A 288,358-nucleotide genomic window follows, 5' to 3' on the forward strand; every position below is an offset into this window, starting at 1 on the left:
TATGAGCGCACGGGTAGGATTGTGCTGTAATCAATCCATCAGATGCTTCCGGCTGGACTTTGATACTGCTCCTAAATCCGTCTGTTTGCCTAGCAGTAATGTTCGCCTTCTCCAGAAACAAGGCACAGCGGCTCCTATATGAGAAATGTTCCCACCTTCCCGGAATGCTGCGCTATCTCTCGCGCACACATGCAGCACGGTGCTCAACGGTACTTAGTTTTCGCCCCCTCCGGAACCGTGGCAGAGCATCGCAGCCTTTGACGCAAACACCCCCAATGACTCCGCTGCCCACTGACTGCCACCGACTCTCGGGAGGCGGGGGATGGAGAAAGAAAAATCCCAAAAAGAAAATAAAAAGGAGGCTAGTATAAATACGATAATTCACTTTCTCACATTTTGCTATGGCTCATTGACTAGCGCCAAAGCGCGTGCATGCTGGGGGGGGGGGCGACGACACCAGTGTGCGGACGACGTGGCCTCACTTATGTGTAGAGATTGCGTGCGGGTGTGAGTGAAATAGTTAACGATCCCTTAAAAATAAGCATTAAAACACACCCACACACCCCACACCCACACTTCGCCCTTCCATGAGTTTTTTAAGCAACACGGGAGCGCGTAACTTCCGCTGGTCGCCTATAGGAGGCGCGCTGCTGGGTTTCCCCCTCCCCACTTTAATTTCAAGGCGGGGTTAAAGAATCCACGGTGGGCGGGGCTTCGCGGCGCGCGTTCGCGAGCCACTGAGTCGGCTCCGGAAGGCGGGAGGGAGAAGAGCTGAAGGGGAGAAATCGAGGAGGAGGAGGAGGAGCGTGGCAGGAGAGCTCGGTGCTGATTGGCGGCTGATAAGCCCTCCCTCCCATGGGCTTCTCTCCTCCTCCTCCTCTCCCCCCCCCCGCCTTTCCCCAACTGTCTTTTCTCACTCACTCCAAGCTCGCGCCGCCGTCCAGGTGTTTTCGGCTGGCTCGCTCGCGGAGGCGCGCGCGCGGCGGCTGTGTTGACGGCGGCGGCGGAGGCGCGCCGCACTCCCTCCCTCCCTTCCCCCCCCCCCGCCCATTCCCACTGCCTCGCGCTCTTTCCTCCCCGTGCCCGCGCGCGCGCCGCTTTCGCCCCGGCTGCTACTGCCGCCGTCGCCGCCGCCTCCTCCTCCGCCGCGCTCGGACATGGCGGCGGACCTGAGCGCGGAGCGGCTGCGCTCGCTGCCCGCCTGCTGGAGCTACGGGATCAGCCGCGGCGGCCGCGTCTTCTTCATCAAGTAAGCGAGCGAGCGAGCGAGGCGGGAGCAAAGGCGGAGGGAGCGGTGGCGGCGAGGGACGCGAGGCGGGAAAGGAGGGATGCATGACCCTGAGGGGAAGAAGAAGAAGAAGAGGAGGAGGAGAGGAGCGGCTCCGGGGCTGCCCGCCTGCCCGGGGTGGGGGCGTCGAAGGCGGCTGTGTGGCGGCGGCGGCGCTGCTGAGGCGACCCGGGGTGGTTCTGAGGGAGGGTCGTCGTGGTCGGCTTTAGGGTCCGGCCGGGGTCGGGTCACCGCCGCGCGCTCCTGCTCCTCCTCCTCCTCTCACGCGCCGCCCTGTATTTTCTCCCCTTAGCGAGGAAGCGAAAAGCACGACCTGGCTGCACCCGCTGACGGGAGAGGCGGCGATCACCGGGCACCGCCGCAGCCCAGGTAAGAAAAGAAAAAATACAAAACAGCGCAGCCCGCTCGGAAGCGGCGCTAACCCCACTTTCTCCCTCCCTCCCTTTCTCTCTCTTTCCCTCTCTGTGTGTCATTCTCTTTCAGCCCCCCCCTTCCCGTGTCCTCACAAGCCCTCCGTGGAAAAGAGTGTAGAGAGATCTTTGCAGGGAAGGTGGAATAGAGTGAGTGATGAAAGAAAGAGGTGGAGGTGGGTTTCTCGATTTCCCTCCCCGACTTACCTGCCTAGCCCTTCTTTTCTTGCTCTCCTCTCACACGCTGTTTTTCTCCTAGGCACAGATACACAGCCCCTCTCTCACACCCTGCTCCTCCTCATGTGCTTAAAACCTTGAAAGCTGACACTGAGTCACTCTCTGTGGCGCTTTCCTCCTCCTTTAAACATTTTGCCTGGAGGTGCTGTCAGCTCCTCTCTCCATGTTTAAAAACCCTTCAACTTGGGCGAGGTGGGCTCTTCATACAAAAGCACCACAGTGAATCACCCCCATTCCCCCACGCCTGTAAACCCTTCCCTCACTCCCATCTCTTGTCCTTGGGGGGGGACTTCATCCCACTTCTTGTCCCCCCTCCAAATAGAGCCACCACTGAGTTACACTTGCCACATTTTAATCCCTCCAATTTGTGGGGGGCTTCATATAAAACCACACACACATTTGAGCTTTACCTTCAATTTGGCATTTCAGACCCTCTTCCTATAAGCCTGTCTCTGCTACCTCTTGGACCACAGTTCCAATCTTGACTGAGCCTCTGTCACTGGGTTTTCCTCTACATGTGCTTAAAAATCACTAAACTCTTACAGAACGTCTTGGCTCAGTTTTCTTCTTGCTTCCAACCATAATCCAGTTTGACTTGTCTGTACCCCTCATTAACTTTACTTAACCTTTTTTCTTCTTTTGCTGTTGACTGGAGCTTTTGTCCTCACCTTCCTTGGGGAGGGGCAAAATGACAACTCATGCTCAGTGATCACTCATCTCCCCTCCCCCTTTCTTTAATAGGCCCTTTTCTGTCTCCCTGTAACCCATCTCTTTGCTCAACTGCTTCCCCATCTAATTACTCTATTCATTTACTACATGTTTCCAAAGTAGAGAGAGAATTCTCTTTCACCAGAATGCTTTGGCTTCACATTCAAGCCTGGTACTAATAATTTGTTCTTCTTCCTCCACAAAAAACTCCTAATGACCGCAATGACCCACCCTTGAAAGGCACTATTTTGTGCTTCAAAATCTCTTAACTCCCTCCCTCCCTCCCTTTTCTATGACCACTTGAAAGTAGTGTACAGGTATACTATCCCACACCCTTTAAACGAAAACTAAAACCAGCTGTGCCCCCTTTCTCCAAGTACCTGCCATTTCAGTCTTTTGTGTTTTCACAGCATCTTTGGAGCTAGTTGTCTCTGACCCTTCACTTCATACACATTATCCTACTGCCCTACTGTAACTTTCCTTCCAATGAGCCTCATAGTCTGCATTCTCAAAACTAACTGATCTCTCAGTTGTTTCCTGCCACCCCCTCCCCATGGGCCCTTTGTCTCTTCAATGACACTTCCTTAATTCCTAAATCTTCTGTTGATAGCCCAGCCTCTAGTCTAGGAAGTAAGGAGTGCACACTTCAGGCTAACTTTGAAGCTGGTCTATAATGTGTCTGCAAAGTACAGATTTCACATCCAGTGTGAAAATGTCTGTCTTCTGCTTTTCTGGCTTGGATGAACATATTAACTCTTGGTGGGAAATGACACACAAGAGGCTCAAATGCCCTTAAGTGAAATGTGTGACACTCCTCAATAATTTTAACTCCAGCAACTCTACTTTCCCTAAGAACTGACTCGTAAACATTGTCTTTGTCTGGCTCACCTCTATTACCGTACTGTCATGCCATCCTAGTTAATTAAATTGCACTGATTCACAATACCAATTAACCCTTAATCTCACCCACCCCTAACTAGGCAGTTTTCTTTGCTATATTTCCCATTGGCCTTCCAGTCCTTCATTATCTTTGTACTCCTACACAGTATTTATTCTCAAATGTCCAGTTTACTAATTGCCTTATTCACCCCCCCCCCAAGTATATCTTCTTCACTGACTTGTTAGCCATTGGCTATCCCTTACTGTTATTATCCTCATCTGTCATTCTGCTGTGCAAATTCTCTTTAGTAACCAACCCTATAATCCTTCTCTCTTCTTTGGGAGACTAAACCCATACTAATCTTTTCCCACTTGGCTCCTGGATTTCAGCTTCTGAATTGCTATCCCTGCCCTTGCTCAGCTAACCTCACATCTGTTTTCTTATCAACTTAGTTGTGTTCCTCCAAAATCTAGCTACTACTCTGCTAAGCTGCAGAGAAATCGGCAGCTCTCTTAATGCATCTTCTTCAGTGGCCGCATCTCCACCCACTGGACAAGCTTTCTGAACTGCTTTAAGATCTTCAACATAGCCAGATGAAACTTTAGCAAGAAGCTGTTTCTCCCTTGTGTTGCTTCTTGAATCTATTCCTACTCCGTTTGTGCTGCCCTATTCTGTTCTGCAAGTAGATAAAACAAATATAGACATTTATAAACACTTTGTGCAGTATGGCTATAGGGAAATGTTTATTTTCCTCAATTAAGGGACAGGTAATTATTCAGTATGATCCTGTGACAGTTGCCTAGCCATTCAGGGTATCTGAATGCATTGTAGGCTAATGGGAGGGAAATCATATTTAGCCAGCAGCACCCAAGTGCAGGTTGAATAATGAATCTCTCTGCAATGGTGAAATGTTCTCCGCAGTTAAAGTGTTACAAAAGTCTGCTATCAAAAATGAAATAATGGTACAAGCTTTCAGTTGTCTTGGTTGATGTATACATACTCTTCTACCTTTTTGTCTGCCTTTTATATTATAACTGCTATGCTTCTTGAAAGTAGCTCACAGCCAATGGATTCCTCTTCTGGTACTCTCTTACAGTCGCACAGTCTGTATGCTTAAAGCTTCCTCCCTGAGCAGAACACAAAATCACCTGCTCATAGCTTTTCAGCATCATGATCTCTAGAGCTTGGCATCTAATGATGACTGCTTTGTGAAATTCATAGATAGCACTCAAGTGCATTCACCTAGAAACATTCCCTCTCAATCTAGGATAAGAGAGTGGGTGGGGAATGGTGGGACTGAGAAAGTGGGGGCAGGAGCTTGAGGAATAACTGGGGAGGAGAGGAAGGTAGAATTTGTCTCCTTTGCCATTTGTTTCTCTGGAGAAGAGTAGCAGCAGAAAGAGGGATTGGCTGGAAAAGGGATTTAAAGCAAAGCTTCGTGCTTTGCTACCTGCTGGCACAGTACACTGGCTGTTGAGAGGTGGGTATTTAGAAATGCAGTTTTTGTTTTTCATTGGTGTAAATACCTGTTGTAGGGAAAAAGGAAAGAGAGGGCAGCCTGGAGACGTTCAGTTGGTACATCTTGTTTGCATGTTTCTTATTCACACATTACATTGCTCTTTTGTCTTTACTGCATGTGACCTGGGAGAAATTTTGGAGGAGAGGTTCTTGTGTTCTGTTTATCACCCTTCCTAGTCATATTTGTGGGGAATGTCTTGGAATTTGTGGGGAATGTCTTGGAATAGTTTATAGCCAGATACATTTGGAGGTCTACGTTGAATGTAGTTGCATTTCACACTTGGCATTCATTAGGTGATGTATGTTCTCCCACTGTGTTTAAGCTTTTTTTCTCTGATCATATTTTCAATACATTCTGTTTCCTCCATGCACATTGTTTCTCTGCTTCATCAATTTGCCAGTTATGCCAAAACACGTTAGCAACTTCCATGAAAAGTCAGGTTTTTTTGTTGGCTTAAAAATATTTTAAGGTAATGAACCAAACTTATTTTTTGGCAAATGGAATGCTTCATACTGCTGGCATGGTGAATTCCAAATAGTCTTATGATAATATTTGGATAACTGATCGTACTAATATACCAACCAGACCTGCTGTTTTTTCTTACATGGGAATGAATGTGGAAAGCTTTTTTACTCTAGCTTGTGTAATATTCCCTGATACAAGTTTGCTGTAACTACTGCTTGAAATGCCTCATACTGGCATAAAATATTTCTCCAGAAGATTGTATCTCCTATAAACATTTTGGTTACTAGACTGGTGTTGTTCTGTTTCATGCTATGTACTGCAGCTTAAAAAAGACAGGTGTTACGTATCGCAGTAAGCAAAGCCAGATGTATTAAGACAACAAAAGAAAATACAGTACTCTTGGCTAAGTGATTATTTTAGGCAGTGAAGCTTATGATTAAAAAAGCATACTATTTTTTTCTCTGGTTTTGCATTTTTCTAGTGGAAGAAGAGGACAAGCTTTGATTTTGATTCCTCTTCTTAAAAGAGCCTTTAGTGATTGATGCTCCATTGCCGACTAGAGAGAAACACCGTATTTCTCTTCCTCTGCCACTGGATTAGTAGTGAGAATAAATTCTCTATAGTATTGTCTGGTCTATGAACACTTGCAAGCTCAACTTGAAGATATGGCAAGATGATGTAACTATGCTGTCATAACAAATAGCTTCTGTTGTGATTCTTACCCAGCTACCCATTTTGGAAGTTCGTGACTTAGAGTGCAATCTTGTTCTTAGAGTGACTTGTGTTCAAATATGTTACAGCTGATAGTTACATGACTACAAGTAGTGTCTAAAGTAATATGTGCATCTAAACTAGTACTGATGTATGTTACTGATGCTAGACAAAACTCCACGTGATGGAATATAAGACAAAGTCTAATGTACAAATAGTTTCAGGAATATTTGTCTAAGAGACCAATCCAAGCACAACATCTGTTGGGATGGGTGAATTAGGATCAAGTGGATCTTATTCTCAGCCAGACTATGCTGGTGTAAGTCCCTCACCCTAGCCCACCCACATCTAAGCTGGTTGATCCCAAACCAGTGTATTTTACACAAGAGATGCAGGTGGTGCTGTGGTCTAAACCACTGAGCCTCTTGGGTTTGCTGATCAAAAGGGTGGCGGTTTGAATCTGTGCGATGGGGTGAGCTCCCGTTGGTTTGTCCCAGCTTCTGCCAACCTAGCAGTTCAAAAGCATGTCAGTGCAAGTAGATAAATAGATACCGCTGTGGCGGGAAGGTAAATGGCGTTTCCGTGTGCTCTGGTTTCCATCACAGTGTTCTGCTGCACCAGAAGCGGTTTAGTCATGCTGGCCACATGACCCGGAAAGCTGTCTGTGGACAAACGCCCGGCTCCCTTGGCCTGAAAGCAAGATGAGCGCTGAACCCCATAATTGCCTTTGACTGGACTTAACCGTCCAGGGGTCTTTTACCGTACCTTACTTTACACCAGCATAAACCCTGAAAAATTAGCATGCTGGAGGAGTGGTGTGGGTGGAACTAGGTGGGGAGAGGTATAAATTAGATCCTAACTATGTTCAGCTGTGTCATATGACCTGCAAGCCAATGGAATTTACACCAGCAAAACGGTGGTACAGTCATACCTCGGGTTAAAGTAGCTTTGGGTTGAGCGTTTTCGGGTTGTGCTCTGCAGTGACGCGGAAGTAACAGAACGCTCAAAATGACGTCATGCGCAGATGCAGCAAATTGCGACCCACACACACGCAGGCGCGGGTTGCGTGTGCTTCAGGATGTGAACGGCGCTCCGGAACGGATCCCATTCGCATCCAGAGGTATCACTGTATATATCAAATTCTATTTTAAAGACTTGTTTTCCCTCTGTCATATTAAAGCTGGCTCAGTTAGCAGTGGCCCCACTTCTGAGTTTGGATCTAACATACTTTATGTGGGTGTAAATCAGAATGGCTTCCCCATACTTATTGGCTATTTTTTGGAATTTCAATCACTAGTATGTGTACAGATAAAAGCATAGATTAAAAATGCACTTGGTTACATTCAACTGGTTCTGTCATGTGATCAAATGCTCTTTGTATTGCTTCTTAGACCTACCCACAGGCTGGGAAGAGGCCTATACATTTGAAGGTGCAAGATACTACATAAAGTAAGTAAGATTCTACATTTAAATACATTATGGAATATGCTGCTGAATCTCCGTATGGTCGTATGTCCTCTTATGGAATTATATGTTGTGCACATTGAGAGTAGTGAAATGGCTATATGCATATGTGAAAGTATCCTGTAGAATGGGATTTTGGAATGTTAATGTCATAATTGTATGATAAAGATTTCAAGGAGGGTAGACTGGCATTTGTGACATCTTGTCTTTTTATTTTTGCAGTGCTCCTCTGAGGTAGAGTAGACTGTGAAATAGCAACTTGTCCGAGGCCACTTATGCATGCATCTCATGTTCGTAATGCTCCATAGCTGTGTGGGAACCTGATTTCACATCAAAACTTAACACTCTCACTCCTACATACCACTTAGATCATTACTCCACTTTTAAATATATTAACATATATTGCTTACACCAAGCCATGCTTAATTCTATTTTAAACTTTCAATTTGCCAGAGGTTTCATTGTCTTTTGTTGTGATTTATACAGCTGGGGCCCTAGCTTTCAGGGATTTATAATGTTTAAAATATTTTGAATATTCTAGACGAAAGTTGTACCCCCAAACAAAGTTAGCCTTCAAAAAAAGACAGGATAATTGTGTGGTTACTGTGCGGTCGTGTTATGCTTCAGTAAACTGTGTTGAAAAATATTGGGTTGAACCCAAAAGTGTCTTCTGCTTGCAGAAGGTATCTGCTGTTCACAAAAGTGCTGTTTTTAAATATTTCATTGGAAAGATGTACAAGAAAAAAGAAACTTTATCCAAATATGTTCTTACACAAGCAGAAGCATGAGACCCATCATAGACCTTCCTATTATCACAGTTGGAACATGTTTCCCTTCCACTCACAGTTCAGTGTTTAACATCTGCTGCAGCAGAAAGATTTCCTTGCTACCAAAACCGTATTCAAAAGCATTTGGAGTTTTAGGGGGCTTTAAATCTTGTCTGGCTTAATTTGATCTACACCTCGTATTTTACAGCATGCCTCCAAGTGATAAAGTTTTTCCCACAGATCATTATATGTTTTGAGTTGTTCAGTTGGTTTGATGGGTAATATAGCTAGATATTTATGGATGAGGAAATACTTTAAAATCCCTGTCCTTGTCTGTTGCTTGTCTTAGCTCTTTAGTATGCTGCACACGTTCAAGCCACGCCTTGACCAATTTTCTAGAGCCATTTCAATTGACATTTAACCCCAGCTTTGGCATGGAAAATGCTTTGGAATGATGACCTGTGTCAGGAGAGACGCGGGGCCCTGTTAATTCTCCTTAATCTCTCAGTAGCTTTCGATACCACTGGCCATGGTATCCTTCTGGAGTGGCTACCTGGGTTGGGGTGAGCGGCAGCACTTTGCTGTGGTTCCAGATCAACTCGGATGGTTGTTTCCACAGGCTGATGCTTGGGGAGTGCTGTTCAGGCCCAGGGAGCCTTCATTGTGTGTTTCTGCAGGGTTAGGTTTTATCTTGTATGCGATTTAACAGCTATACGAAACCGCTTAGTGGAGTCATCTGGAGTCCTGGAGTACATTGTCAGCAAGATAGTCTGAGTGCATGACATCAGCCCTGGCCCGACTTCATTGGCTACCAATTAGTTTCTGGGCCCAATTCAGAATGCTGGTTTTGAGCTTTAAATCCTTCTCTCCATATGAACCACCTTGGACCTTGTGATTGTTATCTGAGGCCCTTCTTCATGTGCCCCTTCTTTGGGATGTCTAGATAGTGGTAGCATGAGAACAGGCCATTTCTGTGGTGGCTCCCTGCTTGTGGAATGTCACTTCCAGAGAAGCTTCCCTGGTGCCATCATTACATAGCTTTCTCTGCTACATTTGCATTTCTTTTTCTTTTTTGCCAGACCTTTCACTCTTATTAATCTGTGGCTTTCTTCTGGAATGTTTGATTCTTGCCCCCCCCCCCTTTTAAAAAAAGATTGTATTGTAGATTGTTATTTGTTTTTCTTTCATGTCTGTTTAAATTTAAGTTGCTTTGAATTACCTTTGTAAAAAAAAAGCATGCAATAATTTTTAATAACAACAATAACAATGATAATGCTGCATGTTGCCTTATCTGCCTTTCATCGTGGGGAGACAGGCTTGCAATAATAGCAGAGAACAGGTCTTGTGAGGACTCTGGGAAAAGATTCTGTATAGTTTTCAGTTTTAACACCTTGGTTGGGAAGAAACATCCATTAAATTTGACTTGAAGCACAAAGACTGTGGATCAGTGCAGGGCACATGCGTTGCATGCAGAAGGTCCCAGGTTCAGTCTTTGGCATCTCCAGGTAGGATTGGGAAGAGACTGCCTATTGACTGACAGGAGTTTGAGGTTTTCAGTGTAGATGGTATTGAACTAGAGTGACCAGTGGTCTGACTTAGAGTAGAACAGCTTCCTATGTTTTTTATTTATTTAAAAAGAATATTTATGACTAGGAAGATGAGGTAAGAAGCTATAAATGTTCAGCTTTTGTGACAAGTCTTGCGTGGAAGATAGTATTTGCAAAGCCTTGGGGTAAATCATAGCTAGCGTGCATTCATGTAGTCCCACTAATATCGTTAACTTTACAATGATTGAGTGCCACAGAGGCTGCAATTCTAACATGCATATGTTTGAACCATTGAAATCCATGAAGCTTGTCTTGAAGTAATGCTTGCAGTATTGGAGTATTGGGCATAAAAGTCATTTTGTAGTTGAGACTCTCTCACTTTCTCTTGAGAGTTAGATGTTCCAAACCATATTTGAGTGCTTACTAATTTCTGCCTTCATTGTGACACCAGGAGAGAGGAAGTGATGTTCCTTTAAGGCAGTTTTAAACATGTTTCTAAAGGTCTTCTAATGGTTGAAATGCAGGGTTACATGTTTAAGTACCTGAGTCTGGTTCTCATTGCTATTCTGTCCTTTTACCTGTATCTTAACAAGTGTGGGCTTGGCAAGAGAATAGTTTTTTCAACAATGCAAATGTAATCTGAGGCTGTAGTCCTGTGCACGCTTACAATTTCCAATGGTGTGACTTGCATATGAGTAAATATGCATAGGATTGTGCTGTAAATTACAGAATGCATCCTATCTTCTCCTATTTATAATTATGTTATTAACAAACACCCCTGTTTTCCTATATGCACTGTTCTACTTCTGTACAGTTCTTATATGATGTAAAGCTTTAGCATCGACCATGGTATCCTTCTGGTGTGGCTGTCTAAGTAAGGGGTGGCTGGCACATCTTTGCAATGGTTCAGGTGGCATGGAGTACCTTCCATCAGCTTGGGTGGGTGGCCCAGCTGTGCCCCTATCTGGACAGGGATAACTTAACTTCTGTTGTCTATGCTCTAGTACCCTCGAGATTAGATTACCGTATTTGTGTTATATGTAGGGCTGCCTCTGAAGACTGTTTGGAAACTTCAGCTGGTGCAAACATCAGTGGTTAGGCTGCTCACTGTGACAAGGCAGTTTGAGCATATTGCACCAATTCTGGCCTGAATGCACTGACTGTCAGTTAGTTTCTGGGCCCAATTCAAAGTGTTGGTTTTGACCTATAAAGCCTTAAACATTTCAGGAACGCAATGTTCAAAGGGCTGCGTCTCCCCATATGAATTAACCCCATATGAGGTTCACTTGGTGCCTTTGTTACATAACTTTAGGCACCAGGCGAAAACATTTCTCTATAACCAGGCCTTTAGCTGATTAACCTTCTATGGCCTTTAAATGTATTTGTGGGAGGGAGGCTATTGGTTTGTTTTTGTTTTATTATGTATTTTGTGTTCTCATTTTGTATTTTTATGTTGTGAACTGTCGTGTGATCTTTGGATGAAGGGCGGTATACAAATTTAATTTTAAAAACTGCTTTTACTGCTGAAAATAATTTTTTTTAATCATTTCATCTTACAGCTTTTGTGGCATGTTAAGTACAGGATGTTATCAGAACTGCTAATTGAAAGTCGTGTTGCTGATAGTACTTGAACATCAACTTGTTCTGTTGTCACTGAAATAATTATCTAAATATTGTTCCAAAGCTCAGAAAAGCATATGTTCCCCTTCTCTGCAGCACTCTTGGCAAACATGGGAATAGGGTGCTGTATGAATCTGCCTGAAAAATATGCATGTTTTGGAGAGTGCATTGTGTTTGCAATATACTATTGCCATATGAATAGCAAAACTTCACTACTGTGCCACATTAGGCTGACAGTTTATCCACTTTTGTTGGTGACATGTTCTTCATAGGCAGGTGCAAGAATGTTCTAATAGGTGGATTTGAGATAATATCTCTCGACAAGAGCTCCCCTTAATCCTTACTAGTTGAAGATTGATTTTTGCTCTGCAGCATGAATAATCAGATTCTTTATTAAATTGTAAGGGCACTTCTATGGTTTATCAAAGATGAAAGTCTATGGTTTATCAAAGATGGCATTAACTAATTGGGATCCTTTTCTCTCCAAGCAGCAATCTAACTATGGCCTGATTTTTACTGTTATATAGCAATGATGACAGCTTCTCCCCCTTCCCAAGCTACACTATTCTGGATCTCAAGCCATACTACTTTCCACATATCTTGTCCAATGTACTGGGATTTAACACTTTCCACGTATATTTTCCATGAGACATGAATAATTTGGTTAAAGTTCCAACTATGAAAGTTGCATAGGTACAGCTTATTATGGGGGCTCATACTACTTAACTATTTTAGATACGAAAAGGGTAAGATTGTGAACCAGGCCTTCCACCCTGCTCAGCAACTTCCTAGACACACAACCACAAAAGCAGACAAGGGTCTTCCAGGGACCCTGCCCATGACATGCCTCCTGTCCTGCCCCCTGCAACATATGCAGGGATCCCAGCCTTATAACCCTGGAAGGGACCCTATGCAAAACTATGTCCAAGGGGAAAACACATGCTCACAAACTCACTCATGTACTCCATCTTCCCTGACAAAAAAGATTCTTTTGATTTCTGACTTAGAATACATGCCAGTTATTGGATCATTTGTGTGTGGAAAAGCTTCAGAAAAAATACTAATGAACTAAAGCATCAGTCGTCTTAAATCCAGGGAGGCCTTCAAGCCATTTTGGCTTGATGTGAAGTAAACACTTATTAAAAATAGATCATTTGAATCAGAATGCACTCATAGAGCTGAACATAGCTAGTCAAATGTTTATGTATTGAATATTTCAGTGTTGTTCAGCATTTGGGAAGGGGGCATTGCACTGCTGGCAAGTATCTGTGAAAAGGTTGTTCACGTGGGCAGTGCCAGAGGAAGGAGATTCCACATATGTGTACCTTGTTGGAAAGGTACTGGAAGGATGATGGAGCACATGGGTAAGAATATTGTTCCCATTTGTGCTCTGTAGGCATTTTCTTATCTATCATGTTCATAGCTGAGCTTGAGAAAGCTGGGGGTGGTGGTGGCAGTGGTGGTGGGGCAGTGGTAGTATTATATAAGAGGGACCCATTTTGCTTGCCACTCTGAGCCTTCCAAAAACTCTACAATTGCCCTCCCTCAAAACGTAGTGATGAGCAATTTGCTGTTAGCCATATAAGTAGTCTAGCTTTCTACAAACTACTGTATTTTCAACGTATCTAAGCCTATGATATTCTTATTGGGGATATAATTAAATATAATAGGCCCTTTCATTCTAAAGTTATTTTTTAGTTTAAATTCATTTATTGGATATATTTGCTAATAGAGCTGTTCACTGCTTTCCTACATGCATTCATTGAATATTTTTTCCCCTCTGGTTGTAATTGTAGCCCATTAGAGGGCTATATGAAAATGTGTGTAAGATTAGGAAACTTGATGACAATAGTAAGTATAATTTCAACATGCTGGTTGAATAAGAATATTTAATGATTTTTCTTTCAGTGTACATAATATGTTATGCTCATCCATGTTTGAAATCAAGCCTTTGAAAATGTTTTTTGGTGATGCATCTAATAAGTTCTTGGTGTGCTTAATGGGTGTGTTGCTGAGAGTGGTATTGTACTTTTAAGGCTTTGATTCAGTAAACCATGCTAGATAATTGAGGTTTTGAGAAAATGAACGTCAAGCATGATTATTATTATTTTTTGCAGATACTGGATAAGTGTTTCAAATTATATGTCGACATTTTGACTCACTTAAGAGGCTATGATTATTCATTGGGCAATTGTTATCCATATTCTTATCTGTTTTCTTCTTGGAGCTTGGTTCTGTGCTAATTACAAATGGGACTTGAGCTCCAAAACACAGACTGGTAAATAGAGTTCTGTTTGCTTTGGGTAATAAGGTTTTGTCTGAAGGTTGTGATAGCATTTTGTGTTTAATGAGCTTAGTAAAGGATTTCAAATTTTATTGTAACTTGGATTAGAAGAAGAATATAAATACTGCAATTCAATAATATGGGTTAAAAGAAAAATCTCCTGCAAAGCCTTAAAGACCAAAACAATAGTACTGGAGACTTAAACATTTTTATTTACAAGATGCTTTAAAAAAATCTTCCACAAACACACACACACACACATTTCCTGCAAGCAAACAGATGTTAATTGGCAACAGTGAAGGTCAGACAGAACATGAGTGTTAAATTCATGAAAATCTTTGTTTCTAACTTGTCAGTCTTTTAGCAACCATAAATGACAGGGAGTTTGCAAACGTTGGTTTCATTGGCTTACCTCTATAGTTCATAGCCCTTTTTTCCTTGTTATCATTTTAGTTTTCACGGACATTGATGCTCTGTATAGAAAACATGTATCTTGAACCAATTGTATTTAGTTGTGTTTTGGGGTTAACAGGGAGTGACCTAAACCTTGGGTGATGTGTTTGTAGCATTTTCTCTGTGTGGTGAGGGTTTTTGTCCCACAAAACTGTACAGACAGTGTTCCTACGTTAAGCTTTTCTCTTTAAATAGTTTTAAACTTCTCTGAGAAATAAGGACATGATTTCCCTGTGGCTACCAGGGACACATGTTGTAGCCAGAAAGGAAGAATTGTGGGGAGTGGCAGGTTGGCAGAATAGTGTTAGGGTGTCTACCATTCCCCCCCCCCCGAGCACCTTTTTTATAGAGGGCACATGGAGATTTTTGCTGCTTGTAATTGGTCTATGGGTGGGAGAGTTGCAGTTACGCTGTGGTTGTGTGACTGCAATTGCTATGAAAATAGGCTTTTGGTAAATTTGACAAGTGTTATAATACAAAATCTTCCTAGTCTGGCAATACTGCATTTCGAATCATGATCTACTCTCATTTATAATAATATTGAAAAGGTTTCATTGAAGTTGTGGTTTTAACTCTTGCATTGACTTCAAACTTAAAATGCTTCATCTATAGCATTGGACATGTGGGCTGAGATCTCGGCTGAGCTTTCAAGTTGCTATATTGTCCCACAATTCCCTGTTTGAGTTCAAGGAAAGTGAACTGTCTGGAATGACTTTTGCATGCCTGGCACCATATATATAGAGTTTGGAAACATAATTAACCTGTCTCTTGTGGTTGAGTTGCAACATATGGTGGAGCAGGTGGCACTAGAGCCATAGTGGCATCATAATAATATTTCTTCTGTATTTTAACTTGTATGCTGTTCTGGGTTCTCCTTTTTCAACTTATTACTGCCCTGAACAAATACATAAACAAATTTCCCATCCTGATCACTCTCACAGTGGCATATGTTGTTCCACAAAGGGGAAAGAGGTCAGACATTCTGAGAAATGCTGAAAAGTTGGTTGGCATGTCAAAGAAAAATAAAGATGAAGTAAGTATAAAGGGATTGGGGATGAAGACATAACTTTTGATGGATGCAATAATAGAATAATGAATGGTATAGTTTTTGTAAAATATGCACGGATTTATGATATGTAAAATGAACCATGGAAAGAAAAGAAGGGAAGTCATTGATATCTTAAGGATGTAAAACGAGTATTTTAAATTGTAAAACAGAAAATTCAATAAAAATTCAATAAAAAAGACATGGCTTCATCTTACTCCTACCTTGGGGTATAGGGTGGCATATAAATAAATAAATATATAAAAATAAATATATAAATATATATTGAAGGACAGGGTTTATAGTTGGAAATGTTGTATAAATTGGGATGAAGAGTCAAAGGCCAGGTTGGCTAATGTATATTAGTTTAATATTGGCTTTGCTTAACAGACCCATATTGAGTTTTTCTTTAAGAGGTATTTGGCATTATTAGCTAATGATTTTTTTTTATTGAAAAAGTAACTTCATAAACTGTTTCTTTTGAATTGTTCACTTTAAAAATTCGAACATAAGGTCAATTTAGTTTATTTTGAGCAAGACAGAAGTTGTTGGCAGCTAAATGAGAAGTTAAGAATAATGTTCCCCCAAACATTTTGAAAGGAAGAATCAGAAACACACCTTAGTACACCATCTTCCACAATGCATCTAGTTTTGGGGGTGAGAAGAGAAAAGGCATAGGATAATAGTTTGTTTGACCCACATTTACCTATCTTGTTTCTTGCATTCACTGGCAGCTGTCTGCACTTGTGAAATAAGTTGCTAATTAAAACATGGTAGCACCTTTTATTTTCCCAAGGTAGATACATCCTTAGGATGCTTTAATTATGAGCGCTTCTTGTCAAGTTCTGTTTCTTTGCTAAGTGCAGCATATAAATCTATGAGATTGCTATCCTAGATAAGGGTCTTCAACCGCTATAGTTATACAGTGTAAAAGTTCTTTTACTTGGCTACTTCAGGATACACTTTGTCTCTTTCAAAAGTCCATATTATATCTGTACCTAAATACTGAATGTGTGAAATCCTTTCTTGGATTTCCCTAAGAACTTGTTTATTTTAATCTGGGATACCTTACTTGTGGATATTGTTAATGTGTAAGAGAAAATGAAGGGGTATAAACATTCAGCAAAAATGCACACCCTGCCTACTTTCTGAGAAACTAGAGACTAACAAGTCATAGTACTAAAACAATATTTTAAATTAAAACAAACCCTGTTAAGTCCATTTGTAAGAAACATTTAAAAATCCTCTCCAGTAATAAATCCAATAGTGAAGCCTAAATCCAACAGTGAAGCGAAGACAGAAAAAGAATAAGCTGAAGACCCTTTTGAAAAGCCATGTATTTACTACTTGTTTGAAATCATATGGTGGCAGGGTCTGACATGCCTCCCTTGGCAAGGCATTTGAAAGAGTGGGTGCCACCACAGAGAATGCTCTGGTTGTCATCAGCTGTGTCTCATGAGGTCAAGACATCTAGAACAGGGTCTGAGATGATGGTTGGAACATGGGCAGGGTGGGGGTGGGGAGTATGAAAGAAGACTGTTCTTAAATTGCCCAGGTCCCAGGATTAACCACCCTTGAGTTTCAGAGGCAGTGCAGTACCATCAAAAACATTTTATAAATCCAAACAAATAAATTGCTCTGCCTACCAGCAGTATTCCTGTTTTGTGTGAATTAAGCCACGCCTTGTTCTGCCCCCCTCAAATCATTCACACGTATAGAACAGTGATTCTGCCTTTCAGTTGCCTTTCTAGGATAGTTAGAAATGACACAATGAGTTGATAAATAATAATAATAATAATAATAATAATAATAATAATAATTTATTATTTATACCCTGCCCATCTGGCTGGGTTTCCCCAGCCACTCTGGGCAGCTCCCAATCGAATTTTAAAAACACAGCACAGCATTAAACATTAAAAACTTCCTTAAACAGGGCTGTCTTCAGATGTTTTTAAAAAGTAGGAAATAATAATTATAATTGTTGTTGTTTAGTCGTTTAGTCGTGTCCGACTCTTCGTGACCCCATGGACCAGAGCACGCCAGGCACTTCTGTCTTCCACTGAATAATTATAATTATATAAAATATTATTATTATTTTTAGTAAGTCATCAGTGTATTGACAACTGCATAGTTCTAACCTCTGAATGAACTCCACCAGTGGCTTCATGTTGATATTAAGTAGTATGGGGAACAAGATAGAACCTTGCAGTATTCTTTAGGCCAATTTTGAATGGGAAGAGGAGCAGCTTGCTTTGCTTTGCTATTTTATTTTATTTTACTGCCAAGATCACAGTAAAATACAAGAACATAAAAATACAAAATGAGAACACAAAATACATAATAAAACAAAAACAAACCGATAATCCCCCACCCACAAACACAATTAAAGGCTATAGAATGTTAATCAGCCAAAGGCCTGGTTATAGAGAAACATTTTTGCCTGGTGCCTAAAGATATGTAATGAAGGCGCCTGGTGAGCCTCCCTGGGGAGAGCATTCCACAAACGGGGAGCCACTGCAGAAAAGGCCTGTTCTCATGCTGTCACCTTCAGGCCTCTCAAGAAGGGCCTCAGATTATGAACACAGGGTCAAGGTTGGTTCATATGGGGAGAAGCGACCCTTAAGTCATTGTGGTCCTGAGCTGTTTAAGGCTTTACAGGTCAAAATCAGCACTTTGAATTGGGCCTGGAAACTAATTGGCAGCCACGCCTCCACCTATCTCTGTCCAGATAGGGCTCAGCTGGGCCACCAGCCAAAGGTGATGAAAGGCACTCGGTGCCACTGAGTCCACCTGAGCCTCAGGCAAGGGATTCAGACGTAACCCCATCAAGAGCAGGCATCTACCCATTTATCTGGTATAGGGAACCACCCACTAACAGTACCTCAGTCTTATCTAGATTGACCTTTAGTTTGTTGGTTTTCGTCCAGTCCATTATCCAGGCAAGACAGCAGTCCAGCACCTCCACTGCCACACCTGCAAAAGTAAAGGAGAAGCAGAGCTGTGTGCCATCAGTATATTGCTGACAACGTACCGGTACTCTAAAACTAGCATCACCTTTTGGGCCTCATTTTTCAGATATGAGTCAAGCCACTTCAACATTGTGCTCCAATTCCTGTCGTTTCAAGATGGCCCTTCACTACACAACTGTTTTGAGGACCAAAAATTACCGTATTTTTTGCTCTATTGGACGCAGTTTTTCCCCTCAAAAAATTGAGGGGAAATGTGTGAGCGTCCTATGGAGCAAATGCAGGCTTGTTCCATAGCCGCACGCAACCCCTCCGGCAGGGAGAGATTGTGCGGGGCTAAAGAGGAAGCCAAAGCAGCGAGCGGCATTCATCCCGCTGGCTGCCTTGGCTTGTTCCATAGCCGCGCGCAACCCCTCCGGCAGGGAAAAGTTGTGTGCAGCCTGTACGCTGCTCTTTGGGGCTGGGGGGGAAAAAGATTTTTTTTTTGATTTCCCCGTCTAAAAACTAGGTGCGCCCTATGGTCCGGTGTGCCCTATGGTGCGAAAAATACGGTAATAGTTCTTCACGGCCATAGAAAGCTCTGCTGGACAGCACTGGCGAAGAAGTAGGACTTCTTTGCCACCATTGCTACATTTGCACACTAAATGAAAGAACGTACCAGTACTTGAGTATTATTTGTGAAGAAGTCTCAGACTGCCTTACCTTTGAGTTTGGATATCTGTAGTTGCCCTTGCTTCCCTCAATTTTAGATCATACTGTGGAAATATTTTGCACGGAGAATATGCTAAATCATTTTCTTTGACCTTTCTGGTGTGTGTAAAAAGTAATACAGTATTGGGTGTAATCATCCATAATATGAAAACTAAACTATACTCTATATAGCCAATTAAATTAATTTAAAGCTGCTTAATGTTATGAGACTGAAATTAAATTGGATTAATTGGGAAGATGCTTAAGGCACTAAAGCCAATTAATAATCTCACTTAATTTTTAAATTGCTCCATAGTTTTTCCAAGGCTGATGTTTCATTCCCAGCCTTAGTTTTAATTGTTTATTGAGTTTCTAGAAGAAGCAGATGAGTTAAGCATGGCTTCTGTTCAGAAGCTGTCACTGGGAAGTGGTTTATTTCATACTATTTGAGTTTTGGTATCTAATGCTTAAGTGAGAAGAAAATGCTGTGATCAGAAATAAACAAGGCTTGATGTTGTGAGTGCTGCAAGGAATTTTCAGCCTATAACAACAACTGTGGGACAAACTAGGATTGTTGTTGTTTTTAGAGACACCTGCATATCAGAAATTAATTAAAAAGTGAACAAGCAAGCACAGGAACTTTTTCATGGAAAGAAGAAAACAAGACAATATGTTTGATTTTAAAGGCTCATAAAACTTCCCTACTATCTGTTACTGTGATGGAATTTACTTGTGTTCTGTTTATGGCTTGCTGAATTTGATCAAAGACTAGATACAGTATACAGTGAGGTAGTCATTTTTCTGTATACATCAGCAGTATGCTGGTTATTCTAGCTCTCCTTGTTCATCAAATTAGCTGTGTTATCATCAAACCTGAGGCAGTATATTGTGGAATAGACAGGCTGAGCTGTCATATCAGGTGTGTTCCTGCGTGGGAGGATAGCAGTGGAATTCTGATTTGTGAGTTTTTGTTTGAAACAGCTAAATCCTCACAATCTGAACTGCTTGGATGCTACCCAGTACCTGGAATGACTATTTGAATGTAATTACTTGTGTGCAGCCATCCCGGAATGTGATTATCTCTCCTGTTTCTTCTTTACGTTTGGATTTGATTTCCTGGATTTCCCTCTATTTTGTTCCACCGCAGAACAATTGGGAATATAGGTTTTTGATAGGGTTGCAGATTTTAAGATCAAGCACTGCACTAGTCCACTTTAAGAAGTAGTTTGGTTCCAGAAAACAAAATCTTAGTATGCTCAACTTTACAGGGGATGTCCTTAATTGAACAATCAAAAAGTTGTGCTAGAACAGTAAATATGAATGGTGTTGCTTTATGAGCACTGTTAAACATTGTTTTGGCAATTAGTTGTCTTTATTGCAGGAAAAACCATGGATAAATTGTCCTTTTAAATATTTTGGGACAAGCCATCCAGAATTTACAAATGTTAGTATCGTAGCAGTGTATTCTAAGTCACTGTTTCACAATATGGAGTGGACTCCTCCTTGAAGGACACAAGAGACTATAATAATGAGGAATGAAGGATTTTACTTATTTATTATTTATCAGATTTGTATACTGCTTGTCATCTGATATTCACAGGGTGGTCAGCAGTTGTGTATTCTGTAGTTTTGCTGAGGTTGAGTCATTAGTTGAGCCAGCAGTCTTTTCAGTTGATCAGCAGTGCAGGGGGGAGGATTTCCCTTTCTGATTTCCCTTCTGCTGTTTCCATCACTGTGTGGCTCCCTTTCTTGCCCCTCAGACTCCAAGTTAACACATCAAATACAGATAGGTCAGTGGGGGCCCAGTGAAAGCCAACCGCTTTTAATGGGGATTTGTGGTGATGTTGAGAGGAGGGAAGTACAGTGGTACCTCGGTTTACAAACTTAATCCATTCTGGAAGTCCATTCTTACAAAACCATTCTTAAACCGAGGTGCACTTTCCCCAATGAGGCCTCCCTTCCACCGGTGCCCTTCCACCATTCGGATTCCCTTCCTAGACCGATGTAAAGGTCGCAAACAGGGACACTGCTTCCGGTTTTGTGGAGTTCATAAACCGAATGGTTTGTAAACAGGGCTGTTCTTAAACTGAGGTACCACTGTTCTTGGAAAAACCAATGGCAGCTTTTGCACTCCCTGTGTTGATTTGAAAAATGTAGTGTGCATTCAGAAGGAAAACCAAAGTAAGGAGCTCCATTGAATCTGGAACAACAATCAAGAATACAAATCTTCTGCTTTTTTGTTAATTCACTTAATTAGTTAGGGCCAAACTTTACTGTTTGTCATATGGTGTGCAAGTTTTAAAATAAATAAATGGCTGACAGAGTGGTGAAGCTGTATTAGGATGGTGGTATGAGGGGCTTTAAGCTTTTCCCTCCCCGCTACTGTTCCAAATAGAATGGGATGTAACTGGGATTGTGGAGTAGGCAAAGGTTTAAAGCCACCTACCTTCTCCTTATGCCACAGTCCTAGTGGCTTTCACACACACCTGGCATCGGCTATTTGTGTGTGTTTTTTTAAAAAAATCTCCCATGCTGACTAACCACATAACAAATATTATGTCTTGTTTGGTCCTTGGTTTGCTGTTAACAGTATTGTTGATTTATATTTGGGTTTCCTAGGGAGGAAGGTGAATTGCATGAGTATTGAATGTTGATGAGTTTTCAGACTTAAACTTATTATGTTAATAAGTTACCTTTTGCATCTGTTTTTTATTTTTAGTTTGCATATTTTAAAAAAAAAATCAAGAATTTTTAAATTTAATCATCATCAAATTTACAATTTGTGAATGATTATTGCTTGTCCAAATGAAAGGGGCAGGGATGTGTGTTCAGAAATTTTCTCCCCAGATGGGAAAGCAGGGCGGAACTTTCCAGATCTGTGTTGTAGTCCTCTAGTATTGGTTTAAGGCAGGTTTTTCTATGTGATATTAGGACCACTGATCATCCATGGAAGGCAAGTTTGTAAGTCTAAGCCAAATGTTACAAGGGCATTTGCCTTCTCCGTCCTCAGAATACTAATATATATGAATAACAAGGCTTTTATCTGTTTCACAATTGAAAATGCCTAATTTTGCAAAACAGCAAGATGTTTTTCGTGTGCTACAAACACAGGTAAGGTTGCAGAAAAGCTGAAGAGTTAAGCCAGTCTGGCATGTTACCAGCTTGGCTGTGCAGCTGTCTACACATCCACAAGGATAATGCAATGTGTATGCTTTCAGAACTGGAAAAAACTATGTTAAATCTGGACCTTTAAACACTCTTGCCACATGGTTCTGGCATGGCTGAAAAAATCTGTGAATAATCCACTTTGTGCAAATGGTCAATGCTTGTAAGAGAAGTATAGCAGTATTTTAGAGGATGACATTAAAATTGTTGTGGAAACAAGTTTGAGCATTTTGTACATTTGTGTGTGTGTGAAGTGTATTTGTCTTCTGTTTCAAGGTATGTATTATGTGTAGTCAAATGTATAGAGTTTGCATTGAAACAAAACAAAACTGATGCTCAAAACCATTTTACCTTCTATAGGAAATCTTCCATGACCTTTACCAGAGGGTATTCTAGAATTACATGTCTGGCAAAACATTCTAAATTGGATGCTGTGGGAAATATAATCACCTTGGTAATGAAACCCATAGAAAGTGGGTTCCACCTTGTCAATTGCAAGATGCCCAGACCTGTTTGTCAGGAAATGCCTGCTTTCCAGTGCCTCAAAGCATTCTCATTCCTATTTAGATAACAAAAACTATTTGGCACCCCAATAAGCAGTTCACATGCTAATATTTTCTCCTTCCCTTCAAGCAAGAGCCCTCCTTCCTTGTAGTTTCAAAAAAAATCACTTTCATTGAAACAGTATCATTGCTACCTTCCAGACAAAAACCACATAATAGTTCTTCAGTAAGAATGGGGGGGGGACCCTTCTAATAGGAAGAGTCTGACCTGGGCAGTAGGATCCTGCTGATTACTTGGATAGAAGTTTTGTTTAACCTTAAACTTTAATTGTCTTCCCTGTGACTGCTGCTGTTGCAATATATGCCATGGGTACAGATGCAATCTGCTGAGGTGTTTTTATCCAGCAGCTGCCTTAGTGGGCTTATAGATCCATTTTCCTGACTCTACATGAGTACTTGCATTTATTTTTGGTGATTCGCAGTTTCTCATCTCAAAGATGGGTTAACCATCTGTGTTGGTTAGGTGTGGGTTTTTTTGTTACTGAAGTGGTTCTGGCAAGTGAAATAGTTCTGATCATTTAACAAAACTGCAATCCTTTTCCTCTGTAAAACATGGCTGTGTGAATGTGTGATGAATGGTAAGGGGAGGGAGCCTGTTGCCTTGAATTCTGGTGCTTCTCCTAGCAACCATTGTGAATTACAATGCATATACATTTGCAAAGGCAGTACAATGCACTGGTTTACAGAGCTCTTGAAAGAAAAACAATATACTGTACCGAGGGACCTGCCACAAACAGTGTTTATATACTTTGCTTTTTTTACAATAAGGGTAATTACTTTCAGTCTCTGTTTATTTTAATTATCATTAGGTGATTAATATCTCATAGCTAGCTTAGTTTACATGCAGCTAAAATAATGAGCACTAGAAATATTTAATTTTGTCTCATGAGTCAGCCGTAAGTTAAAACAGCACAATTTACAATAAGCTTCTTGTTTGGCTCTGTCCAAGTCCTAAAGTATTAAATACTAAAGTGATCTCACCACGTTCCCAACCCACTTTAGCAAAGTGGGTTGGACTAGATGACTCTTGGGATCGTTTCCAACTCTGAGATTCTGTGATTCTATGAACTTGGACATAAACAGCACAGTAGAAACAAAACAGTAGGCAGTGGTGAAAGGCAGAACAGGTGGTGTCAAGGCTGCAGGTGCACAAGGCACATAAGGACAAACCACACAGGAAGAGAAAAGGATAATCTCAATTTTCCCTACCTAAAACCTAAGCCAGATAGCAAGCTTCACTGGAAACTGAAGAGGAAATTCAGAGTCTTAGAGACTTGAGTTGGAAGGACAAAATACTAAATGTGGATGATCCTCAAAATGTTCATTCTTAGTGGGAGGAAATGGATGCTCCAGTATCACTAGACAGTGAAACAGCAGTGACCATATCCTTAAATTTCTCTCCTGTAATACTGTTCGTGTCACAGCTCTTGTGTGTGATGACTTCCAGATATTCAAATGTTATTCTAGTTTAAGTGCAGTCTGTCTATAAAATAAAGAATAGATCATTCCACTAGTTTGGTGTTCAGCAGTGGTGTTTAGGCATTGTAGCAGCATAAAGCATTTGGACATGGTTTAATTCAAGGGCTAACCAAGAAGGAGCCCTCCAGAGACAATGCATTGAGAAGCAGGGAGCTCTTCATATCTATGTGCATGGTTACCCTGAAAAGTCTTGGTTTCATCTGGAAGTCTTTATCCCTTGGGCTATCACCTCTGTCGAGTCTGAGGACCCAGACGACTGACCTGCAAGGTGGAGAAGAAGCAATCTACAGGGGAAAATATCACGGTGGCTAAGCATGGCAAGGGGCTGGGTTGCTAGAGGCAAAAATATCTCTAGTTTGAATGTTGGAAGCCTTTTATGCAGTACGGTGGTACCTCGGGTTACATACGCTTCAGGTTACATACACTTCGGGTTAAGAACTTTGCTTCAGGATGAGAACAGAAATCATGCTCCAGCGGCACGGCAGCAGCAGGAGGCCCCATTAGCTAAAGTGGTGCTTCAGGTTAAGAACAGTTTCAGGTTAAGAACGGACCTCCGGAACGAATTAAGTACTTAACCCGAGGTACCACTGTACAAGTAACCCTTTTAATACATCAACATGAAAGCTAACCTAGTACAGGAAAATTAAAATCTATATGCATAAATGCAACTTTCAGATGTACTTTGAGTGTGTGTGTGTGAAGCTTCCTGCAAACTATATAAGCTACTTTAAAAAGATACACAACTGTTGGCTACTAGGACAAGAGCACAACAAGGAAATAAAAGCTAGCGTGTGAATGTGATCTTCTCCAGTTACATGCTTGTCTCTTATAGCTGTTCTTAAACGTGTTAATAATTTGGTGGGCTCTTGTGTTATAATTACATTCTAAGCTGCTTTATGCAGGCAGGGTATAAATTAAAGTACATGCAGTCAGAATTAGTAAACAAGCTTCATAAAATTTTAGAAGGTGGTAGGAGCTAAATGCAACTCTGGAAGCATTTCATGATAGAAATACAAAGAGGGACTGACTGGTGAATCTGTTACTTCATTAGGAAGATATCCTGTGTAATTCTGCTTCAGAAATACTAAATTTAGGCCAAGCTTTAGTAGGTTATTTCAGTATAGCTGTAAACATGGTGCCTAAATACGGTACTGTAGAACAGGAACAAAACAGGTTTTGTTTGAAGAAAATAATATTTTTTGGCTTCCTTTATACAAACACTAATTATTGCTCTGAATTGCAACACATTTTCACTTTCAAATGGTCATTGAGAGAAATAATTTAGGAAACACTAAGATGGGCTATTCAGATCTTTTGTGATATTGTTTGAGAGTGGTCTGGCTAGCTCCCAGATTGCAGCTGATTAAAATGGTGAAAAAGAGATGTATCAAGAAAAGGAACTCGCTTGTTTGGCTTAGTGAAGTTTTTTGTTTCTAGGTTGTGCATGAAGAAGCAAAAGTGTGAATGTGAGAAGCAATTTAATCTTATTTTAGTAAACCTGTTTATTTAGTTTCATATGCTTTTGAAATTGCTACTTTTACCTTTAACAAAGAATTTATTGTCTCTTCTCCATCTTTTGCTAAGGAAGTCTAGTCTCCTTGCGTAAGCATCTTCGACTGCAGAAAAATGACACATGCAATTGTATAAACAGTATGTCTTTACTTCTTATATTGTATTGGAGAGTTCTCCCATATGAATGCTGCCATTTGATTATTTTTTTTTAGCACAATACCAAAGGAAAGTGGTTAGAAATACATGAAAATGTCCACATCAGTTGTAGAACTGAACTATTAAGAGTCCATCAAAATATGGATGCATTGCGGTGTATTGTATCTTAAGCAAGGATGTGATCTCTTATTAAAAGACAGAGGCCCTAGTTTGTCTTTGAGTGGAAATAACAATACAGTGGTACCTTGGGTTACATACGCTTCAGGTTACAGACTCCGCTAACCCGGAAATAGTACCTCGGGTTAAGAACTTTGCTTCAGGATAAGAACAGAAATGGTGCCCCGGCGGTGCGGCAGCAGCAGGAGGCCCCATTAGCTAAAGTGGTGCTTCAGGTTAAGAACAGTTTCAGGTAAAGAATGGACCTCCGGAACGAATTAAGTACTTAACCCGAGGTACCACTGTACTAGTGCCAAAATAGCTTGCAGTAGAAAAGAGAGTGTCAAAAGTCTTTTGATCTCGTCTGTCATTAAGTGTCTAAAGGGTAATGTATGGCATAAAATATCCAGAGTGAGAAAGATAATGGAAGTGAAGTAGGATGGTTTTTGTTTTTTGAGGCCACTTTCTCTTTTGAGTCGAATGACAGTTGCCAGTTGCACAGAGGAATTATGATGTTGCTATCTTAGAGTTTAATGACTTCTGCATTAAAACACTTGCCTGGCACTTAAAAGCCTTATTATTGCTTTTTTATCCTGCCATTTCTCAAAGGAATTCAGAACTTTCAACTTTTCTGATAATAAATTAAGCAAAGATAATGTGACTTGCTCAAAGCCACCAGGGAGCTTCATAATTGAATTGGGGTTTGAAACTAGATTTCTCTTATGCAAGGTCAAACACCCTAGCCAGTGCACTAGACAGGCTTGTAGTTCCATGTTGTGATCAGGCTGGTTATTATTTCATAGTGCTTACCTGGGCAGGCATCTGTTCAGTTACATAAGGTGCTGTGGAACTTGAGCCAAGAAAGTGGCTGTTGGAAAATTAATAGGCTAATATTATAATTGGGGTCTAGGGCGGATAGTCACTTGCCTAATGTCAGCTAATGAGTGAGAGGAATCAGGATTTAAAAAAAATATACTTCTGCCAAAAAAATGCCAAACTACACATAGACAGACTTCAGGTTGGAATATAAATCACCAACAAGCAGTCCTCCCTGAATGTCCATGCATAAGACCATTATAAAGCTATCAAAGTTGCATCTTCTTTGGTATTTTTTCTCCAGCACCAAAGTTTTCCTTCTGTTAACAATCTGTAATATATTCTTGGGGCAGGAGATTGATTTGAAAGAGAAGTTCTATCTCTAGCCAACTCAGTTCTGTTATAAAAATGGATAGGCCTTAACTGGTTGCTCTTATAAAGTGTCTCAAGAGAGAGATGGAATGTCAGTTAACAGTAGAATTATGTATATTTGATACTCATATCCACTAGACTACACCAACTTTTTGTTAGAACTCCTAGTTGCTTGTCAAATACAGAGATTCTGATACCCTTAATACACATGTTTTCAGGTGAATACACACTGTTCTGAAGTCCTGATACTGGCTGTTTTCGCCTGACTACTTGCTTCCACAATATTTTATGCATCCAGCCACTAGTCTTTTAAGATGCACTGCTATTTGTGCATTATCTAATCCAGTGTTTCCCAACCTTTTTCTGACCATGGTCCCCTTTCGACCTTGTTTCGACCCATGGGCGGGGGGGGGGGCAGCTGCCCTCCGTAAGTAAAAATCAATACAAATCTGAGGTTCTACCACCCCTAACAAAAGCCACCCCCTTAACAAAAATCCTGGCTACGCCCATGCCCCCTCCGTCCTACCAGTAGAAAGGTAGCTATTTAAATGTTTTGTTTGTAAATCGAACATGTTTTATTTATATATATTTTATAATTTTTACAAAATACAATTACATAAAATGATAGGAACATAATGAAATATTGTTGAAGCAGAAAAACATGGAATCATGGAGCTGGAAGGGACCCCAAGGTTCATCTTTCTAGTGCAACCCCCTACAATGTAGGTAACTCAGCTATAAAACATCCATGACTGATGGCCATCCAACCCCTGCTTAGAAATCTCCAAGGAAGGGAGAGTCCAGAACCTCACAAGGGAGGTGCATCTTCCATGTATTATAAAAAGTAAACAACACTTATTCGACCCCAGTTATTTGACTCAGAGGGGAAAACCTACAGATACAGTCCCAAAGGAGCACAGGGAGTTCTGTATATGTGGGAGAATTTTTTTAAGCAAGTGGTCCTCACTGACCTGGAGCAAAAAGATCTTGTCATCCGGAGGAGCCCTAGCTGCCCAGATAAAACACTATAGTCCCACACACCCTTACCTGGGAGTAATGCCCACTGAACTCAGTGTGGCTTTCTACTGAGTGGACACTTAATTATTTACTAGATACAAGTCAGCAGCACCAAATGATCCCGCTCAGCTAGGCAATAGGGTGTATTTCACCCCGCGCCTTGTAAAGCCGGGTCCATGCTACCTACGGGCCCTGTGTCCCTCAGCAACATCTGAAGACCCTGATCCACTAGGTCCTGGGGTGGATTGCACCCTGTGCCTTGCAAGATTAGGCCCAGGCTGCCACCAGACCCAGCACTGGTGACAGCAGCAAGCAGCTCTGGTTTACCCAGCCCTACCCACTGCCACCCCACCACCACACTTACCTGACCTGGGTGTTCTGGATCACAGGCTCTACTGGTCAAATCGGAAGCTTCAGTGATCGCCCTCTCACCGGAAACAAGCCGGGACTGCACCAAGAAAATGCATATGGTAAAAAGGAGTGCTAGACCCTGGTGGGCCACCCCTTGCCCACTTACGATTGGCCAAGTTAACCGTCCAATGGTGCTTTAACTCCCCCCTCCCCTTTTAGCCAGCCAATCAGGATTTTTTTTCACGCTTCACTTCCCTCTGTGGCCCCCTAGCCTTTTGCTGTGGCCCCCCATTTACATGATTTTTCACCTGTGCCCCCCTTGGAATATCCTAGGGGGCCCCAGGGGGCTGCATGGCCCCCCCGGTGGGGAAACACTGATTTAAACCATTTGCAAAAAGTAGCAGTGAATCTGCTAAGATTTCTTGCCATCTCCACAGCTATCCTGCAGTAATCCATTACTGCATAGGTAAAACTGATAAGAGGTTTGAAATCCATGAGAGTTTCACTGCTGTTTGTGACCTTTGGAGTGGCAACTAAAAGCATGGCATTTTGTGTTTAAAGGCTGCCATAATTAGTAGTGAAACTGAAAATCTCTGCTTTTCTGTAACCACTTAAGTGAAGTGTCTTGTTCATTTTACCCATCCTCAGAATCTGCATAGGAGCCTCTTTCAGTAGTTCTCCCATCCTCTGAAGTGTGAGAAATGGTAGCCCAGGAGAGGACTTTTTTGTAACAGCCCCTAAATTGGGCATCTTGTCCCGCTCCCTGAACAGTAGCATCTTCATTGTACAGCCTCAAGATGCATCTCTTTATACCTTGGCCTTTGACAGTTCGAGTATTTTCTTTTGTGGGACATACTTCTTTCTGAATTTATATTTTTCTCTTACATTTGGAACATTTTTATTTATATTCTAACTGTAATAATTTTATGTGTCATTGTTTTCTATTGCTGTAACCTTGTACCTTATTGAGAAGGGTGGGTAAGAAATCTTTTAAAATAAATTAATAAAGCGCATATATATATATATATATATATATATTCATGAAAGAGCATGGAATGCACCACATATCACTGGGAAATTATACAACTATTTTAAAAATTGAGAAATTTGCATAAAATTGGTTCAGATTACCCTTTCCATCTATCATTATCTTCTGTATTTAAATTTGAAACTCCACAATTTCAAATAACCTTAAAATGCCTCTGTGTCTGTTTTTACTAGATATGCTTTTTACTAGATATGCTTTTTTAAAAAATCAGTATATTCTTTCAGCTGTCTGATGCAATTCTGTTTTCCCTGTTAAAAATGAAATTTATTGTATTGTAGGAATCTGTTACTTTTCAGAAATGTGTTCTCCATGGTGTGGCATTGGTTTCATACATCCAACTGTTTATCCTCTAGTCAGCACTAATGTTTCAAATAGTTTGTGGCATTCTGAGCACCAAGTGAAAGATTTATTTTCTCATAGCAGTGACTTTTATGGAGGCATGAAATGACCCAGCCACACATTGTCACATGGTGGAACAGGATTCTAAATGTGATCTTCATCTGAAAAATGTTGTACTCTAAAAGAAAATGATTGGATTTTGTTATAGGGCGTTCTTTAGATTAGAAAATCTGCATTCCTTCTGAAAGTAATAGTCTGTATGCAAAGTCATCCTCACAGAAGCTAGATGTCTAATATCCTGAACCATGTGCACTAACGTTAGGCCAGCTGTTTCAGAATATGGCTGTGCTTGCTGAGTGAAATTGTATTCCAAAATTTTGGAGGGCACCAGGTTCATGAAAGTTGCTTCAGACAGAACAAATGTGAGAGAAACTCCTCTTGAGTTCTTGATGGGAGTAATTTGATAGTACATTAATTAATGTCGGGACGCGGGTGGCGCTGTGGGTAAAAGCCTCAGCGCCTAGGGCTTGCCAATCAAAAGGTTGAAGATTCGAATCCCCGCGGTGGGGTGCGCTCCCGTTGCTTGGTCCCAGCGCCTGCCAACCTAGCAGTTCGAAAGCATGTCAAAGTGCAAGTAGATAAATAGGGACCGCTTACTGGCGGGAAGGTAAACAGCGTTTCCGTGTGCTGCGCTGGCTCGCCAGATGCAGCTTTGTCACGCTGGCCACGTGACCCGGAAGTGTCTCCGAACAGCGCTGGCCCTCGGCCTCTTATGTGAGATGGGCGCACAACCCTAGAGTCTGTCAAGACTGGCCCATACGGGCAGGGGTACCTTTACCTTTAATAAGATGTCAAGGAAATAAACAACTATCTGACTTTTAGAAAACATCTGAAGGCAGCCTTGTTTAGGGAAGTTTTTAATGTTTGATGTTTTATTGTAATTTTAATATTTTGTTGGAAGCCGCTCGAAGTGGCTAGGGAAACCCAGCCAGATGGGCGGGGTATTAATAATAATAATAATAATTTTATTTTATTTTGGTTTCTGTGTTAGGATAGCTTGAATGGAGTTTCTGCCAGGCTCTTCACCCAGTAAGAATAATTACAGTGGTAACTCAGGATAAGAACTTGATTCATTCTGGAGGTCCGTTCTTAACCTGAAACTGTTCTTAACCTGAGGTACCACTTTAGCTAATGGGGCCTCCCGCTGTCGCCGCACGATTTCTGTTCTCATCCTGAAGCAAAGTTCTTAACCCGAGGTACTATTTCTGGGTTAGCGGAGTCTGTAACCTGAAGCGTCTGTAACCCGAGGTACCACTGTACTCAAATGAAGCTCCAAAGTATACTGCAATGCCTGAGGAAGAGAAACCTTGGTTGGCATCCATCTGTCTCGGGAGACAATGGAGAAGTGTGCCTTTGGAGGTGAGGTCAGCTGTTGGAAGGGTGCAGCACTTGCTGTGGCTGTAGAGACCAATGCGGGAGAGACATATTTTGTTGCACCTGGGGCAGATTAAGACGTCCAGCTGTGCTACTGCAGATGCACCATGGTGTTTCTTTTCTCTGAACTCCTCCCAGCAGTCCTTCCTCCTCTGGTCACTGCTATGGACACACAATTTGACTGCCTGTCTCCAGGCAAAGCACATGGCAGGGTTGATGTTGCTAGCCTTCATGTCTTGTTTGCAGACATCTTTGTTACACAGTTGGTGTGGCAATTGGACTGGTATTAGAAGCCAACTCTCTGTAAAGCACATCATTGGGGATCCTGCCATCTTGCAAACAACTTAATTGCTCGGTGCTTAGCCTTGGTGGTTGTATTTCATTTATACAGCATGTATTGTTAGTTGTATTGTGGACTTGATGAACAGCAGCATTAGATCAAATCCAGTGACCTGTTGGAACCTGTGTTCTCCATTCCTGTTTGCAATTCATTTTGTAGTAACACAGTGCTAATTATGGTGTTTTGCTTATGAATGATTGCAGTTGGTTGTATGTATTCTTGAAGGCTTTCATGGCCATGCATGAATTGCACACACCCCTCCCCCCGCCCTTTGCCAACCTACTCAGCAGTAGAGCAGTACAGTGGTACCTCGGGTTAAGTACTTAATTCGTACCAGTATAGGATACTCTTTGAAAGGGAAGAAGATATGTCTCTTGAAATCATCTGATTGCTTCATTAGGTGACTTAGCTTGAAGATGGAGAGAACTGTAAGACTTAAAGAATTACTGTAACCAGGACTATTTCAAAATACTTCACCACTACTGGTAATTCTAAAAGGTCAACACACTGTGTGGTTAGTAGTGCAGATGTCAATGAATAAATTCTCCCATTGTGATGGAGTACTGCTTACCAGCAAGTACCTTGAGCAGCTTCATCAGGTGTGGTTCAGCATATTGATGCCATTTTCCAGACAGATTCTCCAAAAAGAAGTATTAGCCTTCTTTTTGAAGAGATTTGTTTCTGCAGAGACAATGTTTTCCTAGTTGGATTTTATGAGATTAGATATGTTTAAGCTGTGGTATTACCTCACTTTTTTCCAAAGGCAGGTTCTACATTTTTTTTACACACTTGGGGGGAAAATAATAATAAAAACCAGGCATTACTGAGACAATGAATGATTAATGTGTTAACACCTTGAAATATGCAGTTTCTGGTGCAGAAAAACAAAAAACTCCACGAGAAGACTATATATTTTTATTCAGAAGCAAAAGTGTCCTGTTGTCAGTACAGTTTTACAGTGCTTATGCGAAAAAGTTGCTTTACAAGTGTCAGAAAACTGTTTGCAGGTGGGTAGGGATCTTTGGTCTGAGAGTTTTCGTCATTTTTTAGATGTTGACAGTATCTGCTGATACTTCTACACATTTTTGCAGCACACAGGTAATGTACGGTATAGGCATCCAGTCAGATTTTCAAAAAAGAGTAGCATTGGTGTACAGGATTTTTCTCTCCTTGATAAGAAAAAAACAGGGATTCTTTGAGAGCAACTGAAAATTGTTAGGTAGATAAGTGTGGATATAGTGATAATAAGCTCATTCTAGCTTAAACCCCTGAGTCTGAGATATGCTTCCTCTCTTCCAAGTTTTCTTTTAAGTGCTGGTGTTTTCTTAAAAAAAAAGTTATTTAAACCTATGATTGAAAATCTGTTCACTTCTCGATTCCTCAGCTTTCAAGCACTTGTAATGTCAACTAGAGAACATCTGAAATTGACATCAAATCTTCCAACCTAGACAAGACCTGAATTTCTAATTTAAAGAAAGAAGTGTGGCAGGACAGGGGGGAGGGGGGGAGGAGAATGGTCACATTTAAAGCATTAAATAAATCAGCTGAAAAGAAAGCCCCAAAGGGAAGAAACACAAATTATTTCACATTATAAGTCACCTTTCAGAGTTTTAATTGACAGATAGGTGCTTCAAGGTTTGGAACTGCATGAGTAATCAAAGTATATGTGGCTAAGATTTAAAATGAAGATCTTGAACGCTTGTGGTTATTAAAGATCCCATGGTGCACTCTGCAAGATTAGCAGAGTTAATTCCTATATCCTAGCCAAATTCCTATTATAGGTAATTGCGTTCTAGCTGTCTTTATTCTCTTTACAGCTTTAATTGGAGTAGAGTACCTTATACACAAGGAGGGATGCGGGTGGCACTGTGGGTTAAACCACAGAGCCTAGGACTTGCTGATCAGAAGGTCGGCGGTTCGAATCCCCCGCGACGGGGTGAGCTCCCGTTGCTTGGTCCCTGCTCCTGCCAACCTAGCAGTTCGAAAGCACATCAGAGTGCAAGTAGATAAATAGGTACCGCTTCAGCAGGAAGGTAAACGGCGTTTCCACGCACTGCTCTGGTTCGCCAGAAGCAGCTTAGTCATGCTGGCCACATGAACCGGAAGCTGTACTCCCTCGGCCAATAAAGCGAGATGAACGCCGCAACCCCAGAGTTGGCCACAACTGGACCTAATGGTCAGGGGTCCCTTTACCTTATACACATATGTTTATTGAATATTCCTTAGCATTTGAAAGACATTATTATAGAAATAGCAGAGGAAATTGAACAGTTTTTCTTTATATATGCCATCTTTATTGTTGATTTGTTTAGGGTAAAAATAATTTTATTTAGTGTAACTGAACTTAAAGACTTAAGCCTGGCAAATGCTATTCATATTAAACTGACTGCTGTATAGAATCTTTTAGGCGATACATTTTGCTTGGCTTCCTCTCATAAACCTCATGAAACCTAAACATTGGGAAGACTGAAACAGAGTATTAAGAGGTGCTGGTTCACTAGCAAAGGTCTTTACCAATTAGTATGGAAATCATGTTAAGTCACAGTTTTTGGGATGAAACTGATTTTATTAAAGAACTATTATGACTTTCTCTACCAATCAAGATGTGAGAGCCTGTTAATGTGCATGATAAAAATTGAAGTAAACATTGAATTTCACCTTCCTGACACATTTAATATTTAACTTTTAAAAAGGAAGAGATGATAGTAGGAAAACGAACATCTACCATTAGAGTAACTGAAGGCTTTGCTTTGTTAAGCCTGAAATCTGCTTTTAAAATTTGTTTTATCGCAAGAGGGAAACTGCAAATGAGCAAAGCAAACATTTGCAACAAATATTAGTGTACAAAACTTGACCATCAATCAGAAACTCTTCCTTTATTTTGAACTGTGGAAATATTTGCCAGGTTGTCTGAGATTACAGGGATTGGTTAAGTGCCAGCAATCTCTGGTCCCATGTTCCAACTTCCCTCCTGTACCCTCTAGTGTCAGGGCTGCGGATCTAGTTCTGTCACTTTGGAAGTGGCTGCAGTTGGTACCTTGGTGTGTGGCCTCAGTCACACTCAGCTCAGAATAGCTCTGAGCCACATATGAGGGAAAGGGAGCCAAGCCTATCTAAGTCTCTGCTTGGGTGTTCTCTGCAGTGGTGACTAACCCCATCACTTTCTTAGTCATCATTGTCACCTAAAGGGGTTGGGGGGAAACCCACAGAAAAAAGCATGAATCCACATTGCTGCTTGTTTTGGTCTCCCAGGACACTCTGTTACTGCCTAGTTGGAGTAGTAAAGTGAAAATTACACTTTACATTTTCTCATATATATATTTTAAGGGGGAGTTCAGTAAATGCAATTAGTGATTTCTCCCATTTCTAAAAACTATCTCCCATTGGATAAGGTTATTCTGCTCTGAATTTGGTTTTCAGCCTATGTGACTGGAAAAGAAAACAGATGAATACAATAACATGTTCAAAAGTAAGGAGACTGCAGTTTGATGAGAGACCTAGATGCTGGGGAGAGAACCATAATAAGTTTGGTTTTAAACAGGAGGGAGAGACAGTGATAGGGTGCCCTCCCAACTAGATGAATATATGAGGAAGACAAAAGGTCACCCAGTTGATGAGAGCCAGTTCTGTTTCTCCTTACTGGAATCAAATGAGACTGTAAAGACCACAGACTGGTGCTTTAGCTGGATGAGGTCCAATGAAGTTGAATCTTGACAAGTTGGAGGTTCTGAGGGCTGATGGTTTTCTTGTCCTGGAATTGGGTAGGCAAACTTTTATAAATGGGGGTGCATTCCTCTTGAAAGAGCAGGTACATAGTCTGGGGGTGTTTCTTTATCCAGCTTTGTCACTGGTGACTCAGGTGGCCTCTAAGTTATTTTTTCAGCTGAAGACCTTTCAGCTGAAGACCTTCCTCTTCAAAGAAGCCTTTTAAGTAGAGATCATTCCCAGTTTGCATTTGTATTGGAGTTGTTTTTAGATGTTTTTGTGTGTGCTTGCTTCCCTCAGTACCATAGTGAGGAAGGGTGGGATATAAATTTAATAAGCAAGTGGCAAGGAGCAGCTTTTGTTTTGTTACCGTAACTCATGTGCTGGCAGCTTAGAGCTGTACTTAAAGATGATGGCAGAAGCTTCAACTAGTGTAAAATGTAGCTGCCCATTTGTTAATCAGGGTAGCCTGCCAGGACTATGTGACACAGAATAGTGAGAGCTGCACTTGCTCAGTATGCTACTGGGTCAAATTTACTGTGCTAGTGATGATCTATAAAACCCTCTACAACCTGAGACCTAAATACCTGAAGATGTAGCTCCCCTTTGACCAACCTGTCTATGTGCTGGGTTAAGCCTGGAAGGCTCTTCTTGTTTCTCCACTGCCAGGTGAGATTTGTTTTGTAGCAGGGTGGTTAAAGGCTTTCTCTGTGGTGCTGCCCTGGCTATGGAATGCCCTCCCTTCTGACATATGGCTGTCACCATCTCTTTTAAGGTTTCATTGACAACTGAAGACACTCTCATTTTGGCAAAGGATTCTGACTGATGTAATAACTTTAAATGAGTTGATGTTGTGATTGACAATTAATTCAGTAAGTTTGCAGTTGTGGAGAATTGTGCATAATAATCCATCAGATAACAGCCAAAGAAGTAAGCCTTTGTGTAAGCAAAGATTTCTACAATTCAGCTTTTAAGTTTTGCATTCTGAATTTCAGTTGTGCCAAGAGCTGTGTTCTCAGTGAAATTAGATCACCTGCTGTTCCAAAACTCATATTTTATACTGTGCAACTTATTGTCAGGGTTTGTCAATGAAAATGGGAAATTTCACAGTTGTTATGGTTTCCAAGTCACCCTATCTGGTTACCTATCTTTACTTATTTATTTTATTGTCTCTTTTTCCTCCTGTTCTCTTTCTTTCAGTCTTAAACTTTAGTGTTGCAACAAATTAAATGTGTTCAGAATAATTTTGACCAAGTGATTGTTGTTCAGAAAAAGCAAGCTGAAATGAAGGGTAGTTGGCTGAGGCTGAAGGATTTTTCATTCAGAAGTGATGCTTCTTTGTTAAAGGAACATGCTGTAAGGAAATAGGAAGGTATGTTTCAATGTTAATGAACTTGCCTTGGTTGAAATGCAGTAATTCATCAGCTCATGCTTTGATTGCAGCTCAGGACATGAAAACATCTTTGATGTTTCCATTAATTCTAGCAGCTGATCCTTAAAACATAGTTGCATTGACCTTATTAATCTTTCTCTACATTATATTCCCGCTTTCTCTTATTAATGTTTTACATTTATATTGCAGTTGTTAGTGTTCATGATGTGTCATCGCTTAAGAAAGATCTTCATTTTCTTTTGGATAGTGGGTATCTTGAGGAAAACGCAACAAATTGCCTGATGTTCTTTGTGGTTTCAGTGCAGGCGTATTTGGAAAAAAGAAAAATGGGGTGGAGAGAGTCAGGTCCTCAAAGTGGTACTGAAAAAAATATGTAATGTGTTGTGGTGAAAAACTTGAGGGACATTGAAAGAACTATACCAGACAAATAACTAATACAGATTATATGGTGGGGCAGGGTGGAGTTGGTGGGAGTAGCTGCTAATGCTTTCCCATTGCCTTCACCTAGCCAGGACAGTTGAGCTGAGTTGGGTTGTGAAATAAAGAAAGCTGGGCTGATAGATCTGTTAGGAATTGTCTTGACCAAGCATCCCTCGTGGGCAATCTTGTGTACTAATTATTTTTCATTTAATGGACAGCTGATATAACAAACTAAGCGTACAGCTGTGGGACCCCATAATAGTACCTGAAGTTCCTAACCCCTGTGTGGTTGCCCTTGAGGCATGCTATATATGTTCTATCTCTAATCCTTTTTTGAACCACTATGTTATGCTGATGGTACTATATCTTTATGTTTTGATGTGAGAATAACGATACATTAATTAAATATACACATTAGGTTATCATTAACTAATTCTTTCCTGGATAACTAATCCAAATAGTGTACTCTGCTTTAGACCAGTGGCTTGTACAGCTATCCACTTCGTTAGCAAGGTTCCCAGGTACATGTGTTAGAAATTATAGCCACCAATGTAAGGATCCCTGTGCAGACATAAAGGAATAGTTTGCACCCCAACAAATAAAGAACACTGTACACTCCCAGAAGTAGCTCTGCTAAACCTTCTGTGCAAATATTCCAGGACATTTCAGTAAAAAATCTGATGAAATATTTGACTCTGCCCAACATGTCTTGAATGTTATGCTACATTAGTTGCAGTGGCCAACACTTCAGTTTGCACTAATGCACAGTCCTGTAAAATCAGGCTTCTCATAAAACGAATGGACTGCCTTCTTCCGTAACAGCCTCCCTCCTTCCTAAGATCTCTGAAGAGGCAGGCTGTTCTTTCTCCTGATGATGGCTGAGGTGCAGCTGGGTTGGACGCAGCAGAGGTCCTGCTCTGTAGAACCTAGATTGTGAAATGTCTTATCCAGCGGAGGTCTGTTTGGCCTCCTCTTTCTTTGCTTTTTGCTGTTTGACCAAGACTTTTCTATTCCAGCAGGCATTGATTTGCTGGGTTGAGGATTCTTTTGTAGCTGACCCTCTTGGGTATTTTTAGTTTGCTTTCATCTGCTGCACCTAGCTCTTTTTGTTTGCTTGCTTGGTTTGTTGTGGATTATTTGATGAATTCATTGGATTTTGTTGAAGGCTGTGAGTGTTGCAAATGCAATGGAAGGATGAGACATGCATATTTAAATAATGATCATAGGACACAGCTGGAGATAGCAAGTTTAGATCCTTAAACCAAGCAAACTTTCACTTTTTAGGATTGGTTATTTCAAATTGGAACAATGGCAATGAAAAAACTTCTGAGCTCTTTTGCATTTGTTGCATGTGTCTGTTTTTCCATGATTCCAGGAACAAACTGTACTGTTTAGTTCCGGTGAACCCCACTCCTCTATTTGAAGTCATATGGTAGATTTCTTGCTGTAATGCAAGAAAATACAGCTTGGATACTAGTTAAGCAGGTTGCCTTGCTCCAAAGCCTTGCACATTTTATTTCAAGGTGGGTTTTTGTTTTTTGGCTTGGCATGTGAAAAGGGGACCCTGTGGGGGAAAAGGTTCGTGTCTAGTTAATAAGAGAATACCAAAGGCAGCTGTGCCAAAGTAATGTTCTCAAGTTTGTCTGAGCCAATCCAGATATGAGTTTCATTTCCACACCTGTATGTTGAGACTGCTGTGTGTTTCATTACCAACTTATACATTTTCAATTTTTGTGTTGCCAGGCTTGCAGGCAATTTAAGATTTTTTTTTAAAAAAAATCAAATCAGTTCAGTATAAACCTGCAGATTCCACACACATACACAAATCACTTGGTTGCTATTTAGTACAGGTATTGCTGTATTTTTAATGCAGAATCCATTTCTTAACATTTGCATGATAGGAAGGTGCAGCTTTTCCCAGCATGGAAATAGATCAAGAAATAGTGCATCTGTTGAAGATCTGCCTACTCTGCTGTTAAAATAATATAGAAGTCATCCTATGTGGAAATAGTGTCCAATCTACCCAGTGCTGGAAATATAATGCAAAACCTTGGGTTCCAGCATAATCGTTTTAAGCACCTAGATTTCTTTAGGCCCTGGTTTAATTACAATTAGCTTGCTTGTTTTGCTGTGTCTTCTATTGGAGCAGCTATGAGCTATACTGCCATGCATGATGTGTGCAAAAAAATTCATATAGTATTCGTGTCTGTTGAAATGTTGCATAGAAACACTTAAAGCTATTTTTCAGCCACATCAGTCCCATCATCTCAGCAGAAAGTGAAATACAAGCAGGGGAAAGGTTAACCTTTGGTATAGATCTGGAGGGGTGGGGTAGTATCAGCTTTGTCATTTGGCCTACTTTAACTACTACTCCCTGCTCCCCCCATGAAATCATAAAAATCGTAATGTTTCTCAGCTTTCCTGGACTTCAGTGCAAGTGAGAAAATGCTTCCCTTCCTCCAAGCCCTCTAGCAAGCACCAGAAGGTTTAACTTTACTCTGCCTTGGCATGGTGAGAAAGTTTGGATAAATAACAGCAGAGGAGTCTTTTTGGCGGGCTTCTCCAGACTATGATAGAAGTGAGAACCTATTGAAAATCCTCCTCCAGGAGGGCCTGTAGCGCTTCCCCCTGGTGAGATGGTAAATGGATTTGTGGCCCCCTTGTTTTATAGCATGTGGGGTTCACTCTCTCACCACCAATGCCAGCTCATTCTGCTTCACTGGAGGATGTTTGTGAAACTTAACTCCTAGCTTTTATTTGGGGAGAGGAGGGGGGTTGCTCATTGAATAGTACTGGGTGCTATTGTTGGGATGAGAGGACTTAAGCCATCTTGGGCATCAGAAGGCATAATGCTTAGTTTGTTAATATCAGTTATGAAAAACCATAAATTTTACTTCCAAACCTATGAATATAAGATGTTTTCACCTGAAACTTGAGGAAAACATTAATGAAGTTCTCATTCTGCTAAAACACATGGCAATGCCTCTGTGACACTGGTTTCTAGAACACAGTTATAGTAGGCCCATAGCTGTTTGCCGTTGGACTGAAGCTGTGTGTTTTTTAATACATTTGAGTTGCACAGTACAGCTAGTGTTGCTGTTAAAAGAGGACAAATGTGAAGTTTCTTCCTTGTTATTTGCCTATGTCGCAAACTGTGTAATGAGAGAGAGTTGCCAGCTCATTATTCTGTGGAGAATCTTGAGTTTTAAGATTTTGTCATGTTTGAATGACACATGGAGAATGAAGATATAATTGTAACACATATGCTTTGCTTATTTATTGATTTCATACATATATATCAAGAAAGAAAAATATAAACCATGATGTTAGTATCCTTCTTTAGAATAATGCAGCAGAAGGGTTTGGCTTTGCTCTGCTCTCCTTCACTAAATCGTCTATCACTTTTGCCACTGTTACATTTGTGCCATAATTCATTTCCCAAAAGGAAAAGATAGGGGGATTATATGTTCATTTTTAGAGAGAAAAGCAGCTGAAACAGATATTTTTAACAGAGACATGGTCATCAAGGAAGGAGTTAACCTCTCCCCACAAATGCACACTGGATCATCTATTCAGCTTGAAACCACCTACAATACTAGTATTTTTCCTGATGGATGGGAATGGTAGTTTAGGTGTACATGCTAGCTTTTTAAAAGCAGTTCATTTGAACTTGAACATAACCTGCAGTTTTATCTTAGAGGTGTGCCTAAAACCAGAATTTGTATATTCTATATAGCAGGCATCCCCAAACTCAGCCCTCCAGATGTTTTGGGACTACAGTTCCCATAATCCCTGACCACTGGTCCTGTTAGCTAGGGATGATGGGAGTTGTAGTCCCTAAACATCTGGAGGGCCGAGTTTGGGGGTGCCTCCTATACATATAGGGATGAGTATCCATGATTTGGAGAAAGCATGAGGCCTTGAAGAGAAATAATAGTTTGAATTGATAGGTAGAAGAGAAATGTACATGACACAATTTTTATTATTGTTGAAAACATTTTGTATGTTTTAGAATATTATTTCCCCTTTCCTCAACATAATTTGTTACAGTTAAAATACTGCATTTGATTCATTGCTTCATTTAAGAGTAAATAAGTTATGTTCCCAAATCACCAAATAGACTTGCCCATAGAAATGTACACAGAATTCTAATTCTAATTTTCATTACCAACAAATTATACACCCAAAAAAGGTCTGGGAACAGTACACCTTTAATGTAATGGGTCTTAAGCATTTGAGCATTTATCCATGACCTTTTAGTGTAGGATATTCTGAATTCAATTGGTTTCATTCCAGGGAGGTAAGAAAGCATGATAAAGGTCAAAATACTTTGGTTTACAAGGTGTTCTGCCCCCTAATTGCGTTTCTTTAGTTTCTGTTTTTAGTGAAAAGTTTAGAAATTGAAGTTGAATATGTCAACAGAGTCCAAGATTTACATAATATGGGTTGGGAGAATGAATTGCTTTTCATACGAATTCAGGGAATTACATTTCATTGACCCAGTGGTTAGAATGCTGAAATTTTAAACTATGGTTAGTATTACATTTCAGCTAAAATTTCAGTATGGGAACAATATAGAATAAAAGACAAAACTTGCTTTGGCCTGTTTGCTTTTGTTCTTCTCTCACTTTCCTGCTGTCATGCTCCTTAAAAAAAAGCCATGCTTAGTATTCCTGTAGAATAAAAAGAGATTTCTTATTTTGAAAAATAAGAAATATTAGCCCACCTCACAACTTAGAATTTGCTTCTTATTTCAAAACTTTGTGTTAATTCAGCAAACAAATGGTAATAAATGAAGGTTTGGTCTACCTAGTTTGAATTGTGCAGTGTCCCAACTTAAATAATTAATTCATTCCCTCAGGAATCTCCACGGCATTCTGTGGATAAGGATGGAAATTGCTTCAAGTCTTCCTACACTAAGGGCATTCCTGTGTCTTCATAGTGTGAAGCTTATACAAATAGCCCATTCTTATAAGCTATTTTGAGAATGTGGAAGCAGTGGTCTAACATTTTTGCACCTGTACCTTCAATAGTTGTGCCATTTCTGAAAAAGCCTAGTTTCGTGAATGCTGACAAGTATGCAGAGTTCAAGGAGTGAGAGGGTAGGAGATGTTATCGAGTAAGATATTTATTTTGAAGGGTAAGCTCTTTTCAGTTCACAAGTGAAAAGCTCTTTTTTGGGGTAGGGAGGAGGAGTAAACTAAAAAGTCCAGATGTGCTGCTTTGCTGAGGGACTCCCGAGAGGTTCAGTGTGATTGAGGTGCAATACCTAGATGGAGGAGAATGAAAACTAGTCTGGGAGGAGGACTATGGGGTTCAGTTTTGGGAATGGAAGGGGTGTGTGTAAAATCGCATCTTGGTAAGGAGTCAGGAAGCCATACTAAAACTACTTTACAGGTAGCATTGGACTCTGACCAGGCTGCACAACATAAATGATACTGTATGCCCTGCATGCTGGAGAGGTTACAGAAAATGTGACTAATGCACTTATGGTGGGAGTGTTCATTGGTTACACTTCAGTGCTAGGCAACTTAAGTATTTTCATGTTGTCATCCATAAATTTCCATGATGTTTCTGGAGGGGCATAAAGTTGACTTCAAGACCATTTGACTTCACATTTCCCCAGGGAGGCCACATGAAAAGCAAACCTAATTCAAATTTATATTAAGTCCTGATGCAGATGTAATGGAAAACATTGCTTTCCTGATTGCTGAACAAGCCTTGGTGCCCATACACCCCCCTTCATTTTCAATTATAAAGGGGAGATCTGAAGTACCCACTTCTACTTTTAAGATAACTGCAGTTCCCTGTTACCCTACGTTTTAGAGAACTGTGGTTTATATTAACTCTAGTTACTGAGAGCAAGCCAGGATCCAACCATTGTTTGAGATCCTGCTTTATTCAAGTCAATACGGGGCTCCTTTTTGAAATGGAAATATTAGATCCATAACCTCTGCTCTTTCTTTTCTGATAAGCCTTCTCCATTTGTATATGTAGTCTGCTTTATTATTAAAAATGACAAAGTAGAGGAGCAATTCATTTTCCCATTGGTATTTTAGTTATGTGTTACAGTAGTAAGTTCTTCCTGTTTGTTTGTTTGTTTGTTTGTTTGTTTGTTTGTTTGTTTGACCCAGAGGTTTTTAGAAAGTTGGTCAGTTTCTAATGTTCCATTTCTGGGAAAGGTGATGTTTTGGTCACCTAATTTATGAACTTCATTGGGAGTGGGCCAGCAGGAGCATGGTCCTCTTGCTTCTTGATCTTTTAACATCATTAGCCATGGTGCCTTTCTGGAACAACTTGAAGAGTTGGAGGCACTGTGTAGTGCAGTGATTTTGCTTCTGCCTGCAGAATTGCTACAAGCAAGTAGCATTAGGGGAGTGTTGTTCAGCCCCATTGTTTTTGAACTGTGGAAACACACAGAGGTCAATTTTGACTTGTATGGTATTCAACATCTATATGGTTAAGATCTGGGGATTTTGAACATGGTGTCAGAGACACTGTGTCTCTCCTTTCCATCTGATTTGGGGAGATGCTGTGAAGGTGTTGGAACTCTTGCTACAAATTAGGTGGATGACCTCTTCTGGGAGGGATTGTACTCCCCCTATTATTATTTCCCATAATTACAGATAGAAGCTTGGCTTTTTGAAAAATTGAAAAACTAGGTCTGTGAACCTGTAATGTAGAGCCAGCTTATTATTTTCCTTATCTGCAAATGCTAGGCATTAGTGTTTGCACTGGGTTGTATGCTTTTGCTGAACGCCTGGAGTAACTGTCATAGCACTGTATAGGACTGAGTATTCTAAGCCGAAGCATAAATAATTTAGTAAGCCTGCTATTCTTCTTTGCGCATATCTTGTTCTTTAAAATAACTGAATTGCTCCCTGCACAGAGTGCTTTGAAAATCCACCCCTGCTTTTGTAGCCTTGCAGTGTGTGCTTTTTCTTCCCCTTGAAAATAAACACAGTACAAACTTGTTTAAACTCCTAGAGTCATAAAACTTGTGTGCTAGCTACAGTGTGTTTGAATGGATTTCAACATTTCGTACATTTGGTAGTTTTATGCAGTTGTTGAGAAACTTGATTTGACAAGCTTCCAAGCTTCTGAGCTTTTGCATATCATGGCTTTTTGAAATGGTATTTTTATCCATTTTAACACCTTAAATTTATTTCTAGTTTCTAAAACTGTTAGGATTCTCTAACCCCTATAAAACAAGAGATCTGGATTTAATGCTGTAAAGATGTTTGTCAAAGCTGCCTAAGATTATGCTTGGTTCCAACAATGGTTCCTTCCACAGATTTGCAAAAAGCAGTTTTCCTTCAAATTTGGCAAGGGAAAGTCAGTTCTTGATCTCTCCCTTAAAAAAAGAGTACACCCCCATTTCCTCAGTAGTGCTTGTTTATAATAGAGAGGGGGGAAACATTGAAATTTTAAACATTGAAATTGTTAGCCATATGAGCAATAGGTTTGGGACCTGCAAAAATGTGTGTTGTGTGTAAAGTCTGTCTTCTCCTTCAAATCAGTCTTTGCAAGGAAAGACATGGCGGTGGTAAAATAGTGGTATGTTCTCAGCCATAACCAGCACAGCACAGGAAAGGAGGGGTTAATTGCCAGCCTTGTTCCTGAATGCTGTTGTTTAGTGGTGGGGTGGGTGGTGGGGAGGTAGCTTTGTATCAAACTGACTGGCCAGCTCCCAACCTGAGTGGAATTGCCTCTTGTCCATGCTATCTCAGACCTGTCCTCTTGTCCCCTTGCTTTCCATGTTAAATTGGGAGCATTTGTCACTATTGGACCTTTTAATTTTAATGTCCTGTTACCACAGTAGGATTTTGTGTTCACATTCCCATGTGTGATTATACAGGGGGATTATATCTCTGTTTTTAAAAAAGATTATTGTTCTTCATATCTCAGGAGTTTTCATCTCAACAAGAAACCCCCCAAGAAACCGGCCCTATTTCCGACTGTGGCAGCCATTTGTTTGACTAAATGGCTGCCACAGTCATGGCTGCGCTCCTTTATCTCAGGTTGGGGACAGAGGGTGGCGCTAGGGAAGGAGTTATCATCGCAGCATTCCTTGGTGTGTGAAGTGCCGCAGGGCGCAATCCTTTCCCCGATGCTTTTTAATATCTTTATGCGCCCCATTGCCCAGATTGTCCAGAACTTTGGGCTGGGCTGTCATCAATATGCAGATGACACCCAGCTTTATCTGTTGATGGGTGGCCATTCTGACTCGGCCCCAGACACACTGACCAGATGCTTTGAAGCTGTGGCTGGATGGCTGCGTGGGAACTGGTTGAAGTTAAATCTTTTGAAGATAGGGGTCCTCTGGCTGGGTCGGGACGACATGGGGTTGGGGGGCCAACTCCCATCTATTGCGGGGGCTCAATTAGTGCCAGTGCTGTCTGTCAAGAGCTTGGGTGTAACCTTCGATGCCTCCCTCTCTATGGAGGCGCAGGTTGCAGCTACAGCAAAGGCAGCATTTTTCCACCTCCACCGTATGAAGCAGTTGGTCCCTTACCTTTCTCACCCCAATCTGGCCACAGTGATCCATGCGATGGTCACCTCCAGGCTTGATTACTGACTGTAATTTGCTCTACACGGGGCTGCCCTTGAAGCTGACTCAGAAACTCCAGCAGGTGCAGAATGCCGTGGCGAGACTCCTTACGGGGTCCTTGCCGTGGGATCACCTTCATCTAGTGCTTTACCAGATGCACTGGCTCCCAGTGGAGTACAGGGTCAGGTTTAAGGTACTGGTTTTGACCTTTAAAGCCCTAAGCGGCCTAGGACCCTCGTACCTACGGGACCGCCTCTCCTGGTATGCCACGCGGAGGACCTTAAGTTGCATAAATAACAACACTTTAGAAGTCCCAAGCCCCAAGGAGGTTAGATTGGCCTCAACCAGGGCCAGGGTCTTTTCAGCTCTGGCCCTGGCCTGATGGAACGCCCTACCACAGGTGATCAGGGTCCTGCGGGATTTGACATCTTTCTGCAGGGCCTGCAAGATGGAGCTGTTCCGCCTGGCTGGACTCAGTCTAACGCCTCCCCCCCCCCAATTATTTATTTATTTATTCATTCATTTGATGGAACCCCTTATATGGGATTTGTATATAAATTTTCCCTCGACTCTTTTTGCTGGCCCATGTAGGACCAGCATGGATAGTTGGCCCCAGTGAATATTTGATGTTTTCCCCCCTTATGGCTTTGATCTATAGGCTACCACTAAAACGAGGCTGCATTTTAAGCTGCATTTTAAACTGTATTCTGTTTTTAATGTTTTTACTGTATTTATATTCAGTGTTAGCCCCCCTGAGCCTGGTCTTGGCCCGGGTATAAATAAATTATTATTATTATTATTATTATTATTATTATTATTATTATTATTAATGAGAAGGAAGCGTACTCACATCCCAGGTTTTCCTGTATTATTAAGTATCCTTTTCCTCTTACAGCACATTTCTCTCTACATCTATTTCCCCATTTTCTCTCCTCACCTTCAACTATGCTTTGTGCACTTTATTCATACCTGTGTTGCATATTATAGTCAGTGCAAGTAAGCAAAAGCAGCAACTCTTTGAGATGATTACTTCTCTAAGAAGCTTAGCAGAGTTTAATAGTTTTCAAGCTTTGACGCCAATATGACTTCCTTAGATCCAGCTCCCCACATGGAACTATAATGCATTATTACTTTGTATTGCTTGGTGTATTCTGCTTTCTTATTACCACAGACCCTTGCTGCTTCCTTTGTGAATCATTAGTCTCTCCAGAGTGATGCATAACTTTGAATTTCATCAAAACCTCCTTTTATGAGTGATAAGCTATTTTTTCTGTGATAAAGCCCAGATTGTTTAGAACTGAAGAATATAGTATGACAATCTGATTATAAATATATTGTGTGTGTGTGTGTGTGTGTGTGTGTGTGTGTGTGTGTTTTAAGTTGCAGACATTTATGCTTGGAAATAACTTCATTTGCAAAATATAAAAAATTAATCCAGTAGTAATTCGGAAAATAATTTCAAGAAAGCTGCAATTTTAATGAGACTTCTTAATCTGCTGTCAACCGCCTAGGGTTTTGCTGTTTCAAAGTAATGGCCCTTTATTTTCTGAAAACTTCAGCAAACCCAATGCTTCACCAATAGCACAGCAAAATCACAGCTGTCAACCTGTTCTGTGTAATGGCTGAACAGCCTGTGCTGCTTAATCTACATTTTGGTCCCAAGCGTTGAGCTTTGTGAACAGCTATTATACTTGGCTGCCAGCCTCAACTGTACTTAAAAATATATCTGCTGAATGTGAGTGTTCTCAAAGATGGGTTTGTTCTGCTTGTGTCTGATGAGGTTGAGTAAGTATTTCACTTCCTTCGGTTACCCATTTCCACTTTAGGACAAGGGAATCTACCACCTATGAGCAATAGTTTGCAGGTAAGCTGTATCTAAAGTGCCACATTCAGATTTAATCTGGAAACCAGGCCTGTTAGGTTGTTTGGTCCCATATCAAAAGTTTTTACCTGCTGCTGTTTTGTTGAAGATGTTTGATTGCTTTAATTGTTAGTTGTTTTTTATATTTGTGCATTTTATGTTGATCGCCTGGATTCCCTTTTGGAAGAAGGGTGAGAGACAATTTTTAAAAGCTTGCATAACACAGTTTGTTGTTCTTCAGAAACTGTTATCTTTGGGATTTGCTGTAGTTTAAAAATGAAACCTGTCGTTCTGGTGAATCTATGAGCTTTGCAAAAGAGCCTTGAACATTTCTGCCTGCAAGCATTTATATTGTTCACCCTTCCTTCCTAAATCTGTGTCTGATCTTCTTTAAGGGAATTAGAATTCTATCTCTTTAGCTTTCAGCAATGGACAGATCAGCATTTATATTGCAGTGGAACTTTGTTCTAGACAGGTGTGATTGCAATCAGTGAAATTTCTGCGTAAACATGGTGAAAAAAATCAAGCTGTTGGGCTTGATACCTAGTCAATATACAAGACGCCTTCATAATTGCTTGGGAAGCTATATATGGAAAGTATGTTGAAGCCTCTGGAGCAGCAATATATCTACACAGTAAATGAATTGTACAATCCATTAGTTCCTTAACCTGATCCCTTCATATGGTTTGGACAACAACTATCATCCCTGACCATTGGCTGGGGCTGATGGAACTTAGTCCCCCTGCAAATAAGGTCCTTTAGAATGATGAGGTTTGGCAAGGCTGCTGCAGTGCCATAATGCTTTCTTGTCTTGGCTCTTCCCACCAACTGCTGTATCTTTGTTTGTATTATCAATAAATGGGTCATCTATAAATAGATTCTTTATTTTCACCTTTAGAAAAGTGAATAAATTCTTTTAGAGCAAGTATTTTAGACTCTCTCCCAAGGCCAGCTAGGGCAGGAGCTTTTATGTGTACCTTGCCTTCTGAAGCTGGGAGGAATTTGCCTTCTGTAGAATCCTCTATTCTTCCTCCTCCACAACCTCAATACCTTTCAGGTGCCCCTCTGCTTGAGAAGCACAGTTTAACTGCTCCTCTTAAATTTATTTTAGTATAGTACTGGGTGCACTTCTCAGTTTGATTTTTCATTTTCTGCCCCACTCCCATCTCTTATCCTGAAATGCAGACATGGAGCTTTCAATTAAAAAAATTAAATGCCTCTAAAATTGTTCTTAAACCCATGGTCTTCCAAACTGGAAGAGATCATTTTGGTGATGGATTTGTCCAGGGAAATGGTGATGTCCTTTGCAAAAATTTGTTGATGTTGATTGCAGCAGGAGGCAAACCACTCTCCCACACACAGCACCTACAACCTACATCCTTTCAACTGGTGTGGCATCTGGGCATCAGAAGGCAGTCTAGGTTTTGAAGGTCCCATTGCACCCTTTCATTTTTGCTGGTTCTTCAGTGTGCTATAAAAGATACTGCAGGTGCACATCCCTTCCTGTACCCTCTGCCCCACCCCAGTGAACTGCCAGGCTGCATTTATTATACAACTGTTTTCTATTATGTGCAAGTTATGCTTAAGGAAATTTAGATTTTCTCTTGATTTGAGGAAGACTCTGGTAAAAGTAAATTGGTTTTAAGCATCCATGCACAGTCCCTTGTTTCTGAGTGCTTAATCTTAAATTCTGTTTATCTTAAGCACAGTTTAACAGAGTAGATACATGTATTTGCATAGATTATTAAACCCATTATACATCATCTTCCAGTAGGAAGAAAAGTATGCGAGGGAAATAAGAAAGCCAAGGGAAGTAAAACAGTCCAGTGAGACTGAAGGTTTGCATTCTTTCTTGAACAGAGAGTGATTGGGGAAAGTCTGTGTTTAATCAGTCACTTTTAACAGCATTACACATGCTGACTGGTAGAGTTGATGATGCAGGAAGTGACCGCTGTTATGGGCAACTATCTCATTACCTCAGAACAGCTTGGATGATGTCTCCTTTCTGTAAGGCCCTGAACTCTGAGGAATAGGGTGGTAAGTTTTAGTTCCTGAGTGCAAACCCTTCTGAGAGAACTGTTGTGCAGCAGAGGTAAACAAAAAGAGGCAGGTTTTTTCAGTCAGCATAAAGATCAAAGTTCAGGAAGACACAACCTGAAAAACAAAACAGCGCTGTGTCTTATTAATTTTATAACACTTACATAAATCATATCATTTATGTAAAAGTCCTTATTTATGTACTCCTGTTTGGGAGTTTTATGTATAAATCATTAGCTGTAAGTCTTTTCAGAGTCCTTTCATAAAGACATTTGGAAAACAAAAATAATTTAAAAAATAGTTACACTTGCACATCATCAATATCAAGTCACCTTTTCCATGATGGGTATGAGTAGTTTGTGAGCACTTGTGATTTGGTCACACAGACTGAAGATGACTGTTCATAAGTTCTCTTTTCCTTACCTCCCAATACCTTGCTTTCTCTTTGTTTTAGAAGTACTTTTATTCAGCTTCAGTCTTCGTCGCTTCACCTACCTATTGCTGCTTTTCCTGACATCTGCTAGTATCTGTTGCTACGTCAAAATGTTATCATTTCTCCCCTTCTTTACCTATTTTTGTCTCTCCTAAAGCAGTACTTTATACTTTTCCCCTCCACAATAGCACAGTCTCCAGTTCTGTAGTTCCAAGTAAGGCAGTATCTTATTTAATGCAGCACTTTAGGTGCCATCCTTGATACCGAATAGACAAACTTAAAGCAAATATTTTGAGAGCTTTTTTTGGGCACAGGTAAGGGTATAGGCCAGACATGGAACTAGACTTAAATGTAACTGGAGTGAGACTGAAAGAAGTTGCAATTGTGTCAGTGCATATTTATTTAATATGTTAAACCATTAAACTGCCCCTCTACGGAGAAGTATCAAGTAGCTTTGGAACCCTAGCAGGTAGAGACTCTTCCTCATCCCTGATTCAGCTGCATTTCAGTCTCCCTGGCCTAACCTTGATCTATTGTTATTCCAGCACTAAAGTAGCTTGGGCTACTTCATGGCTAACAATTTACAAAGAGATTATAAATACTTGAAACTCAATTCTTTTATTTTTAATCTATGCCAATGGGGATTAATTTACTTTTGATCCTAAATTATAGACTCCCCCACCCCAGTGAATGCATTTTTTCCTATAATTTCACACCTGAAAATAACTTGGTGTACTGAATATTACCTGCTAAGAATATGCCACTGCTTTCGGGTCAATAGCATATTAGAAGTAACATTGCATTCTTTTTTAGCTGTTGTATATGATTGTGATTAAAAGGGACGTGGGTGGCCACAGAGCCTAGGACTTGCCGATCAGAAGGTTGGCGGTTTGAATCACGGGGTGAGCTCCCGTTGCTCGGTCCCTGCTCCTGCCAACCTAGTGGTTCAAAAGCACATCAAAGTGCAAGTAGATAAGTAGATAAATAGGTACCGCTCCGGCAGGAAGGTAAACGGCGTTTCTGTGCGCTGCTCTGGTTCGCCAGAAGTGGCTTAGTCATGCTGGCCACATGACCTGGAAGCTGCACGCTGGCTCCCTTGGCCAATAAAGCGAGATGAGCACCGCAACGCCAGAGTCGGCCACGACTGGACCTTATGGTCAGGGGTCCCTTTACCTTTTATGATTATGATTGTCTTGAACATAGTGCAAAGGTGGGGTAGAAACTCTGGTTTTTGAATGGCAGAACATGAAAGGATACCTGTTCAGTCTAAGTTGAAAGGGACCACACCTAAGTACTAGGCTGAGTTATTTCAAGCAAGGATTATAGGAACTGATACTGAATTATGTCCCATAACTGGAACTTAAGATCCATTGTGGTATCATAAATATTGGGTTCTGACTGAGGAGGCCTGAATACAAATGATTTTTCATGAGAAAATCTGGGTGACCCTGAACTCCTGTCTTATGCATGGACACTTTGTCTCTATGCCTAACCAACCTCACAGGATTGTTTCGAGGACAGATAGGGAAACTCTGGTGTGCTATATTGTGAGCTTCTGAGAGAGTAGGTAGGCTTTAATTATGTGATAAATTTGTAAGTAATTCCCCACACATGGTGTTATACCTAGGTTCAAATGATTTTTTAAAATGTCAGATACCTTTTACAAGTAGGTTTCTTGTTGGAGGCCCTAAACCTACCTTGGCTGATAGAAGTCTAATGGTTCATTAGACAGCTGCTGGCTCCAAAATAAAGGCTTTATGCTGTTACCCTTTTTCTGGAGCAGTTCAGAGGTTTCACTAGTTGAGGAAAGTAACTGGTTGTACAACTCAATAATATGCCTGGCTACAGAAACCACAATGTGCATGTTGAAACAAGTTACGCAGAGTCAGCTACTCTTTTGCATACCTAGTTAATTTGTATGTACAAATACTAGCTTTTCAGGTTTAATGACTGTGACTTCAGCTGAGAGCTTAACCTGCTTCAAAGTTTAGCACTACATAAGCCATAGCCAACTGGTAGGCAGTTCCTGTGCCATTTCATATATGTAATGGATGTTCCTGATGTCATTATCAAGTATTCCAGTATCACATGTTTTCTGCATTATTTAAAATTTATCACCACTGAAAACATTTGCACATTGTGGAGTGGAGGAAATGAGACATGCTGCAGATGGTGTTGATTGTAGAAAGAGTTGCCCAAACACTATTTTGAAATAGGCTCAATAATAGTGTAATATCTAGTTACATCCAAGCCATTGATTATAATTCTTGTTTTGTTGCCATTCAGAGTGCACACAGAGTGCCTGCCTATCAGTGTTCAACAAATTTTCTTCTAAGTGAGCCCAGAAGAGTAGCGTATCTTTGCTTCAGAGCTGATTAGCAATGAATTCTTACTGTTGTGTTAAACATATCCTGGTGCTGATCAGAGTGACAACAGAGAGAAGAGTCTACCTTGTTATGTATTAATACTTCTATACCCTCTGTTTATTTGCACCCAGTAAGCAGAACACAGTCTCTGAATTGGATGGAAAACATGACTGAGAACCACATTCCAAAACAGCACTTCCTACTGCAGTTGATTTCATTAGCAGTGGAGAAAATTCTCAGCAACAAAATATTATGGGTTAAATGCTTATAAAATACACTATTCCCAGACCATACACTATATTTTGGAAGTTTATCTGGATCCCATGGGACCATAAATAACCTTGCATTCACTGTGTGATTAAAAAAATACAGTTTGGGAAGAGCATTAGTTTGAAGTTATTTCCTAGTCTGCAAATGGTTCATCTTCATGTTCAATTTGATTAAAATTGTTGGCAGTTTTGGGTTTTGTCCTCTTAGTATCACATCTAAAAACATGCATATTCGAAGCACATTATTGGTAATCCTTGCAACGACCTGCAAGTTACATCAGCATTATTATTTCCATGTTGCAGAAGGGGAACAGAGAGTGGCTTGCTGGGAGCCAGCTTCAAATTCCATGCCAGAGGAGGGATTTGAAATGGAGACATCCTGATTAGTACATTTCTTTTTAACCACACTCACTGCACCAGTTGTGTAGTAATCTTCTCGTAAAGGAATATGTGCACCACTTCCCAGTATGTTTTTTTCCTTATGAAGAGACCTCTAATGAGCAGAAAAGCAAAGTGGATTTTCCCATAACTTGTTTGCAGGTAGTTGATAATGGAGTGCAATTGCTCATCTTCTTGGGCAGGTGGCAGCAAATCTGGTTGATGTTTCCTTGCTCTTGTACGCCCAGGCTTTCCCTGCAATTACTACTCAGGAAAATTGCTTCAGTATTTTTGCCTTTTTATTGGCACAGTGGGGAAGAGGATTAGCTGCTGAAAATTGGAGCAAGCTAGATGAAAGCCTTTTGTCTTGTTTTGTAGATGGTTACATTTAACAAGGTTGGGGATTGTGCTTCCTTAGTGCAAAACCTCCTTTTTCCTGGAGGTTTATGAGGAATTTTGTGTATCTGTTTTATTGAAAGAATACTCTGGGATTTTTTATTTGCTCTTAGCCTTAAATATACCGCCCCCTTGCAAAAAAGAAAACCCACAGTCTTCCTGTGAACAACTTGTTTGCATTCTTCCTTTTCTAAAATAAGCAAAAGTTCCTATAGTGCCCTACGGAAGTATCTGCAGTTGTCAGAACTCTTCTTGGAGGTAGTGATGGGCCTCTGGGTTGCTTCCAGGAATTGATCTGTTTGTATTAATAGGACAGGCCATTAAATGTAGCGTTTCTGCGCATTGTCATAATGCTGTTAGGAATACATGGTTTTTTATTCCTGTCACCACCAAAATCAAGTCATTACCTACTGTTTCTGCCCCCCCATGTGAGGCAGAAGGTGAAAGGACTCAGCTATACAGCTGCGAATAAAACGTTTTAAGTGCAATATACAATGTGAAACTAAATGGTGATGGTGAGCCTTAGGGAAAATTCAATGTATTTTTAAAAACACTCTAAAAAAAAATTCAGAACGGTTTTTATATGTGTGTAGATTCCACCAAAGTGTTGTTGCTCTTTTCATTCCAAGACCAATAATATTTTGTGTTTAATCACTCCTGCTCCTCATCCCCACCCCAAGCAATAAGCTTCTCTGTATTTTGATCTGGAGTGTGGCGTGAGTTGATACAATTACTATATATCTGCCATGTTGGGACTTTATTTATTGAATTGAATTGATAACCCTCCCTCCCTCCTGAAGGAGGAATCTAGCATAGTGTAACATAGCTGATCCATGATGGCAGTTCTGTCTGTTAGCTGCATCTCTCCTACATACTTCTAACTTGATTGTTGATAGTTGCCGCCCTATGATATCACATGGCCCTCATCTTCTATTCAAGGTTGTTGCGCTCACATAAAAAAGCCAGTCAAACATGTAATGTGTAAGAGCATACCTTCAGTTGGTGGGCAGGAGTATGAGAACCACTAATACAGGAAAGGAAGCAACAGAAGATCTGGCTGCTGGGAGAAGCAAAGAACTGCTTTGGTTTTGGCTTTGAGCAGAAGATTCTAATGGTGATTATGCCAATAAAGATTGGCTGTTATTTTGTGTAGGCAAAATAACTCACCTCACTCCTATCTGAGAAAGAATCCTAATGACATTCTGAGAATCCCCATTTTATAAATACATAAAAACAAAAAAATGTATTGATGCTGGGAGTAGATTAACTAAGAATTCCATTGAGCAAGGCCACTTATGGTGGTTAACTTGGAGTTTTCCTTGATGAGCATAGCTTGCCAGATCCTTCTGGCGGGCTCCTTTAAAGTGCAACAATAGCTGCAACCTTAGCATAGGTCAAGAGGGACATGGCCTAGGTGATTAAAAATGTTGAATATGTGTAGAATCTTACAGGGAGCATAGACTGTGGGAGGTCTGGGCATTTAGCTGTCCCTAGTCTTTCCGCTTGCATATAACATGTTCTGAGATGTGATGCTCCAGAATATTGTTTTAGAAGTCCACTCCTTAATCCTGTCCTGACCTATTTTATCACTGAAAGCCTGTTCTGGCTTTTATTTTACTTATTTTTAACATTTATTTTTACTTTTGGATGCTTTCCATCTTTTTAAGTGACTTGCAGCACGGAGTGTTATGACCAGCGGGACTCACCCAGTTAGGAATAGATTGATTGGAACTCCTTCAGGCTGCATAGATGTAATGCTACTCAAATTTGAATCATCTTCTCATTTATGTTGTGGCACTGTAAATTTATGCAGGTGGAACAGACTTTAGATGGGTTCATTTATGGTGCACTGGTGAACTTGTATCAGCAGTGATGACTTCAATGTTCATGAAATATTCTAAACATTTCAAAAGGAGGTTAAAAAAATGCATGTCAAAGGCATCTTATGTTTTTCATTGTAACGTCAACTGTGTAGCTTTTGAAATATATATACAATATCCCCTCTTTACTGAATTTCAAGCAGAACACATATCCCTTGTTATCTGGTGAAAGTAGTTAAGCAAGGTTGACCTTAGAATTACCAGATTTTTTTTCAGTAAATCCGGAGACACTAAATCAATCAATCAATCATGTTCAGGACGTTGATGCTGCAGTGATGGCGGTGGCAGAGGGAATGGAGGCTTCACACTGGCTTTCGGAGCAGCCCCATCCCAACTCCTACTTGCGTGCAAGCAGGAAGGGGCAGGGATCCTTCAGCTGGGAAGGGAGGCTTCCTGTTGCTTAACTGAGAGATTCCTGCCCACTTCTGCTTGCATGCAAGCTCTGATAGGCAGCGTGAAGACTCCCTTCACAGCTTAGTTGTTGGGGTCAGGGAAGGTGGAGGCAGCCCAGAAGCTGCATCTTAGAGCCCCTGCATCACCACCACATGGGGACTTCTGAGAAGCTCCTGAAGCCAGCCAGAGCCAACTGCTCCGGGCTGCTGAGACTGCCGCTGCTGCATTTCCCAGGAACATTAGATGAAATCCGGGCACATACCGGGGATGGAATTTGTCCGGGGACTTATTCGCAAATCCGGGGACTGTCCCCGGGAAACAGGGATGTCTGGTAACCCTACTTTAGAAGCCTCTAACGAGTTACTCTTCCAACTATTTTTTGACTTTTAGACTGATAAATCTTGTGGTCCCAGAGATACAAGCAATGTATAACAGTGATTATGTACAGATGCTTTTTTGTCATATTTTCTTAAGTATATATGAATGAGGAACTTTTAGGTTAGTAATACAATAAATATTTATTATTTCAAGTGCTGGCCAGTGATATGGGTTTTCAAGAAAATTTTCCTTTCTAAATTAGCATAATTTGCATAGGATAGTCTGCATAAAAATATTAATTCTGATGTCTTAGGGTGGAGTGGGGGGCTCATCAGCTGATCACTGTGTAGAGTTTACAGAGCGCTTTGTGCAGGGGGTTATCAAGTGCCTGGCAGCATCACCTGCATGAGCAGGTTCTTTGCAGGAAACTGTTTTGTGCAGCCAATTCAGCAGGCTTTGATTTTTCCACAAATCAGCTAATTGACTACAGAACTTGAAGCAAGCTTTCCTTTGCCCAATTCACAGTTGGGAGGGAACTTTAAGGCTCCCAATTGTGCATTGGCAGCCACACCTCTATCTCCCCCACACCTGACATCACATGCAGTTAGTGGGTGTGATTTGATGAAAACAGCTTCACAGTCCCAATTTGACCCCTTGGCAGGACAAGTTTGGGCCAGAGATTTCTACCCCTGTCCTTCAGCAATCAAAGTTAGCATGTTAATTTTAGCTTCATTTAGTAAACAACCCTAAGAATTTTGATACTGCCTAGTTTATCTAATATATATTAGCAGCTAGGTGTGTGGCAAATTATTAAAAGGTTAAGGCTGAATGAACAGCTTGCCATTGTTCGAATTTAAAAGAGACACTCCCCACTTTTTCAGGACAGATAAAAGAAAGTACTTCATGCAGCACATAATTAAACTATGCAACTTCCTCCTACAGGAGGCAGTGATGGCCTGCAGCCTAGGTGACTTTAAAGTAGGATTAGACAAGTTCATGGAGAAGAGGGATATCAATTGCTACTAGCAATAGTGGCTATGCTCTTACTCCACAGTTGGAGGTAGCAAGGCTTGCTGGAAATCACAAGATAGGAGAGTGCTCTTGGGTTCACTTCTTGCTTGTGGAATTCCCACAGGCATTTGGTTGGCTACTGTGAAAACAGAATGGAAGACTAGTGTCAGGTGCTGGTGGTGGTTGCTCGTGAGTAACCAGGCAGGACTCCGACCTGTCTTTTACAGGTTTTATTGGTGCAAACTATTTACAGTGCATAACCACAAAGTTCATGTCTGTCTTAGTCACTTGCAGATTCTGGGAGTGGCCCCTTCCAGTTTTCCCCCCAACATAAGAACTTAGACACTCCAAATCTCCACCTCCCCTCCTTACGTTTCACCCCTCTGCGCAAGCTGGGTGATGGAAACGGCAGGTGTGCCTCCTGGCCAGCCGGGCTAGGCTTGGGCTCTCAGCAGCATCTTCGAGTCCTCCCTTCGCTTAGCTGCCCCTTCCCTCTCTTCTCCACTGGAGGCGTGGCTTTCCCCACCGCTGGACGAGGAGCTGCTCCTCAGAAGCTTCAGAGGCTCTCTGTATCCCCCTGCTTCCCTCCCCTGTTCCAATGGCAGTCCCCTGACAACTAGATAGTTCTACTGTCTATTGCAACCATGCAGGTATATAATAATAATAATAATAATAATAATAATCCTGGGATACTGATACCATCTGTTGTGTCAAATTCAACATTCTGCACTCCACAGTCCTGACTATGTTGCAACATTGAATTGTTTACTACTGGCAATGTTAAATCTGCATTTGAAATGATCTGTCACCTTAATATTTTTTGGTAATAATTTACAGTATTTCACAACATTTTGTTCCTTTCACAATCTCAAGTTATGTATGTTGCCTTCTAAAATTGTAAATGGGAGATATTTCAGCTCCTAACATAGTTGAATTATGTCATTGAAATGTATTTAATGAGCATTGATGCCAGGAGCAGCAATGCCAACATGAACAATTACCATGCTTGGTCTTTTCTTTTTCTGGCATGTTCCTCATCTTTATTCAGTGTATAAAACTGGCATTTTAATAGCTTGTTTTCTTTTATTTTTTTAAAGAAGTTTTGTAACCTTTATTGGTCTTCATGGCAACCCACCTGTTCAGCCTTGTAGTTACTCCCGTTTTTACCATTTTGGAGACTTGAGGACAAGAGCTTATTTATATGGTCAAAATAAGGATGATCACTGCCTTTATGAATACAGATATCCCTGATACTTAACCATATGTCTCTGCTATCCTATGTTGGGATAATTTAAATGCATACATTTTCTTTGTAGAACAATGAAGTCTACATCACAAGGAAAACAACCCTGAAGCTGTCATGCAGAGTTGAACTGAGCGCAAAGCATTGCGTGAGAAACAACCTTGACTTGTACAAGAACATTTAAAGTATCATATAATAGCCAACCCTCCAGTAAAAACTTCCTGCTTTGATTTAGATCTTCACTTACTACAGAGTATCAGCATTCTGTAAGAGATAGCAAGCAAATGTCTTTGTTGTTACTATCTTGTGGCTGTTAATTGATTAGTATGCCAATGGGTTCTAAGACAACTATATTGTCTGGAGATGATAACGTATTAATAGCTTAACTTAGCAGAGATTTGTTTTGAGAATCTATTTCTTGGGCCCGAAAGAGGTGAGCTGCTGAATTCTAGTTTTAAATTACGGTGTGTTCGGGATTTTAAACTTCTCCCTCTATCTGAAATTGTAGGTCAGAATACAATAATCAAGGGCAGACTCAGTCTCAGATTCTTTTGCAGACCCAGCAGGGAATCAGAGCCCCCCCCCCCAAAATCATTCTGCAGAATGAGTCGTTTTCTGAATCCAAACACTAGCAACCCAGGGCTATTCATCTAAAGAGTGATATGAAGGCAGATGTGTATTGTAGCATAATGGCTAAAAGCAAGAGAGAGCCAGTTGGAGAAATTTTCTGTTTGGTAATAAGGGACTTAGCACACATGGCTGGTAGAAGGTAGCAAAAGGGAGTAGTCCTGTTTGGCATCAAAAAATGTCACCCTCAACAGATATTTCAGGTAATTGCAATTTTAATTTTCAAAACTAGATAGCATTAGCAACTCTCATTTCAATATTGTTTAGTAGCATGTTTCCGATAAGCACTTAGTTGAGGAAGGTCCTAAGATTTCTGAAAGAAGTCATATCTCTAGTCATATTGAAGTAATCAGTGTTGCTTAGTTTACAAGTTTGTGACTGGGAGACTCTATCTGAGATCTAGACTGTTCTACACATGGTTTGAGAACACACTTTGCTGATTGACATGTTTGCCTGTCCCAGCTGGTTTTTCTGGGATGTGCCCCCAAACAATGGGTGTAGTCTGCAGCTGCCATGGGTAGTGTCCCTGATTAGAACTCAGTTTTGTATTCTTTTAGTGAATTCAGCACATCACTGAGGATAATCTACCTTAGGCTTCTTCTGAGAGAATGAGTATTGTAGCATTGCAGGTAATTTTCTAATGCTTTCTGATGCTTTACCAAGCTCTTTAAGCATGGAATGTATAATTTCTGAACTTCTAAACTCTTTTCCTTATTCTGAAATATTATAAAACAATTTACTGGTGACACAGCTTATTTTTTAATTCAATGCAGCTGTTGGATTTAAATATAGTGAAATGTATTTTATAATACTGTAAAATGTCGGAGCAGTATCATTTTAAAATCTTGAGTTTACCACCACCTGGTGACCATCATTGGTTTAGTATTCTCCACCGTTGTGTGAAAAGCAATTTGAATAAGGGCAGCATTGCGTAAAGTGTGCTTTCTCTTCCTTGAAGTGATGTTGTTTTAATTATTTCTATAACTGATTAATTAACTTTGAGCATATCTCTAAAAGGTATGCTAATGTTGAGGTTGTAGTTAGAAAAATTAGTACTATGAAACTGCAGAAATTTTTTTGGCCAGCTGAGGGCACCACCTTCTTTACATTTCTATGATCTGTGTTTAGAAGGTTTCAAAAAACAGAATTGGCTTCCCTGATTGCATCTTGAGTAGAATCAGAACGATTGTTTTACTTCTCCGCATACTAAACAAAACTGCTCCGTGAGTTTGAAGTTTATACAGGAGGCTCCAATACAGGAAATCATTTTAAAGCCAGACTTTCCTTTAAACTTCTGCACACAGCTCTGCTTTGTAGATTGTATGCACAGATTGCATGTTTTAGGGATAGATCTGGAATTGCCTCTGCTGTCTTAAACTTGAATATTTGCTTGGTAGTGAATGGCAGGTACAGCTAATTTGGAACAACTGTTTCTTAGGGAATATAAATAAATGCTGTTTCATTTTTATAATTGTTTCTGGCTTATGTAGCAAGTAATATTCTTGTTTGTATATGTGTGAGTGCAATGCATCCAGATTAAAAACTTGCTATTAAATGTTTTAATAGAAAGTACTATATGGCCATTTATAGCAGCGTTTCCCAACTGAGGGTCTTATGGCCCTCTGGGGGCCCCCAGGATATTCCAAGGGGGGCACAGGTGAAAATCACATAAATGGGAGTGGCACAGCACAAGGCTAGGGGGCCACAGAGGGAAGTGAGGAGTGAAGGGGGGGGGAAATCATTTTTTTAAAATCCTGATTGGCTATCCCCTTGGCCAAGGTAAGGGGGCAGCCCACCAGGGCCTAGCGCTACTTTTTGCAACTTGGGTTTACAGTGGTACCTCGGGGGAGAAGGAGGCTGAAGGTGCACCGATAATCTCCACTCCTCAGGGAGGCAAAGCAAAGGAAACTCAACCCGGATTGGGCTCACCACCACGAACTCCCCTCCGTGCACCCTCCTGTCTCTATCCACCATGGGATCCTAAGAGCAAGTGACGTCCGCCTCCCCTGGATACCCCACCCTCACCACCGCATGTCCCTTTCCAAGTCCCGATGGGGGTCTCTCCAAGGTGCGCTTTGGTGCACAGCAGCTGCCATCATTCTGCGTCTCTCTCTCTCTCTCTCTCTCTCCGTCTTCGGAAGTGTGGCACTCAAAACAGAAGTAAACCCCCCGAATGAAGTACGTTCGCATCCCCCCAAAAATCGCAACTGGAACACTAATCCAAAAAGTTCATGAACTAGGCTGTTCATAACCTGAGGTACCACTGTATCAGAATTTTTGTATTTGACAAGCAACTAGAAGTTCTAACAAAAAGTTGGTATAGTCTAGTGGCTATGAGTGACTATCAAATATACATAATTCTACTGTTAACTGACATCCCATCACTCTCTTGAAACACTTTACAGTGGTACCTCGGTTTAAGAACAGCCCTGTTTACGAACTATTCGGTGTAAGAACTCCGCAAAACTGGAAGTAGTGTCCCAGTTTGCGAACTTTACCTTGGTCTAAGAAGGGAATCCAAATGGTGGAAGGGCACCGGCGGTGGGTGGCCTCATTAGGGAAAACGTGCCTCGGGTTAAGAATGGTTTCGGTTTAAGAACAGACTTCCAGAACGGATTAAGTTCATAAACTGAGGTACCACTGTACTTGGAGCAGTCCTGGTTTGTTTCCAGTGGGAGAGGGAGATTGGTGGGGCTCCTGTTTTGACCAGTAGAGCCCATGATCCAGAACCCCCAGGTCAGGTAAGTGTGGTGGTGGGGTGGCAATGGGTAGGGCTGGGCGAGCCAGAACTGCTTGTTGCCATCGCTAGTGCTGGGCCCGGTGGCAGCCTGGGCCTGACTCTGTGAGGCACAGAGTGCAATCCACCCTGAGTGCCTAGTGGATCAGAGCCTTTGGATGTTGCCAAGAGGCGCAGGGCCTGTCGGCAGCAGCAGCCCGGTTTTGCAAGACGCAGGGTGAAATCTACCCAGTGCCTAGCCGAGCAGGGTCATCTGGTGCTGCTGATTTGCATCTAGGAAATAACAGTGTCTACTTAGTAGAAAGCCACACTGAGTTCAGTGGGCATGATAGTGGCTGCGGATACTTCTCAGTTCAGGTATTTTGCAAGAGGTTTATAGTTTAGAAATATATAATTTTATTTTGCAAGGTCCTAAGTAACTTCTGTTATCGTTTGATGTAATTGAACCTGCATAAGTCTAAATAACTGGGTACAGGCTTAAGTCCATTCACTCCAGTTGTATCTTGAAAAGGTACATGCCTCTTTTTGCAATCTCACTCTTCTCACCTCATGTAAAGGTGTACAAATTGCAGCCTTGCAGGGAGAAGTTTGCCATCTGAAATATTAGATGTTAAAACTGCATTTTTCTTAAGCATAGGTGTAGAAAAGCAAAACATAAAATACGTTGCAATACAGTATGTAACCTTGGGTTACATACGCTTCAGGTTACAGCTTCGCTAACCCAGAAATAGTGCTTCAGGTTAAGAACTTTGCTTCAGGATAAGAACAGAAATCGGGCTCCGGCAATGCAGCAGCAGCAGCAGCAGGAGGCCCCATTAGCTAAAGTGGTGCTTCAGGTTAAGAACAGTTTCAGGTTAAGAATGGACCTCCGGAACGAATTAAGTACCGTACTTAACGTGAGGTACCACTGCTATAGTAGATTATGTTAATCAAATCTAAAGTTGCAGTCGAATGCACAGTGGATTCCCATAGTGTGTGGGACATCAAGAGACGTCATTAACTCATTAAAGATTCCCTTTAAAAAAACAACCCCATATATGTGCTCTAATTATTCTTGGATCTGGCACAAAGAAATGGCTATGTTTCTGTAACATTACTGTATATTACAACAGAGTTCTATAACATTACTGTATGTTGCAATAGAGCTGGCAAAATTTTATACATTCGAGAACATATTTTCATGCAGTTCCAAATGGTTAAAATCAAAGTGTTGTAGATTCCAATAAATGTTTTAGAAAGCTAATGTTCTCTGTTCAGCTGGCTACAGGACAGTTCAGAAATGGCTAAATACTTGTCAGTGTTTTGTAAAATGCTACACAATTTGTGGGAGTAGGATATATGCTTGTTTAATGTTTTAATTTAATATTTTAAGTAATACTTTCATTGAGTTATACTTTCATTGAAATAGCCCAGTTATTCAGGAATGCCCAGATAAGAACCCATGAGGACTATAAAGAAACTATAATGCCTTAAAACATTTATATTAACTAGGTAATTGTCCACAGCCAAAAGCAAAATGAAAATTGACATGGTTGTGAACAGGAAGCTGCCAGAATGGGAGATAAGCAGTGTTTGAGCCATTTAAATTTGTTGGGTTGCATTAGGCAATCAAAATTAATGTGCTGTGTTCCCTCCCGTCCCCAAGAATTATAAAGCCCTCTTGCATGAACAGAGCCAACCTGTTTGACTGTGTCTCTTTTGTGTGAAGTTTGGTATGGCATTAAGAGGAGGTCAGGATGTGTGCCTGATTGCTGATGTCCTGCATTCATAAAGCAGATGCCTCCCCTTGGTGAGTAGATGGTGCCACTTGAGTACTTAATTTTGTGAAATACCTGACAATATTGCACTGTGATCAAAGAGTAGTTGCAGTGATTACTGCTCCTTGATAAAATATGAATAATTTCCCAGTCATAATTAGGTCATAATATATTTGCATGTTTTATGTAAGATTAGTTTACATAGAACTTTCTTGGCAACAACTTATGTGAAAGTCAGGTAAATGCAGTATTTTGTGTGAAGTTACTAATAGGCTTTTTAAGATGCAGTAACGCAGCTGAGAGAATTGGACTATAATTTTTGTCTGATAATTGAAACCTGAAATTAGACATGGTTATTGGATTTCATCTTTAAAAAATTCCCAGATCCAGGTCAACTTTGCTCTTGCTGTTAAATAAGACAGGGAGAGAACTTTGTTTAAATAATAGTAGATGAGCAAATAGTAAAACAAGATAACAGTTTATATTTGGCCCATTACTTGTAATGAATGGTAGTACTTCTTATTCTGTAGAAACCATATACACAGGTTTTGTTTCTTTTCTAATATGTGGCACTATAGTGTGCAAGTGCTCCTGTTGACTGACAATATTCTCAAGCTAGGAGTGTGCCTTTTGTAACTTACAACTTACACTTGTTTAACAAGTGTGATTTCAACTTCAACTTTGAAGGCCAGCTGGAGGAAGTCACACAAATTAAATGCATAGGAAATGAAGAGCTCAAAAGCTCTTTTTGTTCAGGATTTTCCTGGTACAAAATGAGCTTTTAAGCTCTCAGACTTGCTTACTGGGCTCTGCAAGGCTTTCACGAGATCTTGTAGGAATTCAGATGAGCCTTTGATATCTCGTGAGAGGCTCCCAGAGCCCATGTAAGAACATCCTAGAGCCTGGTAGGCTCCCTTGTTTCTGGTTTTTATTAACCATAGTTTCAGACCAGTATCGGGTACACTGTGGTATACGCCAACCTCCAAAACATTGTTTTTAAAATTGGGTTTTGGAAATCTAGGTTTGGAACTTGGTTTAGGGTCACCATCACAAAATATACCGTATTTTTCACTCCATAAGGCGCACCGGACCATAAGGCACACCTAGTTTTTAGAGGGGGAAATCAAGAAAAAAAATTATCCCCCCCCGCCCCAAAGAGCAGCCCAGAGCTATGGCAATTCCCCCACCTCCCGCAAAAACCCACAGGAGCCGCGCACCCTTTAAGGAGTGCACGGCTCCTGCGGGCTTTTCTACCAGGAGGGAGAAGGGACTGACTGGCCGCATCAATTTGGATGAAGGAACCATGTGTTGAGATTATTGCATTGCAGGAAGTTGGACTAGATGACCCTCAGAGTCCCTTCCAGCTCTACATTTCTATGATTCAGTATTTTGACACCTGTCACTTGAACAACTGATAACTGCAAAACGGTTTTGTGGTTCTGCTCACAAATTTAACCAAAGACTATGCCTATACATTTTTTTCTTTTTTGCCTGATTAAAAAATACTTCTGTGTTTATGTAAGATGATTTAGTTTTATTTTGACACATTGATATTAAGGTTAGAATATCTTTGCTCTTCAAATGCTTCATACACTGATCAAAAGAAATGTGTGAGAGCTGTTGCTAAAAGCATTATTGCATGCACTTACCTAGAAAACAGGGCAGATCTTGTTAGATTAAAAAAAAACACACCACCACCTCAAGCATCCAAAATATTTGCTCTTCTGCCTTCTAATTTTGTACTGAGCAAGTGTTACCCACACCTCATTAAAGCTCGTAATAAAGTTTTATTGTGGTACTTCTTGATTGAAAGATATTCCATTGGAGATTAATGCTAAAGTATTGAAAATTGAATTGTTGTAATCTTCATTGTTTTCTTTGTGGCAAATTTGCTAGACACCTAGAATGAAACTATTAAGAACAAATTGATTTTGGTAGTTCATTCTTCACAAAAAGACTTTGCAATCAAATTTGTGTGTATTTGTGCTACTAAATTAAGTCAATATTAGCGCCCCCAGGCATGATTTTCCTTTTCCAGATTGATAGCTAATTAGAATGTTTGTTCAAAATAACTTCTGCTTGCTTAGTTCTATGTTTTGTGTATGTTGATATTAGAAAAATAAAATACAGGCCTCACTGGGATACGATCTTACATTTCTCTGTGTTACTATAAATATTTCTGCACCACTCTAGTTATACTTATCTGAGTCCTTGAATTGGTTTGTTCAAGATGCATTTTACTATAGTGCACACTGACTGATAGCTTGATGTTTTGAAGAAGATGGTGCAATAAAAATCCCATCTATCATTTTGTACAAGTTTATAAGGAAATGTCTTTGGGAAATTGCCTCATTGGGTAGTAAGCATTTTGTTGATGCCTAGATTATTATTTAAATTACCTTAATGTTTATATCTTTTTCAAAACTGCTACTTTTTAAAAGTGTGGCTTGTTCCTCTGCTTAAAACAATACAGGTGGAAACAAACATTCCTATTCAAGAGATTGTGATCATGAGTAAAGGAAATACTGGAAGAAGAGGGGAAACTACTATCAGAGATTTCTTTAACTCTTTTGGTCTAGACTCTAGAAGAAGAAAGAAAGTCTTTAATGAGCACTGGACTGGTTCCTATGTAATACTAAGCCATTGTTTAGCTCTATGTAGACAAGTCTCAGCAATCTCAAGTGAAATGTTGAACTGAGTTTCTGCCAAATTTACATCATTGTGAAAAATCTCACTTTAGTGTCACTTGTGAACTAGGAGTCCTGATTAAAACAAGCAGTGGTTAGTTGCTAAACAAGCTAATTTGTTTGAAGGTGGTTTGTTTTGCAAGTAACCATGATTTGTTTGAAACTAGGATCCCTTGTTTGCATGTAATGCTACGCCTATATTCTTATGAAGAAGTTAAATACATTTTTATTAAAGATTGACAAGAGGGAATGGTTTGTTTGTTTTCTATAGCTACTTTGAATCCAAGAACCGAGGGATTCTTGGAAGTCATTGAATCTGTACATGTGTGCCCACCCACCTGTCCACCCATATGTAATATTATAGAGAGAGACATTTATATGCATATCTCAACTGCTATTGGTAGCTTACTCATTAACATAGGGTACCACATATTTCTAACTGAAGTTACAAAAATTTTGTCTGACCTTGATTGCCAACCAAAACCTCATGGCTGCCAGGAGCACTCCACTCTTCCTCATCCCCCAGATTTGGTGCTCTGTATGACAGCGGCTCTAGACTCCACTCCTGTTCTAAGTTTGGAGCAGGAAAGGGCAATTGATGAGGACTGTTCCTGCAGGTACCCTCTCCATCTTCAAAGCAGGAATGGGAGAGAAATGGTCCATTGAGAATAGAGCTTTGTATTGTAGGGTTCCATTTGGAGAGATATGCTTCTACTGCTTGTTTTCTCACTCCCGCCCCTCATGAAAACAATCTCTTAGGAGAAGGACGGAAAGAAAATCAGGACCTAGCTGTGCCATGTTCTTTTGGTGGATTGGAATAGATTTAGCTCCCTGTTTTCTTGCATTCCTCCATCGCTCTGGCAGGGGGTGAAGGAGGGAGATGAAGTTTGTGCTCAGTCTCCATAGCAATGCTATAGATGCTGTCTGTGGGCTGGTGTTCTTTTGCCCTCTAAGATTCAATGGCAGCTGCTCCTCCTGGCAACTCACTGTGGGAGTTGGGAGGGGAGCATGCAAAGTATGCATGTAGTAGCCCAGAATATGGAGGGAAGGAGTATGAAGACAGGTGAAACTTACGTAAGTGAACTGGAAGGTGTGCAACCTCACATCTCTTTATTTAACAAGGATGTTAAAATTATTATTTTGTGAAATATATTATTGCACCTAACCAGCAGGCGTATTTTTTATTGGTATGTTCTTTTGCAAATATTTCCCCCCCTTCTCATTATAGTGAAGCAGCATCTTTATTATCTTTTGTCTTCTCTAATAAGATGTTATACGGTACATATTTGAGAAAAGAGTTTACAAGAATCAAATTTCTGACTACTTAGATTAATCAAGTTTTATGTCATATTCTTTGCACTTTTATTCCTTGTATTTCCCATCATCACATCCTTAATTTGTAAATACCATAATGTTACCTTTGTTCTTCTCTTGCTAATTTGGCTCTTTTGAAGCTTCTCCTAGTTTCAACAACAAAAGTAGGTCGATAATTGGAATGTTCAGTTTCAGATGATATACCAACTGTTAGCAATAGGTGATATTCAGTTGTGGCAGTTCACTCATTTCAGCAGTAATTCTGCTGGCAGGAGCCTTGGTTTCAGTGTAGTGCAACTGCCAAATCTAGAAGGTATATTGCGCTTGCAAAGATGTTGAACAATCTCTAGTGCAACTATTGCTGCTATTAGAGTATTAACAACCGTTACAAAATACTCTTATTAAGCTTGTGTGCTACCACTTACACAATGTCATCTCTTAAACTTCTTGTGCTAAAGTTGCATTGAATCTCACTCACTGACTGGAGAACCTTAGACATCTAATAAAGTACAGACAAACTCCATTTCCCAGACCTAGTGGGAAGAGTTCAGAAAAGGTGAGTGAGAACTGCCTATCTCATGAATGAATCTGTTTTATATTGGATTTATTTTTTTATTTGAAATGATAGTAAAACAGTGAAATCTGGTTTCACTGGATTTAAACAGAAACAACTTAAGTAGCCATGGCAGTACTTAAGTGCAGTGTTAAATAACTTAAATAAAAATCTTAGTTGGTTTGCTGTTTTTCCATGGCCTGCCAACTATCTGTAAGTCAGTTAAGCTGTGATGAATAGTACAATTCCAAAGTGCAGTGTTAGAGTGTGGTCTTTTCTAATTATATTGCGAAACAGCATATTATTCTGGGGTACAGACCAGTGTACAGAACAAACTAAGGATGCTAGATAGTACCAGACTAAAGTGGATTAGATTTACGAATACTAACATGAACCTTCGGGTGCAAAATTTACAGTTGAAAGAATATTCTGCTAAGATTTGAGGGTCAAATGGTGATCCAGTTAAGTGTTATTCTCATCTATCAAAGAATAGTATTGAAGTCTGGGTATATGTTACAGCCTAGTGTTGCAAATAGCCTCTTGCACACATGGTCCAATTAATTCTAGGGGGATAGAGAGGTCATGAGAGAGGAGAAAATCAATACTTCATGGTGGTTCTGATTTGCTTATTGCAGTTAGTGATTTTTTAAAGATTTGATTTACAGCCCTGTGTTGCTTTGAAAGTAGGCCATCACACACAGAGATGCCTAGCATCAGACTGTTTTTTCAAAGTGGATACAGAGCATGCTCATATTGAATATTTACTCTGAGATTGCAGCCTCTCAGAGCTCCGTCAGTGAAACAGTCATCGAAGTGAGAAGGAAAAGAGCACAGCATGTCCTTTTGTCACTGTTATGTTTGCGATTACATGATTTATTAGTAGAACTGAAGACTTAAGTTGGAGATAAGCCTGAATTTAGCAAGAGCACGATTTCAACAACAAGCTGTCCTAGGTGAGTTAATATGGGCTATGTTTTCCTCTCCCTTGTGTCTAACACAGGAATATAGCTTTATTTTGCTTCCAAGTCTAGCCCCAGAAATACTCTTTATTTCTTTACGCAGTTGAATAACAACAGATTATTGTTGTCATCTAAACTGAGCTTCTATATTGGCAGTAGCAAGAATATCATTTAATTGTTGTGTGTGACCATTACCAGTGGAGTGAAGTAGAGTAGCATGCCCTTTACAAAAAAGATTTCAAGGAAGTGGGACCATTCTATAGCAGGAATGAAAAACTGACATGAGGCTTATTTTCCCTTCTATGGGCTGCACATGCTTAATTGTCCTAGTAATATCTTTCAGATGTGTAAATTTCTTCATGTTCTGTATTGGTTGTAGTTTAAATCTGTTTCTTTGCCTGTTGAGGCTCTTCGAAGGCATGATGATCAATGTTTTCAAAACAATTACAGAGTGAATCGTATAGCATTCATTGTTTGTATAGTTCCTAGCAAAAACAGTTCTGTTATACTTTAATATATTTGTTTAATCTTGATATTATGCACTATATGAAACAGAAGGCAATTTATTTTAGTAAACTTTAAGAAATTGTTTGTGTGCAGTGGGAGGTATGTGTGGATATACTTACATGAAGTAAAATTAATGGTAGGTAATGTTGCATCTATTTGTACTGAATGATTCGAGTAACCTTTTGAAATGAGTAAAATTTATTTGACAAGCATTTTGTTAAACATGTCTAATTATTTTTCATAGCCATATTATTCCCTCAGCTGTTCAAGATTCTATATTCTGCATTGCATTTTGCAGAAGTGACTTGTCTGTTTAACATAAAAATGCTAAAGGTGAACCATGTAGTTTGTGCCTACTGATCAAATAGATACTGTTGAAAATAAAATTCTTTTTAAACAATCAGATTATAAACTGATTTAAGAATGGTTACCTTGTAATTTTAAGGGCAGGTACCTGTTGCCTGATGCAAAATGATCCGTGAACATACACAAGTATATGTAAAAAGATTGCGTGCATGTAAGCATTTTGGCTCACTAGTTGAACATTGTATCTTATTTGGGGATCATAGCTAGGCACTTTGTAGAGGTTTTAAAAAGGAGAGGAAGGATTAGGTACAAAACAGATTGCTTTCAGGCAAAGGCGGGGTTTCCACCTTTCAATTCATTTTAAATTCTTGTCATGCAAGCAGTAAATGATGTAAATGGGTACTATAAATGTATCTGTAGGTACCATGTACATACCAAGTTATAAAGATGGTGCTATTGTTTATTATTGTGATGGTCACATGTTTTTATGAAGGCTCACAGTGTTTAAAGTAATTTCAATAACAGAAGATTTGCCAAGACAGTAGTCACTAAGACTAAGCCCACATCTATCTCTATTTCTTGGAGTAATTCCTCTATAAACAGTTATGTGTTCAGCTTATTCAGAAAATGTGAAAATCTAGAGGATTGTTTCCACACCTGTGATGCCATTTTTAGACTTGGTTTCATGTTGGAAAACCCACATGTTACAAATTACATCAGCATAATAAGTAATATTTGGAAATTTAACACATTTTATAGCCCAGTGTTCAGAATGCTTTCATGTAAAAATACACGAGGTAAGCTTGAGTACCTTTTAAGAGGCTAATGCTCACTCTAGAAAGCTCATCATGTATGCTTTTGCAAGCAATTTGATTTTTTTTATTGTATCATACACAGCATGCTCTCCAGTGCGAATACCTATATGAAACACACACGCTGCTGCTTGCTGATTAATGTAGAGCTCTCTCTGCAGGGGTTGAAGGATGTTATGAATAGATATATTCTGTGAAGAGAGGCTTGCTGATTTTTGTTCAGTAGGGTTTTCAGTAAAACTAGCAAGGCTAGCAAGAATACACAAATCTGGAACAATATGTGTTTATAGGGTGTTTGAAATCTTTGCTACACAAGGCTAGGGTTTCATACTGCCTGTGGATCTGAGGACATGCCTAACAGGGACAGTTTTTCATTTTGAGCAATAAGAAATAAACACACAAAGTTTCACTGTGGAAAACACATGTTTTACATGCAGAAGGTCCCAGGTTCATCCCTTGGTAGCTAAAAAAAATTCAGAGAATATGGTTCCTGGGAGAGACCTGGCAGACCTTGGAGAGCTGCTGTCAAGCAAATTAGACAGTACTGCCTTTTGAACAGCAGCCCTCCTTGCCATATGACAAGCTACTTTCAAAACCAAGGGGGATTTCCAAAGATAGGTTGTGAAACATCACAGGGGTCTGATAAGAAACAAGAATCAATCCCGGCAGACCTGGCATACCTGAAGTAGGCATTTTTCTACAATGCTGGCATCTTGGAGGAATCGTGGTTGGAGAGGGAAGGCCTAATATAAGGTAATACTGCAGTGTAATATTGGCTCTTCTCTTCACTCACAATCAAATACTCTTTGATTTTGTATTATGTTTACCAAGTCCCCCCCCCCCCAAGAGTTGCTTGTGTCTGTGTTCTTACCGCATTCAAGATAATCTGTAATGCCATAACATAGGCTTTAGTTATTATGAATGAGGTCCAGCGTAGCACCAGCAGATGAGACAGGACTTCTCCTTCTCCCCTGCAGCTCCTGAACCCTTCCAATCTACTCCAGAGTATTCAGAGGAGATTTGAGGTTATTGCAGGGTGGAGAATAGGGAAGGAAAATGGTATGTGAACATAGAAAACAATACTTTTGCCTTCTGTTTCAGTATGCCTTGTGGTGGCATTCAGTATGGAGACTAGATTCTGTCTGAAATCAGTGTTTTAGTTTGGTTTATTTATTATTTTGTAAAATTTATATACTGCTTGATTGGGTTTTGTTTTTTAAAAAAAACAAGCCTGAATGCAGTTTCCAAAAAATTTTCTTAAGAATAAAAAGAATAATTCCAAAAGCATAACTACTTACTTATAAGAGTATTTTACTCCTTACCTTAATATGCTGCTTACTGTTGTAGTGTACAGAAAGGGGAGAAATTAGGTACCAGAGTAGATTTGCGGAAGATGCTAAAACAGGTCTCTAATTTGCCAAAGGGTCGTATTTTCTTTGGGGCCTTTAAAATGTGTATACAGTATAGCTGATACAGGACTGAGAAGCTCAGTATAAACTCACTGCTACTAGGGAAAAGCTGGATGCGTTGAGAAGAAAAAGACCACCAGGAGTGTGTATTTTTAAAGCACATAGAAATTTCCATCACTCATGAAATACATGGGTTCATCCCTCATGAAATACATGGATTTGATAGATATGCACATGGTAGTATGCCACCCTGTAAATGGATTAATTAGACTAAACATATGATGCTTAAGCATAACATATGAATTCTTGTTGAAATAATCCCGTATGTTGATTCTAGGAATCACATTATCTGGATATCAATAGTTGGAGTATGTTAAGTATATTAATATAAATCACAATGAAAATGTATTTTGCTTCCACTGGAATTGTGCTGTGTTCCTTGGGCAAGGTATTTTCTCTGTTCACTGTTGTACTGAGGACACTATCAGTAGAAAACATAATGATGGAGTGCAATTAAACTGACTGTGTCTAGATTAGCAAGATAAGAGATGTCATTCTGAATCAACCCATTTATTCATCAAATCGGATATCTTGCTTTTGGCAGTGGCAAATACTTAAATGCTTCAAAGGAAGTAAGAAAACCCCTTCTTAATGCACCTGGCCAATTGTGCAATTATCTGCTTTCTGCCCGAATGCTCAGTTTATAAAAATAGCTGTTTTACAACTCCCATGGTGCAGAGTAGGCTTCCTGGATTGGTATTGGTATTGATTTTAATTGGTCTTATCTCAGTAAGGCTCAGGTTGGGAAGAAGCACAGAAAAATAAATCTGATTCCAGGATTTTTATCGTAATAGCATATATTGTACAGTGGTACCTCGGGTTACAGATGCTTCAGGTTACAGACTCCGCTAACCCAGAAATAGTACCTCGTGTTAAGAACTTTGCCCCAGGATGAGAACAGAAATCGCGTGGCGGCAGCGGGAGGCCCCATTAGCTAAAGTGGTACCTCAGGTTTAGAACATTTTCAGGTTAAGAACAGACCTCCGGAACTAGAGGTCTTAACCAGTTCTTAACCAGAAGTACCGCTGTAATAGGTTAGATTCTGCTGCAGCCTATTTGCTCCTGGCTGCTACTGCAAATTCTCCCAGTCAAAGCAGGTTCAAGTAGGTGATGAGGAGTTTTGCTTAATATGATTAGGAGGGACCAGTTGGTTAAAGGGATTCAGGTCGGAGCTAAACAATATAAACTGAGAGCATTTGCAGATGACTTAGTACTTACATCACAAGAGCCAGAAGCTAGCACGAAAAGAGTTTTGGAAATAATTCAAGAGTTTGGTCAAATGGCAGGATTTAAATTGAATAAGTCTAAGACAAAGGTTTTGGAGAAAAATTTGACACAGATAGAAAAGGAAAGGTTTCAGAATGAGACAGGGTTAATTGTGGTTAAAAAAGTGAAATATTTGGGTATAAATATGACAGCTAAAAATGTGAATTTGTTTAAAGATAATTATGAAAAAACTTGGAGAGAAGTGAAAAAAGATTTGGAGATTTGGTCCAACTTAAAGCTTTCCTTGTTAGGCCGTATTGCAGCTATAAAGATGAATGTATTGCCAAGAATGTTGTTTTTGTTCCAAGCATTGCAAATAATTGATAAAATGGATTGTTTCAAGAGGTGGCAAAAAGACATATCTAAATTTGTCTGGCAGGGCAAAAAGCCCAGAATTAAATTTAAGATATTAACGGATTCAAAGGAAAGAGGGGGGGTTGCCCTGCCAGACTTTAAACTTTACTATGAAGCGGCAGCTTTCTGCTGGCTGAAAGAATGGCTACTTCTTGAAAATACAGACATTTTGGATTTGGAAGGTTTTAATAACATTTTTGGGTGGCATGCATATTTGTGGTATGACAAGGTCAAAGCACATAAAAGTTTCAAAAATCATATTGTCAGAAAAGCATTATTAAATGTCTGGGTCAGATATAAAGACTTGCTGGAAAATAAAACTCCAAGGTGGCTGTCGCCAATGGAAGCTAAGGCAGTCAAAAAGTTAAATATGGAGTCCAAGTGGCCAAGATACTGGGAAATTTTGGAAAAGGAAGGGGACAAATTGAGATTGCAGAGTTTTGAGAAATTAAAAGGGAAGGTGAGAGATTGGTTCCACTACCATCAAATAAATGAAGCGTTTAAACTGGACAGTAAAATTGGCTTCCAGGTGGAAAAATCAAAATTGGAGATAGAACTGTTAGAACCCAGTACTAAGAATTTGTCCAAAATGTACAATTTGCTGTTGAAATGGAATACACAAGATGAAACAGTTAAATCGGTCATGATTAAATGGGCTCAGGACATTGGTCATAATATTTTGTTTGCTGATTGGGAAAAGTTGTGGACCACCGGGATAAAATTTACGGCATGTAATGCCTTAAGAGAAAACATTATGAAAATGATATATAGGTGGTACATAACCCCAGTCAAGCTTGCAAAGATTTACCATGTGCCTGACAACAAATGTTGGAAATGTAAAGAAACTGAAGGTACATTTTTTCATCTTTGGTGGACTTGCCCGAAGATTAAGGCATTCTGGGAAATGATCTATAATGAACTTAAAAAGGTATTTAAATATACTTTCCCCAAGAAACCAGAGGCCTTTCTCTTGGGTATTGTCGGCCAAGGGGTGTTAAAGACGGATATAACTTTCTTTATGTATGCTACAACAGCAGCTAGAATACTCATTGCGAAGTACTGGAAGACGCAAGAACTACCCACACTGGAAGAATGGCAGATGAAGGTGATAGACTACATGGGCTTAGCAGAAATGACGAGCAGAATCCGAAACCAGGGAAGAGAAGCAGCGCAAGAAGAATGGAAAAAATTCAAGGACTATTTAAAGAAATATTACAAAGTTATTGAAAGTTAGAATGATGTTGGACTGGAAAGTAAATGGTTGCTATTAGCAATGGTTAAGACAAGGAGAATAAGGAAGAATAGTCTAAATTTAAATTAAAATAAGGGAAGATTTGCTGAACAATCGATAAGAATTTGGAATACAGAAAGGGGAGGCATGAGGAAGTCGGGGAAGATAGGATATGAAATTAGGATATGAAATGATACATGTTTTTTGTTCTGTTTTTGTCTTTGTATGTTTGTTTGTTGTGTTGTGTTTATATGGAAAAAATAAAAATATTATAAAAAAAAAAAAACAAGTAGGTGATGAGGAAACTCAGCTGTAATTATATTCCATCATGCACGTGGCTTGATTGGCTGTCAGCTGAATAGTTGGCCCAATATGATGGAGGGAAATTTACATCACTTGTTTCAACTACTAGGCATAGAAATGTTCCCTTTGTAGATTTTTCTAACAATAAATCTTGGAGTACTTGTACTTTCCTCATTTTAGATTTCTATTGTGGGAGTACTCTTAATGATTTTGATACCCACATGTAAAGTTGGTGTGAAGTGAATAGACTCTCAGTTGCACAACAAAAGATACTGCCAGCAAAAGATGTTATCCAGAGGAAAACCATGATGTAAAATTATATTGCAAAGCACAGCACTTTGGAAAAATCTGAAGGAAATGAGTATTAAATTATGGTGAGGGTATTGATGTGCATTCAAAATACACAGAAAGAAGAGGGGCACGAGATGGGGGAGAGTGACCTTGCTCATTCTTCTTGATCTTTCAGTGGCTTTTGATACCATTGACCATGGTATTATTCTGGAGAATCTCAAGGAAGTTGAAGTTGTGGGCGCACTGTACTTCAGGGTTCTGTTCCTACCTAGAGTGCCGTTTCCAGAAAGTAGTTATGGGAGGCCAACAACATGGGAGTTGCTGGATCCTGTGAAGATAGAGGTGTTAATGTTTTATAAGTCTAAGAGGTAGGAAGACAGCCTATTGTGGATGGGGTTTCACTGCCTTGGAAGGAGAAGGTTTTTGTACCTTGAGATTACTCATAGATTCAGTATTGACACTTGAGGCACAGGTGGCTTCAGTGGCTAGGAGTGTCTGTTTCCAGCTGTGGTTGGAAAGAGCAGTATAGATGTGAGCCATATTGGAGCCTTGCACACATGAGCAAAAGAGTAAAGAGCCTTGTGTCCCTCTTCTAAAACTGAAAAAGGAGAGCTTCATGCATGCTTCTGATTTTTTCATTTGTGAAAGCAGGGGATACTCTGGTACCACTTTGTTTACCTCCATCACAGAGAGAAGTGATTCAGAATATTAAGCAAAGAGATTAAAGCACACTTGACAGTTTATTTGGCAGAACCAAACAAATTATACATCCCTTTGATAAGGCAGCTGGGAAGACTGCTAGTGGTGATGGAGAGGGAGCTGGAGTCTCTAATGGTATTCTAATTCTTGAACATGACTGTTTTTAAGAAGTAATATTCTTATTTCTCTTCAAATGTCAGCATGTGTTGTTACGATTAGAAAAAAAAATTATCTTCAGCATTGAGAACAAATGCCTGTGTTCTTCCCAACTGAACCGAAACATTTATTGAAATCAGCAGATTGCAAATAGAGGCTAGTCCACTTAGAAGATAAGCTTCTTCTGCTACCAGCTATTACTTTGTCCTTTTAGTGGGTATCTGTGCTGTAAATCTAAATAAGCTTATATTGCGGCTCCACTGAATTAAATCAGAAGGTTCACCATAGATCGAGTTGGAATGTTCTCATAGCAGATGCTCGGCGGACTTTCTTTTACAGTTCTAGAACATGCTTTGTTGGCACTTAGATTGGAATATTCAGCTTTGAAATTGCAGTCTGGCTGCTACAGCTTTTGTAACCATTTTCATGATCAACAATTCTTCAAAAGGGATGAGGAGACACAATTACAAAAATACAAAAGCAGTAATGAGCTCCAAATAATATGTTTGTCTATAGCATGGGTCAGTAAACTAAGGTCTGCGGGACGGATCAGGCCCAATTGCCTTCTAAATCTGGCCCACGGATGGTCCAATATAATCGCCGTGTGGATCGCCAGTGTGTACGCTCTTTCCCTCCTTCTCCCTCACATGGCGGTGGCGGTACCACCTCCTCGCTCCCTCCCTCCTCCTGGCGTCTCCCCATCCTGCCTAGAGGAGGAAGGGGGTTGGGCTTTGTTGGTGCCAGCCCCTCTCCAGAGCCCTTTTGCGTGCTACTCATTGCACCCCCCCACTTCCGCCAGCCCCTGCCACTCACAAGACACAGGAACTACAGTTCGCTGAGTGCCCCTCTTGAATGGCCGCCATTTAAGGCAGCCCTTTTCCAGAGCCCTTTTGCTCTGGGGGCTGCTCATCGTCCCTCGTTCATTCCCGCCCCAAATATAGTCCGGCCCCCTACAAGGTCTGAGGGACAGTGGACTGGCCCCCTGCTGAAAAAGTTTGAGGACCCCTGATCTACAGTATAAAGCTCTGTTGCACAAAAGAGAAAAACAAATCATAAATGTATCCATCTTTATTGGTATCACGTAAAATGTTACAGTATATTATCACAAACCCATTAACTATGGATTGCAATGAATTAAACTCAAGGAATCCCTGGGTGAAAGAGGTCCTCAGCAGAATAAAATACAGCTGCTGTGAAAGCACAGAAACAAGTGCTAAGAGTGTGAGATCAATACTTAGAAGCAACCCATTAAATATTTTTACACAAATTATGTTTTATACTACTGAGGGCCTCCAGGTGTTCACAGAATTCAGCACAGTACATACCATACTATTCCTGAAATTCCTTTTGTGATTGTCCTGTGTGTCTTTATTCCAGTCCCCAGTTTAGTGGTTGAAACCCCATTTCATACATTCATCCTGGTATGGCCTTGTAATGGTGTGGCGGTGAACCGAAGCCCTTTGTCTTAAGTATATGCAAGTACATTCTTCTCCCCTCAGTAAAAAGCGAGGAAGCAAAAAGAGTGGCGAAATCTATAAGTAAAAATAAAAAATAAAGAAACAGGTCAAAGCTGACTGTCATCCCACTCCATTAGGAGAGCTTTTTGCACGGTTTGGCTGAGAATGTAAAAAAAAAAAATGCTCTTCATCAATCCTTCACTCACTCTTCAAGTTGCCAGTTGACAAGGACTTTTCCCTTCAGAGCTGGTACTGACGTTTGTGTTACTTGGCACCTGCTCCTTTGCTGTTTTTGTCTGTTACTTAATATTGTGCCTCTGTGATGGATTGGAACTAGAGTGAGGAGAAAGCGCGGGAGAAAGGACAGGACGTTTCCCCTATGCTTTTATGCTGAAAGGAAAATTCGATTCAAGGTTCTGCAGAGAGCTTTGGGAGTAGGTTGCTTCTATGGCAAACCTATGTTGAATCTTCAAAATGCTTTGAGGAGCATCACATTCCATATTTTACCTGTAGCTTTAAATAGCCCTAGGACATGTTATCATCCTTTAAAAATGATCTTTGGATTTTCCAGAATGCATTTCCCCTTACTTCAGTAACAATTCTCAATGGAGTCCTATTCTTGGGTATTAAAGAGCTGATGATAGCCTCAAAGTTAGCTAAGTCCTACTTGGCAGTACACAGTACTTGTGTAGGAAAGTACAGTTTTTATTGTGAATACAGTGGTACCTCGGGTTACAAACACCTCAGGTTACAGACTTTGCTAACCCGGAAGTAGTACCTCGGGTTAAGAACTTTGCCGCAGGATGAGAACAGATATTGCACGGTGGCGGCATCAGGAGGCCCCATTAGCTAAAGTGGTACCTCGGTTAAGAACGATTTCAGGTTAAGAACGGACCTCTGAAACGAATTAAGTTCTTAATCAGAGGTACCACTGTAATAGGTTAGATTCTGCTGCAGCCTATTTGCTCCTGGCTGCTACTGTTAAGTTTGTAACCAGAGGTATCACTGTAACTTGGGGGACACACGAATGTATCTGCTGGTTCCAAGCATGAGGCATGTGATAGGCCATCTCGCAGAAAAGTTAATTTTAAGATTCTATGTGAATTCTGTCTTGTGTTTTACTTGATGGGAGTTGTATTACAGCCAAGTAGATGAATCTGTTTTTTCATCAAGCTGCTTATTCTGTCCCACCAAATCCACATCTAATGCAATGAAATTATCTTGAAGCTTATTTCTGCTGTCTACAGCTTGAGCAATATTTTTACCATAACACTAACTTTTACCCCAGCACATTATAAGCACACCAGCTGCCATCTTCTTAGTACTTCCACCTAGAGTGTTTCCATCACCACGCTCAATTATTATGACTATAAGGGATTCTGCAGTGAATAAAACTGCTAGCACATTTGCAAAGCTATGCATGGTCCAATATAGTTTCAAATTGGATGGAAGACTGTGTGTTCAGATCCCTGCATTGCAGGGGGTTGGACTAGATGACCCTCGGGGTGGGTTCCTTCCAGTTCAACAATTCTGTGATTCTAAGAATGTTACAAATCTATTTGGTGTTTCTACATTGGTGTACAAGAACTATATTCACATTTTACTCCTCGTGCAGTGTGTTTTGAAGTAATCATATAATATGCCTAAATTTACTTCTCAAAATTTTCTGACAATTCTGCAAAATTCTAGGGACAGTTTTCTTTTTTTGTCAAAATTGTTCTAGCCAAGTTTAACTCAAGGGACTTCATTTTCCTTCAGAAGAAAAATCCATCCACATGTGATTAGTTCCATTGACATAGTGGGCTGATTGTTGGAGGAAAGCATGCATGATCAAACTTTGCTTTTTCAAGATTCTCAGAATAGTTTTTTTTGTTCTGTAATCACTTCTAAGGGCTGTAACTGTCGAATAACAAAATACATTAATTGGATTGCATTATTTCCTGAAAGCTGGCAAGAGATGAAATATTTTCACCACAAGAGGGAGCAGAAGATGTTAATGGTTCTGAAAACAGGTCTCCCTCTCTCCCCATCACATCCAAGCCTTTAGGGTTTGTGGAACTAAAAGTAAATGTTTTGCTGTTGCTGGCATAGCTGTTGTTGGCATTATTGTTTAAAAACCTAATCTCCTATGCTGGCCTCTTGGACTCAAGTGGGATTAGCTCTGCTCATAGGCTCAAGGCAGGAACTTGTTGCTTCCTTAGGTGCTCCTGGAAGTGACTTCAATTTCAACTTCCTGCCTCTAGCTCCAAGCAGCGCTGGAGATACTCTCTGCATTCCTTGCTTAAGACTTCTGGTTACTTGCAACAATCTTCTTTATTCCTTTATACAGTACTGACTTTCAGGGTCTCTCATGTGATTTCATGTAATCTTAAAGTGACTTGGTTTTCACTTCCCTTCCCTTTCTCCCAAATCCTTTTGAGTTGCCTAGCGAAGCTGCTTCAGTGATGGAGGGAGCTTGAGAGTGGGAAAAGGACTTCTTGCTCTCCTTTGCATGCCTCATCCCTTCCTTCTCTGACTCCACCTCTTCCTAAAGGAGGAGGGACTGGTGCTGCCTGCACAGGTACATGATGAGGCTGCCCCCCACCTCCGGGCTCGCTCAGCTGCTTCCTGCAACGTTGGCAGATGGCATAGCTGGGCTGTTCTGCCAACTGAAAGTGATCCCAGCCTATGCTCTGCTGGTTGCTCTCACTAATAATACCGCCAGCCTTAGAAGGAGGGGGAACCTACAGCTGCTGCATTTAATTATTACTCCTGCCTGCAGCAATGATGGTGTGTTTGGATTTGTTGAGGGGAGAACTCAGACAGCAAGTGCTGCTGCCAAGACACTTCCATTGCCTGAATTCTGCCCCAACTCCACATACATGGATCATAATTAGACACACCACGTATTATTTGCAATAGGGATGTACCTGTGTAGTAGTGTTGTTGATAAATGACAAAAATGTGTGTTGTGTTGCAATTTGCTGTTTACAACAGTTGGGTGCTTGTCCACACAGTAATTGTTCTGTAGCCAGTAACTGTCTGTGGCTGTTTCTTGCAAATGGTTCCCTGCCCGACTAACAAGTATTAGCAGAATCATCTCCATAGTGCTGAGTAAATTATCATCTGTCTGTTATTGCAAAAGTGTAAAGGTGTGCCAGTTTAACATACATTGAAGCTCTAATTATCACTGACTGTATCTCATTGCATTCAACTCTCACCTTAATTCCCCCCCCCCTTTTATACCTGCCAAGTTTTCACTTCACGCATCTAATGAATATGGCTTGCATTTGAGTCCTCAAAAGCTTATGCCATAATAATTTTGTTATTATTTAAAGTGTCACAAGACAGTACTTGTGTGTGAGCAGCAAGACACACTATGGCTTGGCTATAAATTAAATAAAAATAATTTGGGACAGACTAAGAGTTTTGTGTATAATACAATGCAGATACCTAAGAACATATAATTATAAATGAGCCTCTTACATATGTACTTTCAGTTTGTATGGAAACTCAATGAGAGATGTGAGCTTGCTTTTGCTGGGTAATCTCATGTATATTAGGTCTGATTTGAGACAAACTCTCATCTCCTCCTCAACACAGAGAAGACTTTCTCTTTTCTGATCATATTTTTCAGAGTTGAAAATCCCTGTTCACAACAAAATAGTTGTGGAGTACTGTAGAAGAATAGCCAATGCTCTTGAAGAGAGGTGTGGATGCTGCTTCTGGCTGTAGAAATATTTTGATACTGTATTGAAATGTTTAAATGTTTATTTGATTGTCATTGAATCTTCCCACCACACTTACCATCCTCTCCTGACGCAACTGTGTGGCACGCCACACCCTTTGAGAACCACTGTGCTAGTAAATCAAGTTGTGCTTTAATAAATTTTGAGAAATGCTGCCCTGGCCTGATTCTGTGCTTTCTATCTTTTTGTTTTGTGGTGATGGATTTAAAGGACCAGTGCTGACATAATGTTCCTTGTCCCAAGCTAGTTTCAAATTCTGCTTAAGATCAAACACTGGTAGGCATTAGCCATGGCCAGTTGGCAGCAGCATTGCTTCTGGGTACCAGTTGCTGGAAACTGCAGGAAGGACAAGTGGGCTTGTGCTCAGGTCCTGCTTATGGGTTTCCCACAGGCATCTGGTTGGCCATGGTGGGAACAGGATGCTGGACTAGATGGGCCATTGGCCTCATCCAGTGGGGCTCTTCTTATGCCAAGGCTTGTGCCAATGTACTCCTTAGCTGGGAAAATTTGCACCAGACACAGGAGAGAGCACATAATATTTCAACTTGCCCGTGATCCCTTAACTGGTAAAGAAGCTGATTGTGTTCTGCTCCAGTCCTGATTGAGGCTTTCATTATGTGAGGGTGTGTAAGTGTTTTTGTGTTCATGTTTATAGACAGCACAGTCTCATTTGTGCTTCTTGTCGCTTGCCATTTCTTTTGTTACAAAAGCTTTTCTTCCCCAGTGTGTTTCTGCCATTCCTTGAAAGTAACAAAATAGGCTTACAAAGGCTAGAACATGTTGATAAGAATGCATATTTCTTTCCTTGCACAATGGAAATTCTGTCTTCAAAACAGTAAAGCAGGGTGAACTGCCAGCAGTCATGGAGATGAAGTTTTTTATTTTATTTTGCAATAACATAAACACTTGGGACAAATGTTGTTTAGTCAAAGTTGCTTGACAAATATACTATTCTGTCATCATAGGGGTGAGATGGTATTTCATTCTTTATCCCTTTTAAATCTTGGTCACCTGCAAAAGTTGTGATTATGCGTGCCTGTTCTTCAGAAGCAAATTTTAAGAACAGACTATAAAAACAGATCTGTTGGAAGTATATTGGATCTAATCCATTAAAAACTGAGCCGATCAGAAGTGTTGATGTGAGAGCAATTATAGTATTGGGAGATTTACTAACTTGCTAAATTCAAGTGTTAAGTTCTTAGCTTTTTGAGGAGGAAATAAGCATTAAGAGATCAGGAATCGGTTTCTCATTTTCTCCAAGCAAGCAAGGAATAGCATGTTTGTAAGGAGCAAAGCACAAGACCTGGATCACTCTGGGGGTGCTTTAATTCATGGATACCAAAACACCACTTTCTCTAAGTGATCTTACAGCTAAAATCCAACCATATGAGGGTGAATAAAATAATCTGCGGTTTAGAATGGATGTTTCATGGGGTCTAAGCTAAATGTAATTGGGGCCTTTGCTGGGAAAAGGAAATGGGGAATGTTTGTCTTGGGTGAAGTGTGTGTGTGTGTGTGTGTGTGTGTGTGTGTTCGTGTTCAGAATGCCTCTTGTTACACAACAGTGTTTTACTTGAGAGAACAGTGCTGATGATTCTGAGGTTCAGTAATTTTTCAGAAGCAGTGTGACATCACTCTTGTATCGGTTTTCTAGCTAGCAACTCTCAGAGCCAGGATGCTTTTTCTTGGTGGCAGGGCTGTGCACAGCTCATTGGGGAGCAGCTTCAAGACAAAAGGGTTGTGCCTCGTATTTTTCCAAGTGCTGTTTGCATTGAGGCTTTGGTGAAGAATGAATTTCTCTGAAGGCTGGTAAGTGATTGTGTATTTTCTTTTACAAGTGGATAATTTCTTTTGGTAAACTAAGCCACTTTTAAACATGCACAGTTAAAGTACATTTGCTTCACATTAGATTTGGAGAAAGAGCATGTGGGTTTGTTTTTTTGGTAAGCTTTACTCATCTAATTTCCATTATCATTAATTGTGCATAACAGGAAAGATTTTATTTTAAAAAAACACAGCTGTGTGGTTGTTAAAAATATTGCAAGCTGGAAAATAAATTGCATGCTGCATGTAAAATAAATAAATAAAATTTTGAAATAGCTTAGACATAAGCAAGTTTAGAAAACAAACTCGTCAGATTCCTTTCTTTGTCCTGTTTATAGGTTGAGGAAGAGAAAAGTGATAAAACACTTAAAAGTTCCATAGAAATTATTAATGGGGACTTCAACATTTTCTGTAGATTGTCCAGTTCATGGCTGCTGTTCTGCATTGAAGAATTCAAATGGAAAGGGCAGGGAATTCTGTTTTGGCAATATGCATTGTGAAGCTGTTGTTGGAATTGATTCTGTGAATGTTACTTGAAAAGCAGGGCATATCTTCCTCCATTTAAGTAGTGAAGAAAATGATATTTGTTCTAAGTGAAGGCATAGAATCAATACAACTGTGGAAGTTGGGGATGTTAAGACTCTTCAGAAGATCTTGCATCAGCCCCTATCCATCTAACCGAGGAGCTTATGTCATCCATAACAGATGCTTGTTTATTTTTACAACGCATAGAGAGGCTTTGGTTTCTCTCTCTTACTTATTTTTAAAATTGTGCATATGTTTAGAATCTCTTTCTAAAATTTCAAGTTTAGTTTTTGAGCTGCAGTGCTAGTGTTTTATCACTTGCCTGAAGCAATTAGCATAGCAATCATTAATGTTAAATAACTTTCTTTTTTTACCTATCTAGAGGTTGTGATGCAAGGAAAATACTGCTCATGGAAATTGAATATGCACTTTTGAATGAGAAATGTCCACACAATGGTCTGATTTGTGGGCATTAAAGATCAGGATTGCATGTATGAACTTGCGTTCCATTTATAAACTGCTCTCTTCCCCCTTGTATCACTGAAAAGATCAGAAACATTGCATTTTTTACTAGCGAGAAAAATCTTTGTGAGAGAGGTAGCTTTTAATTATAATCACCAGAGCAGTTGTTCATTCAAAATCCTACCATGTCAAATCTGGTTTTTGTGCAGATAAAGTTCTACAATTATTTATGAACATATAAATAGATATCACCTATAGTGAATCCTTGAATTTATTACAATAAGGATGTTAGGACTTCATGGATATATATAATATTAAGCCTTTCTAATCCAACTTTTCTGGGGTTCCTGTAGTGTAAAGCCCCTAATCTCGGCAAATGATAGATATCTATTTCTGGCAGGGGAGAGGCTGTGCCTGGAATTCAGATGGATTGATTTAGTCTATTTTTGTACCAAGCAGCTCTTTGCTCTCAAAGCTAGAATAGAGTCATTATTTTCTAAAAATGCTTTTACTTCATTTTGCAGTATGTAATAAACAAGAACTGTTACAAACACCTTGACTGTCTTTGTATTATTCACAATTAAGAGCATTCAGGCTATCATGAATGGAAGGAAAACACATTGTCACACAATACAGATAACATACAAGACTATACTGTAATCAAGGAGATCTCTCCAAAGTACACCAAGACCTAAGTTGCTATTTGGTACAATAACACTTTTTTTGTTTTTATTTTTGGTACTGTAAACTCTGAGGATGGTATTCAACTAAATCGAAGAGCAGACTTAAATGGGTCTGTTCAGACTAAGATTTTTTGAATACCACCCAGAATACTGAAAGTTCTTCTGTAGCAGGAACTTCATGAAATTCTGTAATTTATTTATTTTTAAAATACATTAAGTCACTTGTTGTCTTAGCACTTTCTTTGGCTTCTTGGAATGCCTTACTTCATGCTTAGTATTATACTTGAATATATGGATTGTTTTAGCCTAGCCCAGTAAGGCTTCTAACAGAAACGTTTTCCATAGGATGGTCAGGTCTTTGTGATGCTTAGCTCCTATGGATGATGAAATGTTTCTGTAGGGACAAGGGCAATTCTGTAGCAGCTTGGGTGCCATGGTGGTTGGTTTTGGAAAGGGGATAAGTAGTTGGCTGGGGTCTAGAGCTCCCTTGTAAGGCACTTCCACTCATGTAAGATGGTTCCCCAAATTTCTACCAGTTGCCCCCTCCAGTTACAGTCATTCACAACATACCCCATACCATTCTATACCCCCTCAACCTTTAGGAACAGTTTTCTTGGGGGGAGGGCATGGGACTGGAGAGGCAGAAAAGCCCTATTTTGCAAGTTCTGTTTGCATATCTCTTGAATTATTGATTATGTTTAGAAGTCAGGATATCAAGGATGTAATTTTCAAACATCACTTGAATTCAAGCTGTGATAAAGAACATTAAGCCAAGGATGTCCTCGTTTGTTCATTTAAGTATTACATGAGTAGATCATTGTTGTTTTTAAGCAACAATGTAAGTAAACGAGCACATTTCTCCATTCCTAATTCAGGGGCAAGCAGTATGTCTCGCTTAGGAATCTAGGAAGCTGTCCTACATCAAGTCAGCCCCTTGGTCCATATCAATTAGTATTGTCCATACTGACTAGCAGCAGTATATTCAGAGCTATTTAACATTGGTATGTTTGAAATGGTCTATTTTATTCAATATAGCCAAGCATTCTCTAACTGGGTTCAAAAGTTTATTGTATTGAAGAATCTTGGGGTATGTAAATGCAATTACCTAATATCCTTATCTTCATAACAACTCTGTGAGGTAGATTAGGCTGAAAGTTGCAAAGTGACACCCTTCACCTTCATGGCCACCCAGGGATTTGAACCCAGGGACACCTATCCAAGATCAGCACTATGCAGAACACCACACTGACTAACCATAACATTCTTATTTTTTATTATACATGCAATAAAGGGATAAGTGCATCATCTGCATGGGGGGGTGGGGAAATCTCTCTTAAATTGATCCCATCTGGGAAGATGGACTGTATTCCACCCTGCACTTTTATCAAACATGTATGCCTCTGTCAAATCAGTGCAGCTGTATTTGCAATATCCTGGTGCAAATAATTTATGTTTATTGTGAGTGAACTATCCAAGTCCACTTGGGTAGCTACAGCTATCTGCCATTGTAACCTCAGAAGTAAGTTATAAGCCAGTAGTTGATCTACCTATTAGTAAGTAGCCTTGGTCCTTCGAGCATACAGTTAGCTCTTTCATATCTCCCACTGGCAGAACAGTGACAATGGAGCTCATCAGTCAACACCTGAAGATTATACTTACTGTAGCAATGCTTATAATGTAGGTGGTAGTGAAACACCTGAGCTATAAATGTTCATAGAGAGAAGTGTTGGCATGTCCTGAGCTACTTAATTCCAAGGGTTACACTGCCGCAGACGTTACAATGAGTAGAATGACAGGTGGTTATTCAGAATTTAGTTTGAAGGACCACAACGTGTGAAAGCGGAAATTGAATTGTATGAATTATGTAGATTTGAGAAACTACACATATAACTTAGCCCAAATCCATAAAATGTTTAAGCTTTGTCTAATAACTAGAGTTGAGCTGAAATAGTTTTTGGCTTTCTGCTTACTTTTATTATTGTTGAACGCCCTCAGTGTTCCTGTGCACTTTTTATTACCCTCTAGAAATATTTGTCTTATTTTCATCCAAGATTTGGACACTAGAAAGTGTGCACAACACAACCCCAAAAGGGTTTTATTGGGGGTGGGGATTAGGCTCCAGGGTGCTACGCTATTCCCCAGAGGGCAGCCCAGAGAAGCTCAGGAGCCCTGGGAGTCATGGAGCTGTGTAATTCCTGAGTTTACTTAACCTGATTGGAGAGAACCACCCCAGCCGAACTGAACTGAAGTTTTGGTAGTGTCCCTTACTTTTATACTCTGTGGGGTGGAGCTGTGGACCAGGCCTAAGAGCAGTGAAAACACTGGGAATTTGAGTGCAAAAATTGCTGACAAACTTTCATGCCAAAGGAGGGGCACATCGAACCATGCATATACTCCTCTTTCCTTGAACTTGTAAAATGGTAACCAAAGTATGAGCAGAAATTATGGTGAACTATAGAAAAGAATGGCTAATTAGAGGCTAAAATAGATCTTTCCCAACTAGTCAGGGAAATATGGCCTAAACAAATTGGGAACCCTGAACAGATCTCAAGATCTGTCAGCATTTATATATTGGTTAAAAGATGAGTTTACAATCTAGAACTGTTTGTTGTGAATTGCCTTGTAGTACCCGAATACAACTTTATTGTGATGAGAATAAATCATGAGTGGTAATTACTGTTGCTGCTGAAATATTTGATGCTCTGCAAGAACAGATTTCAGTCATAAATTCCAAGAAAAGAAAAGAAAAACACATGCAGCCTATAATCTTAAAGGAGAAGAATGAGAATGAAGTTCACTCGTTTTCTGAAGCTGTTTCAGATTTTCTGTGGGAGTGAGTGCTTGTGCGTATATTAGTCTAGTGGCAAAGGAGAAGTGAGTAATGCAGCATATGGCAAGATGCAATTAATTTGAACAGTTACATGCAAATTACTAATTACTTGGTATTCAGTTAAAAAAGAAATTTTAGCAGAAAATAAGTCAGCATTCAGTTAACAGATCAGTTTTCATTACACAGTGCATATAATCATTATTAGAGAAAGAATAGTGAAACACAAGACCAACAAGCTCTATATCACACCCATGTAATGTTTTAGGTGCATTTTTGATAAAAGGATACTGCTCTGGACATTTTTATTTCCAAATAATGACACTTTTTCCATTCCAAATGTATACTAGTGTAAGCGGTGTTTCCATGTTCTCTGGCACTCGTCATGGTCCTCCGTGCGCTGGTAGCGGTTTAGTCATGTTGGCCCCGTGACCTGGAAAGCTGTCTGTGGATAAAGGCTGGCTCCCCCTGCCTGAAGCAAGATGAGTGCCACACCCCGTAGTCGCCTTTGACTGGACTTAACCTTTCAGGGGTCCTTTACCTTTTAACCCCCCCTTTTTTTACTAGGCTTGTACCAAAGCACCTTGATTGGGACAGAAAGGTGGGGAGGGTGACACTGATTCAAGGTGACTAAATTGACAGCTGAAATCAGAGATTTGTTTCTTTTTGTGGACGAAAAAGCAACAGTGCTTTGGCAGTGCAGATCATTGCATTTTTTAGTGCTGATTCCACCCCCACCCCCCTTGCTGGTTCCAGCTTCTTAAAAGTCATCTCCCAGGAAAAATCTACCCTGTTGCCTTAATGGTCCTTTGTGATGGTGGGAATTTCTCCCACCAGTCATTTCCAGGGGTGCAGTCTTCATTGCAAGTCAACAAAGGCTGTGTGCGTCCTCATGATTAGCTTAAAAGAGGATTAAACAAATTCACAGAGGATAAGGCTATCAGTGGCTACTAGCCTTGATGGCTGTGTTCTGCTTTCACTGTTGGGAACAGTTTGCTTCTGGATACTAGTTAGTTATGGGAGGGGAGGTTGTAGCCTCCGCCTGCCCCTGCATGATAAGGGTATGCTGTTAAAGGGACCGGGGGCTTGGTTCCTTTCTGAAGCCTGGGTGTAGGCTAGGGTCATGGCACAACCCCAACGGGGACCTGCGGGATGCCCTGGTTTCACATATGTCATTGGGCTCCCCCATCTGGTGGTTTACCCTTAGTAGACTCCCTGCAGACGGGCAGGAGTCAAGATATAGCCTGGATTCACCCAATGCCTAAGCCAAACCGCTCACCTCTGTAACCAATAAAGTTGTGGCCTATTTTACCCCATTAACCTAAAATATTTGTGTTTGTGTGCTTATTACCTAAGGGAAATGTGGGGCCCGGGGTCTCAGCACGCAACTAGTTACTGGAAACTATAGGAGGGGAAAGTGCTGTTGTTCTCAGGTCCTGCTTGCAGGCTTTCCATGGGTTTCTCATTGGCCACTGTGTGAGCAGGATGCTGGACTCGATGGGCCACTTGTCTGATCCAGAAGCGCTCTGCACATATTTTTACCTTATATAAAATCAGGTGTGCATATTTACATAATTTATGCATGTCTCAGAACTTTGATTTTGTTTTGTTTTTTAGTGCTGAGCATATGATGCACTCCTTCAAGATTGCTTACACATAATATTCATGGGTTCAGTTGAAAATGTGAGAATCAGCTTTGAGTATTGATAACTTCCAGCAGTCCATTTGGTTAGCATGCTGTATTTCATACCCAAACCTCTAAACTGTGTTACCCAACATGGTGTCCTCCAGATGTTCTGAGAAATAGCTCCCACCATCCCTAGCCAGCATGGCCAAAGCTCTCATCCATGAATTTGTGATGAGTAGGGGAGAGATTGGAATAGCTGCAACATCAGCTTGCCCCTCTGGTCACACTCCTTGTGCATGCATTGCAGCCCCTTTCATGAAGTCTACTTAAGTGTCAAGTAAATGATCTTGCTTAGTGTCCTTGATATGTAAAAACAGAAACCAAACAAATCATTAATTTTATAATTGCTCCCATTTCTCTCTCTAAAAAAATGTAGTGCAAAAGGCATTTGAGCTACATTATTAGAGGTTTAGAATGATGCTTCTATTTTCTTTTATTATAAACATACATTTTAATTTTTATAGCAAGCAATTCATATGAAAGCTTGTTCAAGAAATACATGAATTAAAACTTGAAAATTAGATTTAAACGAAACTTCTTTTATTGGTGATTTTGCAAGCTAGTAGAAATGTATTGCAATTATTCAGGCTTGGAATTTGGTTTAGAAGCTCAAATTCTATATCCCTTCTTCTCTTTGTGTCCATATATTTTTGCAAAGTAATGAATTCTGTAATTGCTATCTTCAGTGCTGGTTCCTATTTTGGTAAATACATGGTATACATTCTTATTATAAAATACTTGGAATGGCATGGTGCAGTTAAAGGTTTACAGATGTGGGGGGCCATGCATATGTGGAATTGTGAAAACACAGAATGTTTAAACACTTGCTGCTGGCAGGAATACCAATCTCTCTGGGTTTCAGTTTACTGTTACTACAGTACTTTGGCTGGGGAATAAGAGGCTGATGTGCGCCATATGAAGTCATCTAAAGTCTTAATAGTGCTCTGAACTAGCCCTAAAAACTAGATAGATGTTGTAATTTTGAAGCAAACTTTTAAAGTAAGATTTAAGTTTAAGAATTCTTTAAAAATGAGTAATGACTTGTTACCTGGATGACCTTATAATAAGCAACTTTTAGGCAGCTTTCCTTGACAATTCAGTCTCTTGAAATACCTGAGTGAATCTAAGTGATTCTGAACTCGTAGCAGTTAATCTCCCATCTGGGTTATGTCTGCCATTTTCCTTCCTTTCCCCTTTTGGATCTTGTTGGCAGAGCAGTATGGGAACTGGCTTTTAGGAACTAGAAGAGAGGTTAAATCTAGTATCATTTCTTCTGGAGTCACCATGATGAAATTATTTGTTTACATCAGTAATTGCAGTTATTAGCTAATTAATTTTCCCACGCATGTATATTTGTGAAATGAAAGTAAAGAAAGACGTATTTTCACATACAGTGGTACCTTGGTTTATGAACTTAATCCGTTCCGGAAGTCCGTTCTTAAACCAAAGTGTTCTTAAACCAAGGCGTGCTTTCCCATAGCAGGGGGGGACTCAATTTACAAATGGAACACACCCAACAGGAAGCGGAATATGGCTTCCAATGCAAAGTTCTGCTTCCAAGGAAAAGTTCACAAACCAAAACACCTACTTCTGGGTTTGCAGCGTTCTTAAACCAAGGTGCCACTGTAAATTGCTTTCTCTCTCTTTGTAGAGTGATTCAAAATACAAATTAAGTAGTGGAATGTGTTGCTTTCCATAGGTTAGTAGTGGAAAGGATTAATAATCTAAGATGTGCTAGATAATTTCTCAACATTACAAATGCTTGCAGTAACTTGTGTTAGTTTTCTTTCCTGTCCTATCCTCAATGGTACTTTGTTAGAGCTCTTTTAAATTCATTTTGTATGTTTTTAGTTTATTAAGAGCCCAATCTCAGTAGGGCGATAGATGTGAAAACCAATGCCAATTTATTTAGTAAAATTTATGCCAATTTATTTAGTAAAATTTATACAAATTGTATAATTGATTTTGTAAAAAATCTCAAAACCATTGCAAATGCTGGAGAACTGTTATATAGAGAGAACAGAAAAATCAGGCTACGTATGAATTGCATTTCCACTGAAGTAGTACATCTAAAAATTAATGTAATTCCTGTCTCATTAATGAATAAAACAGTGCAACATTTTCACTTTGGCTGAGAAAATGTGACCTTCTGTGACTAACATATTGCTGCTGATGTAGAGTGGATGAGTCTGCACTAATGCTGGCAGATTTTCAAGTAATTAACAAACTGTTGAGTTTCTAGCAAACACTCCTCTATTAAAGAGATCCTGAGATACAGAATATACTGTTTTTCAGTTTGCTTCTGGTCTGAGCAAACAAGGGTGTAATCTATCACACCTTCCCAAAACAAGGATGAAAATACAGTAAGCTGGAGAGTAAACTATGCTGAATTTTTTAATTTAACATTGTTGGCCAATCATGGTAAAGAGAGTATTTTCAGAGACAGATGATGTTGATCTGCTTAGCCAGTGAAAGAAATACTGAAGATTGTTTTTTGGTTTTTTGTATGTTTTGAGACTGAGAAAGCTATATTCCAAAAGAGGTTGCAAGTGGATCCAAAAACAGTTGCACTATTTATAACGTTAATTAGTTGACTTTAGATTTTATTATGTAAACCAACTGTGTTCTTCTGTTTGTGTGATAAAACAGACATCATAAGGAAAGGCTAATAAAAGATTTTTTTCTTAAATGCCTCTCAGATTTCAAAAACATTTTTTTATTAAAAATGTTACTGTCCCAAGGAATGTATTTCTCAAATTTGCACTGTGCTGGTTATAGTCCCTAGGAAGATTACTAGGAACAAGGATTGGAATATATGTTTGTTTAGTCGTGTTCAACTCCATTTATAGCAGGTAAGTAAGTAGTCCTGAGTGCATTTAGAACGGTAATGTCCCTTAATATTCTGAAAAGAGTTGTCATCATGAATCAAATTTAAGCACCCCCTCCTCCAGTTAAATAAGGCAGAAGATACCTTTGCTCCTTACTTCCCCAACTTGAACTGCTCAGTGTTATTGCTAGCCATTACTAAACAGCTGCTTCATGCCACTTCCAATGTGGGTGAATTTCAGTGGGAAGTGAAGTGATTTGTGCAAGAGCCAGATGGTCTCTTACAAGCTTAAAACAATTATCCCTTGGCATCATCCAGAGAATGAGGCAAGGCCTGAAATTATTTGAGTTTGGGACAATGTAGAGCATGTGTCCACAAGCCAAACAAAGCTTCCATCTAAGAATATAAATTCAGTTTTGCCAATCACCATGACCCTCCAAAAGCAGAATTTAGAAACCCATCTAAGTAAGAATTAGTAATTCAGGTTCTCTGTTTAGTAGCTGATTAAGATCTTGATTATTCACTGAAGCCAAATGGTACTTAACCTTTTGGAACAGCTGCAGTAATAGCAAAGGGTCAACAGACAGTTGGGCTCATGTTTGCTTTTTACTGCTCTGCTGTGGTTCCAGGTATTCACATTGTGAGAGTCATTTTCTCATTAAAAACCCATAATTCAGACTAAATTTTATAACATGATTCGTCCTGCTTATTTTCAAAGATGTTCAAGGAACTAAGAAATTGGTTGCCAAACTATGTACTTCCACAGTCCTTAAAGTTGGACAGCCTGCCTTATTTTCTTACATCTCAAGATGCCTTTGAGAGGCACCACACAATGTTCTGAGATACATTTTTTAAGGCATCATTGACATTGGAATATCTCCAGTCTTATTAATAGTTGACATGGATAAACTGAGCAGATCATTTTAAAAATGTAGCCCCAATTTTAAGATATGTGATGTATTCACTTTAACACTAGCTATGAATGCTCAACAATGACTGAATGACTGATACATTAATGGATTACATTGTACTTCAAAGCAGGCACTTACATTAAAGCAGTAATTGTTGCAATGCCCTTTTATTATAGTTGTCATGTGTGCTGCATTCAGGTTCTTCTTTCAGGCTTCCCATACATATCTTATTGGCCACTGCTCATAAAATGCTGGACTAGATGGTTTTTTGGCCTGATTGAGCAGAGCTTTTCTTTTTTTCCTTACTGGCTGGCATGCATGAGTGTTCTTCCAGACCTCCTTCCCTAGCTTCCCATCAGTCTTAGCCAGCATGGCTAATTTTTAGAGTAGTCCAACAACATCTGAAGAGACACAGGTTCCCCAGCCTCTGATCTATAACGCTTAGTTGCATTGCAATAAGCCATAAGTCATATGTATGGAAATACCAGAGACAGACCACTTTATTGTTGGCAACTCTTTCTATTGTCATTTAAAGGAATTTCTATAATGCCTGTGAGGATCTATTCATTAAAGTCCATTTTAAAAGTATTACTTTCATAGCCTCACAGTTGCAAAGATACCAATGAGAACTCACTTTAAAACACCCAGCTATGTACATAAAATGTCAGCAAACCTCTTGAGCAGTCTTTGCTGAAACAACCTTGATCAATCCGTATTCTACAGCACCGAGGGCCTTCTGGCAGTTCCCTCACTGCGAGAAGCAAAGTTATAGGGAACCAGGCAGAGGGCCTTCTTGGTAGCATCACCCGCCCTGTTGGACACCCTCCCACCAGATGTCAAAGGAAAAAACAACTGCCAGACTTTTAGAAGACATCTGAAAGCAGCGTTGTTTAGGGAAGCTTTTAATATCTGAAGGACTACTGTATTTTAATATTTTGTTGGAAGCCGCCCAGAGTGGCAGGGGAAACCCAGCCAGATGGGTGGGGTATAAATTATTATTATTATTATTATTATTATTATTATTATTATTATTATTCAACATCTAGAGCAGGGGTTGGCAAGGCTTACTGGGCAAGGGCCGGATCACTCCTGCGGAGATCCTTTGTGGGCCAGACAGGCGGAGTGCGATGCCGGAAATCGCGTCTGCCTAGATGCCCAAAATCGTGCCTGCACAGAAGCGATTTTCGGTGTCTGGGCATGCACAGAAGCAATTTACGGCGCCATGGACGTGCGCAGATGCGATTTATGGTATCTGGGCATGTGCAGAAGCGATTTCTGGAAGAGAGTCCCCGTGTCGCACTGCGCCAGTTTAGCGCGGGGACTCACCGAGCGGGCAGCTCGGTTCAGGGGCAGCTCATGGGATGGTTAAGCGACCCTCATGGGCCGCTTCCAGCCCATGGGCCTTAGGTTGCCGACCTCTGATCTAGAGAGCCCACAGGTTCCTCACTACTGTTATGGCAGATTTACATTATCATTTTTCATGCAATCAGCCAATCACATCAACTGTCTCTATTGAAAAATGTCATTTAGAAGACAAATAGAATGGAAAAGTTAATAATAGATATAACAAATTGGAAAAAAGAATAAGTTGAATAAAAAGGCATGGAAAATGGAAACCAAAGAAGGGCAGGGGAAAGTCAAGGGATTCTGAGAATTCTAAATGTAAAGGTGATTGATAGGTTTAAACTGAAACTTGTTATGTAAACTTTAATAGTAAAATATTTTTTAAAGAGAAGAAAGAAAAATGTCATTTAGCATCAGCGATAAACCGTTTCTGGTTTGTTTTCCTAATTAAATCAATTATGTGTGTCACCACTGACCTCTCCTTCCCTGAATCTTGAGACACTTGCAGAGAACTCAAGAAAAGTTGGTTTGATTGTCTTTATTTTTGGCCTTTTCAGAAGATAGCTAGCTAGCTGGTGTGGCTACTTCCTGCAAAAGCCCAATAGGAAGAGATGGAAGCTACTTGTCTCTTTCTCTATGGCAGGGACCACCACTGGAAGCCAGTAGGCACATTCGGTATTTTGAAAATGTCATGCACACCAGTCACAAAATGGCTTCCATGGGGGCATGGCATAACACAAAGCAACTGTCATATCTAAAACAATGGAAAAAGACAGAGGACAATGAAGTGGTGTGGGTGTGACCCCTCCCCCATCCACTTCCCCTTTCAATGTGGGGAAGGGCATCAACATCAGCCACAGTGGCACTCACTCACAGAGATAAGCTTTTTTCAGAATCCATGAGAGGGGAGTGTCCAATCTTGACATCTAGTGAAATGTGGACATTTTTAAAGGTGTGTGTGTTCAGCACAGAAGAGACTGAGCCAATGCCAATAGGAACTGACCAGGGAGCAAACAGTCTTTCATGCATTGTGGATTTTTGAGGGAATATTGAGTGGGGGGAACCTTTCACAAACATTGTAGGAGGTACAAGTGGGCACACTGGCACATATGAACACTGTTTTGGCATCCCTTGCTCTACAGGAAGAGAACGGACTTGTTATTCTTTCCTCTGTTTCTCTTCCTCTGCATTGGGTTGTTGCAAGAACCTGAAGCAAACATGGCAAGGAGGGAATATGCAGGAAATAAGCCTCCTTTCATTTCTTCCCGATTCTCTATGCAGGAAAAAATGGGAGGGGAATAAGACACTTCTTCATAGTTCAGAACAGGAATGTGGTTACCTCTCCCTTCCTGTTAGGTTGACTCTTTCTGTAAAAGCTGACCTAACATAGCATCTTCCTGGAGAACGGGGATGAAAGGGAAAGCAATTTAGCAATTTTAGGGAATTCAGCAATTTGAAGGAAGCATAAAGTGCTCATCAAAGAGGAGAGGGACCATCAGGTTTATCAAACTGTGTCTGGGATAATGTGTGATGATACAAAATCTGTCTGGTTCTTGCAGTTGGAGAAAGACTGTAAAGATGCATGCAGCCCTGGTGTGAATTTGTATTTCTCCAGGGGAGCTTGGTCATTCATATTCCTCCCAATGGGAAAGGAAGATTTTTGCCAGACATCACACACTGATGTGTGAATAAATTATTGTCTGGTGATGAATTTGCACATGTAAACTGCTCTTGAGGGCTTATATGTGATGTTGTTGTAAAGACATGTATGAAGTATCCTATCTACCTAAACAAATAAATACTAGATTTTTTTCAAGGTCTGGCAAATATACTGCAGTAAAATAAGCAAGTGATCAGCCCTACATTGAGAGAGAACTTATTGATAAGATTGCAGTCTCCTATCCATTTTCGTGGGAATAAGCCCTATTAAATTCAGTGGGACTTACCGTATTTTTCGCACGATTGGACGCACCGGACCATAGGACGCACCTAGTTTTCAGGGGGGAAATCAAGGAAAAAATATGATTCCCCCCCCCAGCTCTGGGAGCAGTAGACAGGCTGCACGCAGCCTGTGCGCTACTCCAAGACCTTCTCCCTGCTTTTGCGGGAGGTGGCGGAATTCCCCCACCTCCCGCAAAAGCCCACAGGAGCCCCGCGTGACTCCTGCGGGCTTTTCGACCAGGAGGGAGAAGGGACTGAAACTGCCAGTCAGTCCCTTCTCCCTCCTTGGGGAAAAGCCCCCAAGAGCCGCTCGCTCTTTAAAGGCTGCGTGGCTCCTGCGGGCTTTTCTAGGAGGTGGGGGAATTCCTAGAAAAGCCAGCAAAGCCGCGGAGCTCCTTTAAAGAGTGCAGGGCTTTTGCCTGCTTTTGCGGGAGGTGGGGGAATTCCCCCATCTCCCGCAAAAGCCCGCAGGAGGGAGAAGGGACGGACTCGGCCAGTCAGTCCCTTCTCCCTCCTTGGGGAAAAGCCCCCAAGAGCTGTGCGCTCTTTAAAGGCTGCACGGCTCTTGCAGGCTTTTCTGCGAGGTGGGGGAATTCCCCCACCTCCTAGAAAAGCCAGCAAAGCCGCGGAGCTCCTTTAAAGAGCGCAGGGCTTTTGCCTGCTTTTGCGGGAGGTGGGGGAATTCCCCCATCTCCCCCAAAAGCCCACAGGAGGGTTGGAGAGTAGCGGGAAGGCGTCGCACGCCTTCCCGCTGCCCCCCAATCTCTGGGGCTGGCGATGGGGGAAGCGCTGCTTTCCCCACCGCCAGCCTCCAACCCGGGTTGGAGAGTAGCGGGAAGGCATCGCTGCCTTCCCGCTGCCCCCCAATCTCTGGGGCTGGCGATGGGGGAAGCGCTGCTTTCCCCACCGCCAGCCTCCAACCCGGGTTGGAGAGTAGCGGGAAGGCATCGCTGCCTTCCCGCTGCCCCCCAATCTCTGGGGCTGGCGATGGGGGAAGCGCTGCTTTCCCTACCGCCAGCCTCCAACACGGGTTGGAGAGTAGTGGGAAGGCATCGCTGCCTTCCCGCTGCCCCCCAATCTCTGGGGCTGGCGATGGGGGAAGCGCTGCTTTCCCCACCGACAGCCTCCAACCCGGGTTGGAGAGTAGCGGGAAGGCATCGCTACTCCTTCCCGCTGCCCCCCAATCTCTGGGGCTGGCGATGGGGGAAGCGCTGCTTTCCCCACCGCCAGCCTCCAACCCGGGTTGGAGAGTAGCGGGAAGGCATCGCTGCCTTCCCGCTGCCCCCCAATCTCTGGGGCTGGCGATGGGGGAAGCGCTGCTTTCCCCACCGCCAGCCTCAAACCCGGGTTGGAGAGTAGGGGGAAGGCGTCGCACGCCTTCCCGCTGCCCCCCAATCTCTGGGGCTGGCGATGGGGAAAGCGCTGCTTTCCCCACCGCCAGCCTCAAACCCGGGTTGGAGAGTAGCGGGAAGGCGTCGCTCGCCTTCCTGCTGCCCCCCGATCTCTGGGGCTGGCGATGGGGGAAGCGCTGCTTTCCCCACCGCCAGCCTCAAAGAGCAGACTCTCCTGGCTTCAGCGGAAGCAACGCAAAGCCTCCGGAGCGCAGGCTTCGGAGGCTTTGCCTTGCTATCGCTGAAGCCAGGGTGCCTGCATTCGCTCCATAGGACGCACACACATTTCCCCTTCATTTTTGGAGGGGAAAAAGTGCGTCCTATAGAGCGAAAAATACGGTACTTCTGAAGTAGAGATGTATAGAATAGTGCTGTAAAGCATATATGCCTAAATATGCTCTTGGGTATCTTAGAAAAGAAACATTTAGAATTATTCAGTAGTAGATAGATTGCTCTTCCTGTAATTATACAGTGTGATGTTCTGAGTATAGCATTAGGTCAATTATTGCATTGTAGGCTGTGATGCATTTACTTTTCATTCCTGGTAAAAGGTTGTAAATTTGAAATAATTTAGTTTGGAAGGTAACACCCCCCCCCATCAGCTTCAAGGAAACACTTAACATATAAATAAAAATATATTGGGACACACTTCCAAGTTGATTGTGTTCTTTTTTATGTCTCTTAACAGCGTTGAATTAGTTGTTATTTGTATTGAACTAGGTGCTTGTCAAGCTTATCTTAGTGTTTGAAAATCTATCATCTTCTAATATTTCCAGTGATAAATGTTATCTATAAGTGTATGTTATCTATAAGCAATTCATAATTATATTTTAGTGAATGTTGGAAATATTTACTAAGAGGCTGTTTATGGTTCACCTTTTATTCCTATATCAGGTTTACTGCTTGGGAGTTCTTAGCAAAGAGGCATATAAGAGGCTGCTGGGAATAACAGGCAGAATGGGAGAATAAATAGTGGTTCATTTAGATAAAATGGTTAACCCTGAACAAGATGTTGCAGGTGTGCAGTGTGCTGTTGAGAAACAATGTTGGGTATCTGAGAAAATTATATATGTGGTATTGTTTTTATGTGTGGAATTTTGCTTTCCTATCATTTCCTGGGATGGTTGAATGGGTTGTTCTTGTATAAACCAGAAATTCCCTACCATGTTGTTGAAATATTTTAGTATAAAGCCTGTACATGAGTAGAAATGATTTGCGTCGGTTCATTATTTCCCTCCTTTCCCCCTTCCCACCAGACCTTGTCCTTGCCCTAATGCAAGTTTACACACACACACACACACACAGAGAGAGAGAGAGAGAGAGAGAGAGAGAGAGAATATAGGTGTTTGATATATTGGATAGTTTTGTAGCAATCTTTCTGTTTTGAGGGACCCTTGTGCTAGACGTTCAGAGATATGTGTCTGGGGTGACATTTCAGCACACAGTACTCTTCCTTATGTGTCTACACAGGTGTTTTGTTAAGGATTGCCCAAACTTTGTATTCCAAGTCTTACATTTGTTGTTAAGCATTTGGCAAACTGGTCCCTTGAATGAAGAAGTAAGCCTAACAAGATCAAATGGCAAGCTGCCACTTCCTTAGATTATATTCCTCAATTCTCTCCAGCAAATTGGGAATCTATTATCATGGGTGTGCATGTGAAATTGTGTGGGAGCCAGAGAGATGATTAATGTGGATTTCAAAACTTGATGTTCAACAGCTAAAATGAGTACCTTTGTGTGAGAATTCAATTACTTTGGTATTCCTTATAATGTTCTTTTGTTACCTTTCTAGTTAAGCATTCTAATTGGGGAGCCTGATAGTAATCCATGTTCCAGGAAAACCTTTCCTGCACAAAGCTTTCAAACTGTTTTCTTAAATAGATTAATTGGGGGAAAAGTTCATATGTTCAGCTGAATGCAAATGCTTACATATGCAATGTGGAGGGACATTTTCTGGAAAATGGAAGGAGCTTGTGCAGCCACAGACCACATCCTTACTGGTAGTAGATATGAATATATTATATTACATTTTTTCCCTGTCTTCAAGCAATATTTTATTAGCTTTCATCTATTGTATTTGTCTTATTGAAAAAGAAACATTGGGACAAAGAACAAAAATAACAAGAAATTTTGCTGACTTCTTACTCCTTAAGGAATGGAAAGTTTGGTGTGCTGGGGTTTGGTTGTGTTGGCTCCTCTTGACTCTCCCTTCTTAATTTTAGGCCTCACATTCCTAATGAATTTGTAAATGGAGGAGGGCTGCAGTTGTGTATTTATTATTATATGAAATTTCTGTAAAAACAGTGAAATGTCTTTGTGGTATTTAAACTAACATACAATTTAGTTCTGGAGTAAATGTGGAGGGGAATATAAAATGTAGCGAGTATTGCAAGATTAATAGAAAATACTTTTGAAAAAATTATCCTTGTTTTCTTAATGAAAATTATACTTAAACTCATTAAGCATATGGAGGTATCCAGTTGTAGCCTGTGGAATGCAGAAGTCTTTGGTCTGATCTAGCAGAGCTGTACTTGAGCTTTAAGGATTAACCCTCCAAGCTGCCGAATATCCCCAGGCACCCTTTTGCTTTACTGTATCACCTTTAGGTGAATGGCTGCCATGCAGTTACTTATATGGAATAAGTGAAGCATTGAACTTGGGGATATTGTTAAAGTGAGAGCAAGTTGCCCAGGCCTTGCGTTCAGGGTTCACACCTGAGGAGTGCAATGTGTATTTCCCTAAGGACTAAGGATCAAAAAGAACAGTAGAGCACCTGCTTTGCATACAGAAGATCCCAGGTTCAATTTCTGGCATGGCCGGGTAGGACTGGGAATGTCCCTGACTGACACAAGGGAGAACTGCTGCCAGCCAGTATAGACAGTGGTACCTCAGGTTAAGTACTTAATTCGTTCCGGAGGTCCGTACTTAACCTGAAACTGTTCTTAACCTGAAGCACCACTTTAGCTAATGGGGCCTCCTGCTGCCGTGCCGCTGGAGCACGATTTCTGTTCTCATCCTGAAGCAAAGTTCTTAACCTGAAGCACTATTTCTGGGTTAGCGGAGTCTGTAACCTGAAGCGTATGTAACCTGAAACGTATGTAACCCGAGGTACCACTGTACTGAGATAGATGGTGGTCTCTCTTAGTGCAAGGCGGTTTCCCATATTCGTGTGTTATATAGGTGCAGCTGCAAGGAATTTGGACTTCAGTGTCTTGTGCTAAAATGCAATATTGAGTCAGTAGCCTCATAACTAAGAGCCTGCCGGTGAAAGGATTTATGATGTGAGCTGTCACTTAGTTTCTGGTGAAGACATGTCTTAGTCAGCTATGCATTTTTGAAGGCTTCATGTGCCTGTGTGTGTGAGTGAAGTGCACCACTTACATATTGATTTGTGGCAGAATAGTCTTGCATACCAATTAAATACCTTGGAGGATTCTGGAGTTTTGGATCTATGATCGTATTTTTGAGAGCTTGCCTTCTGTTCTTAACTTGTTCATGCTACCAAATATTTTATGTAATGACCTTCGATAACGAAAAATATAAAAATGCATCTCTACATTCATTTATCTCTTGGGTTCTTTAATTCTTCATGTTGATGATATATGAGTTTACTAAAAGAAAGCTGTTTAGCCCAGGGAATGGTAGTCTTAAGTGGGTTTCATATATTTTAAAAGGGTATATAGAAATGAGAGAATAAATGCTTACTTTTTAGAAGAGGGAATTCTAAACTTGCTTTGAATTCTAGGCAGGTAGAATTAATTAGCCTGCAAGAGAACCTTCTAGAATTATGTGCTGTGCAATGAAGCACAGAATTGGGCTGCAGTTCACCTAACAGAGGAAGCAAGGTGTGTCGGAAGGCTTTTGAATTATTTTTCTTAGGAAGCTTTAGGAATGTCTGTCTAGAATAAGAGCACAGTGGAAAGTGGAATTGCAGTTTTGAGTTGTGCAAGTGGAACACGAATATTCAAATCAAAAGCTAATTGGTTACTGTTAATTAGTGAAGTGATTGCCTCTGTAGCCTTACAGTGAAGTTCTTTGTGGGTCACTGAGTTATATAGTTAACTATAGGTACTCAGATAGAGAGTGTTGTTTTCAATATTGATTTCACCAGTATAGATTCTGGATATAAACAAATGCCTTTTATGCTGTGAATATGAGAATTGTGTGCTGACATTTCTGCACTGCTGAAAAACTGTTTGAATACATACACTAAAAGAGTGAAAGAAATTCAGCTTTCAGGGAACCAAAATAACCCTGTATGCACACCCAAACATGTATTTTTAAAAAGCAGTTTTACTGAGTGATTTGGATCAATATTTGAATCAATCAGCATGCATTAACATATGCCCTTGAAATGCCCTTGAACTGAATGTGTCAGACTTTGCATCTGAGTACGTCTTTGGGCCCAAATCTGACATATAACCTATCACATGTTTACTTAGGAATCCTACCCAGTTCAGCAGGGCTTCCTTACAAGTACCTATGCATATGATTGCAATCTTCTACTCTGAACTGTAACATGCGTTGGCTGTTTTCTCAGAGAGAGATGCATGTTTGTCTGTGTGTTCAGCATCTGCCTCATAGGTGGATAACATGACAGCATTCATTCATCCTGTAGGCACTGTGTTGTAATTGTACCCACTTCCTGTCTTGTGATGTGACAGTATTCCACCATGCAAAATGGGTGAAGCTTTTCTGGCTTCACAGTGGCCTGAAGTGAACACATCAGCAAGTTTCTCCACATTAAGGGCCTTTTTCTTCCATTGTTTTAAATTGGAACTTTGTTTTTGAAAAGCCTCCTTCCATGGTTTTTAAGGCAGCTTACAGTAGACAATAATGCAGACAAAATTACAATAAAACAGGGAAATCACCCTCTTTGCAACTGAGAAAAATCTGTGCATTCCACATTTATCCTTCAATGTTGAGGAAAATGTGGCAGTACATAACAGTTGATCATAAAGAAAGCGGGTTTTCTAAGAACAATTTCTCTTACCTTTGGTTTGTGTTTGCAATATAATCTCCCCTTTCCTTAAAAATCTACTTGCTCTTACACACACACACACACACACACACACACACACCCCTCTGCACCTCTTTTAAAATGATGTTGTCAAGATGTAGCACAGAAGCTACTGTTCCCAACAGTAAGCACAGGCTGTCATCCCAGTCTTCTTCTGGCAGTGGGTGTATTCATGGCTGTCATGCAACTAATGCTTTGACTTGTCATGTTTCTGCTTTCAACTGTGTGCAGACTTCAGAAGGCAGGACTGCTGTTGAATTCTGGAACAGTGAGGTTAAATGAGCATAACAGCAAACACCTAGGGTTACCTTCCAGCACCCAGGCATGAATGAGGAAAGTGGGGACAAACTAGTGCTGTACCAGAAATGGAAAATTCAAATAGCACCCCCTCCTAATTAGCACGCCACATGGTAATATATTTAGGACAGCTTTCATTCATTTCAGTGGAAGTTACACTGGATAATGTCTTAGATGATTTTACTCTATGGGACAGATCTGCCTGTCTTCTATTCTCTTGCCATTTATGTCATGCAAAATCTGTGGCTACCTTGCCTTGTGTCATGGTTGGGTCACCTGCATGTGAAAGAGACCCTGATTTCCCACAATCCTATTTGTGGTGTTGAAATTTCTGAATTATTCCATCCTAGAAGAACCATAGTGAAAGGAACCATTCTGTATGGAAAGAATATGCTGCTCTTTATTCCTGATGCATACTGAAGGTAACTCTTTACAAGAGATAAGATTTAATAAATTTCAAATAAGTGAAAATTGGACCAATATATGAACCACATCCATATTGCTCTAGACTAGAAGACTATGTGTTTTTACAAGTTAAGGATTTTACAGATTTTAATCCTAGGAATTGACTAAATTTCTGTTCCCCTCTATTAAGAAAAAACGTACATACACACACAACCAAATTGAACAATTTCCACATAAATCATAATAAGATCTAAAAATATACAAAAATATATATCAATAAAAGCAGCATCCCAAAAAAAGACACAATATCCTAATCCAATATTCTGTCCAGCAGCCTCAGCTTTTGTAGCTGGAGTCAGTCAGGGCTCTGCCCTCCCAGGCCAGGGTGCAGGTCTTTCAAGACTCACAGCCAAGATACTCAGATATACTCAGGATGCAGAAGCAGTTTCCCAAAATAAACTTCATCAGGCATTAAATGTAAACACATGACAATTGTGATTGTTAGCCAAGTTCAGTGCCAGGGCTGATGTCGCCCCATTTTTTATGTATCATAGGCATTGTGGGAACCTTTAAATCACTGAACATTGCCTTTCTGCATAAGGGATGTAAGTTCTAAAAGAGACTGATTGTTCACCCCTTTGCATTTATTATAAGTGGTATTTATCATGCTTCTTGCCAAGGAACAAAGCTTTTAATTTTGTACTGTAGGTTTTTGTGTGGAACGGGACTTATGATTAGAGCATGACTGTGTGAAATTGCAAAGTGATTAAGATCTAAAGAGTTTTAACAAAAGTACCAACCAGGGAATTGCTAGGATTATCTTGATGAAGGTAAGTCTCCAGGGGTTTTTGAAGGTGAGCAGCATATAAAATGCAGATTTTTATTTAAATGACTAAGCCTGAATAGTGTGGCAGAAAAGTTGGTGATACACAATCATAGTGCCATGTACCGCAGGAGTGGGGGAGCAGCAAGATAGGGACCTCTTTCTCCCTGTGCACTGGCATGCTTGCCATAATTTGAGCTAGCATTTCACATGAACAAGGGCATTGTAAGCAATCCTGGCAAGGTAGGCTGATTGTTATCTACCTGTTTCCAGTAAGGAGGCTGAAAAGGTGTGACACACAACGAATCCATGGCCAGGATGAGAATTGAACCAGGGCCTTAAAGTTAATACACTTTCTTAACCACTGTGCTCTGCCAGCTCTACCAGTGTTATCCGGGTTTCTGTGCTTCTTTATTACAGATATTTTTGTTTTGTGCTTGCTGGCACACACACATTTAATACATGCATATATTCTTTTCCCCTCTGAAGTATGTATGTATATAAACAGGAACTGGCTTCTGCCATACAAATCTGAATAGGGGATGTATTCATGAGGAATATGATGGCAAACTAACTGTCTTCTCATTCTTCTTTCAAGATCCCCCCCTTTAATTCTGTAATGATATCTGCCCTCCCCCCAAGATGTGCCTTTACTTTTCATGTAGCCCAGAGTGTAGTCCATCAAAACTTGTGTTGATAGCCACTGCTCACACTGCTTATATTCATTCATGGGTTAAAACATTAGTCTGCAACCTTAAAAAAATAAACTTCTAACTATATCCAGGCTTAATGTGGATAGAGAGGGAATGCTTACCACAAATGTTCTATGCTAAGCTCTAAAGGATTGCCAAACGCTTGAGTTTAAAAATAAAAATATCCTGCCTCAAGTATCATCAGTTGTTGTTACTGTATCACTGTGAGAAGCTGCACGTATGCACTAATTAATGCCATAATGAATCTGCCTGCCTGCTGTCTTGGAATTTTGCAGTTGTGCTTAGAAAAGAGTAATGTGCTTATATATTTCCTCTACTTTGTCTCCCCACAGTCACAATGAACGAAAAGTGACTTGCAAGCATCCAGTCACAGGGCAGCCATCGCAGGACAACTGCATTTTTGTTGTGAATGAACAGTAAGTGATTGTTTTGCTCAATGAATACAGAATTTAACAGTTATTCACATTAGTGTGGAACTGCCAGTCAGTTGACCAGTCAAATATTGTCAATTGACTGGCCAGATGACTGCATGTTATTTTTCAAACATTCCAAGTAGCCAAGAATGCCCTTATGTAGGTCAGTCTGTCTTTTATATTACATAATGTCCATAATGTCATGACCTCATAGCAAAAGAAAGACTGAATACTTCCTTGCTTTCCCTGCTTTTAGGAAGTGGTCCACAGACATGCATATGTGCACATCATAACAGTTGGGTAAAAATTTTATACTAGGCACAAGATACATTTCTACTAAATTAATGTTTTAAGTTGACTTATTTTAATTGTTGAATGTTTTCTGTATACCGTATTTTTCGCCCTATAGGACGCACTTTTTCCCCTCCAAAGATGAAGGGGAAATCTGGGTGCGTCCTATGGGGCGAATGCAGGCTTTCGCTGAAGCTTGGAGAGCGAGAGGGGTCGGTGCGCACCGACCCCTCTCACTCTCCAGGCTTCAGGAAGACATCCGCAGCCTAGGCAGCCCTGCGGGAGTTCCCGCAGGGCTGTCTAGGCTGCGGATAGTAGCCTGCTTCCCGGAGCGCCGGGCACACTGACAGCAGAGCGCCCGGCGCTTCGGGAACAAATCCGCAGCCTAGGCAGCCCTGTGGGAGGTCCCGCAGGGATGTCTAGGCTGCGGATAGCAGCCTGCTTCCCGGAGCGTCGGGCGCCCTGAAAGCAGAGCGCCCGGCGCTTCGGGAACACATCCGCAGCGTGGGGAGCCCTGCAGGAGTTCCCCGCAGGGCTCCCCACGCTGCGGATAGCAGCCTGCCGCCCGGCGGGCGGGGCACCCTGAAGCAGAGCGCCCCTCGCGCCGGGCATACATCCGCAGCGTGGGGAGCCCTGCAGGAGTTCCCCGCAGGGCTCCCCACGCTGCGGATAGCAGCCTGCCGCCCGGCGGGCGGGGCGCCCTAAAGCAGAGCGCCCCTCGCGCCGGGCATACATCCGCAGCGTGGGGAGCCCTGCAGGAGTTCCCCGCAGGGCTCCCCACGCTGCGGATAGCAGCCTGCCGCCCGGCTGGCGGAGCGCCCTTAATCAGAGCGCCCCTCACGCTGGGCAGACATCGGCCAGCCCCACAAGCTCGGGGGACAGCAGGGAGGCGCAGCGCCGCCATCCCACTGTTCCTTGACCTGGTTCGGTTTCTCCGACCTGTTTTTTTGGGGGGAAATAAAGGGAAAACTTTTTTCCTTTATTTCCCCCCCAAAAAACTAGGTGCGTACTATGGGACGGAGCGTCCTATGGGACGAAAAATACGGTATTTCTGCTTCTTGCATTTTAGATCAAGTTGTAGGATTAGCATGTTTTTGTTGTTAATTACATGTTCAGTAGAGAATTTTTTAAAAAGAAGCAAGGGCTGGGCAAAAAGTTTAGAATTTAAGCTTTTTAAGTTTGAAACTACTCCATCGTGCCTTTCCTTTGTGGGTACAGGCATGTTTAGAACCATTCTGTTTGCTTACCGAGAGGGTAAATCAGTTTTGGTGAGATCACTATGCTGTACTATACTGCACTGAGTAGGGAGCCTTTGACCCTCCAGATGTTGCTGAACTACAACTCTCATAAGCTCTGGTCATTGGTCCTGTTTGCTGGGGCTGACAGGAGTTGTATTTCAGCAACATCTTGAGATTCCCCACTCCTTACTTAACTATTGGTCAATGAGGCATTGCTCCTGTTCTATTTGATTCTCCTACCCCACTCCATTTGGTCGTCATTCATTGTTCACTAAAATGAAGCCTGAATGAGTGTCATCACCACTGTTGCCATGTTATAGCAATCAGTGCCATAAATGGTGCATTTATTGAAAACCAAACAGGCCATAATGGCTGGAAAACTTAAGATCCAGTACTAAGCTACTGACCCTCCCAACACAATCAAGATACTGTTATTCTCCTGGGTTGTGGAAGGTGATTAAAAAGAGCATCCTCATTATTTAATCCCCCCCCCCCCATATCACAAGACCACATACTTTTCACCAGTTCATCCTCGCTGTTCATTTTGTGGATGGCTTAGTACACAATCAGTTTGCTGTTTTCCCCAGGCCCAACTGTCCCAAGCTTGTTTTGAAGCTCTACTGTCTACTGTCCAGCATATTCACAGATCAGACTTCAGCTTTGCTCTCTTGGCCTGACTTCTGCTTTTCCTTGCATAGCTTCTCAAACCTGCTCCTCCTAGATGCATTTGGCTTACTAATATTTCCCTGCTATCCTCTTGACTTCTCTCTCCTTTTGACTACCAGCATTTCCTTATTTGTCTCTGGTGATTTTGCTGTCATTCAAGAAATTCAGATCTTTAAAAAGAGCAGAGTAATTAAGTTTACCTTCTAGTTGTAGTTCTAACAGTATCAATAATATACTTGTATGCCTGGAGCAATACTTGAGGGATAGAGATTGGCCTCTCAAAGAATGCAGGAGGAATGGAAGTCTTGCCAAGCTCTTGATTGCTTTAGGCCGGGGGTCTGCAACCCGCGGCTCCAGAGCTGCATGTGGCTCTTTTACACCTTTGCTGCGGCTCCGGGGCGGATACTAGCGAGGGGAGGAGGTACATTGTGCGCCCCGACACTCCCCACTGTGGCGGGCGCTGTACTGGCTGTGATGTCGCATGGGGGCGGTGCATGCGTTAGTCACTCACCGTCCCGACGTCACCTTCCCGCCCGCCCGCCCGCTACATTGTAAGGGGCATGTACGCTGGTCAATGCATTGAAAGGGGGCATGTACGCCGGTCACTGTTTTGAAGGGGAGTGAAGAACACACACACAAAAAAAGGTAACTTGTTAATTTAACGTTTATTTCTATGAGGAGGAGTAATTCTGAGGGGTCAAACAAAGAAATAATAAAAAGTGACAAAAAAGTTATTTTTATAATGATGAGTTTTGCGGCTCCCAGTTTTTTTTCCTTCAGAAACGGGTCCAAGTGGCTCTTTTTGTCTTAAAGGTTGCAGACCCCAGCTATAGGCATACCTGAACTCATCCATTGCAAAGGCTTACAGCTACAGAGAATCAACCTGTAACTTCATTTTGCATAGATTTTCTAAGCATTTGTATGCAGCTGAGTTACTAAAGTGGTCAGTCATTCTGTTAATACAGGTTTGTGTATCCAGGAGAATGTGCATACCAAATTCATCCAAGCCCTTTCGTTCTTTTCCAGTACTCATGCAGGCATGAGAAGGTAGTGCTGGAAGTAGGAGAAAGAAAGGCAGGAGATCCTCTGGAAAAGAAACCAAAAGCTTCACTATACCTTAGGGATAATGTCATGCATGTATGTAAACAAATTGTCTAGATTGCAGTTGTTCTATTTTTAGAGACTGATCTATTGAGAATCCACAAAGCATAATTTAACAACATAGTTTTTTCTTTAAAAATTTGCACAATTCTGTTGCAGCATCTGGGAAATTGTATGAATAGCATATATACGCTTTACGAAAGGACAGCTACAGATGCTTTTTTAGTAGCAGTCTACATACACAGCAAGTTCTAGTCTTGTTGCATATTCTATTTTCAGGACTGCAGCAACTATGTCATCTGAAGAAAAGAAAGACCGGCAAGTAAACATGATAGGTGAAGCTGCACACTATAATTTGACATCGGATTATGCTGCACATCCAATGAGTCCTCTGGGCAGAGTAAGTTACTACATCCAACATATATTATTTATTAGTCTACAATTATTCAGCTAGTTGGTAAAACATGGCACAGAGAAACAATTACATATACATTTTGAGACAATCAACTCATTTCTAGAAATAACCAAAGCTTGTTTGTATGCTTTTAAAGCACTTGGGCCTGTGATTTTAATTTGAAATAAAAAATGTCTGAAAACATCAGTTTTCCATCTCTTAGATCAGATACCTTCCCAGGTTGACTAGCTCCATCTGCCCCTCACTTCCCTCTACAGCAAGTGCAGAAGCAACCTTCTTGACCATTGAACCAATTCTTGATTTTGTCCACTCAGTCTGCCAAAGCCTGTTTTTACACGCAGGTGCAGTCCGTAATTCACAGAGGGTTTGGGACCCATTGGCTACCCTCACCTGGTTTAGCCAGCCAGTTGAAGCCATTCCCAACATGTGGCTGCTGTTGCTTGCCGACAGCTTCTAGGAGTCACAGGTGATAGCTGAGTGCAGGGTGGGGACCAAAGATGTATAGTCTACCTCGGAAGGAGCATGACTTGTCCCCCATCAGAGGTACTACCCCTCCCCTAACACTCCATACACATTTAAATATGTATGACTGAGATAAACATATCTACTTCCTATGTTTCCTCTTTGTTGAATTTTTTACTGTAATGCCTTCATGGCAGGGACCTCTGGCACTTCATTTGTGTGAGTGGCATTCACAGCCTGGAGTTATAAAAACAAAATAATTGTATATGCGTTTCCAGGTGATGCACTGGGTGAGAAATTTGGTTCTCTAGCTCATTTGGATTTTATACCACCTCCAGTGCAGGATTAGAGCTTTTTTGTGTCCAGATTTTAATGTTGACATCTGGGCATTCTCTGTCTTTGGCAGCTTATTCCCTCATATTACAATCTAATGAGATGGGAGAGTCACTTTCATGGCTGAAAGTGTCCACATGAGAATGATTGATACTTTCATTTAGCTCACAGAAAAAGCACTTGTGCTGCTGGGCCACTCAACACACGCATCTTTTTCTAGTGTGTTAATTGTTCCCATATGATAGTTTGACACAAATGAGTGCCTCACAGAAGTGTCCCTATACTTTAAACTGCAGCATGAGGTCAAGCTCTGTTTCCTCTTCTGCTTCTGTAAATAGCCAGAGCCTGTGTGGCTGCCTGCTTTTATATCATATTTCCAGTTGCTGCTGGTGGTAATACAGAATGAAGAGAAACGAAGGATTGTGATTTCTCCTTGGAGATCATTAATGTGCCTCAAGTTCACTGCTATCCTGTAGCCATCTTTTGCTTTGAAATGTTCTGCCACAACTGATTGATTAGATGGGCTTAGTTCATTTGAAACTGTATCAGCTGTGTGGTGGGGAGATGGAGTTTAGAAGGTTCAATGCTCTTGTTAAGAACAAACCTGAGACCCGCTTCCTAAGTCTTGTAAAGAAAAGTGTGTGTTCCATTCACAGCTGAGGGAAAAAATTAATAGTATTTTTATCTCCAGTGTGTGTCTCATGAAACTCCATAAAGCTGTATTCTTCCTATGACTGCCCATCAAAATAAGTTATTGTGCTGCTTTTTCTTGAATTCTGAGTTTAACAAAGTAGTAAAGCAAAGCATATTATGGCTGTTCTTCAGTGGATGAGGTTTAAAATACATTTCAGTTCTGCAGAGCTGCTATCCAAACAGATTCAACAATTGTGCTCACACGCTGCCACCCTGTCATGGCAAGTTGTCAGACAGGGCTGCAATACAGGAGCTGCAGAGAGGGACGGCTGACCTCCACTCTTGGTGTTTTCTGCTCCTTCCACACCCTCAAATGTGGGTGGAAGCTCTAGTTTTTGCATCCAGTGGGCAATTGGAATTTTGGAAATGCAACAGGCACCATAGAGAAAGCCAGCACGACTCTGCTCACCTCTAAGCCCTTTAGTTTGTCATGGACATTATACTGTGTTTCAAGGGTGCAGCATAGGACCTTGTCCCTTGGGACTGGGCAAACCCTGGTGACCGCAGGTACTATGCTTAAAGCTTTGGGCTTCTGATTCTTGACGATAAGTTCTGGTTGAACTCTGAGCTTCTTGTTTCTGTTTGAAAAAGAGCTGCATGGATTACCATTGAAACCTTGCCCCCCCCCATACAGTTGCTCACCATTGAAAGTTAGACTAGTGTTCACCTTACCTACTTTCATGAATGTTGGCACTCATGACAGCAGCAACACACTGTCAAGTAGGTCAGGCGTAAAATGCAACTGACATCTAATGTGCAACCAAGTGGGAATATTTTTTCATTAGTTTGTCAGCGTCTCATCCTCTTGATGAGCGAAGGCAACAGCACTAAATAAACAAAGTACGAAGGGGGAATACTGTAATATATACTTGTACTGTATTGGCTGTATTAGCCTCCCTGTTGTATTAATCAGCATGACTTACAAGGATGATACCCAGTGAAATTATTATGACCACTGTGGAAGAGTGTGTTCATATGAAACACAACAAGACTAGAAGAGGTGATTTGTAGTTTCTGGGAGGAGTAGGAAAAACTGCAATCTAGATCTTTGGAGATTAAAGTTGTGTTTTCTAGATTATATCTGCAGTGCCCCAGTTCATACATTTGCAGCAATGGAAGGCGGATATGTGGAGCAAGTCTCTGCCCCTGAATATGATCTGGGTCCTCTTTACAAGATCATCCTCCACGTTGAAGTCTCTTTATCTATCTGTTTTTTAATAGCATTTGTACTCTTCTCTTCAGCAAAAAGTGTCAGTGCTGGAGAGAGGGGCTTGTACTGTTTCAAAAAAGAAAGAAAGAAAGAGAAGCGCCCAGCTACTTTGCGCGTGTGCACACACCCACACCCACCCTGAAAAGCTCGATAACTTTTGTGTCTGGATTTTCACTTTTTGAAATATGGCAACCCTAGACTAAAGGCAAGCACCTATGGTAGGAAAACCCTCCTGGTCCGCAGCAGCAGGTATACAGTGCCTTATAAAGTTTGTACAACAAAACAGAGCCTGATCACCACACTCCCCAGCCCACCTAAGAAGAGGCTGTGTATGACTGGGTAGGGGTGGGAGCAAGGATCCAAAAACTTAGCCTTCTTTGACTGGCTTTCCCAGTGTAGAGACCCCAGCCTAGGGAACAGTTCTTTTTTACTTCAACAGAAGAAAATCAACGAGAAAATGCCCAAATGTATTTTCTCTCAAAAATGACCTGACATGTTTCAAACTTGACAAGTCCATTATATATATATATATTTTAATTTTAAAACATATAAAAAAGAGGCAGCTTTCTTTATTCACCTTCCATCTCTCTAAACTTTTTTTTAGAGATATTTTTGGTCACAAATTGGTGAAGCTCTTGTTCCTGGAATGCATATGAATTCATTCCAGTGTGATGGTACTGAACACTTGCCTATACTGTAAAGAATACCAGGATATAATGCAGGCATAGGCAAACTCAGCCCTCCAGATGTTTTGGGGCTACAACTCCCATCATCCCTAGCTAACAGGACCCAGGGTCAGGGATGATGGGAACTGTAGTCTCAAAACATCTGGAGGGCCGAGTTTGCCTATGCCTGATATAATGGACAAGATATAATCTTGTCCAGGGAAGCCCCAGACATAACTTGATGAAACTAATGCCAAGTTTCCAACAATGTAACAAAGAGGTTTGTTTGCCCCATATTTTTTTTTTGCAAGCTTTGCTTTAACTACTTCCTGGGTGAATGTCCATCCATTCCTTATGTACCAAGGTCTAAAACAAAAGAGGCATTGGGGGAATATGGTGAAAAAAATGTGAGCATGCCTTCAGAAATCGTTGGCAGATTGGGGGCATTTTTTACGTATTGCTACTGGTTTCATATAACCTCCAATGAGGAGGTTCAAAGCCATGGAAAATCCTTCCTCTAAAACCACATAATTGTTTGCAGATTCAGAAACCCTTCACTATGTTAGTTCACATTTCAGAAAACCATCTTCTGAGAAAGTGCTTAAAACAGCACATGAAGGGAAAGACTGCTGACAGTCAAGTCTACTTTAAACACTAAGCAGTACATTTGCAGTTTTATGTAACTCAGTTGATAGAGCATGAGACTCTTAATCTCAGGGTTGTGGGTTCGAGCCCCATGCTGGGCAAAGGATTCCTGCATTGCACGGAGTCAGACTAGATGACCCTTGTGGTCCCTTCCAGCTCCACAATTCTATGATCTAGTATTGTGCATGCCCATTACCTTTAAGTAAGTAAGGCACTAGTTGGAAAACAAGGTCTGTACTGCTTCGCACTATAAAAGTGCACACCTCTTGTTGTATATGGGTGCTAGGATTTACTTGATACCACTGAGTATTTGAGTTCCTAGAATGGTTCTGTTAGCTAGAATCGGAAGAAAATCATCAGTGCACTGATTCAGTTACCGTAATGCATATTCACAGTTGTGGGTAAGATGTGTGTGACTGTAAAGATTCACTTTGAGTTCCATGTTGTTCCTTGTACAAAAGTGAGCAAGTTTATATCCCAAGTCCCCAACAGATGTTTGATTGTCATATTCCATTTATTATTTATTCCTTAAGGTTTAGCATCCTCCGGTAGATTAGAAAAACAGTGGGGTGTCACCACTGCTCTTGTACCCTTTCCTGCTTAATGAGCAGGCTTGTTCAGTCACATCACTTTTACTTTGAGACATTCTGAGAGACATTGATCACTAATCAGCTCTCTAATGGACTGTATGTCACAGAAATATATGCAATAGTTATAAAAATTAATGGAGCTTGATTGTACAGAAGTGAGCATAGTCTTCTAGTAGAGTTATGAGAATACACGATACAAAGAGCTGAGGTTACGGAGTGGGTCAAACGTTGGCATTTAATTCATGTCAGGGTATTAATAGATTCTGGAATGTGCAACATAACTGTTAAGCATTTTCTTCAATGGTTTTGCTGAATTTTTAACCGGTGTCTCTAACTTTTCCTGAAGTTTTGCAAGTTGTAGTATTTATCTAAGAATGTTTTTAAAAAAGTTGTTTTTGCTTCTTTGGTGCTATTCACATATTTCAGTTCTATTGCACCTAGAATAGTATCCACAAAGAGAGCAGTAGCAGACCTCAGATATGCTCCCTCCAACCCACTCCTCTCACTGTAAAAACATGTGAACAGCCAAATAGGAGATGCTGCAGTTATTTCAGCCCATTAAGGTTTCACTTTTTGCAGTGAGAGAAGAAACCTAAAAGGAGTGATCCCAAAACTCATTCCCACTGTCTCTCCAGGAATGATCCTAGAGAAGGGGGAAGGATCTGAACAAAGTGAGCTTTGTTCAGTTGCTTTGGTTTCACATTAATCTAATATAGGTCTTAACCAATCTCTCACAAAAATGCTTATTTCACACTTTTGAAAGTAAGGTATAATGATTAAAGTATGTTTTTAACCCTCTAGTTTTATATTAGATTTCCTCTGATGTACATTGTCAGTTAAAAGGTGCTGGGAGAGGGATTCATTTCCTTCCCTGCTTTGAATTGCCTTCACTAGTGTTTTTTGAAACCTCTTTATAAATTGTTGTCTCCTTGCCAATGGACCGTGCTTTCCAGACATTCCCTGGATAGTACTTTCACTAGCAAACATCTAATAAGTTGCATTCATTGTATCAGTGGTGTGGCTGACAGTACACGATGTACACTGTTCTTTGCTACTCAAGGGCAACTTGAGAGAGATTGAATATGACCTTATTCATCTTTTCTAAGTGTGGGCCTGCTGGTTCATGCTACTGCATCCCAGTTCACCTTTGCTCCTTCAATCAGTCTCAAAGACCTGCAAAAACAGCTATCAGGAAAATACCAGAGTGAAACAGACTTAATCGCTTATTAATTCTGGTTTCTGTGGTGTGCAACTTGTGGAAGTTGATTTAGCAGATAATCTTCTCCGTGTTAGATTCCCAATTTGTCAAGAGCTAAGCAAAAGAGTGACATGACCATTGCCATCTTGAATTTGTAACATATGCACCCAACCTACCTACTCCAATAATAATAATAATAATAATAATAATAATAATAATAATAATAATAATAATATTTTATTTATATCCTGCCCTCCCCAGCCAAAGCTGGGCTCAGAGCAGCTAACAACAGTAAAATGATACAACATTCTAAAATCATTTCATTATAAAATCAGTTCAAATCAGATTAATGGCGACCATTGGCCTAGAGTTCTGTGAGGATTGCCAAAGGAGGGAGTCAGGCTGTGCCCTGGCCAAAGGCCTGGTGGAACAGCTCCGTCTTGCAGGCCCTGCGGAAAGATGTCAAGTTTATAGAAGATTATAGAAGCCATGGAGCTGGTCTATTGTATTTGTGTGAATTGCAACACAGAAAGAATTGAATCAGTCAAGTGGAAACTCAAATCTCCTTGTGATTTTAACCCACCCCAACCTGTTTTGATTTTCTGCTGAGGTCTGTCTTCTCTATTTTTAGTTCTCTTCCTAGAATCTGTACTGCATTTAATGTTTTGGCCCTTTTAAAAAGTAGTGCTATGTTTATGTAATATCCTATTAAGTCCCAATTTAAATATTTTGATCCTGATCTGTCCTGGGATTTGTTTCTTTCCCTCTGTAGAAAACTTCAAGAAATGCCTAAACCAGCAAAACCTACAAGTCAGTTACTTATTTACCCAACTAACAGAATAAAGCTGTTTCTTAACAAGTCCTGAGGGGATCACATGATGAGGAGCAACTGTGTCTCTCTGAGGATAGCCATGCATGTGTATTTATTCAATGTAAAAGATATTGGTGTTGCATTTTCTAATCCTTTTAATTTTATTTTTTTAGACATCACGCTCTTCAAAGAAAGTTCATAATTTTGGGAAGAGGTCAAATTCAATAAAAAGGAACCCCAATGCACCTGTTGTTCGACGAGGCTGGCTTTATAAGCAGGTATTATTCCTTCCTGAACATGATATAAATAATAACAACTTTATCTGAAGTGATGTGTTTGTAATTATGGGTGGTAACCTCTTCCAATACACACTTTTAATATTCCTCAATATATGATGATGGAAATTTGCTAATGGCATGCCCGAGAGAATCCTGTAATTGCAAATTAGTGATTTCCCTTTTTGAGTTTCTTGGCAAAAATGGTGTAAGGGTTTGCTGGCCCTATTAGTGAATATTCCATTTGAGACACAGCAGTAATTTCAGGGTTGTATCCAGTGCTGTGCAAGTGGAGTTCTGTTTGCAAAGTGTTTCTTTTCTTAGAAACATTGTTTCTATTCCTCCCCCTGACAAAGAATGCTTCAGCCCTCTGGAACTAATTGTCAGGGCATGTGAGGGGCTGGAAAGAAAGTTCCTTGTCTCCCCAGAGCTCTCCAGGCACATGTAGTCCCTGAAAAAACTTCTAAGGGCTTGGTTGTTTTATTGAACAATGTGGGGTGGGACATGAGGGGTTGCCGGGGGGGGCATGAGGGGGTTGCCCCAAACTGGGCTCAGAATCTAAGTGAAGGCAACGTAAGGACGTTGGTGGAAATAACCCCCCACATGCTCCACCTGTGCCTCATTCCGCTTTGTTGAAGGGGCCATTATGGAGAGGCTTTTCAGTAGTACAGGTAGATATTACCTCCCACGAACTTCCTTAAATTATCATCTTATTCAAGCCCCTGGCTCAGATTTCAGGGTGATAGGAACCTACCTCTGTCCGGTGTTCTGGGATCAGTAGTGACAGGTTTAGCTCACACTCCAGCGGTGTCATCAAGTGACGGACTTCAATTTCACCCATTTTTTAAATGTTGCTAAAAATCACCTAACACTTTTGCTTTACCCAAGCTTTCATCTTTGCAGTATAACTCAATTGGCATTCTATATTTTGCGACGTCTATTGATGAAACCTGTTCATGGAGTCAGGAACATTGTTACTTTGATTGCATTTTTAAGTTACTAGATGTTGCTGAAAGAGTTTCATTAAATGACAATCAATAATGCCAGCTACAGCCTTTAAGCAGCTGTCACAGGGCAGAACTTCTGCTTTTATTTTTGTATTAATGAACTAAGTAATTGAGTATGGAGTTTATTGGTGGCTAGTCACGGAATAGAAATTAGACAACTCTTTGAGATCTACATGGCATGTGCACCCTATTTTTCTCTGATGAAAGCTTATAACATCTGGAATAAGATAATTGCTTCCGTACTTTGGCTTTTTGATACAGCCGAATATTTTGCTTGTAACTAGTTTGAAGCACTGTTTATATAACACACTAAAGGTAGTCCCACTGTCAAACATTTTTTTAAAAAAAAATACAAAGCGTCAGACATGTACAGGGGGTGAGATGTTTTGAATCCCTATGCCAGAAGTCTCCTGCACATGCAAAACTAAGTCAGACTGGATAGCTCAGTTGGTTGGAGAGTAATGCAGATAATGCCAAGGTTGCAGGTTTGATCTCCGTATGGGTTAACTTAGTATTCCTGCCTTGCAGGTGGTTGGACAAGATGACCCTCGGGGCCACTTCCAACTCTACAATCTTAGGAGTCTAACATCTGGAGACCCCAGGATGGGAAATGCTGACATATAAACTAGTTTTCCATTTGTAGTGCCATTGAGAGAACGTTACCACGTTCCGTGCAATAAAAGTTACAAACCCAGGTATATAACTATTACTTTGGCATATGCAAGATAACATGCTTGCCTCTTTTAATATGCACAGCTAGTACTAAGCTGTAGTGCTATGGTGGGGAACTATGATCTTCCAGGTGCTTGGACTACAACTCCCATCATTCTCCTATCCAATGGGAGCTGGGGTCAAGCAAACTCTAGAAGTACCTTTCCTCTCAATATTCGGGGGGGGGGGAACCACTTTCTTTTAACTAAAGAAAGGATAATCTGCAAAAATACTGTAGAACCAAACTAGCCATGCCACACATTCCCCATCTATACTATAGCATAGTCATATGCTACAGTTAGTTATTTTATTGACAGCATTTATTATTCATACTACCAAAGTAATTAGAAACAATAAATGTATTCTGTAAAAAAGAGGGAGGGAACTTACATGCTAGCACAACAAATGAAAGCATCAGTTCAAATAGATAATAAAATCAAAACTGCCCTAATTCTTTTTATTTTATTTATGAAAGCAGCTTAACATGAAGAGTTCTTAAAAGCTTGAGAAAACAGACAGGTGTTTGCCTGGCATTTAAATGACAGCAACAAGGGTGCCAGGTGGGGTTCCTCAAGGAGGGCATTCTAAAACCCAGGAGCCACTCTAAAAGTGTTCTCTCTCTCTGGTCACCAGCTGTCACACTCCACATGACAGCGGTGCCTAGAGAGAGATTCAGATAACATTCTTGAAGTACAAGCAAATTGATATGAGAGTGACAGGCCAACAGGTATTTGAGTTCTAAGCTATGCAGAGTTTTAAAAGTTAAGATGAGAACTTTGAATTGAGTTTGGAAGCTTACAGGGACCCAGTGGATTTGTTGCAATACAAATGAGATATTATCTCTTTACCCAGTCAATGTTAGTGATCTGGTGCGCTCTCTCTCTCTCTCTCTCTCTCTCTCTCTCTCTCTGTGTGTGTGTGTGTGTGTGTGTGCTTAAGACTATCTATTTTGAATAAATAGACTACCTGCATTTTTAAAACTGTTGTCAGCTTCAAATACTTTTAGGTACAAAATTTGCATCAGTACTTAAAATATGTTGAGAGATGCATTTGGAATATGTGAGTTAAAAACAAAACAAACAAGACAGAACAGAGAAAAAATTGTTGGTGGGGGTATTTTATTTTTGTTTAGTAATCATTAAATGCTTGGGAAAGTAGCATATTTGTTTGAAAGAAGATTGTCAGATGAGAAGCTGGCACCTTGAGTAGAATTTGGGGTTAGAAGTTCATAAAATTCCTAAGTAAAAGTAGAATGTCTAAATACTTGCTTTTCTACTTAGGGGTGCATAACTTGAGAACAAGAAAATGAACACATCTGATGAGAGATCTTAGCAAAATAGTATACCAACTGCCCTTTTCTGTTTTAAGAATATTCAAAGATTTGGCATTCATTATTCTGCCACCCCTAAATATCATCTCAAGCCCATTCATCAGGAGAGTACTTAAAATTCACTAAAACCTTTTCTTCTTTAGGCCGATATTAACATATTTATTAAATTTTATTATCGGAGGATGCACACACACAGCTGTGGTGGCGGTAGCCATTCATTCTGTGAAACACATTGCAAATTGATTATAGACATAAAAGCAAATAAAATTACTTCAGGAATAAAGTTTTTTGTATCTGGAGGCATTTACTTGACAGTAACAGTATGGCCGATAAGAAGAGTAAAAACACTTTATGGGAAATGTGTTTTCCTTTCCCACATTTTATTGTTCTTTATATCCTGCCTTTCCTCCAAGGAGCTTAAGCTGGCATACATTATTCTTTTCTCTCCCCTCCTATTTTTCCCCCACAACAACCCTTTGAAGTAGACTAGGCTGACATTGTGTCCTTAAGAAGCTGCCTTATACGAAGCAAACCATTGGTTTATCTAGCCCAGTATTTACATAGGAAGCTGCCTTATATTTGGCCAGGCTGTTAGCCCATCTATCTCAATTTTGGCTACTCTCAGTGGCAGCAGTTCTCTGGGGTCTCTGGCGGAGTTAATCTACCATCACCACCTATATGAACCTTTTAGAGATTGTAGGAATTGAAGCTGGAACCTACCCCAGTGCTGCCTGTTCCTTCAGCAGCTCTCCCAAGAACTCAGGTAGCGATGTTAGATCCCTAAGTAGTGATGTTAAAATGAGAATGTGTGAACCTCTGCATGCAAAGGATGTGTTCTTCACTGAGCAAAAGTCTCTCACCCTGAAGTTCCAGAAGTATCCATCTACAGAGCTTTTATAGCTACCTTCCACATAAGTTAAATTAGGAGCTTGTGGGTTTGGCACTAGTTGCTTCTTCACTGTGTACAGTGTGCACATTTTTGAAAGAGCTGGGGCTTTTAGCATTCTAAATCTGTCGGGTTTCTAGATACTCAGTTTGCTGCTCAGTGGCATCTCCTTGCAACCAGGAAGGATTTGTAAGTGATGAGATGCCCACCATTTGTGAAGTCTTCTTCAGGCACCTGAGGACTGGCTATACAGTGGTGCCTCGCAAGACGAAATTAATTCGTTCTGCGAGTTTTTTCGTCTTGCGAATTTTTCGTCTTGCGAAGCACGGATTCCCATAGGAATGCATTGAAAATCAATGCGTTCCTATGGTCAAAAAAAGTCCAAACAAAGCCAAATTTGGTACAGAAAGAGTTTATTAAGTGCTCTTTAAAGTCACACATACTGTAAAGAGCATTTCAAAAATTGAAGGAACAATAATTTAAGTTTCTAAACAGGACAGAAAAGCATTTAAAAATCACCAAAGTGTACAGTACTGTACATACATTTTCTAAGACTCTGGGGGACAACTCGAAGAAGGTTCCTCTTCCACTCTTTGCTTCTTGCTGAAGATCCTGTCCATGGTCTGCTGCTTCATCCGCCTTTTCAGCACCTCCCTGAAAGACGACATGAGCCTCGTATCAAAAGTGTTTGCAAGGTCACGTGTCAGGTCCTTGTCAGGGTGGTGCCGCTGTGCAAAAGCCTGCACATCTTTCCACTTCTGGCAAATGTCCCTCAGTTCTTTGGAGGACAGCCGTTCCTCAGTTGCTTCCTCCTCTTCCAGCGAGGCCTGCTCCTGCGCAGCCTCTGCCTGCAGTTCGACCAGCTCCTGGGTGGTCAGCTCGTGGTCGTGCTCCTCCACCAGCTCGCTGATGTCCTCCTCAGTGACCTCCAGGCCCATGGTCCTCCCCAAGGAAACAATGTCCTGCACCACTGTTGACTCTGGTGCATCAGAGTCACTTGGTGCCACACAGTCCGGCCACAGGCTGCGCCAAGCGCAATTCAAATTTATCTGGCTGATCCCGTCCCAGGCCGTGGTGATCATCTTCAAGCAGGTGACGATCAGAACTGGCAGCCTCTCCATGCCTGACCACGCTGTGGATTCCAGATCTTGTCTTGAACCGGTCAAACCAGCCTCTGCTTGCCTTGAAGACTTCTGGCTCGCCTGAGGTTCCAGGCTGTTGCCGGACGAGGTCTGCGTGCAAGGCCTTGGCCTTCTCACAAATGACGGCCTCAGTCACTGTGTCCCCTGCACGCTGCTTCTCTTCTAACCAGATGAGCAGCAACTTCTCCACCTCCTCCAGAACAGCTGGGCAGTTCTTCACGATCCTGGTGACTCCCTTGGCTACATCAGTCGCAAGGATCTTCTCCCTCATCTTCAGGATGGTCCCAATGGTCGATGGATTCCTCCCGTACTCCCTGGCGAGGTCTGTCACACACATTCCACCGTCGTGCTTCCGGATGATCTCCTTCTTCATTTCCAGCGTAACCTTCTCCTTCTTCCTGTCGCCGGCCTCTGCAGCAGCAGTCTTCTTGGGCCCCATGGCAGCACAGCTCCTACCTTCGCAACCCCCCCCAAAAATAATCTGTGCTTCACATCCAAAAAATTCAAAAGCACCAAACCTCCTAGAAAACACACAAGCTTCCAGATTCTTGCAAACCCCTTCTCAACTATTCCCCCAGCCACCAACCACACAGAAATCCAAACCCAGAAATCTTTTTTTTTTAACAACAGCAGAGTGCTCCAATGGTCACAAAAAAATCATAAAAATGCAGGAAAAAAAACACACAAGCTTCCAGATTCTTGCAAACCCCTCCCCAACACCAAGTCCTTGAATTCCAAACACCCCAACCCAAAATCCAAAAACCCCAAAAAAAGTTTTAAAAGTTTAACTTACCAAATGGCTGCAAAAGAAGTTTTGGAAAAGCTTCAAAAATCACCCAAGTCTTCAAAAACCTCAAAAAAGGCTACCACACCGCGTGCTATGAGTTGCTCCTCGAAGTCAAGTCGCAACTGCACCTCTTCAAGCAATGTACCCTGGGTATTAACGGTTTTAAGAAAAAGGAAACAAACTTGCAAGACGTTTTCGTCTTGCGAAGCAAGCCCATAGGGAAATTCGTCTTGCGAGTTTTTCGTCTTACGAGGCATTCGTCTTGCGAGGTACCACTGTAATTGCTTGGGTGAAATGGACAGTTGTTCTCTGCTTACTCAGGGCTGGTTTACACAAACATGTATATTACTTGGTCTCATTGCTCAACTGTTCTCAGATAAATGTGCCTCTACTTAAAAATACTATGTGGTGACAAAGAAGAGCCGTGCTGGATCAGGACAAAGGTCTCTCTAGCCAAACATCCCAAACATAGTGGCCGACTGATGCATCTGGAAAGACCATGTGGGCAAAAAGTCATTTTGTGCAATTGTTTCCAGCAACTGTTTTTCAGAGGCATCCTCTGCGAAGTGCATGTTTCCAAATAAGATCCTAAAGATAAGAAAATTAACATTTTGAGAAATTAATTTATGAGATAAATCACTCTCTATCAAGCATATGCAACTTGTTCAGAGGTATGCTGCCTTTGATCATGGCAATAGCATTTAGACACTATCTGATGAGGTGGTGATGAACCTTTAGTGTCTTCCTCACAGATATAACAATGCTACAGTCAACCAGTGAAATCACAAACGCTGTATAATGACTTCACAGTTGAGGTGCTGAACTCTGGCTTTTAGAGTGGAGGCTTGGTGAGCTTCAGCTCACATTAAACCTTTGATCTAGAACAGGCATCGCATTCTTCTGTGGTGGGGAGGGCAAGGCAGCAGTGGCACTTTTCTTTTTACACCTGTATATATATTCCATATAACTTCTGAAGAAGACCTTGTATTGGTTTCACATACTTCCCATTACATGACCCGCTCCAAAGCAAAAGGGTGTCAGGAAGGGGCCTGCATTTTGCTCACAGCAAGTGCAGGTGCCACCTCAAGCGTCACAAGAGGGGGTTGCTGGCTCTTATTTTGCCAGTCTCCTTAATGTGTTATTTTCTGTTAAATGTCATCATAGCCTTTAAATTGTTGATTCTTATGGATTGTGTGTTTGATTTCATACAGGATAGCACTGGCATGAAGCTATGGAAGAAGCGATGGTTTGTTCTGTCCGATCTGTGCCTCTTCTATTATCGGGGTAAGTTTCTAATTGTTAGAGGCTAACCTAGGCCTTCCAAAGATGACATATGTTAAACTTTTAAAATAAAGGTTTTGAAACTGTCCTGCTGATAAAAACTTAAAAGGGCTAATTTAACACTAAACTTAACGTGCTCTGCAGAACATGTGTGATTATTTGATAAGAACTGCATCATAAGACAAGACTGTGTAAAGGAACTCTCTGAATTGCAGTGTGAATAATGTAATTTCTTTTCTTTCTGTTGACCTAATGCACTGCCAGCTATGTCTGATGTTGTTTCCTATTATTCCACCCATTTGCAAACAAAATAATCCTTGCATCTGCAAGAATTTAGAAAATTAGGATTTTGTAAAGTTCACACACTTGACTGTTGTGCCCAGAGAACCCTCCTATTCCTCTTAATTCACTAGTTCCATGCATTAAGGCAGTTCTAAGTGCTTTTCGTGTAGCTGGTGAGGGGTGGGGTGATGTGAAGAAGCAGGTTTACAAGAAGCTTAACTACAAGCGACCCAGGGCAACTCTTTTTAAAGCATTCCCTCCATGTAACTTGTTGACATTGTAAACCAGGGATGGGGAACCTCTAGTCCTCCAGGTGTTAGCTACAACTTCTACCATCCTGGCCATTAGCCATTCCAACAACTTTTCTAGAGTCACAGATCCCCAACCCTTGTTCTGAATAGAAATATTCTTCCCCTGTTCTATGGCCTTTGGAATGAAAAGTGTGCATGTACCTTGTTCACCATCAATGGCTACATGAAAGTCTTTCATGAGCTGAAAGTATTTATAGGATTAATGTTTGCTGTTTCAGTCCATTATACATTAAATATGCATTACTGAGGGATAACCATTCTCCTTCCAGCTGATTCTCATAATAATTATAAACTAAAAACATTCAGAATAGCAATCTGTTTGTTGTCTTGATAACTCTGCACTGCATTTGATGTTTATGGCCTGTAGATCCAGTAAACTGTGACTAGACTGGACAGTTTGGCAAAGATCATGGTGGGCTTCAAAAGTAAATATAACATTTGAAACATTTAATATAAGTTAAGCTCTTAGTAATTTTGTCCTTTATTATCTAACTTTTTTCAGCATAATACTCTAAAATTCTCTAGCTTGCCCCAGTACAAGATCTACAAACTTCTAAAAATATATTTTACATTGTTTATGCTTAAGATGTGCAAAACGCCATGTTCATGTTAATGTGTTCTGCATATCTGTGGTCTATATGTATTACGTGTCTTGAAACAACTATCAAGCCCAGCCTCAAGTCAAAATGGCAGTCTGTCAATCTGAGATGGAAGGGGTTGTTTTGTTGTTGTTTAGTCGTTTAGTCGTGTCTGACTCTTCGTGACCCCATGGACCAGAGCACGCCAGGCACTTCTGTCCTCCACTGCCTCCCGCAGTTTGATCAAACTCATGCTGGTAGCTTCAAGAACACCATCCAACCATCTCATCCTCTGTCATCCCCTTCTCCTTGTGCCCTCCATCTTTCCCAACATCAAGGTCTTTTCCAGGGAGTCTTCTCTTCTCATGAGGTGGCCAAAGTATTGGAGCCTCAGCTTCACGACCTGTCCTTCCAGTGAGCACTCAGGGCTGATTTCCTTAAGAATGGATACGTTTGATCTTCTTGCAGTCCATGGGACTCTCAAGAGTCTCCTCCAGCACCATAATTCAAAAGCATCAATTCTTCGGCGATCAGCCTTCTTTATGGTCCAGCTCTCACTTCCATACATCACTACTGGGAAAACCATAGCTTTAACTATACGGACCTTTGTTGGCAAGGTGATGTCTCTACTTTTTAAGATGCTGTCTAGGTTTGTCATTGCTTTTCTCCCAAGAAGCAGGCGTCTTTTAATTTCGTGACTGCTGTCACCATCTGCAGTGATCATGGAGCCCAAGAAAGTAAAATCTCTTACTGCCTCCATTTCTTCCCCTTCTATTTGCCAGGAGGTGATGGGACCAGTGGCCATGATCTTCGTTTTTTTGATGTTGAGCTTCAGACCATATTTTGCGCTCTCCTCTTTCACCCTCAATAAAAGGTTATTTAATTCCTCCTCACTTTCTGCCATCAAGGTTGTGTCATCTGCATATCTGAGGTTGTTGATATTTCTTCCGGCAATCTTAATTCCGGCTTCGGATTCATCCAGACCAGCCTTTCGCATGATGAATTCTGCATATAAGTTAAATAAGCAGGGAGACATTATACAGCCTTGTCATACTCCTTTCCCAATTTTGAACCAATCAGTTGTTCCATATCCAGTTCTAACTGTAGCTTCTTGTCCCACATAGAGATTTCTCAGGAGACAGATGAGGTGATCAGGCACTCCCATTTCTTTAAGAACTTGCCATAGTTTGCTGTGGTCGACACAGTCAAAGGCTTTTTGCATAGTCAATGAAGCAGAAGTAGATGTCTTTCTGGAACTCTCTAGCTTTCTCCATAATCCAGCGCATGTTTGCAATTTGGTCTCTGGTTCCTCTGCCTCTTCTAAATCCAGCTTGCACTTCTGGGAGTTCTCGGTCCACATACTGCTTGAGCCTTCCTTGTAGAATTTTAAGCATAACCTTGCTAGCGTGTGAAATGAGTGCAATTGTGCGGTAGTTGGAGCATTCTTTGGCACTGCCCTTCTTTGGGATTGGGATGTAGACTGATCTTCTCCAATCCTCTGGCCACTGCTGAGTTTTCCAAACTTGCTGGCATATTGAGTGTAGCACCTTAACAGCATCATCTTTTAAAATTTTAAATAGTTCAGCTGGAATACCATCACTTCCACTGGCCTTGTTATTTGCAGTGCTTTCTAAGGCCCATTTGACTTCACTCTCCAGGATGTCTGGCTCAAGGTCAGCAATCACACTGCCTGGGGTGTACGAGACATCCATATCTTTCTGGTATAATTCCTCTGTGTATTCTTGCCACCTCTTCTTGATGTCTTCTGCTTCTGTTAGGTCCTTACCACTTTTGTCCTTTATTATGGTAATCTTTGTACGAAATGTTCCTTTCATATTTCCGATTTTCTTGAACAGATCTCTGGTTCTTCCCATTCTGTTGTTTTCCTCTATTTCTTTGCATTGCTCGTTTAAGAAGGCCTTCTTGTCTCTCCTTGCTATTCTTTGGAAATCTGCATTCAATTTCCTGTATCTTTCACTATCTCCCTCGCATTTTGCTTGCCTTCTCTCCCCCGCTATTTGTAAGGCCTCATTGGACAGCCACTTTGCTTTCTTGCATTTCTTTTTCATTGGGATGGTTTTAGTTGCTGCCTCCTGTATAATGTTGCGAGCCTCCACCCATAGTTCTTCAGGCACTCTGTCCAGCAAATCTAAATCCTTAAACCTGTTCCTCACTTCCACTGCGTATTCATAAGGGATTTGGTTTAGATTGTATCTTACCGGCCCAGTGGTTTTTCCTACTTTCTTCAGTTTAAGCTTGAATTTTGCTATAAGAAGCTGATGATCTGAGCCACAGTCAGCTCCAGGTCTTGTTTTTGCTGACTGTATAGAGCTTCTCCATCTTTGGCTGCAGAGAATATAATCAATCTGATTTCGATGTTGCCCATCTGGTGATGTCCATGTGTAGAGTCGTCTCTTGTGTTGTTGGAAAAGCGTGTTTGTGATGACCAGCTTGTTCTCTTGACAGAACTCTATTAGCCTTTGCCCTGCTTCGTTTTGATCTCCAAGGCCAAACTTGCCAGTTGTTCCTTTTATCTCTTTATTCCCTACTTTAGCATTCCAATCCCCTATAATGAGAAGAACATCCTTCTTTGGTGTCACTTCTATAAGGTCTTGTAAGTCTTCATAGAATTGGTCAATTTCAGTTTCTTCAGCACCAGTAGTTGGTGCATAAACTTGGATTACTGTGATGTTAAAAGGTCTGCCTTGGACTCGTATCGAGATCATTCTATCATTTCTGAGATTGCATCCCAGTACAGCTTTCGCCACTCTTTTGTTGACTATGAGGGCCACTCCATTTCTTTTACGGGTTTCTTGCCCACAGTAGTAGATATGATAGTCATCCGAACTGAATTCGCCCATTCCCGTCCATTTCAGTTCACTGATTCCCAGGATGTCAATATTTATTCTTGCCATCTCATTTTTGACCACATCCAACTTACCCAGATTCATGGTTCTTACATTCCAGGTTCCTATGCAATATTTTTCTTTACAGCATTGGACTTTCCTTTCGCTTCCATGCATATCCGCAACTGAGCGTCCTTTCGGCTTTGGCCCAGCCGCTTCATCAGCTCTGGATCTACTTGTACTTGTCCTCCGCTCTTCCCCAGTAGCATGTTGGACGCCTTCCGACCTGAGGGGCTCATCTTCCAGTGTCATAACTTTTATATGCCTGTTGTCTTTGTCCATGGAGTTTTCTTGGCAGGGATACCGGAGTGGCTTGCCGGTTCCTCCTCCAGGTGGATCACGTTTGGTCAAAACTCTCCACTATGACCTGTTCATCTTGGGTGCCCTGCTCGGCATAGTTCATAGCTTCTCTGAGTTATTCAAGCCCCTTCGCCACGGCAAGGCAGTGATCCATGAAGGGGTTGTTTAAGTAAGGCCAAATCAGCAGTAATTGAATATTGGCTGTTCATTGTATGAGAGGTAGTAAGGGGAAAATATCAGGAAGGGTTAAACTTTTGAGTCTGGGTGATGAAATTCAGAACATCCATTGATGAAATCAAGAAAATTAATACACAATTCATGATATTGAAATGAAGTGGGAATCAAGATTTTGCAATATCATAACAGCAATCTGTAAAACTTAAAAGAAATCATTTGAAATTGAGTTAATCCCTCTGCAAAATGACCATTATAAAAATTTAGGGTAATTTTAAGCACCAAAGTTCTCATGCAGTAACAACTTAATGAATTCAGAATCATTGTGTGGATTTTTCTTTTTAAAAAGAAAGATTATAGGTTGTTGAAAAAACCAAGCCACTGCTGAGTCAAAATTAGTGTAACTGTAATACTGTAATTTTAGACATGGAGACTTTGGTTGAGCTAAAATTGTACTATAATTAGGTAGGTGGCCAGATTGTTGGTGGGTTTTCCTGCTCAGAAGAAAAATCAGCTTAGCTTTCTTCACGCAAGTATGCAACTTCTTCATTCAGGGCAACCATTTTAGCTTTTTTGAGAAATATCCCATTGTGCACATCGAGAATATTAATCATAGCCTAGTACAAAAGTTTTACTTATCTGTGTTGCTAATTCTCTTCAGTATTTTCCACTTGATTAAATTATTGGTTTTAGGCTAGATAAGAAATATAAAAACTGATCTGCTTAGATTGCATGAATAAATAAACCAAAGCTATTTATATACCCATCCTCTGGGAAGCAATTGAAGCAGATGGAGTTAGATAACCAGATGTTCTAGTAATCATTTGCAAGCATTAGTAATGGTTATGAGAACACATCAGACATATTAACCCTCACCTATTCATGTTTGAATGCTAAGCTTTGTTTTGTTTTGGTTTTTTTAAAAACTTAGCTTATACTTAGTATGTATACTTATAATACCATTTATAAAGGTTGTGTAGGCTCACACAGAGTTCTCTACAGTCATACCTCGGGATGAATACGCTTCAGCTTAAATATTTTCGGGTTGCGCTCCACAGCGACCCGGAAGTAACAGAGCTCGTTACTTCCAGGTTTCACTGCTCGCACATGTGCAGACGCTCAAAATCATGTCACATGCATGCGCAGAAGCAGCAGAACATGATGCGCAGTCACTTCTTATGTTCGTTTCAGGGTGCTAATTGGGCTCTGGAGCAGATCCCGTTCGCATCCAGAGGTACCACTGTATTTCTTATTTGGACCTCTCTTGGTTGCTAAGAAGACTAGTTTGGAGGGAGAGTGTGGTTCTCTAATTTTGTTTCCTCCCATCTTTTCTGATTTGGAGGGTGTGGATCCCTGAAGCAGAACGTGCGCGGAGAGCAACTATGATCTTTCCTCTCATTTTGGGCTGGGATTTTCTCTGATTGATCTTGCTTTCCTTCAGCTTGGTCCTTGGGAAACTTTAAAACACATGACAGGTCCAAGTTGCTGTCCTTGTTTTTTTCTTCCTGTCACCTGAAAGCGCTTTGTCCTTCTTCCGTCTTGCCTAGTGCATTTTCTTCTGCAGCAGTTTTAAAACATCAGAAGTGGAAGCTTGGGTTCATTTGTACTTTTAAAACAGCACTTGTTATTGTTTGGCATTAATATAATATCATGAGAATACAAGTCCCTACCCCAGAGTGTTTGCTATCTAAGGAGAGAGGAACAAGGGAGAAAAAAAGAGGAAATTGAAGCAATTAAACAGGAGAAGAATAGGCAATCTTCACCAGATGTTGCATCCAATAAGTTGGACTGTGGTCCACAGATGTATATGCCATAATAAATTTATTAGTCCTCTGACACCTTCAATACAATTTTTTTGGCAGTTATTTCAGTTTAATATACTTAGATTTATCTACAGTAGAATAATATACCAGTAATATGTTTAGAGCTACTACCATCACTTTAGTAGTGTTGCAGTTTAACTGTAATTGGACTTGTTATAGTTGTAATGACAGAGAGGCAATCTATAAAACTTAAAATAAATTTATACTTACATAGCATTTGCCCCAATTGCTCAAATCACACTTACTCAGTAATCCTTATAATGATCCAATAAACTAGTCCAGTGTTCTTAACTCCATGTTATAGATGGAGGCCTGGATTTTGAGGGATCCTGACTTGTCTGAGGCCACTTTGGAAGTTTGTACCGTAGTTGAGCTAAGATTTGAACCACAGGTTTCCTAGCCTGTAGTTCATGCTTTCAACTACAACATACTATGCTAGGTTGGACTGGATCACATATCCCACATATACTGTGCCAAGGAGCTGTGCAGATCTCCACTCTATTCTGCATCAGCACTTTAAGCAAACCCACTCCAAACACACAAAGCCTTCATTTATTTATGTTTCATAAGTTACAAACTGTTTTTCTATTCCTGGCAGAGGCTTGCTATTCTGGTATTGTAAAAACTCTGTTTTTCAGCATCCTTTTTATTGCTTTTGCTGGAGGATAAAAGACCAATTTCACCTTTGTTGCAAGCAACAGAGCATTCTAATTGAATAAGCATTCTAATTGAAGGCCTAGGATAAAAGAGACTTCTTTTATTTATTGTTTCCTTTTTATTTTCTATGTGAAAATAAAAATAGATGCAGGAGGCAAAGAAATCTGTGGACAAAAGCTCATCTAAAGGGAATTTATAATATGATGTTGGTACAGTAAATAAATTCAGTATAAAAGTGGTTGTGTACATATCTACTAGAAATAATACCTGGCCATAATTCACTCAAAAGTAGGTAGTTTTATTTGTGGTATAGATTGATAAGAGGTTTTCTGCCAGAACAGGGGGATCCAATTCTTTTAAAGAGTTTTCCCCAAAGTAGAGAAAAGTCTCAAAGCTTGCCTCAGTGTGGGTAATAGAGAGCAATCACTGGCCTCTTGCTACAGTACACTTTGAATGGAGTCACCATCTATTTATTGTCTGGCTGTGGGTAGAGCCAGGCCATGTCATAGACCAACAACAGGAGGGGGCTGTATATGAAACATAGAACATATACTTTGGGAAGAAAGCACTAAGCCACAAAGCTGGATCTTGATTTGGGAACCATTGTTTTCAGGGAGCTGCAATTGCGCCTGCACTGGGCTTCTTGTCACAGATATACCTTAATTTTGGATATACTCCCGTCAGTTTCTTCTCTCTCGTTTCACCATTCCCAGCCTTGGTTCTGCCACTGCCAGTTGTGTTCCAAGGTTGATGCTGTGAACCAGTCAGTAGTGGTTGGTTTACCTTTCTTTTCTCCAGCGAAACTAGTATTTCTACTAATCATTGTGTCTACATGGATTTGATTGGTTTCCACAGGTCTTGCACAGATCTGATGGACTGTACACGCAGGCAGCGACCATTTTAGACGTGTCAGATATGTGTGTGACCATGCCGAACCTGGAAGTGACCCAAAAGCATCACACAAAGGGGCAGAGTAGGGGGTGGGCAGGGGTGGAGGCAGAACTGGGTGTTTGCAGGCTTTTTCAGAGGTGTTTCAAATACATGTGGATTTCACTTAAACACATGATCCCTTGGAATGTAACCACCCACGTAAATTGGGAGTTGTCTGTAGTCTCAAATGATGACCATAACACTATAATTAAGATAAGACTATACATGAGTAAATATAGCACACTCTAGAGCATCTATTCCCCTTCATGGATCACTGCCTTGCCGTGGCGAAGGGGCTTGAATAACTCAGAGAAGCTATGAACTATGCTGAGCAGGGCACCCAATGCTTTTGAATTATGGTGCTGGAGGAGACTCTTGAGAGTCCCATGGACTGCAAGAAGTTCAAACCTATCCATTCCTAAGGAAATCAGCGCTGAGTGCTCACTGGAAGGACAGATCCTGAAGCTGAGACTCCAATACTTTGGCCACCTCATGAGAAGAGAAGACTCCCTGGAAAAGACCCTGATGTTGGGAAAGATGGAGGGCACAAGGAGAAGGGGACGACAGAGGACGAGATGGTTGGATAGTGTTCTCGAAGCTACCAGCATGAGTTTGACTAAACTGCGGGAGGCAGTGGAAGACAGGAGTGCCTGGCGTGCTCTGGTTCATGGGGTCACAAAGAGCCGGACACGACTAAACGACTAAACAGCAACAACAGAGCATCTATTTGTATAGATGCCTTTAAGAGCATGGCAATTAATATAGTACTTTTAGGTATTTAGATATATTATTTAGATCCAAATATATTAAAACTTGCTGTGGCCTTTGAGCATGAAAGTTAAGATGGCCAAACTGTATGGTATTGTGAATTTCATGCTGCTGAATTTCATACAATACTTGCACAGTTACATTTTCTGTCAAGGGTACTAGCATACCTCATATATTACAAACTTTGCACCCAAAAGTGTATTTGGTCAAGAATGGCTTGTACTTTCTGTATTGCAGAAGATTTATGTTTAGGCATTAATAGCATGGTCCTTTTAGTCTAGCCTGCCTTGCAGGCTGCATGCTCACTTTGGAAAAATAGTGTCATTTTCCTTCGATGTTGCCATTAAAGACAGCCGTAAGAAACATGGCTTGAATACTTAGCATTCTGCTGTTGTACGTGAAAGCTTTTCTTTTGGGCCAGGCATTCATTGTGATTGCCGCACCCACACAGGGGGCATTGGCAGGCGCATGAACTGCAAATTTGTGTGTTCGCCTTCATGTATTAAACAGCTCCTCTACTGAAGAGGCATCATTAGCTACTCCACACTTCATAGTGCTTTGAGGTAGAGTTAAAAGCAAGATTAAAACCCTTTTCTCCATTCCAGTGATTAACTGTAATATCCAGATTTAATGCAGCTATTCAGGAGACAATTGAATCCTTCATAATATTTGTTTAGTGAAGTATTTCTGTTGATGAGTGGTGGGGGGATTCACAACACTGTTCCAGTCTGCTGAGATACTTCACCCAGCGTTTGTAAGAAGAGAACCATGGGCGGTCTAAGCTGACAAAGGCTGTTGATCTGAGATGCTCCCTGCTGACATTGGGTGAGGGATGGATGAATGCAGAGGGCACTGCAGAGATGGCAGAGGATTAGATGCTTGCAGTGGTATTCCTTGCTGATTGCCAAGGACTCGCTTCAGTTTTTACCGACTGAACTACATGATAAAGTTTAGATGAGCTCTTCCAACTCCTCCTGAAGGCTATTTCTGTTTGCACAAATGCTGTCTGTGTGTTCAGCATTCAGTCAAGAATCCTAGCAGGCAACAAATTTTATAAGAGGTCTGCCTTGAGGAGGGAATAGACAATGATGGGCTGGGCCTCCCTCCCTCATCCTTCATAAAGTGGACTTCCAGCAGGTTCTCAGCCATTGTTTTCTCATGGGCTAGTTTTGCTCCTTGGGGTCCAAAGGCATTGTCTTTGGCTCCCTAAAGACCTGTTATGAAATGTGGAAGCTTGTTGTTCTAAAATGGTGGAGTTGCTGAATTTGCCCTGAATTTCCTCTACAATAATTTTAAGCATCTGGAAAAAGTTTTAAGTGCAAATGTCTGTTTCAGTGTTCTAGAATACAGTGCAGCAGCAGTTTGCTAGCTTAGTCAACCATTTTTATGTTATTCCTAGATGAAAAAGAAGAGGGAATATTGGGGAGCATACTTCTTCCCAGCTTTCAGATATCTATGCTTTCTTCTGAAGATCACATCAATCGCAAATATGCTTTTAAGGTAAGAATATTATTTATCCTTTGGTCTGTGGTGTGCAGGTGATCAAGAAACCATAATTGTGAACACATTCACTGTTGATTTCAGGTTAGGCAAAAGCTGACACAGATTGAAGACTACCCCAATATCATAATTTATTCTCTAGAGAGCTACAAAAACAAACCATCATTTGTAAAGGCAGTAAATTTCACTATTTAGTCTTATCAACATTCATGGCTCCTCCAATGTGACTGCATATTTTACAGCTTTTTGTTTCAAAGATCCTGCTTCTTTAGTTTAGGTGTACTCTTCTTTGATGGTGTGGGAAATGAACAGTTCAGTCAATTTTGTGTCTCAAGATGATGCCTACACATAATCACATTTTTGCAGCTTCTTCCATCAGCAACCTCCACGATCTAGAAGTTGTACTGGGTCATTTTTGTCAGTATTTAAATCTATCACTTGAAGCCCTAAATATGTGCACACACTTCTTCCCATCCTTGTGTTACCCTTTTAGAGAACCCTCTGTTTGTTCACCCTCTGTTTCTACCTTCTTTTGGATTTCTTTGTCACCCACCTGAAACTGGATGGTTGTAGCCTTAACAGTACTAGAAGTCCCCTCATTCCCTGGAGAAATGTATGTGTCTGCAGGCAACCTTATATCCTCTGCCATGTTGGTGTGTCTCAATGGAATTCAGTTATCTCACTGCCTTAGCATCCCATTCATTGATATCTTCCTTTCTCTGCTCTCTGGGAGCTTTTTGAGTCTCCATGGAACAATTGGGCATGCAAGTGACACCAGGTGCGAATGAAACTCATGGGCCATCTTCTCCCTATATGAAGTCTAATCTACCTTCCTAGGCATAGTTTACTACTTGCCCACTGTGCCTCTATTTTTGTAGAAGGGCTGCTTAAAAGATTTTGCTTGTAATCTATAGTTCTGTGAGCATTTGCTAGTTACTTGCCAACTTGGACAAGACCAAAGTAATTAATAGCAGCTTTAAGTTGTGCCCTTGAACACTAATTTCATTTTTACAAGGTTTATTTTATTTAATGTATGCTGGATGAATTGTAGCTGCTCTTCTGTTAAACAATCTCGCCTAACTTTACATTTTGTTTCTTGGATTTGAACTTCTTTGGGCTCCTGTTGATGATGAGTACACTAAACTGCACTGCATGTTTTAATGGGTGAGTACATAATTTAGAACCTGCTATTTTGTCCTGACTCCCAAGCATCTGAGCTAATATATTTCTATAATCTGTGCTTCTCAGATGCCAACAGTGAATTTTTATTCTGTAATTCATAGAAATCACTTGGAAGCACAGCAGGTGCACAGTGAAACAACAAGGCTTACAAATTTAATTCTGATATGTTTTTCCCCTAGTATAATTGCCGCAAAAGATGAGCATGATGTTGAATAACATTGTATTAGTTACCGTGTGATGAGTTTCTAGAGGCAGCCTGAATAAATCTTAAAACCAATGAATTACTTATTAAGGAAACCAGTAATATTCTTCTATTTGTTTTCTTCTCGCTCCCTTACAGACTATCGTAACTTCCCCCACCACAATGACCATGTCATTTCCAATCAGGCAGCTCATCCAAACATGAGGACCTATTATTTCTGCACAGATACAGGGAAGGAAATGGAGTTATGGATGAAAGCCATGATAGATGCAGCTCTTGTACAGACAGAGCCTGTGAAAAGGTAACACAGGTTGACAGTGCTGTAGCATCTGTGTTAGTTTATACTACCAGACTTTTATCTTTCTGTCTTGTGTAGCTATGTCTCAATAAATGAGTCATGCTAATTCTGATAGATACTTAATTGCTTTGTCAGGCATCAACATTTTAGAATTACATTTTTCAGTTAAAAGATGACTCCCCTATGTGAACCTTCAAGGTCATGTTTAGGGGTGTGTTACTACATCTCCAGCTTTTGAAAACTTCCTAGCAAGCCATACTTGGAACAATGGGCTTTTCCCTCCATCTCGATCAAGGTCCAGTGCTTTTCAAGAGACTTGTCTGAGCAGGCAGCACTTGTTCAAAAGTATTTACTGGAGCTGGGGAAGCAGACAAGTGTACATCCAACTGAGCAGCACAATTTGTGGCTTACATAGTTAGAGTTTAACTCCGTTGTGTCAATAATGAGATGATGAATTGTAAGAGGTGATAAGCTGATTTGAATGACCCATAGTACTGTATTATAGAATGATTTTATGTAGCATTAATGCTTTACAATAAGCTGATAAAGAGTTGATGATGGGGTAACTTCCCATGACTATTGTAGTACATTATACCTCACCCATTGCATTGCTCACATGATTTTAGCTTGTAAAAACAAGACTTTTAATTATAAATATAAAGGTTTCTGTGGGCTGAAGTCCTCCATGGCTTGAGGACAAGAGCCTGTGGAATTAGAAATGTGCTGGACCAGATAGTTGAAACCTTTAACCTACCCCATTCAAAAAATTCAAACAATAAATTAAAAATAGTTAATAGTTCTGGAGAAAATGCCTTAAGCAATCCCACCTACCATTGAACCCAATGTGTTTTGACTTTGGATTTCGGCACAATCCCTGAAGCATAATCTTCACGTAAGTTGTAGGCTTACTGTACTGCATTTTTAATAGTTGAAATAGGTAGTTCTTCCCATGTTAGAATTAGAGCATACTGAAAATTGGGTTACATTCTGCTGACTACACTAATTGGAGCCATCTTGAATGAGCCATAGCTGAAGATGGTGCTTGGGGAGGAGAGAAGCTGCAACTTGCCTCTTTTTTTATTCCCTTTTTTCATGCCAAAAAATAGCAGCCTGAACATTTGCTGGTGAAAGAACATTTCATACGAAATGAGTCATGTATGACCTCTTGCCTTTTCTGATTATGTCTGGAGAAAGTGGAAAGTTTTCTCTCTCGCTCATAGTAGTAAAACTTGGGGACATCCAGTGAAGCTGCATATTAGAAGATTCAGGACAAATAAAAGAAAGTACTTCACACAGCACATGGAATTTGCCCCTCCAAGATGTAGTGATGGCCACCAACTTGGACAGTTTTAAGGGGGGTTAGACAGATTCTTGGAGGACAAAGCTACCGGTGACTACTAGCCATAATGGCTAGTATGTTCTGCCATTGGCAGTATTCTTCTGAATACCAGTCGCTGTGTACAGAAAGTATTGTTGCACTCAGATCCTGCTTGTGGGCTTCCCATGGACATCTGGTTGTCCATTGTGGGATGGGCTCTAGAAGAAGGCCTTTAGCCTGAACTAGCAAGGTTCTCCTCTTATTCTTATCTTTCTGTGTATCTTTAGCAATATAATATAGTTTCTAGATCTCTGCTCAGTAGCAATGAATATGTATAACACACATGTTATTGAAGCTATTTGGCCTTAGAGACTTAATTGTAAGTAGTCTCACAGATCGAGGTCTGGTGGAGTTTTTTCTGTTATAAGTAGACTCAGGTTTAATAATGTCCTGAGGGGTCTATTGAGAATAATTAATCCTAACTGTTTTAAATAAGGAAAAGCCCATTTAAAATTGTCACTCAAACGATGAAACAAGCTCCCATGTGGTTACAACTTTGATTATTTCCCTAATTTAGGTCACTCGTAAGAATGCATTGGCATTTTCCAAATCACTGTTGCTTTTCCTTTATCAGTTAAATTATCCTTTCCTACAACAACTTTCAATGTTGTGCTGAAATATCAATAAATAATATCCCATATTCATTGCCTATAATTTTTGGCAATTTTGGCATCATATGCAAGTAAACTATCAAACACTATCTTCCACCGGCAATGAAGTTGTGTTATTATTGAAATCTCACTGCTATCCCAGATTGACTGTATCCTAAAACTTTATTCCGTTAAGAATGGAATAAAGAATAAAGGAGGATAAAGAATAAAGTCAGTGGAGGAAAGGTGGAGTGTAATGCATGCTAGGACTTCAGGCTTTGAAGGAAGCATCAGAATGACATGAGCATAACAGCAGAAAATACATGATTTTAGCAGATGTCTTTTGAAATTCAGTTTAAGGAAAAGATGATGACAGGGGGGCAAGTCCCACAAGGAATAGGCTGCAACAATCTAGAATTTAGACCTATAGTTTTGAAATCCTTCTCTGGTGAAACTGGGGTTTCTCAATGAAAAGGCTACGAGCAGACAGCCTTCCATGACTCAGAGCTTGTTTTCAATTACTGATCCCCTCCTGTAATTTGTAGTTGCAGGAAAGTTGTGGTTGTGACCCAAGTCTCATTCATGGAGAAAGAATGATATCAATGTTTTAGGCATGAGTAGGCAGATAGATGAAGAACAAAGGACAGTATTGTGATTTAAAAAGAGTTGCTTTAAAAGGAATCAAGCCCATATGATGTATAAAAGAAATGGTAATTTGAATTCTGTATAAGACTGTAAATGTCTAGGATTGCTTAGACAGTTGACTTTAAGATGAGATAAAATCAGGGTCCCCAAACAGGGGCTTGTTCCACGAATCCTTTTGGGGTGGGGATTATTTCAAAATGCTTCAAAATGGAATAGAACACTGGTTACCATTGGTTACCTGACAGCTTTAAGCAAACAGTGATCTTTGATTTTTAATATCTGTGTGTTCTTATTATATATAGATATTGTTATACATTGTTTTGATATTTATATGATATAGCACTGTATAAACAAATAAATCATCACCTAGGCATTGGAAAGTTTAGGGGAAGAGAATTTAATTTGTTTGGAAACTCAAGTCAAGTCCTCTCTACCTACTCTACAATAGCCATAGTATTGGCAGTGGGCATTCATCCCACCCTCCCCAGTAATGTGGACCAATAAGACTCCTCAGGCTGTAAAAGAAAAAGCTTGAAAAAAGCCAGTTAGAAAAGCATGAATGAAGTTGTGTTGATGGTGAGTAAAGTGTTGCACTGCAGTAAGGTTAGCATTTCAAATTGGAAGTAAGGTGGGAGAGAGATTCCATGTGGTCAGAATCCATGGTGCTTCTTGGTAAGGCTAGATGAATGATAATGTTCCCCTAATATTTGGGGAAGGCAGGAGTTGCTAAAGACATTAAGCAGACATACCAGCAGACAGGCTTGCTAGAATAGGCAATACTGGGGGGGGGGGGGGTTAGAGAGAGCATGGTGCTAATTAGGTTAAAATCACCACCAAATCCTTGCCACCAGGATTTCTCAATAGATGAAAGAGTCTGTGTAAAAAGGGTTAATTGAAGGCAGGACATTTGAAAACAATTCATTAGAGATTAACTTTGGCCAGTAATGAAGTGGGAGAATGTATCTGGTGACAGGTAAAGATGCCCCCCCCCCCCCGCCCCGGCAGTGAATGAGAAGTGGAAATAACAGTGGTAACAGGAGAGGAGAGAGTTGGAGCATAAAGATACTCGTCTTCATACCCATATTATTTTTGAAATGTCAGTGAGGCATCTAGGAAGAACAGTTGATTTGACAGTTCAGTGGGATTGGGCAAGGTGAGAGATTAGTTTAGGAAAAAAGTAATCCACCTGAAAATGGTAGCTGAAACTTTAGCAAATATGAAAATTGTTGAGAGCTCTGATGGATTCTTACAGAGATTGGGAGAGATGAAAAGGGACAGGACAACAATTAGCAGTTATAACAGGAGAACCAGAAAAAGGGCAGTGTCCTAGATCTCAAAGGGAAGGAGTGTAAGTGAAATAAGATATAAAGAACAGACAGAACAGACTTGGAAGGTAAGAACATGACCAAAATGTAAAGGAGATGAAATCAGGAGCTGAATGCAGGATTTCTTATGAGGAGGAAGGTATTTCAAAAGTAGGAACAACAAGATTGAAATTTTAAGCAGAAAGGAGGAGCCAGCTGACACAATGTATGTGAGTAAAATAGATTGGTGGGAGAGAGGGAGAACTCAGCAGGTTCTGGGACTGGAGAGAGGATTGGCCTACTTAAATGCAGTATACTAGTTGGAAGACGAGAATGAAAGAAAAAGTGGGATGGTGGCGAAAGCAAGCCTCTAAAATTTAATAAGAGCGGTGGATCTGCCAACATCTGAATGGGTAAATTCAGGGTAAATATGCTAACAGTGCAGCTGTTACTGTTTCTGATAAATACAATTATTTTACACCACAGTTCAAGTCAGCAGATATTTTCCCCACTGTAATTATAGAAGCCACAAGTGTTTTCCCAAAGATGAATAATAACTGACATGAAACTTGCCAAATGAAGCAAATTGATGATGTCAGTGACCATGTAAAGTTTAAAATAGGATATTTCCCTTTATCTACTGAATGTCTGGCACAGGAGGTCCAGGAGCTAGACAGCTCTGTATTTTGCTCCATCACAAAAGATGGCTTGAAATTAATGAGGATTTCAGAGGCTTTAACTGCTAAAAAGAAGTCAAAGTGTGCTTTTTCAACACTATGAAGTCTGAAAATTTTGCCTTCAAATTTTTATCCCCTTGCATAGCTGTCAGATTGAATACTGCAGTTGGGGCTGTTCCCTGTGTTAATGGTTATATCAAACACAGAATTTAAGTAGTAGTAGTTTCTTCTAGTGCTGCATCTCTAAGACAGTGAGTGATATCCAACATAAGTGATTGAGTAGACCCATAGAAATTAGTAAGCTTAAGACCACTGATGTCAATGAGTCTGTTCTGAATTATGACTATCCCCCTTCTAAAAACTGCCCATTTTAGAGGCCAATCTCCAGCCAGCCTCATTTAGACTTGCTTTTACTGAGCTGCATTTTCAAGCTATGCCCTCTGCTGTCCTTGATGGACAATATAACAGGGTACCATACAAAGACAGACTCTGTTTATGTGGGCAACCACAGGTTGCACTATTTACTATATTGCCCACTATACATTTGACTCAGGAGGTGGTTTCTCACCCTACCATCCTCACAGGAAAGATGTCTCTCCCCAGCAGAGAAGATTCTATGGTTTCTTAGCTATATAAATGCTTCAGTGACTCATAAAGTCGCCTTTTTTGCTTTGGTGGCCAAAAAGATCAGAAAGAAGACCCTGGACAATATAGCAGTGAACTGTAAGGGAGACACAGAGATCTAAATAGGGACCATTATTTGTGGCACATCACCCCTTTTGCTTGTATTTATTTTTGATTCAGATTTGTCATGGCCAATGGCTAGTACAATAAAGTTATTTGGATTGAATTAAGACTAGCATGGGACATCACCAATTGCTTTATCTCTGCTGTGTCCAGTCTGTTGCTGAGATTTCTGTTCTTGATCTTTGGTGTTGCTTTCTAGGGTTTCATCCAATGCTACAATTCTGTTCATACAAGAGACTGCCACGTCTGCAACAGAACTTAGCATTCCACCCCTACACACCCTGAAAATATTCTCCAGGGTGTTGCGGGACTCACCAGATCAGATATTGGGGATGCATGGAGAAAGAAGGGGAATGGGAAGTCATGTCAGTTCTATCAATTCTGGTGATATGCAGCATTGGATACAATCCTTGATCTATTGTGCAGCATGCAAATGTAATAAATAAATATTAAACACAGGCATGCCCTATCCCATATGTTACATATAGGAGCCTTTCTGGATTCATTTTGTCAAAATCCAAGGCATATAATATGTTATGTGATGTTGATTGCGCAGTGTGAGATTGTGTGTTGCATGTATATTGCATATAAGCTCCTCTCACACAATATTTAGAAATGCTCAGGGCAACGGGAGTGTGCTGTTGGCCGCACCCCTGACATAGATGTCTATATGCATGGGAGTTGGAGTCCTGGTCATACACAATAGAGATTTATTCATGTAGGCTTTTCTCTTGAAAATGTTTGTGCCTAATTCATGGACATCAAGGGCAAGGTTGGGGCAGGCTACTCATTATTGGGAGAGGGCCAATGGTGGATCCTCATGCCCCTCTCTATGAACATTGCCCCTTCATGCAAGTAACCTGTGAAGGAGGCTGTAGACATGGGGAGTTGATGCTCATGTCTGGACATCCAGCAAGTATAGAGCTGGGCAGGAGCTCAGTGATGGGTAGCAGAGGTGGACACAGTCCTGATCTCTCATCATGCTTAGGCAAAAGATTGTTCAGGATCATCCCTTGTTCTCTTCACTTCTTTCCTTTGTTCAGAGAGTACTCAAGCAGGGAGATTATACCATGCCTTAGTAGCTTTTCTGTCTGGATGCAAATATATCAGTGTGGGTTCAAAGTTCAGTACTTTTGTTGAGGTCTGTAATCTTGTACCCTATATGTTTGCCTAGCTTGTAAGTGCTGCATGAGTTGCAAGAGTTTGGATTAGATGACCCTCAGGATCCCTTCCAACTCTATGATTCTTTGATTCTAAGACTGAAGAAATTGCACGCTACTTACTAAACACACCCAAGTGTACCTGTTTCGGCATATTTCTAGTGACGTTGTTCTCCAGTGTGTATTTCTTCCTTTTTTTAGAGCAGACAAGATGACTGCTGAAAACACACCACCTCGTGAAGTGAATAATATTGCAAACCACAGAGTGCTAATTAAACCAGAGGCACAGAATAATCAGCGGAACAAAGAAGTGAGCAAAATGGAAGACAAAAAGGCCTTAGAAGCAGAAAAATATGGATTTCAAAAAGTCGGGCGTGATAGACCTTTAACAAAAATCAACAGCGTAAAACTGAATCCTTTGGGGTCAGAGTATGGGACTTTGCCAGCAAACACAGTTCCATCAGGACACTACAGGCCAATTCATTTAAATGGGTCAGAGAAAGCTGTCAACCTTATTCTAGGAGACTCTGGAGATGGAATCCATCACAACACCATTCACTCACACATAGAATCTGAACGTGTTATACAGAGAACTAATTCAATGCTTCAGCTGGAACAATGGATTAAAATACAGAGAGGAAAGGGGCAAGATGAAGAAACAAGAGGGTAAGTAATTTCAGAATTATTTGCCAATCCTGACTTCTTGGTCTCAGTGTATACTGTGACCCTGTTTAATGCTACAGTAAAATCTTAGTTGAAGCGCGAAAGGATTCCTGAAATGATCCTATATTACCTCTGTTGCTAAAATATAGGATTTCAAACAGCATGTCAAGGCCTATCTAGAGCTTAAATTTATTTTGATTTATATTGCACTCTGTCCTAAAGTCCTATAGACTCTTGGTAACAATCATATGTAAAAAGTTGGGTATCTTTCCCAGAATGGCTGTTCCAAGGGCAGATGATGATATGATATGATATGATATGATATGATATGATATGATATGATATGATATGATATTATAATTATTTATACCCTGCCCATCTGGCTGGGTTTCCCTAGCCACTCTGGGTGGCTTCCAACAAAATATTAAAATACAGTGGTCTGTTAAACATTAAAAGCTTCCCTAAACAGGGCTGCCTTCAAACAACAAGGTGCCCTCCAGATGTTACTGGACTAAAGCTTCCATCATCCTTGATTATTGGCCCATTCTGATTGGGGCTGATAGGAGTTATAGTCTATCTGGAGAGCACCACTTTGGATATCCCTGGTCTATTCCCTGTTTATCTACTGCTCTGTCCCGCTCTTCATTCTAGATTTCTTTCTTTCATTAAGAAGCAAAAGTGGAACAAATCATCAGAAGACTTTCCCTGTTGCAACTATTAAACTATTAAGCCAGCATGGTGTAGTGGTTAAGAGCGGTGGACTCGTAATCTGGTGAACCGGGTTCACTTCCCCGCTCCTCCACATGCAGCTGCTGGGTGACCTTGGGCTACTCACACTTCTCTGAAGTCTCTCAGCCTCGCTCACCTCACAGAGTGTTTGTTGTGGGGGAGGAAGGAAAAGGAGGTTGTTAGCTGCTTTGAGACTCCTTAAGGGGAGTGAAAGGCGGGATATCAAGTCCAAACTCCTCTTCTTGTATCTCATCTTAATATATCAGTAGCTCAGTTAGTAGCTCTTCATGGTCTCAGAAGTCTTTCACAAACTTGCTGATGATGCTGGGAGTTGGACTTCTTCCATGAAAATCATGCATTTCCATGCTGAGCTTATTATTATTATTATTATCATCATCATCATCATCATCATCACTATCACTATCATCAACATTAAATTTATTACCTGCTGTTCACCAGCAGGTCCCAGGATGGGTTACAATGGTTTTTTTAAAAAAACTGTTTTAAGTTGCATAGCTCTGTTGCAAACTTATTTACACTCCTCTCTCAGTTCAGCAAGGCAATGATTAAAATGTTGAATAGCCTTTTTCCTTATATTTTTGTAACAGAAAATACTGTTGATCAACTAAGTTTAATAAACCAATGTATGAATAAATCTAATTCCCTCACACAAAGAAGCTTTTTTCCCTCCCTTTGTGTGAGTGAGAAAGCAAGTCAGGGAGCAATCAGTTATCTGTAATTTCATGCTATAGCTGAAATATGGTTAGTGGGTTCCAAATAAGCCAGAATTCAGAAGCCATCTTTAAAATATGGTTTCATACTCTCCCTTGTTCAGAAGCCAAAAGCCATCATTCTTGGCTCATTTCCCAGCTTCTGTGAAGGGAGGAGTAATGTGACAGTATGTTGGAACATACGCTAGGATATTAAACCTTTAAAGCACAGTACTTAGGGCAATGTAATGAAAGGAAGTCAAGTTCAGGAGCACAAATATAATATAAATAGTAGAAATTAGGTAGGGGGACCTTTTTTTTACTCCCTCTCCTATCTAAACCTGCAAATTGTCACTCTCACTTGGTTGCCTATGGTGATTAGCAGTTGCCTCAAGGCAAGTAGCAGATAATGCAACCCTTTTAAAGAAATAATAACAATATTGCAACTGTCTTTATCCTGCCTCTGCATAGCCTCAATTCAGTTTTCAGTGTTCAAAACAGTTCCCTTAAAAGCACTTTAAATGCCTGGGGCTGTACAGCAGGGGAAGGCAGTGTTCAGCCTTGTGGAATCTACTTTGTGTTTTACTAGAATCCCAAGATCCACCAATGGGAGCAAGGTGTAAGGCTTAGAATGAAAGAGCATGACACCCTCTAAGCTGCTAATGAGCACAGAAATTTGTTTTACTCCTCTTACACAAAAATTATTGTTAGTCACCCTCAGTTTTTTTCCACACACACACCCCCCACACACACTTACCTGCAAGCATGCCCAGTGCACTGCCTTTGCATGAAGCTATAATAAGGTGGAAATGAATCAAATGGACTGGAGCTTTTGGCCAATTTGAAAATATATAATTAATTGAAAAGGTCATGTATTGGCCACAGATGGCCAGCTGTTCCAAAAACTAGTTCACCACACCATAATTCTGAAGGAGGATTTCATGGTTATTAAGTTGTATACCGGGAAAGAAAAAAATAGTCCTTGAAACTAAGATATGTGCAATGTAGCCCATAGTATAAAAGGGGAAGGAGATAGAAGGAAGCTGGTAAACCTTAGGAGAGATTAGCAAAGCCAGACATTGCATATGTTTAACTGGAGAAGACTCATTTTTATGGCTGTGCATCCTCCATAGATTGACTACAGGTAGATAAGGCCTCTGCATTTCTGCATGTTTTTCTTCCCTCTTCTTGTTGTTGTGGTTGCCAGAACAATTGTTTTCCCTTAAACATATATGCATACCTATGTGTGAAGCACCATGAGGAAGCATGGCTTCTGCAGCGTTAGTTTCCATCTAAGCAGTAGGGCAATGGAACTGATCATTTTCCCCTAGACCAGTAGCTATGGGATTTGCAGAGTCCCCAACAATGTGAATACTCCTTTTCACCGTACATATGGGAAATTGTGTATTTTGGCTGCTTGTAACCCAGCTTTCCTCCAAGGAGCTCATAGGGTTCCCCCATCTTATTCCCACTATTGTGTGGGCGATCCCCTCTGTGGCACCAGGGGAATCTCAGCTACCTCTTTCAGGGATGAGTGCATAGATGGTTTTCCTTGGATACAGATAAATCCATGATACAACTAAAAAACAGAGTCTATTACTTAAAACAAGTGGCATGTTGAGAGTTTGACTGCTCAGCCACAACAGATGTGGCCTTAGCAAAAAAGGGGGGGTTACAATAATTATTTGTTACCCTCAAGATAGACTAGAAAACTAAATGTTGTTTATCCCTGTGCCTACTTACATTTTGAGTTACTGAAGGAGGATTCTTGTTTCAGCATAATTTCATATCAGACATTGCCAAGAAACATGCCAAGCCATCGACCCCAAATTGTACCTCGATATCCAGAAGGTTATCGAACTCTACCAAGAAATACCAAAACCAGGCCAGAAAGCCTCTGCAGTGTGACACCCTCTATTTATGACAAGTCCCTTGGATCACTGCCAACTGAAGACAAAAGAAGATCTATGCGAGATGACACCATGTGGCAACTCTACGAGTGGCAGCAGCGGCAGTTTTACAATAAGCAAACAACGCTTACTAGACACGGTACTTTAAGTAGTCCCAAAACCATGATTAATATATCTGATCAAACAATGCATTTGATTCCCACATCACCTTCCCATGGTTCGATAGCAGGTTTCCAAGGATACTCACCTCAGAGGAACTACAGATCAGAAGTGTCCTCACCAGTGCAAAGAGGTGATGTAACAATTGACCGCAGGCATAGGCCACATCATACAAAGGTGAGATGTTTTTATTGTTTTACTTTAGTTATTATGTTCTATAAAATGTATAACTTGGAACTAGTCTTTCCATCATGTATTGATATTGTGTGGCTCACAAAAGAAATACCAAATATAAAGCTTCGGGTTAAAAACATCCAGCTAGCTCTGATTGATATGCTAGTTCTCTCTGTGATAGAGAGAACTAGCATATAATTGAGAAAATTGCACCAGGAGTTAACGGGAGTAGAACATCATAAGTGCGGGTTGAAAGATAAAGTCTTTCCGTTTCATATGCCAGTGCTTCATCTGACATGAGATGTTCCTGGGGCTTTTTTTCAGGCAGAACTCAGTTCTAGCACCTCTCAGGTGGGCGCCATTGCCATTATAAGAGAACAAAGGAGGTGTTCATTGTGAGTTTCGGCACCTCTTTTTCTAGAAAAATGGCATGGGATGTTCCCAAATAAACAGCTGCTTGTCGAAAGGACCCAGCTAAGCCTCCCACCTCACCTGAGCAGTTAGCATGTCTGTGACAGAACTCTGACCCTTGAGAAGTCCTTGCTTGAGATCTTCATTTGATGCCCTTTCTCACATTGCCCCATCTAATGAAGCGGGGCAGGCAGTCACTAGGGAGAAGGCCTTTTCAGTGATGGGCCCATCTTAAGTTTTTTTTTAATGGGCTTGTAAACTGCCCAGAGAACAAAGTTTTATGTGCACTATATAGATGCAACAAACAAATAAAATAACAAACTTGACATCTGTTGTGTAGGTCCCACCCATTCAACCACTTCACCAGTAGCATAAGAAGAGCCTTGCTGGATCAGGCCAAAGGCCCCTCTAATCCAGCTTCCTGTTCTCACAGGGGCCAACCAAAAGCCTATGCTAAACCCGCGAGTAGGACCTAAGTGCAACAATGCTCTCCCACTTGTGATTCCCAGAAACTGGTATTCAGGTTCATACACTGCTTTGAACAGTGAAGGGGGGAGAACATGGGCATTGTGGCTACTATTCGCCGATAGCCTTTTCCTACATGAATTTGTCTAATTCTCTTCTAAAGCTATCCAAGGTTATGGCCATTGCTGCCTCTTGTGGTGGCAGATTCCATAGTTGTAAACTATGTGTGAAGAAGTGTTTTCTTTTATTTGGCCCGAGCCTTCCAACATTCAGCTTCATTGGATGGCCTTAGGCACTTGTATTATGAGAAAGGGAGAAAAACTTTCCATACCATGCATAATTTTGTCTGTCATGCCCCTCCTGACTCATCTTTTTTTTCTGAACTAAAAAGCCCCAAATGTTTTAACATTTCATTATCTTCTCCCATTCACTTCCTCCATGTGTACATATAGGACAAGGAGCAGATATTATGTGCACTTGCCATTCTTTGCATATATAGAGTGTATTTATTTTGTGCTTGAACATCTTTATGCTTTTTGAAAGTACTGCTATTTGAGAAGTTTCCCTTAAGTCTGTTTCCTTGTGCAACATTTTTCAACCCCCAGCTTCTCACTTATTGGCTGCATTGTGTTGTATATTGTTCTAAAATCACAGGAAAGTCTTAAGAACATATGATGGAAAGGAGCTGTGTATGTGTCTGTTTCTAAAAAAGCAGCTGTGACAAGAATTAGGACAAAGCATGTCATTTATTCAGTGCATGAATGTGTATAAACGTGTCCTAGTTTCTGGACATAGCAGTAGCTTATAGGAGAGCACTCAATGACTTTTTTAAAAGCAGTTAATTAGGAGCACTTAATGGTACAAACTTTAGTGAATGGAATACCTTATTAGTTGTAGTTGGTGCTTTTTGGACCTTCGAGAGCATTTTGACATTTGCAAGGTTCAAGCTGGAAAGTGCGGCGATTTAGTGTATTTCTGCTGGCACGTTATTAGCCAGAACCTTCACTTTAGACACCTTTCATAAACCCTAAGTTGACTTGGAAAATCATACTTAAAACACAACATTTAACCTTTGGTTTGAAAAGCTTTGACAGGCACCCCGAATTATATGTGCACGGTTTTGTTTTTTCCCCAAAGCAGCATGTCTTTGTGCCTGACAGAAGGTCGATGCCAGCAGGTCTGAGTGTACAGCCTATTACTCCCCAGAGCTTGCAAGGCAAAACGGTGAGTGGCATTTTTATATTTAGCCCATCATTTTTTATTTAAGAACAACCTATAAAATACAACACGTAGCACAGTGACTACTCTAGTTATAGAATCTGTATTAAATGCAGTTTCCATCTTTGTTTTTTCATTAAATCGAGGTTTTCCTTCTAAACAGTTTAAATCTATTTGGATGCTGCATTAAATTTTGCAAAAGTAATCAGATAACCTTTTAATTCAAATGCTATTTGTACTATGCATTTCCTATCTGTGAATAATTTGTCTTTTTGAGCCATGTAAGTATTTCATTTTAAATATCTCTAGAGCAACAGCAAGGCACCTTTACGATTTTATTGTTCTTCATTTCACAAATTGACCTACCATTAAGTTGTTAATTCACTTGTGGAGGGGAAATACCAATTACCAGAGCTTTTCATTGCTGCAGAATGGAAGTTGCAGTTAACTAGGAAATTTGGTGCTGCAGGCAGTTTATTATACATTGTGCTGTCTTATGAAAAGAAACTATCCATCCACTAATTGCACATTTTTATTCACATCATTAAAAGTATTTTACCATTCAATACCTAAGGTTTAGATGAGGGATTATAGATTTGAGCAAACATTTTTGAGAGACCTTTAACTCAAATATGACCACTTTTACTAGCTGAAACCTTAATTTCTTCCAGGCGATTTCTCTTCCCCCTCATTTCTTAGTAAATAATGTTTTTCCAAGTGAAACACTAATGAGTATATACTGTATTAGGGGAGTGTAGGTTAATCATTATGAAACCTGTTAGCTCTTGAATATAGGAAAATTTCTTGCTCCCTCTGCTGGAATTCATTTAACACTGCCAGTTGCTAAAACCATACGCTGTAGCCAAGGAATACTTTCAGTTCATTACTTGTAATATATAATTCAGGATTTCTGATTATGTGGCTCACCTAAAGCATCACAGTTGAAGCCCTCTTCCAGAACTCTGTGGGGCCCCAGTGATGTGGATGCCTGAATAACAGACCTGACCTCTCATTTTATATGTTAAAGAATGTTCCACGTGAGTAGTGTAACATTTCCATGACCTAAATGGAACAGTCCATGGCTCAGAAAATTTTTGTGCATGTGATAGAACTCTCTTAGGTCTTTCACATGAACAGCTGAATGTGCAAAGCAAATCGCTCCATTTTACATCTCATGACAAAAAAGATGCTTTACATAATTGGTTGCTTTATAATTATGAGAGAGCTTCTAAAATATGTGTCAGTATCTGAATCGTAAGTTAAGTTCAGATTTCAGGAACTGTTAAGAACTGAGGGCATGAATCTTTGGGATTTACTAGCAAGTAATATATTAGGATAGAGTGAGGAAACAAATTTTTGCCTGAGAATCACATTGGAAGTTGCATTCAGAGGTGGGTAGGGTAGGAGTCCAAAGTGGGCTGAGTGACGCACAACTCATACTTTTGTTCAGTAGAAATGGCTTTGTTTACGTCGTTTACATACAAACAACGTACAAATGTTAATGGTTTTAGTTGCTTCCTGTTGCTTTTAGTGAGGATCTTCACTGTGCACTTGCTTCAGAAGAGAGAAGTAGGCAGAGCATCGCCATAGTTAAACCTAGGGAATCCACTTCCACAAAAGAGCAGTGATGGCCACCAACTTGGATAGCTTTAAAAGACGATTAGACAAATTCATGGAAGATAATGGTAGCAGCAGCTACTAACTGTGATAGATCTGTTCTACCCCCATAGTTGGAGGCAGCATGCTTCTGAATACTAATTCCCAAAAACCACAGGGGGAGAGAGTGCTGTTGTGCTCAGGCCCTGCTTGTAGGATGCCCAAAGCAAGTAAGGAATGCTGCAATTACAGGATGCACTTCTTTGTTCACCACTGCTGCAAAATGGTGGTGAGCTGAATGAAAAGCCACTGTGACTGGTCCACATGCCACCAGTTTCCCACCCCTGCATTAGGAATACATAAGAATAAATTACAATGAAGGGTTGTACTGCAAAGGTGCTTTGTTCAGAAAATTAAATAGACGTGGTCATTGTAGAAGGAGCTGTCTATGGAAGGCTGAGGTCAGAGTGCAAGTTGAGTGGGAGCCAAGGAAAGTCTGTACAACAAAGAGAGAGTACTTTGGGGGTTGGGAAGATCGCGTATAAGTTATAAGTTAGTCAAGTGTTTAATTTGGATGAGATGAAAAGTGTACTCCTAAGACAGGAGTGGGGAACTCATGGTCTTCCAGATGTTGACTCCACTTCCCATCATCCTTGACTAGTGGCCATGCTGGTTGGAACTTATGGGAGCTGCTAAACATCAGGAGGGCCACAGGTTCCCCATCCCTGTGCTATTGCTTTCAAGAACTAGGAGGGCTATCTTCTACAGATACCGGTGGCAAGACAAATCAGAGCAACATGGAGGACTGACTCTGGGTTGCATCCAATTGTGTCCCTCCACTGATGGAGGCCTCCTTAGTTCAGCTAGCAGATGCTTCCATCAATGGAAGTGAGCAGAGGCAACATTTTATTTTATTATTTGCTGATTTCCCATTCACTCTTCAGCCCTGAGCTTCCTTAAAAACTGCCCCAGAGGGTTAGGGGGATCTTAGTGTGGTAGGTGGCATGGGAGGGGGCTGCAGGAGGAAAGGGAGCTTTGTGAACATCAAGCACACCCATTTTTAGTCTACGGAAGTGTTGGTGGATCAAATAAAATCCTTCCATCAGAAGATAGACACAATTGGATAAAACCCTATATTAGTTAAGAATTTAAATATATTTATACAATAGTTGTTTTGGTTTAAGTGCCGTAGTCTCCTTCCTTTGCGTGAGTGCAGGCTTTTGGGTCACTAGCATGGAGTTCCCTCAGAATATATTTGGCTTGGGCTAATGGTATTACTGTACTTTAATTCTTCCTTGATTCTCAAGCATTTGGATCTTCCTATTCAACCTTCAAGTTCTAGCATGTATAATTGTGTTGAAAAATCTTAGATGTGTTTGGGAAATAGTCTCTCAAAAAAACTGCTGTGATTGCATTAAAGGAGAAAAAACAGGAAGCGTGTTGTGTTTTGGATCTACAAACTTTGACATTGTAATTTTACAATGCATACTTTTAGTAAAAGTTGTATGTGTGTTTTTAATATTTCATTCTTTGTTTTTTTTTCTTTGGCCAGCATTTGAATAAATTACTCAGGTGCTACAAGACTCTTCCTTGTTTCAGATACCGTAGTTTCTGTTGCTATCCAATTCTTTTAAAACATACCAAGCAAAACTTGAGTATACCCATCCTCTATATTTCGTGACCGTGGTGCCTTTTTCCTCCTCCCTTCGCACAATAATGCTAGCCTTTGTGTGTAGAAGTTATTACCATGAGTTTCAGAAGCTTCGCGGTTTTAAAGCTCTTCTCACCTCCTCTTAGTTTAGTTGTATTCTGTTGGCAGACATTGTTGGTTCCCTTTTACTTTGAAGAGGTTCACACAGTTTAGATGTAGCATGATATCCAGCATTATCAAACACAAGTATATATCTGAAGTCTTGTGCAAGATAATGATTAACCTATTTTCCACTCTTTGGCTTCTCATACGATACTCCTTCAGCCAGAGGAGCTCACGCTGCTGCTTATAAAGCTGAGAAGGCAGCAAGCCGAACTGAGTAGTATCCGGGAACACACATTAGCACAACTCATGCAACTAAAACTTGAGGCCAGCAGCCCAAAGGTCAGCTATGAAGTGATGTTTGTCATGTGCCATCTTCACTTATTCTTAGCCATTCATTAATCCAAGCTTGCATTGTACCATTGGTGCCAACCTCCTCTAATGTAGCTTTTTAGAGCGTCATTGTTTTCCTGGCATCTGTGGTGGTCTGCTATTAACCCTTTGAGTTCTAGTGTGGATGTTGAATACATTGCAACAAAAAAAATAGGAATGCGTTCAAATACATTTCACTTTAAATTTTGCAAGTTACGCAGATTACACACAAATATGAAGCCCAAGTAGGTAAGGGTGGTGATAAATCTACCATAACCATTTCGTTTTGTTTTCTCATCTTTGAAATGATGTATAATATATACATGTATTATTTATAATAATACACACAAACGTATCAAAGGGTTTATAGTTGTCTGTGTAAATTCAACATGACCATGGTGGTTTTTCTTAATTTTGTTTTAATGTTAAGAAGTTGTTTGTGCGGCTAATATTACTAAATCTGCAATTGCAAACTAATGCTTTATTACTTTTCAAAAGCAGATGTTTGGTTATAATTTTGCTTCCTTCTGTCATTGGAGTATTGATTGGCTTTTCAAAATATGCTAATGCAAATTCTAGGAAGACCCAGAATTCAATGTAATTCTCGCTTGGATTAATATGACAATATAATCTAAAGGTTGAAATTAGAATTTGTAGTTCTCTTTCTTTTCTGACTGACCTTTTCCACATCTTCATATCTGTCCTTTTCTTCTCTCCTTCCTCTTTGAATGCTGCTTGCTAGAATGAGATTCTTTCTCATCACCTTCAAAGGAATGCCATATATTTGGATCATCAGGTGGGATTCATAGCTTATTCTTGTATATTTATATCTGATAACATGTTGACACTATTTGTTATCATTTAAACTTTTAAATGGTACTGTCTCATTTAAAATTTTACAGGGCAGATGGTGAAAATGTTTCTCCAAGTGCAGATAGCACAATTTATATGCTAAGGTCATTGTTCTGTGCCATTCATACTCTTTGTCCTAAAGCTGCAGCTTGTCTGCTAAAATAAAATGGGGTCCAATATTTGACTGGGTTCAGTTATTTACATGACATTGTTAATGTGAAATGCAAAATGAATATTTTAAAAATAATCCTAAAAATATAGTGTTTATCACAGTAGCTATACCTGGCTTTTGTCTGCCTCATCTCTGCAGTCAAAGTCTAAATATATACAAACATTTAATGTACTGAACAAGGATATACTTCCATCATAGCCATCTTGTTTGAGTGTCAGGAGGAGGAGGAATACTTCAAGAAACCATTGCACAGAACTTGAAAACTGCATATCTGCCCATTATTTTGTGCGCCTGCTGAGTTGTTGGCACAGGAATTCGGAGTTCTTTAGATTTTCTCAGTTCCCTTTATCTGCATCCTGAAATGAGAGCATGTATTCACTTGACACACCACCAATAATGCAGTGCATTTACAACTCAGTCCATGGCAGCTGTGCTGAGGATGAAGTGCTTCCCATCAAGTAGTAGCACAAAGTGGGGTGCATCATCCACTTGTGCTGGCACATGGCACCGTTCCCTGTTTTTATGAGCTGCTGCCAACACCCAATCTCTTCCTTTTTAATTCTATTTTTTTATCTAGACATAATTGGTTGGTCTTTGGCTGATTCTCTGTTTTATACCACTCTCATATGCAGAAGGATAAAATTGTATTTGATAAGGAATCCTATTTTCTTTTACTACATAACTAGGGATTAGGAGAGAGTGGACCCTGGGTTTAATCATACATTCTGATAGGAAGTTCAGAAGTATCCCTGAGTTCATTTTAACCAGGTTACAATAGTCATGTTTAATGATAAATCACAAACTGATTCTATCTGCCTGTCACTTGGACTTGTTATCTAGCTGATACTGCTGAATCAGAGTTAAATGTACAGTTGATGTGTAATTTAATATAAAAGCAAAATCTGAGATGCTAGATTTGTATTCATCTTTGGGCAGACTGAAATATTCAAGCATGACAGTGCATAGATTTATTTTCAGTTCTGTCTATGACTCTAAGTGCAGTTCTGAGCCAAAAAAGGTGATATTTCTGGGCCCTTGAATAATATTTGGTCATGGAAGATTTTAGTACCGCCTATGGATATTCTTACAAAGGGCATTGTTTTTCATTCTGCTATTGTAGCAGCTTATGACCATCAGCAGTACTTATAGACTAAATTTATTAGAAAATGCTAATGTAGCCTAGGCTTGGAATAGTTAAATTGTAGTGAACCAGGCAAACTGTTTAACTACAATTTAACCTCCAGAGGCTACTTGTATGCATGAGAATTCTCAGCATATGGATTTCTCAAGAATCCAAAGCTGTCCTATTCAATACAGTCCTGTTCAGAAGTTTATAATCTAGTGTTGCCTGTAAGATGCTTAACACTGTGCTTTTAAGCAGTATCCCATCATTTCTATAGGATGTGGACTCTGTCTATAATGATTAAAAAAGCAACCCTCTACTCACAGTTTTTGAATCGCGTTCCTTACACGCAGATGGAAAATGGAAATAACTGCTGGTCTGCCATTCTATCCTTCCCCACGCCCTTGAGATATTTTGGACTACAACTTGGCCAACAGGGAGGGATATTGGGAGTTGTGATCCAAAACATCTGGAGGGCAGTTAGGTTGGGGAAACATACACTGTGCTGTAGATGAGTCCACAGCAAAATCTAATCACATCATAAAATGTGGACCTCCACTATAGTTCTCACACAATTTCCACTCTGGTCCCTATCATCTTGTGCCACATATTGAGTGTTAGGTTTTATGTTTGCCATGTGGCCTGCATGAGAAACCAACTTAGCTGGCTGCTCCCTAAATAGGCAGATGAGCAGGTTCTTTGTTAAGGGCCACCCACAAACTGCTTAAGACAGTACTGTATGTATGATATAACCTGTGTATTTCCTTGATAAAATGTATATACACCCTTTTAGTTGAACTGAAGCCTTTAAAGGCTTAGTTCTCCAAGCATTCATCCTCCTTTCATTTAAATGGGACTTAACAAGTTCTACCAAAATGAAAAGTATATGTTCAGACACTCTGCTTCTCAAATCTGGTCGCTTCCCAAATCTGTTACTGACTTCATCAACACAGAGTATTTGTGAACATAGCTGGTAAATAGTTTATATAAATAATTATAATGCAGCCTTGAAAATTATTATACTGTAAAAGATAGGTATTAGAAGTTGGTAAATATAGTTGCTGTATGTTATCAATGTTATGGTGTTATATTGCAGATCATAAAGTATTTCAAAGTAAAACATTGACAAATGAGCACTCACTGTCTAGGAAAGCTTACATTATTGCGGTTCACACTGTGAAAAGTTGTAATAAGCACAATTGTTCGTGACTGCCTCGGTCTACAACTTGGACTAAGATTTGGCTTGTTCGCTATTCATCTGTTTACATGTTGTGCCATAGCTTTGGACTGACCCAACACAGGTGTTCAGGAAAATAATAATATACATGGGTCAAGGTTACTACTCTCCATAAAATGATTATCAAGTTGAGAAAAATCTGGACTAAAGTCAACATTCTTCCCAGTATCCAGTCCCCATGTTGATAGCGAGGATTTACCCCAGAAACCTCCCTTTTGCCCAGAGTTAATGGTGTGCAACTATCCCTAAGATAGTTAATGTGTTATTTATGCTGTAAATCTGATAATGTGTGTGGGTGGTTTATTTAATGAGGCTAGCCCTTTGTCCATCATATCCATTTGTTAAAGATGATTGAACATTTTCAGCTTGAGTTATTTAGAGAAACGTCTGAAATGCTTATTGGTAATAATTACTTTAAACTTAACATGGGTTGTAGGTACTCTAGTTTGGCCATAGCAGGCTTTTCAAATGTACAGCTTTGCTTAAGCATGAGAGGAAATATGAACTGCTGCACTAACAGAAAATAATTAAAGTAGAGGCTATATTTACAGTGTCGTCTTTCAAATCTAGCCGTGCTGTAAACTGATGTTTGCTGTATGCTCCTCCTGATTTGAAATAGATGAAAGAGAATGAACCTTTAATCATCATGGTTCACACTATGATTGAGAACTCGGCGCTAAGACCACAACTGTACCATCAAGTAAGGTCTTGGATAGTGAATGAAATTGCTTTTTATCATTGCAAATTTTTCCTCAGTGACAGTTTTTGGTTGTCCCCTCCAGTTTACCCATAACATTGGTGTTCCTCCTATTTGTTTTGGAAAACCACAAGTCATCTGTGTTTTATAAAATGCTGCAATATTGTTAGCATGGCTTTGCTGAACGTACTTGTCAATGAGTATTGAGTGTATCCCTTTGGATAACTTTCTCTGTTTCAGAATATTTGGCAAATTGCTGTTTTTTTGTAGGTTAATTCAGTAAATTCATAAAATCGCCAACAAGCTTCCAACATTTGTCATAGCATGGATCTATGCGATTCATTTTCTTTTATTTCTTTTTCCGTTGAAGGAACGACTTCATTTTGGTTTAACACTAAAGCATGACAGCAATGTTTACCTTGTCATTTCTGGCAGCTTCTCATTTTAGGAATGAATTTACTAATTGTTGTAGGTTCCTGGACAGCTGCTTTGTTTTGCCCTTGGGAGTTAAAAAGGATCAAAATAATTTTGATCTGGGGGCTATAGCTCTTAAGGGCAGTGTGTTCAGAAAGTCACAGCAAACAAAGTCAGTATCAAGTCATGATAAAATATTTGGAGGGGAAATGTGCTGAATGGAAATATAACATCAACTTGTCCGTTAGAAATCAATTTGTCAAAGAATTTTATCCTAAACGTCATATGGATGTCAACAGGTTTTTCACCACGCACCAAATAAAATGTTTGGCATTATGTTGTTTTTCCAAGTAATGGCGTTATTTTTTTCAGCCTATGAACTCTCTAGCTTCTAGTCCAAAGTTAGCCCTAGTTTGAGCTTTGACCAGTGCATAAGGTTGCTGCTGCCTTTCCCGGGGAGGGCATTCTTTTTCCTTTAATCACAGCTTGATCTGAGAACTTGGGAAGATGCAGCTTCTGTCACTGCAGCTATGATGGGAGAACCTGCATCTGTCAAATGTCTGCCGAATAAGCAGCTGACAAAAGACACAGTCTCCCTCTTGGGGCAAGACTTGGTAACCTTGCCAACGTAGGCAAAAAAATTGTGCCACTTCAGAGAACAGTGTGGCATCTGCTGCGAGTAGAAATTGTGTAATGAAATGCTTTTTGTGCCACTACAATCTTGCTCAAACATGTGCTTTGTTAACTTTTGAGTTAACATGCTTTCTCCCCTGCTTCCATCTGTGAATTATTACATAAGTTAGAAAAAAAAACCAGCATGCAGTATTACTGAAAATGAAGGGTGAACGCTGGCTTCATTATCTGCTACTTGGCTGAGACTCACTAGCCAAATTGGTATTCAGATTTATCTGCCAAATTGAAACTAGCGTCTCTAAGGAAAGTTCTGCAGCTTGGAATGAAAAAAGAAATGAGGTGCCCTTGAAGTGCAGAGAGTTATTATCAATTTTTTAGCTACCTAATTATTTGGTTTTGCTTTTCATTAGGTTGGAAGGACTAGAACTGGTTCATCATTTTACACTGAGTTAGCACCATACTTGATAGTTTGACTCTGGAAGGTCTTGAAGGCTGAACTGCCTGATCATTCAAGGATGCATGGTACCTAGAGAAAGCCTTTGAGGCCTAATGGAATTGAGAGCACAGGTGGGAAGTGTTGTTTTCACAGCTTTTAATCTTGCATTTATTTAAAAAAGCAGCTTGAAGAAATAGTCTTCCAACATATCATGTTCATTAATATCAAATATATAATTAGGGATATGCAGATGGCGACTTGGAGAAGCTCATCCTGTACTGAATCACTGGCCTTAAATTCCGAAATGTTTCCATGGGATTTAAAATAGCTGAACTATTTAATGAAAGATTTGCGATAGAAACGGGCATGTTGGGTGGGTGGGTCTGTGTCAGAGCAGGTACTGCTTAAAATCCTTTTTCTGAGCAAATCCTTTGCATCTTTATCAACGTTTTCAATCCACATACAACTCCCTATTCACATGCCAGAGTTTTCTGTGGTGTCTGATAGAAACAATTCAATGGATTTTCAAACATCTGTTCGTGAAGTTGCCAGTTCAGTTTACCTTTGCACATGGAGTTGGAATGGGTGGTTGTCATCTTGGCTTTGTCCCAGGCAACAAACTGTGTTTAGCCAGTCCTAGCCTGATGTTCCCAGAGTTATACTTTCCCCAACTGCTTGGTAAGCCTGCAGAAATAGGGCTTGGTAGTGCTCTTTTCAGGGTTGGAGCCTACAGAGGACCAGCTCCATATGGATACTTTAAGCAGCTACCTTGAAAAATGCCTGTCAGCTTCCATCCTCATTAGAACTGTGAGTTGTGTAGTAGCTGCAAGTCTTACGTGTGCTGAGTCCACAAGCACACAGAGGCTTTGTACTATTATTCGTCCTTCCCCAAGCTGCTAAAACCATTTTAACGCCCTCAGGCTTTGTGCTTTGTGAGTTTTTAAGTCATAACGAGCCAAAGCTCCTGCACACATAGGGTAACTTTTTAAAAATAAGATTTCAGCAGCAGAATTCAGTATGTATTATACATAGCTATCTGTAATAAATTTCACTTCTTCTTGAGTACCAGAGAGAGAGAGAGAGAAATCTGTCTGTGATAAATGAAGAGAAACTTGAATTAAATTGTGAGGTCAGATAGGCAGTGCAGGTGCTGGGGCACTAGATGGCGCTGAGCCCTGAGTCAGTGCTCTGGTGTTCAGCATGAGCAGTTAAGCAGAAACTATTTTCTGATGAGCTTTTATTGTCATGTGATGTGAAACCTATTTTGGATTAAAGAGTGGGAAAATGGCCCCTGTCAACTTCGCTAAATGTCATGCCTCAATCATAATGGTGGCCTCTGGTGTGTGTTTTGAGAAACTTTTTGAGAAACCTTCAGTCACCCAAAGCCACTGCTATAGTTGGTGATGGTCTGCTATGACTAGCATCTAAAAGGGTCTATTATAAAGTGGTGTTCATAGAATTGTTGAGCCAACAGCCAAGGAATCCACAGTCATCGCAGAGGGTACTAGAATGCATTGTAGATCACACAGAGTCACCTGATTGGCCAGATGTTTGGGCCCCTGTGTCAAGGGAGCACCTGGAATATGGCTTTAAAAGTGGATTAAATATTTAGGCAGGAAAAGATTATGTTCTTTCTCTACTGTCAAAGGTCATATGCTTATGACTACCCATTGCTCGAAACTTCGAGAGCAGGGAGGAAGTGAGTCCTGTTGTTATCAGGATTTCTTACATGTTTCCTGTAAGCATCTGGTTGACCACTGTGAGAACAGGATACTGGTCTATGTGGGCCCACTGGCCTGATCCAGAATTATCTTATGTCCTCTGATCTATGATCTATGTAAACTATGCAATGTCTGCCCTAGAGCACATTAGACTATATTCTGCCATATGCCCATTAACAAGATCTGTATATGATGAGCAAGCTGTCATTCAGAAAAACAAGTCTTTCATTACCAAGCTTCTACGAAGCTTTGTAACCTTCACGGGAACAACAGGGTTCCCAGAAAAGAGTTGGCAAATTACTGAAAGCTGGTGCTGCATTTTGTGGTCTTCCATCAACTCAATGATTTTTCAGCTACAGTTCTGAAGCCAATGACAACCTCCTGTGACTCTAGACATGCAGCTGAATTTAAAGAATGGCTTCAGTAGTCCTAGCTATGGTTCACATGTAGCCTCAAACCATGGTGGCTAGTCAACCTGAATTCTTCATACCTTTGGTTTCTGTGAACCCTGAAGATAAGTGAATTGGAGCTCATGAGAAGAGAAGGGAGTATGCAAACCCTAAGGTAACATATAGTGAATTATCCCTATGAAGAATTAACTCTATTTGAGTTTATATAACTGGAAGGATAAGAAAAAAGATGTGTATACACCTTTGTGATTTTTAGAGTACGGATCTTTTTAAATAAGCAACTTATCATCCAAGAAATCTGGATAATGATCTAGAATTTGGGGGGGGGTTTAGACTTAAAGCTGTTCAAATAGTAAAGTTTTCAGAATTGCCTACAAAGTGAGAATTGGATGCATCTTCAGAAATGTACACATCCACGCTGTAATTCTTAAAAACAAATGCATAGATCTTATCTTTTTCCTGTTGTAAGCTTGGCCAGATACACATTGGCCATGTTTGAGCATGTTTTTAATTATTATTATGAAAAAAGATATTTCCATTCTTCAATTCTTTCTCCAGTCAACATGGAATCTGTAGTCCATTTTCAAGTGGGTTTAAAAACGAGAAAGCCCTGTTAGGTACTAACAAATTAAAATCTGTAATTTTCATGACACTCAAAGGTGCTGTGGCTTTTTCATCTTCCAGTATTCATTCCATTAAATGTTCATTTCAAAGCAAGGTTACTTATATGGCTTTATCACACCGTGCATAATCTCAGATCGTCACACAGTGCATTTGCATGAGGATATGCCTTGAAATGAAACACTTAAAAAGTCCTCTGAGGATCTCTTCTGTGGTTGGAATGCTTGTATGGCTAAACCCTTGCCTCACGCTTGCAGATGTAGCCCTTCCTTAAAAGCAGAGAGAGAGCTTACTCTGTACACCAAAACCCTGTGCATGTATGTGAAGGTAGAGAAGATAGTCGACATGTGAACTGTTAGCAAATATGCGTTAATGTAGATTTGCCGTTTTCTTCCTTTTCCCTCTCCCACCTTCCTTGTCAGTTTTAAAAATGCTGTAACATTATGTTCACATTGGCACTAATCAGCATACCTAATCAGCAAGCTAGGGTTTGAAAATGTACTTCAAATATGCTCTGGTTGGCAAGGCGATCCCTTTACACATCAGCCACAGTTACTGCTAATGCAGACCTGCCACTACCTCATGGTTCTACAGCGGGAGCCAGGAGGGAAGCAGTAGGAACCCAGGAGCCTGCAGCTTGCTCCTAACATCCTAACCACACTCTTAAGATTGGCCCAGTGCAGAATATCCTCAATGCCCCATTCATTAATACACTTTAAAATGCATATGCTGAAATGTATGTCTATATATTTTGACCTGTGTCTTTATACTAGGCAGTCTGAAATCTAGAACTAGAAAATATGTCAACAATCTGTCATCATGACTGCAGTGTTATTATTGGGTTAGCTGCGGTCCCATTTAGCCCCTTATAATATTGGGGGCAAGGAGGTGCAAACAATAACATTGGAGCCATATAGAGTAGAGCCACACTGGAAAACTCAGGTATCTAAAGTCCTTACTGGCACTTAGACATCTGAATGATTTTCCAGTCCATGTAGAACCCCAACTGTCATCCTCTGCTATCTGAATTGATTGTTTCTCCTACATGTAGTCCCTCATCAGTGTAACTTTGGTGTAAATCTTGCTTGCCTTGACACATTTCTTTTAAAATTTGTCAAAATAGTGTGTTGCCCCTGCCCAGTTGTTTGTGTAAAGGAGTATGTAGTGTATAGCTGCTTGTGTTGTGTTAAAAGTCTTATTTAACAGTAAAGCTGAGAGTGAAGTAATAAAACCTGCATGTCAAAGACAGTGCATTTACAGTTTTCATTGTGTTGTCTTCGCAGATAATGTCCTTTTTTTGTAAATCTCATGTAACTCTTGAGTTTTTTGGAGACTAAGAAGTAAAAGAAAAGAAAACGTTCAGAATTCTCAACTGAGAATTTATCCACTGCCCTCTTAACTGCATACCAAACCTTTGGTATCATTGAAATTGGTTTCTCTCCCTGCCCCCCCCCCATTTGTTTGTTGGTTCTCGCTTGTTTTGGCTATTATCTAAACTTTTTTGTTTTCTGTCATTTTTTCCTAAAGACTTTTGAAGATCACTAATGAATGGAATTCCAGACTTAGCTTTACCTTCATAGGTTACCTTCATAGCAAGAATAAATAGCTCTGATGTGCTTTCCCCTTCTGACAATCCATATTTGGCATTCCATTATGAACTGAAATTTACATGGTGTGTGTGTGTGTTGATTAAATGCATTCAGGCATATTACGTGCTTAACATTCAATATGAAGTAATGTATGCTTAATTAAATGTTAACTAGACTACACACCTTTTTGTATGATTTTAGTGAATTTGTTTGATGGGAGTGTTCTTCCTTATTATAGCTGACACAAGATGAATGTAGGGGTACTCTGTACAAATACAGATCAGAAGACCTAGATATTGATGTAAGTACTTTGGCTTTCTGTATGTTGCATTGGTGCGTTTTAAACAAACTGGTATGCTTGACTCATGTAAAAACAGTTCAAACTCAATATGACATTAGTCTGTCACATCTCCCTGACTTTCTGAAACAAGAGTTGAGATGCGCTTTGACTAATCTGTAGCTGAAAGCCTGCAAAAAAAAAATGTAATTTTACCCACAGCCACCTTTGAGAGAACAGAAACTTTTGAGCCTTACCTTTTTTCAAAAACAGGGTACAAGAGGAATAGCTTTTCTGAGACAAAATGTGATGTGACTGTGTGGCCAAAGCCTTAAAATGAACTCTCTCTTGTTTGTACAGAGTAGCTTGTGTTGCAAATGCATACAAAGTAGTCACTGTAGGACTTCGGCTTGTTGATCCGCAAACAGGGAATCAGTGTATAAGTTATCTTTCAGTTATTCCCAGGGCCCCTTGTAAATTCAGCAGCATTCCCCCCCCCCAGTGAATAGGTCATCCTATCCCAGATATTCAAGAGCAGTATCATATAATGTGTACAGTAAGCTGAACCTTTAATACACAAAGTCTGTATTAAACAAAGCCCCCCTCACTTGGCTTTACCAAAAAGACACCCCTCCCTTCATAAATCAGATACTGTTCCAGGTTTTTGCAAACACCACAGCAGGTTCACTATTTGTCCTAAGTTGGACATGTGTAGTGGGTACTCAGTTCCCTATCTGCAGGAGCTGCCCCTTATTAGATAATGTATCAGAGATTCCCCATGCTGTGTATGGAGCGTTCCCTGACTTAGTGAATGGGACAGCTAGATCACCAGGTGCATAATGGCTCCTACTGACTCAGGGTAATAATAAATAAATAGTAAATAAAACAGAACACTCCACTGTGGTTCAAACCTAGCTTGGCGTGTAATTTAGGGTCATGCCTGTGGTAATCTGCATTTAGATATTCCAGGCTCCCCCAATGTGTATGTGATTTTTAAAATAAAAAGTGCAAAACAACTAGTGGCACTAATTATTACCATCTTCACTTCCACACTAGACTAAGCTTAGCCGATTATGCGAGCAAGACAAAGTGGTTCAAGCCCTGGAAGAAAAGCTTCAGCAGCTGCACAAGGAAAAAGTAGGACAATTATATTTATTACCCAAAATGGATGTTATTTTGCATGCTTTATTATCAGAACACTGATAAGTGAAGTAAAAAGAAAATTAGTTCAATGATGTGGAACATTAAAATTATTCTTTTTATTACCATAGTATACGCTTGAGCAAGCTCTGCTATCAGCCAGTCAGGAGATAGAAATGAATGCGGAAAATCCAGCCGCCATACAAAATGTCATCTTGCAGAGGGATGATTTACAGAATGGACTCCTTAGCACTTGTCGAGAAGTGTCTCGAGCTACCGCAGTAAGTAATGCAATTTTTCTTCAGCTAGTAAAGCTCAGTGGTGTGTTAACAGGTGGCCTTCGTGTAGGCATTTTTTTAAATAAAGAAAATGACTAGATATAGGTTTGTTCTTTATTGCACTCTAGCAAACATTAATTTGTCTTGAATTCACCACTCCCTGTGTGGGCATGGAAATAGGGGGCAGGGGGCTCCTTTTGCTACAATGGAACAACAGAATGCATTTGTTTTGGAAAGTGATTCACAGTTGCAGAGATGTGTATCAGCTGTTCAACTTTTTGGGCACTGCCCACCCACAGTTTCTGGCAACCCAACCCGTCTGAGTGTAGTAAAACCATTTATTTTTCTTAATCATGCATACTCCCAAAATTATATTTTTTGCATTTACCCATGAGGCAAAACTAACATGCGTGCATTTTTAATATGTCTGTATTTAGGAGCTTGAGAGAGCTTGGCGGGAATATGACAAACTAGAGTACGATGTAACGGTCACAAAGAACCACATGCAGGAGCAGCTGGAGCGGCTGGGAGAAGTTCAGGTGCGACCAATGCCTAAACTTTGTATCATATCCATATATGCCAGAAATAATACCAAAATGTATGCAATAGTATTAGAATGTACTTGTGGATGTGATGTGCAAAGATGAATAAGTTCACCCACATTTGTTAAAGGATCTGAAATGCATAATGGCGTAGAACAAATTACACGCCTACCTGCTTCTTCAATCTTCAGAACAGTCGGCTTTGTTATGGTCATCGGCCTTATGCACATGAGTTTCTACTGGAGATGTATGTCCTTGTGTCCCAAGCCAGATACTAGTATATTGATGCAGTGGGGGAAGTTCCCAAAGCATTGTAATGTCATTCTGCCAGTTGACAATCCAATCCAATCCAATCCAATAAGATTTTTGCCCCATATGGGTGGAATGCAGTGAGTGGGGATAAAAGGACAAAATCTCAATGAAATATGCATAGCTGTCAACTTTCAGGTTTGAAAATAAGGGATCAGCAGCCTCACCTGTCCCGGGGACAGTCTACGGGATATCTTAACAATCTGGGATAGCAGCGGGAAGCAGCAGGAAACAGCGCTGGAATAAGGGAATTTCCCGCAAAAAAAGGGAAGGTTGACAGCTATGGAAATATGTGGTGCAGTCAAAATTTGGGTCAGAGGTTCAGTCTCTCCTAGTTTTTCCTTCATTTCCACCCAAGCACATCTGCCTGAATTTGGTTACAAAAAAAAAGAAACATTTTGGAAAATACAGCTGAAACATAATGTGCAAGCATGTGCCTAATGTTCCCTCATTTTGCCTCTAGAAAAATCTTAGAGAGTCCTCAGTACTGCAGCTAAAATAAATAATATTAAATGTGTAATGTGAATGGATTCTACTGCCTTTGTTCTCCACATCCCGCACTGCCCCCAAGCTCCAGGAACAGGTCACGGGGTAGATGAAAGCTGACATCCCCAAATGCCCCATGTGGGTAGCAGTTGACAGCCTTGGATAGCTTGTTGCCTTGGGAGAGGCCTGCAAGTGGCTTTTGTTTCAATCTAAGAAAAGGGCATTGTATCCAGAATGAAAAAAGTGTGCGTGATAAAATACAATGAATCCTTCAATGCTTTTTATAAAAAGTGGAGGCAGACAATCTCAATTTTAACATTTCTCTCTGGCAGACTGAGTCAGCCGGTATACAACGTGCTCAAATTCAGAAGGAGCTTTGGCGAATTCAGGATGTCATGGAAGGTTTGAGTAAACATAAACAGCAAAGAAACAGCACTGCAGAGGCAGGTAAATTGGCATGTCAACCTCTTAGAAGCTGTTATATACACTCTTGATTGAATACAGTTTCATTTCAGTGATTGAAAAGGAAATATTTAAGCTGCTGATCACTACTAAGGATTTAATTCAATACTCATTATAAAACTAAATATTCTTTTTTTCTTTTTAAATAGATATCGTTGCATTAAAGGCTTTTTCATCTAAATATAAAAATGAGGTATGTCCTAAGGATTTGGGGGGGGGGACTTTTGTAATCACTTTCTGATTCAAATCTCCTACTTGTCCTTTTTATTAAAGTTGTTTTATGTATCTTTAGTATATTTAAATAAGCAGATTTCAAAACTGGGTTATTTCTAAAGGCTGAACTCCCAAATGACAATTTCTTTGTACGTTTTGTGACTTCTTACTCTTATAAGTTCATATATCTCTTCCCATTTCTTATTTTCCCTTTATCCTGATTCCTCCCCCAGCAAATTGTGAACCTTGATTCTTTACCCTGCCCCACACACATTTCATATAGCAAGAAATGCTTTACATGTGTGTTCGCACCTATAAGCTCAGTTCTGCAAGAGCTGAGCACCCACAATTCCTGCTCAAAATGTTGGGGAGTTGATATTGCTCAGTGTCTCTGAGCCTGTAATAACTTCAGGAATTGGGTAGCTTTAAAGGGACACTGTGAGTGACATGTGGGAGGCAATGTCTAAAGGAACTGGAATATACGTTTTATTTTTTATGAGGAAATGTACACTTTTTAAATTGAAATGTGTGAGAGTGCATCAACACATGAAATATAGGGAAATTGGGGGGGGGGGGAGGAATACCATCAAGAAAAATTGACCTGAGGAAAGTTCCTTTATTTGCTCAGGGGTGGGTGAAGATTGCATGCTTTCTTCTGTTCCCCCCCAGGGGGGCAGAGTAAACAGAGGTGGACCAAGAACAAATTGGTAAAATGTTGTGTCCACTGGTGATGTACTAGAATTATTTTTTTAATCTCTCCCTCTCATTACAGCAGTGTCCCTTTAATTCCAACCTGTAATATAACTGCTGTAAAATATGTGAAATAAGTTATAATTGTTGTGATAGATGAGCACATCTAAATCAGGTGACTGTTCTGCAATCTTTAGGAAGAGGAAGTAGTCCCACCTCGTCCTCCACTCCCTCGGTCCTATGACTTTGCAGAGCATCCTCCCATAATCCCCCCTCTGCCCAGTGATAGCAGCTCCTTGCTCTGTTATAGCAGGGGCCCTGTACATCTGCCAGAAGAGAGGAAGATTCACCAAGTTCAAGGATACCAAAGAAATGGAGCTCACTGTGTAAGTGGCCAAAACTGCCACGTTCTTCATCAGTCATCCCACCACCCTGCACAGTTGCCATTTTATTTTGACATCCAGCTACTTTTATGTTGTGACATTGCTTCTTTTCAGCTTAACTGTGTTACTCCCAGCTGCATTGTTTGCTACTTCTGTTTTCATCAATATTATGTGAATGTCAGTGTACCCATTGACTCAGACTGGTTGCATTTTGTACTTTGTCCAGCAATATTTGTGGCTCTGAAACCAGATTTGAGCTTTTGCTATGTTCCATTTTGGTATGTGGGTGTTTATTTTTTTTATTTAAAAAAATTATATTTTGAAACAAGTGCAACAGGTTTTTTAAAGGAATTGTTGACAGTACCTGGCACTGTCCAGAATTATTTAATCATGGATAGGTAGCTGCCACAACACGCTTACATTCTGCAGGTGGAAATGATGCGATAAGCAGCAAAAACTTTTCTCCAAATGCTCTAAGGAAAGAAAAAGCAATAGGTTTTCCAGTAAAAGCTGAGTGTTGTTACACATAGCTACAAAAACAAGTTCTGTACTCATGAGTTGTGCCTATCCAGCCTCTTGGCATATATTTGCCATTCAGTTCAGTTAAAAATAAATCTACACAAAATGTAAGCAATCTTTTGTTGTCTTGGGCCTTTAAAAGAAGAGGGCATTTCAGAATATAATATCATCATTGCCATACTCTACAGGTGGCCATGTTGCTGTTACATTCTGACATGTCTTATGGGAAGATGCTAACGTATGTTTTACTGTGGTTGACTCTAGGGTCCAGATTACCGTCTTTATAAAAGTGAGCCTGAGCTAACAACTGTGGCAGAAGTTGATGAATCAAATGGGGAAGAAAAGGCAGATCCAGTTTCTGAGTCGGAAATGTCTGCAGCTAAAGGTTGGTACAATAATATATAGGCTAAACAGTTGGTTATTTCCCCTGATAGGGGAATAAGGAACTCCTGTCATCACACAGAAGAAACAGCACCATTGGTTATAGTTTTACAAATAGAGTAACCTGTTCTTATTATAAGGAAAAAGCTAGCATAGTGAAATTAGGTTTAATTATATGACCAGAGAAGGCTTTCAGCCAGTCACAGGAAGAAGAAAAATAAAAGATAATACCGAGAATCAACCTTGAAATCCATATTGACGCTGTGCCTAATCACATCTCTCATGTTCTGCACATACCACTCCTCCAAACAATTGTTCATTTTCAGTCATTGCCCTTGAACAATCTTTCCATCTTTTGTTCATCCATTTCCTGCATTATTTTGCTGGAACATCCTTGAAGGCAGCACTACAGAACTTCAAGATTTGTCAAAAGACAGGGAAAAAAGTGTCTCCTTAAAAAGAAAAGAGAAAAGCGTAATATTGCAATTCTCAAGTTTTCTCTGTCTCCTAGACAAATGATAAGCTTTACCCTGTAGTGGTTGGTGTGGGTTTGGGTTTTTTTTAAGCCACATTGCTTCACTTTTGGTCTAGTGATTCTTAAGTCTGCAAGTGGAAGGCTTGTTCACCTTGATTTTACAAAGCACTTAATTTTGGGTATTAAATCCAAATAAGGATATTATTTATTTATATATGATGAAATACCTCATGGGCTTTATGGCTGAGCAGAAATGTATGCTTTTTGGCAGCATTCTCGCCACTGCAGCATCTGTTCTGTTCAATCCGTTTTGAATGAAACTCCCTTAAGCTCAGTTCACTCACGTAAATAGCATGAATGGCATGTTGAGATTGCTGCACAAGGCTATGCTGCCTATTTATTACTTATTTGAAGGATTTTTAGCTCACAAGGCAAGGGAGGCTCCCAGACCAGTTCAAAGTGAACAGTAATGAGACAGTACTTGCCCCCGTGGTTTCCATTCAAAAGGCATGACATGAAAGGAAAACTGATTGGAAGGGAGAAGGGGATGGGGAGCAAATTCAGGAACTTAGTTTTTAATTACAAAAAGATTATTCATATTGGTCAGCGACAAAGATATGTATGTGCATATCACACTCCCACCCACACATATATATATGTATGTATAGAATGGTCTGTAAAGAGTTATCAGAAAGGATATAAATAGCCATCACAAATCCTTGTACAATATGCAGTCTAATCATACATGTGTTTGTGTGGAGCAGTTCCCCTCAGTGATTTTTCACACCATTGGATTGCTTGGTGGTTAGCATTTAATGTTGAGGTGAAAAATGCAAAAATAATCGTGGGGGGGGGGTTAAGAGCCTGAACAGTTTCACATGTTGGGCTGCCTTACTTTTTCAATATCTTCTTGTTTGCATCAGACCTGAGTCCAATTTATTAATATATCCAGTTGGCTTTATCACTGCCTTTCAGTTTGGTGAGGATACTCTTACAGTTCTTTGATTCCAGTTTCCCCTCTTTTCCATCTTACACTAAATTCAATTTAAGCAGATGAAATGCCTATAAGCTGGCTACTTTGAAGTCTGTAGAAGAAGCAGTGAGGTGGTAAACTTCAAGCAAAAGAAGTGTAGGCTGGACTGGAAGAAAGTTTTGTCTATAAATGTGCAGTAATAGAAGAAACAGCCTTGGATGCTGTCATATCACCTCCTTGGAGATTATTTAAATAAGCAACTCGGCATTTATCTGGGGATGCTGTAGGCCTAGATAGACCATTCTCAGAACAAGGAACTGGACTGTTATTTCAACTTGAGACAGGAAGGGAGTCTAGTAAGAAGCATTGCTTTACCTACAATGGTTTATATTCTGAAGCAGCCACATTTTCTAACAGTCCCTTTGGAAATACCGGACCCATTTTGTTCATCTTGCTAGTGTCAGACCTCCGTCTGCTCCTGCGCTAGAGAGATATGGTCAGATAAGGCAAATGTGTGCAGCTTCTTTCAGCAATCTAATAAACCAAAATTGATGCTTTAGTAAGACGATTGTCTTTGCATCTGCTTACAGCAGAGGAAGTGGTGAGCTAAAGTCTCAGAGTAAATCCTATTAACTTAGTCTGAGAGCTTTAGGGGCTTAGGTAGGGAATGTTAACCTGTGTGTTTATTCTGCTAATCGCATTCATCGCACAACTAGTGATCAGCAATTTAGTCACATACATTTCATTGGAACTGTCAAAACTACCATGCATCAGGCCTGGGAGATGCAAGGCACAAAGCAATGCAGCTTTTTAAAGCTATGGTGCGATACTTCTTTCCATCGGTATGCATAGAAAGTTTTACCACATCTGTCTTTCCAAAAGTGGAGGGGAAAAACATCTTGCAGGATATCCAATAATAAAATCCTCTTATCTAATTAAAGTATCTACTATGTATTTTGGAAAGTTGTTTGTCTCTTCTCTCTGCATTTGGACACCTCTTAAGATACCTTCATAAATCTTGCATGACGGTCCCTGTGATCAAGGAGCAGGTTTTCATCTGTTTGGATACAAATGGATGCCATTTGGAATTAAGATAACAATCTGAACCTTACCAAAAAAAAAATATGGTTTCTTGGAATTCCTGAGCAGCTCTGGGTTTGATGCTGCTAGTTTAAAATAAAGAATCCTACTGGCAATGTACCATTTCCTGCTGGAGTAATACATTCCATCAGACCAAATTATTCAAAGCAAACAGTTAAAGCAGGATGAAACCCATTTTTAAGGATCCAGTGTTGAATTGTCAACCACCTGCACTGCTTTGAGAACAAGGAGGGAGATCTGGGCATGCTGCATTGATTTTAATTGTCATTTATGTGGCTGTACCTGCATAAAAGGATTAGGATTGTATTTTAAGTTCCTTAGACGAAAGCTGGCAGAAAGTGGCCACGCTCCAAAATCCTGCCTACATGCTGTGACAAGGAATACACAATATAAATATTGTTTTATACATAGAATATTATGGCCTGTTGATATTTGCACTGTGAGGATTTATTTGTGTTTTACTGTTCTGTAGTGGAGTCTTGAGCCAGTTAAAAGTAGTACAGAGAAACTGAAGAAAAAATGATAGGTTCCCCCTCCCCCTTTGCACATACCCTTCTCCTGCTTCACAAAATATAGGCGTAAAGTGCTCTTTTCTTGTTTCTGTTTTAGGATTGGGTTTCCGTACCTCTAAATATAACGTTGCAAAACCCAAATCATGTATATAGTACAAACTGAATTTGTTCTTTTGTGTTTCCCAGTTTTGTGGCACATAAAAAGTTTTTCCTATGTAGTGGGGGTTTTTTTATGAGGGCGGTGTCTGCTTTTCTTGTTCACACAGGTTTCCTTTTTAGGGTTGCTGTAAGATTAATTTATGTATGAGTTGCTAATAGATACCAAAAAAATGATGATTTATTGGTTGTAAGATCTCCACTAAAATTGAGATTTTAGTATTGCCTTACCAACTTTCTAGACTCAGTTGTGTGTTGCAAATAAAATCTCAAAGCATGCCAGACATTCAAAGCTCTCCTACTGTGTGCTTGCTGAGATGGTTGAATTTCCCCACTACAAATGGCAGTGATATTCTTGGGATTGGGACAAAAAGAGAGCAACACCACCTCTTGAGACCTATTAGAAGTAGAACATACCATAGGCATGAACCGCAGATTGGGTCTTAACACCACTTTGTCCAAGTGAAACACATAAGCTGGGGATCAGAATACAAGGCCCCCAGCTCAGAAACTCGCTGTGCTGAAGTGATAGCCACCAAAAAAACTCTTAAAGGACAAGATAATCAGCAGACAGGAAGCCCTGGGCTCAAAGGAAGCACCAGTAAAAAATGATACTGTTTCTAAGATTGCAATTATAGAGCTTTGATGATTGAACACATCATTTGTGTCAGCAGCCGTTGAAGATGGAAGTCAAAATGTTTTGTTAATAACATTATAAATTTTCTGTTTCGTTAGTCACTGGTGTGTGTGTGTGTGTGTGTGTGTGTGTCTTTTTAATAGGAATTCCCAAAACAGCTTGTAACAATGGTAATTCAAAACCAAACATTAATAACATTTTTTTTAAAAAAAAACACCAACCAACTCATACAACACAGATATTCTCAAAGTAAGCAGTAAATATAACTGAACTCTCAGCAACTTATTGTCCAAAAGCGTGGCAAAAAAGTTAAGCTCTTATTGTTAATCCATCTCAAACCCCACCCAAAGCTTATTCTGGTTGCATAGTCCTGGGGTTTCTCTTGCTTAATCCAGTGAGTGCCCCACTTTCAGCAACTGCTGTAGTGAATCCACCACCATCTGTCTCCCTTCTTACACCTCATAAAGCACTATTGGCAGAATGGGAGTGCAGAAATTGTGGGCAACACAGGAGTGGAATGATCAGGGTCTAAGGCTCCTTGGCATCAACGATTGTGTACTTGTACATGGATCTTAAAAGAGAAGTATCAGCGCTTGGGGTCCATCGTTCTAGAATTAATCCTTCTTCAGACCTAGCTTTTATCTATAATCATTAGATTTCAATGTAATGTATTTTAAAATCCTTATTATGAGCAGACTTATTGTTAGGCAGGTCTGAAATATGATAACTGCATGATAAAACATGTTTCACGTTAACTGCATCTAGAGTTTACAATATGCTTTCAACACCCCTCTTGTTTTATAGGCTCTCATTTTCCCATTGGAGTTGTGCCTCCCAGAACAAAGTCACCAACACCTGAATCTTCAACAATAGCTTCCTATGTGACTTTAAGGAAAACTAAGAAGATAGATCTAAGAACGGTATTCACTACTTTTGAATTGTATCCCTTGCTGCCTCCAGTTCTCCATCTGCATTGCACATCAACTCAGGGTATTGCACCAGTGCAACTGTGTGGCTACTCTTACACCAGCAGACGCCACCACTGCCCAACATGTAGTATAAGATCATCATGGCAATGCTCCTGCTTGGCACAATATTCAGAAGGACTGTGATGGGAAGACAGAGAACAATTTCATATAGTAGAGAAAAAGATTGACTTGCCGGATTGCCACCATCCATCAAGTGCATATTTTCCATAATGCCCAGTGGGCTTCTGCATATTGTATATATGAGAACATCAACACCACCCTCTCACCCCCTGGATCCTTGGCCAAATACACAGGGATATGAACGCCTTACTGAAAAAGTGCAGCTGATTCATGATGAAATATGAAGAGCTAGTCTTTAAATAGCACAGCACCTATCTCTTCTCCGCCTCTTCTCCCCAGTCACATTTATCTGCAGCATCATTGATAGGCAGTAGACAAAAAACAACTTGCCTAACAAATTGAGTGCTTTCACTCCATCAGTGCAACCTCATTCTGTGAATCAGAGATGAGAGTTTGTTCAGCATTATTGTAGTCAGTTCTAGTTCCATAAGGCTATTGGCGAGTTTTTTACATGGTGCTCTTTGAATAGAGGCTGTGGTATTTTATGGAATTTATCACAGTGCAATGTATTCTGTGGATGGAAATCTTTGACATGGATTAAAAATTATAGATTCACATTCTGTGTAGTTAACCTTGTTGCTTCAAATCATGCCAGTTTCTGTGTGTTGGGAATAGCATGGTATATCCCATTGCAACAGCAGAGTAAAGGTGTCCCTCAAACATTGCTTCCTTTTTTAGAAGTGCTTTTTTTTTACCATACATTTCTTTCCTTTCAAGGAAAGGCCAAGAAGTGCAGTAGAGCAGCTATGCTTGGCAGAAAGTGCTCGTCCCCGGATGACAGTGGAAGAGCAGATGGAAAGAATAAAGAGACATCAGCAGGCTTGTCTAAGAGAGAAGAAGAAAGGACTGAATATTATTGGTGTCTCAGATCTGTCCCCATCACAGAGCCCATCCCTTGTCAGAGAGAATCCTTTTAAGTTGTCTCAGGTATGCCACACATTCGTCTCCCCCACAACCCTCTCCTTGACAGACAGAAGCCCTTAGAGCCTCAGTTTATGGCTGAGGACTGACTTCTGTGCTGCCTGAAAAATCTGGATAAGGATGTGGAAACAGATATTGTGAAGGAAGTTCTTTTGTCCAGTCACGTGGAGCTTTTGTTCCTGTTGTGAGGGTAAGGAAAATGTTGGCCTGGAATGGAAACAGATAGTGTAATGCCAAACTATTTGTGTTTATATTAAGCCCCACTAATCTCAGAGGAGTGAGGGATATTGGAGATTCCTCATGGTCTTAGGGCAATCTTTCTCCCCAAGAAGATTAGCAGCTTCCTCCCTGCTTTTTGGAATGGACAGTAGCATCACTAAAAGACAGAGGGGTCTACTCTTTGGTTTAAAAAAAGTGTTTTGAGCAATGTTAGTCTGTGTGGACACGTTTAGTGCATAGGAAAGGTACAGGCAATTGCAAGGTCCTATGCTGCAGGTGTTTAGTGACCACCCATTATATCTGTACCTATGTGTCGTGTACAGAAGGAGTCTCATGTAAGATGTTTTCTACAAGGAAGTTAACAATCTGTGGGCCCCTCCAGACGTGACGTTATATTGCTGGCATATTCTGCAATATGTTTTTGACACAATAATGGTGTTTTAATAGTAGATTTGTTTGGCAATGCTACCACATTACTGCTGTCTGGAGGGGTTAGAGCACAACAGAAGTGGGACAAAAATAACCAGAACATTTTTGGTATAAAAAGTTGCAGTATTTCAGCAGGAAGTTACAGAATATGCACTGAATGCAAGCGAAGGAGAGTGACCACTCCAAAATCTTTGAAGGCACAAACAGTATTGAAGGCACCCAGACAGCATCATGAGCAAATCTTAGGAATGTGCTTTAAAAATGATGTCCAGAGGGGCCCTGTTGTATCTTGTTTCCTAACTAACCACTGTCTGTCTTTATCATTGTACTGCCAGTTAGTTGCCTTGTTTGTTCACAATAAATCAAATATTCTCTGCAGAACCAAAGGAAGGATGATTTTGTATGCATTACCAAGGAATTAGAGTATGCCATTAGAGGAAGTGATGCAGGCCAGAGTGATCAAAATTGTGCAGAAGACTCGCCTTGGATTAAAGATAATGATCGTCCGGAGGATAAGAATAATGACCATCCAAATGAACATCATGCTGGTTTTATTACACAGGTACTGCTTTTTTCTGATCACAGAAATTTATTGGCATACAATCAGAAAATAAGGAACTGGAGTCAGAAAATATAGAACCAAAACCTTTCCCACAAAGGCACCTCTATAACTTGCTTAATTAGTTAGCCTGAGCTCTTATCTACATTTTTACCACTTTTCTAGTCTTCTTTCTCTTTTGCAGAGCATGCTTTCAAACTGAAATTATAGTTTGGGCTACTACAGATCACTGAGCAAATGTTGGGTAAACAATGCAGAGTTCAAATAGTCTACAATTAACTGGGAGAAAGAGGGATGTGAAATCTCAAGGGTACACAAAAATAAAGATATTGTTGGCCAAACATATTTCAAAATATATTTCTTCCTTAGAGGCACTTAGCACATCTCTGTGTTCTCTGCTCATGACACAGAGAACACAATGATGTGCTTCTTAAATGCTCCTAAACAAAAGTGTTTTTAATAATAATAATAATAAATTTTATTTATATCCCGCCGTCCCCAGCCGAAGGCGGGCTCAGGGCGGCTAACAACAATCAAATAGTCAAACAATCAAATAAACCAACATTCTAAAAATATTTTATTATAAAAATTAATTAAAATCAAGTTGATGGCAACCATTAAGCAAAACTCTGTGCAGGTTGCCAGAGGAGGGAGTCAGGCTGCGCCCTGACCAAAGGCGTGTGTACCTTTGAAACTTTACCTCCCCATTTTTCTTTCCTTGGTGCCACCTGGTTGTCCCAAACTTAATTCTGCTTGTTCATTAGAGACAGTTTTAAAAAGTGCACCAACCTAAATGCAGGAGATTGAGTAACTGAAATTAAAAACAGAAAATAAAACTTCTGTCTACACACCTCTTCAACTTAGGTACTTCAAATAGCTAACATTTATTATTCACTTTTATTTTTTACCCTCAGTTACCAAAAAATGAAGGTCAGCTGTCACCAGATGTCTTAGAGCCAAAGGAGGGGACTCCCTATGAGGCTTCTGAGAAGCTAAAAAAAGTAGAAGAGACACAAGATGCTAACTTCAGGTAAAGCAAATCTCACTTACTAGTAACAGGAGCTGTGTGGGGCTTTGCAGTAAAACAAGAAGTCATTGCATTGATTCATATCTGCAAATTTAGGGGGTGACTTTACCCCTGCATTCCATTTCTTTTCACTTCATAGGAGGGGATTGACAAACTAACAGTTACCCCCTCCACATCAGCCCTTGCTTTATTTCTGGGACCTGAAAATAAAGTACTGAATGCTAATTGGTTGAAGCTATTACATAATATAGGTTTCAAGAGCATTTTTTAAAAAATGTAAAATTGTCCAGTTTGTTTCTGGATCACTACTGAACTTTTAAATAAAGGAATTAAAGAGTCTCATAGCCATTAAAAACCAGCTGTGTTGGCCTTCTACCTAGCATGTGAAAGCTAACGTAAAAGCTCCTGTCTTCCAAAGGCTCCGAAATAGATTTTCCCGTTTTGAAAACATTAGCATGATAAAGGTGTCAAAATTCATTCCAAACTCATTCCACTTCCAGTTGGAAAACTACAAGGCTGGGATCGAAAGAAGCCCGTGCCTACTTGCAAAGCACTTTGGTGTATACCTAGGAGGCAGCCACTCTTGGCACATTGCAAGCCTTTCCACGAGAGCCCTGACCTTCAGAAATTATTTTGGGGTAGGAGGAGGGGACGCAAAGGGCTGAGTTAGGAAAGGAAAGCCTGAGAACCTTGGTGAGCCTGCAGTCTTTTGGATCCCTGTCCAAAGTCTTTAATGACCCAAAACCAGAAACAGTATAGTCACTCACCATTCAGAAGGTGTGACTAGCAAGTTGATTTGGTTTAGGGGTTGCCTACACCCATGAATCTGACCATGCTTTAAGATCATCTACAGAAGCTCCTCTAGGCGTCTTCACTGCAGAAATAAGTTTGCTGTGTTCAGGAAGACATAGCCCTTGTAGTGGCCATACCCAAATTGTGGAACGCTCTTCTGAAGGACACCCATCTAGTTACCTTCATCATTAACTTTATGGTGCTTATTATTACTGCTATTTATTAAATCTGTATACTGCCCTTCATCCAAAGATCCTAGGGCAGTTCAAAATATAAAATCAGAACACAATACATGATAAAAACAAAAGCAAGCCAATAACCCCTCCCACCCACAAACACATTTAAACGGACTTTGAATGTCCTTTTAACCAAAGGCCTGGTTAAAGAGAAGCGTTTTCACCTGGTGCCTAAAGATATGTAAATGAAAGCACCAGGCGAGCCTCCCTGGGGAGAGCATTCTACAAATGGGGAGCCACCACGGAAAAGGCCTGTTCTCATGCTGCCCCCCTCCAGATCTCTCATGGAGAAGTCGCATGAAGATTGTAGGGCCCGGGTTGCTTCCTATGAGGAGAGGTGGTCCTTGAGATGTTGCGGTTTGAGGTATTGCATTCCTAAATACTCTGCTTCGATAGCACTCAGGATAGATAAAATGAAAAAATACGTAATCTGATTTCTTAGGTCTTATTTTGAAAATGCTATGTGTGTGTGAAGTAGAAAGCAGTACTGATGTTTCCCCCCACTCTTCTAGAAAAGCATAGATTCCGAGATTGGGTTATGTGATCTCATAATCCTATATACACCACAACTAGTATTTTTGTATTTTAGGCTTTTATTGAAGTGGTGTACAATATCAGTTAACCCAATTAGAAGTTAGAGGAAACTCTAAACTTAGATCGTTCCCCCACCCCCAGCCTGAAGAACGAGGCCCCAGTTGCAAACCACAAACCTGAAAGCAGCACAGAAGAGAGTGAAGAAACCAGCATTCATGAGCAGGAGGATACTGTTTCTTCGTTTGAGATGCCAGCACAGACTTCAAGAGGAAACTCAACAGCAGCAGGTTTGATTTAGGATATGTGGACTGCCAAAACGTATTATAACAACATGCACTATAGTTTTGCTTCTTAAAAAAAAAATCAAAAGAAAAATTTAAAATAAAGCAAACATCTTAGATGTTTCTTTGGCCAGGCTAGAGATATCATAAGCATGCACTGGCAGAGGTTCGTAAGCACTGCTGCAGTGTTACAGCAGACATCTAAAACACCAGTTAAGGGTTGGTCTTGGTAAATAATTTGGAATGTCCAAATACTAACCTTGGGGATAACGCTGGAAGCTGCCATTTGCCAATACAAAGTATTTGTGTGTCAGGCTCAGTACGGTCTGTTGTGCCTGGCAGTGGCTTTCTCTCCAGGGTCTCTCCCATCATCTGCCACCTCGTCTCTTGAAGTGGAGATGATGGGGATAGAACTTGGGATCTCTGTCTGAAAAGCATGTCCCCTGCCACAGAGCTCCCAGTCTTGAGTTTTATGCCTTTGTTCTTAGGATACAAGAAATGGCACCTTTCTGACCCAAACACAAGGTTTCCTACCACCTCTTAGAAAACAATGTCCAGGAATCATGTCTCTGTGGTTAGCATCAAACTCTTTCTCTCCTGTGCCCTCAAGCCCTCAATGTGCTGTCAAAAACAGTGCCTGTGTGTTGAGTGACACACACCCCAGGTAATATTTTGCGGGTGCTAAAACCCAGTGAAAACTGATAGGCAGTTGATTCAGGACAGAGCCTTACTTTTAAAGAAAATTAGAAATTCATGGAGGATAATTCTGTCAATAGGAGACCATCAGGAAAGAAGATGGGTGAGCTAGATGGGGCTTTGATCTGATCCAGCTACAGGGTTGCTCTTCCATTAGGATTACTTCAGATTATGGATAATCACATTTTAGAGATGGTGGTCCCCATTATCTCTGTCCAGGTTCAAAAAGAAAACCCCACATACTTCTCTTTCAGTGGCTTGTTTGCAATAAACCTCACTCAGCTTTTTTTTCCAGCTCTTCCAGCTTCTGCTGAAACGATTCACGGTTAACAAAACGGACCTACGGAAAGAAGATACTGTACAGTCAATTTTATTAAATCTATGAAATTCATAGTTCTGATGCTTTTGGCCACAGAGCATCATTTTTTATCACTTCATGGAAAATGTTTATTCCAAGAGAGCTTTAAATGCCTCCCACGGTACCCTCAACAGTTTGGAGATAGTTCTTCTGACACCAGCCTGCTGCTACTATGACTTCCATCCACATCATTAAGGCTTCTTTTTCAAATGTGCGGCCTACAATCGGAACCTTCGCAAGTGGTTTTTCCCTGGTGTAAGGTTTTTTTATTTTTAAAAAAATTGAATTTAATTAAGTTTGCTTCCTTTTTAGCCTTTTTCATGGGTTGCTTTTACAGATCACCACTTAAACCTCAGTTATGCTTCTAAAAATGAATCATGTATTGTTTTCACCTTTTGATTTGTAAATGTTTTATGCCCTATTTAAAATGTGCCATTTATTATTATTATTATTATTGCCGAGTTAAGATGTGCTCTATTTCTGATCTGTAATTATTTCTCGGTCAAGTTGCAATGTCAGTTTCTCCCATACTGTCCTCAACATAGACATGAATGTTAGTGTTTATTTTTTTTTCTCTCTCTCTCTCTTACTTTAAACAAAAAATGAAGGGTTAGGAATCTTGAGGTACTGGGCTCTTCCTCTTTTGGAATAGGGTATGTACAGCAATAAGCAGGTATTCAGTTCCCAGTTAAGTTTGTGTACAAATGTAATTATGTTCATTGTGTATATATTATACAATGAGCACAACCAATGTAAGTATAAGAAGCCACTTACTATTGTTCAAATAAAAATGTTCATATCTCATTTCTTTTATATCATGTTATAAATAAATGTTCTTAAGTAATTGTGTGGATGTTATCTTCATCTGCAAGGAAACTTTTAACTAGAAGAAAGGGCTTCTGCCTCTTAGAGATGTGGGCGATCAGTTTCATGAAGTCCAAATGAAGAACACATGATATGGGGCAGTTCCAGTCCACATTAGACTGAGAATAGAATGAGAGGATCAAGATTACTTTGGAATCATTAAGAAGTGTCACAAGTCTCCCTCCTTCATAACATAAAAGTAACAGCTTTGGATTGGCCCTCAGTGTTAGTTCCGGTGGATATTTTCCTGTCTCCTTTAATATGTGACATTCTACCTTTATCAAGGACAGGAGGATGTCTTTATAAGACACCAACTGAATTTTAAATATATATATATATTGGTGGTGTGTAATAAGATAATTAAAGCATTATAAAATCATTAAATACAGAGCAAATGACCAGTACTGAATCAAACTAATTTTCTAAAAAAAATCACAAAACCAAAACATTTTCAGCAGTTTGTGGGCAGAGCAAGAACACACAGTCAAAAGGGTAAAATCAGTCTAGCTTTGAAAGTATAGTTTTCCATGAATATTTTTGGGACATTGGAAACAAAAGCATATGTCAAATTGACGCAATAGATATCAAAGCTGTAGTGAAAGGCAATAAATAAGCTGATTCATCAAATATAAATGCTTGATAAAGAGAACAGGAATTGCAGGTGTTGGACTTTATCCAGATGCTGGAGATTATATATATACACACACACACACACACACACACACACACACACACACACACAAACTTTAAAACTCAAGGCCCATTTCAGCCCGTGGTTTAAGCACATCTACAGTAAGTATGCACTGAATTGAAATCGATGGAATTTTCACTAGATTGTGCCCCTGATAAGTGTATTGTTGCAATAAATACAAAAACAGGAATAATTAAGAGATTCTGATCTGAAGCCTCCTATTAAAGAGCTGTTGGCTTCTCTCCCAGAACTGTCTTCATTGGAGCATTTTTACCCGGCAGCACTAGAGGGCGAAGTGAAACAGCAAGGCTCCTTCCATTGGCTCAGCTGCCACAAACTGCCACCGGGAACTTCCAGTATCAGCTCCCTCTGGGACCTTCCCACCTAGCAAGAATTAGTATCTGAATTTACTTATCTTCCTGTTCCCTCCCCATTCTTTCTTTTTTAAAATCATGTCTATTAAATTAGAAGTCTGCAGGCAGGGCCCCTCCATTTCTATTTTTGTATAGTAATTTTAGGTATGTGCTTATAAACAAATAATGTAGTCTCTGGTGGCTAGTAATACTGTGTCATCCAAAGTGCTTCACTTCTTATCTGAAGCAACATTTTAACAGCCACCCTGTAAAGTAGGTCAATCCTTTTCCCATATAGTGGTACCTTGGGTTACAGACGCTTCAGGTTATAGTAGGGTTACCAGATGTTCCTGGGGACAGTCCCTGGATTTGCAAATCTGTCCCTGGACAAATTCCGTCCCCGGAATGTCCCCAGATTTACAAATCTGTCCCCGGGAAACGTGGCAGTGGCAGCTTCAGCAGCCCGGAGCCAGCCTGGTAGCGCAGTTGGCTCTGGTTGGCTTCAGGAGCTGCTCACTGCCGTGGCACCCACCATTTTTCCTCGCCGGAAGTCCCCAAATGATGTGTCTTGTGTGCAACACTGAGGGTGGTGAGGCTTGAAGAGAGAAGGCCATGAGCAGAGATAGATCTTGATACAAAAGTAGAGAGATAGAGAACAGTGCTGTGGAGATCTTACAGCTCAGGTGTTGCGTAACTATTATATTGCATAACCTCCTGGGCAACGGCTGCCCGCCTGTGACTCCTGAGCCTCCCCCAATCTGTCAAAACAAAGGGGGAAGGAGATAAAGGAAGGCTTGGGAGTCACAGGTGGGCGACACACCATTGCCCAGGAGGGGTGTAAGGCACGTGGCTTCTCTGCCAGGCAAGGTGCAAAGCCCTTCTTTCACACCCTGTGAAACAAAAATGCGCAGAGTTTTTAAAAAACTGGGCAACCGTGACTCTCGAGCCCCCCTCCATCTCCTGCCCCCTTCCCCCTTTGTTTTGACTGTTGGGGGGTGCTTGGGAGTTGCGGGATGGGCGTTGCCCAGTTTTTTAAAAACTCTGGGCATTTATGTTTCACAGGGTGCAAAAGAAGAGCTTTGCACCTTTATACAATATGCATATGTGCTTGGGCCCAGGGTCTTTTGCCTCACCATCCTCACTACTGACTCCCTGTTGCTACTCAGCTTCAAAAAAAAAAAAGTGTCTCCGGATTCATTGAAAAAAATCTGGTAACCATAGGTTACAGACTCCGCTAACCCAGAAATAGTACCTCTGGTTAAGAACTTCAGGATGAGAACAGAAATTGTGCAGTGGCGGCGCTGCAGCAGTGGGAGGCCCCATTAGCTAAAGTGGTGCTTCAGGTTAAGAACAGCTTCAGGTTAAGAACGAACCTCCAGAATGAATTAAGTTCTTAATCCGAGGTACCACTGTATTTCAGAGGCTTGGAGGGCTGTGGATGAGAAATAACAGCTTGTCTGAGATCATGTAATCATAGCTGGAAAGGGTTGAATGGGAGGCTCTGTAGCTCATGACTTCCACTCTTGGCTGCAGTCTTCTGGCCAACTCCTCCAATGGAAAAATGGTAAGCAATAGACAATGCATCACTGAATCGTCCAAATGAAGAAGTGAAGAATGATGACCGTCCCCTCTATTTCCAGGTTCTGAGTGCCATTGCTTCTGTGCCCATAGGCACCGGGCATGGAGAGGTATTATGCAAACTAATAAACTGAGTGGCAGGGAAGACTGCGTAGAAGCAAAATAGATGCAATCAGTGAGGCGGAGGTGTATCTGGCATCCCAAACAGGGAGCACTCCACACTGCAACATTTTGTTGCAGGTTGCATTTGTAGTTAATGAATTCCAAGAGCAGGGTGCGATTGATTTCACTTAGCCAATTTAAATGAGGTTCTGCTGATCCCTTGGTAGTTCATCTTGATATCGGTCATCAGTTAATCCCGAGAAAAGCCACTTCACTTGAATGAACGGTGGCCTTTTCTAGCAAAACTGCTGCCTTGGGTTCAGCATGGTTTGCGACTGTCACGGTTTCTGTAAGCATTCTTAAAAGTCCCATGCTGGTGCTCTCAAAAACAATTTATAGTGCTTTACAGTGAAAAATTGCTGGCTAGTTGCTTCTGCACAGAAGCTGTCGCCTCCGCTTATTTCACCCGCTTGAAATCCCTTTCCTTTTGAGTGTTCTTGAACATACCTATTGACAGTCGAGCCAGGCTTTGGAGAGTAAGAAAGCACTTACCGTATTTTTTGCTCTATAAGACTCACTTTTTCCCTCCTAAAATGTAAGGGGAAATGTGTGTGCGTCTTATGGAGCAAATGCAGGCTGCGCAGCTATCACAGAAGCCAGAACAGCAAGAGGGATTGCTGCTTTCACTGCGCAGCGATCCCTCTTGCTGTTCTGGCTTCTGAGATTCAGAATATTTTTTTTCTTATTTTCCTCCTCCAAAAACTAGGTGCGCCTTGTGGTCTGGTGCGTCTTATAGAGTGAAAATACGGTTCTCTGTGCATGCAAGTGCAGGATTGTCCTTACTGTAAGGAAGTGACTGACTGTTTCATTGGTTTCTGCACACCATCCACACAAGGAGAAGGGGGTTTTCTTTTCCAAATGAGCGACCCATTGGGATAGTGGGACACATGCTCTACAGATGTTCATGCTCTTCAAAATCAATTACATCTTCCATCTGGAGCCATTGTTCTGAGAAGGCTGGTGAACGTGCTCTTTTCATATCCCTCACACAAGCAAGGCCCCTTAATAAAAAGAAAAAAAGAAACCTCATTCCTTTTTTCTTTTTTTAATAATTCTTTATTTTATTTGCTCAACCCATAACAAAAAAAGACAAATTACATCATAATATCATCAGTCACACCTTACATAAAGAATTAATATAAATTTCATAATCCATAAGCTGTAATGGTCTCTTCCTTTTAAGTCTGACTTCCCATCTACTCCATAAATCGAATTACCATTCTTTGCTGTCAATACTTGTTATTGCTATTATCCCAAATCACTTCAGAATATGTTATATCATATAACTACTGAACGATATTGCTGGTGTTATTCAAATGCCGCTACGGATTTTAAGTCAGTATTATTAATTTTCAAGTATATTCTTTCCTTGGTTGGTTCTTTAATTTTTCAGATAGGCTAATTCAGCATAGTCAATCTTGTCTTGAGGGAACTTTTTCACTTTTCCACATTTTGGCTATAAGAACCCCCGCCGCCACCATTGCATAAAGAAAAATATCCTTACATTTATTAGAAAAGTCTGTATCAATAATACCCAATAAGTATGCCTCTGGTTTGAAGTTAAAGGAGATTCTTAACATCTTTTTTGGGCTAGTTTCTGAGGAGTTAGGTACCATCGGTGTTGCATTTTAAGGAAATTCTCCCTGATGGCATAACAGGTAGTAAATTTCCAATTGTTCTTCCAGAGATTTTCCCATTGGGACAATGTTATGACGTATCCAAAATCTTGTTCCCACTCCCAGTCAAGGAGAAGTCTGTATGCCTTAGACAGAGTTTTGCATTTTGAATTTAAAACCTCAGATTCCAATCTGGAGATTTTGCTGGGAAAGCCCCTTTTTCAATCTAATTTAAATTTCTCAAACACTTGATAATACTGAAACCAGTCTGTAATCATCTCTCTAAGGCTCCCCAGCAGGTTCCTCCCACCATTCCATGTGGTCCAACCAATCCATAATAGAACCTGTGGCCCTCTGGATGGTGATGATAGACTACAGCTCCCATCATCCCTGACCACTGGCCTTGCTGGCTGGGGCTGATGGGAAATGAAATTCTGGAAGGCCACAACTTCCCTACTCAGTTCTCCAGCAAGATCTGGGTGTTTTCTGTCTATCAAAAGCTAGCACTGCTTGGTGGCACTATATAAACAGTAGATGTAGGAAGCATTTCTCCTGCAAAGCCTGTTTCACAAGATATTGAGACCACCTTGTTTTAAAAGTATTTGGAAAAGAAGACAAACCAAACACGGTGTTTCTTATTTAAGGCTGTGGGTTAAACCACAGTCGGTGGTTCAAATCCCCGCGACAGGGTGAGCTCCCGTTGCTCGGTCCCTGCTCCTGCCAACCTAGCAGTTCGAAAGCACATCAAACTGCAAGTAGATAAATAGGTACCACTCCGGCGGGAAGGTAAACAGCATTTCCATGCGCTGCTCTGGTTCGCCAGAAGCGGCTTAGTCATGCTGGCCACATGACCTGGAAGCTGTACGCCGGCTCCCTCAGCCAATAAAGTGAGATGAGCACCGCAACCCCAGAGTCAGTCACGACTGGACCTAATGGTCAGGGGTCCCTTTACCTTATGCCTCTTAAAATTTTAATTTTTTAAAACTGGTGTGCAACCAGTGCTGTTTTTATAGAAAAAGAGGTGCTGGAGCTCACCATGAACTTCTCCCTTGTTCTCTTCGAATGGCAATGGAGCCCACCTGATAGCTCCAGCTGGAGAAGAAAAAAAAGCCCTGTGTACAACATGAGAACTATAAATGGTGTCCTTTTTAAAATGGATAAAGCCAGTAAAACAGATGTATAAAGGCATACCATGAAATATCTTAATGGGGACTTAAATTAAAAAAGGTGTGATCTTAGGGGGCAAGCAAATCCTGAGCAAAAAGGTGTGGCTTTACAGAAGCCATGGGGGGGCATAGCTGTCAACGTTTCCCTTTTTTTTAAGGGAAATTCCCTTATTCCGAATAGGATTCCTTGCAAGAAAAGGGAAAAGGGGGGAGATGCTGCTTCATGTACGAAAAAAGGAAAATAAGGGGCCTGCACTCTATCCACTTACCTGGGAGTAAGCCCCCCTTGAATTCAGTGGGTCTTACCTTCCTGTAGCCATGTATTGGATTGCACTGTGAGTGGGGGATAAGATACTTTAGGTTGGAAAGGAATCCCCCATTGGAGCCAGAGACGAGTGGGCAAGAGAAGGCTGCCGCACTGTGCCATATTAAACTTTGCCACCTATGGCAGGCACTGCAAAGCTGCCTTCTTTGAAAGATGCAAAAACCTAGCCTTTCATTTGCACAAGTTGAAGGTCCCTCATTCCCCCCTCCTGCACCTAACCAGGCTTGTTTAATTTCCTGCGTGCACACTTCTTAGGCTAGGAGACAATTGAGCTGGATTGGGTCCGAAAGCCTCCGTTGCTCCAAATTTGCTACCCCATGACTTTTTATACGTATTATTCTCTGGCTTGTCTTGGCAGTCCTTGGAAAGCTGCTTTCCAGAAAGTTTTATTTGCAAGTTACGGTCTGCTGGTGACCCGTTGCACAGGAGAGGTCCGTTTCCAGCTCATTTCCAGTTTGGGACACCGGGGAGATTAGCAACACCAGAACCAAAGGTGGTGAAGTGATGGGGCGGCTGGAGTTTTGGAAGTGAGGGGGAGAGGAGTTGCTCCGTTGAAGAAATCGAAGCTGAAAGGGCCGTAAGGACGGAGGTTGGTTTTCAACAGCAATTGCAGCTGCTTCCTTCCAGCGCTCTGCTTCCGCCCCCCTTCTCCTCCTCCCTCCCCAACAGCTTTTTGTCCTCCCGCTGTTTGCTATTGTCCAGGAGTTTGAGAAATGAAAGCTGGTGATTGACAGGATGGCACCTTGCATAGGAATGGAGATTGGCTCCCAGGAGCTGCTCCAACAACAGCCTGAGGAGGCGGCACAATGGAACCCCAGAGGACTGTCAGCCAGGAACGCAAGCAGCTGACAAAAGAGGTTGTGTTTTGTCACTGCTCAGAAATAACCGTTTTGGAAGGAGGGCTGGGAAAGCGGGAAAAGGGATTTCTTCCTGCGCTCCTTTGACCCATTTTTGAACATTTTTGTTGGGGTTTTTTTAAGAGGACATGTATCTGCCCAGGTTTTTTTATGGCAAGGTTTGTTGAGATAGGGACACGGGTGGCGCTGTGGGTTAAACCACAGAGCCTAGGACTTGCCGATCAGAAGGTCGGCGGTTCGAATCCCCGCGACAGGGTGAGCTCCCGTTGCTCGGTCCCTGCTCCTGCCAACCTAGCAGTTCAAAAGCACGTCAAAGTGCAAGTAGATAAATAGGTACCCCTCCGGCGGTAAGGTAAACGGTTTTCCGTCTGCTGCTCTGGTTCGCCAGAAGCGGCTTAGTCATGCTGGCCACATGACCCGGAAGCTGTATCCCGGCTCCCTTGGCCAATAAAGTGAGATGAGTGCCGCAACCCCAGAGTCGGCCGCGACTGGACCTAATGGTCAGGGGTCCCTTTACCTTTACTTTGTTGAGATAGGGCTGGCCCATGACATTTTGCTATTGGGGCAGGGCCTCGCATGCAGAAGCTCCCATCTCCAGGTAAGTCCAGGAAAAGCTCTCTAGTCTGAAACCCCGAGAGCTGCTGCCAATGTGTGGACAGTACTGAGCTAGTTGGACCAATGGTCTGTTTCAGTCTAAGGCAGCTTCCTCTGTTCCTAGCTGAGGCAATGAACAAGATGCACACCCAGAAGGGAAATGAACTTAGCAGCCAATTCTTACTGCCATGAGCCCCAGAAGAGGCATGAAGTGAGAGGAGCAAAAACAGCCATGCAGGCGCAGTCTCTCATTGCTGGGGTGGGGGGAGCTGAAGAAAAGGAGACTTAGATAGCTGTGAGGAACGTCAGTCTCCGCAACTGCTTCATAGGGGCAAGACTTATCAAAGAAGAGGAGTTGCCGTGCTCATTACACCTGACACTCCTGTGCAGATCCTATTTTTTTCTAATAAAGAGTTAACTCCACTTCCTTCGTGTGACTTACTAGCGAGGTCTCACGTAACAAACCGGCTTCCTCAAAAGATCGACAAGAAAAGTGATGGGGAGGTGCAGTGGAAAGTGTGAAGTAACGCTTGCTTTGATGCAGTGTCATCTAGCCTCCCTGCAAACAAGTCAGGATGAATTAAATAGTACAGTGGTACCTTGGTTTACGTACGCTTCAGGTTACAGACTCCGCTAACCCAGAAATATTACCTCAGGTTAAGAACTTTGCTTCAGGATGAGAACAGAAATTGCGCGGCGACTGCACACCGGCAGCAGGAGGCCCCATTAGCTAAAGTGGTGCTTCAGGTTAAGAACAGTTTAAGGTTAAGAACGGACCTCCGGAACGAATTAAGTACTTAACCTGAGGTATCACTGTATACCTACCCACAAACAAATCTAGAGGGGTGGTTAATAAACTGGACACTTGGAAGTGCCTCACTTTTCAGCTATGCTCTTCAGCTGAGAACACACCATATACTAAAAGGACACAACTTTCCTCAAATAATCCTGGGAGCTGTAGTTTGTTGAACTACAGCTGGGAATTGTAGATGTGTGGTGGGTAAACTACGGTTCCCAGGATTTTTGGGATGGGGCATGTGGTTTTAAATGTGTGGTGTTTATGTGGTGAGCAGCTCTTCAGGTGGAGAAAACACTTCTAGAAAGGTGTTATGGAATAGCCCCACAATCCAGCTTTTGCAATAAGGATTGCAGTCTGTTCCGGGGAAGGGTAGAGCTGGGCATGTTCAAGCAAGCTACAATACTTCCATTGACTGCTGCCTCATTGACTGTAAATCTTTGTCATCTTTTGTCCCTTGTAAATTTAAAGTTAAAATAACATAAAATTCCTTCCAGAAATGTTAACCCATTATATGGACAACAAAACCTCACTCCTCCCTTCCCCACAGTGACTAATCAAGAAGTTTTGATGACCTGAGGCTCCCACTAGACAATATCTGTTAATCTCTTTCCCTTCCCTCTTTCTGGACAGCAGAATGAAGATGAATTTTTAGAAGCCATTTCTAGGAGATTTAGGACAAACTCCACTTTCCCGCCACCATTTATGATTTTTTTAACATCCAACAGCTATCAGAAAGAAGCATACTAACAGGGTATTTTTAGGGCAATTTACCCTGCCTCAGACATCTTAAGCCATTTATCACACCGCCCAGATCCTGACAGCCATACAGGAGGAGGAGTATTTTTTCTTTCATTCTTAAGCCCATCTTGAGTCTAAAGGGTTATTCATTTCACTTTGGCAGCTAGGAATCATCATAATCTATTAAGAAACCTCACTCCTTCCTTTTCTCTCTCTCTCTTTCTACCCTATGCTCTTTGTCGTTCTGGGATAGAAGAGTCTGAACACATCAAAACACAGCCTCAGAGAAGTAAGACCAGTGTCATGGACTGGCTGGACACATAGGAATGGTGGGGGGCAGCAGCTCACAGCTCAGGTCTTTCCCAAGCAATCTGAGACTACATAGCCACTTCCGCCCTTCAGAGGAGGTGGAGTTAAGGGCTTCATGGCCCCACCACGCCGCAGAGGTTGAAACCCAGCCCCCGCATGATTGGGGGGGATTCCCGGCTGCATCACCTCCTGGCCAGCCAATCGGCTGGTTCTGGGGGTGTGGCCTGCCTTATTTAAAACAGGACGAGGCTGGGGATCTCCCTCTTTGCTGACTGCCAGCTGTTCCTGCTTTCCCCACCCTCCCACCCTATAAGGTTTTCGCTCCTTGACCTTGCTATGGACCTTGGTTGGTTGCCGTTGAGGGGCCTGGCAGGAATTTTTCCACTTGGCAGATTGGCACCAGCCACCTGGTTTTCGCCTACCTCGTAGCAAATCGTCACAACTTTTTTGGTATTGGTGGTTAGGCATTGGTACAGTTCTGTAGATGGAAGAGGGGAGGTAGCGCCATCACCTGCCCCGCATATTGAAGGGTAGTCCGGTAAAGGATTCCGGGGGGCGTTGCCCTGTCCGAAGCCTATGGAGGTGAGGGCCTAAGGCACGCCCCCGAGCGGTGACTCCGGGTGAGTTCCTAGTTGATGTGCATCAGCAGGACTCCCCCTACTGGTGGTTAACCCTTCCCGGACTCCAAGCAGATGGGCTGAAGTCGGATATAGTCGGTTAGGACCAATGCCTAAACCAATACAACTCATCACCTGTAACCAATAAAGTTGTGACCATATTTAGCCCATTAACCTTAATAATTGTGTCATGTGTCACTATTTCCACTGGGGGGAGGCAGGAACTTGCCACGCAACTGCTTTTCTTCCTCCCACTTCCTCCCTCTCCTGGTCCTTGGAAACCAGGGGGGAGGAGAGGTTGTTGCAGCAGGAGAGGAAGACACCCATGTCTCATCTGACTCATCTCTGCCTCTTGGCCTCCCTCCTCCTGCTTCAGCTTCTGTCTTTGATTCTGGACTTCTCTCTGCCACAGACGCTCCCAGCTCACTAAACCCTGTTACCTCTTCAGCTCCCGACACCTCCCCCCCAGTCTGCCGTCTCTTCTCCCTCTGACCACTCATTGCTGTCCCTCCCCAGGCCCTGAGCCTTCTTCCCTTGGGGGTTCCCCAGCTGGTTCCTCCCACTTTTCAGTGTCCAACTAGTTTCTGACATCATGCAACTTGAATTTCTATTTACTGGGACAATTTATATACTGCTTATATTTAAGCAAAACTCCCAGCAGTTTACAACATTGCTTGAAAGCATCTGAAATAAACAGCAAATATGCAAACTACCAAATACAGAAATAAACAGCAGATACCAAATAATACCACAGATCAGACCTTTGCACGCTAAATTAAGGAACTCTGTTTCCCAAGGAACGCTGAGGCCTCATAAAACCTGATGAAAGTTCAAGCTCAAAAGTAAAGGTGGGCACACAGACTTTAAGACAGTATCAATAAAAGACAAGACATTCTCCTAAGTTGGACAGACCCCAGCATCGGCAAAGGAAAATTAAACTGTCATTTTCATGTCAAAGCACAAAATACAATCATAGGGGAATTAAATAAGCTACAGGAAACATTTGCAGCTAGGCAAAGGCATGGGAGAAATCAACAACAAATAACCAACAGAATATTGAAGGAGTGTCTCCACCCCCATCATTCAACCCGGACACTGAGGTTCAGCTCCGAGGGTCTTCTGGCGGTTCCCTCACTGCGAGAAGTGCGGTTACAGGGAACCAGGCAGAGGGCTTTCTCGGTGGTGGCGCCCGCCCTGTGGAACGCCCTTCCTTCAGATGTCAAGGAAATAAACAATTATCTGACGTTTAGAAGACATCTGAAAGCAGCCCTGTTTAGGGAAGTTTTTAAAGACTGATGTTTTAATGTATTTTTAATCTTTTGTGGGAAGCTGCCCAGATGGGCAGGGTATAAATAATAAATAATTTTTTATTATTATTATTATTATTATTATTATTATTATTATTATTATTATATTTCTACATTCTTTAAAGCAGAATTAACAACCAAGCAGAGCATCCTCATTCGTATTGCTATATACAAACATTTTGTACAAGTATCAGCTACACAAAATGCCAGGAACTTTCACAGCAAACATGGTAAACGAATACAAATATCCTGTGAACATCAAGAAGTCTCACTGGTCTACTGATGGAGCATCAAGGTAACAAGTTAGGCAGCAGACCAAGGAGACCAGCACCTTTCTGGAGGAGAATAGCCATTGTTCAGGTAGAAAGGCAGCAGGGATGTTGGGGCAATTCAGTGTGATGTATATATGAACATACATGTATGAATGAACATGCATGAATATCTGCCTCCTGGACAAAATCTGCCAGGGTGGTGGAGACTTGCTGCAGAAGATCTAGGCATGTACCTTGGCATCCCCATCCCAAAAAACAGTTGCAGCCTCTTGAGCAGCTGCCTAAAAGCATCAGCACTTTAATAAGACTCCAAGACAGAGCATGGGGCAGAGCAGCTGGAAAAATTCAGAGTTCATTACTTTGCAACTCTTCCTGGCTTAGCTCCTGCTAACAATTCCCTTGATTCTGAAGAGAGTATTTGCGGTAAAAGACTTTTAAAAAGATTGCTTTTACAATGTCAGAGCAAAATTATGGAAAGAAGAATAGCTGCTATTTTTGAAAGCAAAGCATAATAAGAATGAAATCTTATACACGCTTAGCTGGGAGTGAGTCCTATTGAAATCAGCGGCGCTTATTCCTGAGCAGGCATGTCTAGCGATTGTGCTGTAAAATATCTTGGCATTGTTATACAAAAATGTGCTCTGAGGCTTTCCCCCTTTTCTCTTCTCAGAAAGAAGATCCTTAACAATTGTCCTCCTTCCCTCACACAGAGCAGCTATTAGCATTCACTATTTTTTAGTGTTATTGAACATGGTTGTACAGAAACGCTATTGTGCTGTGCGGTTGCGAACTTTCCCTTAGATTGCATGTGCATCTGCTAAGGTTGCAGTGTAACTGATGCAGACTCCACATTTCCCTTCTTTACCAGAATATTTCGTTCTGTTCTTAACAGCTCCCAGATATTCGAGGTTTAAGCTCTTGGGGCACTCCCGCTGCATTGGCCGACGTGTTGAATAAAATCCAAACCCGTCATGAGTTTTGCACAGTAATCTGTGTAGACAGAGCGAAGCTTCTGTGATGGAGGTCATGGGGAGTTCAAGGCTGCTGACAAGGGCCAATTTCAACAGGCTGGGGGGGGGGAAACCTGACACCACTGAAACTCTGTACGGGATCCAATTAACGTGTAGGGGGTGATGGCTGCAGAACCACATGCAGCACAGAATATTCTAGAAGGCTCCACAGATATGGTGTAGAATGACCTATTTGTTGCACCAGCAAGAGACAGGAAAGAGAGTTGTCTGTAGGCGTTTGGTATCAGTCTAGACAGGATATGTTCCATTTACCTGAGACCCTTTCAGCATAGAACGCCTCTGCTCAGAGACCTGTGCTGCTTCAAGGTCTTACTCTCAGTATATAAAGCCCTTAACAACTTGGGACCAGTTTACTTGCAGGATCGCCTTGCCCCCACATGTGCCGACGCAGCCACTCTGATCTATGGAATTGACATTATCTAATGTGCCATGTAATACTTGCTCCACATTTGCATAGCTGTCAACTTACAGATTTGAAAATAAGGGACCAGCAGCCTCGAAAATAAGGGATCAGCAGCCAAAATAAGGGATTTTCCGAACACAGGTATGTTCAACTTCTGAGCCCCTCCAAGCCAAAGGAAGAAAGGCCAGCCAGCAGCTAAACGAAACCTCAAGCGGTGGTTCCCACACGCAGCAACCCAGCAAAGAGGATGCAGCAAGGAAAACCACCTTCACCTCTCTGCTGGGAAGCGCTGAGCAAAGGCGAGTCCCCAGGCAACGCAGCCGATTTGATCGGCACAAGGCATGCAAGCTCCACCCCCCAGTCGTTCTTAGACTCCTTATTGGGTGAGCAACGCAGCCAAGCAACACAGTTGGAGCTTCCCTCCTCCCTGGCTGGCAGGGAGGGAGGGAGAGGAGCTGCTTCCTTTGAAACCCAGGAAATTTAAGGGACATCATCAATAAGGGACGGCAGTGGGACACAGCGCTGGGACAAGGGACTTTCCCGCCAAATAAGGGATGGTTGACAGCTATGCATTTGTAAGAAATTGAACTGGTCTTGCAGCACTCACACTTTGGAACTCCCTGCCTATTGACACATACCCTCCAAGGGTCCCAATTTTCCAGGGACAATCCCGAATTACAGAATTCATCCCAGTTTCTGATTTGATCCCAGAATGTCCCGGTTCTCCTTTCCCCCCTCCCCTCCCCATCTCGGAGAACAGTTACAAGTGGTAGGTGCAAAAACAGAGTCCCGTTTATACTGGAAATAAAATGCCTGCACCCAATGGAGGAAATGGTGAAGCTGGCATATGAAGCCCTTCCTAATTCTGAAGGAAAAGGTCACCGATCCACCTTAGATTCTTTAATTGCAATGCTTCAGCAGCCGGCCATTTCTTAGGAAATGCGTGGAGTGCTTATTCCTTTAGTGTAGATGGAGCCTTACATTGTGCACTCTCAAGTAAGTCCCATTGTATTCAATGGAGCTTACTCCCAGGCAACTGGGTAAAGACTGTGCAGCCTTACACTGCCATCCTAAGCATTTTTACTCACTCCTACTGAGTTGAATAGGATTTGTTGTTGTTTAGTCGTTTAGTCGTGTCCGACTCTTCGTGACCCCATGGACCAGAGCACGCCAGGCACTTCTGTCTTCCACTGCCTCCTGCAGTTTGGTCAAACTCATGCTGGTAGCTTCGAGAATACTGTCCAACCATCTCGTCCTCTTTCATCCCCTTCTCCTTGTGGCCTCCATCTTTCCCAACATCAGGGTCTTTTCCAGGGAGTCTTCTCTTCTCATGAGGTGGCCAAAGTATTGGAGCCTTAGCTTCACGATCTGTTCTTCCAGTGAGCACTCAGGGCTGATTTCCTTCAGAATGGATAGGTTTGATCTTCTTGCAGTCCATGGGACTCTCAAGAGTCTCCTCCAGCACCATAATTCAAAAGGATCAATTGAATAGGATTTACTCTCTGGTAAATTCCTGATAATTCTCACTGTTGTTGTTCGTTACCCACCTTTTTCCCTGATAGGGACTCAAGGCAGCTTACAGCTAAAAAATTAATTCCATTTATCTGTTGAAGGTGTTGTACATGATCCCTTCCCTCACACATTTTTTATTTACAACAATATTGTGAGGTAGGTTAGGGCGAGAGGTTGTAATTAGCTCAAGGTGACAGATTTATATGTGTGTATTACTACAGGTTAGTGGGAAACCCATGGCCCTCCAGATGTTGATGGACTCCAACTCCCATCAGCCTCAGCCAGCATGGTCAATCATGAGGGATGATGGGAGTTGGAGTCCAGCAACTTCTGGAGGGCAGCTGGCGCCCCCATCTCTGTTGTAGACAATACTGAGCTAGATGGATGGACCAATGGCCTGGCTCACAATAATGTTCCTGTGCTCAAATTTCATAGTTCTAATGGCATACTTCTCAGCTATTTCAAATCAGATTGTGCTGGCTTAGTTCTGCTCCACAGCTGCTGCTGCTTGAAGTTTGTACAAGCGAAGTATGGGTTTCTAGCTTGTTTGTATTGAAACACACAAACCAGCTTTTAGAACAGCAGCTGCACACTTTCTATCAGCCCCTCAGATGAGGGTAGCCGGTTGGTTTTAGGGCCACTGATGTCTCTGCTGTCCTGGAGAATGGATGAGTTTGCGACATCAACTCATTTTCGGGAATGACTTCATCGTGGGCTGCATATATTTGCTCCTTTCCTTTCAAAACTGGAAAAGTGTTTTTGAAAGCTGAGCACTTACTCGGATTCCCCAGCTTGAAGCTTTACGCTAGGTTTACTTTCGCTGAGAACAGTTTTAAGATGCCCCAGTTGTTCTCTTTTGCTGGTGGATGTGGGAGAGAGGGAGCAATAAAGTATGATTTCTCCCTCGCCTCCAGCTAACCCCATGGAAGTGTATTTCCAGGGAGGTTGCCTTCCCATTCCAAATCTCTTCTCGTCAGGATGTTAATGATTAATTGCCTGTGGTTCCACTTTCTTCCTTAACCTCCTCCTTCTCCACCAGCTGCTGCTCCCTTTCCTAAGAAGAGTGCTGTTGGCTGGGTCAGGCCAAAGGCACATGGAAGGCCTCTACAGTGGTACCTCGGGTTAAGTACTTAATTCGTTCCGGAGGTCCGTACTTAACCTGAAGCACCACTTTTAGCTAATGGGGCCTCCTGCTGCTGCCGCGCCGCTGGAGCACGATTTCTGTTCTCATCCTGAAGCAAAGTTCTTAACCTGAAGCACAATTTCTGGGTTAGCGGAGTCTGTAACCTGAAGCGTATGTAACCTGAAGCGTATGTAACCCGAGGTACCACTGTACTTCAGGATCCTGCAACCACAGCGGCCAAGCAGATGCCTAGAGGAAGCCCACAAGCAGGACTCTCAGCGCAACAGCACTGACCCTGTTCCTAAGTCCCAGCAACTGCAGTCCCTATGATTCTTTGTTTAAAGTGGTATGGTGCTGCTTCAAATGTATAGATGCCGCCCTCCCAAACGGGTGAGACTTTTCCTCTGCTGTCCCAATGGGCGTGAGATCTAATGGGTTTGAGTGAAAGCAGAGCAGATTTTAGCTGAACATTAGAAAGAAGCTCTTTACAGTAAGTGCAGCTCAACAATTAACCGGAGCGTGTGGGTTTCCCTCGCTGGAAATATTCAAGCTGTGCCTGGAGAACCCCCTGTTGGAAATGGTTTGGGCTGGCCCTGTGGAGTAGTGGGATGGGTTGTCTAATCCAACTTGCTGCAATAAATTCAGAGTCTAGAGCATTCATCCCGTTAGGAGACACCCCATCCCGAAGCTGAAAGTCTCAGAGCACTAGAACCAATCAATCCCTCTTCCCAGGGAACTCAAGTGAAGACGGTTGGAATAGCATTATTTTTATAGCAAATGTCAGATTATGATGATTCCTCCATCACCATCCCTGTTACATTTGCAAGAATAAAGTGCATTAAAATAAAATAAAATTGAGGCGATCTTAAGCTTAGTATTTTAACTTTTGTATGGTTTGAAGTAGGGCCATGAATGAATTACCATTATTATTTATTAAATTTCTTAGTTGCTTTACCTTGCCTAGGGCAACCCAAAGCGACTGGCAACCAAAGAAACATACAATAACCTCCCTGACCGAATACATTACAACCAAGAGGGAAGAGATATGAATTTATTTATCATTTTACAGCGTTACCTTTCAGGTGTCTGTGTGTGTGTGTAGTTTTTTTTTTAAAAAAACAAAACACAACCGAGCCAGTTATTAAATTGCATGAAATAAATAAATATTATATGAAACGGGGAAAAAACTGCCTTGCAAGGTAGGCTGGGGCTCACACAGATACCCATATCCAGCTTTGATTTGAACCCGGTTCCCTGCGCAGCCTCACTCTGAAGAGTGAGGGTCCCCCCCCCCGTACCCCCAGTTCCATCTCAGCCAATCCCTTCGCCCGGCAACCCCTCCTCCTCCTCCCGCCCACCCCGTCCTCCTGCGGTTGCGTCCTGGGAGCCCGCTTCGCGCTTTTGTCCGCAAGCGGCTGCCGTAGCGAGCGGGGCGCGCGCGTGCCAGGCGCCGCCACCACCACCGCAGCGGAAGCTCCTCCCACTTCCCCTCCTCCTCCTCCTCCTCGCCCGCGGCGGCATCTGGCCGGTGAGTCGGTCCGTCAGTCCCGTCAGCGAGCGAGCGAGCGTCGGGCTGCGTAGGCGCGAGAGGAGAGCGGAGGGCCGAGCGACGCCGAGACTCCCGACGCGCCATGGCGGCCGAGCTGAGCGACATGGCGGAGCCTCCCCCGCTGGGGGTGCCGCCGCCGCCTCCTCCTCCCTCTTCATCGGGCGCTGAGGAGGCCGAGAGCGAAGCCTCCCCTTCGGCCGAGATGGAGGCCGAGCCGTCGCCGTCGCCGCCGCTGCCGCCGCCTCAGCCCCTCCTGAGCGGCGGCGAAGGCGCGGAGAGCATGTCGGAGCCGAGCCCTCAGAGCGCCAGCCAGGCGGGCGACGGCGACGACGAGGACGAGGGCGACGACGAGGAGGAGGACGACGACGAAGACGACGACGACGAGGAGGCCGAGGCCGGCAGCAGCGCCGGGTCCTCCTCCTCCTCCAGCGGCTGCTGCAGCGACGAGACCCGCTCGCTCAGCCCCGGAGGCAGCGAGGCCGACGCCAAGGCCGGCCCGGGAGGAGGAGCAGGAGGCGGAGGGAGCGCGGGCAGCGGCGGCGGCGGCGACGGGCCCGGGGGCAGCGGAGGAGGCGGAGGCCCGGCAGCGGCCGGAGCGGCGGCGGGAGGAGAAGGCCCGAGCGGCGGCGGCGGCGGCGGGTGCAACAGCAGCTCCAGCGCGGGCGGAGGAGACGAAGGTTACAGCACCGGGAGCGGAGGTGGTGGTGGAGGAGGAGGGAGCGGCGGCAGCAGCACCTGCAGCGCCTCGTCGGCAGGCCGGAGGGGCAGCCTCGAGATCTCCTCCGACGGGGAGCCGCTCAGCCGCATGGACTCCGAAGACAGGTCTGTTGGCGGGGGTGGGGGTGGGGAGAGGGTGCGCCCGTTCTTCTCTCAAGTTTAGGGGGCCCTGGGGTGCAAGTTATCACAGTGGGGACTGCTGGGGCAGGGTGTTGGTGTGTGCCCCAGCCCCTTGAAATGTTAATTTAGCCTTTAAAAATCAGCACGCAGACCCTTAAAAGCGGATTACGCCACCGGCCCAACGCTAACCCTCAGCATCTTTTCGCTTCCATCCCACTCCGCTCCACTTTTTGCAATGCCCCCTTCCAATCTGCATCGTCTCCCATCTTTGTTCCAGGTTCAAAAGTTCCAGAAGTTAAGCTGCTGCTGCTTCACTTGGCAGGACTTGCCCTTGGCCTGAGCATGGCTCCTCCATCTTGGACAGGGATGGGGCTTTTCACCCCCCCTCTTTTTCTTCCTAGGCATGTACAGCAGTGTTGCCCAAACTTGGCTCTCCAGCTGTTCTAGGACTACAGTTCCCATCATCCCTGACCACTACCCCTGCCCGCTAGGCATGATGAGAGTTGTAATCCAAAAACAGCTGGAGACCCAAGTTTGGGAAACACTGATGTAGAGTAAATCCTGCAAAAGAATTGCTACTTGCTGCCCCAGGTGTGTCAAAAGTATTAAAAGGTTTCATGTGTGCCCATAGTAAGGTAGCACCAACAAGACTCCATCCACCCTAAAATGCCTCTTCCTGTTCTTCCAGGGCAACTGGGCCTTTATGTATTGCATATCCTCATCTGTCAGTGAGAGGAACTTTCTTTGGTTTTTCTGTTTGTTGGGATGGTTGTGGCTTGTTACTACACAAATCCTCCTTTTCCCCATCTGGCTAGAAGCCAGGCCCCATACAATCCATTGCTGGTTTGGGAGGAGTTGGTTTAGAGAGCCTTAGATGCTCATCTTGTTGTATTCTCTCCCCTCATTTTTTTTTTAACTCCTACCTTTTTTTACCACACCCTGTTCTAGCAAACATGGCCGTCTTAGCTCTGGAGCTTTTTACGTTTTTATACACTCCTCTCTAAAGTCCTCCTCAAAAGACAGCTTAGCTTGGGAAGTGGGGAATGGTTTGCACTGGTTCCTCTTCTCCCTTACTCGCCCTTTAAGGGAGCAGCAAACACCTATTTGTGTGTATCAGCCGTGTAACTAACAAGCATATCTTGTAAAATTTACTAACACAAGTGGGTTTATGCAGCTTATGAAAACCCAGTTGTGCTTCTGAACAAAAGGGTATGTGTGTAAGAAATGCTTATATTGGCACAACAAGCTTCTGCATGGCCAATGGTTCTTGGTTGTGTTCTCACAAGCGTATGCAGCAGATAGTAACAATCTGTTGGGATTCTGGGCATTTCTTAGTAGGTACGTTGTTTTTTATGATACTTGTCTATTAGTTTGACATGATTAAAAATAAGTTGTTAAACTAGTCCTTGTGACTATACTATTTTAACTTGCACCTGTTTTTTATTTAGTCACTCTATTAAATAAATAGTAACTGAAGGCAGATCGATTTCATGCAAACATGCAAGTTGCAGTGTTGAGCCAGTATTTGAATTCTTAAGGCTAGTTCAGTTCCTAGGAGACAGTTGCTGACTAGAAGAAAACTTGAAGCTTATTAGATGCAAAATAGTTTGCATTTAAAAAATAATACAGTCCTGAAATATTAAAGTTCCTTAAAAAAATTACTTGGCCCAAGTCCCTGCAAGCCAGAATTTGCTAGCCTCTAGATTCCATCTATCACATATAAAATCACATTGAATTGTTGAGTAAAGGAGGAATTTATTATGAGATACTAAAGCTTATCTTAGATAATGCTGAAAAAGTATAATTCCATAATCATTTTTTAAAGTTTTCCCTGTTTCTCCAATCAATTAGTACATAGAAATTAAGTTAACAGTGTCTTTGTGAGTACAGGGATGGGTGCTTTGGCTCATCACTGGGGTGCCTGCAACATGAAGCCCCCCTTTTTTGTTGGGCTACATGGAGGTGGGGACATGGAAATCCTTGGGGGAAGTTGAAGTGTAAGCAAATTTTCCTTAATATTTTTACAATATAAAATGCAAACTTACTTAGTGCATAGCTATGTACTTACTGTTTTCAGTATTTATGAATTTTGTGGAGGAATCCTATTCATATTTACTCAGAAGTAGAGCCCACTCTATTTAATGGTGAATATACCTCCTGGTTAGCTTGCATAGGACTGCTGCTTCAAAGCACAACTGCTTCAATGACATTGGTTTGTAAATTCCAAATTGTGGATATGCCCAATAGTAGACAGAAAGAGCAGTACAAACTGCTGAGAACACACATCTTAGTTCTTGCTGTTTTGCACATTTCTTTACACATTTGTCACTTGAGATGTATATTTTTTAGGACCTACCTTACTTCTGTGATATAGATTGTTTTAAACCATTTCCCACACTAGGTTTCAATTGTTGTATCCCACCCTGGAACCATTGGATGAAAGGTGGGTAATAAAATATAGTAGTAATACACAGAGCACATTTTGAATAAGTAAAACTGTGTCTCAAAAGCATTTTGCTATTCAAAAGGAAAAGTATTTAATATTTTCCCCCAAATTTCCAGTTTTAGCATTTGAAAAAACTGAATGAAAGAAAAAGCCCTTGGGGAGGGGGCAGGGGTGATAGTGGTGATGGTGATTTACCGTATTTTTCGCATGATTGGACGCACCGGACCATAGGACGCACCTAGTTTTCACGGGGGGAAATCAAGGAAAAAATATGATCCCCCCCCCCCCGCAGCTCTGGGAGCAGTGGACAGGCTGCACGCAGCCTGTGCGCTACTCCAAGACCTTCTCCCTGCTTTTGCGGGAGGTGGCGGAATTCCCCCACCTCCCGCAAAAGCCCACAGGAGCCGTGCGCGACTCCTGCGGGCTTTTCGACCAGGAGGGAGAAGGGACTGAAACGGCCAGTCAGTCCCTTCTCCCTCCTTGGGGAAAAGCCCCCAAGAGCTGCTAGCTCTTTAAAGGCTGCGCGGCTCCTGCGGGCTTTTCTGCGAGGTGGGGGAATTCCCCCACCTCCTAGAAAAGCCAGCAAAGCCGCGCAGCCCCTTTAAAGAGCGCACGGCTTTTGCCTGCTTTTGCAGGAGGTGGGGGAATTCCCCCATCTCCCGCAAAAGCCCACAGGAGGGAGAAGGGACGGACTCGGCCAGTCAGTCCCTTCTCCCTCCTTGGGGAAAAGCCCCCAAGAGCTGCACGCTCTTTAAAGGCTGCGCGGCTCTTGCAGGCTTTTCTGCGAGGTGGGGGAATTCCCCCACCGCCTAGAAAAGCCAGCAAAGCCGTGCAGCTCCTTTAAAGAGCGCACAGCTTTTGCCTGCTTTTGCGGGAGGTGGGGGAATTCCCCCATCTCCCGCAAAAGCCCGCAGGAGGGAGAAGGGACTGACTCTGCCAGTCAGTCCCTTCTCCCTCCTTGAGGAAAAGCCCCCAAGAGCCGCTCGCTCTTTAAAGGTGCGCGGCTCCTGCGGGCTTTTCTAGGAGGTGGGGGAATTCCCCCACCTCCTAGAAAAGCCAGCAGAAGCCACGGAGCCCCTTTAAAGAGTGCGCGGCTTTTGCCTGCTTTTGCGGGAGGTGGGGGAATTCCCCCATCTCCCGCAAAAGCCCACAGGAGGGTTGGAGAGTAGCGGGAAGGCGTCGCGCGCCTCCCCGCTGCCCCCCATCCTCTGGGGCTGGCGATGGGGGAAGCGCTGCTTTCCCCACCGCCAGCCTCAAAGAGCAGACTTTCCTGGCTTCAGCAGAAGCAACGTGAAGCCTCCGGAGCGCAGGCTTCGGAGGCTTTGCCTTGCTATCGCTGAAGCCAGGGAGCCTGCATTCGCTCCATAGGACGCACACACATTTCCCCTTCATTTTTGGAGGGGAAAAAGTGCGTCCTATAGAGCGAAAAATACGGTATTAAATTTTTATATACACCCTTCATCTGAAGATCTCAGGGCAGTTCACAAGATGGTTCCCCCTCCCTTGAATTTTTCCCACCTTCACATTTCTGTAAGTCGGAAATCTTTCAAAATTTACTCTTCTCTACTTCAGCTCTCTCTGATGGAAATATAATGCATGATGTGCCCCTTGGTCTAAATAAGAGTGGAGGGTAGCAGCTCTTTGGGGGCATTGATGACTTACTGCTCAATACTGCATTTGGGAACACTTGTCTCTTCTTGCCACGTTTGTGTGATAGCTCAGGACGGCTGAGGCACTACACTTGGCCAGTGCCAGTAGTGGAGGCAATTTCCAGTATTTCCCAGGAGTGGAGTTGCTGAAAGCAGAAGAGCATGTCCTATTCTGTTAAAATTAATAATACCTCATCTTAAACACAGAACTTTAATATTGATCCCAAATACTAAAAAATTGAGCCAAGTTAAATTCCATCGTTATTTTTTCTATTTTCATTTCGGTTAATGTTCTGATTATATATGTTGCATTCTTCCCTGGGTGATATGGAGTCAGCAATTGCCTTTGGAAGTTTTTGATGCTGCATTTATCTAAAGTCAGCAATCCGTTTTAAGGTATACATTTTTGTTTATAAGAAGCAGCTACTAAGTGGGCACTAAAATCTGCTAAAACAGCTTGCTTGTTTAATGTGCTTTAAACACACATTTATGACTTCATAAAAGCCCCATAGGGCAACAAATCACATAATGAATGTTCAGCAGATTAAGTATGCTTGGTGTACTCATCTCGATCTTTTGACGTTCCTGATATCCCTGTGCCTTTATACGTGAGCCATTTTTGATGCAGCTGACAGCTAGGTGGGTTTTGCTTTATAACTGTGAGGAACCCAACATCAAAACAGACAACCAAGATTGAATTCTTTTATGGTCTTCTTCAAGTATGATGCATTTAAAGGTGCAAACACTTGATATTTATATTTGTGTCAGCTTTACTGGCATTCAGCAGCTCATCTTTATCCTGCGCATATTCCATTCTTCATTGAACATTTGTTGTGATAAAGTTAAAAGACTCCATGTGCTGTTCCATCCGTTTTTCCTCATCTGTCTTTAACTTCTAAAAGTTTTCATTATGTTCTACAGTATGACAGTCGTACAGTCTGTTTGACTTCCAAAAACGTTCAACAACCAAGGCGCGGCTTCCAATTGACTCCAGGAGCTTCCTGCAGTCAATCAGAAGCCGCGTTGGATGTTTGGGTTCCAAAGAACGTTTGCAAACCAGAGCGCTCACTTGCAGGTTTGCGGCATTCAGGAGCCAAAACGTTCAAGTCCCAAGGCATTCGAGATCCAAGGTACGACTGTACAATGGTTACAGACTAGCAGATGGAGATGGCTGTAAAAACGAAGGCTTCTTTGTGTGTTTTATGTATACTTCAAGTGCATGTACATGCATGTGCCTTTAAAAAAACCATTAAACTTTTTCGAAACTACAAATTAAAAACAACAAACCTAGATGCAGAGGGTACGTTATTAATGTAAGTAGCTTACACACATGCCTTCTGAGCTTCACTTGCTCGTCATTAATAATCTAATTTCCACTTCTAGATCTTTATGAAAATTAACTTTATTATAGACATTGAAAGCTCTGATGTGTGGCAGCTTGGTGTCTCAGTATTTCAGATAAAAGTGGTATACGTGGCTCTGAATCTTTTAGCCTTTAAATGTGCCACAACCCCATCAAAAACAGCTTACTAAGTTTTGGGGAAACTTAGGTTATGCTGCAGTATAGCATGGAGTTCCCTGAAGCAGTTCAGACTGCTTGAATAAGAATGAGAATCATTGGTTTTGTATTCTCTGAACTAATCTTCCCTGTAGGCCCACTTTACCTCTAGGCCTCCCTGAAACTTTTTGGTTTGAGCTGAATGTTTTCCTGTAAGTGAGCTGATCCCAAATACAAAAACATAACTTGGCACAACTGAGCCTAAAATGATTATGAGTTACCATAATCATTTGCAGAGGCTACTGTACTGTCATTTCTCTATCTGTGGTTAAAATGGCGTAGAATCCTTATCCATTGCATCTTCACAGTAATAAATGGCAATCGTTGCCCCAGTGCATTCATGGAAGAACGGGGAATGGATTTATACTTTAGTCGTTCTAAGGGCCTCTAGAGATGGTGCTGTTGCTCTCAGACCTTGTATGTAGCAAGAGTGGTCAAAGGTTCATGTTCTCCCTTAGAAAAGACATTGACTACATGAGTGGTGTCACATTTATTTTAAATAACTGTTTTCCTGATGCTACTGTTATTTTCTCTGTGAGTGAGGGATTTGGGGAATCTACCATTTGGGGACCAGTGTTAGTCATGCAGCAAAAACTTACTTATTCTTAACAGTGAACAATGAATAAATTGCCTTTAAAATGTCAGGAATATAGATAATGAAGCAAGATACTTAAATAATGTACTTTTCCGTGTATTAGACAAGGTTTTTTTTTTTACTCCAAAATAAAGTTTAAAATGGGTGGGGTTCGTCTTATACGTGGGTAGTACAGAGGGGGAACGGGTGATTGGTTGTATCCGCCAGCAGGATCTAGCGATTGGATGGGTGAATGGTGTCTGCTGCAAGGGCTGCTTTGTATTGGCTGCTGCTTTGTCAATCGGGTGGATTATTTGTGGATGTGGCAAGGGCTGCTTTGGATTGGCTGCTGCTTCGGCAATTTGGCTTGCATTGCTTGAGATTGTTAGCGTTTGCCAGTTGGGTGAGTGATAGTTGGTTCGGCATTCTCCCCCACACCCTTGCTCATTTTCTTAAATTTGAGGCCTCCCTAAATAAGGGGCATCTTATACATGGGGGCCTCTTATAGATGGAAAAGTACGGTATACTGAAGTAGAAAGTAATTTTTTTATATTTTAACTTCCATTATTAGTACCGGCTTTAGTTTTCAATAAAAATGTATACAGATTGGCCTGACATTTCCTACACCAAAGTATCTTTCTTGTGCTTCAAATTGTCCATTTGAAGAATTGGAACCTTAATTCATTTCACGATGAAGATTTAGCAAGGGAAGATAACCCATGTTTTATGTAGTTTTTGAATGCTTTTTCTTGTATGTTCAACAGTACTCATATAAAGCAAATGATTCTGCCATATGTACTAATCCAAAAAACCCAAAGACCAGTTAGCTAAGAGGAGCTAAGTATATACAGGAGCATAAAATAGATTTAAGACCAGAAGAACCTTGTCTCTTCAGTTTGTAAACCTGTGATTTTCACAGTGGTGTGCATTACCACATGATAATGAATGGTTAGAATCATGGAATTTTAGAGTTGGAAGGGACCACGAGGCCCATCTAGTTCAACTCTCTGCAATGCAGGAATCTTTTGCCCAATGTGGGGTTCGAACCCTTGACCCTGAGATTGAGTCTTATGATCTGCAAAACTGAGCTATCTGAGGATATGTAACAACAATATGAGGGAAATTTGAGTGTTCTGAGGTGTACACATTTGTGATGAATATGTCTATGCATATGACCAGGTGGGGAAAAGTTTTGGGGCTTTTTTGATGACACATATGTGAAATGTACTTATATGTAAGAATCAGAACTGTCTAGTGAGACAAACCCTCTACAAAGCAGGAACCTTTCACCTACCACGGGGCTCAAACCCACGAACCTAAGAGTTTCATGCTCTACCAGCTAAGAAGTAATGTTAATCCTTTTTGAATCTACATTTGAGTGCTTGAGCAGAGTGACATGAATGTAAGCTGCTGTCTTACCAACCTTAATCCTTTTGGCTAACTGGTTTAGAGACCATGGAGTGCAAAGAAGTTCTGGTGCCATCAGCTTGCAGCAATCTGATGTCTTCAGCAGAGGCTGCTATCTCCTCAAACCTTGTTCCTTTCTCAATAACATTTAGCTTCACACTGTAAAAGCATCAATATAGACACACAGTTTCTGGAAAAGACCAGTGTGAAGTGAATTAAACATGTGCCACTCCTATGAATTATGTGACATGTATAGGAGAGGACAGAATGTTTTCTGTAATTTTGCACTCTGCTTTAGAGAAGGGGGAAAGTGGTTAGAATTCTTCTTGCTGTTTTCTCCAATTCCTAAGAGCAAAGGGAGAAGTGAAGGGAGAGCAGTGGTTGTCACTGGCCATGAATAAGCAAAATCCAAATTCATAGAGGCCTGCAAATTCTGCCCACAGTGTGGAGATGGTGGGAGGACAAATTCTTTGCTTCCCTTCAAAGGGAACATTCAAAGGAACGCAGAGAGGATTGGCTGTTACCAAGGGAGGAGGTAACTTTCTTCATTAGTGTACAAGTCAAGCTCCAATATTTTCTTAACTCACTATCTGATTGTGTACATTATACCAGAAAAGACAAGTGGTTGGAAACTTCACTCAGTTCAAAACCCAGCTGGGACTGGCTAATAGGATCTCTAATCTCTACCCTGTCCTTGAACAGATCCTGAACTATTTGTTTGTTTCTGGGAACAGCTGAAACCAGAAATTTGGTGCTCACCTCTGAAGTCTTAAATGGCTTGTGCCCTACATATCTATTATACTGCCTCCTTCCACATGAACCTGCACAGGTCATCTTCAAAGGCATTAATCCGAGACCCACATATCTTCTGAAGTTTGTTAGGTTGACTGGAGTTGTGGTGATCCTGGTTGTACTGTTGATTTCCTCCATTTGTTTTCTTATATCAGGTTGAGTTTAATTGTATGCATTTTATGAGTTTTATTTGTTTACTGCCTTGGAAGTCTTAGAGCTGAAGGGTTGCAGACGAGTTTGTCAATTGCTGTTTGGAGAGCTTTACTTAAAATGCAGTTAAATCTTAAAGTGGGACCAAATGGGAATGGAATCCTGGAGTTAGATCTAATGCAGCTCCAAAACAGTCTTGTTTCTTTTTTCTTTCCTCCCTAATAACTTATTTTTGGTGTGCATTTGACCACTCCCTTGACATTTCATCTGGCTGTCATTTAAGCCCTCGACACCAGAAGAAAGTGAGCAGAACTCTCAAAGGATGGCTTTGAAGAGAAGCTCCTGAGCCTTGGGCTCTACAAAACTAGTGTGTGGAATATTATAGTTTAGCTGCTGTTATGCTATAAAGTGCTGAGCTGACCCTTACCAGGGGGTGGGTGGGTACAGAGCAGTTTCTAAGTGTGAATTCCCAGCTGTGTTTGGGAAAGCTATTCCGCTACTAGACTGAATTAAAACTTTTAGATAGATTATTTTATATGCTGCTTGTAAGCTACACCCTCCGCACGTGTCCTATGACAGCACCAGTCTTAGCTCAGATTAGTGGGGAACTTAACCTGAGCTGTGCCCTGTCTTTGAGGGGCTCTGTCTGAGCAGTGACTAATGTCTAGGACTTGAGCTGGGGGGGGGGGGAGTACAATAGTGCCCTATGTGTTGTTGTTCATTGCCTTCCACATATGTTCCAAGGCGTTGTATGGAATCTGATACAACAGCAACTAATCAGCACAAATAAAACCAAAATGAATTTCAAACAATACAAAATGAACACATGTGCCAGAGATGAATTCATCCAGCTGGGCAAGCTTGTCAGAACAAACATGTCTTCAGTTGTTTTTTGAAAATGCAGATAATTGCCCCAGTAGGCATGCTGTTCTACAGAATGGGGCATCTACGCTGAAAACCATACTTCAGGTTTCCATAGAAGGGCTGCTAATATCTTTGGAACTTGAAGGAGCGTACTGACCTGCTGGGTATGCAAAAGATACGGCAATCATTCAAATAAGCTGTTCCCAAGCTGTATAGGGCTGTATATGTTAGTGTCAAAACTTTGAACTTGGCCCGGTAGCAAATTGGCAACCAGTGCAAATCTCTAAGACTCACTAGATCTTTTTCATGTGTAGAACTGGCAAGCCAAGTGTCCCCGTCTTATAACAGTGCAGCTGGTTCTTCCTGCCTAAGTGTAGAACCTGACATTTGTCCCTATTGAAATTCATTTGTTTGTTTGGGCTCAGTTCTCCAATCTGTTAAGGTCTCCTTGAATCCCGGTTCTGTCTTCTACGGCATTAGCTATCCCTCCCAGTTTGGTGTCATCTGCAGATTTGATGAGCATTCCCTTAGTTCAAGCATGGCCAAACTTGGCCCTCCAGCTGTTTTGGGACTACAACTCCCATCATCCCTAGCTAACAGGATCAGCGGTCAGGGATGATGGGTATCGTAGTCCCAAAACAGCTGGAGGACCAGGTTTGGCCATGCCTGCCTAAGTAATTTATAAAGACAAACTAGCTACGAGCTTAGGACAGAATCCTGCGGCACCCCACTTGTTACTTTTTTCCAGGAGGATGCAGAACCAGCTACAAATCCACCTGAATCCTAGCAGACATCAAAAATACAAAAAAGTCCATACCTTTGTCAGCATTACGGTGATTGCAAGTGGATGGTATATCTGAAGCAGAGGTCTGAATGCTGCCCCTTGACCCCATTGGAGCATGTACAGAACTGGGCTAAGGGAGACCATATGATTCTTAGCATAGGCAGATATTTTGTGAATCCCAAAATCTACATCAGCTTTGAATTAGGTTAGTGCAATTCTGTGTTGGCTCCCCCTAACCAGCCAAGATACACTTTGGTTGCAAATAGTTGTGTGTGTGCCCAATGGAAGGTTTGCATCTCAGAAATAACAGTTCTATGAACAAATCCAGCCTGCATGTTGACCTCCAGGGCCGCTGGTGTAATGATCCATCTGTTAGATCTGAAGTGTGCCTTAGGGAAAGCTGTCCTGGTCAAACACTTTAGGAAGGAAGGTTTAAAGGCAGAGCACAAAAATACTTAAAGGTTGTTTAGGTTTTTTGCATTTATCTGGCATTGTTTTGCAATGTTTTGTCTAATCAGCCATCACAGCATTTATTTGATGAACACTACAGTCATACCTCGGGTTGAAGTAGTTTCAGGTTGAGCATTTTTGGGTTGCGCTCTGCAGTGACCCGGAAGTAACGGAGCACGTTACTTCCGGGTTTCGCCGCATGCACAGACGCTCAAAATGACGTCACGCGCATGTGCAGAAGCAGCGAATCACGACCCACGCAGACACGGGTTGCGTTCGCTTCAGGATGCGAACGGGGCTCCAGAACGGATCCCATCTGCATCCAGTTACCACTGTACAATGAATATTTTTGTATTTGTTTTTGACTGACCTAGCCACTACAATTTTAACAAATGCAACACAGGCAGATTTTTAGATGGCAGGCCTTTTCATTACATTTGCCAAAAGGGATTGCTAGTAATAATGATGAAATCTCATCCCTTGAACGAATGAACTGCAGATCTTGAGTGCAGTGTGTTTCTTTCCTTTAACAGAATAAAATACAGTAGATGTAGCAGTACTGTTTCTTATTTCTTATGTGTCCAAAATAAAGCAAGGTGTTATGTGACATAAAGCATAAAAGCAACAATCACCAAAACATGCCCAAAAGCTTTTACAGTCTTGCATAAGAGGGTGGGGGGTGGGGAGAAGGTGCACAAGGAGGCACCTGCAGTGCAGTCCTGTTTCTTCGTACTTGGAAGCTAGCTCCATGGTGATAGTAGTGTTTACTCTCTGTTAAGTGTTTCTGCAATTTTAGCCCAGCCTAAGTTAAATTAATACTATTTCTGAAGTGCCTGGAATGGTATTTGGTTGCTTAGAGATACCTGTTGATGCAGCCTAGAATAGCATTAGCTTTCCCCTCCTGCTGCATCAACTGTTGACTCATGCTAAGCTACTGAGAACTCCTACATCCATTTCACATGTAGTACTGGCCATCTAGGTGTCCCCCCATCTTATATTTGTGCAGCTAGTTCTTCCTTCCTGAGTGTAGAACTTTACATTTGTCTCTAGTGAAATTCACTTTGTTAGTTGGGGAGCAGTTCTCCAATCTGCTAAGGTCATTTTGAATCCCGATTCTGTCTTCAGCGGCATTAGCTATCTCTCCCAGTTTAGTGTCACCTGCAAATTTGACAAGGTTCCCCTCAATACCTCCATCCAAGTAATTTATAAAGATGTTGAACAAAAATGGGCATGGGATAGAACCCTGCAGCACTCCACTTTTTACTTATTTCCCAGATGACCATGAACTGTTAGCGAGCACTCTTTGTGTTCAGTCAGTCAACCAGCTACAAATCCACCTAACAGTTATATCGTCCAGTACACATTTTACTAGCTTCTTACAAGAATATCCTTGGGGAATTTGTCAAAGACTTACTTTGATACGCTAAGTCCACAGCATTCCCATGATTCACCAAGCTTGTAACTAAAAAAATAAATAAAAAAATTAAGAGATCCGCCTGGCTTGACTTCTTTTTCAGAAACCCATGCTGGGTCTTAGTACAGGTGGTGAACATTTTAGGCATGTTCTAATGTTGTGTGATAACTGACATGTGGGTCCTTTTGGACCCAGAAGAGGGAAGAACGGGGAACTGGCCATTGCCTGCAATCACAGTCGTTCTTTTCTATGTGCTCAAAGACTGAGCCAATGTGCAGTTGTTTACATATTTCCAGAAATGGCTGTGATGTATATTATGTGTACATCAGTTTTGTAAAGAATCCCAACAGTTTTTAATAGCCTATTGGAGACCAGCAGAGAAAGGGCAAAAAATATCATTTTCTGTGTTCAGAGGAGGGCTCCCTTCCTCTGGCAGCCCATTCTGTTTCTATGCTGGGCATAGAACTACTCCATCCCTTCTATGCCAACCCACCCACCTGCATGGAGTTCCTTTGTTACACTCCTGGTCTGTGTGAATCAAAACAAGCCATGATCGTGGGTTTGCATGTAATGACAAGCCAAGGTTTGCTAACTCCTGACATGGAGCCAGGGAGTAGTGAAATGGGGACTTTTGAGCAGTTTTAATGAATCACAACTAGTTTTGGCCCATATTGAGTCAGAACCAACATTTGCCTCATTTATTTGTGTATTGAGATTTGTTAATTTGCGTGCTGGGATTTCGAGTGTTGCCATTTATATTGAAATATAAATCTGCTTGAAAACACAAGAAGGTTCATAATTAACTCATTTCTCTCTCTTCCCTTCCTGTAGCATCAGCAGTACCATAATGGATGTAGACAGCACAATTTCCAGTGGACGCTCAACTCCAGTTATGATGAATGGACAAGGAGTTACAGCTTCATCAGGAAAAAGTATTGCTTATAACTGCTGTTGGGACCAGTGCCATTCTTGCTTCAACTCAAGCCCAGATCTGGCAGACCACATTCGCTCCATACATGTAGATGGCCAGCGAGGAGGGGTTGGTTTACTTTTTCATTGCTCTTCCATGATATTTGTACTGTTTGCATTGAGAGTTAATAACTGCTGCTGCTAAATAAAGTGCCAATCATTTTTGGAAGCCACCTGGTCCTTTAGTGATCCTCCTCCAGGAGCTCCCCCAGATGACAGACCTCTTCCTTCAGAGGGAGTGCCATTTTGTCTAGAGCAGGCTGAATTCCCAATTCCTGGAAATGCCATCCATCCATCAGCATTGCCTCCATCTTGCCTTTATTCAGCTTCCTGTCTTTTGAGAGAGGTGGGGACTTTTCTCTCACTTTGGTGTCTGGACAGTAAGAAACACTTGGAGAAATGCCTGCTGTTTCTTGCTGCCTCCAGACCACTGAACGAGAGAATAGGGGGAAGGGATGTAAACTGACACTTGTCACTAGCAAGTAAGATTTGTAGATGTCTGAAGTTAAGAGATGAGTTATCTAATTTGGAATTTTGCAGCTTGATAAAGAGAAGGCAGGGAGCAGTGTCTAGGACTGGTTCTCATTCAAGTTAGTTTGTGTTCCTTAATGTAGCTTTTCTTCTTTTGCATCAGCAGTTTAGATTTTGGTTTTGTAACTTGGAGTTTGGAGACAAGGCAACCCGTTTTTAACATAGCATATATAGAAGTGGAAGAATAAATGAAAAGCAAAGTACTCATTTTAAAAGAGGAAAAACAGCTGTCTTCATAACATAAATAATTAAAGCATAGAATCCTTTTCTAGTATATAAGTCTGTTGGACTTCAGCTGCACCAATGGCGGGGGTCTCCACACAAACAAAAGGGTAGCTATCTGCAGTTTCTGTGATGGAGCAAGGAGACTGTTATCAAATAGAAAAGAACGTTTCTCCCTAAATACACCCCAAGTATCCCAGAGTTCTATGAAATATACTGTATCCCTTTCTCAGGACTGCTGTTAAGAATGTAAGTGATGCCATTCTTAGCCAGATCAGCAGTCTTACCTAACTGAAGCTGAATCCTGGTAAGTGTGAGAAGTTGTAGCTTGATGGTTTCTGGGTCTAGGAATTGTGTGTTCTTGGTGGAGTTCTGCCCCCACCCCAGGATCATCTTATAGCTAACAAGGTACTGCCTAAATATGGGCATACAGGTTTGTTCAGTATCCTTCATGGTAACCATCAACAGACCTGTGTTTGCTTAATTTAGTTCAGAGGTGGCTAATCAGCAGGCTGTATATGGCTTCCCAAAATTTGTCATACATATACATGTACACACACACACACACACACACACACACTTGTGTATGGATTTTTGACAGACCTCTCCTACAAGTCCCCTGCTATTGATTCTGTGGTGCTAAAAGGTTTTTGTGTTCTCTAAGGACTCCCCTCCCCCAGTTTCCTTTTTTAAAAGGGGAGGCACGTTCACTTGGATGTGGCCATGAGAGTCTTGATGCCCTTGGCTCAAAAAAAAAAAAAAGGGTGATGATTATTACCTACCCTTCACTCTAGGGCTAGCCACCCATGTTTTATATCTTTTAAAAGTTGTCCTTAATCCCATGATTTTTCACATAATTGCTAATTGAATTTTAGAGGTAATGGCCATCACAAATATTTGCTTCCTCTAATGATGAATATTTAGGGTCCCGATGTTAATTTCTTGATTTTGATTTTTATATTCTTCCCATTTTTAAGGAGTTCATTCCATTTATCATGATTTAGCCATGTGGCTGACACAAGTATTAGTCTCTTGCAACAAAAACCATCAATCCTGTGACACCTTAAATACTAATGATTTATTACGGCATCAGTTTTCATGAACTCAAGTTACCAAACTTCCTCAAAAGCCTTTCATAAGGAACTGAGTTGGATGCTGTCCATACATTGTTGGAACAGACTTAGCTTGTGCAGTGGGTCTCAGTCTTCCTTTTGTCCCCCATGCAGCCCTTTGTGCACCCTCAAAATCAGCTCTAGAGGGTTTTTCGTGTCTTTTTAATAAAGCTGTTGATAGTGTACTGTGTCAGTTCCTTGGATTGTGATTGTCCAGTCCTCAAACTAGAAATTTACCAGCATCCTTAGTCTTTATAACCTGCTGGTGGTTCTCTTCTGTTTGCTCGTTTTCTGTTCTCTTAGCTCAAAAGTGTTTTTTTTTAAATGCACATTCTTTCCCAACAGAAATCTGTCATGTTTTCTAACACCAAATTGAATTACAGCTATAGAAATCATTAGAGGAAACAATTTCACACTTCACTTGAGAGTTTTAACAGTTGAACTGAGAGTGTACTTGAGTTTGGATATTAAAATCATGCAATAGGTGAACATTCACCCAGCTTAATGGCTGTGTTTTCTTTTACTAGGTATTTGTCTGCTTATGGAAAGGCTGCAAAGTCTATAACACCCCGTCAACAAGTCAGAGCTGGTTGCAGCGGCATATGCTGACGCACAGTGGTGACAAACCATTTAAGGTAAGATATATTTTGGAATATTGTGGATAGCTCGTAATCATCCTAACTAGTTTAAATTTGGTGGCTGTCCATTGCCTGTGTCCACATCAACTTCTGACCTCAGTTTGAGGGCAATCAGCATCCAAATCCTCACCCCAGCCCATGTTATTCTGAACCAGATCCTACTGTCTATTTGATTCCATGAAAAGTTTCTATTTTGGTTTGCTTCAAGTAGAACCAATATCTCTTCTATGGTCTTAATTTCTCTTAAATTTAATTGCCCAGTTCTCCCCACGTAGTCCTATGCATGCAGTTCTGCCTGTGCAGATAGCCCTGAGGGTGGAAAAGACACATTTCTGAAGATCTTTATCCTTTTTTATTTCATGACTACATTTCCCAGTAGTTGTGTGTATCACTACCATGGGCACCACATGCAGCCACTCATTTGCAGCCTATCTAATCAGGCCACTTAACTCATGTGATTTTGCAGTTTGGGGATTATTCAGTCAGACTAGATTACTCAGATGCCATTTCTAGAATAGGAATTGAACTCACTTTCAGACTTACTCTCGTTCTCATTTAGATTAAGTGTGCAATTTAGGATAAGCATACAATGGTGTTTTATTTTACAAAAAATGTTCTAAGAATGTAAAGATGTTTGCGTTTAGCTGTCTAACTTAAAGCGAGAGCTTTGTAAAAGATAAGTCTTAAATGCAGACACTCATCTTCACAAGCGACCATGTTTGGATGATCACATATTGGCTTGATAAGCAAAGACACGAACAAGTCTTTTGGACACAGCCCATTTCCTCTTCTGTTCACATGAGCAAGTGAGCAAACCGAGAAGTCTTCTGTTAAGTACTGCTTCCTGTTTAATTTGAACTGGCCAACTATGGTTAAGGGTTTTGGATATGAAGTCATGGCTTGAAGTTGTCTTAATAGTTTGGCTTGATGTAGAGCTGTTAAATACAGTTTTCTGATTCAAATGAAATGAGAAAGTATTCTTGAATTTCCTGATAGTTCTACTTTTTTTGGAATGCTTTTAATGCATATTTTTTTCAAATATTGAACCTCTTCAAGGTTTTCTTAATAGTGAAGTGGTACGAAAATGTGGTTGATGGAATTGTTGTCTTCCTCCACAAAGGGAGCAGTGAAGGAGCTATGTGCATGCCCACAAGATTCATTCATATTTGTGTTTTAAGCCAAAAGATTATTGTCCAAACCAATTTGGGGTAGTGTTTTGTTAACCTTCAGGTCTGAAAACATCAATATCAAGTTTGGGAGGAGCAAAAATATGCTGCTGTAGGCTAAGGGCAGTATCCAGCTAAACAGTTTTGCTAGTTCAAGCACTTTGGGATGTACAGTGGTACTTCCCTTCCTTCTCCCCACATGCCCCCTGAATCTGTTCTGGAGGGTTGTTGGGAAACCCATAACAGATTTTGGGGAGGGGAAGTTCCTTTGCGCAGCTGAAAATGCTTGTGCTATGAAATCTGTAAGATTGGATGATACCCCAAAACTTTAACTAAGCTACAGGAAAATTCAGCTTAGCAAAACCTTCAGCCTTGATTTAGTTTTCAGTATAAAATGATTTTCAGTTAGTAGGTAGATAGCACATGCTATTGTGGCTTTCAGCTTCTATCGTTGGGGTGCTCTGCTCAGGTTAAATAAACTTAGCTTGTGTGTGAGATGGTATATTAAACGCATATAAAGTTAGGAGCAGGTTAGGGTGTGGGGGCTGGTATAATACTAAGTATAATACTAGATTTGAAGTTCTCCTAACAATGTCTCTTTTGGAACCCAAGCAGACAAAATTATATTTTGATAAACTGGGTTACAAAGTACATGCTTCTATCCAAAGATAACATTTCACAGATCGGAATTCAAAATATTCCTTACTGAGAAACCTTCAGGGAGTAGTAAGGATATGCATAGCAGCTTTTACTTATCTACTGTATTGACGTTTTTTTCTCAGCAGCTTGATGCTATTCAAGGGCAACATGCCCTCAACATCCTTGATCAGCAGACTGCTTGACGTAGTCTGTTCGCTCATACTGGTCTTTGTAATGTCTGCAATTTTTGATGTGTATGGTTGGGGCTGGCTCATGTTGCTTGTTTAGAACATTACCACCTAATCCACTTTAACCACAGTACTCAAGGAAATGTGTAGAAAGGAGCCTTAAATTGATTGTAATAAAATTTTCTATAATAGTTTTCTTTAAGGTTTCTTTCTTGGTCAGGAGAACAAGTATTTTACCCATGTGAAATACTCATAGGAATGGGTGGTGGTTGTGTAGCATGCAAGAAAATTGTCCCTTGCATGTGATGTGATTTCAGGATTTTTAAAATTAGAACAAGGCGTATGTTTGCATGGTATAATTGGAATGGATTGAGTGCTCGAGTATTTGGAGGTCAGCTTTGATTCAACTATATCATTCCTTGTTAACACACAGAGATCTGCATTAGGGACATCCAGGGAAGAGGAAATTCTTTTTGAAATAAGCAGTTTTTAATATGTTGCCTGAATTTGTTGTTCCGTTGTTAAAGGAGCAGCAGTGCAAAGTGAGAATGAATCGGTAGCTTCCTTATGATATCTTAATTGAGCATTTCTGATTTTGTATTTCTTAGTGTGTCGTTGGAGGGTGCAATGCGAGCTTTGCGTCTCAGAGTGGGTTGGCTCGTCACGTGCCAACACACTTCAGCCAGCAGAATTCTTCAAAAGTTACCAACCAGCCAAAGGCTAAAGAAGAATCTCCTTCTAAAGCTGGAATGAACAAAAGAAGGAAGTTAAAGAACAAGCGGAGGCGCTCTTTACGTAAGCACATGAATCTTCTACAGTAATAAGCAGCATAAACTTTAAAAACTGCCTTTCTTGACTACTTGTCCACTTTTTAGTTATTGATTTTTTGCTAGCCTATAAATTCCATTGTTTTCAACTTTTGATTTAAGATCTTAATGTAAGGTACAGGGTGATAGAGATGCTTATATGATCTGGTCCATTTCCACAACTCGGCCAGCCAGAATAGATGCAAGTACTTCACAGTAGAGGGGAACATTCTGTGGGCCTCCTGAAAAACAGAAGGGATCTGTTCTTTTCTGGACTCGAAGCAGTTATCTAGACTAATGTGTGTCTATAATCATAATATTGTCTAAGTCCAGAAACTGGGCGCACCACAGTTTCATAGATGGTAGCTGTATCATACTTTATGTGCCACTGACTTCACAGTAATTTGTTAGGTTTAAGGAGGTTGGATGTATGAAGGTTTTGGACCCTGCTCTCTTATAGGGCTGATGCCACATTATGTGGGAGAACATTTAACCACTGCTAAAAGACTGAGCCGCAAATAGATAAGGCCAGTGCCGATGTAAAGTTTAAGCATGGTTAAAACTAGCAAGAAAGGGGCATGGGGAATTCATTCTGGACAGGGAGCTGATGGTAGGGAAGCACAATACTGTGCCTCCATGCTCTTGCTGTCTTAGCCATAGACAAAACAAGTTCACCATTGTGCCTGTACTAATCCATATTGTCAGTGATCTTCAAGGCATGTAAAACTCAACGGGAGGTGGGGAGAACACTCCCAGACTCATGCACCTGAAGCCCAGTTTAAATACATTAACTGGTGGAAACCCTTCTGATTCACAATAACCCAGCCTTCTGTCTTCTCACGCTCCCACTGTTATTCCTGTTTCCCAGTAACTGTTCATCCTTAGCTGAGGGTGGCAAAACGAGAACCTTTGTGCTCTTGTGCCAAGGTGCAAGCCATACATAACCCGGGAAGGGAGGGAGACGAAGCAGCCTCAATCAGGAGTACCATTGCAGCCAAACACCTTCCAATCAGCTCCATCCATTCTTGTTTGGTTTATCTTCCTTTAAAAAACAAAAACAGAACTAAGCTTGATTAAATGTTCTTATGGGCGCCTCCTTTAATCAGAATCCCAGCATGGTTAATCTATTTTGGGAACTAATTTAATACTACTACGTCATAAATTCCTATTTGTGCTCATTTCAACTTTTCCCATTCTGATGTCCTCCAGGCATTTTGAACTACAACTCCCATTAGCACAAGCCACAAACAGGGCTGCACTAGCTAGAGTTGGTGGGGGTCATGCTCAGTGACAACTGAAGGGCACCCAGTTGGGGAAAGCTAGACCTAAATAATTGTAACATGGTCTCTGGACAAACGGTCAGGCTGTGGGACATGTCATATGGGCATGTTCGGCATTCTTCACCTGCAGCTTCAAGTGATGATTTGCATGCATTAGCTGACCACCACAAATCAGTGCCACAGGTAGGGTTTTCCTATCCCCTAATGTCAACAGAATATATGTCAGCATTGGAACTGAGTTCGTACATTTGACTGAAAGCAGTATATATGTATATGCAATCAAACTCGTTAAATCAAGCATTTTTAAAAAGAAAAAGTGTATGTCATCCACTTTTACCAGCTGAATGTGATACACAATCAACTGCACCACTATATCGTGTTCCATTTTCTCCTTTAGAGTATATTTTATTTATTGAAGGCATATCCTGCTCTTTCTCCCATAGCAGCCCAGGGTGGCAAGCAACAATAAATACCCCTTGAAACAGTGTTTATCAAACTAGGGTCTCAAGCTGTTGTTGGACTAAACATCCCATCATTCCTAGCTAGATGGGAGTTGCAGTCCAGCAACAGCTGGGGACAGAAGTTTGAGAAACACTACCTTAAAAAAACAATTCCAATATAAGATGCAGGCTGGGAAAGAGCTCAACTTAAAAGTCTTGTTGTCTTCAGTAGGCACTGAAAAGACTGAGACGGTGCCTGTGTAGTTTTTAAGGAGAGGGAATTCCAAGGAGTGTGTGCCAGAACACTGAAGGCCGGATTCCTACATTGTGTGGAACAGACCTCCTGATGAGATGGTATTGGCAGGAGGCCGTCGCCTGCAGTGTGCAGTGATCAGTTGGGTATATAAGGGGTGAGATGATCTTTCAGGTATCCTGGTCCCAAGCCATATAGGGTTTTATACGCCAAAAGCAGCACCAGTGGCTAATCGGCAGCCAGTGCAATTCTTCAACCGTGAGGTAACTTGTCAGCGATATCCTGCTCCAGTGAACAGCTGAGCCACTGCATTTTGCACCAGCTGCAGCTTCTGGGCCAACCTCTAGCCCAAGTTTGGAGGCCACCGAAAGTACCCAGCCTTCTTTCCTCTTTTTTTTGCGTTTGACTTTAGATGAAACTTGATAGTGATGAATTAAACACCCTGACTAAGACTTAAAAATTTAGGTTTACAAACATAGGAAAGTGCAGTTCTGTCCTCCTTTGCAGAATAATTTTACCATTTTTTTCTGCTAGAATTTTAGTAATACTGAAACTACTATGGCTTATTTTCCGAAATGGAAGGTACGTTTAAAAAAAAATATGGGAAATACAATTGCAGCACTTCATTTTACTGCAGAACCTATTATTTTCTTGTTAACTATAATTTCAAGTGTTGCTTCTGTTGCAAACAAAACTGCAGAGTAAAGTTTGTTCCTATAGTTTCGATTAATTTCATTATACCAGTTTTGACTTCTTGGCGTTGAACTATTGCATAGTTATGTTATATAAACCAGCAGTACTTGATGTGCAGCACGGTTGAGAAAGCAAGCTTGCCACTCTTGCGGTTGTTGAAAATAAGAGGGAAGCTTGCTAAACAACAAGCTGTAGCTTGCTTTAAAAAAAACTACAAGGTGATGAATAAGGGTTTAAAGCTACCTCTTTCAAAAAATCAAGGCTATCTCAAGCAAAAGGTTTAGAATTAGTTTCCAGTGTTTACATTAGTAGTATCCAGAGAATTGAAACTTGATTCTCCAGTTTTACGTCTTTGTTTCCCTTACTGTTGCAGTAAATGAGTCAGTAAATATATTTATGTGTTCGCTTGTATAGTGAATGTATAAAGTTGAATCAAATGTATTTTTTCCTTTTTCTTGCTGTAGATACCTTCATAACCCAATTACATAAGCAGTCACATGGATATTTGCTTCCCTGAAAGTTTTTTAGCATATTTGCTCAGTCTTATTTCTGTCCTCGGATTCTCTTGTTCTCAGTACTAAGATTCAATTCAGAGGCCTGCTCTACCCCCTTCACACAATCTTCTTCACTTTCTTTTTGCAGTTTAGCACTGAGCATAATTGTAGTGCCTAAAATTGCTTGCCCTACCTCCAAACCAGAAGATGAAACTTCAGTTTGAATTGTGGTTTCTAATTGTCTGGGTGGTAAGCACTAATTATGGTTTACCGGTTTTGATGTCACAGCAAACTATGGTTGGAGCTAAACTTAAAAGTGGAGGGAAGAAGAGAAGTGTGTGATTCCAGTTTCTGATTTCCCAGACCATGGTTTGGAGAACTGTTTTAATTGAGCTAAGACATTGGTACAGTCTGTTGAAGTAGAATATCAGTCGCAGTTGAACAGTGCTGAAGTAGTCATCTGCAGTTTTTATTCCATCTATTCAGAATATTTTCAATTTCTAGCATTTTAAGCAAACTAGCATAATGTGAGTGGAAGGTATTTTAGGCAGAACTTGCATAATTAAAAACACTCCTAGTGATGTATAATTTTTATACATCTAAAATGAAATGTTCCGAAGATTTGGCAGTTAACATTATATATAGGTAAGAACTCATCTAAGTTTAATCTTAAACTGTTCTAAATTGCTTGTTTTTGAGGTATGTATATTTAAAGATTTGTCTAGATCTTTTAAGATTTCATTTCCCAAGGTTGCTCAAACGTTTTCTCTTAGTCAGTGGAACACAAGTATATGGTCCATAATAATAACTTTTAGTACAAAATGAATGAAAGCAAATTACACTGATTCATATAGACTGCCAACTAATGATTTCGTAGGCCTAGAAGGATGTTGATTCTTCCTCAGCTAAAACTGTAAGTTTAAGGCTTGTTTTTATGAAAAGAACTGGCACATCCCATATATTTCCATGTATAAGCCTAGGTTTTTTAACCAAAAACTCAGGTTTAAAATTGGGGCTCGTCTGATACACTGGTAGTGCTGAGGGTTGTTTTCCTTAATTTAGAGTACACAAAAATAGGGGGCGTCTTATACACGGAAAAATATGGTACTTATTTTGCCTTTGTTTATGTGTATCATGTGATGTAGAAGACTTAGTTCACAGTATTCTGTTTTGTAAATTGTAAGATGCTTTAGGGGGGTGTTCTGTTTAAGCAACTATAATTTTCTTGGTTGAATCTGCCGGTTTGTTGGTCACCTTTTTATCACAATATCATTTGAAATATATTATAAGATTCATTGCCAAGTTTGCCCCCGAAGCAGAGAGAATACTGGAATGTTACGCAAATCAGAATGTTGCTGGTTGTATATGTGATAAACCTGTTTTTTGTTACTTTTGTTTTTGTTTTGCTTTGCTTTAAGTGGAATTTGGGATATGAATGACTTGTATATCTTTGCTGATGTCTTTATTGTGGAAATTACAACTGTTCTGAGATTGGTCAATAACTTTCTCTTTCTCTTCTTTAAGAACTGATGCTGATTAGATATTGTTAATAAGATTCCACCAGGTGTAAATGATTAAGAATTTTCCCCCATCATAATGCTCATAAAATATATTGGTTTTGCCTACTTTGCTTTCCTGTTTTTTAAGTTTATAATTCAAAAGGGCAGCCATCATATTAATTTTAATAAATTTAAATTTATATAATGCCCTGCAGGCAAGGCTTGCATGTGAATAAAAACCTTTTGTACTGAGTATTTGGTTATTATTGCTCTTTTGAGTTAATATAATTGAAGCAATTCTAGTATGATTTTGTTCTTCTGTAACCTTCTGAAAGAGTCTGTATATAAGACAGAACCTTCAGTTGAATGTACTATCCTGAAGAAATTGCTCATTTCCAAAGGCTATCTCACTGCTGCTTAAGTGCAGTTAAAGGGACTGCTTGTCTTCAGTTTATAAGCACCATTTTTCTTAGTATTGGTTGTGTTAAGTTTGGACAGAGTAGATTTAGAGAGAAGCACAGTTCAAATAGGATGACATCTATAAGATGCTTGCCCATCCTAAAAGCAAATGTATTGAACATTTCAGTTAGTTGTTCCGAAGCTGATCAGAATTTATTTTTAACTGGTAAACTTTGCTTCGTGATAGAATATGATCCTTGTAGCTTGAATATTTGAATACTTAACATGCTCTTCCATTAGTTTTGAAGGCTTTTTTCCTTTTTTTAGCAAGACCACATGACTTCTTTGATGCGCAGACTCTGGACGCCATACGACATCGAGCTATCTGCTTCAACCTTTCTGCTCACATAGAAAGTTTAGGAAAAGGCCACAGTGTCGTATTTCACAGTACTGTAAGCATTCTTCCGTACTTACCTTAATAAGATGTTTCAGCTTTTAAACACTTCTTAGATATATGCATGTCCACATGTTCATGGCAGATTTCATTTTCACAGCATTTTGATTGCTCAAAATGTTCCTTATACAGGAATGGTAGTAAGACACTTTGCACGAGGTTATATTTTGCACTTTTTGACAGCAATCCTGTGAAATAGGTTAGGCTGAGAGGAACTGACTTGGACCTAAAGTCACTAAATGGGAGTCATGGCTAAACGAGATTCTGAACTTTGCTTTCTCAGGTCTCTAGGTTTCCTTCAAACCCAGTTGCCTGTGATGTCTCAATTTGGCATACTGTGGTTAATGCTAACCTCAGTTTGCGAAACTTGGACATCATAGAAACTATAGTCTTCTGTCATTGCTTGCATTTGAAGAGGGAAAGAAATTACAAAGTAGCAGTGGGACAAAGCTTTAGCTCTGTTCCCTGTGTTATACTGCTCCTGCTGGATGCTTATGAGTTCAGCTGTAACTTCTGCAGGGGGAAGCCTTTTTCTATTTGCCGAGGCTCCTCTGCACCACACAGAATCCTGATCTTCCATTGCTCTAAATCACTCAGGAGTCTTCATGACTAGAAAAGGCTCGCATCACAGAAGTTGCAGCTGAGTCGTGAGCGAGCAGCCTGCATGAACCTGCCGGAGCATTTCAACAGTGGGGTTGTGGCTTCAGTTACAGCAGTGCAGCCCTTTATACCTCCTTTCCCTCTTCATGTGAGTTATTACTGAAGAGTGCTTGAGGTTAGAGGACATCTGGGAATGGAAGAGTTGAATGTGTGAGCCCTCAGCACGTTCCAAGCCTTCAGAACATGGAATAGAGCAGGGGTGGGGTATCGTTTTCAGTGAGGACCTCATTCCTCATTGGTGTATGGAGCACTAATCTCCATCCTGGCAAACGACAGATGTTATCTCAGTTTAAGCCAGGCATTCCCAACCTTCAGCCCTCCAAATGTTTTGGACTACAATTCCCATCATCCCTGACCTCTAGTCCTGTTACCTAGGGATCATGGGAGTTGTAGGCCAAAACATCTGGAGGGCCGCAGGTTGGGGATGCCTGGTTTAGGCAGTGAAGGTACCAAACGCACCTGCCCTGCACTGGACATCATATGTTTTCATTAAAAACCTGGCTTTTCTGAAAGGGATTTGCCGACCCTGCAAGTCACATGATTTGTGTTTTTTGAGAAGCCCTGTGCAAAAGGCTTTGTAAGACTATGATCAGTTTGGGACTTGCAGAGCACTTTGAAACACGCTTTGTGGGCTCTATGTTTCAGACTGTTTAGGGGAAAAGGGGATCACTTGGTGTCTTTATGATGGCAAGTGATTGACAAGTCTACCTACCTGTCAAACTTGGCCCAAGTGAGGGTGGGGAAGATAACGATGGGGCCCACTAGCCAGGTCCCATTAACCAATGGTTTAAGGACACATTCCAGACAGGCAAAAGTACTTGAGGATGGTGCAGAGCATGGCTGGTGAGATGTGTGGCATGGAGAGACACGTGTCCTGGGGAGAGTCTGGAGGAACACATTGAAAGGCTTTTAGAATGGCTGCATTTGACTCCTGGGTCTGAGGTTCCCGTCCCCTGATCAGAGCAGTAGCAGTTGCAAAGGAAACTTGGAGGTGCACCATGACAAACTTGGGGGAAGGAATTATGTCAACCCCACTGCTGTTCAGCAGGGGCAGCAAGGATAACTGGGTCTAAGCCATATAACATACAGAATGACAGACTTCAAAATAAAAATAAAAATGCCAGCTCTCTTATTGTTTCTGCATTTGCATTTCTGCTCTTCTCCAGAAGAGGTCAGCAGAATTCCATTTACTTAGGTCTAACCTTAATTCCCAGCTGGAGCTGACCTTTTATAGATCTGTGCTTTAAAATTGAACAGTTTCTTTCGCATAGGAGAACTCCAGTTCTTCTTCATGATGTTTGCAGTCCCACCTCCCCCTTGAGCCAGTTCAGAGTCAGTTCCAGGAATGTTCTAGAGCTTCATTAAAGGAGGTGATTCTTCTTCCACAAGAGTTTTGTGGCTGTCTCCCATGCCTTCCCTCTCAATTCTGCACTCGTGCATCCCTTACAACCAGCAAGCTTTTGGACAGAAATTTAATAGGCAAACTGCATTAAAACATTGGGGATAAAAGCACATGGTCTTGTGCTACCATTACCTTGGTGCAGCAGTAGGAAAGCAAATGCAATACTGACATGTTACATGTCTTTTCAACTTTCCCATGCTAAACATACTCAGTTCCCTCAACTGTTCCTCATGAGGTTTGATTTCCTGACACAGCTCTGTCCTCCCTTCCCTTTACCTATGTATTCCCCCCTGCAAGTATCTCACACGATGAAGAGACTTGAAAACAATACCAGGCCTCCAGATATTAAAAGTGTGTGCGAAGTCTATACTTCTGTGCTTATTGATTCAATTTGCCTAATTTATTCCAGTTGTACAGTGTTGTTTGCAGAGTGATAAGACACTTTCCATGCATGGTTATGAGCGCCAGTCAACAAATTTTAGCCCAATAATTTTGACTGTTCTTTTTAGGTAATAGCTAAGAGAAAAGAGGAGTCTGGAAAGATAAAGCTGCTACTTCACTGGACACCAGAGGATATGTGAGTATGGGAGGAAGCCTACGCACAAGAAATGCCGCAAAGCAAGCTGGTGTAAGCTACACCAGATTCAAACTCCATTTAGCAGTGGGCTGGCTGCTGCTGCACTGCTTAAGCTTGGCAGAGGGAAAAAGGAGTTCTGTGCCATATTGCCAGTTCACGTGAACAGGCTTAGTTAGGATCCAGTCTGGTCCCTGAAACACCCCTTTTTGGGGACTCAAAACTGGAAGCAGTTTAGAAATTAGCAAGCTATGCCAATGTCTCTTCAGCTGAGCTGAGGTTGGGGATGCCAACTTGAGCCAGAGATCTGCTGCATCCTAAGTCTATCATCCCAGCAGATTTTGCTGTGGGATTGCTCATGCTTGCATGCACTGAAGAGTCAACTGTATATTAGTGCATCTTCATCCTTTGCTGTTTCACGTGTTTTGCTATCATTATGAAAAACACTGGCCTGGGAAGATTGCAATTTCCTTATAATTCTCCTGACTTGTTGAAACTGCAATTCATTTTATATGCCATATTCTAAGCTATTTGTGCTTATTGGATGCAGGACAGCTTTTATTTCTGTTTAAAGCTAGTTTTTTGTGGTGTGCAAATGGAAGTATGGCCACTATGAGGAAGAGGCACTTCTTAAACCAAGAGTAGTTGCATTGGTTGTCTCATCATGATACACTGGTAAGTTGAATTATAATGGATGCTGATGGTTGAATCCATGCTCTTGCACAGGCTAGGATTTTCATTGCCAAAAGAAGTTAAAACATTTCTACTCCCTTATGGCTTAGCATCTCAAAAACCTATGAGAGTCATGTGCAGAATCTAGCAGTATTCTCATCTTTCGGATGACAAGGAGAACAGGAAAGCCCTATACTCTGATCCTTTTGGTAATTTCTAATGGTTCATGGCTGTTTCATCAGGTATAGACAGTGCCTCCTCCTGTGCAATGATGCCATCACTTTGCATTAAGTAGAATCCTGAGAATACGCATGTTGTCATTGTCATTGAGTGGTTATCCAACATTGGTTCACTTAGTTCATGTGTAAGCTAAGCAAGGCTATTACTACTGAAAACCATTACACTCATAGACCATGTTCATTGTCTAATCTGATGGTAGTTCACATTCATTGGTGAGAATTTTGTTTTTAAATGTTGTTTAGAACATCTATGGTTGGGGGAAAAGGTTGACAATTTTTTAATTTTTTTGTAATTCATAGTCTTCCTGATGTGTGGGTAAATGAAAGTGAGCGACATCAATTAAAAACTAAAGTAGTTCATTTATCAAAACTACCAAAAGATGCTGCCTTGCTTCTGGACCCAAACATATACAGGTAACTTATAAATTTTTGATTGTTCTCTTCTCATTATGACCTTAAGCCTCGCTTGACTTTTTGAAGCTGATGCCAAAAATAGTAATGCTGGTAGCTTAAGTTTTATTTATCATTTGATTAATTTGATTTATATCCTCACTTTCCTACTGAAGGAGCCATGGGTGGAAGACCCAGCGGTGATAAAACATTAAAAAAAAACCACAACTAAAAAGAGTTGAAAAATATTCTAACAGTTAATGCCTAGATATGTCTTCCGTTTCTTTTTAGTCAGTCAAGTAGACCTCCAAGTATGCTTAATTTCACCTTAGTTTTATTGCCAGAAGTTAGAGAAAGTAAATAGCATTTGATACACCAATACATCAACTTCCAACAAAAACAGCATCAAAAAGTTAAGTTTTGAGGTTTGAGATCATTTTAACAGTTCTTAAACTATAGTGAGAGGAAAAGGGAATGTGTATATTTACCAAGTGTATTTTACTTTTTTGTGCTTGGTGTACAGAAAGTCTAGTAAAGGAGGTACACACAGTGGAATCCTGAAAGATCACTTCTGTTAAGATCATGCTGGTTTGTATACCAATTTTTGTATACCAACTTTTAAAAGTCCAAATTTATCTTCTGATATATATTTTAATAAATATATGCTAATTATTCTTGGCCTGTAATACACGTGGTATTACTCTGAAATCTGTGCTCAGTGCAATTTTTAAATTTGAAAATAACTTTCTTTCCACTTTGGGGAGAGGGGGTGGTCAGCTCTTGTAACCCGTTTTTGAGCATCAGGTGCCGCTTGAGATTTGATTCTCTATCTAAATCAGCTTCTTAAAAGCAGATTTGTTTCCTTTATATTAATGCCTAAAGGTGCCCACCACTAAATCTTCTGTACATTCCCCCCCCCCAAGATATTCTGAAATGTTTTAAAAGAAAACTGTTGTATTGAATATATGGTGCATATTCAAAACAAAACTTTCTCCTGTCATAGGAAACCTCTGTGTTCCTGCACTTTTTAAACTGCTGTTGTCAATCAGAGATTAAGAGCAGGAACTGCTTAACAGAAGAGCATACCTTCTTCCCTTTCTTCTTCATTTTCTTCTTTTGAATACTGGTAGCCCTTGGTTCAGCCCCCAGTGAGTCAGTTAGTAGGCATGGGAAGAACGCCATCCTTAAAGAACTCCATCAAGCCCAGCACTAGCTTAAGGGTAGCTTGATGCTATATCAAGAAGCTTCATGTGTTTATGTATCATTATACCACACCTTTTCCCCTGACGCAATTCGATATATGTGGCTATATACTTTTATGAACATTTGTATGTGATCCCAAGCCAGGTGGGGAACACGTGCGTTGGGGTGTTGATGTCCAGTAAGCCTTTCCACTTACCTTTTATTTCTCATATTTTCGATTAATCAGCTTCAGGTTTGCCTTGGGAAAGTGCACGTTGCTATCAAATACGCTATGCAACACAAGTAATCGTGACTGGTATAAACACAAAGCAGTCAGTCACGAGTGTTTTACCCTGTTACACTGGCCCTGTGGGTTTTCAGATGTGCATGATGCAGTAGTGAAATGTGTTCCAGCTGTTTTGAGGAGATTTAAACTGCAATCCAAACCACACTTGCTTTGAAATAAATGGCATTACACTAAATGGTTAGGTTCCAACCCCTCACCCTCCCGGTATCAGTTTCTTAAAACTCCTGAAGAGTTTCCCAGCAGCTTGGAGGGCCCCTCTGCATCAGCACCCCATGTGGTGTAGGGCTGCCACTGAATTGGAAAAATCACCCAAACCCAATGTAGCACTGAAACACTGTGTGCACTAGACCAGGCATAGGCAAACTCAGCTCTCCAGATGTTTTGGGACTACAACTCCCATGATTCCTAGCTAACAGGACCAGTAGTCAGGGATGATGGGAGTTGTAGTCTCAAAACATCTGGAGGGCCGATTTTGCCTATGCCTGCACTAGACTCTCTGGATTCTTGCCATTAAGATTTCCAAGTTAATGTACTCTTGGAGAATGAAACTTTTTGATGTTGTTGCCAGCTTTTTCAGTCTTCATAAAATACATTTGCTAATATTTTTTTGAAATGTTTACACTGTCTTCTTAACTAGATATAATTTACATGCTTTGAGAATGTAAAGTGACATTTTGGCTCCTGCAACCAAGGTAAAGTTTGCTTTTGGTAAAAAATAAATAAATGGTGAGCATCAGAAATAAAACGGGAACATACATGACCGAAGAAATGTACTGGAGATTCTGTGCTGGCCATGAATTGCTGCCACGTGAAAAATGAAAAACAGAATCCTGTTGCAAAATTGAGGTTGTGACTCCTGATATTTATTTGGGTAGTGTGCACATTTTCTAAGGGGCCACTGCTCATAATTTCTGAACCACACTAGAACATTTTCACAAGACACATCCATGTCTGAAGAGCTGTCTAGTACCAGAGTGTGACATTTCTGCACAGCTGGAGAAAGGACTGTGGAGGCCTTTTGCTGTTCTGGGTTTCCCTTAAACTTGGCTGCTTGTCCAAACTTGGGAATGTGGTTTATCACGAACTGTGGTTGGCTTCAGAACGACCCACAATAATTAGTGATAAAACCACAAGCCCCAATTCATACGTAAGGGCAAACTGAGTTGAAGGGGAAGCAAAATGAAGATTTCTGAAGCCTTTTTCCTGGTTGCATAGGACCAGGAGAAAAGGATATGGGCCTTTCATGGATGATTCCAGCTTGCACACATCAGGCTGAACCGCGATTTAACGTGGCGCGCAGACACAGCCATTGAAGAGTGTCATTTGTGAACCCGTTAACCAGCGCGTGTTAAGTTTCCTTGACGTTTTTTGGGGGAAGCCACCAATGCAATGTTTCCTTTTTCCTCCCTAGAACAATGCCACAGAAGAGGTTGAAGAGGTAAAAACGAGCTCAGCGCGGCCACCTCATCTATCATCTTACTCACTGACGGTGGAATTAGAATTGAAAATGCACATTAGTCAAGCCCCTCCACCTTACGCTCTTCCCCTGCGCCCGGCTGCCACCAGCTATTTACGCTTGGCAAACCATTCTGTGAATGAATTTGGTGCATCTATGGAATATATTATATACATGGAACAGATCCTATATATCTGTACGATGGGAGATGAGGAAAGCAAAATATACCGGCAGTATAGTGGGTGTTCTCAAAGGCTTTGCATGCTTGCGGCTTTTATTTTAGCAACCTCTCCCACCCCACCCCACCCCCCTGGCGTAGCCTGTATCGGATGAACTGGCAATTAATACATTGCCCTGTACAACCCTCCCTGTGGTGGTTGTTGTTGGGTTTTTTTGTAAGCAAGCTTCTTGGGATCTTGTCATTTGGTAAATGAAATAAATACACACTAGAGAGGGATCTCTTCTCTCAAGAGTATGGTGCGGAGTAATCGATTGTCACTTTCGTGAACTTGTCGTCGCATAACAAGTGGTGGTATCATGTTTAAGCAAAATGGTGGTGGCATATTTTCATTTCTGGTGGAATATACGTTCAAGAGGAACAGGTCGGTGTTAAGTGTTGCTGTATATCTGATCCTCTCCATAAGGACTATTACTGTATGTTAGTAAGACTTAACTTTAATAACCTCTACAGAAGAAGGTAGCAATGTTGTTTTGTTTACTACTTGGCCTTTAAAACTCCTCTTTGCTACTAAAGAAATCTCCCTCCTCCTTCCCCCTCCTTTTGGCCTAAATTTTTCTAGTTGTAAAAAAATTGTATTTTTTAAAAAAGAAGCATTTAAAAATACAATCGTTTATGCACCAAAGTTGGCTATGAAAAGAAAATTAAATTGCGTCCTGGCTTTACTAAGCAAGAAATTATGGACTTCTTTTAACCTACAGGAATAGAAAAATATGTGTTACCATGTTCGTCTTATATGGAGACAAAAAGAGAGAGAGAAATAGATAGATAATGGGACATTGCTTGTAAAATAATTTTGCAGATTTGTAATATATTTTTATATTATGAAATGTATTGTAGATGTTTTTTCTAGAGGCATGGAAGTTGAGATGTATATATTATGGTAGAAATAATATGGAAGGATATTGTAATTCATTAGTGCTGCCAGAAGAATTTGTTTAAAAGCAAGCACCTTTCCTAACAATAAAAAAAAAGTCTCTTGGATTTCTAAGAGCCTATATACTACTGTTGTAAAAACAAAAAACACATTGAACATCCTTCCAGAAATCCTTCGGATTTTTACAGCGCTCATTGCTGGTAAGGGATATGAAATCATTCTTTTCCTTGCTTGTTGGAAGGAACAAATGTAAAAAAAAAATATTATATGGTGGCTATATGCAGTCAAACTGCATGATTAACCCTCCATGTTTAGGAGGATTTATTTTTTTTTTTGCATTACTACAGTGAATATAAATACCAGCTGTTTTTACACTAATTTTTTTATTATTAAATAGCAAAAAACAAAACTATAGACTCTCTGCTTGGAGAACTTAGCTTTTCCAATACCATAAATTGGGGTCTACCTTAATGAAGATGAGATGCTTGCTTGGGTCCCATTGAGTCTAGAATGGTCTATATACATTTGAATTCCTTATCAATGTGTGGATTATAAGCACCACTAACATGAAATGGTTCTGGAATAGTCGTTTAATAATGGTATTTCATAAAGATCTGTAGCAATGTTACTATTTAAAAAAAAATGCAGTTTGTTATTTTTATTTCTTATTTTTTAATTTTGCTTGAGCACTTCAGTTACCGCTTAAACTTATATGGTCATCTGCAATTACTTTGATTCTTTTTTTAAAAAAAAAGTTATAAAATTGCCAAATAGGTGTTTTCAGATATAGTTTGTATTTGTATTTTTAAATTTTATTTCTTTTTGCATTCATTGTATACCATTCTTAATTGACAGATGATTGTAGACCCTGCCTGAGTATTTTTTCTAATAAAACAACGCAAATATAAGTATGTCTCAAGCGTCTAAATGTTAGCTGCTGTAACAGGCTTTTTATAACTGGAGTAAAAGATACAAATTAAATACTAGCTTTCTTCTGATTAAGTGTTCTGTGAACTAGGATAGCACCATTTGTGTATTATTATTATTATTATTATTATTATTATTATTATTATTTATAAAAAGAGGAAGGTTTTGATGGCAGCTACCCATGCATAGAGAGGGACGTGGGTGGCTCTGTGGTCGGAAGGTCGGCGGTTCGAATCTGCGCAATGGGGTGAGCTCATGTTGCTCGGTCCCAGCTCCTGCCAACCTAGCAGTTCAAAAGCACGGCAAAGTGCAAGTAGATAAATAGGTACTGCTCTAGCGGGAAGGTAAACGGCGTTTCCATGCGCTGCTCTGGTTTTGTCAGAAGTGGTTTAGTCATGCTGGCCACATGACCCGGAAAAACTGTCTGCGGACAAACCTTGGCCGGTAAAGCGAGATGAGCGCCGCAACCACAGAGTTGTCCGCAACTGGACTGAACTGTCAGGGGTCCCTTTACCTTTTTATCCATGCATAGAGATGTGCAGCCAAGGAATTGAGAATAATCAGGGCTAAGCTTCCTAATGGCTTGTTCAGCTCAGCACCTATTTCGGCAGATCAATCCTACTACACTTAGAAATGTGTACTTCCTGGGTAGCAGAAGGAAAGGTGCAGAGTTTGTGTAAAAACAGCAGAAAAGAGGAAAAAGTGAATTTCCCATCAAGGCAGGGGATAGGAACCTGTGGTGTTCCAGATGTTGGATTCCCAACCTCAAGTCAGCCCCAGTTAGCATAGCCAGGTTGTAGGGAAGGGTTGACACCTCTCTTATCGGTGGGGTAAAGGGTGCCTCTCCCCTCTTCTTTAGAATTCTCCTCTCCTAAAATGTAGGATGCTTGAGGGTCCTTAGTAGTTTTCTGTTGCTTTTCCTATTTGTTTCAGGGCCTTGGCTCTACATGTCGTAACCCCTCCAGACAAGACACACATCTCTCTGCTGCCCCTTTGGTATTTATTGACGGGTCAGGAAAACTTGCTTCTGTGCTTGCTTTGGCAGCACATATACTAGAAAAACTTGCTTCAAGGCCAGGCAGCTCCTCAGTGGAGGTCACCCCACAGGGACCCTCCGTTTGGGTAAGTTGAGCCAGTTTACAGTTAAGAACGGATGCGGGTGGGGCTGTGGGTTAAACCACAGAGCCTAGGACTTGCCGATCTGAAGGTCAGCGGTTTGAATCCCCGCGACGGGGTGAGCTCCCGTTGCTCAGTCCCTGCTCCTGCCAACCTAGCAGTTCGAAAGTACATCAAAGTGCAAGTAGTTAAATAGGTACCGCTCCGGTGGGAAGGTAAACAGCGTTTCCGTGCGCTGCTCTGGTTCGCCAGAAGCGGCTTAGTCATGCTGGCCACATGACCCGGAAGCTGTATGCCGGCTCTCTCGGCCGATAAAGCGAGATGAGCGCCGCAACCCCAGTCTCGGCCACAACTGGACCTAATGGTCAGGGGTCCCTTTACCTTTACAGTTAAGAGAAGTAAAAAATTGAATGCCTGAAGGGATCATATTTGCTAACTCCAGCCTATTGCCATATTATCACAGAGTTTCTGACTTTCCACTTTATGCAAAGAAAAGAGAGCCCAGTTTAAAAGTTAAGGCAAAGGCATAGAATAAAATGAGAAATTAGGCATTACATCAGGGTTTTCCAAACTTGGCCTTCCAGCTGTTTCTGGACTACAGTTCCCATCATCCCTGACCACTGGTCCTGCTAGCTAGGGATGATGGGAGTTGTAGTCCAAAAACAGTTGCAGTAGGGTAGGCTGGGTAGGAACAATACCCAGCATGTGGGGGGGGGGGAGATCGAGGACTATACAAGTGACCAGCCCTGCAGAAAGATGCATCCTTTTGCACTCAGGTAGAAAGAAGATTCCAGGAGTGTGTATAGGAACCTACGAAACTGCCTTACTCCAAGTCAGACGAATGGTCCATTGAGTTCTGAATTATCTATATTGTCTCAGTATTGTTCCTCATGGGGTGGGCATTGGAGGCAGGTCTTGTGTGAGTGCCCCTATTTCCCTCTCCAGTTTAAACCCTTAAAATTCTAGGGGACATTTGAACGGGGCTAGATCATTGGTGGAATAGATCTCCACGTTGACTGACAAAATAAAATACGGTGTTGCACTGCAAGTACACAGCCAGACTAAATGATCTTACTCTCGAATGAATGATCAGGTACACATTTTTTTTATCAGTCTTCTGTCTGATGATTCTGCTGAGTATTTAATCTTTAATAATAGCCAACCCTCAAAAGAATGGCTGATTGCTCTTAACCTTTTTTTTTTTTATGGGAGTGGGGAGGGTTAATTTGAAGTTCCGACATGCAGGCAAGATTCACTATAGCTTTTTTTCCATCCCTTAAGTGGAAGGAGTAGATCGGCAGGAAGCAAGTGTCACTCGACTTGTATGCATTAATAATAGGTTGTCTCTGCGGGAAAGTTCCCAAATGATGGGCAAGTCACTTGGAAAGCTTATGTGCAACAGAGCAACATGTTCACATAAGCAGTGCCACAAGAGGGTGCACTTCACCTTTGCTAGGATCCTTCCATTCGCCAGAGGTGCCTTGGGGGGAGGGAATTCCTGACTCTTCCCCCCACCCTTTCCCCAGCCATTGCTTAGAGCATAAAGCTCTATCTAGCAGTCACGAGAGGACCCATTTATTTTTAAAAAGTATTTGTATACTGCCAATATTTTATATCAGGGTGGTACGTAAAGAAGGCTGATCGCCAAAGAATTGATGCTTTTGAATTATGGTGCTGGAGGAGACTCTTGAGAGTCCCATGGACTGCAAGAAGATCAAACCTATCCATTCTGAAAGAAATCAGCCCTGAGTGCTCAGTGGAAGGACAGATCCTGAAGCTGAGGCTCCAATACTTTGGCCACCTCATGAGAAGAGAAGACTCCCTGGAAAAGACCCTGATGTTGGGAAAGGTGGAGGGCACAGGGAGAAGGGGACAACAGAGGACGAGATGGTTGGACAGTGTTCTCGAAGCTACCAGCATGAGTTTGACCAAACTGCGGGAGGCAGTGGAAGACAGGAGTGCCTGGCGTGCTCTGGTCCATGGGGTCACGAAGAGTCGGACACGACTAAACATATAAACAACAACAACGACATGCAAAACTATGTATCCAATAAAACATGGAACACCATTTTAAGAGTACAAAATAATCATTAAAATGACTGGCTAGTCAATAACATTTTTAAAAAACAGCCTAGGCCTGTTGGCATAATAAGGTCTTTAGGAGATGCCTGGAAGTCGAAAGTGCGGAAGCCTGTCAAATCTCTACTGAATAGTGTTGCAGAGCATGGGACCAGCAACACTCAATGCCCAACATGCAGCGGAGTGCATCTCTGGGTGATCTCAGCGATGAAGCTGGGATAGAAAGGCTCAGGTGGGACGTAAGGTATCCTGGACCCCAAGTGGTCTATCAACACAAGAGCCTTGAACCTGGCAGCATCTGGGAAGCCAGTGTAGATTTTTTAACAGAGGCACCGCATGCAGTCTAGCTGCTGCATTTTGTAATAGCTGGAGTTTTTGGACCAGGCTCCAGGGCAGCCCCATATCTCGAGTTTACCAGTGCATGGAGTAAAGTGGTGAAGTGGCTTATGGTGGCAAGTTATCCCAGTTACAGCTCGCGTATCAAACATACCAGCCACAGAGATCACTTGTGTCTCCAATGACAAAGAAGTATCTAGGAGTCTCCCAAGCTATGCATATGTTCCTTTAGAGCAGCCTTTCTCAACCTGTGGGTCCCCAGATGTTGAACTACAACTCCCATCACACCTAGCTAGCAAGGCCAGAGGTCAGGGATGATGGGAGTTGTAGTCCAACAACATCTGGGGACCCACAGGTTGAGAACCGCTGCTTTCGAGGTAGTGCAGCCCCATCCACAACAGGCAGCTGGCCTGTATTCCAGAGGCGGGAACCACCTTACCATCAGTGGCCACCAGCATCAGAGAAGGACGTCTTCCCTTCATGAGTGCTGAAGTAGAATTCAACTTGTTAAATTGGTGGCATTTCAGTGGTTTCACTGTGGGGGTTTTTTGTGGTACATTAGTGTTTTAACTCACTTCAGCGACTTTTCCTTTGGAGGCAGAAATGAATAAATTTAATAAATAATGCTAAAAGACCCTGATGTTGGGAAAGATGGAGGGCACAAGGAGAAGGGGGCGACAGACGATGAGATGGTTGGACAGTGTTCTCGAAGCTACCAACATGAGTTTGACCAAACTGCGGGAGGCAGTGGAAGACAGGAGTGCCTGGCGTGCTCTGGTCCATGGGGTCATGAAGAGTCGGACACGACTAAACAACAACAACAGCAAAGTCTTTTCAGGCTGCCTTTCCTTCTTTTTTAAATAATATTTATTACTTTTAAACTTTACAAAAAAGAAAAAAGAAAAGAAAAAAAGAAAAAGCAAAAGAAAGAAAAAACAATACAGTACAATATATAAACAATACACAGCACAACATTAGCACATTAAACAAAACAAGACAGAGCAAAAACAATTCAAAAACACACATCATACCATTTCAATACCCTCTCATTCCCTTGTTTCATCGACCTCCTCTCACCTCCCTTTTTGTATTCCATTTCTACTAATTGTTTCAGCAAATCCTTTCCATCTTTCTCTATTTTCTGTCATATAATTATCTTAACATATTTTAACCTTATTTTCCATTAATGCTATAATACTTATTTATGCTTAATTCCTTATAACATTTCTACTAAAGCCATATAATTTCATTCCAACATTTTTCTAACACTCATTAATTTTACAGTATTTCCATAGATAGACTTTAAACTTTTTCCAGTCTTCTTCCACCGTCTCTTCTCCCTGGTCTCGGATTCTGCCAGTCAATTCCGTCAATTCCATATAGTCCATCAACCTGGTGATCTTCTGTCCGAGGCTCTTAACTCTTTTCCAAGTCTCTTCTGCAAGTCTTCTTCATATTTATACATGCACTTTACTTTGTCTTCTACTGATCTTGTTCTTATTTTCCTTCCTTTGATGCTGAAGAGTAGATCTCGGGGAAACTCCCACCCAGCAATGTTTTTATTCCTTCTCGACCGGTCAGCCAAATCTCCATAGTTAAACCTAAGATCCAAAAGATATTTCAGGACGTGTTTCAAATTTCCTCCAAATCTGAAAGACCCCACAACTCCAGTCTCCTCCTGACCCAAGTCCAAGTCCCCAAGGTCAGTAAATCCCTGCATGAGGGGATCTATCCAACTTTCCTTCTCCAGTCCAAGCAGGGCTCCAATCCTCAAAATCTGACTTTCTCTAAATTCAGTCATAGAAGGCATCAACTTATAGTCATCAAATTGCATCTGTAAGGCTGGGGCTCTCTCCCTCTCCACTTGTGCTACTTTAGGTTCAACGACTTTCTCCCTCGCCTTCTCCACAATTTGCCATGTCAAAGTAGATTCCTGTATCGATTCCTGAATAGTTTCTGTATTAATGTTCACTATTTGTCCCAAATTGGTCACTTTTTGTCCCAAGTTATCAATTTTGATAGTCATCACATCCGTCTTCTTGTGGAGCTGTTCCAATGAATCATTTATCTTACATAATGCAACCACTAAGGCTTCTTCTGTCAACATTCTTAACCGATCCAAGGTCAGTCCCAGATTCTCACAGTTTTTTATCTGCAGCTAGAAATTCCCCCAGCTCAGCTCTTGTAACAGCTTCAAAGGCTTCCTCTATAGGGAAACATTTTCTATTTGTATCAATCCTTTTAAGCACAGTTCAAGCAATAAAGTTAGTTTCAATTTTCAGTTACTTTTACTCCTTTTTAAACGCAGAAGGAGACAATGGAGACAATGTATTTCTCTTATTTAACTAGCTGTCAACGAACGCTCTATTCACAGTCAGTGAGCATTTCCAAAACGTCAGTCTTGCTAGCAGCCCGTTTCCAGGTTCAGAGCGGTGGTAATTTAACTTTCTTCACTCTCTCCTGCAGGCTTACACGATCCAAAATTTCCCCCCTCTTCTCCTGCTTCCAAGGGGGGGTTTAATGATTTTAGCCGATGGAAGTTTAATCCTTTACGAAAGGCTTTCCAAGACTTTAGCTTGCAGCCTCTTTGCTTCAGTCTATTTACAAAAGGGGGAGGCGGACTTCCTGTTTGAAACCTCCCCGTTTCGGTGCCAAATTAAGACGTTTAAAAATCAAATTTTCCGTTCTATTCACGCGTAGTTGTTTTAAGATCAAATTGTCCACAGGAAAAAGTCAGCGCTCTCCGGCAACAGCAATGCGGCTTCACTCCGTGAAAGAAGCAGTCAATTCAAAGCACCGTGCTACTCACCCCACATCGCTCCGGATCCCCGAAACCGGGTTTCCCTGCGAGTAGGGGAGGCGCAAAAGGTGCCAGCCGAATCCCACGTTCACAGGCTTCTCCTGCCTGTGATTTTTAGTGGGTCTCCGCCTTCGCCGTGGTGGCCAGACCCTGATTTCCACAAAGCAAATTCCTCCCGATCAGAGGAATTCAGCCATTGTCGGAGGCGCCAACCCGGAAGTCCTTTTCCGGCTGCCTTTCTGAGCAGATCTCTCTCAAGGGCAGCTTACGTTAGGGATTGGGAGAAATAAAAAACAAAACAATAGCAATTCAAAAATAGAAAATAGGAAGCAGTTTTCTGCAAAACACAACCCCCAAATGAACCAGCAATGATGAAACATTTTCCTCCCCGCTCAAAATATCAAAATAATACTGAAACAGCAACAATAACAATAGTAGTAGCAATAGTAATCGTGTTCAGTCCAGTGGACTTCTGGTTTTCGAATATGTGTGAGGAAGTACAAGAGAGAGGTGCTCAGCATATCTACAGCAGAGAATCCTTGTTAGACAAGCCTCCCTTCCAGTTGAACTTCAGGTGCAAGACAAAGGCAAAGTCCTCTCTATTTCAGCAGGCATTTTAAGAAGGTTTTCCTGTTCTTACAATTATTTTTGATTGATCTTATCTATTGTATGCTTTTAAAATACACACTCTCTCTCTTTGTAGAAACTTTGGCTTTTATATGGTAAATAAACAGCACAAATAAACAGAACATTCAGTGTTTGCAGCACTAGGGAGTTTCTGAAAAGAAGCAAGGAAATGTGACCAGTAACATATCTACTGCAAAAGCTTTGCTCCTGCCACACAGACCATCTCTCTTATTAATATCCGGAGGCTGAGGTGCTGGTGGAGACTGAGCTCCCTTTACATGGGCTTTTTCGTTCAGTCTGCGTCAGTCAGCCTTTAAAAGACTCGGAGCAATGTCCCACAGTGCCTTTGGCTGGGCTGTGTGTACCTGTGTTCCATTCCTAGAGAATGCTTTCCTGGGAAATCTGTGCTCAGCCTTTTTCTGAGAAATACTTCCTTCTAGGGAATGACCTTTCTCGGAGAGCTCTTGGCACCTGAGGGAAGGAAGAACCACAACTGATGTGCTTCATAACTTTGCCACTGTCCTCCAAATGAACACGCTGACTTAATACCACTTAATCTGACAGTTGCCTGGGCAGGCTCCGTTCTTTGACAGAATTGCCCCCCCCCCAAAGACAGGACTGCAGGAACTGAACTTTAGAAGAGGAACAGGCTGTAATCATTAGGGTTAAGGCTACTATACAAGTACTACTGGTGCAGGTGGAATGAAAGAAAGTGAATAGTCCCACTCTATTCTGCCTTGGTCAGACCACACCTGGAATACTGTGTACATTTATGGGCACCACAATTTAAGAAGGATGTTGAGAAGCTGGAATGTGTACAGAGGAGGGTGACCAAGATGATCCAGGGTCTGGAAAGCAAGCCTTATGAGGAATGGTTGAAGGAGCTGGGTATGTTTAGCCTGGAAAAGAGGAGACTGAGAGGAGATATGATAGCCATCTTCAAATATCTCACATGGAAGAGGGAGCAAGCTTGTTTTCTCCTGCTCCGGAGGGTAGGACTCGAACCAACGACTTTAAGTTACAAGAAAGGAGATTCCGACTAAACATCAGGAAGAGCTTTCTGAGAGTCAGAGCTGTTTGACAGTGGAACGGACTCCCAAGGAGGTTGTGGACTCTCCTTTTTTTAAGCAGCTGCAGCTGATGGGAGTTGTATTTTCCAAAACATCTAAGCACATAAGAAGAGCCTGTTGGATCAGGCCAATGGCCCGTCTAGTCCAGCATCCTCTTCTCACTGACCAACCAGGTGCCTGTGGGAAGCATGCAAGCAGGACTTGAACACAACAGCACTCCCCCCCCCCCGCCCAAGTTTCCAGCCACTGTCTGCAATGGTGGGTGTAGAGCAGGGGTCAGCAAACTTTCAGCAGGGGGCTGGTCCACTGTCCCTCAGAGTATATCGGGGGGGGGGGATGAACGAATTCCTATGCCCCACAAATAACCCAGAAATGCATTTTAAATAAAAGCACACATTCTACTCATGTAAAAACACCAGGCAGGCCCCACAAATAACCCAGAGATGCATTTTCTCAATAAAAAGGGCACATTCTACTCATGTAAAAACATGCTGATTCCTGGACCGTCCGCAGGCCGGATTTAGAAGGTGATTGGGCCAGTTCCAGCCCCGGGTCCTTAGTTTGCCTTCCCATGATGTAGAGCATAGCCATAAGGTTTGGTAGCCTTTGATAGTTTTATCCTCTACAAGGCACCAGGTCGGAGAAGACTGATTGAGCTAGAGAATATAATTTTAATCAGTATTATTGCAGCTCTGAATCAGAAGTGCTCAGAGAAGAATTTGGCAAATGATAGGTGCAGATCATTTATTTAGCAGACATTATTGTATGCAATTTTGCCCCATATGCACATTTCCCCATTGCTATCGTCACAAACACATGCAGTTTCATGCACGCTTTGCCTTAGTATATTGCATTTCTGTACATGTTAGTTGAGCGGGGCAGCTGCCTTACAAAACTGGTGGAAGTACGAATCGGAAGGATGGCTGCATGTTGCTGTGCGTATTAATTTGGAAAGTGTGGATTTGCCTTTCCACGCAAACGGAGTAGAATTTCTCCCTCATCTCTACTGGAGGGCAAGATCTGTTTGCTCTTGGCATATTGTCTCCTTCCCGATTCCATCATGCATCTCTTCCCCTTGTTTTTTTCTCTGAAAGGATCCAAGTCTGTCCTTTTTGGAATCGCCGTACAAGCAGCGAGCGTGTGTGAGGTGAGGACCACCCACCCTGGGGGCAACTGATGCTGGCAAGAATGACGTGGGAGGTCTATGCTGGCTCAACAGAGTTATTTATTTGAGTTTTTGTGCTCTCTGTCCCTGGAGCAAGCCAAGGCACTTTGGAGCTGGGATCGCTGGCAGACCCCCTTTCAGGTAATAGATGGCAGTTAAGGGAGGATGTTAAGCTGCAAATGCTTTTGACCCAAACGGAGCTCCACTTCTTTTCCTTTGGAAACAAGGAAACGGCGGCATGACAATGGCGTCTCTGTTTCGTTTTGAACTGAAATGTGCTAGCAATTGGCTGTCTTCAGAGCCACGGAAGGTCTTTTCAAGAAAAACACTTCTTCTCCAGACGCGTTAGGTAGCTTGTAATAGAAGCTTTTAAAAATTAAAACTGGAGTAAGGATTACATTATTTAAAATCCAGACTCGAATGTAAACAGAGGAGCACACATTTTTATCCATTAGCAGAAGAGAGCAAACACACGTGAAAGTTAAACGGAGAGAAATCAACCACTCTTGGCATTTGTAGCAATAAATTAACTGGCCCAATAGGACGAAGGTCAACTGAACGAAACCAAGCTAAGCAGATTAATCCTAGCTCTTCAGGTCAACTGAATATCATGCACTCACCATAATTTTAGCTACCATGGCATTAGCTGAGGATCTGTGACACACACATACCGTAATATAAACTCTCTGTAGCTTTCAATAGTCTTCAGGTAATAATAATAATAATAATAATAATAATAATAATAATAATTAAAATATTTTTTTAAAATTTATATCCAGCCCTCCCCAGCTGAAACCAGGCTCAGAGCAGCTAACAACAATAAAAGTAACACACAGTTACTGTCGAAATGCTTCATGTGTGCAGGAGCTTCCTTTTGTCTTCTGCGCAGGGCAATGCTGCAGTGTGTTTGCCAGTTCTCCACGGCACACACGGAGCGCTCCCTTGCTCTTCAGAGAATAACAGGACTTGTGCAAAACTCCATGAATGAGTTGACCTGCAGGCATTCAATGGAAGCAAGTGCTGCTGAAATCAATAGGGCCTGACTTCAGCAATCAGACACATGCATTAAGCCCCATCGATTTTGATGGGATTTAAGTGTGCATAAACTGAACATAGGATGGTGGCCTTTGTGTTTACCTCCTCGGTGTTAGTGTTAAAGCAGAAGCGGTTCACGCAAGGAATTTAGCACAAAGAAGCAAGCAGCCTACAGCTAATGCCCTGTTGCCTAAGGAGGGGGCAAAACTAATCAACCTGCCATTGGCTTGCATGCCACTAGCCTGCCTTCTCCCCTTCAAGTCCCAATGAACACCAACCACCACCACTGTTTCCTACAGAATCCCACCCTACAGATATAGAATAGGGGACCCAAAGACGTTCAGACCAATCCCCTCAACTGACAAATCGGGCTGGGAACCTGTGACCCTCCACACATTGCTGGACTACAGATCCCATCATCCCTGATGATTGGTTGTGTTGGCTGGAGCTGATGGAAGGAGCAACATCTGGAAGGCGGCTCCTTCCCTGCTTCCTGATCTTCAATATGACATTGGAACTCTGTTTATGGTGGGCAGAAACCAGGCACGATGGTGGTTTCCACCCTCTCTTTGCAACTAGTGTCCGGAGGCCAAAATGCTGACAGATACTATATGTGCACCACCCTGAAAGTCATTGGAAGAAGATTGGGCCAGAAATATGTCAATGACGGCAGATCTGGGCCTTTTCCACCCATGAGCTTTGGAAGATCAGTGTCTGATCGAATATCAAAAGTGGCATAAAATTGCTTAGCGCTCTTGACATTCTCTTCCCCTCCCACTAGCCTTGGAGGAAATATATACATATATTCTTTCTTACGAACACTGACTAATATGATTACTTCACTTGCCTTCAGGCCTATTACTCTACTTATAATCATCACAGTCGTTCAGTTTCAGTTTGATATTTTCCTTGCCGCGTTCCAGATCCAGTGGCCTGCAACTACTTGGATTTCAAAAGGATGTATCTCATCGTAGGTTCCTTTCCCTTCTGGCTGCCGACACTCACTGCAAACATCTTGAAGGGATCCCCATAATGTGTGCGCTTTTAAAAAAGTGAAACGAAAGTGCCATTCCATATAAATTCATCCTTTCCTTTTTAAGTCTTGAGAGGTTTATTCCTGGCAATGACGGCTTCAGGATTTGGGGGGGTCCCTCAGTGCCCCCTGCCAAAATCCCACCGGATGGAGCAGTACAGAATTTATTATCTTGCACCTGAACTTATTGAAGGCAAAGAGGAGATGGTCGTGTTGTTACATTCATATATCATTCCTTCATCTGAGGATCACAGGGCAGTTTACAGTATGAAAACATGAAAATGCACTACATATTTAAAAACAAAACAATACCCCCCTCACAGTTTAAAAGGCCATAGATAGTTTAATCGGCCAAAGGCCTGGAAGAAGAGGAATGTTCTTCCCTGGTGCCTAAAGATGTGTAATGAAGGTGCCAGGCGAGCCTCTCTGGGGAGAGCATTCCACAAATGCGGGGGAGCCACTGCAGAAAAGTCCCCGTTCTCGTGTTGCCACCCTCCAGATCTCTCATTGCAGCTCTTGCAACCTAGCTCATTCCTTTGAGATGCTCAAAAGAGGACACTTAAGTGGCCGGCTAAAGTCGCTGTCTTTCAAAGAAACTTGTCTGACCAGTTCAGTAAACCTCCCATGGGTACATGACCCCAAGAATTGGAAGGAATTCAGGGCAACTTTCAGTTTGACCCCCACCCAACCCAAAACATTATGAATCCAGCAACATCTGGAAAGCACCAGATTCCTCACACCTATTCCATTCATTTATCTACTGTGAACCAAGATTGTGAACATTTACACAGTTAAGGGAAGTGTGCATTTTACAGATCAGCCCATCATGCAGCGTAACTTTGTTCTGCCTGCTTAGAAGTTGGTGTTTTGGCTGTTTTTAATGTTATTCAGTCAATCTGAAGGTTAATACTGAGGCATGTGCTTTAGCCACCCCCACCTTTGCAAAACCTTTTTGGAGGAATATATATATATATATATATAAATATAAATAAAATTGTCCAGTAGCACCTTAGAGACCAACTAAGTTTTTTCTGGGTATAAGCTTTCGTGTGCATGCATACTTCTTCAGATACACTGAAACAGAAGTCACCAGACCCTTATATATAGAGGGAGAGTGGGGTGGGGTTTTTCTCAGGAAGGTAGTAGGAGATAGGTGATTGACTCAATGGGTATGGTAAACCTGTTGACGACTGAGTAACTTCTGGTCTCTAAGGTGCTACTGGACAATTTTAAAAAAATATATTTTGACTGTGTCAGACCAACAGGGCTATCTACCTGAATCTAGAACCTTTTCGGAAGGTTTTTGTGTCATTTCCACCTCCTGTCCTGCACCCCAGGTCAGGGCAATTAGAGAAGCCAAGGTTGAGGCCTCCCCTCTGAAACGGTAATTTCGCTTTGCTCCTTCTCTTCCTAACACAAACTGCAAAGCCGCAGCTGCCCTGTGCATTTCAAACGTTAGATGGATTCGGATCAATTAAGAGGCCTCTTGCATCAGCAGCCGTTCTTAAGTGCCTCCGAGGGGCTTATTCAACCTGCTGCCTTGGCTGCCAAGTTATTTCTGGAGCAGCTTTTCAGAACAGCGAACCTCCCAATTAAAAGAATCCAAACAAAGAACCTGAAATCTTTTGTATGCTTGGGATGGGGGTGCGACTGCAAAACACAAGTTGCAAATGCGGACACACCAGAGGAAGCGGAGGCTGGTTCATTAGGACAGAGGGGGCATTGCCTCACTCTGCACACAGCCAGACGCCACCTGCCAGCCTTCTCCTGCCCTGCCATGTGATGCCCAGTTTAAATGGATCTTGGGTAGCGGGCAATGGGAAAGGCTCTGGCTGAGACCCTGACAAAGTGATACCAGTCAGAGCAGACAATACTGGGTTATATGGACTGGTAGAAGGCTGCTTTCTATAGCTGGAGTGGGGTATATCCAGCTTAGTGGGTTTCAAACAGGGATGAAGAATCTGTGATTCCCACCTCCGGATGCTGCTGGACTCCAAATCCCATCACCCAGAACCAGCAAGACCCATTGTCAGGGATGATGGGAGATGTAGTTCAACAATCCTTGGAGGGTCACAAGTCTCTCACCAGTGCCAGAACTTAACTATGCACTGTGGGAAGAAGTTCCTGGCAGTCTATCCTGTCAGGCTGGGGTAGATATTGACAACATGCTGCTCTCCAGATATGGAGGACTCCAACTCCCGTCAGCTCCAGCCATCATAGCCAATGGTCAGTGATGATGGGAGTTGTAGTCCAGCAGTATCTGAAAGGCCACCGATTCCTCATTTCGCACTTCAAAATTGTGCAGCTTTACTTTGTATCTTAAATGTCTTGTTCCATCTTTCTCTCTCTCTCTCTCCTTTGGCCTTTTTCTGCTTCCTTCCTTAGGTCTTTAGAGATTTGCCTTCCACACAGCGTTTTAGATATTGGCCTTGGGCAGACCTCTTGGAAAAATATAGCAGTTGTTGTCTTTGGCCTGATTATTATAAATAATGTCTAGGAGGAAAATGAGAAACTGAAACGTAGCTTTGAGCTGATTGGTGGCAACTTGAGCTTCATGTCTTAACTACTGACCTGACTAGCCGTCTCTGTCTGACCAAATTTGGAGAGATCCTGCACTTGGGAGCCTGAAGCCCTTTACTCAGAGAATCTGAATCACACGAGCATCTGTGCTACTGGCTTTCTGTATACAGTTTTACTTCGGGTTAAGAGCTTAATTTGTTCTGGAGGTCCGTTCTTAACCTGAAACTGTTCTTAACCTGAGGTACCACTTTAGCTAATGGGGCCTCCCGCTGCCGCTGTGCTCATCCTGAAGCAAAGGTCTTAACCCGAGGTACTATTTCTGGGTTAGCAGAGTCTGTAACTTGAAGCGTCTGCAACCTGAGGTACCACTGTACTTGATTGCTGTACGCTTGAGAGCCCTGTTCAGGTGAAAAACAGGATACCAGGAACGTGTGAGATGGAAGGAAGAGGAGATGCACACACACACACACACACACACAGGCTGGCCCAAGACAGCTTCCAGCATATGCCTGCCGCCACCATCTCCTTCTTCTCTTCCTCTACTGCCTGGGGTGTCCACAAGTCTGGTGTGCTGAAGGTGGTGGAAGAGAAAAAAGGAGGACAGAGAGGAGCAGGTGGTGGCAACAGAGGCCCTTCTCTTGTCACCAGCAGGGGCAGGTGACAAGCGCAGGAAGTCGGTGCACAGTGTGCTCCTCAGGTGCCCCAAATCTGCTGTCCCTTCCAGCTGTCCCCAGTCTGCTGCCTGAGGTCAGGGGCGGAGCTTCATGCTCCGGCACCGGGGGGGGGGGCAGAGAGCAGGCAGTGGCATGGCTGATGCATGTCCAGGGGGCGTGGCATGCTGCCTGCGGAGGCGTGACACCCAGCACGTGCGGGGGGGGGGGGGTTAGCTGCGATGGCACCCCACTGGGATCGCACTGCTGGGAGCGGTGCGCTACCCCTGCACTCCTCTTCCTCCACCAGTGCCTGAGGTGACTGCTTCATTAAGGCTAATGGGTGGGCTGGCCCTGACGCACTCACACCTCAATTTCTATCAGTTCCATCAAATATCTGTACAGAGCTTGCCTGTGCACCAGGTGCTGGTTTGTCGCCTTTCCCTACATGATTAGGGATTCTGTTTTTGCTTAGCCTCTATCGTTTCCCCTCACCCTAGGGGGAAATGGGCAACCAAGCCTTTTGTTCTGCTCAGTCTACATGTTAACTTGGTACGTGAGGAGCTCTGAGCTGCTCCTTCCAGCCATGCTCCTTAACCAGCCTCTTTTGTCTGAGAGAACAACTGAGTCTGAAACCAACATTTTCCTATATCAATAGTTTGGGAACTTTTACCATGTTGTAACCAGCAACATATTACTGCCTGCACAATTTTCCCCCTCACTGCTGCATGGAGAAGCACATGAATTTGACCTTTGAAGAGTTTTGTAAGTAAACCATTTCATAACTTACTAAATGTGTAGTCTATGTGTGTGTTAGGGAGGTGTGGGATATGCTGGGGTTCACTGGCGAGGGCACATTTTACAGCCTATATTTCCACACTCTTCTCTTTGCTGCATGTTTTGCCATGCTAAATCTCTGCTGGGGTTCTCTCAGCAAAGAGTGCTTTCCCCAAACGTGGGTCCTGGCACTAAGGATTTCCTGCATCCTCTAAAATTCTGCCACCGCTCCATGCCTACCCAGCTACCTGGGGTCGGTGCCTCACTCTACTTAATGCCTTCGTCTCTCCCCTTCCTCTTTTGCAACCATAGCTGGGAGGGTCACCACCGTAACTGAATTTGCGCAAGTAAAATGCACGTGCAATGTGATTACACCATATAGCAGAAATGGTTAAAGGGTAATTTATTTTTATTTTAATCCGATTATAAGCTTTATTTCAGTTGATTGTTGAATTTTTTGTCTTAATGAATTATATATTTTGATGTTAGCTGCCCTGAGCCCGGTTCTGGCTGGAGAGAGCGGGATATATATATATATATATATATATATATATATATATATATATAGTGTGTGTTAAGTAAGGGTAGTATTGTGGATAGGGTATCGGTCCTGAACTAAGGAGAACCAGAGTTCAAATTCCTGTTCAGCAATGAAGCTCACTTGGCGACATGATTTCTCTCTTGCCATTAACATACCTGCTCTTTTGTAAGTTTATGCCATCCTTTATTAATGGCTTATTTATTCATTGTATGCTTTGATTACTTTTACCTTCGTCACCACACAAAGCTAAGAGATCACCTTGACTAATGTCAAGATGGAAAGAATCCTTGAGGTATAAACTAATGTATTATTAGGCCAAGGCTTGGGAGGCCAAGGCATGGAATAATACAATATTTCCAAGGAATTTCAATCCAAGAATATCCCCAGTATATCATAAAGGAAGTGGGCAGAACCATAAACTCTGGTTTTTTTTTTATTCTGTGAGCATCAGGCCAAAGACACTAATTATAACATCTGTTATTTTCATTTTGTGATTCATTGTTTACCATCCACAACGTTTAGATAGGATGTCTTCTTTGCGAGTTCTTGGCTGGTACCAGGAGATCTGAATTGGGATCTGAAAGGTGAACTGATGGATAAAGTGGATTCTGAAGGGTTTCTTTTTTTGGGGAGGGGGAGTTATTATCAGTTTGTTGCAAAAAAGGCATGCAAATATATGCAAATCAAGAACATAGGGGAAAATACATGCTGAAGTGAACTTTATACCAATAGAAAACTGAGAAATGTTGGCTCCCATCTGCACCAGACATTTAAAGCAATATCACACCACTTTAAGCAGCCTTGATTCCCCCCCTCCTCCCCAAAAGAACCCTGGGAACTGTAGTTTGTTAAGGGTGCTGAGAGGCCCCAATCCCCCTTGCAGAACTACAGTTCCCAAAGCAGTGGAAGTCAATCACTATTCCAAGAGACCTCTAGGACTCTCCTAACAACTGTCACTTCACTTTGATTTTCAGGAAATGCAAAGTTTCGGACAACTGGAGGTCTGCTTGTTCCGCGATTCTCTCCTTCCCTTGTCGTGTTTAGCCGATACAATGATCAATTATGTGCAGGGCATGAGAGCTTTATTGGATGATGACAAATGGATCTTTGTACAAACATTCCCATCTTTTCCCTCGCCCAGACGCTTTGTTTTTAATCAGAGGAGATGTGTGAAAAACCAACTTTAAACATTTCCTCTCCATGTTATTGGCATAGCAGGCTTTGTCGAAGAGGCATATGGTTTATTCAAAGACAAAGCTAATCTGGGAACACTGACATAGTTAAGCTTTAATTTAAAAAGCCTGTGAAAACAGTCAAAAACAGATGGAAAGTTGCCATGGAAACCACGAACGTGGTAGGGTTGAAAGTGCATGCTGGAGCAGAGAGGGAGATTTAGGCATCTACAGGGTCTTCACCATTCTTTAGAAGAGCAACTCCTGGTTATAGAAGACTCAGGATCCTTCCTCAGCTCTGTCAGGGGAGCAGTTCATATTGCCCGCGCTTATTTATTTCTCCATCCATTACATTCAAGAAGTTTGCACCCCACTCTTTAAAACCCCACTGATTCCACAAAGAGTCGTGCAACTTCAAGCAAGCTTCATGAAACTGGCTGGGGTTGATAGGTGTTGTAGTCCATAACATCTGTGGGAGACCAGGTTGTTAAGGACTGAATTACAGCACACAAACACAGGTTCACTTAAAGAAAAACTGAAACATTAAAAGACACTTCTGTGGTAGGTGGGGGGGATACAAACCCATTAAGAGCCACTGAAATTAAAATTAAAAATAAAAATATTTCTGCATCCTGAAAATGAAGACAAGTCTCTCTAGAGAATGGATTTCACAACCAAGGTGCCACCACAAAGAAAGCCCAGTTGGGACTGGGGAAGACCCACTGACATTCAGTGTATTAATTTGTTATGGGTATTCCATACTTGGTTAACGTTTTCAAGGGGATGTATAGGTATATGGGTGATAGTATGGCGGATGGAGCAATCGTCTGCTTATATACAGGGGAAGTCTAAGACTAATGAATTTACTTGGAATTTACTTTTATATAACATGGATGGCACAAGCTATTTTGAGAGTCAGAGTATAATTTGGAATTTATCTTTTCAGCTTCACCCTGTGTACCTGGCTGCTCTATACCGCTCTGTTGATAAATTTCCAGTGTCCTCGTTAAGGTAACGACTGAAGGCAAATGCCTATTGATGACTGAAAGCGAGTAATCTTCCATGTTCATTTTTGCACGAATGAATGTGCTTCCTATGTATAGGCTTAGCTATTCAGTAACCTTGTGCTTTTCTATAGTTGGCAACAAACTTCTCAATCCCCTCGATTTCTGCTACAGCTACTGTACTCGGGGGCTTTCGCGATGAATGACAGACGAACCTACAGTAAAGGGACTTAGAGCGGGAGATAAAGTGGTTTTAGTAGATGGAGATCACATTGTTTTGGAGGTGAAAAGAGGTGGTTTAATAAAACATAAAGGAGGGCTTATAATATTTTAGTTGTCCTCAGACTGCTTAATAACAAGGTGGCCGTTTGAGATACGAAATGGCACGCTTGTTTCAGGCTAAGCTTGCTTCCATGCTAGGGGCCTTGCATAATGCTCCTAAGGCATTGCTCTTCCACAATCAGCAAAAAGAGGAATTAAAACAGTGGTCCACACTGCACTTAAAACAGTGCTAGATTATCCAACAGCACCTAGTCCTTACAGCCAAGACCATCCTATAATGTTCTCTCACAAACATGTTCTTTTCAGGAAAGGTCTCCTGCAACCTTAATTAGTAGCTTCCTCCTAGCACCTGCTGTGTCTTTTACAGCTTCCTGTTTAAAATGGCAGGTGGATGAATGGTGCCTTAATTGCCACTTAGATTGTCAGTTTCTGTTCCCTGTAAGGAAGCGGGTTAATTACTGGCTCCCTTTCATTATCCCCGCTCCCTCTTCTTTCATTCATTCAAAATAGCCCTATTTTTCAGTAAAACAAACAACAGTGAAAGGAAGGCAGTGATTGAAATCCCTTCTCCTACTGCTCCACCATCTGTGGTAAATTCTGGACAAAGTTTTAAATTCAGATCTACGAAGCTTTACTTCCACGATGGTTTTCTTTTTCTCTGTCAAGGGCTACTTTTTTCAGGGATAATCTGGATACCAGCAGAGGGCAGAGCTACCAATGAGTGGAGCCAGAGACAATACGTTCTGGATTAACTATTCCAGAATAAAGACCACCTTGTTTCAGTATTCACAGTGGCAACCTCAGATTAGAATTCTAGACAGACTGGTTTGATGGTTATTGTTCTGGAAAGAAATTCCTTTCTTACTTTAGTGTGCTCCACACTCACACACGACAGGAACCTAACAATTTGTTCTCAGACAGCTGACAGCAGAACTGGGGGAACTCAACCATTTATTTTTTAATCACACAAAAAACTGACCAGAGAAAGGCAAACTGCCGCTTTTTAGATGAATACAGTTTGCATTTCTCATTGTAGCATGTTTGTTGCCACATGGATACTGTCCAGAGAGTCTTCATTTGTTGTGAAATAAATAAATAAGAGACGGGTAAAAATGAATAAATAAATGCTGCTCCTTCCAGTTGTTCTGAAATTACACAGAAAGAGGGATATGCACTTTTGAAAGCCAAGGAAAATATGGAGGAAACTAACTTAAAGGAAGACAGGGCAGTTTCAGGAGGCGTCAGGGATTGCAAAAAAGAAGTTGGACACTACCCTGTGCCCATTTGCAGGATTTACTTTCCCCCAGTGTTTAAACTCCCATTGTTCTAGGTGCACTTTGCGACAGAGAATTTCATTAATGTGAGCAGTTCCTGAGCTCTGAGTGCAGTAGAGAGCCAGTGTGGTGTAGTGGTTAAGAGCGGTGGACTCGTAATCTGGTGAACCGGGTTTGCTTCCCCGCTCCTCCACATGCAGCTGCTGGGTGACCTTGGGCTAGTCACACTTCTCTGAAGTCTCTCAGCCCCACCCACCTCACAGAGTGTTTGTTGTGGGGGAGGAAGGGAAAGGAGATTGTTAGCCACTTTGAGACTTCTTAGGGTAGTGATAAAGCGGGATATCAAATCCAAACTCTTCTTCTTCTACTGCCCCTAAGATTTCAGATTAAAACTGCCACTGCTGGAATGAAAATAAGGAGGACCTTTTTTCTGCCTCCCCACTTCCAGCCACTTTCTGGGGACTTGAGAAGGGACCCTCATAAAAATATTGGGGGGGGGGGCAGGCCGGGGATGTATGGCTTTGTTTTTGCAATCTTCCAATGAGGACTAGACCATGTGAAAAATAAATATAAGATTTTAGCTGCAGTTCATTCATTTTCAGCTTTCTATTCTTCTTTTTTTAAGTGTGCCTAGACATTCTGTCATGGCACCCATAGGTTTAAGGTGCCATTTAGCTCCTAGCTTTCAAATCTCAGTTTCTAACACTGCTTTCCCCACGTGATCCTGTCAGAGTGTTAAGATCACCCTCTGATGTCCTGCTCTGGATCTCTCCACCGTCTGAAATAAGGTTGGTGGTGACGGAAGGCAGGGCCTTTTTTGCTGTGGCACCCTGTTTCTGGAATTCCCATTGTCTTTCCCTCCCCTGGTGCTGTCTTTGTTTTTTTTCTGGTGCTGAGTGAAAATCTTCAAATTTGCCTGAGCCTTTTAAGGTGTTTGGTGCAGTTCTGGGATTATTTTGTTGTCGCTGCTGACTTTTTATTTGATCTGTTCTCTGTTCTGCTCTGTTTCATTGTGGTTTTCTTGTGAGTTTTTTATTTGTGAATCAAACACTTTGAGAACATACACTTAACGTGTGGCTGGCAAATGCTGCAAATAAATGAATGAGTAAATACGCAGCTTGGCCCCTGCATACTTTCAAGACCACCATAAAGCAATATAGGCAAGAGACAAAACATTTCTTCATCTCCCTGCCCTCCCACTTTTATTCGAAAATAGAAAAGAAACCGTTTTGTGCCTAGGGCAAAGGACGTTCTGTTTGCTGTAGCCGTACTCAGAGATTACTTTCTGCTTATTGATTTCCTCCCAAAGAAGCACAGAACAGTTTTGCATGAGAGGGTAACCAGTTTGAGCCATTGATAGACTTTCAGAAAACAGGGTCATTCTACTTCCTCAAGCCAAGTTCCATATGGGTCACGGCAGGATATGCTTCATATGTGTAATTGAATGTTTTTATGAATGGCACACTCCCATGCATTTTTCATTGAAGATCTCCTAGTGTTTTCATTCATTAGGAGTTAGAGGCAAGGCTTGTATTCAAGCCGATTAAGAAGCATGGCTTATTCATCGAAATCAGTAACTGCTTCCAGCCTGAGAGATTATATACATTAGCAGGATACTTCCAAAAGGGCTTTCAGCCATTGCCCTTGAAGCACCTCATCTGTAATTCCCCCCCCCCCCATGGGTGAGGGGTGGGAGATCACTCTGATGTCGATTCAATGCTCAGGTTTGGATGTGATCACCTGGACCACTTGACTTGTATCTCCAATGCTGCTTCTTATGGAATCATCTGCACCAGGACACTGTGCCTCGGTTGCTGGGGGTCACAAGTTCAAGCGTGTCACTGAACTCATGTCCTGCTTGTAGACATCTCTGAGGCATCTGCTTGGCCACTGCTGTGCAGACAGGATGCCAACCTAGATAGAAGTGGATCTCTGTGTACCCAGAATGATGAAGCATATTGGAGTGATCTGAGACATGTTCTTGATATTCTTGAACAGGATTGTGCAGTTATCCAGGTGTGTTGAGGTGCATCAGGGAGTCAGTGTGGTGTAGTGGTTAAGAGAGGTGGACTCGTAATCTGGTGAACCAGGTTCGCTTCCCCGCTCCTCCACATGCAGCTGCTGGGTGACCTTGGGCTAGTCACGCTTCTCTGAAGTCTCTCAGCCTCGCTCACCTCACAGAGTGTTTGTTGTAGGGGAGGAAGGGAAAGGAGATTGTTAGCCGCTTTGAGACTCCTTCGGGTAGTGATAAAGCGGGATATCAAATCCAAACTCTTCTTCTCTTCTTCATCTTCCTAGTAGTTCTGCTGCCTCCGTTTTTCCAAAAAAGTGAACACAACTTTGATAGCTGTCAACCACTGTATGTCATTATCAGGTGATTTGCAGGTGGTGCTCCTGTCCACTTGTCAAAACTGGAAAATGGAGGTCTGGCCAACCAGCTGGTTTCGAATCCCTGAGCTAGTCCCATATTGGCTGCTCTGACTTGCATTGGTTCTGCTGGCTGTCAGGCAGAGATATTTCACCTCGACAGCACCTGCATGTTTGACACCACCTCCTTTTAACTGGAACGGAACCTGGGACCTGCTGCATGCAAAGCATTATTATTTATTATTAGTAATAAAATTTGTATCCTACCATTCCTTCCAGGAATGAGTGTACAGTTGTGTACACAGTGACACAGATTGTACACTCATTGAAAGGAACTTGTGGTCACTCCTCTTCCTCCCATGTAAACAGGGATTTGTATGCAACATACGTAGCCATACACATTCCTGTACAGTGGTACCTCGGGTTACATACGCTTCAGGTTACATAGGCTTCAGGTTACAGACTCCGCTAACCCAGAAATATTACCTCGGGTTAAGAACTTTGCTTCAGGATGAGAACAGAAATCGTGCAGCGGCAGGAGGAGGCCCCATTAGTTAATGTGGTGCTTCAGGTTAAGAACAGACCTCCAGAACGAATTAAGTTCTTAACCCGAGGTACCACTGTACCTCCATGGGGTAGCAAACCGATCTTGCAGCCGTCCTTGGATTGCTTTGCTTTCTGTCCCCCCCCCCCCCGTTAAAATAGGACACAAAAGTAGCCTATTGGAAAGCAAAGGGAAGGTCGTGGTAATAAACTAAAAACCTTCCGTGCGCAATTTGCTTTGTGCCTGAAGAGAGAGAATTATAAACCCAAGAGACATTTCTAGGAATTCAGAAAGCTTTTGTTTGCTTTGTCTTCCTGCCTGCGACAGGAACAAAGCCCCCGTTCATTTCTCATTAGTAATTATCAAGGGGCCTATAAAGAGGTGTTCTTGAGATTGCATTGAACCTTGGTTGCACTCATGACTCTGATCCTGAATGCGAAATCATAACTGCTGGGATCGGCAACTAAACATTGCCGTGTGGAGTCCCAGCCGCTCCATTCAATCTCCTCACAAAACAGTCACTCAGCCTTCGGTGGTGTCAGAGCATGCTCAGCCTTCGTTGTGTTGTTTCAGGGTGTCTTCTTCTTAGTTTTCCCTCCACCTTTTGGGTGTGTGTTTCTCCAAAGCTTGGTTTCCCTCAAGCCTACTGATACCTCTCTCTTGTTTGTGGGAGCCAATGTAGCAGCCATTTTGTGTTCCACATTTTGCGTCCCACCCATACTAAAGCAGCCATTTTGCGACTGGCGCCCATGCCCTTTCTCGAAACACCAAATTAACACACATTAGCACATTAACACACTTTTGAACAGTGATCCCAAATTATTCAGCTCAAAACACCTCCCTCCCTGAAGATTAGTGAAGGGTCTGTTTTTCTTCTTAAAAAATCCACCCTAAGCCTTGCTACTGAGTCATACTTTCAACTGCTTGGCCATAGTCCTCAGACAGAGAACTCAACTGCTACTACTACTACTACTACTACTACTACTACAATGTTATAAATGTGTTATAACATTGTGACACCAGATGGTACTGTAGAGCTGAAATTGGAACTTTAGGAAATTTTCCATAGTGAGTTTTAAAATGGTTTTTTTCCAGAGTGTTTATTATAGCTGTGTAGATGCAGCCAGAATGTCCCCAGGAAAAATGACTATCTCCTGGATTTCTCTGATGTCGTCTATGAACAGCTTTCATTCTGGACCAAAAAAACAGCTTTCAAAATGAACCCAGTAGCTGAGTGCACTTTGTGAGTCTAATTGTTACATGTCTGTGGGGACTGATGAATTTGCAGCTTGTTCAATAAACACATGTCGACATTCGAAGCAATTAAAGGTGTCCAGGTTATTCTTAAGAAGCTACAGAGTAAATAAAACACTGTATGTCATTTTGCTGAAGAAGAGCAACGTGGCAGCATTTTCCTGTTGGAAGTTATTAAGATATGGATTTATCTGCAGAGCTTAGGGGTTTGTGAGTTTGTGTGGATTTAGGTTTTGCATGTTTATAGGTCCAGAGGTTGGTGAAGGAACTGTATTTATTTACTTACTTCCATGAATCAAAATATAATCTCTGGTTAATTAGCCCTAGATATAACTGTCTCCAAGTTCTGTGTATTTGGATTGGGAGTTTAATATCACACCTGTGTTGGTTTTTCTGTTTAACTTGCTAATGAAGAAGAGGTCATGAGGTGCTTTTTCCAGGACAGAGTGGAGTGTTTGTTCTGAAGTAAAGTAGGCCTTTAAAGAGTAATATATTGTGAATGACCTCCAGATTCCACACACAATTTATTTATTTAAATTTCTAACCTTTAGGCTCTGCCTTTTTAACATTCAAAATATAGTCTTTGGTCCATGATTCCAGCCAGCTGCTCCACCCCCCCCCATTTTTAAAAGCACTATAAAGAAATTCAGGACAAAATACAGCCTTAGGCCACATCTGCAACACACATTTAAAGCACATTTAAATAAATAACATGGCCCCCACCTACAAAAAATAATAATCCTGGGAATTGTAGTATACCCCCTCAGGGAGCTACAGTTCCTGCACCCTTAAGAAACTAGATTTCCCAGGATTCCTTGGAGGAAGCCATGCACTTTAACTGTGCAGTAATGTATAGTGCATTATGTATGGTGCATGTATGCTGTATGAAGTCTGGGACTTCATAGGTTTTCCAGATACACAGGTGGCTACATTGCATCATTGTACACAGGTGACCAATCTATGCACAAACTCAGGACTCAGCTGCACAGCTGCAAATAAAACATTTTAAATGTGTTGTAAAGTGCAATATACAAATGTGATACTAGATGGTGAGAGTGAGCTATGTCAAATTCCATGTATTTTTTCACAACATTTTTTTAAAAAGCATTTTCACAGCATTTTTTAATATGTGGGTAGATTCCACCTAAGCTGCAGTTTAGGGCATCAGATTATTTGTGAATTTCAAGTATTACATGTTGTTGTTGTTTAGTCGTTTAGTCATGTCCGACTCTTCGTGACCCCATGGACCAGAGCACGCCAGGCACTCCTGTCTTCCACTGCCTCCCGCAGTTTGGTCAAACTCATGCTGGTAGCTTCGAGAACACTATCCAACCATCTCGTCCTCTGTCGTTCCCTTCTCCTTGTGCCCTCCATCTTTCCCAACATCAGGGTCTTTTCCAGGGACTCTTCTCTTCTCATGAGGTGACATACTTTTTTTTTTTTTTTTAAATAAAGGATAGAGGGGAAATTGGCTCTAAAACAAATGATTACATAATTGTTGGTCAGCATGAGACTCAATGTCAGGGTTGTGGATTTGAGATGACCTCGTGGTCCCTTCTAACTCTACAGTTCTATGATATGGTTGTGTGTGAGTTGTTAAAAATAAATCTGTGCAGAAATAAATATGATATAGTTTAAGTAATAAATCATAAGGTATTTTCATTTGAAGCTGTTTCATATGCAGAGAGGCTTCACCTCACACTTTTACATACATTTATTTCCCCATTACCTTCCTAACAAAAAATCCACTTTAATTTTTACTATGTTGGATCTTTTTGTCCTAGAGCAACAAGAACACTTTATTCCAGTGGTTCCCAATTAGCTAAGGATTGCAGATCCCTTGTTGTTTTCTTAAAAAGCCAACCCATGGACCTCCTACTTTTGAAGATTTTGATATCTCTATGGCAGTTTTGATATCTCTATGGCAATGACAAACCTAGACAGCATCTTAAAACGCAGAGACATCACCTTGCCAACAAAGGTCCGTATAGTTAAAGCTATGGTTTTCCCAGTAGTGATGTATGGAAGTGAGAGCTGGACCATAAAGAAGGCTGATGGCCGAAGAATGGATGCTTTTGAATTATGGTGCTGGAGGAGACTCTTGAGAGTCCCATGGACTGCAAGAAGATCAAACCTATCCATTCTTAAATAAATCAGCCCTGAGTGCTCACTGGAAAGACAGATCCTGAAGCTGATACTACAGTACTTTGGCCACCTCATGAGAAGAGAAGACTCCCTGGAAAAGACCCTGATGTTGGGAAAGACTGAGGGCACAAGGAGAAGGGGACGACAGAGGACGAGATGGTTGAATAGTGTTCTCGAAGCTACCAGCATGAGTTTGACCAAACTGCGGGAGGCAGTGGAAGACAGGAGTGCCTGGCGTGCTCTGGTCCATGGGGTCACGAAGAGTCGGACACGACTAAATGACTAAACAACAGCAACAACAACATGGCAGTTTTTTGATATGTGAATGGTGCCACGGACCACCTGGGTGGATTACATACCCCCCCCCCGGGATCTGCGTACCACTGATTGGGAACCACTGCTTTAGTTCATTTTGATGAAGTTGGGGTCCACCTGGAGGGCGAGAGGTTCACCGTAGCACAGAATGCTTGTTAGATACGTATGGACTCCTGTCTTCCAAGTTTATTCCACTAACCGGTGCAGAAGTTTTATAAGAAAAGACCATATACAAGATCCAGGTGTGGTAAACGCACCATGCTAGGTTAAATAAACTGCTCTTTCCCAGTGATTGCTGGGGTGGTGGTGGACAGGGGGAGCTGGAGAGAATAAATAAATAAATTGAGCAAAGTTAGGAGCAGCCAACACTCTGGGATAAACAACTTAGGAATCCGGGAATGTCTGAAAAAGCAGCGCTTGTCACTTCCTGAATTTTGAGCAAACAGGTTTGTGCAGCTGCATATAATTACACGAAGCTAAAGGACTGTTTATTTAAACCGTGATGTATTATAAATTCCCTGGGATACAAAATGTTAGTCCGAGAGGCATTCCAATATCTATTAAACTGCCCTCCTCTACAGTGGCAGGCACTGTGGCTGGAAACCTGAATAATTCCAAATCGGAATAAAGGATTGCAATGTGTGGGGTGGTGGTGATCTAAAGAAAAGAAAGGGTGATGATGGTAAGGCTATGCAGTCTGCCTCTACCTCATATTTTAAATCCCAGGCTGCTACTTCACTTCCAGCAAAGCTTTGCCATGAAGAGCATTGTGCTGGGGGAAGTGTCTAAGTGGGAGAAGAGAGAGGTGCACAACTCTCCCCCCTGCCTGCTTCTCTCCCCACCCCCACCCAGGCAGCCTCTTCCCCCGCCACACACAGCAGTGCCATTTGCTTCTGGCACGAACATGAAACTTAGTCCTGTGGAACAAATACGTTTTGCCAACTTGATGACACTCTTGCGGGTGGCGCTGTGGTCTAAACCACTGAGTCTAGGACTTGCGGATCAGAAGGTCAGTGGTTCGAATGCCCACGATGGGGTGAGCTCCCATTGTTCGGTCCCAGTTCCTGTTCACCTAGCAGTTCGAAAGCACGTCAAAGTTCAAGTAGATAAATAGGTACCACTCCGGTGGGAAGGGTAAACGGCGTTTCCGTGCGCTGCTCTGGTTTGCCAGATGACCTGGTTTGCCAGATGACCTGGAAGCTGTACGCCAGCTCCCTCGGCCAGTAAAGTGAGATGAGCGCCGCAACCCCAGAGTCGTCCGTGACTGGACCTAACGGTCAGGGGTCCCTTTACCTTTACCCCCAGCTGTTTGGGGCATGGGATCCCCTGATGGGTGGGCTCTTATAATATTTTTTTATTTTATTTTATTTTATTTTTTTAAAGAAATATTTATTAAGATTTCACAAGGACAAACATACAAAAACACATAATAACAAAATAAAAAAATAAAATAAAAAGATAAATAAAACATACAGAAACAACAAGAAAAGTTAAAAACAATTATTTTTCATAACATAAAACTCGTTTACTTGTTTCTTTGACTTCCTCGCACCTCCCCTTCTTGTATTCCCATTTAAATAATCAAATCAGCAAATCCTTACCCTCTTTCATTTATCTTATCTCTATAACTTAACATTTTATAACTCAGTATTTTCATACATTATCAATTCATTTTTGCATATTCTTATTAACTTTGTTGCCAATACCACTTATTTCCAATCCAACACCATTTTAGTTGTTGTTTTTACCTAATTAACCCTTCTTCCATATTCTTAAAGCATTACAGCTGGAAACCACTTAATTTCTATCCAACATCATTCTAACATTCATTAATTTTGGCTCTTATAATATTTTTAGGAGGACCACTTCTCTCTTCTACCCTCTTGTGTGGTGTTGTGCTTAGAGTCCCCACTGGGTGACCTCGGACTAGTCTCTGCCTCTCTGCCTAACCTACTTCATAGGGCTGTGGTAGGGATTATAGGAGCAGGATTCATGTTCTCTCTGTTTTCAGCCCAGCACGTGAACCGCCATGTCACACCAGTGTAGAAAGCACAGCTCAGCTGGAGCTGACATTTGCATGGAAGGTCACTGCCCATCGCTGCCCCCCTCCATCACTTCCACCCTGTCCACCCCTTGCCTCTACTAGCCCCGGGTAATTTAGGGCCCTGGGAGTTCATGGTTCGAAATCCTTCAGGGAGCGTCCACAAGTAGAGGAGTCTCTCTACTTCAAAAGTTCATCCTCCAACTTGCAGACAGTGATGGAAGCAACAAAACTGAGCAATCTTATTCCCTCGGGCCACAATGTTCACTGTCACAGGGTTGCTGCGAGGATAACATGGAAGAGGGAAGGTCATGCTTTGTCTCCATTTAACACTTTCTCAGAGTAGATAGTTGGTGGTTCAGGATAATAAGTTAACAGAGATGGAAAGAAGTAAGAGTCCCTACCAGAGAGAAATGGCAAACTAAGCTGATGGACTACGCCGAAATGGCAAAACTGACTGAAAAGCTCAGGAACCAAAAAGACAAAAACTTCAAGAAAGAATGGGGGAAATTTATGATTTATTTAGGAGACCATTGTAAGCAGATAAAAACATTACCAGGATTTTAATAACACTTGGAATGTAACAAATACTGTGGATAATATGGAGAGTTATATTACATGGATTATGAAATAATATGCAGTTGAAGATGTTGACAATTGGACCCACAGAGAGGATGGTGGGCAGTCAAGAGTTCAAAGAAATCTCAATATATGGTTATGTATTTCGTATTGCTATAATCTTTTGTTCTGTAAAATCCAATAAAAATTATTTTCTAAAAAAAGAATAATAAGTTAAAAAACAACAAAAACTATTCTAATATAAGGTCAATTGTAAGGAATGAAATATGATTTAGAAATAACTAAGAAAATAATGCAGCAAAAAGAGGAAATTTTGGACACATCAAGAATTGAGTGTGGGAAATCAATTTTTGGAAAAATTGTATTAAATTTGTTCAAATTTGTGGCTGGTTTGGTAAAATTTGGCAACCCCCCCCAACAAAACAATTTGGCAAAAAGACAAAACAAATTTGCTCAGAGTAGACCTGTGGCTGGCAATCAATTAATGGACTTATGTTAGTCATGGCCATCCATTTTAATGGGTCTACCCTGAGTAAATGTTAGTTGAAGACAACTGTATGTACCCCACCTTTAGCTCCTTGAAGGAAACGTTGGGGTAGAAGTATAATAATAAATTAAGTGGGCTTGAGTCAGAATCACATGCTCACAAGCAGATCTGTGCACCTCTCCGCTTCAGCACGTATCACCCAGGAGGTAATGAGGCTTCATTAAGTAATCTTTCCAAAATGAGTTGAGATCTCCAGATGAAAGGTGATGGAAGTGCAAATCACACATTGCCCGGCTACTCAACCCCGTGGCAGTGAAAGCCACAGCCATTTATTTCAGGTTAGATGTGTTTTAAGCAAAATTAAGTGGTTAAGCATTAGAAAAGAGTCGGGGCTGCTTGTGCCCCCTCCCCTCACTCTCTGATGCCAGAGAACAAGATTTGCCACTAAATATAGTCCAAGAAGTCCTCAAAAAAACAGTGAATGAAGCATAATTGGCGCATACAGCTGGAAGTGCATTTTGCCTCTTGTTGTAACCATTTTTTGATGTGTTTTTTCACTTTCTGGTAATAATTCCATTCAGCCTGTAAACGGGTCTAATGAGACTTTGAACCAGCGCCGACTTCAGAGAGAGGTGTGGATTCCGAAGCCCTTTTGAAGTCTTTTCCTCTCCTTTTCTCTTGCGGTCCCTGATTCAGAATTCCCTCTTCCCTTATCCACCCTAATGCTTTTGACTGACTTCGACCGACTGTTCCAAATCCCGATGGCCACATTTTGTTATTTTAGCAAAGCTCTCCAACTGCGTGCAGACAATAGCAAAGGACATTTCCAGACTGTTTTCGGGAGGGATCCAGTCGCATACTGGCAAATTCAGGTCACACCATCGGAGCTGATTGGGAGGTCCTGCAAACTCTCTTCCAGATAGCTCAGCTGGTTAGACTGAGCATGGTGCTGGTAATAGCAAAGTCGCAGGTTTGATCCCCATTTGGGACAGCTTCACATGCCTGCATTGTAAGGGGTTGGACTAGATGAAATTCATCAGAAAGTGTGGAATAAAACGTGGCTGCCAATTTATTTCCAGGCCCAATGCAAGGTGCTCATGCTAGTGTTTAAAACCCAAAATGACTTAGGCCCCAAATATCTGAGAGACTGCCTCCTTCCCTACAGACCATCTCAGGTATTAAGATCAGCAGAGGGGGCTTTCTTGGTAGTTCCACTTCCCTCAGAAATTTGGGGTGATGGCAGGAGCCTGGAAGCCAGCACTCTTTGTGTCATGCCTCAAAGTGTGGAACTCCCTCCTCGTTGAGATGTTGCTGGGCTCCCAACTGCCCCAGTCAGCATGGCCCAAGGGTGAGGGATTACTGGAGATGTAGATTATTGGGTAGACAGGGTTAGAGGAGGGGTAGTACCTCAGGTGAGAGACACAGTGTGCTCCTCCTGCGGCAGTTCGTCCACCTTTGGACCCTACCCCTCACTAGGCTCTCAGCTCTGGCTCCTAGAAGTTGTCTGCATGCAGCAGTAGCTGTAGCCTGGGAAATGACTTTGACTGCCTGGCTAAACCAGGTAAGGGTAGCCGTTGGTTCTCAAACCCTCAGTGAGTCACATCAAGGGCTTCTCCGCTTGGGAAGACAGGCTCTGTCAGATTGAGTGGATGAGACCAATAGTGGGTCCAAGGTGGTTTCTGCATGTGTTGTAGAAGGAAGTGGGAGGCAGATGGGGCTCATCAACCTGGGAAGGTAGCCCATCTAGGAGAAGGAAAACTCTTATCCTAAACCTCCACTGAGAGCCAGTGTGGTGTAGTTGTTAAGAGTGGTAGACTCGTAATCTGGTGAACCGGGTTCGTGTCTCCGCTCCTCCACATGCAGCTGCTGGGTGACCTTGGGCTAGTCACACTTCTTTGAAGTCTCTCAGCCCCACTCACCTCACAGAGTGTTTGTTGTGGGGGAGGAAGGGAAAGGAGAATGTTAGCCACTTTGAGACTCCTTCGGGTAGTGATAAAGCGGGGTATCAAATCCAAACTCCTCTTCTTCTCCTCCACTGCCTTGCAGGACATCTGTGGGAGAAGTAAAGGCTAAGGAGTAAACCCTACGCAAGTCTGGATTGGCTCTTTGTATGCCTCCTTCCAGCAGCTCCTGCAGCCAAGCTGGTGCCAAATATCTTGCTCTGCTTTCTTTTGGACCACATTGGTGAGTTGGTCTTGTCGTCTGGGCAGCCCAGGACCTCCATACACAGTGCCTAGGCTTGGGCCCCAGGGAGGTCACTTTGCACCCCTGCTCTTATAGGTCTACTGAGACTCATGTTCTTGATCATGTTGACTTCCCTTATGGGAGGATGTGCTTGTCATGATGAAGGTCTTTGGGTTGTTCCCTGGCATCCCCAGGCAGGGCAATGAAAGACTCATGGAGAGCCTCTGCCATTTGGTGTGGACAGTATTGGCCTAGATGGAACAATGGTCTGACACACTGAAAGGGAACTTCCTATGCTTTCTTTTATTCATCCAGTTCCTACTGCAACCCTGAGTCATTTCCCCACTCCCCCTTAGCAATTGTGTTTTGATTTCTTCATTGTTAACGAAATCTCCTCTTCCAGGGTATGTTCCACAGCTGCTGGTAGGCTAAACACAGATGTGTTATAGAAGCAAATGCTTCCAAGTGTGAAAGAGTGAAAACAGAATTGGAGCCAATGGTCCATTGGCAAAAACTATTATAGGCACAGCCTATTCTGTATTGGAAAGCAGAAGAGGAAAGGCAGAGAATTCAAGTCCTTTATCGACATACATAAAAGCTACAAGGGCATTCTTGTGTTTCCAAACCCTTTCAGTGCACGCAGCCCATTTAAGTGTCCTGAACGAAGGCACAACTATTGGAAGAAGCTGCTGAATTTTGTCTTCTGACACATTCCTGCAAATGTTGTAGTGGTGACCATAGACCAACTAGGTATTCTAAGTGTGCACCAAGTACACTCATTGTTCATCTGATGGAGTGGAACACAGTCCACAAAATCTTGGGCCATAATAAATTTGTTCGTCTTTTAAGGCCCCACAGTTTACAGAGTCCATGGGTCCATGGCTCCCTTGACCAACTACATTCTTTCTGCGGCACCCCTGTGGGGCCTAGTAGCCCAGTTATGTCACCCCTTGTCTGCAGAGCCGGCAGCCCCTCACCCTTTTTCAAACACCCTGGAGTGTTCCCTCAGCCTCCTCTCCCCTCTCTTTGGGAGTCCTCTGGGCAGCCGCTGCTGCCCCCCCCCGCCCCAAAGAGAGGTGCCTCCTCACACTGCCCCACAGGGGCCTGGGACGCACCCTTTGGCCAGCTCCAGAGGCACCATTCGCCTGGCAAGCTTGTAGCCAGGGCTGCTGCAACAAACAGCCAAGCAAGCCTTTGGGGGGCAGAGACATAAGAGGGCATCAGAGGAGGGAGGGAAAGAAAGAGGGATAGAGACCAGTGTTGCCAGCGGCACCCCTGACCATCATTCAAGCACCAAAGAGACAAACAAATGGTGTGGGGGGGTTAATTTTAGTCGGCTTCTTCATGTTTTCTTGGTAGTTTTAGCATACTAGAATCAGGACCATTCCCCACCTGGATTTTCTTTAAGAATTACTGGGCTTCTCCAGTTGACCTTTTTATTAAGCATTCAGCCCAATTTGCTTGCACAAATTTTATGCGATGGTGAGATTATATCCAGCCTCTGTTTGTTAGGATATAGTTCCGTTCCACCTTAAAAGGGATCAGGCATGACTGTTGTGTGTCGCATGCCTGTTTACTTCCAGCACAGGCTTGCTGGGAACGTCTGCTTGTATGTTGCTTTTGCTATATTGCTGTTTGTTTGGACACGAAGGGAAGCAGACATGTTTTTCCTTTATTCCTGAACTATGCTGAATAAACGCCTGTAAATAATGCTTACACATGTCTCTGTCTGCCACTTCCATTGTGAGAAGATTTATTCACTCTGCTGATAGAGCGTGCCAAGTCTCTAAAGGTATCTGAGGCTTGTGTCGCTGTTTAATGCTGTTCCAAGGGAGACGGGAGTTCGCCCGGCTGCTGGCCGGTGGCTGGAGGCAGCTGGGAGCCTGCCTGATGCCCCCGTCTCCCCGGCAGTATCCCAACACTGTTGAGCATTTATTCTGGTTTATATACAGGGCAGTTATACAACAACAAGTGTTCATCTTGCGTGCATCCGATTTTGCTTGATACAGAAGAACATGAGATGAGTCTGCTGGTTCAAGACAATAACCCACCCAGTCCAGTGTCCTGTTCTCACGTGTCTATGGTAAGCTCACAAACAAGCCCCAAGCACAAGAGCACTTTCCCCTCTTACAGTTTCTAGCTGCTGGCATTCAGAAGCATTCTTGCCTCTGATCATGGAGGCAGTGAATAGCCATCATAGCATTGACAGCCTTCTCCGTGATTTTATCTCACCCTCTTTTAAAGCCATCCAAGTTGGTGACCACCACTGCATTCTGTAAGAGCGATTTCTTCTTCTTCTTCTTCTTCTTCTTCTTCTTCTTCTTCTTCTTCTTCTTCTTCTTCTTCCATCTATTAATCTGACCCCAATTCGTCCATCACGTTGATGGGAGACTCCACGAAACTCATCAGCTTTGATAAAAATCAGATCCATACTGCATACAGCTGCCCAGATGAGAGCATTTGTTTGGCAGGTAGAATGGCATTGATTAGTAAGTGAACTAATAGCTGTGTGGCTGGCAGTAGTGGGTGGAAATCACTCTGACAAATTTCCCCTTGGGCCATCTTTGAAGAGGAAGTAAGATGACCTCAAGTCACCTCTTATTACAACCCCCCCCCAAAAAAAACACCCTTTGCCTTTGAGCTTTGGGAGAGGGGATTTATTTTCCCCATTAACTCTTCGTTGCAGTGACAAATTGACGTTTGGGAAGGAGACGTCCTTTGAATCTATTTTTAAGTAGCAGTTGACCCAGTTCCTTCCCCCGTCTCAATGCACAGCATCTTCTGCAGAGTTTTTGTGGATGATGGCTCTACACTGACCTGCAGTGACCTATCTTTGTGTCTTTGAGTGCCTCTGCAATGCATGAACCTGAAGTTGTTTCAACCACTTGCAAAGTCATTGCAATATTGAGCTTGAAAGGAGGGCCATGGGCATGGAGTAGAAGGGGGAAGAGAGTTCTGTTAATGATGGGTAGAGAAGCAGAAAAGTCAATGGCCCCAACTAGATGTACATTTCTTTTTTAATTAAATGGCTATCCTTCTTTTCCTCTCGAAGGAGCCCACAGCAGCAGGAAGAAAACTGGCTTGGGGAGGGGCTGGAATGGTGGAAAATGGAAGGGTTAAGCAACCTCTCCCTGTGGCTGATTTTTTTTAAAGAAAAAAAATATGGGAAAGATGTATATAACAGCATGCCATATCCCCTTTGAATGTGAGTAGACATGTAGTGCAGAACAACTGAAGGCCAATTTACAGAATCAGTCTTAAATTGTATGACCAAAGGCTGCAGGTGAGAAGTTGCATGTGTGAACGGTCCCTAATGATAAAAAAATACTGTGCACCTAGAAAGCTAGCACTGCAGGCACAAGGGTTCAGACTAGCCTTGCCCCTGACAAGCTAGCTTTCTATGTGCGAGCGGGAGCCTCTCCCCTCTGTATTCAAGCATGCTTCTTTAGCCAGGCAGAGTTTTACCACTCACTTGTGCTGGTTGTATAACAGAACTCTATGTGTCTGGACACTTGAAATATGCAGAAGGCAGAAAAATCACCACAGTAACTTGCTGGGCACCAGTAACATATTCTCTTTCCAGAGTCTGGCTTTGTGATCTGCAGCTGAGAGAATAACAGAGGGAAACAAATTGGACTAAACAAATTGTGTTGGCTGTGGATATATTTCATGTTATTTGAGTTGGGGTTAGCTGGTAGCAAATTGTTTGGTTTATTTATTCGTTCTTTGTTTATTCCCTGTTTCAAAGTTTCTACTGAACTTTATCGGTTAAGCTTTATTTATTTAAAACACTTAATATCCTGCCCTTCGGTTGTTGTTGCTTTTAAAAAAACAAAACCCCAGCAAACTTCCAGTGGGACTTACACATGAACAATAAACACATCTAAGAAATATTACAAAAGGGTGAGTAAGCCAAGCAACCTAAAATGATCAACAGCATTAAGCAGATCTGAAATGCTATGTGCTCCCAGACTGCCACTATTTTGCAAGAGAGTTTCAAAGCACTTGCTGCAAATTAAAGTGGATTAAAGCACTCTTGTCGCTTTAGCACAACTAATCTTAAAAGAGAGAGAGAGAGAGAGAGAAACTGGCTTTTTGCAGTTTGGCAAGTGACATGATGAACGAATGATGAATCAATGACTGGGAAGATGCAGAAACACAACGCGAGCAGATCAGATGAATGCTCATTGTCACAGAACTTGCTTGCAGAGAAACCAGAATGAATGCTCAGTAAACACCAGATATAGGCCCCATTGGCATGATATAAACATGTGAAGCAATATCGCACTGCTTTAAACAGCCATGGCTTGCACCAAAGAATCCTGGGAACTGTAGTTTGTTGAGGGTGCTGAGAGTTGTTAGGCGGCACCTAATGCCCTTGCGGAGCTACAATTCCCAGAGCGGTTTAACAGTTCATCCCTCTTCCCAGTGAACTCTGGAAAGCCCAGCACTGCCATGGGGAAGAGTGGGGTGTGCCCGTATTTAGGGGAGAGAGAATGGGGTGTGTGGCTAAGCATATGTGTATGTGTATGTGAAAGAGTACGTCTGGACGTGTGATGAGTTGTGATGTGCTTCAGTGTGCACACAATGTGTGGGGCCCTGGCTGACTCCAGCTACATAAGCTCATATCCTCCAACTTTTTCTCTGCTGAAAGAAAGGACGTATTTATCATCATCATCATCATCATCATCATCATCCTCATACCCCATCCATCTAACTGGGTTGCCCCAGCCAGTTGGAGAGCCAGTGTGGTGTAGTGGTTAAGAGCGGTAGAGTCGTAATCTGGTGAACCAGGTTCAATTCCCCGCTCCTCCACATGCAGCTGCTGGGTGACCTTGGGCCAGTCACACTTCTCTGAAGTCTCTCAGCCCCACTCACCTCACAGAGTGTTTGTTGTGGGGGAGGAAGGGAAAGGAGAATGTTAGCCGCTTTGAGACTCCTTTGGGTAGTGATAAATCGGGATATCAAATCCAAACTACTACTCCTCCTCCTCCTCCTCCTCCTCCTCCTCCTCCTCCTCCTCCTCCTCTTCTTCTTCTTCTTCTTCTTCTTCTTCTTCTTCTTCTTCTTCTTCTTCTTCTTCCAACATATATAAGAACATAATAAAACATTAAACATTTAAAAGCTTCCCAGTACAAGGCTGCCGTCAGGCGTCTTCTAAAGGTTGTAGAGTTAGTAGCACCTTATACTAACTTGGGTAATGTAAACTTCAGGTTGTGAAAGCAGCAAACCCAGAAATGTTTTGCCGTGCGCGCATGCGCAGAAGCAGTCCCTCCAGTTGCAGAAACCTCAGGATCCGACCAGAGCTCCGGTATGGATCCCGTCCACAATCGGAGGTACCACTGTACTTATCTCCTTGGCTCCAGGGTCACATAACTCCCTACCCTTCAACATTTCTCTGATAAAAATAGGGACATCCCACAGAAAAGCAGGACATTGCAGGATCAAATCAGAAACTAGGACGGCTTCTGTAAACCTGGGACTGTAAATCCTTGGAAAACAGGGCCTGACAAAGAGCACATTCCCCTCCTGTGATTTCCAGAGACCAGTATTCAGAAGTCTCCTGCTTCTGGCCCTCGGTAAGCTGCCCAACCATGAATGTGGCCCCTGTGTCCAGAAAGTATAGACAATACTGAGGTCAATGGGCCAATAATCTCACTTGGCTTCCCTGGTTCTGAATTGGTTGCAGATTCGCCAGTGAAGAGAATGCTAACAACTTTATGCTGCCAAGATGTAACCAAATGGATGGAAAAAGCCATTGCTTTGGAGCTGAACGTGTTCTGTTCTAAGAAGGTTTTCAGAGTCGCCTTTTGTAAGGATGCTGGATAAAATATCCAGGCATGTTCCAAGAACTGACTGGAAAACATTTCCACCAATGCATCTTGGAAGAGAACTACCAACTTAAGAGCCACTGGTTTGTGTAAGTGGATCTGTGTGTGTGTTTTTAAACTGGGGAGGTGGGATCACAATGTTATTTTGTCGCTCCTGATATTTCAGTGGCTTCTAAGATAACAGACCACAAAAGGCTTTGCAGATTTTATTCCATGCTCCGAGGTGCAACCAGTTTGAAAGGGCCATACTATTATGAACTGGTGTGGCTCAGTCCAGGCTACATTTACCTTTACAGTCCGGGCCATATGGCAGACTCATTAAAGCAAATGAATGCCATGTGGATCCAGCCGGCATGTGAGTCACGTGATGTCTGTGGAGCAGTCAGCACTGCGTCGAAACAGACTTGCCCTTCGCTTTCTCCTCCTAGGAAACAGCAGCTTAGGAACTCCTGGAAATTAAATGTGTGCCCAGGTTACCTGGAATGCACATCAGGCCTTTCGGCAGTTGTTATAGTGGAAAAAGCTGATGGACTGCAGAAGCGGCCTTAATGGGGTGCTTTAACGATCCACGTTCTTTGTGCGGGGTTTTATATAGGTTTCACAGGCAGGGCTGGCATAAGGGTGCCAACAGCCTTGTTATTTCAGTTGCGGAAACCAGAGGCTGAGGTGCAAATGAGTTTGGGCTTCTCCGGGTGACCTATTTCTTGAGCTTTCAGCGGGATTTGCTTGCACAAAACTTATGAGCTGTTTAGGGGCTCTACAGACAGCTCTCTCCTTCCCCTTCCCCTTGGCTGTCTCCAGCAACATGCCATTGACATACAGTGGTACCTCGGGTTACAAACGCTTCGGGTTACAGGCGCTTCAGGTTACAGACTCTGCTAACCCAGAAATAGTACCTCGGGTTAAGAACTTTGCTTCAGGATGAGAACAGAAATCGCGCGGTGGCGACACGGTGGCAGCAGGAGGCCCCATTAGCTAAAGTGGTACCTCAGGTTAAGAACAGTTTCAGGTTAAGAACAGAGGTACCACTGTAGTGCATTCGTGGTGGATTTACAGTGGTACCTCGGGTTAAGAACTTAATTCGTTCTGGAGGTCCGTTCTTAACCTGAAACTGTTCTTAACCTGAGGTACCACTTTAGCTAATGGGGCCTCCTGCTGCCACTGTGTCACCGCCCCGAGATTTCTGTTCTCATGCTGAAGCAAAGTTCTTAACCCGAGGTACTATTTCTGGGTTAGCGGAGTCTGTAACCTGAAGCGCCTGTAACCTGAAGCGTCTGTAACCCGAGGTACCACTGTATACTGAACCATCTGCCCACCATCTGCTTTATTGTTTATCCCATGATGCATCCCCAATGTTACTAAAGTGGAGGGTGTAGTAGGAAGTGTTACTGGAAGTGTAACACTGAAGGTGCAACAAAAGCGAGACAAAAAGTACCGGGACATTTGTGGTATAAAAGGTTCTTTAAGAAGAGTCCTGCCCATCTAGGCTGCTATAAAAGGGAGTGTGGTCTAAACCACGGAGCCTCATGGGCTTGTCAATCAGAAGGTTGGTGGTTCGAGTCCCCGTGATGGGGTGAGCTCCCGTTGCTCTGTCCCAGCTCCTGCCAACCTAGCAGTTCGAAAGCACACAAGTGCATGTAGATAAATAGGTACCACTCCGGCGGGAAGGTAAACAGCATTTCCATGCACTCTGGTTTCCGTCACAGTCTTCCATTGCACCAGAAGCGGTTTAGTCATGCTGGCCACATGACCTGGAAAGCTGTCTGTGGACAAATACCCAGCTCCTTTGGCCTGAAAGCCCAATGAGTGCCACACCCCATAGTCATCCCATAACCGTCCAGGGGTCTTTTACCTTTTACCTTTACCTTACACAGCTTTAGAAAACACTTTGAAAATGCTCTGAAAAAAACCATTTTGAAGCTCACAATGGAAAATTTCATAGGGAACTATTTCAGCTCAACAGCGCCATCTGGTGTCACAATGTTGGAACACATTTATAACATTTCTTTAAAATTTAAAGTCACAGGTAGGTAGCCGTGTTGGTCTGCTGTAGTAGAAACAAAATTTAAAAATTCCTTCCAGTAGCACCTTAGGGACCAACTAAGTTTGTTATTGGTATGAGCTTTTGTGTGTATGCTCATACCAATAACAAACTTACTTGGTCTCTGAGGTGCTACTGGAAGGAATTTTTTAATTTGGTTTAAAATTTAAAGTAATGTAGCTAAGTCCCTTGTCCAGCATCCAGTTCTCACAGTGGCCAACCCACGGGAAACCTGCAAACAGGACATGAGGGCAAAAGCGCTCTGCTCACCTGCAGTTCCCAGCACCTGCTTTGGAGGCATACTGTCTCTTGACAGTGAAAGTAGCACATGATTTCAGCAGGATGCTGTGAGGTATACACCAATTGGAAATCGAAACCGTATGTCCACTCCAAAACTTTCATAGGTGGAAACAGGATTTTATATTGTTGTTCTTTAGTCGTTTAGTCGTGTCCAACTCTTTGTGACCCCATGGACCAGAGCACGCCAGGCACTCCTGTCTTCAATTGCTTCCCACAGTTTGGTCAAACTCATGTTAGTAGCTTCGAGAACACTGTCCAACCAACTCATCCTCTGTCGTCCCCTTCTCCTTATGCCCTCAATCTTTCCCAACATCAGGGTCTTTTCCAGGGAGTGTTCTCTTCTCATGAGGTGGCCAAAGTATTGGCGTCTCAGCTTCAGGATCTGTCCTTCCAGTGAGCACTCAGGGCTGATTTCCTTCAGAATGGATAGGTTTGATCTTCTTGCAGTCCATGGGACTCTCAAGAGTCTCCTCCAGCACCATAATTCAAAAGCATCAATTCTTCGGTGATCAGCCTTCTTTATGGTCCAGCTCTCACTTCCATACATCACTACTGGGATTTTATATAATCACCTCAATAGAATTGTGAGCACAAATAATCATTAAGACACAATGAAAGACATATAAAGGGGTCCTTAGACCATCTGTTATCCAAACTTCCATTTGTCCATGATTTCCAGGTACAGGTCAAGGAGGTTTTTCTTTTGTCTCGCTGCTGAATTGGAACAAGCGTCAATTGGGTTTTATGCAGATTGGAGCTTGTAAGCAGTGGGTTTTCCCGGGGAAAGTGGTGGGTCAAAAGAGGACCCTCTCGCATACCCTCCAACATTTCTCTGTTGGAAATGAGACGCCCCATTCCATAATGATAAATTTTACTATTTATACCCCCCCACATCTTAGTGGGTTGCCCCAGCCACTCTGGGCAGCTCCCAACATAGATAGAAACATAACAAAACATTAAACATTAAAAAACTTCCCAATACTGGATTGCCTTCAGATGACTTGGGAGTTGGATAGCTCCATACCCTCCAAAATTTCTCCAGTGAAATTAAGGACATCCTAAGGAAAAGTGGGACGTTCCGGGATCAAATCAGAAACCAAGACGGCTTCTCTAAATCAGGGATCTCCCTGGAAAATAGGGATACTTGGAGGGTCTGCTCTTGGACTTGTGCCTAGAAATCATTCGATTATTCCATTTCTACACTGCCAAATATGTTAAAAATATGTCTAATCGGATATCTGCTCACCCTCACTGAGTTCAAACCTACCTGATTACTTCCAGGTAAGTGTGAAAAGGATTGCAACCTGTGTCCTGCTATTATAGACCTTTATGAGAACGCTGCCCTTCTTTTTTAATAATAATAAAAAGACACTTCCCCCAAAGTATTCTGGATCGCATATGGAAATTATTTTGCCACAGGTCCTCTATCTAGAATTCCTTCCACATCCCCTGAAAACGCGGCAGCTACTCTCAAACTTCTGTCTGAATCTGTGATGCTATTTTAATGCTCTCTGCTTAAATGTCTGTTCAAATGTATTGCTACCATCTCTTTTCACCCTCAGAGAGTTCTCTCTCTCTCTCTCTCTCTCTCTCTCTCTCTCTCTCTCTCTCTTTCTGCTGAGATCCACAGAAAGGCATATAAAAAACATGCTGTTATTCTGTGGTAATTAGGCCCCGGAGAGGTCCTGAGGAACATGGTTTTACCACATTACCTTGTAATGAAGGTCTCAGAAGTATACTTAATAACAAAAAAATGTATCCATTCATCTGTTTCACATAAGCCTTTTAAAGTTCATACAGGAACACAGGAAGTTGCCTTATAGCATGTCAGACCAATGGTCTTCCTAGCTTAGATTGTCTACACTGGCTGGCAGCAGCTCACCAGGGTTTTGAGTTGGAGTCTTCTTCATCTCTACTGGAAGCCTGAATCCCAGAACTTGGGCCTGCAGAGTATGTGGTTTTCTGCTGAGCTTTGGCATATAACGCAGCCTTATATAACTCAACAACTTTGCTGAAGCCTCCCCAGAAAAAGCTCCACAACCTTGGGGGTCTTCCTCCCCCCAAAAGCTCCACAACTTTGGTCAATCCAACGGGTAGATCACTGCCAGTTTTTTTAATAGTGGGAGTAGATCGCGGTCTCTTGGGAGTTGGACATGCCTGGACTAGATGATCCTCATGGTCTTTCTCAACAATTCTGTGATACTATGATCTTCATTAGGGATGCGGGTGGCGCTGTGGGTTAAACCACAGAGCCTAGGACTTGCCGATCAGAAGGTCGGCGGTTCGAATCCCCACGACGGGGTGAGCTCCCGTTGCTCGGTCCCTGCTCCTGCCAACCTAGCAGTTCAAAAGCACGTCAAAGCGCAAATAGATAAATAGGTACCGCTCCGGCGGGAAGGTAAACGGCGTTTCCGTGCGCTGCTCTGGTTTGCCAGAAGCGGCTTAGTCATGCTGGCCACATGACCCGGAAGCTGTACGCTGGCTCCCTCGGCCAATAAAGCGAGATGAGCGCCGCAACCCCAGAGTCGGTCACGACTGGACCTAACAGTCAGGGGTCCCTTTACCTTTACCTATGATCTTCATTGTACAGCTGGTTGACTGTACATCAGTCACGTGCACCAAAGAAGTGTAAGATCTGTACAGATTTTGTGATTCTCTGAAACAACCTTCTGCTTTTTCTTTGAATACCCAATCCTCTTTTAATCCCCTCACCCCAGGAAGTAAGAATATATTCATTGTTATTTAATAACACTATGAAATGTGGCTGATGCAGAGAGCTTAGCAGCTGTAAGGCCAGAGAAAGAAGGATGCAGATGGATGGAGTAATATTAGCAATAGGAGTTTGATGGTGTTGATGGGGAGGCTATTTATTTTTCTGCCTCTTTGCCAGCCAAAGTGTTTGAGTGCACGAGAAAATCTGAACATATTTGAGCAAGCTGCAAGCAAACAAATCTCTTCCTTTATATCTGCAGGACTAAGAGCCACAATGTTTGCAGATGGTGTCAATACGGAAAAATCAGCTCTCATTGTATGTTTTCACAGAGTTGGCTTCTCTCCCCCCTACGGCTGGTTTCTTGAATTTTGGCACCATGTTTCACACCTCAAGGCTTTAAAGAAACAAAAAACAGCATTCTTACTGTCGTTGCTGACAAAAGCCTCACACATCATATTGTCAAAAAAAGTTAGCCGCGTTACTGTATAGCCTGGCAAACACCTGTTCCATTAAAAAAAAAGTCTTTTCTGTTCATGGAGGAGGAGAAGCTGGCACTCACATGTGTTGGTGTGAAAATGTAACATTTCCATAGGTCCTGTTTGCTTTCTGCGGGATGTGGCGCCTTGCTTTTTGAGAGATGTATACCTTTTGTTTTCTCCATAGTGCTGCATGTTGTTGTTGTTTAGTCGTTTAGTCGTGTCCGATTCATTGATTTTTATCCACCCTGGGAAGCACTGATTCTCTCAGCTGAGTCTGCGACAGATACTTTGCTTCGCTTTTTGGCAGGTGATATCACCGGGGCTGGTGTGACGGGGAAAGCAACTCGCTTGTCTTGGTGCAACCAAACCATCTTCGAGGATGCTGTGAAACTTACGAATGGAGAACCACCGGATAAACTACACATCCTTGGGGTATGGAACTAGCTATACACAAGATTGGGTGGTGGGGAGGAGGAGGTAAAAGTTATGGGGTTTTGCTTGGAGCCCTGGATTTCAGAGGTGAGTGCAGACATCACATTTTTAATGTGCCAGGGCTGTTCTTGAACCGCCCTCTCGACATTCAGTGCGAATAGGATCTAGGGGTCTAATTGTTGTTTAGTCGTTTAGTCGTGTCCGACTCTTCGTGACCCCATGGACCAGAGCACGCCAGGCACTTCTGTCTTCCACTGCCTCCCGCAGTTTGGTCAAACTCATGCTGGTAGCTTCGAGAACACTGTCCAACCATCTTGTCCTCTGTCGTCCCCTTCTCCTTGTGCCCTCCATCTTTTCCAACATCAGGGTCTTTTCCACGGAGTCTTCTCTTCTCATGAGGTGGCCAAAGTCTTGGAGCCTTAGCTTCAGGATCTGTCCTTCCAGTGAGCACTCAGGGCTGATCAAATGGATAAGTTTGATCTTCTTGCAGTCCATGGGACTCTCAAGAGTCTCCTCCAGCACCATAATTCAAAAGCATCAATTCTTTGGCGATCAGCCTTCTTTATGGTCCAGCTCTCACTTCCATACAGTTAAAGCTATGGAAAACCATAGCTTTAACTATACGGGCCTTTGTTGGCAAGGTGATGTCTCAGAAATAATGGGATGCCTCCAGTGGCAGACCTAATCAGAGCAGTCCGATTGAAGTTCATAGAACCAACTAGGGCGCCATTTGCATTCAAAGCGGCACCATCATACCACTTTTAATAGTCATGGCTTCCCCCAGAGAATCCTGGGAAGTGTAGTTTGGTAAGGTTGTGGAGAGTTAGGAGAGCCCTATCCCACTCACAGAGCTATAATCCTGGAGTGATTTAACAATCCATCCCTCTTCTCTAAGGGGTAGCTCAGTCGGTAGAGCACAAGACTCTTAATCTCAGGGCCATGGGTTCGAGCACCACGTTGGGAAAAATATCCCTACATTGCTGGGGGTTGGACTAGATGACCCTCGTGGTGCCTTCCTGTTCTGCAGTTCTCTGATTCCCTTGGAACCTGGACTGAACAGCCCTTCAAACAGAAGACAGCTTTAGATAAAGGACCGTACTTTGAGATATATGATTTTTTCAATTTTTACAAACATCAAATAAAAACAGAAAACAACACATATATCCCCTTTGACTTCGCTCCCCCCTTTTGTGTATCCTTATGTTATGATTTCCCCCCTGCATCCCCTTTATCATTCCAATTTTTAATAAATCCTTAAATATTCCTTCATTCAGATTTTTAACTGCAAGTTTTATATCAATCCCGCGAATGCATTTAATTGTATGCACTAGTTTTTCATATATGTTATATACTTTCCCCATTCTTTATTAAAAATTCTTTCTGGTTTCTAATTCTTCCCATACATTTTGCCACTTTGGCCTAGTCCATTAACTTGGTCTGCCATTCTCCCTTGGTCAGAACGGTATCATCCTTCCGTCTCTGGGCTAACAAAATCTGGGCAGCTTTGGTCGTATACATAAACAGTTTCACCGGGTCCTTCGATATCTTTGCACCTCATACTCCTGTAGAGCAGGACACAGCACTAACCTGTCCATTTCTACTTCTACAAGTCTCCTCTGGACAAATGGGGGGCCAGGCAGAGCTTGCTGAATCCCAGCTACTACAAATCATGCTGAAACAACTCGGGCAATTTCCAAAAGGCCCTTGAAACGGTTGCCAGTATTAGCCTGTTTATGTACATACTGGCTGAAGCCTCCTCTGAGGACTCCAGTGGATTAGTACTCCATAAGCTCCTTTTTCCGGAAAGCCTGGCTTGGTACATCAATAAGCAAGCTGTTCAAATAGTTTGGTTTGGAAAAAATAATAATAATTTTTTTTTTAAAAAAAAGAGTTTAAGCAAACATGCCTGTAAGTCTCAGGTTTTTCTTCGGACTCTTTCAGAACCGATGCACAGCACACCTGGACTTTTTCCATTTCTCCATGTGTTCTGTGGAAAACAGGGAAGCTGTCGGGAAGGTTCACGCCGAGGGCATCCCTGGAGCACAGCTGCAACGCAGACATCTTCAACCTGTAGGAAGTCCTCTTCGACACTTGATTTAAATGTTCTTTGAAAAAACATAAAACCATTACTCAGATGCTCTTGGTTCCTCTACTATCCAGCAGAAGCAGAATTTGTTTGGAGATCAAACACCCTGCTTGGGCTACTTCTGGATCTGGCATGATGCAAGTCAGTGTTCTGTGCAAAGGGAAAGATCCGCCAAATTCTGCATCAGCCTTGTCTGTTCAACAGCCTTGGTCAACCTGGTGCCCTCCAGATATTTTGGATGTTGGCAAATCCAGATGAAACAGGAACAGGAAACTGCCAGTGTTTGCTCGTTCGTCCCAAATCCAGAATGGAAATCAATCCAGCATAAAAGATTGGTATTCACTGTCACTGCTGCTTTTTTATTTATTTATTAAACAATTTCAACAAAACTAATTATCAATCCAAATAATCAATTACATTTTTTGCCCCTTTTTATTCCCTCCCCCCCACCAAAGACTTCCCTCAGCTCCCCTCTCTGATTTGTTTGCACAAATTATTCTCTGCATGTTAAAAATTGTACATATCATTACCTTATCCGTCATATATCCTATTAATAAATTTGTGAATGTTTATTCAAAACCTTCCAAGGAGTCCAAATCATTTTGGGGTTTTTTAAAATAGTTTGTAAAAAGTTCCCAATCTTCCTTGAAGTCACGATTGTCCTTCTCACGTAATTTGTGTGTCGACTTTGCCAACTCTGCATAACTCATCAGTTTTTCTTCATATTGTTCTTTCATTGGGATTTCCTCCTTCTTCCATCCTTGTGCTAGCAAGACTCTTGCCGCTGTTGTGGCATACATAAATAAATTATTTGTTTTTCTTGGCAGGTCTCATCCTAAAATCCCTAACAAAAGTGCTTCTGGTTTCTTTACAAATGTCATTTTAAACATTTTTTTCCAATTCATTATATATCATTTCCTAATTTTTTTAAAAACTTCTCTACATTCCCACCACATATGATACAAAGTACCTTCTTTTTCTTTACATTTCCAACATATACTTGACCCAGTTTTGTACATTTTTGCCATTTGTACTGTCGCTGCTGCTTTTGGTCCACAAAGATGCTCAATTGATTACGTTGCATTTGCCTTTTGTTGAAGTGAAGCAGGTGGAGTAATGTAATGACAACATAATTACACAATATATGCATTTTGCCTAATTAATTACATATATCACTTACATAATTTTACCGTAGAGACAGATAATGTTGTTTTTGGAGGAAGTATAACAGCAGTGGAATGGAAACAGTGCTGCGTGAGATGGATACAGGGTGGAACAGAAAAGGATGCCTTCTTACACCCCTGAAACCCCACCAGCCCCAGCCAGCAAAGCCATGCCGGTGGATATTGTCCTCCAATACCTTTTGGAGGGCACCACTTTGGTAAACGCTGTTGTGCACTAAGGGCATCATTGCCGATTCCTCTCCAGGTACATCTACCAAATAAAGTGGATGGCAATAATGTGGTGACGTTGGGGGAAGCATCACAGAGCAACGAAGGAAGCAGAATGGTATCTGGATAGTCCAATATGAATCCACCTCCAATCCACTATTATTGAATCCGTGGTATGTTGTAGAGCACACCTGGGGGAAAAAACACCCACCAGTTGGGAGGGTTCCTCCCAAAACTGAATTTCCAATGTAAATAAGTAGTATACCTCTGAATGAGGGATAGAAAGAACTGTCAGTTTTGTTTCCCTAGGCTCCTTATTTTCCCAGTCTTCAATTCAGTTTCTCATATTTCTGCAACAATTTGTGATTTTTTTTAAAAAAAACCTGCATGAAAATTAATCAGCATATTAATATGAATTTCTCTGAATAATCACATTTTTATATGCGCACTTTTGCCTAGTGTGCACATTTTTGCAAGCCATCTCCCGTAATGAAATGAATTTTTGTATGTTATTTTCATAAGGTGTTCATTTTTTATTTACACTCGCCCCATCTCCCCAGTCTATGCATTTTTTGTGAACATTGCTTGGCTGTGGAACTGCACTGCAAAATTCAGAAAATTGTGAATTTCAAAGGACTGCTGTGTTTCGGTTCTCATATTGTTTTGGAAAGTACAAATTCAGAAGATCGGCCTTTAAATGCGAACTGAATTGAATCTCTTCCCCATCCCTATGCAGTAGTCAAACCAAGGGAAAGAGGTGTGACATCAGTATGTGACAAAATCTGGTTTGCCACTTCTGTGGACCAGTCAAAGTGGTACTGGAGGCAGGAGACACATCCATCAGCAACTTCCTACATCTTTAATTGCTTCCACATCCCTACTCTGAATACTGGCGTTAAGTATTCTTCAGCTCTGCAGCCTTTACTCTCTACCCTCTTTGTGGCATTGCTGTTTTCCCTTCATGCAAAAAGACAGCGAAGTAAATCGCATATATGGGTAGCCTGGCATACAAGCAAGAGAGAGTCCTATTTGCTGCCTTTCGATTTGGCTTATCTGTGAACCCTAAACTGCAAGCACACTTTGCTTCAGTAGTTTTCCAGCTGGTCATTTCGGGGGGAAGGGGGGAAATTCTGTGATCCGAAGTGTGTGGTGCTAGTTGCTCAAGGCAATGCTGTTTAGCCTTTAATGTTCTCCATCGTTTCCCACTTCCAGTGCTCCTAATGGCCAGATGCTCTCCTGCACTTCAAAGGAATTTTGGATTTTAAAAGGAATGGTGAGTGTTAAAACACTGTAGCTGCTCTTTGATCCTCGTTCACTTTCCATTTAAGTCACATTAATCAATTATTTCCCCATTTCTTTTGCCCTTTTTGGCGGGGAGGGTGTGCAGGGTTTGGGGACAGAAATATGTTTTGATTTAAAGGTTGCATAGTTCAAACTGCACATGTGCAGACCTAACAAGGCTAGTATATATCTTTAGCAAGAGCTGCAGATGTCAGTTACCTCATCAGTTTCATTTCAGCTGGGGGCACTTCCAGACTGTGGCTATTTTCAGCTGGGATTCAAACACATCCCGGCAAATTCGGGGTTGCGCAATTATCGTTGACTCTGAGGTCTTGCGCAACAAACCCATTTCTCCCCCAAACTGGACTTTTTGAGATAAGGAAAGCAATGGTGAAATGCTTTGGAAACCGAGGGGTTAATATTTGCTTTGAAACAACAACATCGCAAACGAATGGGGATGAATGCTCATTAAATAGCCAACATCGTTTGACTTCCCTGCAAACAAATCAGGATGAACGCTCAATAAACAGGTCATCTGGAATGACCAAGAGTAAGATGCTAAACTATTCTAAACCATAGTTTAGCCTGTTCAGCTACAATACTTACTGGAGTGACCACCATCCCTTAGCTTAACTTACCTCACAGGGTTGTTTTGAGGGTAAAATATACCTGGGGGGGGGGTGGCCAAGTATGCTGTCTTGAGCTCCTTAAGAGGATAAAAGTGTATGTAAAAGGGCATTTAAAGGCAGATCAGAGCACATCTGCTGACACTGGGTGATAGTATTTCTAAGTCCCCCTGGTATCAGTGGCAAAGTTTTAACCACATACTTTACATTCCCTTTAAAATCAGTGGGACATACAAGTACTTCACTTTGGCTATCCGTGCCTAAGGCTTGTCAATTTTCAGAACATGCTGGGCCAAAGTACTTTCTCTCTCTCCCTTTTTAAAAAGTATTTGCACAGCTTGTGGAAATTACCCGACATGAAATTAAATCCATTAGTTTTGTAAGTTTGCCTCTGCCAGCTCCTTTCCCCACAGTCAACGTCTTCATTGCAAAATAAGCAAAATGTTTGTCTTATTAAGTTCTAATGAAAGGGGGACAGGAAGCACAGGAGAATGCAGCGTGTTCCACCTGGTTGTTTGGGTCGCCTTTCTTAAATTTGATCGGTCGGCTGAGCAAGTGGCAAAATGCTTTGGCTTGTTGGCTTATGATCCCAACCCTTTTTAGTTGGAAAGCTGAGAGTGTCTAATACAAGGGCAGAGAAACTTTTTCAGACTAAGGGCCACAGTCTGAAAGGTTTCCTGAGTTCGTGGAGAGCTGCTGCCAGTCAGAGTAAGGAATTCTGGGCTAGATGGAACAAGGCAGTTTCTCTATGGGTGCATTCAGACATGGGGATTATTGTGTTAGTTTTCCTGGCTATAACACTAGTTTCCTACTCTTATTTATTTATTTTTCTCTACCCCCCCCTTTTCGTTTGGTCAGAAAAAGAGAAAAAGATACTTGGTTTGGTTAAAAAAAAGGAGGAAAGATACTAAGTTTTGTATTTTTCTCTATAAACCTTAATTCAATTTATTTTAAAAAAGAAGATGGAGAAAGCTTGTGATTCAAATTGCAAGAAAGGAGATGTGGCGATCACACAGGGTCCCCGGACGTTTCACCGTCTATTGATCCCTGTGCCACCACTTTATTTCTCGTTGCCACCACCCAGGCCCTACCTGGGACAGTACTGAGTTCAGTCAGGGTTGAATTGGAACATAAACTTCTGTTTATTTATTGCAGTTTAACAAGCGTGTGGTTTCATAAACGGTATCGGTCAATTACAAACATGGGGGGGCCTATCCAGACCTATAACTTCACTACCTGCTCTCTCTACACTAACTCAACCTACCCACAGACTCTATCCCAATTCACTCCCACTCCAACCAACCACCCAGCTCCCAACGAACTCCTCCCTTTGCCCCTCCCAGAGCTGGTTTTATAGTCCCTCTGACTCCACCCCCTGGGTTCTGATTGGGTAACCTGTTTAACTATTTCACCTCCAGCACTCTCATAGGTTAACGTCACAGGAGATATCAGCTAAACATTAGGAGGAACTTTCTCATGGTAAAAGCCGTGGAATGGACTCGCTCAGAAGGTATGGGAGGTTTTCAAACAGAGGCTGGATGGCCATCTGTCATGGATGCTTCAGCTGTGATTCCTGCATTGCAGGGGGTTGGACTAGATGTCCCTTGGGGTCCCTTCCAACTCTACAGCCCTATGATTCTAGGACTGAAGCTGCTACTGTGAATGACGTTACCGAGACAGAAACCAAACTTGTCACTCGGTTTCATGAGTCTCCCTGATTTTGCTTTTTTCATCTTGTAGTAAATGGCTTCCATTCACATCAATGGGAGAGGAAGAAAAAAGTAGCAGATTGCATGTTCCCTCTGGAGTGCAGGAGGCCCTACACACCAGCTGCATGACCTAACTAAACCATGGAAAGTCAGCAAACAGCTTTTTATATAGATGATAAACTTTGATAAGTCTGGCTGCTAAGTCTGGATGGCTCAGAGCTAGCGTCTTGGAAGCAGACCTTACAAGAACTTAATTCCTTTGCCAGCAACCGAGCAGGAGGTGCCTGGGTTAGAACTTACAAACAAAGCCTTGAATCGATGTTTTGGTGTCAAAGACTGGCAGTATACAACATCTTAACGGTGTTGCTTTTAGGATCCATTTTGGAACACGATCGCCTGGAGGGTATTGTTGCAATATCCATTGTGGTTATCTTGGCTCTACTCCCATTCAACGGTCAGAAGAAAGAGTCTAAATCTCTTGCTCCTGAGATACTTTAATAGTTGATGACTAGGGGCTACATGAGCAACACTCATAGCCAGCGTGTTGAAAAGCACACACCGACTTATGCACAGTGCGTGGTTAACTTGAGAGATTCACAGCCGCAAGATGGGGTGATGACCACAAGCACAGATCCCTTTAAAGAGAGGTTAGGCAAATTCAATGAGGGCGGGAACAGTAGCTAAATGACACGGAGAGGCAGGAAAAGTATGCAATTTTTTTTGGGGGGGGGGAATAGATTCCTGAAAACAACATGCAAAAAATCATTGTACAGTGGTATCTCGGGTTATGGGATGTGGGTGGTGCTGTGGGTTAAACCACAGAGCCTAGGACTTGCTGATCAGAAGGTCAGCGGTTCGAATCCCTGCGATGGGGTGAGCTCCCGTTGCTCGGTCCCTGCTCCTGTCCACCTAGCAGTTTGAAAGCATGTCAAAGTGCAAGTAGATAAATAGGTACCGCTCTGGCGGGAAGGTAAACGGCGTTCCCGTGCGCTGCTCTGGTTCTCCAGAAGCGGCTTAGTCATGCTGGCCACATGACCCGGAAGCTGTACACCGGCTCCCTCGGCCAATAAAGCGAGATGAGCGCTGCAACCCTAGAGTCGGTCACGACTGGACCTAATGGTCAGGGGTCCCTTTACCTTTACCTTACTTCGGGTTACAGACACTTCAGGTTACAGATGCTTCAGGTTACAGACTCCGCTAACCCAGAAATAATACCTCGGGTTAAGAACTTTGCTTCAGGATGAGAACAGAAATCATGCTCCAGCGGCGTGGCAGCAGCAGGAGGCCCCATTAGCTAAAGTGGTACCTCAGGTTAAGAACAGTTTCAGGTTAAGAACGGACCTCCGGAACGAATTAAGTTCTTAACCCGAGGTACCACTGTATTAGCGAAAGGTGCTTTGCAAGGAGGTGCAAAGTTGTATACAAAGAGGGGTGTATTAGGAGAAAACCACTTTGGAATGCTACTGAATTTTCATGAGGCCTTTTCTTTAAAAAAACCTCATGTGGAAATGTGGAGAACTGAATTTGAGATTAGAAAAATGAGAAATGGAGAGAAATCAACATCGACAGATGCGCTCATCCCTGCTTGAGGCTACACACACACACACACACACACACACATGCATATACACTACTCAGTGCCAGATCCCGACAACAAACTGCAATGGAAGGACGCCACTTCGAAGCCCGGCTTGCGAGCTTCCCAGAAGCTTCAGCTGGCCAAAGACTGGGCTAGACTGGGTTTGTTCTGATCTAGCAGGCCAGTTCTTATCATGCAGTGCCTTCGGCATTTGGCTCAAGAAACCATCATTCAATGGGCAAACCCTTTAGCACGCTGCCAAACATATTTGGGCTTCCACCGACTGTACACATACATTAATAGACACCCCCTCCCAAGTGCTTTGCAAACAGGTTTCTCTCCCCGGCCCCTTTAAAGCAACCAAGAAGTGTAAGAGGTTTTGACACAGGCTGTTCTTTCTGAATGCACTTAGGCATATCACACAGTACATCATGGCCAAACCTTTCCATGCTGTTCCTTTCCCAGGAGCCCTGCTTGCCAAGCACAACATGGTCTGGGTGGTGGGGAAAATAATCAGAAGGAATCGGGTTTTAACCTAGATGTCTACCCCTGTGTACATGCTTGGCACTGGGCACCCTGTGCATAAATCAACAGGATCTGTCTCCAGTTTTCCAGTTTGCAGAATGCTAAGAGAGCAGCACCAGCCTTTGGATTGGACGGTGTTTGCTGGGGTTTTTTTGGTTTTAAAGTCAAAGTGGATTTGGAACCGCCTGTTCTTTAACGTTAAGCTAGTTCTCTAAGCCACTTGGGACCCGGTTGGATAACTTGTAGATGTAAATCACAAATATGTACGAAGCAGGAATTGATCACCTTGGCACCAGGCTCCTGTGATCATCGGGGTCTTCACTCTGTGTAGCAATTCACACACACACACACACACACACAGAGAGAGAGAGAGAAGGGAAGAAGAAGAAGAGTTTGGATTTGATATCCTGCTTTATCACTACCCGAAGGAGTCTCAAAGCGGCTAACATTCTCCTTTCCCTTCCTCCCCCACAACAAACACTCTGTGAGGTGAGTGAGGCTGAGAGACTTCAGAGAAGTGTGACTAGCCCAAGGTCACCCAGCAGCTGCATGTGGAGGAGCGGGGAAGCGAACCCAGTTCACCAGATTACGAGTCTGTCGCTCTTAACCACTACACCACACTGGCTCACCACACTGGGAGCAGAAGAGGTTGGATAAATGCAAACATTTGCACAGCTGGGAGGGGGGATTCCCTAGGAAGAGATGGAACTCTGGTGACACTTTTACTTGTCGAGGCCAGCGCCAAACCTGCCTGCAAGTGATCTGAAGCAGAACAATTTCTATGATTCGCTGTGAGCAGTGAGTCTGTAGAATGGGAAGCAAGTACAGTGATCCTCAAGCTGACCCAGAATAAGCAGCTGAGAAGGCTCATAGCTCAGTGGTAGAGCTCAGTGGTCTGCTTTGCATGCAGAATGTCCTAGGTTCCATCCCTGGCATCTCCGAGTAGGCTTGGGAGAGAATGTTGGGAATCATTCTGCAAAGAAACAGTAAGGATGTTTGTACCTTTAAAAACTGTTTCTGTGAGCTTTGGGCAGATTGGGTACAGCTGGTCATGACTACAAAAGGAGGGAAAGTTGCAGTTTGAACTTTGCCTGCAAGGAAAAACACCCACAAGCTTTGTTGTTTTGTAATAAACCTTTATTTGTTTGGTTTTACACCGGTCTCGTGGTGTCATAGCTTCTGTCATCTGCCACCAGAGGAAAAAAAACCCTCTAACAGGGGCCTGAAACCCTGGAGAGGTCCTATGGGGAAGCAATTACTGTTAACCCAGTTTAAATCTGTAGATCCCATAAGAACTCATCACCTGGAGAGACCCCTATGAGCAACCTGCCAAATGAAGTGGGATCAGACTCAATAAGGGCTGGCTATTGTTTTGATATCTTGGGGGGATTTGATGGCAGGGAATTGAATTGAATTTTATTATTTTGGTCACAGACCAGTTCCAGCCCTCAAGGAAGTCATAAAACACAATAGGGATACATTTGAATTTGCAATTAGGTATAACAGGGACAATACAGATATAGCAACAGTTAAAAAATATATATGTTAAAACTTAGTCACTAACATATAACCCAAAATTATCATTTAAAACCTTAATCATTATGATAGCACAGCTTGTTCCCTAAGTTTTATGGCAATCGCACAGAATTTGGCTACCCTTAAAGTGATCTCAGGATCCTTGTTCTCTACCAGGGATTTTAGACATTGAAGTTCGGATTCATTTGGAGATTTTTGCATAGCAGGGGTAATAAATACCAAGTGTATATCCCCGTAGAAACGGCAGCGTAACAAGGCATGAGAGACAGTTTCTACCTCCATCAAGCCGTAGGGGCAGACTTGTTCCGCGTATGGTTTACCCTCAAATCTGCCCTGCAATAAGGCAGATGGCAGCACGCTGTATGGCAGGGAAGGAAGTGTGTGGCTGTACCAGGGGCCAAAGCATCAATAAAACTAGAATTGCTTCTCTTTTGTTGATAACTGGGGCTCTGGGTTGGGTATATTACCCCATAGAACCCATAAATGAAGAGGCATTCAATGTGCCACTCCCTCACATAGTCACAGAACCGTAGAGTTGGAAGGGACCCCAAGAATCATCTAGTTCAGTGTTTCTCAAACTTGGGTCTCCAGCTGCCTTTGGACTACAATTCCCATCATCCCTGACCACTGGTCCTGCTAGCTAGGGATGATGGGCGTTGTAGTCCAAAAACCCCTGGAGACCCAAGTTTGGGAAACGCTGATCCAGTCCAAACCCTGCAATGCAAGAAACACAGCTGAGGAATCAGGATGATGGATGGCCACCCAGCCCCTGTTTAAGACCTCCAATGGAGATGATACTGTAGCTCGCTCAGTATTGTCTGCAATGACCCTTCAGTGTTGCAGGCAAGGAGTCTAACTAACCTAGCTCTTCCTGCTGAGGTCAAGGATTGAACCTAGGACCTTCTGCATGCAAAGCAGCTCTTCCACTGAGCTGCGACCCTTCTTCCTACCTTCTTCTGGTGCTTACCATTGATTATGTTATGCACGGATGGTTTCAAACAAATCAACAGCAACTGTGCCCAGCTGCACGGACAGGGGAATGCAAATCTCCCCTTTTTTCCCCAGAAGCTCACACAGCACAGAAACGCAGCAACCAGCCTTGCAAATCCAAACCTGTCATTCCCCATAAATCAGTAGCCGGGTGAAATTACCTACCCTATTCTGCCTTTGGTACTGATGAAAGGGAGCAAGCTCTTCGCATTCCCTTTCCTGGAGGCACATACGACTGCCCCCTTTTAAAACAAACAAACAAAAACTTTACAACAGACCCAGCAATACAAAGTTATGCTTAGATCCTCCTGGAGCTGAAGAACGAGGCAGATACATGTGTCGATTGCCATCAGTCTGCATGGCTTTAAAAGAAATTCATGGAGAGTAAGGCTGACAAAGCTACTAAAAGGTAAAGGGACCCCTGACCATTAGGTCCAGTCATGACCGACTCTGGGGTTGCGGCGCTGATCTCACTTTATCGGCCGAGGGAGCTGGCGTACAGCTTCCGGGTCATGTGGCCAGCATGACTAAGCCGCTTCTGGCGAACCAGAGCAGCACACGGAAACGCCGTTTACCTTCCCGCCGGACTGGTACCTATTTATCTACTTGCACTTTGACGTGCTTTCGAACTGCTAGGTGGGCAGGAGCAGGGACTGAGCAATGGGAGCTCACCCTCTCGCAGGGATTTGAAGTGATCGGCAAGTCCTAGGCTCTGTGGTTTAACCCACAGCGCCACCTGCGTCCCTGACAAAGCTCCTAGCTGGAGGCAATAACACTTCTGAATTCTAGTAGCCGAGAATCACAGGTGAGGAGAGGGCCATTGCACTCAGGTCTTGCTTGCTACAGACATCTGATTGGCCACTGTGAGAAAAGGATTCTGGGCACGACGGGCCATTGGCCTGATCCAAATGGGCTCTTCATATGATCTCATGCAGGCATAGGCAAATTCCAGCCCCCCAGATGTTTGGAACTACAATTCCCATCATCCCTGACCACTGGTCCTGTTAGCAAGGATGATGGGAATAGTAGTCCCAAACATCTGGAGGACCGGAGTTTGCCTATGCCTGATCTCATGCATCTGGTGTTTGGTATTAGAAGCCTATTGATACAGCTCTTTTATTCAAGGAAGTGAGTTTGCTCATGCCTCCTTGGAATCGGGACTCAAAACTTGTCATCAGGACCAAAGCTCACCCTTGAAATATGTGCCGTCGTAAGAGGTGCACTCTGCAAATGTCCAGAAGCACAAATGTTCTATAACACTGGGTTGGAAAGCAAGGTTGGAAAACCTGTGCCCCTCCCTCAAATGTGGTTGGACTCCAACTCCCATCAGCTCTAGCCAGCATGGCCAATGGGTAGGGATGATGGGAATTGCAGTCCAGCAAATGCCTGGAGGGCTACAGGCTCTCCATCCCTGTTATCATTTGGGATTGCTTCCAGGACAGTTGTCACAACTTTCGGGTAGCCCAGATCTAGGTTTTGATTGGCACATAGCAATGTGCTTCCTAGTGGGCTCACTCCAACACTTGTGGGCTCCCAGCCATGGGATTCCTTTCTTAAAAATAAAATAAAATTCATTTTATTTCAAGATTCAAAATTACACTGTATCACTCAACAGTTGCAACCCTATTCCACAATACTAATGACTTCCCACTAACCCACCCTCGATTTTTAGAATCACAATTACATACAATTGCATTTTTAAAACTCCAGTTTCATCCTTTTAAACAGGTTTCTTACTGTTGTCGTTGTTTAGTCATTTAGTCGTGTCCGACTCTTCGTGCCCCCTTGGACCAGAGCACGCCAGGCACTCCTGTCTTCCACTGCCTCCCGCAGTTTGGTCAAGCTTATGCTGGTAGCTTCCAGAACACTGTCCAACCATCTCATCCTCTGTCGTCCCCTTCTCCTTGTGCCCTCAATCCTTCACAATGTCTGTGTCTTTTCCAGGGAGTCTTCTCTTCTCATGAGGTGGCCAAAGTATTGGAGCCTCAGCTTCAGGATCTGTCCTTCCAGTGAGCACTCAGGGCTGATTTCCTTCAGAATGGAGAGGTTTGATCTTCTTGCAGTCCATGGGACTCTCAAGAGTCTCCTCCAGCACCATAATTCAAAAGCATCAATTCTTCGGCGATCAGTCTTCTTTATGGTCCAGCTCTCACTTCCATACATCACTTCTAGGTTCTGCTATTTTTTCCTTAGACTTCAAACCCTGCTGTGGACTACACATTTGAAAAGATACTTTTTAAGTAGACTAGCAAAGGTTTTGAGTCTTCCTTGAATGAGTCTAAACTTGTGACTCTTATCAGCACTATCAGCCTTGCCACCTCTGCTTATTCCATGATTTTCACTAGCCATCACTCGGGGGTAATTAATAAAGTGACACACAGTGGAGATGTTCCTTTACATATCTTCCCTAGAGGAAAAGTGGGGAACATATGGCTCTCCAGATGTTGATAGACTACAATTTACATCATCACTGACTATTGGCCATGATGATTAGGGATTTCCTAGAGTAATGCCACACAAGGGCTGTTAGGGAAAATTTAAATGGCTACCAGTCAGGTGCAGGCATCTGTGCTGTTCTGTTTTCTGTAGTGGCGGCCATGTGTTTGTTACCCACAATGCACTGGAACGTGTCTTGCTGCAGCCTATGGCTTCAGAGTTCTCTTCATCCAACATACGGAAAAGTTAAGATTAGAGGAGGGCTGCCGCAGTTGCATCCTTGACCTTCCTTTTTTCAAAACACTATTGAGATTGTTATCTTGAAGAGCATTTAGTCTTAATGTATTCAATTGTACATGAAGAGGGATAATCTTAATAGCATTCATAATTTTTCGGGGCACTCAAGGCAGGATGATGACTCTAATCAAATGCCATTCTCCTAAGGGTACACAATCATTCGGATCGAGAAGAAGATGATCCCATTCAGTAAATTGGGTGCTCGGGATAATAATTGTGTTACAGAACTTTTAGACCAGCTTGTTTACATGTAAATCTAGGCCGAGGGTTTCGGGTAGTCTACTTAAAATTCTCTTTCTCTTTGAAATCTTGTTTGGTCTACCATTGTATTTTCCCATTACGAAACAAGAGCACAAACCCACCCTCTAGTAACAGTTAAAACATAACTGCATTAGGTAATCTTAATATGCATTCTTGGTCAAGAACACAAAGATGCTGGGAGAGACCATGGACCAGAAACTCAAGAAGTTGCCTTTTGTGCTTCGCCAGCGACTTCTTCTGCAGCTATCGGAAGCCATCTCTGTTATGATGGCACATATT

At 41.7% G+C, this 288,358-nt stretch overlaps 2 protein-coding genes and 2 long non-coding RNA genes across 47 annotated transcripts; all 4 read left to right on the forward strand.

The window, feature by feature from the left end:
* Positions 1-739: 739 nt before the first annotated feature.
* Positions 740-179,515, forward strand: PLEKHA5 (pleckstrin homology domain containing A5). 41 transcript variants are annotated; one of them, XR_014538737.1, is made up of 29 exons: positions 911-1,249; positions 1,581-1,657; positions 7,610-7,667; positions 105,682-105,765; positions 109,338-109,458; positions 116,254-116,358; positions 123,430-123,502; positions 133,628-133,728; positions 135,298-135,413; positions 142,113-142,577; positions 145,791-146,259; positions 148,270-148,356; positions 151,922-152,041; positions 152,814-152,867; positions 156,026-156,155; positions 162,215-162,277; positions 163,310-163,390; positions 163,525-163,674; positions 164,109-164,210; positions 165,341-165,455; positions 165,620-165,663; positions 166,571-166,759; positions 167,540-167,660; positions 172,315-172,430; positions 173,337-173,546; positions 174,568-174,750; positions 175,662-175,777; positions 177,478-177,623; positions 178,609-179,515. XR_014538737.1 is itself a non-coding variant. In XM_083572550.1 (29 exons), exons 1-29 carry the CDS (start codon positions 1,158-1,160, stop codon positions 178,641-178,643), a joined length of 3,774 nt encoding a protein of 1,257 aa, XP_083428676.1. In that variant the 5' UTR covers positions 911-1,157; the 3' UTR covers positions 178,644-179,515. The 41 variants fall into 41 exon arrangements, 35 of the variants coding, with proteins under 35 accessions (XP_083428682.1, XP_083428693.1, XP_083428688.1 ...); XM_083572550.1 differs by having other exon boundaries at positions 156,075-156,155; XM_083572561.1 differs by having other exon boundaries at positions 148,273-148,356; positions 156,075-156,155.
* Positions 124,751-132,544, forward strand: LOC310743170. Its single transcript, XR_014538849.1, has 2 exons — positions 124,751-124,822; positions 128,051-132,544. It is a non-coding gene; the product is annotated as an uncharacterized lncRNA (long non-coding RNA).
* A 16,957-nt stretch (positions 179,516-196,472) lies between the features above and the next one.
* Positions 196,473-230,150, forward strand: AEBP2 (AE binding protein 2). Of its 4 annotated transcripts, none has more exons than XR_014538763.1 (9): positions 196,473-197,359; positions 210,294-210,501; positions 212,824-212,931; positions 215,536-215,722; positions 218,864-221,243; positions 223,817-223,884; positions 225,093-225,206; positions 225,706-225,770; positions 228,083-230,150. XR_014538763.1 is itself a non-coding variant. In XM_083572924.1 (9 exons), exons 1-8 carry the CDS (start codon positions 196,620-196,622, stop codon positions 225,758-225,760), a joined length of 1,605 nt encoding a protein of 534 aa, XP_083429050.1. In that variant the 5' UTR covers positions 196,479-196,619; the 3' UTR covers positions 225,761-225,770; positions 228,083-230,150. The 4 variants fall into 4 exon arrangements, 2 of the variants coding, with proteins under 2 accessions (XP_083429050.1, XP_083429051.1); XM_083572924.1 differs by having other exon boundaries at positions 196,479-197,359; positions 221,119-221,243; XR_014538764.1 differs by lacking the exon at positions 225,706-225,770.
* Positions 217,164-218,645, forward strand: LOC310743139. Its single transcript, XR_014538801.1, has 2 exons — positions 217,164-217,833; positions 217,932-218,645. It is a non-coding gene; the product is annotated as an uncharacterized lncRNA (long non-coding RNA).
* Positions 230,151-288,358: the final 58,208 nt, after the last annotated feature.

This window comes from Podarcis filfolensis (genome assembly GCF_964270895.1).
Source record: "Podarcis filfolensis genome assembly, chromosome: 10".
Lineage (NCBI taxonomy): Eukaryota > Metazoa > Chordata > Lepidosauria > Squamata > Lacertidae > Podarcis > Podarcis filfolensis.

Coding starts and splice junctions, on each gene's coding strand:
- PLEKHA5 (XM_083572550.1), top strand. CDS start 1,158: ATGGCGGCGGACCTGAGCGCGGAGCGGCTGCGCTCGCTGCCCGCCTGC. Junction 133,729..135,297: donor ATCGCAAATATGCTTTTAAG/GTAAGAATATTA, acceptor ATTTCCAATCAG/GCAGCTCATCCAAACATGAG. Junction 175,778..177,477: donor ACACAAGATGCTAACTTCAG/GTAAAGCAAATC, acceptor CCCCACCCCCAG/CCTGAAGAACGAGGCCCCAG.
- AEBP2 (XM_083572924.1), top strand. CDS start 196,620: ATGGCGGCCGAGCTGAGCGACATGGCGGAGCCTCCCCCGCTGGGGGTG. Junction 221,244..223,816: donor GTGTCGTATTTCACAGTACT/GTAAGCATTCTT, acceptor TGTTCTTTTTAG/GTAATAGCTAAGAGAAAAGA. Junction 223,885..225,092: donor CACTGGACACCAGAGGATAT/GTGAGTATGGGA, acceptor TGTAATTCATAG/TCTTCCTGATGTGTGGGTAA.